Source organism: Dipodomys merriami, unplaced genomic scaffold (genome assembly GCF_024711535.1).
Source record: "Dipodomys merriami isolate MVZ:Mamm:240054 unplaced genomic scaffold, mDipMer1.0.p SCAF_16, whole genome shotgun sequence".
Taxonomy (NCBI): Eukaryota; Metazoa; Chordata; class Mammalia; order Rodentia; family Heteromyidae; genus Dipodomys; species Dipodomys merriami.
The window spans coordinates 25897608-26152081 of record NW_027202937.1 but is presented as its reverse complement, the minus strand read 5'-3'; the positions used below and the strand labels follow the sequence as shown (position 1 = coordinate 26152081).

General features: G+C 42.1%; 2 protein-coding genes across 3 annotated transcripts; one reads left to right on the top strand and one right to left on the bottom strand.

Moving 5' to 3' along the window:
- Nucleotides 1–22887: 22887 nt before the first annotated feature.
- Smim13 (small integral membrane protein 13) lies at nt 22888–42907 on the top strand. The gene is made up of 2 exons (XM_070024567.1): nt 22888–23390; nt 42423–42907. Exons 1-2 carry the CDS (start codon nt 23315–23317, stop codon nt 42608–42610), a joined length of 264 nt encoding a protein of 87 aa, XP_069880668.1. The 5' UTR covers nt 22888–23314; the 3' UTR covers nt 42611–42907.
- A 39185-nt stretch (nt 42908–82092) lies between these two features.
- On the bottom strand, nt 82093–247171 carry Nedd9 (neural precursor cell expressed, developmentally down-regulated 9). Of its 2 annotated transcripts, XM_070024566.1 has the most exons (8): nt 247020–247171; nt 186308–186470; nt 114271–114717; nt 95934–96035; nt 95324–95425; nt 92768–94009; nt 90694–90783; nt 82093–88548 (listed from the first exon to the last, which is right to left on the bottom strand). In XM_070024566.1, exons 2-8 carry the CDS (start codon nt 186317–186319, stop codon nt 88039–88041), a joined length of 2505 nt encoding a protein of 834 aa, XP_069880667.1. In that variant the 5' UTR covers nt 186320–186470; nt 247020–247171; the 3' UTR covers nt 82093–88038. The 2 variants fall into 2 exon arrangements, with proteins under 2 accessions (XP_069880667.1, XP_069880665.1); XM_070024564.1 differs by lacking the exons at nt 186308–186470; nt 247020–247171 and adding an exon at nt 134503–134640.
- Nucleotides 247172–254474: the final 7303 nt, after the last annotated feature.

The window sequence follows — 254474 nt, the reverse complement described above, 5'->3', positions numbered from 1 at the left end:
GGGAGAGGTAGGAAGATGGTGGACCAGCCCTAGGTGAAAATAATGTGATACTATCTGAAAAATAACTAAAGCATGAAAGGGCTATGGCTATGCATGTGACTCACATGGTAGCAGGCCTGCCCTGCCATGAAACCCAATGATGTCAAAACAAGACAAAACAGCACAGCAAAACCCACTCAACCCGCTATAAGCAGAAACCAATAAACTTTCTAACATTTTTCATTTTTCAATCCTCTGATGGCTTAAATTATATAGTATTATGTGTGAACACACATACACTTTTTAAAAAATTTATTTTATTGTAAAGATGCACAGTTACAGTTACAGTTACAGTTACACAAATGAGGTAATGAGTACATTTCTTGTTGAACATTGTTACCCCCACTTTGTTTTTCTCCTACTATCCCTTCCCTCCCCCATACACATACACTTTTTATAGCTCACATGCTATATATATATATATATATATATATATATATATATATATATATAATATTTGCTATATCATACTAAGCCAGCAATTTTTCTTGTTTTGTTCCAAGAACATTAAATTGTATAAAGTGTCAAGTCAGCATGGAGTAAATCACTCTTGTATTTAACATGAAAACATTCTTTCTTTTTTAGCTTTAGTTCTAACACTTCCAATGTTCATATTTTATGAGACCAGACCTTTCTGAGCATATTTTCTACTAAAACCTGACAGACAATTTGGGCTGAATTATTGGTCGAACTGAGTCTACAAACTAAGCCAAGATCTACTGGGCCAAAATTATATTATATCCCCACCTGCTGGAAAAAGTATGTATAACTTATAAACACAATGCCTTGAATAATAGGGATAATCTGCTAATGTAACTACTTCTTTTCCTTCCCTCCCTCCCTCTCTCTTTCCTTCCTCCCTCCACTCTTCCCTCCCTCCCTCCCTTCCTGCCTCCTTTCCTTCCCTTCCCTTCCCTTCCCTTCCCTTCCCTTTCCTTTCCTTTCCTTTCCTTTCTTCCTTCCTTCCTTCCTCCCTTCCTTCCTTCCTTCCTTCCTTCCTTCCTTTCTTCTTTCTTTCTGTCCGGCCCTGCCTTTCCTTAGACAGGATTTCTCTTTATAGCCCAGTTTAGCATCCAATTCACAATCTTATTCCAATTCACAATCCTCTTCAGTGCTAGGATTACAGGTATGTACCACCATGCCCAACTATGTAAGATCTGAGTTGCTATTCACTGGCAGAAAGTTCCTCCTATGTCTGGCCTCAGTCCCTCTTGCTGTTGGAAATTTACTCTCTCCCTTCAACCCCCTTTTCCCTGGGAAAAGAATATCCATGGGAACAGAAATGTAAATCAGAAAACAGAACAAGATTATTGATAAAGGGCAAAAACCTCTTGGTAAAGAAAAACCCCAAAGGCCTAATACTGACCAGTAGTCAGCCTTTATCCCTTCTCCATCCTTGCTAAAAAGCAAAACAACATCTCTCCTTCAGTCAAGTTTACCAAGCTGGAAGTTTTATAGAAGGCTACTGACCACCTTGAGGCTTATCACCAGCTGCATTGAGTTGCTGTATTAGTCAGAAGCTTACAATAAAAAAAATTTCTGTAATAGTGTCAATAGTATTGATAGTATTGGTCATGCTGACCAAGTCAAGATTATGTTTTGCCTATGCTCCCGTGACTCAAAGCTATGTTTTGCTTCTGTAACCTCGCTGGCTTGACTCAGTAACAGGGCCTTAAGCCCACCAATTGAAGACCACCACCGAGTGGTCCCACTATGGGCTGCCTATTGCAAATTATTACATACAATATTTACCATAAAGAACAAATGAATTTAAAGGTCATATAACTGTAACCAATGAAAATGTGCCAAATCTGCCTTGCATGGCTCGTCTATGTAGCTCTATGTAACCTACCCCTTAAAAAGCTCAGCTTGAGGACTACTTGGGGTCGCAGTCACAGCTCCCAAGTCTGGGCTACATCCCTGGCTCATTAGCGATCCACTTCCCCAGTAAATTCATCTTTCTGCATGAGACTCTGGTGGGATGTAAAATCGCCTCCCCCAGACCCCGTAACACCCTATGTCTGCAATTTTTAGAGTGCAGTAAAAATCACATAGACAACCATTTTTGAGGCAAAGGTTAGTCTCATCTTACAGGAAGATAGAGTCAGTTAACAGATAGCAAAGATTCTTTTGCTTGTGATCACAGTAAAAAATACATTTTCAAAAAAGATATTGAAAAATAAAAATCATAAAAGAAAAAAACAATCACAAATAAAAATAATATATATCAGGTTGTACTTATACTGTTCTACACATAAATAAAAGCTTCTTAAAGCAATGCTTCTGCTATTTCATGAATTCTTTGCATACTATATAACTGAGAATGTAACATGTTCTTGGAATGCTTATAAATATACTCTCTCAGAACCATTGGAGTCATGATAGACACAAAAATAAGGAATTGTCATTGTCACAGCAACACAAAATTTACTTCTGCAGAAGGGTGTACCATGAGCCAAAAATCTGGCAAGCAACTACACAGAGCAGGCAGGCTACCCGCTATTTACCCCTAACACTGCAGGCCCTGCCCCTTTGTTCAAATTAGCTGAGCTAAGGTTCAACAATCTTCTTGTGATTGGTTTGAATAGGATAAAATGTATTTATATGAGGTGACTGAAAAAAGATGAATGCTACACAAGTAGTCTCAAAATGTGCCCGCACCTTCTGCTATTTCTTGAACAATCTGAGGTGTGTCTTAATTTTACCTTGAAAATAAACCAGTTTAAGGGGGAAAAAAAAACCTTACATTCCAAAATCATTCCTTATCCCAAAGCAGTTCTTGTTTTCCTTAATAAAAGCCTAGCCACCAAGCCAAAGCAGGAACTTTTTTTTTTTAATTTTATTTTATTTGAGAACATACTGTATAGAGGGGTTACAATTACATGGGCAGGATAATGCATACATTTCTTACCAAGCATTGCAACCTCCTCCTTTGTTTACCCTTCACCTCCCTTCCCAGCCTCCCCCCTCCCCCCCACCCAATCATACCCCCCTCCCCCCCCACACCGACATTGTAAAGCTGGTTTTGACATGACATTTTCTACTTCTCATTGTTGCAACAGGTCCACCTGAATCCTTAAATGACTTGTTTGTCCCCATCTCCTCCACATGTTATACTGACATCAAATATAGTGAAAGCGGGGGTTACACTGTGGGGGAGGGACATACAAAGCAACAAAGAAATAATCTTATAAATGCGTTAGAAACACATGCATGAAAGAAACGAAAACATTAAAATACATATTTAAGGGTTCGTTTTCCTAACATCCCATTATCTGACCTTTTCCGCTTGACTCATACCTATACTAGATATTGCAAATAAGGGAAACCATGGGACCTATGTTTCTTTGGGCCTGGCTTACTTCACTTAATATAATTTTTTCCAAGCCTTTCCATTTCCTAACAAATGGGGAAATGTCATTCTTTCTGATGGAGGCATAGAATTCCATTGTGTATATATACCACATTTTCTTGATCCATTCATCTACTGAGGGGCATCTGGGTTGGTTCCATATCTTAGCTATAGTAAATAATGCTGCAATAAACATAGTTGTGCTGGTAGCATTAGTGTGGTCTTTTTTGTAAACATTAGGGTAAATGCCCAAAAGTGGGATTGCTGGGTCATAAGGGAGTTCTATGTGAAGTCTTTCAGGAACCTCCATACTGCTTTCCAAAGTGGTTGAACAAGTTTACATTCCCACCAACAATGAAGTAAGGTTCCTTTCTGTCCACATCCCCTCCAGCATCTGTTGTTGTTAGAGTTCTTGATTTTTGCTGTTCTAACTGGAGTGAGGTGATATCTCAATGTTGTTTTGATTTGCATTTCTTCTATGGCTAGGGATGTTGAACATTTCTTCATGTGTCTATTGGCCATCCTTCTTTCTTCTTCAGAGAAGCTTCTCTTTAAGTCTTTCACCCACTTATTTATTGGGCAGTTGTTTCTTTGAGGATTTGTTGTTGGGGGGTTTAATTTTTTGAGTTCCAAGTATATTTTAGATATGAGACCCTTGTCCATTGTATGGCTAGTAAAGATCTTCTCCCAATCCGTGGGCTTTCTATTGATCTTGCTAGCTATGTCATTTGCCCTGCAGAAGCTCTGCAACCTTATGCAATCCCATTTGTCCAACCTTTCTTTGATTTGTTTTGTTTCCGGGTCTCTATTCAGAAAATTTCGGCCTGAGCCAAGGAGACCTAGGATTTCTCCTATTCCATCCTGTAATGTTTTCAGAGTATCTGCTTTGAGTTCAAGGTCTTTGATCCATTTGGAGTTGATTCTGGTGCAAGGTGATATATAAGGATCTAGCTTTAGTTTTCTACATGTAGTTAACCAATTTTGCCAGCACCATTTACTGAAGAGGCAGTCTTTGTTCCATTCTATTTTTTTAGCTCCCTTATCGAAGATTAGATGGCTATAGGTCTGTAGGTTCATTTCTGGGTTTTCAATTCTATTCCATTGGTCCTGAGGTCTGTTCTTATGCCAATACCAAGCTTTTTGATTACTATGGCTTTATAGTAGAGTTTGAAATTTGGTATTGATATTCCTCCAGCAGTGTTCTTTCCGTTGAGGAGCGTTTTTGCTATTCGGGGTCTTTTATTGTTCCATATGAATTTTTGGATTGCCTCTTCTATTTCCTTGAAGAATGAGGGTGGAATTTTGATAGGTATCGCGTTGAATTTGTAGATAGCCTTGGGAAGTATTGCCATTTTCATGATGTTAATCTTGCCAATCCAGGAGCATGGGAGGTTTTGCCATTTTTTAAGTTCTGTGTTGATTTCCTTTTTCAAGATTTTAAAGTTTTCATCATAGAGGTCCTTCACTTCTTTAGTTAATTCCTAGGTATTTTATTTTTTGTGGGGCTATTACAAATGGAGTTGCTTTCCTAATTTCAGCCACACTTTTCTCATTGTTGGCATACAGAAAAGCCATTGATTTTTGGGGGTTAATTTTATAACCTGCTACTTTGCCAAAGTTTTGAAACAGCTTGAGTAGTTTGGGAGTGGAGTCTATGGGATTCTTTAAATACAAGATCATGTCATCTGCAAAGAGGGAGAGTTTTATTTCTTCTTTCCCTATTTGGATCCCCTTTATGTCAAAGCAGGAACTTTTAAGCAACACACTTTGATAGAAAAGACAGTTTTTTTTCTTATGTAATTGTAATCCTATGTAACTTACCTGTCAAAACTTATACAATAATTTCAACTGTCGGCCCACGTGTGTTCACATAATTACTTTCATTGTTTAAACATTTTCTAAACAAAGAGTTTCTGTGGAGTTTTAACCCGTTTAACAAAATAACAAACACACAATCTTACCAATTAGTGTTCAAGAACAGCTAATTTACACCAAAAAGATGGAAAATTCTTACTGGAATTTTAGCAAAAATCTTTGTCTAAGTGAGTGGATGGGATTGAAAAAAAATGTGTGCCTCAGTTCAAAAGGCAGCCAGAAGCTGAGGGTATGACTCACTGGTACAGCACTTGCCTAGTATATGAGTCCCTAGGTTTCATTCCCTAGTACCACAAAACTCCAAAGCCATTTGGATCTGTGCATTCTATTTGAGGTATAGAAGTGAAATAAGGATACTGGGTCTAACTCGTGCCAACTTGGCCACATGGTGGATGACAGGGCATTGGCACCATCTTGTCTTCATGGTAGAGGCAGGAAGTCCCACCCTCAGGTGATGGACATACCTGAATTCCTAAAGGCAGGGGCAGGAACTTGGATGATAGGTTACTGGACCTGTCAGTTCTGTGCCTTGAACTCATGAGACACTCTAATTTTCTGTGCCCTTGCCCCTTGTCCCTGCCCCTATTTAGGCCAGGACCATCTCAAATGCCTTTACAGCATGCCTCGTGTCTCCTGGCTCTCCTCTAGCCACCATGGTATCCCACTTCAGCTCTCCTTTGGAGTTGATCTGGTGTGTTGGTATTGTTTTTCTGCTCTTTGTTTCTGGAGTTGATCTGGTGTGTTGGTATTGTTTTTCTGCTCTTTGTTTCTGGAGTTGATCTGGAGTGTTGGCATTGTTTTTCTGCTCTTTGTTTCCTCTCCTACTCTCAGGGCTCTAACAGTTTTCTAGCAGTGTTAAGTGTATTCAAGGGACTGCAGGTCTTTGGGACAGGAGTCCTCCTGCAGTCTGTGGCTTTCTAATAAGGACTCCCAATTTGACTTCTCAAGATGTGGCTTCTCTGTTTCTCCCCACTGAGTTCCCATACAACAGGAGAAAGAACTGTTTTTCTACTTACCACACTGTCAATATTTGTGTGTGTGTGTGTGTGTGTGTGTGTGTGTGTGTGCGCGCATGCGTGCAGTGTTTCCACACCAGCTATTTCTCCAGTCTCTAGACCCCAGTTGGGCATCCCACAATTTCACTCTGACCCCTTAAGTTAAGGGCTGGGTCCAAGTCTACTTCTCAGTTTAGGGATTTCTGTGGAGCTTTCATCCCATTGACACAGCTGGTTATTAATTCCATGTCTAGCCCTTCTCTCACTCTATGGGGGTGGGGATTGGGTTTGAAAGCCCCAAGCTTGGAATCCCAGCAATGCTTGGGGCTACTGGGGCTGGAAGAGGCAGAAAGGAGCCTCCTCTAGAGACTTCGGAGGGGGCCCAGGCCCAGGCAGCAGCTTGAATTTGGACTGTGATACAGATGTACATTCCACAACAGTACTGATAAACTTCTGTTGCCTTAAGCTACCTAGGTCTTGATGTTTTGCCATGTTATCAAATTAATAGTGATTTTAAACATTTTCCTTATCATTACAAATCAGTTTTAATTGGTTTGAGAATCTTCTCCTTCTCAAACCAATTAGGAGATAAGTCCGATTGAAGCCCCCTGTACAACAAATCCATGTTAATAAACAATGTAGGAAAAAAATTAAATCGATCTTATACGGTTAAACGTTTTATCATCTTATATTTCTATGTCTGTGTATTTCACAACATCAAGTAATAATTTATGAACCGACATGTATAAGTGTGCAAGTTCAAAAGGAATTTTGTTTTGAATAAAAAATATTGGCACACCATTAAAATTGTATTTGAAACTGGGCATGAGTGCTCTGCCATAATCCCAGCATTTGAGAGGCAAAGGAAGAAGAATTGGGAATTCAAAGTCAGTGTATCCTACACAATGACACTCTGCCTCAAAGCTAGAAATATTTGAGCGTGTGTTGTAAATCAGTCTTTAAGTTCTTCGTAGGAAGAATCTGAAGCCTAGCACAATGAGCCTCCTCATTTGTCTCTGGCAGGCACAGGGACTGTGCTCATCTAGGATTTCCTTAATCCAATTTCAGAATTTGAACTTATCTGGGTCATGGAATCAGACAAAGCCAATCCAAGTTGCTAAGTTATTTTTGGTGGCCTTGCTTCACAGTGTTGTTTCTGCCAGGAGTTTCCTGGTACCCTAGCCCAGACTTCCTGCTTTGTCCTCTGCCCCAGAGCAGAGCACCTCCCTGCTCAGTGTCTCCTTCCTGCATAACAGATCCTTAATCTCTGGCTCCCATCTCTACATTTCTATCTTCTCCCCTAACCTTGATCCAGTTGTTCTTAATTTTCTTATTGGCTGTTGGGTATCAGTAGATTTTTTTTTAAGTTTTGATTTTTTAAAAATGATTTCAGCCTAATGAAGCTGTGGCTGAAGTGGTAGGTGCCAGACTTGAGTAAAAAAAAAAAAAATCTCAGGGACAGAACTTAGGCTCTGAGTTCAAAACGCAGTGCTGGCACACAAACAAAACATACGTTCAGCCAGAGGATTGGATCAATTTATACAAACACCGGTGGCTTATGTCTGTAATCCCAGGAACTCAAGAGGTTGAGGTCTGATGATGGAGGTTTAAAGACATCCTGGGCAGGAAATGGCTCTTATCTCCAATTAACTACCCAAAAAAGCCAGAAGTGGAGCTGTGGCTTACTTGGGAGAGCACTACTAGAGTTGAGCTAAAAAGGTCAGGGACAGCACCCAGATCTTGAGTACAAGCCTGAGGACTGGCTCACGTGTACGTGTATGCACACACATACACACATGTACACACACAGCATTTAATCAAAATTTATAGGACTATGTAGTAATCTCTCAAATAATCTCCAGTCTTCCTTATTCCCAATCCACTGCACTTTGCTTCCACATCAGTACTTTAAACTTTTTCTTCACCTATTTATTTATAATTATTTTGGAGCTGCAAATCTAACCCAGGACCTTGCTGATGAGAGATTGTTCTTTCATGGAGCTGCATTCCCAGCTCTATTTTTGATTGCCACATAATCCTACATATTTATGGGGTAACCTGTGAGGTTTTGATACCGAAGTACACCTTAAATGTTTATCGATCCTTTGTGATAGAACACTTAATATCTTTGTCAACTATTTTTAAGTATATAACACCGTACTGTTGGCTAGAGTTCCCTCTGCTGTGAGGACACTGTAGATCTTGTAGATCTTGTACCTACCAAATCACAGCCCCTGGTAATCATTTTTCTTCTCCTATATTCTAAATTTTAGTATGTCCTCTTCCATTTGGTTTACAATATCCAGTCTAGGCCCTCAGTATGTATCTCTAGCCCCTAGATGTATCAAAAGAAAGCCTCCCACCCCGACCTGAAGTACACCCTGCCCCTCAAAAAGAAAATAGAACTCTTCCCAGGGCTCCCACTGGTTTCTTTCTTCCTTCCTTCCTTCTTTCCTTCCTTCCTTTCTTGTAGGTCCTGGGGCTTGAACTCTGGGCCTGGATGCTGTCCTCCAGCTCTTCAGTTTAAGGCGAGCACTTGAGCCATAGCACCAGTTCTGCTTTTCTGCTTATATGGTGCTGAGGAATTGAACCCAGGGCCTCATGCATGCAAGGCAAGCGCTCTACCACTGAGCCACCTTCCCAGCCCTCCCGCTGCTTTCTTAGGGACCATCCCCATTCCCGCTCTCTGCCCCTACCTGAACGCTGCCCTGCCTACTCACGGTCTTTAGTGATCAGCTGTGCCCATGGAGTACCTCCTGTCTCTGGTCCCGTGACTGTATAAGGATGCCCCTGAAAAAGGACAGGTACCATTTCTGCCTTTCCCATGAGGGAGGTGAACTTGTCAGTCCCCCCCCCCCAACACCCCCTTTGATGTATGTAACTGTATCCATGTGGTCATCTGGGATGGACACTTTCATTAGTGCCATGACTTGAATCAAGGCTTCTCCAGTGATTTTGCATTTCTTCCCGGGGAATTCAAGCTGCCGCAGGCCCACCCAGAGGACCTCCAAGGTAACTTTCTCCCGACCCAGCCCATTTTGTACATCCACCAGCGACTGATTTGCCCTCCTTCTCGGGCAAGTGACTATGTTCCCCATCTGGGGGCTTGGGGTCCATTTACCATACCGCTTTACGGGGAAAAGGTTATCTATGTACAGGCTCCTCCCTCTCTTCTCCACCTCTCTTTTTTCTCTCTCTCTCTCTCTCTCTCTCTCTGCCTCTCAGTGCCCTTGAAAAATTGAGATGCAGGTGGGGTTCTGGTGATTCCTCCTGTAGGTTTTCTCTCAAGCCTAGCCACCCTGGCTTAAAATTCTCTTAGCTAAGATTAACTTTTTTCTTTGTCTTGTGACTTCTCTCTCCTTTTCCCACCCCCAAAATCCCATAATGGGAGCAGTTAGATAACATTCCTAAAACCAGTCCTTTTCTTTCCTGAGCCTATTTCACTTCAGAATCTGGATCCTTAATCTCTCTCTTAAGCCAAAATCCTCTAGGAGACTGCTGTAGGCCCCCTAGAGAAACCCCTCTCTCAATTGGAAGAGACAAAGACCACATGGTGGGTTTTTTTCCTCAAAAGTTTATTTATATGCTTATGTATATCATTACCAAAGTTGTTTTAAAGATTTTCTGTCAATTTTTTTTAGCAATGTTTGTTTAAGCATGGAGATTCTATTAAATTCTGCTTGTTGTTGGCTGAATCTTAAGTTTCATCTTGTGTTTTGTTTGATATTGCCTGTTTTTCTAGCATTGGCCATATGGTCAATCATAGAGAATTGGGTTTAACAGGATCCATCTTGGCAATGTGGTAGATGATAGGAAATTTCCAAAAACTCTTGGAGGTGGAGTTTGCCATCCCCCTGCCCCCCAGGTATTGGGCACACCTGAATCCCTAGAGGCAGGGGTGGGGATGTGACCAATAGGTTACTGGACCTTGCCAGACCTATACCAGGAGCTCAGGAGACTCTTTGAACTTAAGCCCCCTGTAACCTGACCATGTCTTTGTTTAGGCTCCAAGCAGCTCAGTCACCAGTTTGCACCATGCTTCATGTTTTCTGGCATTTCAGGTCACCATGACGTGCTCCTTTAGCTCTCCATTAGAGTTGATCTGGTTTGTTGAGATAGTTTTTCTGCTCTTTCTTTACCATCCCCCTGTTTCCTAACAGTATTAAGTGTATTTGAGGAAAATATTCAAGTCAATTATTCAAAGGTCCATTTGTATGCTAATGTGTCTTGCTAACAAACATGCTTAAACATATTCTGTTCCTGGCTAGCTAAGTCTTGGTAATCTGTGGAAAAAAATGTTTGATGGCAAAAGTGTTTTTGTTTTTTTCTAACTGCCCACATGGTTCTATCGTATTGAGTGAAATAATCCCATTTAACACTGGAATTCCAGAGACCTTACACAGCCAATTTTCTTTAAAAAAAAAAAAAAACACCTTAAAGTGTACCTTAAAACTTTTGTGCACAAGTGTGTGGGTAAACATGTTCAAAGTAATCTCATTATAACATGTAAAAACTGTCATCAGGGGCTGGGAAGGTGGCTCAGTGGTAGAGTGCTTGCCTTGAATGCATGAGCCCCTGGGTTCAATTCCTCAGCACCATATAAGCAGAAAAAGCCAGACGTGGGGCCGTGGCTCAAGTGGTAGAGCACTAGCCTTGATCTGAAGAGCTGAGGGACAGTGCTGAGGCCCCACGACCGACAAAAAGAACTATCATAATAGTATAAAATTATTTGTTTATTGACTACAGTTGTAACTAATGTAACCCTTGTGTTAAGAGAGTTAATTATCAAGTGGGCTAACTATTAAAAGAAACAATCTTTATCAATAAGAACTGCAATGTGAGCCTAAAGTCTAACTAACTGCTCTGCCTTTACAGCCTAACTGTGGGTGGAGTCCCAGTTAATTGCCTTGAGGCAGTTCTAAAGTAACTAACCCCACAGGCCAAAGGAAATAAGAGGGCAGTTTTAAACTCAAACCACAAAGAGGTTATCAGATTTGGATAAAAACAAATGTGTCTAAGTGTTATGATACTATACTAAAAATGTTATTTGAGTTCAAAAGTTCTGTTTAGAAAGCCTTGTAAAAGGAACAAAAAAGTGGTTTCTTCTGGATAAAAAAGGATTTGGAAAGTAAAAAATTGTCTTACAAACCCTAAAAGATTTGAGTACATAGCAGATGATATGAGTATATCTTAAAAGAAAGAGCTTATGAGTAAAGTTGGTATGTAGTTAAGTTGGCTGTATTTAAATAAGGTCAAGATTAATACAATGATATAAAACTAACTTGTAAGCTGGGAACCAGTGGCTCACGCCTATAATCCTAGCTACTCAGGAGGATGAGATCTGAGGATCATGGTTCAAAGCCAGCTTGGGCAGGAAAGTCTATTAAACCACCAGAAGACCAGAAGTGGTGCTGTGGCTCAAGTGGTAGAGCACTCACTTTGAGCTGAAGATCTCAGCACCCAGGTCCAGAATTCCAGGACTGACAAAACAAAACAAAAAACGGCATGTCATCCTTTATGTCCATCTATAGTATTAAGTTTGCCAAGTTTTTAATATATGTTTTCCAAGTATGTAAGCCACCTTGGATACAGAGCTGACAATGGTTCATTTCAATCCTCAGTAGTATCCTAAAGTGCTATATTCAGTTAAGCAATTGCTATTTTAAAACTCTCATCATGTCTATTGAGTTTTGTCATTAGAAATTTTACCCTATGCAGAATTTAGCCAGACCCACAGAAGAGTAACTCTGACAAATAATTGTTCAATTCTTAACAAATTACAGGTAAGCTCTGCTCACTATTTCTATTGGTTTCTTTGTTGCTTTAATTGGAAATAAAAAGGGTTTTGTTTCAAAGACTCATTTGAACTGAGGATTACAGTTCAAAGCCAACCCAGGCAGAAAAATCTCTCTGAGACTCCATCTTCCAGTTAACCAGTAAAGAGCGAGGCTGGAAGCATGGCTTAAGAGACTCTTTCTTGTAGGGCACCGATGGCTCACGCCTGTAATCCTACCTACTCAGGAGGCTGAGATCTGAGGATGCAGTTCAAAGCCAACCCAAGCAGGAAAGTCTGTGAGACTCATCTCCAATTAACCACTAGAAAATGGGAAGTGATGCTGTGGCTCAAATAGTAGAGCACTCACCTTGAGCTGAAGAGCTGAGGGATAGCACCAGGCCCAGAGTTCAAGCCCCACGACAGACCAAAAAAAAAAAAAAGAAAGAAAAACAGAGACTCTTTCTTATCTCTAATTAACCAGCCAAATACTGGAACTGACACTATAGCTCAATGTGGTAGAGCCCTAGCCTTGAACAGAAGTGCTCAGGGATAGTGAGTTCAAACTCCATGACTCACAAAAGAGATGCCCACTGGGACAAGTCATCCCAGCAACAAGCACCTAGACCCCCAGAACAAGGCCAGTCCTGGAACCATGGAGAGGAGAAGTAAGAGGAGAAGATGTCACATCCTAAATGGAGTCACTTTATATTCACCCTTTCAAAATTAATCAGAGGGCTGGGAAGGTAGCTCAGTGGTAGAGTGCTTGCCTTGCATGCATGAGGCCCTGGGTTCGATTCCTCAGCACCACATAAGCAGAAAAAAAAAAGCCGGAAGTGGCACTGTGGCTCAAGTGGTAGAGCGCTAGCCTTGAGCTGAAGAGCTGAGGAACAGCGCCTAGGCCCAGAGTTCAGGCCCACAATCGGACCCAAAAAAAAATTAATTAGAGCCGAGAGATCAAGAGAAATAGTTAATAAGCTTACCCATCTAATGTCCATATCTGTCTACCTTCTAACTGGACAATACCTTACAATCTTGCCTTTGTTACCTGCTATTTGTATTTTTTTTTTTTTTTTTGGTCCAGTTGTGGTGCCTGAACTCTGGGCCTGGGCGCTGTCCCTCAGCTCTTCAGCTCAAGGCTAGTGCTCTACCACTTGAGCCACAGTGCCACTTCCGGCTTTTTTCTTTTTGCTTATGTGGTGCTGAGGAATCGAACCCAGGGCCTCAGGCATGCAAGACAAGCGCTTTACCACTGAGCCACCTTCCCAGCCCCACTATTTGTATTTATAGTAAGTCTTAGACTCAGGACAGTTAGCCTTGGCAGCTCCCTGGGTCTCCCATACATACTCTATAATCCAGACTTCTATCAAGGTCTCCTATTGGGCCCTGAACCACTGTAATCCAGCCCTAGTCTATGACTGGTTATTCTCAACTAGTCCACTATGCTCTCCCCTATCCAGTTACTAAAAATCCTAGACACTCCCTTCTTGCCCCCAGTCCAGTTATAAGGAAATTTCTCCTTCCCTGTAATGGACAACACCTGGAGTTATGCTTCAAATAGAACTTTTCTGGCTTGAGGCCAAGGTATGTTCCCCTGTCTCATTCATGTTAACTGGTTTTGTCCCCTTGTCAGCTTTTTGCCTGATCTCACCTTTTCAAAAGTTTCTCTTTAACAGGATAATAGCCCTTACTCAGAACACCACCTGGGAAACCCATCAAGGCCATCCTATTATGACAGGCAAGCAGAGGCCTCACTTACACTGCCATATATAGTGCAGACATGGACCCTGAAGATCCCAGCTCCAGTGACTCCTCAATGCCCCCATGTCATCAGGGAGTAGCCAGAAAAGATCATGGCACCCATTGACTCTGATACCTTTAAATATTTCTGCTACCTCCTCCTCAGGCTCATGTAATCCTAAGATAAAGTTAGAAAAGTTTTACTTTCCCCTTCGGGATATGGGGAATGAGTTACCATGCGATATCTCCAAGACAGAGAAGGCATCTCTATTTCTTTCCTGTGCTCAACCAAGGTTTTGGTTAAATCAGTTATCATGGCCCCCACTGGAATGCTGTTTGGGTATAGATCCTCCTTATCATTTTGTTTGGGACCTAACACCCTCCTCATACATTGTGGTAACCCTCATTCCCAGTACATGCTGTAAACTTTCACTAAATTTCAGGTGTTAGTCAATAAAGACCTCCTTAGGATCCTGTATTGACAGAAGCAAGCCTTCTTCCTTCCTCTTTTGGAAGAATAAGCCTTGTAACTATGGTAGCCTCTATAAGAATAGTGATACAGGAGGCCTGTATCACTCAATAACTTCCAACAACCAGACATATGAAGTGCTACAAGCTAATGCTGAGGAGAACACAGTGGCCTCTAACCTGCTGCAGATTCAGCTAAACTCTTTGGCAGATGTGGCCCTCCAAAACTGAAGGGCCCTAGATTTGTTAATGGCTGAATCTGCCTTTTCTTGGGAAAAGAATGTTGCTACTGTATTAACATGACTGGCAGAGTAAAACAAAGCACAAAAGCTATAAGAAGATACTTGCTAGCCTAAAAAAACAGTTGTCAATCTCAGGTCTTTGATCCTTTCTGGGAATCACTCACTCCCTGGCTTTTGCCTTTCTTGGGTCTACTGATAGCCATATTTTGCCTTTTACTAATTGTGTCTTGCATTTTAGATACCTACAAAATATTCTCACAGAAAAGATGAGGACCTTTACCTATCAAACTATCAAACAAGTACTTCTTGGATAGTACCTGGTCAAGCAACAATTTAGAATCCTCTATTGAGTGCTCCAGAAGAAACTCCCAGGCTATTCCTACACCCAGCCTGGTACCTGTACCTCTTAAAAAACAAAGGGGGGGGGGCTGGGAAGTTGGCTCAGTGGTAGAGCGCTTGCCTTGCATGCCTGAGGCCCTGGGTTCGATTCCTCAGCACCACATAAGCAAAAAGAAAAAAGCCGGAAGTGGGGCTGTGGCTCAAGTGGTAGAGCACTGGCCTTGAGCTGAAGAGCTGAGGGACAGTGCTCAGGCCCAGAGTTCAGGCCCCACAACTGGACCAAAAAAAAAAAAAAAAACAAAGGGGGGAATGTTAGGATATCCTCTTCCATTTGGGGCTTTACAGTCTTCATCCTAGGCCCTCAGCATGTATTTCTAGCCCCCCGCTGCATTAGTTGAAAGCCCTCCACCCAGACCTGAACTCTATCCTGCCCCTCACAAAGAAAAGAGAACTCTCCCCAAGGCTCCTGGTTTCTCAAGTATTGTTTTGCATTCCCACTCTCTGCCAAGACTTAAAATCCACCCTTCCTATAGCTGTCTTCAGTGACCAGCTGTGCACGATGTGGAGTACTTCCCGTCTCTAGTCTTGTAAGTGTAAAGGATGCCCCTGGAAAACGACAGGCTCTATTTCTCCCTCTCTTATGAAGGAGTTGGCCTTGTCAGCCCTGGCTGACAATAAAACCCTTTGCTGTACGTAACCATGTCCATATGGTCTTCTGGGATGGGTGCTTTCATTAAAGAGTACCTTTTTTAGATTCTGTATGCAAGTGAGGTCAGACATTGTTTACTTTTCTGTTTCTGGCTATTTCTTTTAACACAAAAGTTTCCAGATACATTGGTATTGCTATCAATCCTAGGATTTCCTTCTTGTATAAGGCCCAATAATACTTCAGTGTGTGTATATGTCACATTATTTATTCCTTAATCTGTTGATCGAACTGTAGAAAATTTCCATATCTTGACTTTTGTTTTGTATTACAAAAACACAAGTTTAGGTGTCTTTTCCATGCACTAATTTCAAACCCTTGGGAATATATCCAAAAGTAAGATTACTGAGTCATATGGTTATGTTCACTTTTTTGAGGAACCACTCTGCTTATTTTTCCTGATCAATTATCTCATTTGTTATTTTGTGACAGGGTCTCACTCTGTAGCCCAAACTGGCCTCCAACTCACTTATAACTCAGTCTGGAGGATCTCGTCTTTCCTCAGCCTCCTCAGGGCTGGGATTATAGGCATATGTTGCTATACCTAGCCCAGATAAGTTGTTTCCTTGCTTTCAACAAGCAAACAAACAAACAAACCTCACTGACTCACTGTGGCCACTAAACTACGTCAAAGTAGTGAAGTTGAACTTTTCCCCTAATCACTTTCCTATGTTTTTCAGGATCAGTGTTGACCAATAGGGATATGTTGGATGATATGCAAGAGGTGGTAATGAAGCAGCTGACAGTTCAAAACAACAATAACAATATTTATATAACAGTTGGTGTAGGCTACCAGGCACATTTTATGATCTCTAGCCAGCTCTCCTAATTGGTGTGGGAAAGCATTCAGTTTATCATTCCTCCAGGAACCAGAATAAACAGTATTATTATCCCAATTTCTCCTCCATCAGCAACTTTGGAATGGAGCCTCTTATGGAACAGGGTTTTTAAAAGTAAAATTATCTGGATTTAGAGCAGGCCATAAATCCAATGATGGTTGTCCTCCTAAGAAGGCCATGTAAGACACAGACATAAAGGAAGAAAAATGCAATTTGAGGGCACAGGTGGCATAGACCAAGGAACAAACAGCATATCAAACCACCACTGGAAGCTCGGAGGGCTTTTCCTTCCGAGCCTTCAACAAGGCCATGCCCCTGACAGCACCCTGATTTGGGACTTCTAACCTATGGAGCCATAAGGAAATGTATCTCAGTTGTTTTAAGCTAAAACTGGTACTCTGTTACAGCAGCCTTAGGAAATGGATATACTGGAGTTCCTGTGAATCTTTCCCATCAGCAGGGGATAAGATTTGGAGATGTAGAGAGGTAGACACGGGTTTCATTTAGACTTTTCAGGATATAGCTTTCTTTAGTCCTAGGTTACTCCTCCATGTGTTATAAATATGCTCTCCAAGAACCACTGGAGTCATAATGACAGACAACTGTCATTGTCTTAACAACACAAAATCTACTTCCACAGAAGGGTGGGACATCAGCCAAAACTCTGGCAAGCAAGCACACAGAGCAGGCAGTCTGCTCCCCTATTTATCCCTAACAAAGCAGGCCCTTCCCCTCTGCTCAGATTGGTTGAGCTCAGGTTCACAATTTGCTCATGCCTGGCTAGTTTGAATAGGGAAAATGCATTACATAAGGTTTAATAAGTTTAATTTCAAAATACACCTGCATCCTCTGCTATTTCTTAAACAGTCTGAGGCTTGTCTTAATTCCATTTTGAAAAGAAACCAGTTTAAGATAAAACCTTACATTTCAAAACCCCCTTTTAAGCAACACATTTTGATAGAAAAGGCTTTTTCTCAATCTGTCCAACATTCCTTCCCAATTGCTGGCTTGACATCTTTAGCTCAACACAGAAGCAACAAAAATGAAAAACAAAAACAACACTCTGGCCAAGTGCCAGGTGGCTCATACCTGTAAACCCGGCTACTCAGCAGGCTGAGATCTGAGGATTGTGGTTCAAAGCCACGCAGGGCATAAAAGTCTCCATGAGACTCTTTTCTCCAATTAACCACTCAAATGGTAGAGCACTGTCCTTGAGCACAAAGAGGCTCAGGGATAGTGCCTAGGCCCTGAGTTCAAGTCCCACAACTGACAAAAAATACTCAAGCCTCCTTCTGCTTCTTTTTTAGATAGGGTCTTATTATAAGGCCCAGGTTGGCCTTAAATTCATCTTCCTCCTATTTCAGCCTCCCAGGTGCTGGAATTGCACGGATATGCCAACATACATGGTGAGACTTTATTCTTGAAAATATTCATTAAATTTATCCTTGGAAAAATGATCTATGAAAATATAGTTATAAAGATGTGTTGTATTATATAGCTTCATATCACCACAACAAAATACCTAAGGCAACAATTAAGTTATAAAAGTAGGTTTACTTAGGTCACATTTTGAAGACTGAAAGACATGGAGGCTCAGTTGTAGCGAGACAGAAAAATGTGGCCCTATATGGTAGAGTATGAAGGTGTAGTCACATCTAGACCTAAAGGTGGGAGAGAGGGATGAAGGGAGAAAGAAGGAGAGGGAAGGGGAAAGGAAAGAAGGAAAGGGAGAGAGAACTAGGGTTTTATGATCCTTATGAGGGGATGTTTTCAATGACCTAAAGACCTCTCCTAACACCTAAGCTCAAAGTCTCCATCAACTACCAATAGTACCATAATGAAGAACCGTCCTTTAAACATAGGCCTTTTGTGAGGACAGTCAAGATCCAAATGATAGCATGTATGTGGCCGCATAGTTTAGCAGAAAAGATGATGGACTTTCAAGAGTTAGGTGACTTTGTTTCCTGAGTGTGTGATTTTGCCCAGTTACAATATCCTTCATCCTTAATTACTTCAAACACCACCAGCATTCAGCAGTAGTTCAATTTTATATTTTTGAGGATCTCCATATCGTTTTCCATATGGCTATATGTACATTTTTAACAACTGTGTAAAGATTCCTTTTCCTCCACATCTGAGAGTTTTTTTGGTGCTGGCTTTGGAGCTTGAACCTGGGGACTGAGCGTTTTTGTTCAAGGCTAGCTCTCTGTTACTTGAGCCACAATTTCACTTTTTGCTTTTTTTGGCAGTTAAAGATAAGAATTTCATAGACTTGGACTCAGTGGGAGAGTGCTTGCCTTGCACGCGTGAGGCCCTGGGTTCGATTCCTCAGCACACATAAGCAGAAAAAGCCGGAAGTGGTGCTGTGGCTCAAAGGCCTTGAGCTGAAGAGCTGAGGGACAGCACCCAAGCTCAGAGTTTAGGCCCCACGATACACACACACACACACACACACACACACACACTACTCATAGACTTTTCTGCTTGGATTGGCTTTGAGCCATGATCCTCAGCCTCCAGAGCAGTTCGGATAACAAATGCAAGCCACCAGTGTCTGGCCACATCCATGTCTTTTAGTGACTACTGTTTTTGCATTAGTGCTCTGTATCTAACACTCAGCTAATTCAGATGGGGGTGTGATTTTCTTTCCAAACATGTTTATATATCTTTTCCACTAATTTTCTCAATGACTGCTCTAATCCAACCCACCGTCTTTAGATTACCATAAAGGTTTCAGACTTAGTCACTCTGAAATGTTTCTAACAAGTATCCAAGTGGTTTTGCTGATCTAGCGATTGATCTCCAAGAACCACAGCTTTGGAGTTCATAGCTACACTCTTCCTTTCTTTTTTTGTCAGCAGTGGGGCCTGAACTTTGGGCCTGGGTGCTGTCCCTCAGCTCTTCAGCTCAAGGCTAGCTCTCTACCACTTGAGCCACAGCGCCACTTCCTGCTTTTTCTGCTTATGTGGTGCTGAGGAATTGAACCCAGGGCCTCATGTGTGTAAGATAAGCACTCTATCACTGAGCCACCTTCCCAGCCCCCATAGCTACACTCTTGAGGGAGCCCTTTAACACTGCACTGCTTGAGGTTCAGATTGATTCAGTATGAGGATGAGATCTGGCCATTTATAACTTTCACATCTCCCTAGGTGGTTTACAATATGTACCAAGGATTGAGAAATACTGCCAAGGCTTAGAGAAAGAGCCATGTTCATGCTTACTCCCTGTGGCTTTTGCACAAGTTGTCCTTATTACCTAGTGTGCTCCTCTGTGTTGCTCCCAATCCATACAGTCTTGTCTTCATCACACCGTCCCTACTTCTTTTCACTATGGGAATTTGCAGTTGCTGAAATTTTCCTATTGATGTATATTGTCTGTGTCTTCCAACTACATTCTACACATCTAGAGCACAGGCATCTTCTTTGTCTCATCCGCTGCTTTATCCTCAGCATCTAGAACAGTGCTTAGTATGGGCAAGTATTCAATATATGTGAATAAAAGATAAAAGCCTTAACTACTTCAGTTCAATACATTTTAATAAAATGTGTTCTATTGTACAGCAGAGTTGAATCATCCATGGAAAAAATTATATATTGAGGCCTGGGAAGGTGGCTCAGTGGTAGTAGAGTGCCTTGTATGCATGAGGCCTGGGTTCGATTCCTCAGCACCATATAAGCAGAAAAAGCAGGAAGTGGCGCTGTGACTCAAGTGGTAGAGTGCTAGCCTTGAGCTGAAGAGCTGAGGGACAGTGCCCAGGCCCAGAGTTCAGGCCCTACTACCGACAAAAAAATAAAATAAAAATCATATATTGATATTTTCCTAAATGTCTTAATCACACTTGGTTCATTTTTCTAAAAACAGGAACTCAACATTAATTCTTCTGTAAATAATTATCACGTAGTGTTTGCAATGTTGTTTACAATGTGGCTTGCTGTCTTATGAAACACAACTCCTACAGGGTAGGGTGGCTGGGAATGAGTATGATGTATTTACTAAATCAAGGGATTGCTTATTACTAGTTTTTAACAAGAAGACAAGGAATAATAATGTAAATACGCTCCCCAAGAACCACTGGAGTCACAATGTTAGACATGAAAATAAAGAATTGTCTTAGCAAGACAAAATTTACTTCTGTAGAAAGGTGTGCTATTGTGGGGTCCGAGAATAAGTCCACCCACATGGGCGTATAGTTTGAAGTTTATTGAGGTGTTATGGAAGCTGACCAGCCAGGGACACGGTGTAGACTCGGGAGCTAGCACTGTGACTCCAAGCATGGACACAAGCTAGGCTTATGAAGGCAAAAACCGCAAGCAGGTACTGTAGTAGGAAGACCCCTACTCAGGCAGGAAAGCCCACCTATTCGCCCGGAGTGACAGAGCCCACAGCAACGAAGTTGTTAATAAGGAAGCAACTTTATTGAGAAGGTTCCTACACTGACCGGCCAGGGTTGCAGCACAGGCTAGGGAGCTGATACTGTGACCCCCAGTGCCCATGTACTTTGGTTTTTAAAGGCAAAATCCATGAGGTGGAGCCTGGTCACACACCCAAAAGATTGCAGTCATACAAGACCACACGCAGGTGGCCAATGAGGTTACAGTTTGTCAAGCAATGGCTGTTTAAACCAGCCTATCACTTTTTCAACCGGTAAGGCGGAGCTTACAGTAAAGGAGTTTAGTGGAGTTTACTATAAGCACGTGAAAAAGGTGGAGGCAAAGCCAGATTACAACCTATCTGTTATGGACGATCAAGATGGATTAGGTTGTTCAGGGGAGGGGGACCTAGAGGCTTTCTTTCCATTCTAGGAACCGGGCTGGTCGGAGCCAAGGTCAAGTTAATCTTGCTTAAAGGTTTTTTTTTTTTCCTTCTAAAATCCCTAAAACAAAGGCAAAGCCTGGAAAGAAGTTGTACCAGTTCAAGTCTCCTCTCATGGCCTACTTCAGGTACAAGCTGTAAAGTTCCAGTAATATGATAATATCAACGTTTTTGAAACAGGGGACTTTTACAATGGCAGTTACCTGTTATTGCATTCCTCAGTTCCTGGAAAGCGGTTAAATTCCTGACTCAGTTTCCCAGTAAGAGGTTATGGCATTCCTCAGTTCCTAGTAAGAGGTTTAATTCCTGACTCAGTTTCCTTGCTTGGTCTAGGGCTTTTTTTTTTTTAATCCTAAGAGACCCTTACACTATGAGCCAGAAATGTGGCAAGCAAGCACACAGAGTAGGCAGGCTGCTCCCCTATTTATCCCTAATATATCAGGCCTGGCCCCTCTGCTCAAGTTGGCTGAGTTCAGGTTTACAATCTAGTCTCCATTGGCTAGTATGAATAAGGTATGATGTATTTACATAAATTGACCATTAAAAGACTTTGGAATAAGATTAACAATATACAAGTATTCTCAAAAACATATCCACACCCTCAAGAAATATTTTGAACAGTCTGAGGTGTGTCTTAATTCCATCTTGCAAAAAAAAAGCCATTTTAAGACAAAACCTTAAAAATCCTTCCTGATCCCAAAGCAGTTTCTCTTTTCCTTAACAAGAGTCAAGTCACCATGCCAAAGCAGGAACTTTTAAGCAATACATTTTGACAGAAAAAAGTGTTTTCCTCACAGTAATTTACAGACAAGTAGAACGGTTTTGCAGGGAGCAACAATCACAGCGAAGTGTGAATGCTCCCGATTTCCTGCTAATACAGGGATAAAATTATCTTCTGGGGGCATGTCTTTCACGAATGAATGTAATCTGGCAAAACTGGGGAGATTTAATTCCAAGTAGAGGCAAATTATTTGAGATTACTAAAATACCTTGTTACAAAAAAGCCTGCTCAAGCCAGAGAGACAAGCTTCAGCTGTGGGTCACATGTCACTTGGTTTCAAGGAATCAGTTAAATAAAACGTTCAACTCAGGTTAGGTGAAATAAGGACACAGCAGATGTCCTTAAGTCATACACCAGTTATTTCTGAACTATATTACCTGTAAAACCACAGAACACATAATGGTTCTGGATAAAAGGAGACTCCCTGTCCCCGATCCGATCCTTCTCTACCTGGTACTAGATACTTCCTCAAAAGTCCCCAGTATCCAACCTTCGCCCCTGGCAATAGGACTCGTTTCAAGTGCAACCAGTTTTTCAGGCAGCCACCTCCCTTTTCCTCTCTCTGTGTATTAAAACCGTCTTTGTTCTGGAGCAATAGTTGGAATCCCACTGGCGACTAGGCCTAGTGCATGAAAGAAGAGCTAAACTGACAAGAGTTTGAACAACAAAATCCAGCCTGCCCTCCACATGCAGAAAGACCAAAGGCACAGGGGTACGCCAAGGAGCTTACAGCAGAGCCCAGGCGCGGCGGTGCATCCTGGGAATTGTAGTCTTTGTGGATGCAGTGTCTTCGGTTTCCACCACGCCCTACACTACATTTCCCAGACATCCGCGCGCCGCGGCGGAGGCGCGCGGAGGGGGCGCTTGGTGATGAGCTGCTGCGGGGGTGGGGGCCTGGGGCGCAGAGTCGCTGCGGTCGCTACCGGGGGGACGTTGACGTCTGGCGTCTCCCGGAGGGGCCGAGTGGTCCCCGGGCGAGTGGCTTCGAGTGGCCACTGCGTGTCCCCCGTGTTCTTCGCTCTCTCCATTGACGTGCGGCGTCCGCCATGGAAGCTCATCCGGCCCCCGCCGGGGTGTCGGGGCACCGCGATGCCGGCTCTCCGGAGCGATGAGGGGCTAGAGGGGCGCCCCGCGGCCCACCCTTAGCTCCGGTGAGGAGGGGCCCTCGGGCGGGCCGCCCCGCGCCCGGGTGCCGCCCCCTCCCCGCGCCGCCCCGCCTCGCCCCGCCCCCGGAGGCGCAGCCCTCCGGGCGCCCGCCGCCCACTCCGCCCATGCCGCTCCGGAGCTCCGTCGTTGCCCGCACCTCCCGCTGAGTCCCGCGCCCGCCGCCCGGAGGCCACCGCCGCGCCCAAGATGTGGCACAACGTGGGGCTGACCCTGCTGGTGTTCGTGGCCACGCTGCTGATCGTCCTGCTGCTGATGGTGTGCGGTGAGTGGGGGGCGGCCGGCGGGGCGCGGGCGGTGCGGGGCAGCCCCGCTCCCCAGCTCGACTCGGGAGGGTTGACCTGCGGGGCGTCTCATCTTCAGCCCAACCCACGGGCACTGAGGCGTGCGGGGACACAGACCCTCGGTCTTCCTCTGAGAGCTCTGGAGTGAGCGCAGATGATGCCCCCCCGATGCCAGACGGGCCCCGCTTCCCACCTGGAAGGGGGGGGGGGAAGAAAAAGGAAAAGAAAAAAAAATGACAGGGTGCAAGGCTGGGTATCTTCTAGGTTAAACCAGAAAATGCTTCAGAGCCAAGAGTCTGCCCTGGATTGCGTGAACAGTGCCGCACTCTGCTCAGATTTTTTTTTAGTCTTGGCCTGTATTCGCAGGTGACATGATTTGTTTTTTCACCTTTTTGTTTGACAAAATAAGATTCTGACCCAAGTGACAACAATGGGGGGGGGGTCTCCATCTTCATTGATCCCAGGCTTTAGGGCATGCTTGGGTTCTCAGCACATGTGAAATTGTTTACTTGAGTTCAGGCTTCAGCCAAATTCCAAGCAGAGATGTTGAGAACAGGCAGAACTTAAAAACACTAGCTATTTTAAACTTCCAGGGTCAGATAACCTAATTCTTAAGTTCTTCAATAATGGTGCTATTTTGTTTGCGGTAGGTATTTTCCTTCTTGGAATGAAAAGACATTAAATTCTCTTTTCAAAGCAAAGCCAGTGGAATTTTAGATCCTTTTTATTTCTTTTTACACAGTAACCGATAGCCACAGGTCTCAGCGAGGAGTGAAAATTTGAAAAGTATTTTCAGATAGACATCAGTGAGTTTATTCATACTCATAAGGCCAAGTTTGGGTTCAAGTTGATGCCATGAGGGGTCAGAATACATACTCCATGGTATAGAGTTTATCAGTTGCATAGTAAACGCTCAGTATTTCAGCTATGCTTGAGAGAGATACTATGTCATTGTGCATATGCACATATATGTATTTATATACTTGTATGTATATTTGATACATTTTTTTGTTAGTGGTTCTGGGGTGGAGCCCAGAGCCTCACATATGCTAAGCATGTGCTGTACCACTGAGCTAATCCACAGCAACTTTTTTTTTTTTTTGTGATACCAGAGCTAAAACTTCTCATAATTTTTCTGATGACATAAAAACAATTGAATAACTTCTGTCACTTTTCCACTTGTGATGTCAGCATTTTGGACCCATTGTAGAGGTTTTAAGTTTTTTTTTTAAACTATTGTTAGTCTTTTTCCTATCTAATTTAACATTCCAGCTACCTAAATGTGGGGATGTGATCAACAGATATCTTGGATTGAATGTTCACTAGACTTCCTTTGAGATAGCAGAATGTCTGATGGATTTCTTAATCTCTCCATAGCTATTTTTATTTATACTCATTTTTTTTCTCCAAAATTGCCTTGCCTTTAATTTCAGGGAACAAAGCAAACTGTAACATCTTATTTTGATTGTAGTGGTCAAGAATAGCTTCATGAAATTGTTCATCTTTTTCTTGTTGGGAAATCTAAGGATGGGGCAAGATATTTTTATTTTTTTGCCAGTCCTGGGGCTTGAACTCAGGACCTGGGCACTACCCTGAGCTGCTTTTGCTCAAGGCTAGCCCTCTACCACTTGAGCCACCATACCACTTCTGGCTTTATGCTAGCTCAGGCAGAAAAAGCTGGAAGTAGTTCTGTGGCTCAAGTGATAGAGTGCTAAGCTTGAGCACACAGAAGGCTCAGGGATGGTGCCCAGATCCTGAATTAAGCCCTAGGACTGAAGGGGGAAAAATTCTTGCCCAGATTGGCTTCAAACCTTGATCCTCACATCTCAGCCTCCCTAAGAAGCTAGGATTACAGACTTGAACCACAGGTACCCAGCTTTTTTATTTTTATTTTAATTGGTCATGGGGCTTGAACTCAGGGCCTGGGAGCTGTCCCTGAGCTTTTTTGTGCTTAAGGCTAGTGCTGTACCACTTTGAGCCACATCTCCACTTCTAATTTTGTGGAGGTTAATTGAAAATAAGAGTCATTGATTTTGCTGCCCTGGCTGGCTTGGAACCATGATCCTCAGATCTCATCCTCTTTAGTAGCTAGAATTACAGGCATGAGCCACCATGCCCAGCTTTAGCGTATTTTGACTATGGTGGCAGAACTGAAGCTTAAGAGAAGAGGAAGGACCAGACTAGACTTGAGCAACTGGAGTGCGTTTTTTGTTAGGGTTACTATTGCACAAAATTACAGAATGGGTCTTTTTTTTTGGTCATGGGGCTTGGACTCTGGACCTGGGCACTGTCCCTCAGCTCTTCAGCCCAAGGCAAGTGTCTACTACTTGAGCCACAGTGCCACTTCCAGCTTTTTCTATTTATGTGGTGCTGAGGAATTGAACCCAGGGCCTCATGCATGTGAGGCAAGCACTCTATCACTGAGCCACCTTCCCAGTCCCCCCCCCCCCTTTTTTTTTTTAATTTTTTTATTGTGAGAATACCGTACAGAGGGGTTACAATTACATGGGCAAGGTAGTGAGTACATTTCTTTTTTTGTTTTTAATGTTAGTAAATATAATTGTATTTAAAAATGGGAGAAGATTCACCTTTGGTATATCAGGGCAGCAACTCCCAATATAGCCTCCAGATAGATTGGAGAAAGTCTCCAGGCCTGAGGATGAGTACATTTCTTATCAAGCATTGTTGCCTCCTCCTTTGTTTCCCCTTCCCATCTCTTCCATCTCTTCCCATCTTCCCCTCCCCACCCCCCACCCCCCCAGCCCATTTTTAATCAACAGAAATTCTATGTGTTGAAGTACTGGGAGCCTGAATTCTAAGACTGAGGTGTCAACAGGGTTGATTTTCTTCTGAGGGTTCTCCTTGGCTTGTAGATGATTGTCTTCTTCCTGTGTGTTCTTGTGCTGTCTCCCCTGTGTCTGTCCGGATGAAGAGCCCTTTCTCTTTGAATTAAAGTCCCTACCCTTGTGACCTCATTTAACCTGAATTACCTTTTTAAAGTCCTTATCTCCAAATGCTGTCACTTTGGGAGCTAGGCCGCCTTTATACGAATTTGGCAGGGGAAAAGACACAGTTTGTAGCAAGCACTTTTATCTTCAACACTGGCTGAAGAGATGCCAGAGAGTTGTGAGCAAGCAATGATTTAGGCATGTACCCTTCATATAATTGCTATTACCTTTCTAGTGGTCACAAAAAAGAATCTAGTAGATGCTATAAGCACTTCTATGTATTTATTATTTTTAGAAAAAAGTGAACATATTGCCCTCGCTCCATTTCAAAGATTTCATGTAATCTTCCTTAAACCCAAATGTAGTTTGGATTGAATCTCTGCCCTTAGGGCAGGGCTCTTATTTACTGATTTCATTCAGTTCAGCAAACTTGGTGTAGGCTGACAACTAGGCATTAGAAACAATATATGATTGGGTCTGCCCTCAAGGAATCATAGCTTAGTTTGTTTTAGAACCCTAACAAGCTCTTTAATGTAGAGAATCTAGGTTGTAAAATACAGGTTTCTAAGGCAATTTTCTTTCTGTCTACATTGCTTGTTTCTGATTGCTCACTTCATTCATTCTAGTGTTTTCCACCCTCTACCATTCACTGAAGTTGGTCTCTCAAGGTCTGTAACAAAAGGACTTTTTTTTTTAGCCAAACTGGTGACTACTGATGAGTTCTGTAGAACATAATTGTCTTACTCATTGTATGTCCTGAGCTTTCTCTGTGAGCCATTTCTTTTCTTTTCTTTTTTTTTTTGGTGAATGCCCTTTATGGTGTTGTTGCCAAAGAGGTTATCTTTTCCTGCTTCTCACTTCTTAGAATGTTGTAGGTTGATTTTTTTCTAAACACAATTTACATTAGAAAATTCATTATCCTTGATAATCTATAAATAAATTACATATGTCAATTCGTTTCTGTATCATCTCTTTACATATCATCTGCAAAAAAATTTATTAATTCTTTGTAGTGTGATAAAGTCTATAATCCCAGCCCTCAGGAAGCTGAATCTGGAGTTTGTCTAAAGACCCTGTCTCAAAACAAAGAAAGATAAGATCCCAGAAAAACAAAAAATAGTTTATAGACATACCATTAGAAGATGGATGTTATTTTCTCTTTGTGTAATATGTGTGTAATGTATATATGTGTGTGTGTATGTATAAATGTATATATATATAAATAAATCAGGCTCACTATGTGTGTATAGTGTGTATATATATAGTGTGTATATATACACACATGTATATATACGTGTGTATACATACACATATGTGTGTGTATATGATTGTGGTGCTAGAAATCAAACTTAAGGCCCACTGAGTCCCCCTCTCTTAGTCCCTAAATATATACTTGCATTTTCTACTTATTCCTTCCCTACAATAGAGAATTAGCCATGTAGACACCAACTGTAGCTGAGAAAATTAAAATTAAAAATTAAAACTTTTATCTCAAATTCTTACTTTCCTTGAGCTCCAGGGTCATGTGTCAAACTTGATGGTAGCCCCACTTGGAGTGAGTATCTGCAGTTTAATACATCTAAAACGGGTTTCTTGATTTCTACACTTGTTTCTCTCTTCAGTCTTGCCCATTTGAAACATTACCCACTTTGCCTCAGTGGTTCAAGCCAAGGACTTAGGTGTCAGTCTTGATTTTGCCTTTCTGTTTATTTCCCATTTTGCCTGCTGAGACACCTTAATTCCCTGTGCCAGTCTTCTGTCTCTTTAAATAAACTTACATATATTCTTTTCTCCGTGATCATCACCACTACTACATTTCTAAAAAAATTTGTTGTGACCTGATTTTGCAAATTTAGACATTAGCTTAGGTAAACTTCAGTTTTTCCTGCTTAAATTAATAACACAAATTTTGGCTAACTTAGTAGTTATTTAGACTGCATATATACATGCAGACATATATATGTGTATATTGTACTTGGCTGGTCAAATTGAGTTTAATATGATAGCTTCTTGTATGGTTCTTCATTTTTTGGAAGTTAATAATAATTGCCTTTTCAATTTCCCTAATATTACTTTTTTGCATGAACCTGTTGTTACTGTTCTTTCTAGTGTTCCAAAATCTCTTACCACATGCTCATGAGTAATTTTTTCCACATTTTAAAATCAGTTATGCTTCCCCTTTTTCCCCTGCTCAGTCCTTCTCAACAGCTATCATTTTCAGACAGAAAGTATACATTCCCTGCTGCTGGCTCTGTGTGCTGCATTTTGGATCTCATGTCCTCATTGTCAATTTATAGTCGTGTTTTATGTTTTGACAGTACTGGGGTTTGAAGCCAGGTGTCCCACTTGCTTGGCAATTGCTTTATCATTTGAACACAGGCCTTTAGGTTTTGTTCTGTAGGAACACATTTTTTTTTTTTTTGGTAGGTTTCTTTGAAAGAATGCATGACAAATATTTTGAGCTAATGAATGCTTTAAGATATATATATATATTTTCTTTGTACTGTCCTGGGGCTTGAGCTCAGGCCTGGGCACTGCCCCTCTGCTGCTTTTGCTCTAGGTTGGCACTCAACCACTTGAGCCACAGTGCCACTTCTGATCTTTTTTGAGTAGTTTATTGGACATAAAAGTCTCATGAACTCTCCTGCCTAGGCTTGCTTTGAACTGTGATCCTCAGATCAGCCTCTTAGTAACTAGGATTATGAGTGTGAGCCACAAGTGCCTGGCAAGATGTATATTTTCTACCTTTCTATGGTCACTAACGTCAATAGATTTGTCTTGCAAATAACTTTCACCCCAAATAATAAAATTACTGTTCCATTGATCTAGCTTCCAGGTCTGATTTTGTGAAATCCAGTGCTTCTATTTGTCTTAGTTTTCTATTTCTTTCTTTCCCTCCCTCCCTCCCTCCCTCCCTCCCTCCCTCCCTTCCTTCCTTCCTTCCTTCCTTCCTTCCTTCCTTCCTTCCTTCCTTCCTTCCTTCCTTCCTTCCTTTCTTTTTTATGGGGCTTGAACTCTGGGCCTGGGCTCTTGTCCCTCAGCTCTTCAGCTCAAGGCTAGTGCTCTACCACTTGAGCCACAGCGCCACCTCTGGTTTTCTTGTGGTGAATTGGAGATAAAAGTCTTACAGACTTTCCTGCCTGGGCTGGCTTTGAACCTTGATCCTCAGATCTCAGGCTCCTGAGTAGCTAGGATTACAGGTGTGAGCCACTGGTGCCTGGCCCTGTCATAGTTTTAAGTCAAGGACTTAACTTACATTCATAAATGTAGGATAGTTTTACTGGTTTCAGCCCATAGTTGCTGCTAACATTAATTTCACTTCTCTCTCAATCCTCAGTTTTTGTGAGTACATTTAGGGCATCTCAGAATATTCCTTATATCAGACTTTTTTTCCCAAACAACTTTATTAAAAATCAGCAAGCATCTGCTGTGATATTTTTGTAATAGTGGAAGGAATTGCTTAGCAATTTCAGATCCCAGGTAGTGACACCTTCATAGGTGTTTTAATTGTAATGATCCTCAAACTCCTCTAGCCATTGCAACAGACCTTGTACTTTTTGGCTCTTTTTATGTCTCATCAAGTCAACACAGTACCTTCTCTGGTGACCTACCCCTCTATGATAGCAGTTAGGGTAATACTGATTCAGTGACTTGCCACTTCTGGTTCTATGGGTACCTGTCCAGTATCTTTACAAGCCATAACAATGGTCATGTTTTCTGATTGACTTGTTCCTCTGTGTGAGAACTCATTGAAGTTGGAGCAGGGTGGATAGGACAGAGCTCTGCTGCACCCATAGCTTATTTCCCTCCCAAAGATTTATCAGATCTCAGCTGGTTTTATTTTGATGCTAGAATCAGGTGGAACTTTATTCCTTATAAAATAGAGCAAATGTTCTGATGGGCCGAACAGAAGAGGTTGGTTTTATGGACCAAAAGGTGATGAAAAAGGAAATAGCACATTGTTCACTTGAGTTATTTTCCTTGTAAGATAAGGAGAACAATAGAAAAATAATTGATTGGCTAATGTCAGGTAATTCTCCTGTGTGTGTGTGTGTGTGTGTGTGTGTGTGTGTGTGTGTGTGTGTGTGTGTGTAAAGGTGAAGGGAGTGCCTCTTGGTTTTTAGGCTGTTCTGTTGAGGTTAGTTTTTTTTTTTTGGCTAATGTCAGGTAATTCTCCTGTGTGTGTGTGTGTGTGTGTGTGTGTGTGTGTGTGTGTGTGTGTGTGTGTGTGTGTGTGTGTGTGTGTGTGTGTGTGTGTGTGTGTGTGTGTGTGTGTGTGTGTGTGTGTGTGTGTGTGTGTGTGTGTGTGTGTAACGGTGAAGGGAGTGCCTCTTGGTTTTTAGGCTGTTCTGTTGAGGTTAGTTTTTTTTTTTTTGGGTCCGGTTGTGGGGCCTGAACTCTGGGCCTGAGCACTGTCCCTCAGCTCTTCAGCTCAAGACTAGTGCCCTACCACTTGAGCCACAGCGCCACTTCCGGCTTTTTTCTTTTTGCTTATGTGGTGCTGAGGAATCGAACCCAGGGCCTCAGGCATGCAAGACAAGCGCTCTACCACTGAGCCAACTTCCCAGCCATGTTGAGGTTAGTTTAAAACAATGACTTTTGTAGTTTTTATTTAACACTGCTCATTAGAATGTAAGCTTTCTGAAGTCAGGGACCTCATCTGGTTTGTAACTAATCTATCTGTAGATCCAAGAAGAGTATAGGTAACATAGCATGTAACATAGTAGTGGTTTTTTTTTTTTTTTTGGTCTGTGTGCCAGTCCTGGGGCTTGAACTCCAGGCCTGGGAACTTTTCTGCCCAAGACTAGTGCACTACCACTTGAGCCACAGCTCCACTTGTGGCTTTTTGGAGTCTCACAGACTTATTTTGTTGTTGTTTATGTGGAACCAAGGAATCGAACCCATGGCCTCATGATGCTAGGCAAGCATTCTACCACTAAGCTACATGCTGGCTTTGAACTACCATCTTCTGATCTCAGCCTCCTGAGTAGCTAGGATTACAGGCATGAACCACCAGTGCCTAGCTACATAGGATCATATTTGAACAATGAAGAATAATTCTTTAGTATAAATTATAAATTACTCTTAAACATAGTGTGGTTCAAAGCAGGGCTGCTTTAAGATGAATGGCCTTTATTGAGTAAAATACACTTAATAAACCTTCATATACATTTGCTGTAAATGTTGGGCATGAATATCCTAAGATTTATAATGTATAGTCTGCCTTTGAGGACCTTGTACTCCAGTAGGAAGACACTCATGCAATAGGAAACTTCTGCTTCTTTTAGAGGCTTCTGTTACTTTTTCTGGCTGTCTCAGAATCAAGCTGTCCTTCTTGTCTGTTTAGTGCACAGAACCTTCTGGATTTTACCTGCCTTCATTTTCATTCAAATCTAACATTCTTTTCTGAGATGTGAGGAGGTAAACATCCCTAAATCCTTAAATTCCCAGGTCATTTTTGTTTGGGGAAGATGGTTGAGGAGTTTTGTGGTATATTTTAAGACATAGAGAACACAGTGAAACATGGTTGAACCCTACATTTTCCTTTAAGAAGCTTGTATCTCATGTAGAAGACAATATTAATAGAGTAAATGGAAGTGTGCTTGAGGTGCTAAAGTAATTGTCCAAGGAAGCTTACATTGGAGAAGTAATATAGAAAGATTTAAAAAGCCCAAGTTGCAAGGAGATTGCTGAGCAGTGTGGTAGTACATACTTCAGAGACATAGGAGAGACATGAGAGAGTGGTGAGAATCTAGCTGATAAGTAATACAGTTTGGTCTCAGATAGAGTGGTGCTAGGAATGTAGAGGAGAAAGCAAGGGAATATTAAGGTAAAATTTGTAACAGTTCTAGAAGGTGAGGGAGAAGAAGATATGTTGCAGAAGAAGATATGGTCCCTTAAGGAGCTTTTGGACTCTCTCTAGGATGTCAAGCTAACCATGTAGAATTTTTCTCCAGGGGTTTAAAAAAGGTAGAGAAGTCAGGTGCCAGTGGCTCATGCTAGCTACTCAGGAGGCTGAGATCTGAGGATCATAGTTCGAAGCCAGCCCGGGCAGAAAAGTCCCAGGAGACTCTTATCTCCAGTTAGCCAGTTAAAAACAGGAAGTGGTGCTGTGGGTCAAAGTAGTACAGGGCTAGCTTTGAGTAAGAGCTCAGGAACAGCACATATATTCAGACCCATGTATTCAAGCCCCATGACTGACCAAAAAAAGAAGGCAGCTTAAAAAAAAAGTCTTCTTATTTCTTGGTGAAACTTTTGAATATGTTGATTCAGTAGTGGTAATTCCAGGGGCTTTTGACTTTTTCCAAGGAATCCTCCTGGTAGGGGTGGAAGCACTTGGTTCTCCTTGATATAGCCTTCACTGATGGACTTGCCCATATTTTCTTATATTTTCTGAAGCCTAATGGCTTCAGAAATAAGATAATTGTATTGAAAAATGAAAAAGAGCTTTAAGCAAGTATGAGGTTTGAAATGAGCCACTACTGTCACAAAGATGGATTATGCAACTCTACGGGGAAGATGCCATAGTTTACAAAGAATTTGTGATTGTGCTGTTCCTGGTACAAGACCCAAGCAAATGGAATAAGAAAGAAATTTCATTGTGTGAGTATCACGTTTTGGGGGAGATCTCGTGAACTGTGCTTCTGTAAGAGGCCCTTTTGCTGCAGGCACACTGGCAAGGGGCTAAGTCCTTTTTGCTGGGTTTCATTGGTATTTCTTCTCTCCTCCCCCATGGGAGGAATGTGTTACTCTAGGGCTTGGAGTCCAAATTGGCTATTCTAGTGGTAAGCTGAAGTTACAAATCTCAGCTATAATTCTGTCCCTCTTGTCTGTGGTGCTTTCTCTGAATCTCACACACCCACATCTACACCACTCTTCTGTTACTTGCTTCTCTCCTATAGCCAATAATATGTAAAGAGTGATAATCTAGTTTATATTGGTAATTTGTTTTCTCTTACAATACGCTGGGTTCTGAATATATAAAGGCTATATAAATCATTCCATTAACCACATAAGTTGTATTAATGATACAGTTCTATTTAGAGCAAAGACAAAAATCTTTTATTTTTATTTTTATGTTTTAGACAGTATTGGGGCTTGAACTCAGGGCTGTGGGATTGCTAGGAAGGTGCTCTTCCATTTGTCCACTTGAACCATACATCTAGTCCCTTATTGTTTTAGTGCTTTTCATATAGGGTCTTAAATTGCAAAAATTGAAGCGCTAGACCTTGCCCAGTTTTTATTAATAGAGATGGGTCTTCTCCCTATTTTTTTGCATAGGCTGGCTTTAATCTCTGTTTCACAAGTAGTTGGGATTACAGGTGAGCCACAGCACCAGGATGACATAATCATTCCTTATGTCTAACTTCTGATTATTAGCCTTATTCCATTTTTTCCTATTAAAACAGAATAACAGACTGAGTAAATAATAAACAATAGTCAAGTAGAATGGTGCATACGTTTAATCCTAAAAACGGAAGAAAAAAATTTGTGTGGCTCACATTTATAGAAGCTGGGAAGTCCATTCCATGGCATGTGGAAGTCCTCTGTGATGCAGAGCAGCAAACCTGCGTGAGACCTAGGGGTGAGCTTATAACAAACCCATCCCTTTTCTTTCCCCTCAGTCCTGGTGCTTGAACTCAAGTCTGGGCACTGTCCCTAAGCGTCTTTTGCCCACTTGAGCCACAGCACCACTTCCAGCTTTTTCTGTTCATGTGGTACTGAGGAATTGAACCCAGGGCTTCATGCATATAAGGCAAGCACTCTACCACTAAGCTACATTCCCAGCCCCAAACCTATTGTAACACAACAACATCATTAATTCATTGTTGAGGACAGAGTTTTCATGATTTAATCACTTCTTGGGTTTTTTGGTTGGTCATGGGGCTTGAACTCAGAGACTGGGTGCTGTCCCTGAGCTTTGCTGCTTAAAGCTAGTATTTGTGCCCAGCACCCCTTCTGGTTTTCTGGTAGTTAATTGGAGATGAGTCTCATGGACTTTGCTGCCTGGGCTGGCTTTGAGCCAGCTCAACCTTCTGAGTAGCTATGATTACAGGAGTGAGCCATCAGCCTTGTCATTTCTTAACACTGTTAAGTGGCAATTAAATTTCAACATGAGTTTTGGAGGGATATTTAAACATTGCACTGCCCTACGTCATGCTTCAGATTTATGGCCTCCTGTGGTGTCACATTAGTGACATCTAGAAAGTCTCTAATGTGACTTTTTTGTTTTATTTTTTTTTTTTTTGTTGGTTGTGGGGCTTGAACTCAGGGAATGGGTACTATTCCTGAGCTTTTTCCCTCAAGGATAGTGCTCTACCACTTTGAGCCATAGCTCCAACTTCCCGTTTTCTGGTGGTTAATTGGAGATGAGTCTCACAGGACTTTCCTGCTTGGGCTTGCTTCAGATCGCAATCCTTAAATGTCAGCTGCCTGAGTAGTTAGGATTATAGGCATGAGCCACTGGCACCTGGCTGATTGATTATAACATGACTTTTTTTTTTTTTTTGTCATGGGGCTTGAACTCTGGGGCCTGGGCGCTGTCCCTCAGCTCAAGGCTATCACTACCACTTGAGCCACAGTGCCACTTTCGGTGGTTAATTGGAGATGAGTCTCACGGACTTTCCAGCTGGCTTTGAACCACAATCCTCAGATCTCAGCCTTCTGAGTAGCTAGGATTACAGGCATGAGCCTTGGGCACCTGGCCTTAGCAAGACTTTAAATGGAGTCTTCTCAAGTAGGTCCTCTGGTGATTCATTCTGTCTCTTCCTCATGAGCACTCTACTGCAAACACCTTTCTCCTTTTTTTTAGCCTGTCTCCATTATTGATAAGTAAGAGAAGCACACATCTTCATTTCCATTTCTTTTCCAAACCTGCATGTGCATTAGAATCATTTAAGGAGCTTAAAAACATTAAACAAAAACCCTGGGGATTGATAACAGACACCTGGATATACCCTTGGGAAGCAGAATTCTAAGAACTTTGTAGGTTTTGAAGAGTAGCCACTTTGATCCTTTTCTTGGATGACTGCAGTAGGGTAATCACATACTTTTAAACTGTGGCCAGTTCTATTGAGTAATGGATGCTTTTGAAGTTACTTCTAAAGCTGTGCTTTTTCCTGAAAGGGAGATTATGCTACATCTAAGCTCCCCCTTGTCCTTATCCCAAGTGGTTCCTTTGCTCCAAAAGTTGAGAACCTCCTTGAAGTGTGGACATTCACTAAAGGAATGGAAGATTAAAAAAAATTCTTAAGTAGTTGTGCAAAATAGTTGTGCAAAGGAATGTCACTTCAACATGTTGATTTATGAGCATAATGCATCTTGACCAGTATCACACCTCCTCTCATTCTTACCCTGGATTGGAAGAGTTGGTTAGATTTTAGCAAAATAATTGCTTGTTGGGTGTTTTCAGTGGTTTGTACAGCAGACACCATGTTCTAAGAGTGAGTATATTGCCAACCACACACTGGTGGCTCATGCCTGTAATCCAAACTACTCAGGAGGCTGGGATCTGAGGATCATGGTTCAAAGCCAGCCTGGCAGGAAAGACCATGAGACCCTTATAAAGCCAAAGAGGAACTGTGGCTCAAGTGGTAGAGTGCTGAAGTGCTTATACACTAAAGCTCAGGACAGGGCTCTGGCTCTGAGTTCAGCCCTAGAACCAGAGGGTGGTGGGGGGTAGGGGAGCATATATTACCTACTAAAGGTAGAGAGACCTTTTACTGGGGATCCTATCCACTGCCCTCTTATGTCTGAAACCACCCTTGCCTTCTTAGGGGTGAGCTTATAGCTGTCTTCACAATACTTCCCCTACCCCAAGGTGATGCACTCAGATCCTATTGGCAGATGTGTTATCAGACCTGGAGCAGAGTTTCTAGGCTGTTAGGGTGTGAGCTGAGAAGTCATACAAAGCTGGGGAAGGAGCAGCAGTGGGCACAGAGAGGCACAGAAGAGTGAAGTAAGTGTGCAGAGAGAAGACTGAGAATGACCTTCATTCAGGACAATTGTCTCCTGTCCCTGGTCAGGGTGCTTCCTCCCATGGACTGTGAGCCATCCTTGTAGGCTTCTAACAGAATCCCCTTTCTGGGCTTAGCCAAGTGATATAAAGAGTTTCTGTTACATGAACTAATAACTACTTTGTTAAAAATAACAGATTAGGGGCTGGGAAGGTGACTCAGTGGTAGAGCGCTTGCCTTGCATGCATGAGGCCCTGGGTTTGATTCCTCAGCACCACATAAGCAAAAAGAAAAAAGCTGGAAGTGGTGCTGTGGCTCAAGTGGTAGAGGGCTAGCCTTGAGCTGAAGAGCTGAGGGACAGTGCCCAGGCCCAGAGTTCAGGCCACAAGACCGGACCCAAAAAAACCCCCAAAAAACAGATTAACTGTATATATGGTTTTCTATTTTGTATTATATTTTTCCTGAATTCAGTACAAATGAAATACTACAGATGAATAGACCAGAGCCCTATGAGCCACAAGAAGTGTGACATACCAGGAATATGACAATTTAATTGATTTGAACTATTTGGCTGTTAGGTGATATGTGCAAACCTTTTCTCCAGAATACTTGTCCTAAAAGTTTAAAAAAAGTATTAGCTATTTTTGTTTCCGATTAACACAACTCTTTTTTTGGTCGGTCATGGGGCTTGAACTCTGGGCCTAGGCACTGTCTCTCAGCTCTTCAGCTCAAGGCTAGTGCTCTACCACTTGAGCCACAGCACCACTTCCAGTTTTCTGGTGGTTTATTGGAGATAAGAGTCTCACGGACTTTTACTTTCCTGCCAGGAATGGCTCTGAACCATGATCCTCAAATCTCAGCTTCCTGAGTAGCTAGGATTACAGGTGTGAGCCATTGGCACCTGGCAACATAACTCTTAACTAGGTTGCTAGCAGTTTTATCTGGTATTATAGGATCTCTCAGTGTCTTTGCTAAGTTATGATTTTCTTGGTATATATCTATTGGGATTTTATAATTAGTTCTTAATTTCAAAAGAAATGTCTTAGGTAGTAGTTTTTCCTTAAACTTCTTGGCATTTTATAGTCCCATTCCTTTGTTCAATTCTTTGCTAAACTGTCTTGTATGTAGAAGGATCAGATCTTGCCAGGTGAGATCTTATCTCAATACTATGATGTAAAAGACCCTCTGCACCCAGCTTATTCCAGTCACTCCCCCCAAATGACAGGTTGGTAAGAACTTGTCACTTTACTTGAGGACAGCTTGTTGAACTACTCTTGCTTTAGTGAATACCATTACATTTCATAGTAACACTACAATTTCTCCCTTCCTTTTGCACTTCCTACCCTATCATTATAGGAGTCACTGTGAAAAAACAGGCATGGTAGATTGTTTGTTCTTTTTGGCTGCCCAGCAGATGAACTTCATATTTTTATATCAGGGGAATTCTCTGCCTTACAGTGTTTTTATAGGAAGCAGTGTGACTGTCCACATCCTTCCTGAAAGTCTTACATCGCCTCCACACAGAGTAGGGAGAAGTATACTATTTAAGTTTGCTTATCTTCAGAATCTGGATAAAAATCATAGGACCATGAAGGCTGAGTAGTTCAGCTGGTGTTTCAGGGAGGGGATGGTGAATGTGGGCACAGGCATGGCCTGCTGCCCTCAAACCTGGTGTTTTCTCTTTGGTACCACTTCGAGAATTTTGACTTGGATTGAGTGTCTTTCACTGTTTGGTAACTGACAGTGACTAAAAAAAATTAAGGAGGTTCGTGTTAATAAAATTGAAGAAGAGAGTTGGGTAAAGTGTTGCGTGTCTGTAATCTTAGCACTTGGGAGGCCACAAAGCAGGAGGGGAGGGTCTTGAGTTTGAGATCAGTTGGGGGCTACATAATAAGTTCAGGGTCATTTTGAGTACATAATGAGATCTTCTCTCAAAAACAGACAAACTAAGCTGAATAAAATGGGAGAAAAGACGTAATCTAACAATATGTTCTCCTATCCCAAGCCTCTACTACTGCACTCTCCTCAGTTCTGTATGTTACAGATTTGTGCTGACAGCTCGCTTTCTGCTAATCATCCTGAGGGCACTAGAATATTGTATGATGGGAACCCTAGTGGTGATGGCTTGTATTATAGTCTCTTTCCAGTCAGTCTTCTTTATGGTTTGTACAAACACAGACACACACACACATACTCATTTTTGGCTAGTCCTAGAATTTGAACTCATGGCCTTGCACTTGCTCAGCTGGAACATTTGAACCATGCCCCTAGCCCAGGTTTTCACTAATTACTTTGGAGATGGAGTCTTTTGGACTTTGCCTGGACTGGCTTGGAACCACGTTCCTTTGGATGTCAGGATTACATGCATGAGCCACTGACACCCAGCTTCTTTATAACTGTCTCTTTTTTTTTGTACGTTTTTTTTTTTAATTGTAAAAATGCTGCACAGAGGGGTTACAGTTACATGAGCAAGGTAATGAGTACATTTCCTATTGAGCATTGTTGCTGCCTCCTTTGTTTTCTCCCTACTATCCCTTCCCTTCCATCTCCACAACTACCCCCCTTTATAACCTTTATACCGTGTAGACACTCTTAGAGCCTTTGGTATTATCAAAGTTAAAGCAATTAATTTCCTGAATAACTAACTGAATAATACAATTTCCTGATAGTAAATATACCTAAAATCTCTGATTAACATGATAGGTTGGTCAAAAGAGTTGGTTCAGCTTTTATATTCTCAAAACCTAAGAGGAAAAATTTTCCTAAGTTGAAATTACCTGGCCTTGTTAATTTAGGCCAATTAATGGCATTGGAGAAATGTTTTAAATACATGTGATTCTACATAGTATTTATGATCTACTTTTCATTTTTAATTCTTTCTCATTTCCTTATCTCAACATGTATTCATGGTAGGAAAATTTTGTGAGTTCAGAGAGTTAATGATAAAAACAGAATCGGTTCCTTCATTGACTTACAGAATCAGTGCAATCACTATCACAATACTTGCTACCTTCTCTGTAAAAATTGACAAGTTGAATCTGATACTGATGGCTCATGCCTGTAATGCTAGCTACTCAGGAGGAGAAGTTCTGAGTATTGCTGAGAACGGATGATCATAGTTTAAAGCCAGTCTGGGTCAGATAAATCCAATAGACTTATTTCCAATTAATCAACAAAAAGCCGGACTTGAAGGCACGGCTCAAGTGTTAAGAGTAGCAGCTGTGAGTGAAAAGGCTGAGAGAGAGTGAGTTTGAGGCCCCAAGTTCAGACTGCCAAGGTGATTTTAAAACTCACCTAGAAATGCAAGAGACAAACTAGTCCAATAATCTTGAAAAGAAAAAGCTAATGGACACATACGGCTTTGTTACAGCTACTGTAGACCGAAAGTGTAGTGTTAGTGTTAGCCTAGGCAAACAGTGACATAGAATTGAAAAATCTAGAAATAAATTACTATTTATGATTGATATAAACAAATGTGTCAAGAGAGCATACTGGAGGAAAGAGTAGTCATCAGCAAATGATCTGGGACAGTTTTGTGAGTGTGTGGGGGGAGGGGGTATGGGGTCTGAACTCTGGGCCTGGGTGTTGTTCCTCAGCTCTTCAGCTCAAGGCTGGCACTCTACCATTGAGGCATGACAGCACTTCCAGCCTTTTCTGCTTATGTGATGCTAAGGAATCAAACCCAGGGCCTCATGCATGCAAGGCAAGCACTTTGCCACTGAGCCACCTTCCCAGCCTCTAGTCAGTGTTTTTTTGTTTTTTGTTTTTTTTTTTAAAAAAAATACCAAAAGCTCAAAAAGCTTCCTCAAGATTAAATTATTAAAACAGTGAAGGACAACTCAAAAATGGGTGAGAATATTTTATAAAGCATATCTGCTAAGTATCCAGTAATAAGAGCATATAAAGAACTCTTGTTACTCTATAGTAAGACAATATCATTTTTAAAATGAGTAAGGAACTGAACAGTTTGCCAAAGAAAGTATACAAAAATGGCAAATACATAAAAAGCTTGTCAGCATTATTAGGAGGCCAATGCAAATAAAAATCACAGTGGGGGAGAAGGATGGAAGGGTGATGTTGATCAAGATGCATTGTAAGTATAACTGTCATGTTGAATTGAAACCCCTTGAACAACAATTTAAAGATAATAAAAATAATAGAAGTCATGATGACATACCTTCCTGATGTTGACTGTAATAAGCCAGGCATGGTGGCTCACACCTGTAATTCCAGTTCCTTAAGTGGCAGAGATTGGGAGGATTGTGGTTCCAGGCCAGCGTGGGCAAAAACTTAGCAAGACCCCATGGTAGTTAAAGTTGGGCATAAAAAGTTAGCAATAGCCAGTTGCTGGTGGTCAAACTTGTAATCCTAGCCACTCAGGAGGATGAGATCTGAGGATCATAGTTCTAAGCCAGCATGGGCAGGAAAGTCCTTGAGACTCTTATCTCCAATTAACAACCAAAAAACTGGAAGTGGAGTTTTGGGTTAATGTGGTAGAGTGCTATACTTGAGCAAGAAGAGCTCAAGAACAGCACCCAGGCCCTGAATTGAAGCCCCATGACTGACCAGAAAAAACAAAGAAGTTAGCAGTAGATCAGTGAATAAGCCAGATGGGTACACTCCTGTGATCCCAGCTATGTGGAAGAGAGGAGGTAGAATCTGGCCATGGCCAGCCCCAAGCCAACATGGGAGACTGTACTTGAAAAATAAAGCAAAAAAGGGCTTGGCTGTGGCTTATGAAAGAGGGCCTGTCTAGCAAACACAAAGCTCTGAGTTCAAACTTTAGTACTACTTCTTCATGCTGCCCCTTCCCCCAAACACACACAAAAGAACTGGACGATAGGGCTGGGAAGGTGGCTCAGTGGTAGAATGCTTGCCTCCCATGCATGAGTCCCTGGATTTGATTCTTCAGTACCACATAAACAGAAAAGGTCAGAAGTGGCGCTCTGGCTCAAGTGTTAGAGTCTAGCTGTCCCTCAGCTTAAGAGCTGAGGGAGGGACAGTGTCCAGGCCCAGAGTTCAAGTCCCAAGACTGACCAAAAAAAAAAACAAAAAAAAACTGGACAATAAAAAGTGCAACTGCTTTTGTCACATGATGCCATGGTCCATTGATACCCAACAAATCTAGTGTGTACAGTAAAACATCAGCCTGGAAAATACCTTATAATGGCTAGATTTGCTGTTTACCTCTTCACATTTCAAAGCAGGAGAGCATGAATTTAGAGGTTTTATCCTATTTGTTCCTTTATTGGTGTTTCTTTCTATTTTTTTTTCCCCATCATGGGGCTTGAACTCTGTGCCTGGGTGCTGTCCTTCAGTTCTTCAGCTCAAGGCTGGTGCTCTACCACTTGAGCCACAGCACCACTTCTGACTTTTTCTGTTTATGTGGTGCTGAGGAATCGAACCCAGGGCCTCATGCATGCAAAGCAAGCACTCTACCACTGAGCCACCTTCCCAGCCCTGGTGTTTGTTTCTTAATGACTCAAATGTGAAAATGAAATGTTTTTAAAATCTTCATCTTGAGGTATTTATTTTCTGGTTGTTTTCTTTTATCTTATAATTAAAGAAAACATTAATTTCCAGTGAAGATTCTTGTATCTTGGCCTTGGCTGAAAAGCCATTCTGGTTCAGTTCTCAGTAGCACTGAAGTAATGAATGTCCAAATCAAGTATTTATGTTTTCTTCCCCAGAAATATGCTCTCAAAATTCAACTTTAATATAGTAATTATTTTTACTCAGGTATCATAATCTTGTTTGATTTTTTTGAGAGATTTTTTTTTCTTTTGAGACAGAGTCTTGTAGTACTTGATAGTAGTACATGGTTGCTAAACTGTATTTCAGAATAATTTTAATGTGGAAACACCAAGCTTGGATATTTGAATTCTAAGTAATAGGTTATTTTTGTCCTTACTATATAATCTCAGAGTTTATCCTAAGCTTATGCCTTGTATATCATAATTTCTCAATGTTTGTTATATAAATATATTGTAGTCATTTATATCTTTTACATGCACTATTTTGTCACCTACTGTCCATTTAGCAAAATAGCTCCGAATGGATAACACTGTATGATACTTTTCCTTAATGTTTTTGTCTTTTTTTTTTCTAGGTTGGTATTTTGTATGGCATCTATTTTTATCTAAATTCAAGTTTCTTCGAGAACTGGTGGGAGATACTGGATCCCAGGAGGGAGATCATGAGCCTTCAGGGTCTGAAACTGAAGAAGACCCATCAGCCACTGCACACAGGTTAAGATCTGCTCGTCAGCGCCGGGCACCTGCTGATGAAGGCCACTGACCCCAGACATGGGCTCTATTCCTGAGTAAATGGTAAAAGGCAGTTATAAGCCTCTGTCTTCAGTGATGTGACTTTGAAATTTACTAAATGACTGAACAGCATTTCTACTTGGATTTTATGTCCAGTTCAAAAACAGATTTACACATAAGCCATATCGAAATAAAGGGAATTGAAACAAGTTAGACCACTGAAAATTTCATCTTAAGAATATTTTGCTTCCCTAGCTCTCTACTTAACGCAGTTGTTCCTTATCTCTTGGGCTATCTTTTTTTTTTTTTTTTGCACTGATACGAATCTGGTAAACATTTCAAGCTTGAAGAAACATTTTATTGGACAGAAAATGTACTGTTTGGCTGACATTGTAATTTGTCTGAATTTGGGATGCATTTCATGACTATCAGTGGTTGTTCATGTTATTTCCTAGCCATGCATGCGTGAAGTCACAGCTCGTTCCATTGTCATCGCCTTCACCTGTGTGTGTGCGCTTGTTGTCAAAGGCATTTAGAAATGCCCGCACTATGATTCAGCATGGAAATGCATAGAAATGGAACAGCAGGGTGTACATTTGATAATAGGGAAGCAAATACTCATTGTTGGAGGAATGACCAGCATTCCTTATTTTCTTACTAGGCAACAACAAGAAAATGCATTACAGGACCTAAAAGGAAGATCCCCACAAATAAATGAAATTGTACCATGTTTTGGCAATGAGGCAGGTAAAAATAAATGAAATTGTACCATGTTTTGGCAATGAGGCAGGTATAAAAGGAATGCCCATCACAGGCCAAATGGTGCAACTGAAGGCAGGAGAAATTGCCAAAGCTCTTGGAATCCGTGAAGCAAAATTGAAAACAACAGAAAGCTGGTGTGACCAATGCAGCATCAAGCAGGATTGCCATTACGGTATTAGTATTTTATCCAAAGCTTCTTGCTTCCATTCAGTGGAAGACAGGGTTGGAGCTCTTCTTCAGGAAATGCTGCGTCTCAGTACTCTTGACACCAAGGACCATGTGTGGGAAAAGCAGCCACTGCATTTAAAAAGTGATTCAGAAGAGTTGGACTCAGAATATGAAGTTATAACTTAACCAATTGCTTTTCCCTTTTCTTTAGGTATACACAAAATTGATGTGGTGAGCATCTGTTTAACTTTAGGAGCACCCTTTCAATAAGTATCAAAGAAACAATTTCTGTTATACAAGGCATGTGTTGTAGTTAACAGGCAGCATTTTTTCTTAGCAATGTACATGGTGCATCTTAACAATGAATTGCCTCTTAGATTAGGTAAAACATGATAGTTTGTAAGTTTATTTTTCTTTTCAAGTTAGCAGTTATTTATTGGGGAACTGAATTCTATCCCTGGTAATAATGTTAAAGTAGCTACCTTCTCTGAAATACATTTTGGGGGCAAGCTGTTCAGGATTTGAGGTGTAGTAACTTAGTGTTAGTAGTATTATCTACTGTTTTAGGAAGACTTAAGTCTGGTCACTCCTTTTGTATGTGAGGACTTCATGCCCCAGGAGAAACAGTTGGTCTTCACAAATAATAATAGTTCAGTGATAAGCCCTCAAAGGTATTGGATACTTAAACTGCAGGCAAGAACACCTGCTGAACGGGTCTGAATGACTCTTGCCAGGTTTCCATGTTTGTCTGACTGAACTTTGGACTGTTTACTAGGGAACAGATATGGGTTAACTAATCTTCTTGTTTAGTGTTCCCAGCTTTGTACAAAAGTGAAATGCAAAGCCAGTTTATTTTGTTAATCGGACAGAGTTCTTTATTTTTAACCTTTATTTTGGAAGAGCTGGTTATCACCTCTCGTGGTGTGTAACTGTGTTGATACCTCATTCTTCATGCTGACAGCTTTTGTTTTTGTGACTAGTTCACTGGCTCTGCCCCAGGTTGTATACCTGTTGAACACCTCCTTGATGATATTGTGTCTCATTGGGCATTTTGAAAGGGAATCCACAAGGCAGAACTTGACATATTTGCTGGGAGATTGCCCAGTATCTGAGAGTGAGGTGCAGTCATTTTATTCTAATTTCCTTAGTGGATGTATGGTTACTTGAGGGCATAGAAAACAGTGACATAGATCCTACTGTTAATTGTAATGTGTCATATACTAGCTGAATATCACATTGAAATGGTCATTCATTAAAAAAAAGATTAATACCCCAAAGCATCTTGGTATAGGAGGGTATATTTGCATTAAAATATTTCATATTTTTTTTTGTGTTTTGTAGTGGCTGTCCTAAGGTTTAGATGATAGTAGTTGTTGTAAAATGTTAGCTTGTGAGCTTCTTGTGTCAGTATTAAAGAATGATGGCTGATGTTACCTGTCCCCCCCCCCCCCATAGTCACACCCAGATTATTCTTGGTAAAGATACATATGTTGGACATGTTATATTGGCATTTGTGTGTTAAACGTATCTTTGTAGCATTTTAGGAAATGATCTGCATTAATAAGGACATAATGATATGCTCTGGAGGCATCTTGACAGCCTCATACTCGCTGTGTTGATCTCACTTGGGGAAGGTAAGGAGGAATTGCTGAAGCCAACAGGAAAGTCCACAAACTAATTTTTTGTTCAAAAGTTCTCTTTTTGTGCATCCCACTTTCTGTGGTATATATTTCTGAGGCACTAAGAGAGGGGAGGGAAATAGCTGTTCATGCAGAATTATTTGTGTGATATGTTATTTTGGTTCTTTTTCCTGTTCTGTGATAGTATTTTAATTGTGAAAATACCGTACAGAGGGGTTACAATTGCCTGAGCAAGGTAATGAGTACATTTCTTATCAAGCATTGTTGCCTCTTCCTTGGTTTCCCCTTCCCATCCCTTCCCATCTCCTCCCCCCACCCCCACCCCCCATGTGATAGTATTTTTGTAACCAAACTTACCAGAACTGTTTCACAACTACATATTCAGTCTGTCAGTGGCCTGTGATTATTTTTAAAGTTTAAAAGTTACAAGCATTAAAGTATGTACCAATATTCGAATCTTGCCTGAATTATTCTACAAAATGGTGAATTAATTCTATGACTGAGGACTCAGGTAGATTGTTCCATTTCCTTCTTAGCCATCTCCAAATCTCTCTTTCTCTTGCCTCAATTTTTTGTGAAAATTGCTTGTACAGTAACATTGCTCAGATTTAAATGCCAAAACACTAAACATTTGAAGAACACTGTTCAGTGAGGCTTTAAGTATATACCTCCAGTTAGCTGTAGAACTTGATGGATCCCATAGTGGAAACCAGTATCCTTTTGCATTGGATCGCCATCTTACACATGTAGATGGAGTTAGGCTCAAGAATCACTTCATAATACTTTGTTGAAAATTTTGAAATATAAAGTAATAGATTTACTGTCTGTAGCTTTGAAAACATGTTGAAAGATTTGAAAGTAATGCATTTTCCTTTTAAGACTAATTGTAAGTCAACAAAGCAGTCTTAAGTCAGTTTTTCTCCACAAGTATCTTTTATGTTTATTTTTTTATTTTTATTTTTTATTTTTTGGGTCCGGTTGTAGGGCCTGAACTCTGGGCCTGGGCGCTGTCCCTCAGCTCTTCAGCTCAAGGCTAGCGCTCTACCACTTGAGCCACAGTGCCACTTCCGGCTTTTTGCTTATGTGGTGCTGAGGAATCGAACCCAGGGCCTCATGCATGCAAGGCAAGCACTCTACCACTGGGCCACCTTCCCAGCCCCATCTTTTATGTTTATTGTTAGCAAATGTAACAAGATTTTGACTGGTTAAGGGCTATTATATATATTTGAAGTTGACTTTGAGAAGCCCGTGAGCAGTTCTCAACATACAGACTCTCAGACAACTAATAGAATAGTGCTTGGTCATGGAGTTTAGAATTAAAGCACCTGGTTTTGTCTTGCTTTTAAAATATCCCAGAGCTTTGAACTTAAAGAGCAACATTCATCTGCTATTACTAATGGTCGCACTTTCCCATTGTTAGTGTACATGTGCTACCTGTCTTACAAAGAGTATCTAACATCTCCCTCCAAGTTGGTTCTATGCATAACCATTCATCAAGCACTGCTGCTGGTTCCTTGAAGGAGCCCTTTGTGCTGGGCTCTGGTGGCATTGCCATCTTGCTGCTTGACATGTAGGTTCTAAGGAACTAGAAGTGTGTGTGTGTGTGTGTGTGTGTGTGTGTGTGTGTGTAAGAGTACCTTTGTAAACCAACATGTAAAACTAAAGATGAGAAATGTGTGTATATGATCAGTTTCTGTTTTTAAATTGGTCAGTACTAAAGTTTCTGTGGTTTGTATGTCTTAACTTTCACTTTAAAATGCACAAAATAAATAAAATAAAAACAAGTATCTGTGTCATTTATCAAGGATAATAATTTTGGGAGGCACTTGAGTATGAAAGGATTTGAAAGAAGCCATTTTGATTAATTGTAATTTCTTTGCTCGTCAGCACAAGGGAAGAATGATTCCAGATTTCAGCCCCTCTTGGCTAGGAGAGGGTTGGGGTGTGTGGTGATGCAGTTCACTTTGTGACTGACTTAAATCAACAGGACAGTAACAGGACAAGGCCGGGACAAGATACAGCCCTATGCCAAATACTCACTGCTAATGGCCTGCTTCCTCCAGCCAGGCCCTGCATCCCATAGTTCTTTCACCTTCCAGCCTATGCAGATTTTGAATCCATTATTAGGTCAATGTCTTCATGGTTTCATTGTGTTTTGGAGATGCCCTGACAGACACCTAAAGGTGGGTTTTACTAATCTAAGCATTTCTTAATCCAACCAAGTGGATAAATTAACCATTACTTAAAATCTGTAATAGAAAGGATTGTAGCATCCCTTAGTGCTGTGGAAGTAATTGATGTAGAACCTGAAGGGCTAATAGCATTAGAGCTGTATTATTGCATTTATCAATTGAGTCTTTTTGCCTTCTCATCCAGTAGCTTCAGGGTTATTTTCGTAATGTTTACATAGAGCACATTTTTGTGAGGATTAACCATGAGGATGATTGAGGAAACTGAGTAAAGCTAAATAAAAACATGGGCCTTGGAGCTCCCATTTGAGATAAAACAAACATTTTAATGGCTGGGACCCAGTTGTGAGTTTTCTTCAGCTGTGTTCAGCTACAAAGAGTATAGGCTAGGAGGAAAAGAAGTATTTGCCAGGGCTTATGGTAGGAGACATGTATGGTAGATAGAATATGAAGTTGGAGAAGGACACCAGGACTTCAGAGGGGACCCCATTTTAAGCTAGTGTATCAGATCCAGCATAGACGGCGGGGGGGGGGAGTGCAGTCAGATAGGGTTTTTTTTTGTTGTTATTTATTAATTTTTTTGGTGGTAGTGGGGCTTGGGCTTGGGCCCTGTCCCTGAGCTCTTCAGCTCAAGGCAGGCACTCTACCACTTGAGCCAAAGCACCACTTACGGTTTTCTGTTGGCAAATTGGAGATAAGAGTCTCACGGACTGCTGGGAAGGTGGCTCAGTGGTAGAGGGCTTGCCTTGCATGCCTGAGGCCCTGAGTTCGATTCCTCAGCACCACATAAGCAAAAAGAAAAAAGCCGGAAGTGGCGCTGTGGCTCAAGTGGTAGAGTGCTAGCCTTGAGTTGAAGAGCTGAGGGACAGTGCCCAGGCCCAGAGTTCAGGCCCCACGACCAGACCCCCAAAAAATAAAGAGTCTCACGGACCTTGCTGCCCAGGCTGGCTTTGAACTGTGATCCTCAGATCTCAGCTTCCTGAGTAGCTAGGATTACAGGTGTAAGCTACCAGCGCCTGGCTCAAGTCAGATATCTTGGACCATCAACATGGTCACTAATACTTTCACATGATGGCTAGAATTGGGGGAGAAGATGACCATGAATCGGGCAGGTCAGGGATTTGGAGGACTGAACTCAAGATTTGAAATGCTAAGTGGCTCTTAAGAAGAGAGAGTTTATTGAATATGGAAGAAGGTTCTTGCTCCATCTTTTTTTCCTAGTATCTCAATAAGCCATAAGCTTAGACATACTACATATGAGAAAGTACTTCAGCTATAAATTAAATAATGCTGTTTATGGAAGGAAAGTAGGAAGAGCAACACAAGCTTCACTAAGGATCTTGGAGGAGGAGATCACAAGGTGGATGATGAGAAGAGGGTTTTAGATGAATAAATCACACGTACAAAGGCAGGGTAATTAAAAAATGCCTTGTTCAGAGAACTCTAGAAAGTTGATTTTAACTGGAATTAAGTATGCCTATGGGAACACTAATTTAGGACTAGAGATAAGTGAAGGGTCTAGGTAATGAAAGACCTGTACAACGTGAGGCTTTGAAGTTTAAGCTCTATGTAACAGAATACTGAAATTCTCTTTTTGAGACACCATCTCACTAGTTAGTACAGGCTGGCCTCAAACTTAAGATCTTTCTGCTCCAGCCTTAAGTTAGCCAGAATTACAGATGTGTCACCATGCCTGGATTGAAATATATTTTAAATGGAATGAGCACAGATTCACACTACATATTGAATGATTACTCTTCCAGGTATCTGAATGGTATAGATGGCTTAGAAAGCATATGCTACATCACTGAGGGCAGATCACACTCTCAGTGGAGATGGTGTCTTAACTGGTCCAAGCAAGTAAACAGAGAACTAGTAGCAGACTGGGAGCAAGTAATAGCCATGGGGAGTTTGAGGATGAAGAATCAGAACTTGAGATTGGACCTGGGAGGCAAAGGAAGCAGAAGCAAAGGATGATGTCAGTATTTAAGCTTGAGGTTGATCACACTGAGTGAGGAATATAGAAGAAACAGATTTGAGATTGGACATAGGGAGAGGGGAGTCTGCTTAGGGGCAAATGAATTGAAATTTGAGGTACTTCTTAACCATGAAGATAGAATTACCCAACTTGTAAAACTAGTGTGAGAAATATGAGTTGGAACAAAATAGAGCGATTACAAGAATATAAATGCAATTGAGGCAATATTAAACATTTCCCCAAGGATGGGTGGGAGGTGGTTTCTCTTAGCACAATTAAGATTCATAGACTTTGCCAGAGAACCACACAGACATCCAGGTACAGCGAACAAAGGTTTATTGCCTGGAAAGGGGGGCCAGCAAGACCCCTTCTCACAAGGGAGGAATGAGAAGAAGCACCAGCTATTGTCTGGGGTGACCTATATAACCTAGGAGGCTTAGGAGGGCTAGAAGGGGCTAGGAGGTGGAGACCCTGGTGTGGACATGAGGACCAGGGGCTTCATCATGGCAGACTAGGATTTATGGCTGCTGTCCAAATGGTAGATAAGGGGTCCTGCAGCTGCCCAGACCTGAAGTTCACTCTAAGGGGCTCTTGTTGCCTTCTATAGTGGTAACTGCCCCAGAGGAGTGCCATCCCAAGGTAAGGGGGCTGGAAGTTGATTATTTACTGCCTTTACCACATGGGCCTAGCGCTGCCTAGGAAGGGAGCATGCTAAGCTGTGGAGAAGGGAAGGAGTGGACTAAGCAATGGGAAGGGACTCATTTTCCTAACAGTTTCCATGTTTGTTTGTTTTGTTGTTGTTGTTGGTCATGGGGCTAGAACTCAGGGCCTTAGAGCTGTTCTTGGCTTTTTCTGCTCAAGGCTAGTGCTCTACTTCAGTGTCACTTCCTGGTTTTCTGGTAGTTAATTGGAGATAAGAATCTTATATAGGGCCAGGTGCCAGTGGCTCACGCTTGTAATTCTAGCTACTGAAGAGGCTGAGATCTGAGGATCTCGGTTCAAAGCCAGCCTAGGCAAGGAGAGTCTATGAGACTCTTTTATCTCCAATTAACCACCAAAAAATCCCCCAAATCTAAAAAACAACAACAAAAAAAACCGGAAGTGGCGCTGTGGCTCAAGTGGTAGAGCGTTCACCTTGAGCTGAGGATTTGAGGGACAGCGCTCAGGCTCAGAGTTCAAGCCCCATGATCGACAAAAAAAAAAAACAAAAAACAATCTTATAGGACTTTCCTGCCCAGGCTGGCTTCGAACCATGACCCTCAGATCTCAGCCTCCCAAGTAGCTAGGATTACTGGCGTGAGTCACCAGTGCCTGGCGGTTTGTACATTTCAAAAAACTTGTGTTTAATCCCCAGGGGAGCAATGTTTCCTTGGAAACAGCCACACTCTTCACACATTATTTCATTCATGACATTACAATATCAGAGGCAACTGGAATGAGTAAGCTTGGGAACAAGTTTAGTTAAATATAGAAGTGATTTGTGAGAACAGAGCTGTGTGAGCATAGAAGATTAATCCTCTGTCCTTCGCTCTGGCAGGGACTGGAGATCTTTTTAGAGGTGACTGAAACCAATCTGGAACCCACTTACCTTCCATAGACTGCTCACGCCTGTAGATATCTACTTCCATCCTCTCCTTCCTCTCTGGTGCTTTGAGGACCAATCTGCTCTCTAAACGAATTTCTCTTCCTGTGCCTTAGGTTCCATCTCTCTACCTTGCCATCTGATTGACACAATCAGTGACTTCCTCTCTATATTCAGTCACTTCCTATCAATGAGACAGTTCTCTTCAATAGTTAAATATACTCAGTAAGCTGTGTGTGTGTGTGTGATGGGGGAGGGGAGCTCACTACATAGTCCATGATGGCCTGGAGCGGGCCTCCAATGCCTAATGCTCCCGCCTATATCTCCTGAGTTCTGGAATTATAGGTAGGTACCACCGTGCATAGCTGCATTTCATTGTTCCACGTTCTATATTGTAACAATGAAAGAAAAGCCTCTTCTTTTTTCTCTACTTCATTCCAGACCCCACTAAGTTATTTGTCTGTCTGACACTACTTTCCAGTCTTTTAACCGTGAGCATTTGGGTAATCGTGCCTTCCTTTCTTAGAACATTCTTTTCCTTGGCTTTTTTGTGACACTCGTTTTTATTCCTTTTTTTTTTTTTTTTTTTTAAATATCACATTTCTATCTCATTTACAGACATATCTTGTGACTAAATCTCACAAGTTCTGTTTTGTAGCTTCATATTATCTTCTCAGGCAGTTCTATGGCTAGCTACACTCTTCATCACAGGATATTGCCTTCTCAATATCCTCTTACCTGTCTTAAATGCTGGCCACACTCAACATCTCAGGGTCAAGTTTATGAGCCCTGCCAATCTGCTGTTCTTCCAGTGTCTACAGTGGCTCAGGTAGGCAGCCCAGGTGTCACCTTTGACACCTCGGTGTCTGCTGCCTTTTGTCTGACACATCAGGCCTTGTTGATTGTACTTCCAAAGTCTCTCCTGGAGCCATATTTATTATTTTTATGTTTTTCCCTCACCTGTGTGGTATCTGAAATTAGATTCTTGGGCATGTCATATTTCATCTGTTAGATGCATTTTTACAACAGTGGTCCTCTTTTCATAGGCTTTCTGTAGGAATAAAATGAATCTTTACCGGTGATGCATTTAGAATTGTGCACAGTGAATGCTGAGTATCACCTACTATCTCAATGATCACTTTCATTATAACAATTGGAAATTGTGGTCCTACGAAGCTATTTTAACAGTCCATGCAACAAGATGATGGGAATCCATATTAGGCTTTTGGTAGAGAGGACAGATTGTGGGAGTCAGTGTAACAGCATGGTGGATTACGTGTGGGCTATATCTTGCTACACGTTATTCCTACTCTTTTCATTATCATCCAGTGATTCTTCTGAAACTCAAGCTTGTTTCTTCCCTGCTTATAACATATCATTTCCCTCTGCTCTTTGCAAAAGGTTGACAGTCCTCTGCATGCCCTGTGCCCTGCTGCCTGAGTGTGCTCACCAATCTCTCCAGCATCAGCTTGTCCCTCCCTCCTTCCTTCACAGTTAAGCTATGGGAGACCATCCCTGGTACCCAGACACTCACCCCATTACTGGATCCTTCTGCTGGCTGAAAACATTTGCTTCCTCTCTTCTCGTCTTCTGGTCACTCCCCAATTCAGCTCATAAATGACTGGTTTCAGGGAAGCTTTCTTGAGCAGCCTCACACCCTTTCCAGAAAGTTCCTTCACAAGGACCGGACATTTTCTGTTACTTGTTTTGGCATAAATGCCAGAATTCCCATTATGTTGAATGAATCAACCAATATATCAATAGAAGGCATCACTTCTATTGAGATAAAAGATTTTAACCTGCAAGCTGCCTATGTTTAATCTTCTTGTTGGAATCTGAGAATCTAAAACTCAAGCAGCCTGTTTCCAGCCTTATCAGCATCTCTTAGAAACAGCTGCCATTTTCTTTCATTAACAAAGACTATATTAATAAGATTCTTATTTTGCAAGCCCCCGATACTTTCTGTTGCTTCTGTGTCCATTTCCCTCCTTGTTGCTTTTGAAAAGGTCAAAGGATCCTGTCCCATGCTGTCTGAACAGCAGCCTTTGACCGCCAGGTGGCGATCGTTTTCAAGAGTTAGCAGGAGAAGACAGCTATTCCTGTGGAGTCAGGAGTGTGGGCTTTAAAAAGAGTGTTTAAAAAAATGGGTTCTAGAAGGTCAGCAAAGGGTGGGTTTGAGATGTTTGGGTGGGTTAAGTGGGCATTTTGACAACATGGCTTCTCCTTTGGCATGTGTAATTGTGATGTTTAACGGGCATCCTTGCAGTTTAAGATGACACTTTTAAAATAAAATTCTCTCCTAATGAGGACTTGAGCCCTGGCACTACAGGAGAATCCGCAGACCCTGTAGGATCTTATTTGGAATTGACATTCTCTATTGTAATTTTGTTCATTTATTTTTACATTTTCTTTTGTTTTCATTGGAAAGGAAAGATGATGCTGAGTTTTAAACGTTAAAAGTGTCCAAGTTGCTTTGTTACAATAAAACTAAATGTGTACACAAAGGGTTTGATGTTTTTCTCTCAGAATGGACAGAGTTGATCTGACCTTCCGAGTTTGACTTGTATAATAACATCACTGTCAAACTGTCCCCTGACTTTGTATTTTTTGATACACACTTTGCAGGATGACCTCTGGGCTATATGGATCGAGAATAAAGGGATTTGAATCAATGCCTTAATGTTTCCATAACTGGGAACCATTGCTGTCATTACTTATGTCGTTTGAGATGCTAGAACCTCAAAATTTAGAGTTCTGAGTTCTACCCTTGATTTTTATCTCCCTGACCTTTTAAAAAAAAAAAATGGACCAGGTGTCTAACTTAAGGTTCAAATGTGACTGGATCTGGGTGGAAGCCCTGCCCTGTGCATCACAGAGAAGCTGCTAAATGCATAAGCTTTTATTTATTTATTTTTTGGGTCTGGTCATGGGGCCTGAACTCTGGGCCTGGGCGATGTCCCTCAGCTCTTCAGCTCAAGGCTAGCGCTCTACCACTTGGGCCACAACACCACTTCCGGCTTTTTTCTTTTTGCTTATGTGGTGCTGAGGAATCGAACTCAGGGCCTCAGGCATGCAAGGCAAGCGCTCTACCACTGAGCCACCTTCCCAGCCCTGCATAAACTTTTAAATGCTGTAAAATAGAGCTGAAATTAAACGCCACTTTTTCAGAGGTGAATTCATGGACAGCGTGGAAGCTTTGTGATGTATAAAATCTTACAAATGGAACTATTCCATCCATAGGCAAAAGTGTAACCAAAACCTGTGTAGATGAATTAGTATGTATTTTCTGCACAGGTCTCTGTTTAGTAAATACATCATTGTATACTGGTCAGGAACCTTGCTCCAATAAAGGAACATAAAGATTAAAAAAAAAAAAAGAGTGTTGGTGGTTTGGTAAGTTTGGTAAGTATATGGTAGTTTGCTCTGGACCGGAAGTATGTTGTGTAGTCTTCTTTGCCTGAAGCAGCTAGGGTGTGTATATAAATCACTGCCCAAAGTGGAATACTGTGATAAGTGTCATAGTTCCAGAACAACAGAAAGCAGCATGGTTCAGCCATGTAGGGACCATGTCTGTCCCCGCCTCTTGCTGGGGCAGGCCACATGGCACTCATTCTAGTCCCTCTGCCTTTCACTCATGGGGACTGGAATCTGAGAAACAGAAGCTCTTCCAGAAAGCACTTGAACTTCTTTTCTCCATAGCTACACATTTTTGGAAAATGAACGGACAAGGGGAGCCAAAAGCTCACACATGTATTTGTGGGAAAGTCATATAAGTGACAGACTTCAGGCTGAACGGTGCCTTTGTGTTGCATAATCCCTGGTCCTCTATTGTCTTTATTGAAGCCCACAGCTTCAATGGGGAAGGAAGGGAGCAAAGTATTACACTTATTTTATATAGGTAACTACATTGAGGTTCCAAGAGGTAAAGTGACTTGATCACGTGCAATTCTTTGTCAAACTCTGGCTTATGCCTTGTTATGCTGAGAAGGAAATTCCATTTTCTTTTATGTTGGAAGCTTCTTAGTCATTCTGTGCCACTCAGCACAAAAGAAAACAAATACATATTCACTGAAAACACGAGACTAATTTATGTGAACACATATAGCTGGTGACACAGAGAGTTGTATTTTTTTTCTCTGTCTCTGTCTGTCTCTTTTATGGGTACCAGGACTTGAACTTGCTCAGTTGGTATTACTTGAGACAAGTATCCAGTCTGGCTTTTTGCTGATTATTTTGGAGATGGAATCCCAGAGACTTTTCTGCTAGGATGGCTTTGAACTGTGATCCTCCAATCTTCTGAGTAGTAGCTAGGATTACAGGTATGAACCACCTGTGCCTGGAAAGGCTTGTTTTCTTTTGTTTCATCCCCAAGCAGAGCAAACAGCCTTTGTATCTTCTAGGGCTGGCTTTCCTTGTCCCCATGGGAACTCAACAGGCTTGCGCCTGTTTTGTTTACTGGGGCTTGAACTCAGGGCCTAGGTGCTCTGCCTAAGCTTCTTTGTGCAAGGCTAGTGCTCTACCACTTGAGACACATCTACTTTCAGCTTTTTACTGGTCAATTTTATTTACTTAATTGTACAGGTGATGTACAGAGGGGTTACAGTTACCTAAGGTGCTGAGTACATTTCTTTTGACAGTGTTACCCCTTCCCTCGTTTTCTCCCATTCCCCCTCCAACTCTCCTCTCCCTAAGTCATACAGTTCATTTCCAACATAGTGTCCAGTGAGTATTGCTGTTGCATTGGTTCACCCTTTGCCCCACAATTTCTGTGATTCCTCTTCCCTTCCCCAAGTCAGATAAACATATACAAGACAGAGGGTACCAAAATAAAAAAAAAAACAGTGACAAGAGAGAATAAACTAAAGGAAAAAAAAACAAGAAATAACCACAAACAGTACACTAAAAAAACCCTCTTGTTTCCATATCTTGGAGTTCATTTTGATTAGCATCATTTTATATGGTCATATGTACATAGCTATTGAGCTATTGTGATCCTCTGCTAGGACCATCCTAGACACATACTAATGATTACAAATGTATCTGGCTTACTTCACTTAATATGCTTTTTTCCCAAGTCTTTCCATTTCCTTACAAATAGAGTGATGTCATTCTTTCTGATGGAAGCATAGAGTTCCATTGTGTATATATACCACATTTTCTTGCTCCATTCATCTATTCAGGGGCATCTGGGTTGGTTCCATATCTTAGCTATGGTAAATTATTTTGCTGGTCAACTTTAAGTAAGGATTTCATGAATTTTCCTGTCTGGATTGGCTTTGAATGCAAGGTAAGGTTTTGAACTGGGATACTCATATTTAAATCTAGTAGCCAGGATTATAGGTGTGAGCCATCAGAACCCACTCACTGGAATTCTGAATCTGGATTGTCCAGCAGGGAGAAGGGCTTGCAGAGGATTGGGGGAGAAGGAACACTGAAGTCTTCTGAGCCATTGCCCTATGGTCAATTTGACTAGATTCCCAAGGATGGGTAGCAGAGACCAATACCCTGAGCCCAAGAAAATCTTGAAAGGTGGCAAATCTCCAGTGGGGTGACTTGCAGACCTGTATGGTTTCCAGCTTGGGTACTGCAATCATGTTTGCTGTGGCCACACTGAGGCTGAGGCTGATGCTTTGAGCTGAATAATCTCGCGGCGGACCTCACCAAGCCTAGTGATGAGTGTCCAACAGTAGCCCGAAAGGCAGAAGTTGCTGCTAAATTCTCTTGATGGTGGGAGGACCCTTTGGGCTCTAATGTTGAATGTGTCACCTGTTTGCTGAATAAATGGAGTCATACTCCATTTGATTTAGAAACAAAAGACATACCAAACATTGCACTTTTGTTGCCAAGCTAATATAGGTTCATGATTACAGGTAAAAAGCCCTTGGTGCTTCTCCTCAGACCAGAAAATGAAGCACAGAAAGAAGCTCAGGATGCTGGCTGGTCTTTCCAGCCAGCAACCTGTTTGCCCTGGCCAGTGGGCCCATCCATGCACAGCAAGTGCCCTTCACCTTTCCCCTTCAATGCAAGGGCCATCTTGTCTTTACAGCCTTGTACCCTTGTGGTCCTGTGGTATTCTGTTGGTGCTAGGGCACTAGAGCCAGTGTTCTCCACATACAATCACAGAGCTGCATTTCAGCTCAGTGAGTGGAACTCGTGCAAGGTCAAGACTAAGAATCAATATTTTGAACAGGTTTTGTGCTGAGTGGTTACTACCTTTTCTTTGTCCATAGCATGGCCCTCCAAAATTCCTGTCTACCTTGACATGATGAAGGTGACCTTACTTAGAACTGAGTATTTGCACATGTAATCACAGAATGATGAGGTCCTATTGAATTACTATGGACCCCATGACCAGTGTCTTTATTTTAATTAATTAATTAATTCATTCATTAATTTTCTGGGATTGAGGTTAGATTCTCAGGCCTGTGCCTGATAGGCAGGCACTATACCAAGTAGCTACATCCCCCAGCCTTCTGACTAGTTTGTCTGTGAGAGGAGAGAGACATGAAGCAGCCATACTATGTGAAACTGAGTGTAGAGATGAGATAGATAGGTGTGCAATAAAAAGAGTCCACCAGATTCTAGGAGAGACATGCAGGGCCATTTCTCCCTCTGACACCCAGACTGTGGACTACTTGTTCATACTCGGAAAGAATGAATTTTGTTTTGTGTTATGAAACAGTGTCTTGCACTGTGGCTCAGGCTGGCCTTGAACTCAAGATCCTCCTGTCTCAGCCTCCTGGAAGCTAGGATTACAGATGTATACCACCATAGTTGGCTTCAAATTGTGTGATGGTTTATTGTGGGGTGTGTACGTGAGGGAGCCCTGGTCTTGGGGCTTGAACTCAGAGCCTAAGCATTGTTCTTGAGGCTTTTATCCCCTCAAAGCTGGCAGTGCACAACTTGAGTCACAGCTTCACTTCTGGCGTTTTTGGGTGCCTAGTTGGAAATAAAAGTCTCACAGACTTTACTGCCTGGGCTGGCTTCAAATGGCAGCCTCTTGAGTAGCTAGGATTAAAGGTGGGAGTCACTGGCACTGGCTCAAATTGTGTTGTTTTAAGTTTGTGGTACTCTGTTACTACAGCCCTAGGAAATCCCCCGTCTCTCCTTTTATCTATCTCCTGTCTTTGTTTTTTCCTTTTGTGTCTTGATAATCTTTCTTTGCCTTTACAGGAAATTATGCTTCCTACTTCAATAGGTTTTTTGTGGTTTTGTTTTTGTTTTTTTTTGTCGTTCGTGGGGCTGAACTCTGGGCTTGGGCACTGCCCTTCAGCTCTTCAGCTCAAGCTCTACCATTGAGCCATGGTACCACTTCTGGCTTTTTTTTTTTTTTTTTTTTTGCTTATGTCGTGTTAAGGAATCGAACCCAGGGCCTCATGCTTGTGAGGCAAGCACTCTACCACTGAGCCACCTTCCCAGCCCTACTTCAATAGTTTTAATCATAGACACATGTCAATTTTTTTGGTAGCCCAGTGGCCCAGCTCCTTAGGGAACATTCCTTATCTTGTATGTTTTGCAGCTGAACCTACATCTGTCAGTAAAGCAGAAAATTCCAGACCTTTTCTGGCAGCTGGTCAAGCATATTCCTGCCTCCAACTCCCACTCCAAGCCACAGATACCCTTGATTCTGAGGGGTTGGGGGAGGGGACTAGTACCTTCTGGAGAGCCCTGAGCCCTTCCTATGCAACAGCACTGAGAGCAGCAGTGGGCTGAGTGACCCAGGAAGCTCTTCCAGGGTCCCAGGACATATTGCCTGTCACCCCCTGCAGCTGCCTGTCCAGCCACTGAGAGCTCAGCCCTAGCACTTCCTGAGATAAGGGGAGATTCCCAGTATCTTTGAGTCAACAACCTCTTTTCTGCTGAAATCAGCTTCAGTTGATTCCATTGCCTGTATCTAAAAACACCTGGCTGGAGTTTGGTTTTATAGTTTATTAAAAACAAAGCAAAACAAAAAACAAACCTAATGCTGGTGGCTCACGCCTGGCTGGAGTTTGGTTTTATACTTTATTAAAAACAAAACAAAACAAAAAACAAACCTAATGCTGGTGGCTTACACCTGTTATCCTAGCTACTCAGAAGGCTGAGATCTGAGGATCACAGTTCAAAGCCAGCCAGAGCAGGAAATTCCGTGAGACTTATCTCCAATAAACCACTAGAAAACTGGAAGTGGCGCTGTGGCTCAAGCAGTAGAGCACTCGCCTTGAGCTGAAGAGCGCAGGGACAGCAACCAAGACCAAAGTTCAAGCCCCAAAACCGCCAAAAACAAACAAACAAAAAACCCCAACCCAACAAAAAAATAAAAGTCAGATGCCAGTAGCTAACACCTGTAAATCCTAGCTACTCAGGAGGCTGAGATATGAAGATCATGGTTCGAAGCCAGCCCAGTCAAGAAAGTCAGTGGGACTCATCTTCAATTAACTACTCAAAAAGTCCAAAGTAGAACTGTGGTTCAAGTGGTAATACCCTTGAGTAAAAGAGCTAAGGGACAGCACCTAGGCCCTAAGTTCAAGCCCCAGGACAGGCATAAAAATGAAACAACAAAAAAAGTCATAGTAAACCAATTTTCACAGTTTGCATCAGTCAACAAGAGTGGCTCAGGTCATTGATATGGTTATTAATCAAAAGAGAAGAGTTCCAATAATCAGGAAATGGGCATCTGCAAGTTATTAATTGCTCTTGGGGACAGTATAATCCAGTAGTATCTAAATCAGAGAGAGAAAGAGAACATGCCTGCATTCATATTTATGTTTGCCTTTTTGTTTTTGAGATTTTAATTTTGTTTTATTTGTTTTTGGATTTTTTGAGACAGGGATTTATTAAGGAACCCAGGCTGGGTTTGAATTTACAATCCTTTACCTTAACCTCCCGAGTGTTAGGATTATAAGCATGTACCACTATGCCTAGCTATTCAAATCATTGTAAACTAACACTACATATAAATATAGATGACAGGGGCTGGGAAGGTGGCTTAGTGGTAGAATGCTTGTCTTGCATGCATGAAGCCCTGGGTTTGATTCCTCAGTTCCATATAAACAGAAAAATCCAGAAGTGGCACTGTAGCCCAAATGGTAGAGTGCTAGCCTTGAGCAAAAAGAAGCTCAAGACAGTGCCCAGACCCTGAGTTCAAGCACCAGGACTGGCAAAACAAAAAACAAAAAATAACATATATGACATAGTTTCAGATAGTTCCCCCCCACACATACAAATAACATCATAAATATATTTTTGGCATGTTGTTCAAAGATACCTCATGGGAACAGTTCCAGATCAATTGGTTAAAAAACTTTAATTTGTTCCTTTCAAGACTTGCTTGCTATTCCATAGAATGACATATTAGAATTCATTGAAACACATTGTAATAAGGACTTTGATTTTTCCTGTCCCTACAAGCAATGCTGTTGAACACCTTCTTGTACGAATGGTTATACCACTAGTGCTTTTATTTCTGTGGATTGATTGAGGCCCCCACCCCACCCTTTCCAGTACAAGGCCTGATTATAAACGTGTTAGGCTTTGGGAGAGTCAGGCAGATTTTCCACCTTTGCTATTACCCCAAGCAACCTTGGAAAGTACGCACACAGAGGGACCTGGACTGATTTGGGCCTCAGGCTACAGCTAGCTCACCCCAGGCTTATCAGAAGTAGGACAAAATGTAGATTTTTAAAAATTGTAATAATTGCCTGTTTCTTTCTTAAAAGCTATTACAATCCATGTCCCCAGGTAGTGTCTGAAATTGCCCTTTGTTTTGAATTCCAATAACAAATGGATACTAAGAATCTTTTTCATTTTTGCTAGCCTGATTGGTAGAGTGATAAGCTCACTCTAAATTTAATTTATCGCTTGGTTTGTTTTTTCATGGCTGGCATTCTATTACTTGAGCCACTGCTCCAGCTTTTTAATGGCTATGTGGAGACCAGAGTCTCACAGAATTTTCTGATCAGACTGGCTTTGAACCTTATCCTCAGATCTCTGCCTCCTGAATAGCCCAGCATGGTAACTATTTCTTAAATAGTTGTGCATTTCTAGTTTTTGCAAAGAAGGTCTCTGTGGCGCTGAGAATTAACCTGGATTTTCTTGCAGGATTTTAGTTTGATTTTCATCTTGAGGTCTTTGATACACTTTGATTTTTTTAAAATAAAGTGAGAAGCAGTGTCCTGGGCATTTTGGATCTTCCAGATCACATATGATAGATGCCTGAGATCTTGAGTTTGGGGGGCCGTTTTCCCCATTCTCATGCTGGCACCTTTGCCCACATCCCCTGTCTCTTTCCTGGGCCAGTGTGGGAATGGGGCTCTGTGGCTCCTGCCAGGGAGTGGTTGCAGTGCCTCTACCTAGGAGTGTGGAGGCCACATGTGTCCCTGTGAGTTCTCACTAGTCCATGCCCCAAAACTGTGTCACGCCCTGCCTTAGTGGCCACCACAACCCCCCAGAGCTCCCTAATGCCCTCTTATGACTGTGGGATTGATTTGGATCTCTGTCTGGCTCCTGACCATCTTTCTCCTTCCCTTCCTCTCCCTTCTTCCCCCTTCTCTTTTTCCATTTCCTTTTTCCTTTTCTGAACTTAGGGCCTCCTGAGACACATCTCCAGCCCTTTATTTCACAGATTATTCATGAAATAGGGTCTCACGCCTTGCCTAGGTATGCCTCTGGACCTTGATCTACCTATTGTAGGCTTCTTATAATAGCTAGGATGATAAGGATGTGCCACCATGCTCAGCTTCTTTCTGTGGAGATGGAGGCTCTCATACTTTTCTGCTCAGGATAGCCTGGAACAGCAATTCTCCTGATTTTAGCTTCCTTCAACTCCAGAATCTGTAGCTAGGATAAGATGCACCACCATGTCAGTTAATTGGTTGAGGAAAGGGTCTCACATAAGTGTCTGGGGTGGCCTAGAACCATGATCCGCCCAATCTCAACCTCTCAACTAGCTGGGATTATAGATGCAAGCCACTGGTGCTCCGCTCCCCCTCTTACTTGCTTTATTTAGCTTGTTTAGGGGACCATAATTAATGTACTGCTGTCTGACCAGCTGTCCTGTAAGTGGTAGTGTTGCCTGGAGAAGTCCCTCCTAAGAACTCTGTACTTTTGAACAGGGAACACTACAGATACAGCAGCCCCAGGCCCTGCAGAGGGGCCCCCTCTCCCTCTTGCTCTCCAGGGGCTCTGCCATTACTGCCTTCAGGTGCTGTCTCGGTGCTGCAGTTCCTGTGAAATGTCAGATCCTGTTCCAATTATATTAGTCAGCCTCCTGCCCAAGGGACTTGTAATCTTCAGGGTAGTTAGTTTTTAAACTGAAACAAAAGTAGTTAGTTCAGATTCTTAAGTACTGTTGTTAAACCACCGAGGCATGCTTCTGCATGAGCTTAATGTGCCCCGAAGAAATTACACTAAGGGGCCTGGGGAGAGTCCTATCAAAGCAAATGGTGCAGTCAAAGGGTATGCTTCATATATGGTACACCTGGGAAACAGAACCAACGGCAGAGAATTCTCTTCTGTGAGGGAGCTAGAAATCCTTACATTGTTTTTGTTTGTCCTTCCTTCCTTCCTTCCTTCCTTCCTTCCTTCCTTCCTTCCTTCCTTCCTTCCTTCCTTCCTTCCTTCCTTCCTTCCTTTCTTCTTTCCTTTCTCCCTCTCTTCCTTTCTCTTCCCTCCCTTCCTTTCTCCCTTCCTCCCTTTCTTCATCCTTCCCTTCCTTCCTTTCCCCCTCCCTTCCTTCTTCCTTGCCTCCCTCCCTTCCTTCCTTCTTTCCTTTCTCCTACTTTCCCCACATACCTATCTTCCTATCCCTAATTTGTATGTATTTGAGAAGATAGTGATTGCCCTGGGGAAATTTTCTTAGACAACTGATAAGAATCAAGACAAAGAATAGTTTCACATTTTCTAAGGTCAGAATACTTTTTTTTTGTCCCTAGAAAGAATACCATTTTCTGAATTAGAAGACAGGCCTACGGGAGCCTACATAATATGTAACAAGAAAAATGTAAGGTATGAGTATAAAATCATGCTTTTTCTTTCTTCTTAAAAAGTTTTATTTATGTATATAATAAATATGTATATATAATACATATGTGTACATATGATAAATATGTATATATATATATATATATATATAGTGTGTGTGTGTGTGTGTGTGTGTGTGTGTGTGTGTGTGTGTGTGTGTGTGTGTGTGCTGGTCCTGGAGCTTGAACTCAGGGTCTGGGTGATGTTTCTAGCTTTCATGTTCAAGGTTAGCACTCTACTACTTAAGCTGCAGTTCCATTTCCAGCTTTTTACTGGTTAGTTGGAGATAAGATTTTTTTTTTCCGGTTGTGAGGCCTGAACTCTGACCTGGGTGTTGTCCCTCAGCGCTTCAGCTCAAGGCTAGCACTCTACCACTTGAGCCATAGCACCACTTCCGGCTTTTTTCTGCTTATGTACTGAGGAATTGAACCCAGGGCCTCATTCATGCAAGGCAAGCACTCTACCACTGAGCCACCTTCTCAGCCCTGAGATAAAAATCTTATAAACTTTCCCAAGTGAAATCTTCAGATCTCAGCCTCTTGAGTAGCTGGGATTGTAGGAGTGAGTTACCAGTGCCCAGCATTATCATTATCTTTAAGTAGTGTACAAAAGATTATTAGTTTTTTTCTTTTTTAGCAGCATTAGGTAATGGAGTTTGAACTCAGGGTCTCAAACTTGCTAGACTTGTGCTCTACCACCTGAGCTACACCTGTTGTCCTTTTTGTTTTGGTCTCTTTTTCAAGCTTGGACAGACTTTGGACTGCAGTCCTACTTCTGCTGCTTATATGGGTGAGATTACAGGCCTGAAACATCATAGCTGACTTGTTTTTATTGAAATAGTGTCTTGCTATATTTTTTTTGCCTGAGCTGGATTTTAATGGTTCTCCCCAATCTCCACCTCATAAATAAGGTGAGATTACAATCCTGTGATGTGCACTGCTCACAATCGCCAAGATTTAGAAACAACGTAGATGCCCCACTACTGATGAGTGGATCCAAAAATTGTGCTACCTAGACACAATGGAATATTATGCAGCCATTAGAAAGAACAAAATAATAGCATTTGCAGGAAAATGGATGGAACTAGAGCAAATTATTTTGAGCGAAGTAAGCCAAGAACAAAGAGACAAATGGCACATGGTCTCCCGGATATGTGGATGCTAAAGCCAAAATACAAGAAGATATGGCAAACAGGACTCAGGAAGCAAAGGACAGCCACCCATTTTGTCATATCATTGCTAAATGACTCCATGTTCTAGACCACATATATGATAGATATATGCACGCAACAGAGGGAAGCCAGGAGGAGGAACAGAATAAGTAGGAACAGCCCACACAAAGCAAAAGGAAAGAAAAGTAAACAGCACCTGATGTGGAAAAAATAACTTGTAATGTCAAAGCTCATAGAATTCACAAACTGTATAGATCATGATAATGACAATTTGCCTTGTGAAAGTTAAACTGTGTTTGTGACTCTAAAAAACAAACAAACAAACAAAACAATCCTGTGATGTTATTACCAGCCTAGGGTACAGCTTACAAATATAGTTTTTTATTTTATTTTATGTTTTTGTTGGTCATGGGGCTTGAACTCTGGGCCTGGGCACTGTCCCAGTGCTCTACTACTTGAGCCACAGTGCCATGTCACTTCCAGTTTTCTGGTGGTTAATTGGAGATAAGAGTCTCAAAGACTTGGGCTGGGAAGATGGCTCAGTGGTAGAGTGCTTGCCTTGTATGCATGAGGGCCTGGGTTCAATTCACCAGCACCACATAAGCAGAAAAGGCCGGAAGTGGCACTGTGGCTTAAGTGGTAGAGCACCATCCTTGAGCTGAAGAGCTCAGGGACAGTGCCCAGGCCCCATAACTGAAAAAAAGAAAGTCTCACGGACTTCCTTGCCCGAGCTGGCTTTGAACCACGATCCTCAGATCTCAGCCTCCTGAGGAGCTAGGATTACAGGTGTGAGCCACTGGTGCCTGGCCTTCCTTTCTTTTCTTTTTCTTTTATTTCTTTTCTTTTCTTTTCTTTTCTTTTCTTTTCCTTCCTTCCTTCCTTCCTTCCTTCCTTCCTTCCTTCCTTCCTTCCTTCCTCCTTTCCTTCCTTCCTTCCTTCCTTCCTCCCTTCCTTCCTTCCTTCCTTCCTTCCTTCCTTCCTTCCTTCCTTCCTTCCTTCCTTCCTTCCTCTCCTTCTTTCTTTCATCTTTTTCTTTTTCTTCATCATCACCATCATCATCATCATCTAATAAAATTGCTCTAAAGCCAGGTGATAGTGGCTCATGATTGTAATCTAAGCTCAGGAGGATGAGATCTGAGGCACATAGTTCAAAGCTAGCCTGAGCAGAAAAGTGTGAGACTCTTATCTCCAATTAACCAGCAAAAAATAGAGCATGAGTCTTGAGTGAAAAAGCTAAGGGACAACGCCCAAGCCCAAACCCCAGTAACAGCCCGCGCGTGCGCGCGCACGCACGGACGCAGGCACACACACACACACACACACACACATCATTCTAAAACAATTCAGTGTTGGTGGTCAGGGCAATAGAAGAAGGGCAGGAAGAAAGGATGTTGAGGATGGGGAGCTCTGTGTGCCTGGGAGCAGCTATTATTTGGGCCCAAGTCAAGGCTGAGGTTCCCAGAACCTGGGAAGGTTTTGGAAATGGGGATGGAGAAGGGAGCGATAGAATTTCAATTTAAGAACCAAGATTGCAGTTCCTTCTTTGTACTTTAAGCCATTCCTAATCCTGGTCTTGAGTTACCAGTTAGGACCGCTGCTGTTGATTTTAGTAAGATTGTACCAGTCCACCCAGCCCAGCCATGCTTTGTTCAGAAGCAAGTTATTTCCCCTCTCCTCTTTGTGGCTAGAGCAACTTCAGCAAGTAGGAAATATCTAATATTTGCTTATCTCAGTGAAAAAAAGAAATGACCTAAGTATGAAGGAGACTTTTCAGGGATGAGAACCAGTGGGAGGAGAACGTGAAGGGAGAAGGGGGAAGGGAAGTAAATATGATGAAGTACCTCATATGCTTATATGAAAGTAGAATAATGTAACTGTTAAAAGTGTTCAGAGATGTGCAGAGTGAAGTGATCAAAGTACATCATGTGTATGTGTGGAAATATCACAATGAGACTCCTCTTACAATTAATATACAATAAGAAAAAAGAAAAAAGAAGTAGGCAACAGGGGAGTGGGAGGCTCCTGCTGCTGCAGATTTTCCAGGGCTTTTAGAGGACAGCCATGGGCTGTGGGAAGGTGCTTAACCTAGGAGAGAAGGATGGTCAAGGAACAGGGAGCGTTAGGAATTAAAGCGGTCAGGCCAGGATCTAGAAGTGAATGGCAGGGGGGGGGGGGGGGAGGGGGGACGGAGCCCGCGGGGGAGGGGGAGGAAGGAAGAGGGAGAGAGAAGCAGAGAGAGGCAGAGAGACAGAGACTTTTTTCCAAACATTTCTTTTTCGAGATTGACTACATCAATTTCACAACACTGTGGCACAGGTATACTTAAAGTCACAAACACCTTTTAAGCTTCACTATCATTATCTGAATCTACATAGCTTATGAACTCTATGACTTTTAACAATGAAACTATTTCTTACAAATCAAGTGATATGTACATTTCTTTCCTTTTGCTTAGTATCAGCTGTTCCCTCTTTCTCTCTCATTCCCTTCCTCCCACCACCGTCCTTGAGTTGCTTAGTTCATTTTTATCAATGTCCAGCACAGCTGCTGGGCCCCTCGGCTGTATTTTTCACCCACTTTCCACTGATCCTATGCTCTGCTCCCTCTTTCCCTCAGATATATGGTGTACATGTATATATCATATATGAGGTAAAGAATACAGAGTCATCTAAAAATGATAGGACAAATGAAGAAGATGACTGTTTCCTTATCTTTGGGGTTCTTTTCAGCATGCATATTATTTTATATACAAATGAAGAGGTGTTTGGGTATTACAATTTGGTGCTTTTCTCCTGAGACTTTCCTCTTTTGGTCTCACTGTGCATGGGTCACTTGAGTCCTGTTTACTTTGTCAAATGCTATTGTGTTTTAAATCTAACATCCATATATCAGGGAGAACATGTGTGAGAGAGAGACTTTTGTCCTGGAAAACATTTGCAGATCCTGAAAAGGAGAATAAAAGATTGAGCTGTACTTTTTGAAACTCCATAAAAGCTAAGAATCAAGACTTGGATCATAGGAGGAGCCCTGGGATGCACTGCACAACATGGAATTGGAACCCGAATGAGCTGGTTCTAGAAGCTGGGGAGAGGGGGAGAGGTGTAGTGACCGCCTACTCGACCAGCGAGGAAAAACGACCACCACTCCAGGAGTCTTCTCAGATCACGCTTTATTGGAGAGCCTTTTAGTTGTAGGAGAGCTTGGGCGCGAGAGAGCGTGCACCCGAAACACAGCCGCTTATATAGGGAATTCGAACACGGGTCTTTTCTATTGTTGGTCGCCTGCCTTTTACCGTCACCAGGTGTCATGGGATTGGCTGGGGACACTACCTTGCTCGCGCACGCGCACAGCCCAGGCGTCCCGCCAAGCACCGTCTGGAGTGGTAATCCTCAAAATTGCAAGGGAGTGGGCGGAGTCTCGCCTCGGCTCCCTACAGTTCCCCCTTCTTTGTTTTATGGCAACAGGTAAGAGTAGAGGTTGGGCCTCTGTCTAAGACATTAATGAGAGGACCTTGCACTGGCCTTCGCCTGAGGGGCGCGCCTTCCCCAGTGATGACCAGGCCCGTCCGATGCCTTTTTTGCAGAGGTGGGATCTTGGGCATCAACCCACTTGCAACCCAGCATGCTCTTCTTGAGGAGATGAGAACCATCTCCTCAAGTGCAGTGCACTTGCCTTGCACCCTGTCCCAAATTGCATACCTGTCCCGGTGCAATGGGATCCCCTGATCCCTCGGGGTGCTAAGGCTATGCAGGATGGTAAGGCTTAACTGCCTCTCAGGGCCGACAGCCAAATCTGGGGTGAGGATCCACTCTCCAAAGCGGCTAATGCTTGCAAGATAACAACCTTGTCCCTTCTGGTTTGGGCTCGAAGGCGACAGACCAACCATAGGCAGACCACGCATCCTCCCAAGCAGCAGGCTAAAAACATTCCGACTCCCACCCGCTCTTTGGAAAAGGACACCACAGAGGCAATCCAGTCAGTAAATTGTAACAGCCCACAGCATCATTGGTTTAGCTATCACAGGGATTGCTATTAGCACTGTTGCTAACAGCAGGAAGATCAGCTGAGTGGATGGCATCTTCAAGATGGGGTTCTTCTGCAGTCTCCACTGGCCTGGTCAGTCTCGTTGGCACCCAGTGAGGTACTTCTTGACTCTGTGGAAAAACACAAACAGCTCCCCTGGATCTCGTTATTACCGGATCCGGTCCATACCATTTATTATTAATAACATCCTTCCACATAACCATGTCTTTAGTATCCATGGAGTCTCTTGTCATATGCCGATCTGCGGCAGACTGATCGTTGTCATTTAGAATTAAAAAATTAAGGGTAAAGAGCGCAAGAGAAAGTCTTTCCCTGGGGGACGCGGACTCAGCAACTCCCCCTTTTTGTTTTTGAAGCATTTCTTTTATGCTTCTATTAGCTCTTTCCACTATACCTTGTCCTTGAGGATTGTAGGGCAATCCAGTGGTGTGGGCAACCTGCATTTGTGCGCAAAAGGCGCGAAAACCATGGGAAGTATAAGCAGGGCCATTATCCGTCTTGAGTCTAAGGGGCTTTCCCCAAGCTGCCCAAGCTTCTAAGCAGTGTATTCTGACGTGAGACACCTTTTCTCCTGCCAAAGGTGTGGCATGAATGACACCGGAAAAGGTGTCCACAGACACATGTAAATATTTCAACTTACCAAATTCCGTCAGATGAGTAACATCCATTTGCCATAGGGCATTTGGTCTCAACCCCCTGGGGTTTACCCCCACATGGGGAGGATGAAGAAAGGTAACACAAGATTTACAGGCTTTAACAATATCTCTTGCCACATGCCTGGACAAATTATATCTTTTCCTAAGGGTATTAGCAGGTACATGATACAATCTATGAAAGTCTTTTGCCAATTCTACAGGATCAGCAGCGACCAGAGCCATAGCCCGAGTTGCCTGGTCCACCAAATCATTACACTTTGCCATCGGGCCCGGCAATATAGAGTGGGCACGAATATGTCCAATATAAAAAGGATGTTTTCTGTTTAAGATAAGGGATTGAATCTGTAACAAAACATTAGAAATTGTACTGGCCTGCTTAATTGAAGCAGCAACTTCAAGAGAAGCAACGGCATTTACAACATATAATGAATCAGAAAATAAGTTAAAAGGTTGATCAAATCTTTTAAAAACTTCAAGCACAATTAAACATTCAACAGCCTGTGGGACATTCGGCCGAAAATTAAAAACTACCGGCTGTTTGTGTCCTTGAACAAAAAAGGCACCTTGTCCAGATTTTGATCCATCCGTAAAGATGGTCAGAGCATCAGCCAAGGGCTCCTTTGAAGTGACAACAGGAAAATACACTAAATTTTTGTTAACTATGGCAAGCAGAGGATGCTTAGGATAATGATTATCAATTACATTTGGAAATGAGCAAACAAGAATTGCCCACATATCCATTGTGGCTGCTAAAATTTCAACTTGCTCACGGGTGTATGGAATAATTAATTTATCTGGAATTTTTGCAAAATGCATTAAACAATACTTCATACCCAAAATTGCCTGTTTAGCCACTAATTCAGGAAAATATTGAACAGTTTTTGCTCCCACAGAATTGCCGTGGAGCCACAATAAGGGGCCATTTTGCCAAAGAACCCCCGTGGGATAATTTTTTGTTTTTAATATACATAAATCAATAGGTAATTTTAAATCAACCCGTGAAAGTTGAGCCCTAGACAAAGCTGCCTCAACCTTTTGTAGGGAATTTAGTGCTAAAGGTGTCAGGGATCTAGAGGAGGTGACTTCAGGGTCGCCCTCCAAAATAGCAAATAAAGGTAACAACTCTGACCGAGGGAGATTAAGAAACCCCCTTATCCAATTAATATCTCCTGCCAATTGCTGAAAATCATTAAGTGTTTTAAGATGACCAGTTCGAATGGAAAGTTTTTGTGGTTTAATCTCAGTAGGGGAAACAATGGTTCCCAGAAATTGAACAACACTAGTCTGCTGAACCTTCTCAGGGGCAATAATTAATCCTTTATTAGCTAAGGTCTCCGTTACCTGCCCAAACACTTTATGAAGAGTCTCTACCGAGGGAGCAGCCAACAAGATATCATCCATATAATGGACAATCCGTACTTTTGGAAATTTTTCCCTAACAGGGGTTAATGCAGCCCCCACGAACAATTGACAAATTGTTGGGCTATTAGCCATCCCTTGGGGGAGAACTTTCCACTGATAGCGAGCATCCGGGGTTTCATGATTAACCGAGGGCAAAGTAAAGGCAAAGCGCTCCCTATCCTTTTCATAAAGAGGTATGGAAAAAAAGCAATCCTTAATGTCTAAGGCCAGAATAGGCCACTCCCTAGGTAACGCAGACAGCAGTGGAAGTCCCCTTTGGATGGGTCCCATAATTTGCATCTGGGCATTTACTGCTCTAAGGTCATGTAATAATCTCCATTTTCCGGAGGCCTTTTTGATAACAAAAATTGGGGTATTCCAAGATGACACTGAAGGCTCAACATGCCCCAGCTGCAGCTGTTCCTGGACAAGAGTTTGAGCCGCTTCCAATTTTTCTCGAGAGAGGGGCCACTGAGGAACCCACACCGCCTTTTGTGTTAACCAAGGTATGGGTACCACACCTTCAGTGGAAGCTTTGTTTTCAGAGGCCCCTAAGAAAAACCCAAACCCTTCCTGTCCTGTTTAGGAAGTGGCTCTATCGGCTCCTTGCGTCCTTGGAGACGCCGACCAAGCCCCAAGGCTGGCACAAATCCTTGCTGTTTCATCATATTCTGACTGGCCTCAGAATAATCATTAGTTAAAGTTAACTTTAGCTGTTGCTGCACATCTCTTCCCCAAAGATTGACAGGGACGTCTACCACAAATGGCTGCATTTTTCCAACCTGGCCTTCGTCTGTTCTCCAAGTCAATTCTTTCGCACTTAACTGTGGGGCATCAGCATAGCCCAGCCCTTGCAAGGTCTGGGAGGATTTCTGAGTTGGCCATTGCTTTGGCCACTCCCCTCTTTGGATGATGCTTCGATCTGCCCCTGTATCCACCAGTCCCTCAAATCTTTTCCCTTCTACTTGGAGAGTTAACATGGGTCTTTGGTCTAAAGTTATGGACAGGCATGTAAGGTCGACTCCAGTGGAGCCTAGCCCTTTATCTCCTCTCTCTATCTCCTTAGCAGGGAAGTTGCCATGAAGAGAAGGCAAAAGCAGGAGCTGTGCAATTCTATCCCCGGGAGAAATGGACACCACTCCATGGGGGACATGGCAGAGGACCTTGATAGTCCCCGTATAGTCAGGGTCAATTACTCCCGGGAAAATTATTAATCCTCTCATTGTGGAGGAGGAGCGTCCTAAAACTATTCCTACAGTGCCTTCATCTAGGGGTCCTGTCATGTCTGTCTCCACAATCTGGACTCCCATCTGCTGTGTTAATACCCGTCCGGAGGTGGCACAGAGGTCCAACCCTGCGGAGCCTGAGGTTGCTCTTCTTGGCTGGGGGGTTGTAGCAGGTGCTGTCCGGGAGCCAGAGTCTGAAATGCCCCATAAACTTTCGGGCCCTGGGGACGAGGGCCCTTCTCTCCGTTTTTTGGCTCCTGTTCCGAATTAGTGTTTGGAGTAATTTGGGGGATAAAATGTCCATTGATGTCTCTAACTGACCTGCATTCGTTGACCCAATGCTTTCCCTTTTTACAACGAGGACACACTCCTGGAGTCCTTGGCGGCCTGGGTATGTTTTGTGCAGGACCACCATTTTGTGGGCATTGCTGTCTAAAATGTCCCAACTGACCACACCGGAAACACCCTTTTCCTTTACTATCTTTTGCGGCCCCGGCAGCCGACAAGACAGCAGCTGCCAGCCCCGCATTGGTCAGGGGGCCACCTACTTCTCTGCAGGCTTTTAACCAAGCTTCTAGGCTTTGGGTTCTTACTGGGGTAATTGCCCTCTGACATTCCTTGGTGCTTTGTTCAAAAATGATTTGTTGTACAAATGGCATGGCTGTTTCCAGATTTCCTAACACCCGCTCGGCTGTCTCTAGCATACGGGCAACAAAATCAGAAAATGGCTCATTAGGGGCCTGCATGATTTTTGTTAGATTGCCAGCCACCTCTCCCTTGTTTGGGAGGGCTCGCCAGGACATGTAAAAAACCTCGTTTACCTGGCGGTATACTTCAAAGGGATATCCTGTCTGGTCTACCGAGTAGATTCCCTGCCCGAGAAGCATGTCTACGGTCCAGTCCGGGTGCCCGTCACGGACATTTTGTCTGTATTGGGCTTGAGCCTTGTCTTGAACAATAGACCGGAGATCGAGGTACTGCCCATGATTAAGGCAGGTACGGGCTACCTCAAACCAGTCCGTGGGCGTCATGGCATTGAAGGTCAGTCTTCGGAGCAAGGCAGTGGTATAATTAGCCGTCACTCCATAAGTCCGGACTGCCTCAACTAAATCCTTAAGCTGGGAGTAGGAAACCGGCTCAAAATTTCTTTCAGCAGTAATCGGATTTTCAAAAACTGGGAAAGCAGCTGCCAGCTGCGACCAGGTATTTTCTTTAATAAAGTGACTCTTCCCTGCCGGCGGGCACGGCGGGGGGGCCGACGGGTGAGGGCCAGCTCCGTTTCCTCTCCCTGGCTGTTGCGGTACTCCCACCCCTAGGGGGCGCCACCCTCCATATTTGTCTGCCACGTGCTCCGCCGCAGCCTCTTCTAACTCTTCACTATCAGCTGGATCGAGCTGCTCTCCCTCCTCCTCTAACATTTCTTCCTCTGAGTCACTCACAAGATTACTATATTCTTGGTCCCGCCCTTCCACATGTAGGGCTGAGAACCGGTTTGCTTTTAAAGAAGGGCACGGAGGTCTCCTTGAGACCCCCTCCCTAAAACCCTTCTCCTTTTGTGAGGGCTGCAGCCCCTCTCGCTTCAATTCTTTAGGATCCTTCTGTCTTTTTTCCCTTTTTCTTTTAGGCCTCTTTTCCTCCCCATTACTGTATACTGACTCTGATAGACTATCCTGATGCTGCGTTAGTACTTTGCGTCCTTCCTGGATTAAATCAAACCCTCCCTCCTCGAGGCAAGTGCGCACCATCAAAAAGACAAGCCACAAGGGAAGAAGCAATGCAAGCAACCAATAAATATCTAAATCTACAGTGAACAGCATACCGGGGGATGTTTACCAACGTCTCCTCTCCGCGTGTTGAGTTCTGGCTCCAATTCGGCCTCTCGCGCGGGTCCCGTCCCAGGTTCGTTCCCGGGTTTCGGCACCAGTTGTAGTGACCGCCTACTCGACCAGCGAGGAAAAACGACCACCACTCCAGGAGTCTTCTCAGATCACGCTTTATTGGAGAGCCTTTTAGTTGTAGGAGAGCTTGGGCGCGAGAGAGCGTGCACCCGAAACACAGCCGCTTATATAGGGAATTCGAACACGGGTCTTTTCTATTGTTGGTCGCCTGCCTTTTACCGTCACCAGGTGTCATGGGATTGGCTGGGGACACTACCTTGCTCGCGCACGCGCACAGCCCAGGCGTCCCGCCAAGCACCGTCTGGAGTGGTAATCCTCAAAATTGCAAGGGAGTGGGCGGAGTCTCGCCTCGGCTCCCTACAGAGAGGTATTGAGAACTGGAAGAGGCTGCATATGAGCCACTGCCTCTCTTGGCATGATAATCTAAAATTCAAGAATTAATAGAGCAAAGCTGAATTTCCAACAGTGCCCCCAGCAACAGTGCCACAAATAGCAAGAATCTTGTCTTGGAGCATCACGTTTAATCTTCAAATGTTAAATTGTTTTGGGAAGTATTCTCCCAAAGTTGGGAATAAGATAATGTCCTCTAGCTCTACAATTATTTAACATTGCATTGGGATGTTGCTTAATGCAATTAAGTAAGAGAAAATTCAACACATAAACATCATGCAAAGGAAGAAGCCTACTATTCATTTGCAGAAAATTTAATTCCTATATGAAAGATGTCCAAGAATTGGAGGGGAAAATACTATAAAAATAAGAGAGTAAGATAATAAAATGGGACTGGGAAAGTGGCTCAGTGGCAGAGTGCTTGCCTCACATGCATGAGGCCCTGGATTCGATTCCTCAGACTACATAAGCAGAAAAAGCCAGAAGTGGCATTGTGGCTCAAGTGGTAGAGCTCTAGCCTTGAGCTGAAGAGCTGAAGGACAACGCCCAGAGTTCAGGCACCACAACCACCACCACCATCACCACCACCACCACCAACAAAATAATAAAATGGTGTCAATTACTTTGACATATATGTGCATATATACAATGTAAGTAGTTTGAAGAAGTATATACAAAAACTCTCTTAAGGATTTAGACATAAACCAACAAGAAACAGGCAAAAATAAGAAAACTGTAAAATATTTCTGAAAGTCTTAAAAATAACTGAACAAATTATTGAATAGGAAACTTGGTGCCATTAACTGGTTATTTCTCTTTTAGTTCTAGATTTAATACACCCTCAATAAAAATTTCCCTAGATTTTCTTTCCTGGAACTAGACAAGTTGGGCAAAAAAGTTTGCATGGAAGATTAAACACATCAGAATAGCCAGGGAATATTTGGAAAGAACAGAAATGTAGTGTACAGTTAATCCTATCAGAATAGAGCGAAACATCATAAATCCCCTAAAGTAAAAGCTGAGAGATTGTGGCTGAGGGAAAGACTTCACTACATGGCATCAGAGTAGGGCATCCAGAAATGTGTCTAAGGTAAATTTAGTAGATAGCAAAGCAAGCACTGCTGAATAAATTATGTCATTCTACTCAAGGAATCAATGTGAGAGAGTTGCATTCAAACCAACACTGTCTGCAAGAGAGAATAGAAAGTCAAATTAATCTCATGAACTGAGAGCATATCTTTCTCTGAAAAGATTAAGAAATGTGGCTGGTTGTATTTTTCTATTGTTCCTAATTGAACTGATGATCATGCAAAGTCCACTTGCTAAAGCTGCTAATTAGGGGTGAGGGTGGTGTGAAGCATGCCCCCTAGTAACCGTTTTCTTTTTTTAAAAAAAATCTCTTCTCATTTTCCCCAAGTGTTTCTACCAAAAACTTTGTCTTGACCAAACCAGTTGTCCAAGTTTTACCAATTTTGTTCTGAAACATTTCACATTTTTTTTTACAGCATGGAAAAATGATTCATTTTAATGGACAAGAGAGCTTGTTCAGCATTTCCAAAGTGAATTATTACCTTCAACAAAGAAAGTTTCAGGCAGAAAGGCTGATTTTTCATACGCAACTGAAAGCAGAGGCATCAGATGACTGTGTGCTGAGGTTTTGGTTCCCTGGTCCCTGCTGCGGAGCCCAGTGACCATCGCCACTTGCTGCGGCTCAGCCCTGGAACAATGGACACTTGCCCAGAACACAGAACCCAGCAGGGGGATTCTTCACTAGCTGGACTTGCTTATAGTTCACAATTTGAATGCTATTCTATGTATATTTGTTTATATGCTACTCAGGCTGAACACTGGAACCTCTGAGAAGTTGCTTGCTCTTGTACTGGAAGATGTCTCTTCATGGAGGACAGGAAGATGGAGGGAGGGGTTTGGAATGGGCCCAGCTACCCTGAGAGCCCAGACAAAACCTCCAGAGTGACTGAGGAAATAAATGACTGGAATGATTTTTTTTTTTTTTTTTTATCCAGCAACGGACTGAGAAGTGTGGAAAAATCCTTGGTAATGGAGAGGACAAGCAGGAACAGAGGCTGGGGTTAGGAATTAGAGGTATGAGGTGATTCATGAAAGATGAAAAATCAGGCCAGGGAGGAAACTGGTGCTTGGGGCCAGGTGTGAGCCAAAGAGGCAGGAGAAGGCGGTGTGTGAGGAGAAGATGTATTTGGGGCTGGAGCATGTGTGGGCAGGACCTGGCATGGGAAATGGGTGTTGGACAAGGAGAGCTTAGCATCCCATACTAAGCATACCACTGGGTACCAAGTCAAGTGGCACCATCCTATTGAATCGTGATGAGAAAGGGTAGTGGGCATGGAGTCAGGGAGGCAGTCAGGAAGCCTTGTGCTTGTCCAGCTGTCCGTGTCTGTGACTGGCATTTAGAAGTCTGCCAGGGAAGTAGGAAAAAAGACATAGAGGCCAATGTCTATTGTTGATGGCCAATGACTGGATTTGGAGCCTGGAGAGTTAGCGTGATTTTGGTTTCTGGCTTCACTGAGTAGGTCAATGGTAATGTCACTTGCTAAGCCAGACTCTATCAGTAGAAGTTGTCTGCAGAAATGCTAGCACAGTGGCTGTATACTGGAGGGGATGAAAAAGGTGGAGAAAGCTTGAGACTGCGCTATAGAAAATGCCACGCTGACCAGAGACAGGCGAAACCAGGTTTGAGTCAACTGAGGGACAATGAATAGCACAGGCTATATGGGTGTGTGATTCCCCCCATCCCCCTGGACTTGTGAGATTGGTGGGTGCTAACTGATACTCCCACTGGAGCAGATGTCTCTTAAAATCAGAGCTAGATGCTAAAGTGTCCCATTGATTGGAGACATAGGGGGAGGATGATGAAAAGAGTGACATGGACCAAGATGCATTGTACTCACAAACTAACATATTGAATTGGAATCCCCTTGTACAACTACTTAAAGATATTTTTAAAGTTTCAATACAAAATGTCCCATCCAACAAATATCACAAGATCAGAGTGCCCCAAATATCTATCAATGAGTGAATGAATGGGTAAGCAACATATAGTTTCTCCTCATGGTAGAATATTATTCAGCCTTGAAGAATAAGAAATTTTCTTTCTTTTTTTTTTTTTTTTGGTCCGGTCGTGGGGCCTGAACTCTGGGCCTGGGCGTTGTCCCTCAGCTCTTCAGCTCAAGGCTAGCACTCTACCACTTGAGCCACAGCGCCACTTCCGGCTTTTTTTTTCTTATGTGGTGCTGAGGAATCGAACCCAGGGCCTCAGGCATGCAAGGCAAGCGCTCTACCACTGAGCCACCTTCCCAGCCCCAAGAATAAGAAATTTTCCAATGTAGGATGCAATATAGATGAAACTTGGGGACATTGTGCTAATCACAAAAGGAGAAAATATTTCCTGATTTCACGTGAATAGTAGAACATATAGAAATAGGAGGTAGAAGGGGGTTTGGAGGTAATGGAAAGTGGGGGGGGCTGCTGTTTAGTGGGACAAAGTTTCAGTTCTACAAGAGGGAGATGTTTTGAAGCATGCTGTGAAACAGGGTAAACATACCTAGTACTAATGACCAAGTACAAGTGGGGATGAATGGTTGGAGATGGGTTCTCGAGACACACTGCTGGGCCAGCACTCACAGGTGCTGGGTTCTATCCTCAGATTAAAAAAATAAAATGGAGATGGGACAGTTGATATTATGTGTTTTTTATGACAATTAAAGTGGGTGTGGTGGCACACACTTGTAAACCTAACGCTGGGGAAGCGGAGACAGAGGATCCAAGTTCAAGGACAGTCTGAGTGACAAAGCAAGCTTTAAGACAGTTTGGAATACTTATGAGACTTTATCTCAACTTTTTTTTCTAATTTAAAAAGACATGGTATAGCTGGGTGTGGGTGGCTCACACCTATAGTTCTGGCTACTCAGAAGGCTGAGATCTGAGGATTGTGGTTCAAAGTCAGCCTGGGCAAGAAAGTCTGTGAGACTTTTTATCTCTAATTAGCACTCAAATAGCTAGAAGTGGAGCTGTGGTTCAAGTGGTAGAGCCTTAAGTAGAAAAGCTCAGAGACAATCAAAAATCAAGGTCTCATTAATGTAGCTGAGTGGATGGCTTGTTTCCTCTCCCCATGTTGGTTCTTACTGGTCCAGAGGCATGCTCAGCTTTGTGCCTGCTGTCCTGACACCTGGGAATTGATTTTTGTCCATGACCCGGGGAGTCACATCTCCAAGAAACTCAATGATTTCTGTGGCCTGTCCAGTAGTGTCTCAGAGAGGAAGAGCATCAGGACTGACCCTTTCCAACTTTTGGTTTGTGAATGACATAGAGAACTGATCTCTTTTATTCTGTCTTGTATTATGTCTTGACAAATCTGACTTGTATCATTCAGCACAAGACAGCAAAAAGAAAAAAATAAGGAGAAGAAAAGCCTAAGTGTTTTCATTGACCTTCCATTGGCTATAGATAAAAGGATAGGAAGGAGGAAAAGAGAAAGCTTTGGAACAGGAAGCCAGTCCTAGGAAACGTATTCTGGATGCATTGGGGATTAACAGCCCAGAAAGTTCCTATGTCTACAGACATCCCGGAATGTGAACTGTTTTCTGTTGGTTTCCCCTGAGCTGTTACCTGATTCACTTTCCTTATGTGTTTCCCTTTCTGTCTTCCAGACTTTCCAATTACAAGCATAGTGTCTCACTCCATTCCCTCACCCTCTCAATGGCATGGAAAAACTTCCTCACTGCACACACACATTCTGCCCAGGGCTGGCACCTCTGGATGGTGGGGAAACACGGCACTCCGCTTACTTACAAGCAATAGGCAGAAATGACACAAGAATCACATTAGCCAACTGGGGCAGTCACCACCAATGAAAGCATAAAGATGATACAAGCATCTGTCACACTAAAAGGATACATTGTCTGATTAATACTGTCTGACGACACCATCTTTGCAAAAAGGAGTGCATTGAGTCTCCAGGCATCTCTCAAATGTGAACTCCAACCTCAGGAATTTACGGCACTGAAATCACATAGTCATCCTGCAACAACCAGTGATGCAAAGTTACTTAGTGACAGACATAGACGTGATATTAGTTTTTCTTTATTATCTTTAAGGATCCAGCAAGTCTTTTTTTTTCCTTAAAAAAAGGCTTCATCACTGTGGGAATGATGGAACAAAGTTGGAGGGTGGTTCCATTCATTTTGTCAGTCAACAAGCATGATCTCAAGATGAAGATGAAGCATAGTCCCAGATGCCATAGATCTGAAATATAATCGGGGGCAATGCACAGACACGTAGTAGTTTCGCTGTGCTTGTAGAGCATTGAAAATTATTTTCAAGCCTTGTTTTCAACAACACTGAGCCAGGGTTTCATTAGCATCCCTGTTACCCAGCGGTAAAGCTAAATTCCCCTCCGCAGCGGTTGTTTCCCCACCAGACCACAAGGGGGAGCAGCGCGAGGCAGTCCTTCAAGGGCTCCAAGCAAATAAACTTGACTTTAGACTAGTAAAATGCTGGCTACTAGAGGAAAAGCTTTAAAACACTCCGGGTGATGCTCAAAGACTTGTGTTACACGGTCACGGCGACCCAATACCTGACATAAACAAGGGAAACGTCGCTGAGTTTGGCTCCTCATTTCAGAGATTTCAGTCCATCTTCCTTGGCTGCACTGATTCTGGGGTGGGGTGAATCATCCTGGACGTGCCAGGGTACCACAGACGCTCCTCCACCTCAGGCTGGATAGGAAGAAGATGGAGAGAGGGGGGTGAGAGGGGAGGAGGGCCCAGGTACAAGGCAGCCTCCAGTGACCTACTTCTTCCAGCTTAGGCCTCACCTCCCAAAGTTTCTACCCTCTCCAAACTAGTCCCACCAACCAAAGACCAAGCCTTCCACACACTAGCCTGTGGGAGGTATTTCACTTTCCAACCATAACAGACGTGGTAATTAGGGTGAATAGGTGCTGGCCATTGGCACCAGCAAAGCAATGAAGGCCTCCCAGGGGGGAGGCCCTTCCAGTGGGCGCAGCCATCTTGAATGAGTGAACACCCCCCCTCCCTCCCCTTGATTCTCTTTGCAAGCTCTAGCCAACACGATAATTTGTGTCTAGCAAACTTTCCTCTACTCCACAGGTCTCTACACGCCCCTTCGGAGTGTTCCTTGCAGATCTTTTGTGCCCTTGTTTGCTGATTTTCCTTTGGCAAACAGGATTGGGGAAGCCCATTATTCTACTAAAACCTTCTTTGGTCCAATCCTGGGCCCTTTTCATTGTTGACTGGATGTCTAGACAGATAGGTAGAAATAATGGCTTGAGGGCAAGGATAACCTGGACTAAGTTATCCATTTACATTTTTATATCTTCCTTTAAAAAAAAATCACAGTCCTTTGTCTTGGTATCTTAACACTGGACACGACACTGAAGTAAACTGCTCCTCTGGCCAATGTTTGAAATGTCCCAGAGACCATTTATTATTATTTTTGGACATTTCAACTTCTTTAATAGAGAGTGAAGTCACAAAGACAGGGTTCTGAAAACCCCAGGTCATAATGGAGACTCATAAACTGCCTTTGGTGAGGAGTGGGGCCGTGCTGTGGCTGGGGTCTGGGCTTTCCTGACTGTCAGGCAGGCTGAGAAAACAAGGTGTGTGTTCCATCCCTCTTTGCTGACTCTTGTCCCCCTGGAAAATTTTCTGCGAGAAGACGAAATGAAGTTCACTGCCCATTAACTCAGTTTGCTGTAATTATAGTAGTTGGGGAGATGTTAGGTCTTGTTGAGATGTGGAGGTGAATTTTGTCTACCTTCCAGGCTTCAGAAGAATTTGTTTTAGAGACTGTTAATAATAAACTATGAGGTAAAAGTCAGTGTGCTGAAATTATTTTTTTCTAGAGGTTTCTTCCTTGTGTTCCAGCATCTATTCATTAAAACCTCCCCAAGGTTTATCTATTTATTTTCCCAAAGAGTTTTAACATCTCAGGGACCCTTGCTTCTTTCCTTCCTTCCTCCCTCCTCCCCCCTTTCCTCCCTCCTTCCCTTCCTCCCTTCTTTCTTTTCTCCTTTCCCTTAATGTCTTCCCTTCCTCCATCCTGCCTCCTTCCCTCCCTTCTTTTTCTCTTCTTTCTTTTTATTTTTATTTTTGTCTTAGCTATACTATATATATATATATATATATATATATATATATATATATATATTTTTTTTTTTTTTTTTTTTTTGGGTCTGGTCGTGGGGCCTGAACTCTGGGCCTGGGCGCTGTCCCTCAGCTCTACAGCTCAAGGTTAGCACTCTACCACTTGAGCCACAGCGCCACTTCCAGCTTTTTTCTTATGTGGTGCTGAGGAATCGAACCCAGGGCCTCGAGCATGCAAGGCAAGTACTCTACCACTGAGCCACCTTCCAAGCCCCTACTATATATATTTTTAAATTTAAATTTTACTGTAAAAGTGATGTACAGAGGGATTGCTGTTACATAACTCAGATAATGAGTACATTTCTTTTGGAACAGTGTTATCCTCTCCCTCATTTTTTCCCATTTTTCTTTAAAAAATTAAAAAAAAATCTATGTCTCCCAAGCTGGCCTGAAATTCCCAATTCTCTGACCTTAGCCTCCTGAGTTCTGGGATTACAGTTGTGCACCACTACATCCAACTATATTTTGAGATTTATTTATTTATTTATTTTTGGTGTGGGGCTTGAACTCTGGGCCTGGGCACTGTTCCTGAGCTCTTTAGTTCAAGGCAAGTGCTCTACCACTTGAGCCATGGAGCTACTTCTGGTTCTCTGGTGGGTTTTATTGGAGTTAAGAGTCTCCCGGAATTTCTTGTCCAGGCTGGCTTTGAACTGTGATCCTCAGATCAATTTGAAATGTTTTGCTCAGTGTTTTCCTGTCTCTTGCTCTTTGTCAGGCCCTATGCTCAGTGCCAGGCAGGTTGAGTGTATCAGTTAGGATTATAGCACAAGCTAATGCCACTGAGATAAGGATACCTTTGATGAATCAATGAAGCCACATCGATGCAGATACACAGGAAACCCTCCACGAGATTCCTCTCTCCCCAACCCTCCCTTCCTCTTCCTTTCCTTCTATTCCTCCCTCTATTCCTCCCTTCCCATTACTCCACTTGAAAATAGTGCAACTTTAGAGTTAATCAGGAAATGTTGACATAAAAAAAAAAAAAGAACTTTAAGCTGGGAATGAGCCTTAGTGCTAGATTGCTTGCCTAGCGTGCATGAAGCCCTGGGTACGATTCCTTAGTACCACTTTTACAGAAAAAGCCAGAAGCAGCACTGTGGCTCAAGTAATAGAGTGCTAGCCTTGAGCAAAAGAAGCTCAGGGACAGTGCCTAGGCCCTGAGTTCAAGACCCAGGACTGGCAAAAACAAGCAAGCAAACAAACAACAACAACAACAAAGAACTTTATTCAGGTAAGACTTAAATACAAGCAAATGAATACGTTTAAATTATATATTGTGATAAGTTAGGATGAATTATTCATTCACCTAATTAGTGTAACAATACCGATGTGTATACTGTGTGTCCAATACAGTAGTTACTAACTGCATGTAGCTATTTAAATTCAAATGAGCTACAATTAAAGGCAGTCCTTCAGCTGTACTGGTCAAATTGCAAATTCTTTTTTTTTTTTTTTAACTTTTTTTTATTGAAAGATACTGTACAGAGGGGTTAAAATTTCAAATTCTTGAAATGTCGCCTGCCAAACTGAACAGAGTAAATGGTAAGATCTTTCCAGCATCGCCAATGTTCTACAGTGTTGTGCTTCTTTCAAGCTTATCTACAAGTTCCTTTGGGGCTGGGAAGGTGGCTCAGTGGTAGAGTGCTTGCCTTGCACTGGGTTCCATTCCTTAGCACCACATAAGCAAAAAGAAAAAAGCCGGAAGTGGTGCTGTGGCTCAAGTGGTAGAGCACTAGCCTTGAGCTGAAGAGCTGAGGGACAGCACCCAGGCCCAGAGTTCAGGCCCCACGACCAGACCCCTCCCCCCCAAAAAAAGAAAAAAAAAGAAAGTTCCTTTGTGCTCTGCCCAGGGAATCACCAAACCCACCTTCTAACCCAGGATCTGTCACTCCTCATTAGAGGTGTGTCTTCTGAACTCACAATCTTTTTGTATTTGTTTCTCAGTTTGGTATTATAGGTATGTGTCAGTACACTCAGTCTGATGTTTACCTTTTCTAAAATTTTGCATAAATGGGACTAGAACCCTAGGTATCCTTTTGCGTATCTTTTTTATCATAAAGATTTTGAAGGTTATTCACGCTTACTTTCTTTTTCCTTTGTTAGTTTTTTGCTGTGTTGAATTGAATAATTTTGTATCCCATCACAAGAATGAATATTTAGATTGTTTCTAAGTTTTGGTGTTTTATAGAGTATATAAATATGTATGTATGTGTATATGTATATGTATGTATAGGTATGCCCAGACTCTAGGGCATTCTAGGGAAGCATGTTTACCATTCCTATGTCCTTAACACATCAGTGTTCTTATAGAAGTCTTTGTATAGATATATGCTTTGGGTCTCTTGGGAAAAGACCCAGGAGAGGAATTTCTAGGTAATATGGCAGGCATTGGTGGATGCCGGTGGCTGCTGTCTGTAATCCTACCTACTCAAGAGGCTGAGATCTGAGGATCAAAGCCAACCCTAGGCAGGAAAGTCTGAGAGACTCTCATCTCCAATTAACCACTAGAAAATGTGAAGTGGTATATCACAGAGCAAGCTTATGCATTATTAAAAAGGTAACATAACCATAAGCAATTCCCCTTGACAATCCAGAAAAAGTAGTGCTCTGAAGTGAGAACTCAAAAGAAAAATAAATACTAGAAATCAAACTTAGATCAGTTTTATGTGAGACATTTTTAACACTGAACATAAAATGTCCAAGCTACTTTCACAATGATCAAGAATACTGCCCATTACTGTCACAGTTTTCCAAATATTACACAATGAATTTGTAACATTTCCTTATTGCTTCCTACTGAATTGTAAGCTACAATTGTTTAAAAACCATATCACTTTTTGTTGTCATTCTTTTTCCAACAAAAAACCAAAGTGCATTGTACGACCTTTGGCCAGTCTTGTATGTGCCTTGATCCAACGCTACATGTATTCAGCTTTCAAAACTCGACAGATTTTTCATACTTCCTTAAATATGAAAGATTATGGTCTTATTGCTGAATAAAACCTAAGAAAAAAGTAAAAAAAAAAAAAAAAGAAAGAAAATGGGAAGTGGTGCTGTGGCTCAAAGTAGTAGAGTGCTAGCCTTGAACAAAGAAAGCTCAGGGACGGTGGCTAGCTCTGAGATTAAGCTCTATAACGGACTAAAATCCTAATCTTAATTTTAATAATATGGCAGGCATTGATTTAACTTGTTAGAAAACTGTCAATCTGTTTTCTAAAATGGACCATTTTACAATCTCACAAGCAGTGTAGGAGAGCTATAGTTTCTTCCTTTTTCTTTTAAGTAAGTTTCTTGAGTGTTACTTTTATTTAATTGATTTCTTGCTATTTTTTTTTTGCAGGTCCTGGGCCTTGAACTCAGGGATTAGGCACTGTTCTTGAGTCTCTTTGTGTTCAAGGTTAGCCCTCCACCATTTGAGCCACAGCGTTGCTTCTGGCTTTCTGAGTAATTTATTGGAGAAAAGAGTTTCGTGACTGGGCGCTGGTAGCTCAGGCCTGTAATCCTAGCTACTCAGAAGGCTGAGATCTGAGGATCGCAGTTCAAAGCCAGCCCAGGCAGGAAAGTCCGTGAAACTCTTATCTCCAATTAACCACCAGAAAACTGGAGGTAGTGCTATGGCTCAAGTGTTAGAGTGCTAGCCTTGAGCTGAAGAGCTGAAGAGCTGAAGTGCTCGCCCCACAACCACTACCACCACCAACAAAAAAAGAGTTTTCTGCATGGGCTGGCTTTGAACTGCAGTCCTCAGATCTTAGCCTTGTGAGTAGCTGGATTATAGATGTGAGCCACCAGCGCCTGGCTTCATTCTATCATCTTCCTTTCTCTTTTTTCTTTTTCTTTTGGTCAGCCCTAGGGCTTGAACTCAAGGCTTAGGCATTGTCTCTGAGCTGAGCTTCTTTTGCTCAAGACTAACATTCTACCACTTGAGCCAAAGTACTACTTCCAGGTTTTCCTGTTTATGTGGTACTGAAGAATCCAACCCAGGGCTGCATGCATGCTAGGCAAGCACTCTACCACTAAGCAACATTCCCAGCCCTTATACTATCTTCATATATGACTTATTTGATAGAGTTTCTGCTTGAAATTTTTGTCTAGTTACAAAAGTAAACAATTAGCTCTCATATTCGGATATAAATTCATAGCTGATAAATGTTTTCTCCTTGCCTGGAGCTTAAATGTTATTTTCAATTCATTTTTTATCAAATTAGACTTGATGAATTTAAATTTATTTATGTTGTACTTTTTAATGTTCCATTTATGAAACTTTTGTCTGCTTAACAATACAGAGATTTTCTTCTAGCGGTTTTAGAGTTTAAGTTTTACACTCCCTTTATGATCCATCTGAGTTGATTGACTTTTTGTGTAAGATAAATTGCTTGCTACAGAGTGATTTAGTTGTTCCAGCACCATTTTTCAAAACACAGTCCATTCGTATATGGAAGAGCCTTGACATTTTGGTCAAAAATAATTAATGCTTATATATAAGGACAAAAATGATATAAGGTATATTTAAATATTTTGTAAATTTCTGGGGAGATTCATAATGGGTGGGCCAAACATTAAAAGTGATCATGTACATCAATATCAATCATTTTTACCCAAATATACTTTGCCTTGAATATTTCTTTGTGTATCTAGAATTAATGTAACAATTTTGTTGATTCTAAAACTACATGAATTGTAATGTCCATATTACAAACACAGAAATAATCTACCCACTATTAACTATGTAGGCTTTCTGGTGAAGAGAAGCCTTGACTTATGTGTTTTGAATTTTATAATGCCCATAGGTTTCAGAATTTTCTTCAAATGTAAAGGAGCTCTCTCTGTCTCTCTCTCTTCACACACAACATACAACACACACATCTTCCTTTTAAAATGCAAACATATAGCAATGATAAAATGACCATAATTTAACTTTCTATAAGAGGAGTGCCAAAATATTTAATTTGTGATAAGAGAAAAATATAGAGAAGAAAACTCAGTGGCTATGAAAACAGATCCAAAAATTTAATGATTTAAAAAGAACCTCTACATCTACAAGATGGCAAAGAATGACAGAGATGGAAGATTTTGGTTCTGAAAACATGAAATGTCACCATGTAGCTTAGGATGAATCCATCATCTCCTAAGGAATATACATCATACAAGGAAATATACAAGGATATACACACTTTTTAACTGCTTCAAGTGTTACTGCTGCTCAGCAACACTTTTCCTCCATACACATTTACTTGTCGTACAAGACAGCTTTAATCTTTGTACAATGAAGAGCTTTGAGAATTACCATAGCAATTGTTTGGAAAAGCACCATCCATGATAATTTCCAGTGATTTGTTTTTTTAAAAACGCACTAAGATCATACATTCTTCTTCTTTTTTTTTTTTTGGTCGGTCGTGGGGCTTGAACTCTGGGCTTGGGTGCTGTCCCTCAGCTCTTCAGCTCAAGGCGAGCGCTCTACCACTTGAGCCACAGCACCACTTCCGGTTTTCTGGTGGTTTATTGGAGATAGGAGTCTCACAGTCTCTCCTGCCCGGGCTGGCTTTGAACCGCGATCCTCAGATCTCAGCCTCCTGAGTAGCTAGGATTACAGGCGTGAGCCACCAGCGCCCGGCCATACATTCTTCTTTAATCTTTTCTTGTTCTGATAGTTTGGTTGTTCAAAACGAGCAACCTCTATTAAATTTAGGCAGAAATTGCAAATAAAAACATGTTACCAAGTGGGCTAGAATGAAACTACTTCTGTGTACTGACAGATCATAGAAAACATCTTATTTTTTGGTGGTTAATTGGAGAAAAAAAAAAGCCTCTCATAGTTTCCTGTGTGGGCTAGCTTTGAATCTCGAGCTTCAGATCTTAGCTTCCTGAGTAGATAGTATAACTTGACTCGGCAATATAGGAATACATTTACCAAATTACCAAGTTGCCCATGATGAAGCTGATGGCCAATGCCCTATTCACACAGTTTAGGTGTGAGGAGACAGAATATGGAATAAATGTTGTGATTAGCTTTGAGATGAGAGTTGGGGATTGTCCATAGTCACTGGCCACACAAAGTTGTAAAGATTAGGGGGACTGTGCAGCTGCATATTTGAGCTTTAAGGCAAGTGTGACCAAGCAGTAAGAAAGAAAGATATGGCCTGGTAACACTAAACTTCCGTAATGAAGGAACTGTCAGTTTCCCTCTGAATGGGGATAGGCGTATCTAAGTAGATGTGAAGAGTCAGAAAGGCCTTTACTTACAACTGGCAGATGAAACTATTCCTTTTTAAATTGTGGTTGGCAATTCTCATGTGTTTTCATGAAATTCTGCTGCAAATATTGTTGGAAAAAACAATTCTAAGAGACTTTTGAAAAGTGTCATGCCTGAATCACTTACAAACCCAGATCCAGTACCCCCAGGGAAACTAGTATTCTCTCTCTAGTGTAGCTTCTTGTCAAGTGTTGAAACAATCCCATCTTAATCAACTATGGACATGGCTTCTTAATATAGTACATGTGCCTCTCTTTCTTCCTGGCACCTGACATTTTGGAACTTGAGTTAATAAGGACTTTCTGAAAATTTCCCCCTAAAAGGACTTTTTCAACCATAAATGGAACATTTTGTTAGAATGTGTTCAAGGCAGTTGATTTTGAAATAAGTTTCCAAACACGAATAAGCCATACTGTGCCTCATTGTGTGGGAGGAAAACACTGGCAAACATACTATGCTTCCCAGATTTGGGTGTGCCAGACTCAGATCATCATGAAAACATGTAGAGCAATATTACAAACAGCTGGTACATTTTTCTTTATCCCCAAAATGCAGCATTCGGAGGTACTTACTAAGGTGCTTTTTAATTCATTTTTTTCAATGGAATGTATCAGACAAACATCTACAAACACAAATCCACAACACAGGGACAAATTTCTATACAGCTTATGTCTTAGATACTTGTATGTCTACATAAGAACCACACAGGGAAAAATAAGTGATTTCCCTCTCTAGCTCCCTGAATTTTCTGAAAGTTTTCTAACTCATAAAGTGTTAAAATATTCCATTTTCATATAAAATAATCTATAAAAATAGATAATATTTACAAAAACCAGAGAGTATTTCCAGTTTTCCTTATTAATCATTCATTCTGCCCTCTCCTGGTTCTGGTCCTTTTCTTCTCAGAATGTGGCCATCTCCAGCAAGGAGCGCTTGAAGAGCTGTGCATTTCTGGACAGGTCAGTTACTTGGTGCACCATTTCCTGCAGGGCTGTGGTGCTGGGATAATGGAGGGCCGCCATCTTGGTTGCCATTACTATGGTCTTGAGCTGTTCACAGAGCTGGTTGCTAGAGTTCATGACTTTGTTGCGGATATCCTGGGCAGCTACCTGCCTTGTCAGGGTATCTCCAATGAACACCAGTTTGTGTGCACTGAGGATAACAAACTTGCTGTGGGCCACAAAGATCCGAGGAGGCTGAGCTGAACTGACGCAGCTGAAGAGAGCATCAATGGCGTTAAGAAGGGATATGAAATGAGTCTCACACTGGTCATAGTAGAAGCAAAGTAACTGCCGATCCTGGACCCCCACGGTGCTGTTTGTGGTGGGGAGGTTCTGAGGGGGCTTCCACTTGGAGATATCATTCTCCACCGGCTTGGTGATTTCTTGTTCCAAAAGCTGGAACTGACTCAGCTAAAAGGAAGAGGAGAATAGATTTCATGAAACACAAAGATGTGTGTGATAATGTAATGAGTAGTGGCAAGAGTTGTAGTGCAGTGGGTTTCATCCCACTGAACAAGGATAAGGCCCTTGTTACCAGTAAGGTAACTTGGTCAAGTTGCTTTGCTTCCTAAACTATAATGTGGATGTTGAGAATGATGATCCCTAAGAAGTCCCCCATCTCAGACCTGTGGTTACACCACTGGTCTCTTCTGCCTTCTTTGTCTTTTAAGTTGAATATAATTATGTGTGTGTGTGTGTGTGTGTGTGTGTGTGTGTGTGTGTGTGTGTGTGTGTCTGTCTGTCTGTCTGTCTGTCTGTCTGTGCAGGTACTGGGGCTTGAACTCAGGGCCTCACACCTTTGCTTCACTATTTCCTGCATTTTGCTGGTAAATTGGAGATAAGAGTCTCTCAGCTTTGTATGCCTAGGCTAGCTTTGAACGAAGATCCTCATATCTCAGCCTCCTCAGTGGCTTGGATGCATAGGTCCCTAGTGCCTGGCTCCCTTTTGCCTTTGGTCTGGTAGCATAGAATTTAAACCCCAGCCTTGTCACCTATGTCTTTATGAAAGTTAAATGAGCTAAATGTTCACGACATACTTAGAAGAGTGTTTGGTATATCATAGGCTCAGTGTAAATGCTTATTAAATACTGAGTGGTAGTATCTGAAAACCAAATACAATGAGTTTGTTGTCAAATAATTTACCATCAATTTTGCTCCTTATTGAGGAAGGTATTGGCTCTCTCCTTGAGATGTTCAGACCAAATGAAAACTCATGACCTCTTTCTCTTCCCCCAAGAAATGCACAGCCAGCTTTACTGTTTTGTGGAAGTTGCTTGCTTCTCAAGAATCACTATGGCTTCCTCAAGTTCTCCCAAACTCTTCTGTATTGTTTGGTCACAGAACAATGCAAATGGAAGCCCACACAGGAGGATGTTTCAAAGTATTTACTAATAGTGAATTCTATTTCATCTAGCTTCTACTTGTGTAAGTGTGTTTGCCAGCAAATCCTCTCATTAGATGGAAAGAGACAGATTATTTTCTCATTTTGTAAAGAAGTAATTAGGATTCTTGGTTGGCCAGAATGCAAAGTTTAGAAGTCAGGTGTCCTGGAGAGGACATGCTGTGTCATGTTATCACCTGCCATTTCATTTCATTTTAAAGGCTTTCCAATCTTTAACCCATTTCTGTATATTTGTCCACACAATACCCATCATGACCTGGCCTACTCATACTTCATCTCTGAATGAGCATGCCCTGCCCAAAGCCTTCGGTTTGTTTTGAGAACATTGTATCCTCACGTCCTTCTTTTAGACTAGACCACTCACAGCCAAGACATAGGCTTGTGTTGCTGCCAAAAGACAGATAGAGATGACATGAGAGAGATGAGAACCAGAATTTGTGAGGGATTTAAATCATAGAAGGCAGTTGACCATCCGCTGAAGAAGCTGAGATAAAATGGCATCTATAGGAAAGCCTTTGGAGCTAGGCACACTGGCACATACCAAAATCCTTGCAGTCAGGAGGCTGATGAAAAAAGAACCTACATTTGATGCCAGCCTAAGTTATTAAACAAAACAAACAGAAATTATTCTTATAGGAAGGGCTTTTGAGTGGCATTTATAGGCTCCATTGAGCTAGAAGGGGGAATCAGATGACCAGATGACCAGAGGGAATGTCAGAAGGCAGGGAAGAATGAAGCAGATGTATAGAGAGAAGCAGAGCTTGAAGTATTCAAAGGAGAGAGAATACGAAGTCCTAGTTTCCATTAAACTGAGCTATATCTTCATTTTTCCGATCTTGAATTTCATTACTCTGACCTCAATAGAAAACTAATGTGTTTGGGCAAGCTTGAGCGGTCTTGTGTTTCAAGACCAAAAGTCTTAACAGTTCCTAATAAGTTATGTATAAACAGATTGAGTCTGAGGGACAAAAAAGGTCATTTGGATGTAGTCAAAGTACATCCAGCTGTATCAGTGAGACCATCAACCTCCTCTTTGTTCTTGTACCTATTATATGCCTGAGAGCCTATTTATGCCAATGTGCTGGCAGGACCCAAATGAGAATCTTTTCAAGTTACACTTTCACTACTAAGCAGGAACCTTTTTGCCCACTTACCTGATGATGTTCCAGCTGCATCTTGCTCTGTTTGATGATATTCTCTTTCTCTAACAGTTCCTTCTGTTGCCTCTCAAACTCCTCCTTACCCTGTTGCCAACATAAAGAACATATTAGCCCATCACTGTGAGTCATTTGGGCCAATCATATCATTGACAATGTATATCCTCTCTCATTTTCCACTCTCTTGGTCACTTCCCACAAATTAGGCCCTGAGAATCCCAAATAGGTATGACAGCCATCTTCTTTGGCCACTGCTTCCAGAGTCACCATGGAGGTTAAGGGCTGTTTCTATGTGGGTGCCATATTCTCTGTGCGGCCACTTTTACATTTTGCTATAATCCTATTGGATTCTAGAAACTTGGAACTTCCCCCTCCTTTTTTTTTTTTTTTTTTTTTTTTTTTTTTTTTGATCGGTCGTGGGGCTTGAACTCTGGGCTTGGGCACTGTCCCTACTCTCTTCGGCTTAAGGTGAGCGCTCTACCACTTGAGCCACAGCGCCACTTCTGGTCTTCTAGTGGTTTATTGGAGATAAGAGTCTCACGGACTTTCCTGCCCAGGCTGGCTTTGAATTGCGATCCTCAGATCTCAGCCTCCTGAGTAGCTAGGATTACAGGCGTGAGCCACTGGTGCCTGGCTACTTGGAACTTCCTTAAGAAGCACTAATGATCATGGTTCTCTTCTAGCAGGCTAAATAGGTTATAGGTGAATCTATAATCCTCTAGAGGTGGTCTATGTGTGGTCATTTCACTTCTAGTTTCTTTGACTCACCCACTCAAAAATTTTCATTCTCAATGTGTAGAATTGAAAGGGAACGGAGCAGGTGTCAGTGTGTCTTTCTGCTCTCCCCACATTACCCATCCTTAGCACCAATTATTGGCTTTACTGCTTAGTGGATACCCCCACTCCCTTGTACTCAGGGGCATTTAGTAGTTTAAAAGCTTTCAGTACAAGTAAGTCATAGCTCTCCATCAAATGAAAAGAATGGCAGAATTAGAAGTAAGCCCAAGTATAAATATTTATTGTTCTCCTTCTTCATACTGAGGTTTGAACTCAGAGCCTTGTTCTTGATAAGAGGCATTCTTACCACTGAGCCATGCCTTCAGCCCTGATGTGTGCTTATTTTGGAGAGACATCTAGCTTCCTGTCCAGGAGCACATGTGAGTGTAAAACACCTGTTACGATTCCCACTGTAGCTAGGACAACAGGCTTGTGCCACCACATTTAGTTCTTCATTGAGAAAGAGTCTCATAAACATTTTTATTTTCTGCATGGACTGGCTTAGAACCATGATCCAAATAATCTTAGCTTCCTAAGTAGCGAGGAGTAGAGGATGAACTGCTAGTGTCCTGTTGTGTGGGCTTCCAGGTCAACTTAGAAGTTGATAGGATTCCTACTGTTGAAAGTAGACTGTGATTCTAGTTTTCCATATTCAAGTGAAGTTTGAGGCCAGTTGGTCCACTGGTCCTCTAAGGAAGTATGAGATTAGGTAAACACACACACACACACACACACACACACACACACACACACACACACACACACACACACACACACACACACACACACACACACACACACACACACAGAGTAGACCAAGAATGTATCTTGGAAGTGATTTAGGTATTGAAGTTTTCAATGTTTTACCTTAATAGTGAAATCTTTTAACTTTTTTTAAAGTTTTCTAAAACAATAAACTACCATATAAACCATATCATAAAATACAAGAAGGAGCTGGTATGATTACAGGCGGACCTGCTCTCCTTTGGCAAGTTTCCAGCTGCCTGTGGCATATCAATGGGTCTAACTCATACCTGCATGCCATTTGTTTGCAAATGAAATTAAGACCCAGGAAGGTGACATAAGTTAGTGCACAACTATCGTCAGTAAGATCTAGAGCTAACGTCTCAGGACGCTCAGACCCTCTATTTTTTTCCACCTTCAATTTTCCAATATCACTTCCAATTTCCAAACCACTGGGCTAGCACTCATCATGTTCTGTCTTTTGGTAGTTGGCCCAACAACCTTACAGACTTCTATGAGTGCACACGGTCTAGGAGTCTGAGGTCTTTACCTGTAGGTGGACGTAATCATAATCATCCATCCAGCTTCTTTCTGAGCCATCACTGCTACCACAGTCTGGTGGCTGGTCCTTGCCCAGGGTAGGGGTCAGTGGTTTGCTGTGGGCCTGGGTCTTATAGTCACCAGGCCGTAGCAATTGCATCTGGGACCCAGGGTGTGTGTATTCAGGTGAGTTCGTGATACTTTCAGGCCCATTCTTCAGATGCCAACTGCTGGGGCCTGGTCTGAAGAGGGCCTCGGCATTGGTGTTGATGGTGGTGGTCAGTTGCTTGGCATCGTCAGGCACTGTCTTGGCCACCATCACAAACCGGTCCAGATCATCACATTTGTTCTGGGGCTTGTTGATGGCTAGGATATTCAGAGACCAGCTGCATTCATTTAAGTCATGGCTGGTTTGACTTAGAATCTGATGAGAGTCTTCGACTCTTTGGAGCTCTCGCTTCATTTTGTTGTGGAGGACAAGTTCTGAGAGGCAGGAGGCATTAGCTATAGCACCCTTGGCAAAATGGAGGTACTCCCTCAGAAACAGCTCCACCTTGTCTACTGTGGTGCGTATCTCATTGATGTGTCGCTCCATGTATCCATAACACCTCCAGTCTGTGGTGACCAGTGCCATGAGGCTACTCACACCCATCTCCAGAGCCTGCTGGAGCCGATGGAGCCTCTCGATGGCTGTATCTGGATCCAGCAAGAGTCTTTTGTCCTGAGATGGGGAGGCTGATAGGGAGGACTCCTTTGAAGAGGTGGAAGATGTGGACATATTACTCCTGGTGCTGCCTGTACTAGAGAAAGACAGTCGGTTGATTCCATCGACCACATCCCGGGAGCCCTTAGTCTCTGCTGGGTTATGCAGAGGGACGTCGTAAACACCATCTCTTTCCTGGGGGTTTGCTTTCTCATGGCTTTCTGCTGGTGGTTCCAGAAACTGGACCCCGCGGGGGACATCATAGGCATCACTCGGAGTGCCTGAGGGCTGAGCCAGCTGTGGGGGCGAATGATGCAGGGACAGGGCCTGGAGCCTTCGAGGCACAGGCTCAGTGGCTCCTGGAACATCACAGTTGCATTTGGTGTGAAGGTCCTTCTCCGTTGGCTTGGTGCTGGCTGGGGGGATGTCATAAACCCCCTCAGGTCTGATGTCTGGCCTTCCAGGTTGTCTCATTGGAGGAGGAAAGTCATATTCCTTTTCCCGAAGGCCTGCTTCATCTCGGCAGGCAGGTGGTGGAATGGCATACACCTGGAAAGTACAGAAAGGGCAAAACTTGTTATTTATGTAGTTGGCATTCAGAAACTGAACAATCCAGGAAAAGGCAGTCCCGTATAGGTCTGTATCTGAGCTGTCCCCATTCTTTCCCTCATCACTAGTAGGTGCTTCTCAAGAGGCTGCAGTGATCCTGGGGTGGGGCAAGAGGGGCTGTCCTTCCTGGACTGGTCATGCAGAGAGAGAACCCACATTATCACTGCTTGAGACCTGTGTGATCCCTCTGCTGTCCCTGCTTATCACGTGAACTATGAAGCTGCCTGAGTTCTGTGGTTCCCTTACTTCTGCAGGTAGGATAAGTATGTGTGCAGGTCAGGTACACCCCACGGGCTAGTGTGATCTAGCAAGCTGCTTCTTGTATATGGACTGTGGAGGCTGTAGACCCTCTATAAAGATGAGCTCTGATAGCTCTCCCAGTAATCACTCTCCCTTCCATTTAGCTCTCCTTATTGACTTTCCCATTTTATAGGCAATGCCCTAAATTTTAACTCTCTAGAATTATTATTATTATGTTTTTGCCAGTCCTGAGCCTGGGCACTATCCTTGAGTATCTTTTTTTTTTTTTTTTTGGTCTGGTCGTGGGGCCTGAACTCTGGGCCTGGGCGCTGTCCCTCAGCTCTTCAGCTCAAGGCTAGCACTCTACCACTTGAGCTCAGCGCCACTTCCGGCTTTTTTCCCCTGCTTATGTGGTGCTGAGGAATCAAACTCAGGGCCTCAAGCATGCAAGGCGAGCGCTCTACCACTGACCCACCTTCCCAGCCTCTAGAATTATTATTTTTTTGTTGGTCATGGGGCTTGAACTCTGGGCCTGAACACTGTCCCTCAGCTCTTCAGCTCAAGGCTAGCGCTCTACCACTTGAGCCACTGTGCCACTTCTGGTTTTCTGGTGGTTAATTATAGATAAAAGTCTCATGGACTTTCCTGCCTGGGCTGGCTTTGAATGTGATCCTCAGATCTCAGCCTCCTGAGTAGCTAGGATTATAGGCGTGAGCCACTGGCACCCAGCTTAGAATTATTTTTAATTATTGGTTTTCCATTTCTTATTCTTTCCCCTTCCCCTTCCCTTTTCCCTTGGCTCCTCTCTTCTCTCCCTTTACTTTCCCACTCCCCTCTCTCCTTAACTTTCCTACTCCCCCTCTCTCCCTTCCTTCTTTCTCTCACCAAGTCTAGTTCCCTGTAGAGTTTGCCTTTTTGTTTTATCCCAAAGAACTAACACACACACACACACACACACACACACACACACACACACACACACACACAGTAGTTTTCCTTCAAATGCTCACTTACCCCTTTAGTTGGAGGGATGTCATAAACCCCTTGAGGTTTTATCTCTCCTACTGGGACTGAAAATGCAGGGCCTTTCACTGATGAAGGAGGGATGTCATATACCTGAAGAGAAATACTTGGTTACCCACAATGGAAACATCTTATATTAGTAATTTTATACTATATTCTTTCATTGTGCATTTGTTTGCCAGATTATGAATAGACTTGATCCTTGACACCATTCTATCTCCTAAGTAAGTGGTTGATAGAAGTTTCCTTTATAAATTTGCATTCTTCAATTTAGATCGAATACAAAAATGATCTTAAATGACAATATATCCCTACTATGTACTTTAAATTGGAATGTAAAATTTATACTTCCTAAGATAAAATGATACACTGATAAAGCATCAAGAAGGGTTCTTTGATAACAGATTAGGAGTTCTTGGTAAGGCAAATCCAGAAAATATAATTTAGATAATATTGCTAACATGGTTCCTAGACTGACAACTTTAACAAAGCCTCATATGAAATTCTACCCAATTTGTGGAACTTTATTTCCCTCTATTGTTCTGAAGAAATACTACTCCAAGAGCCCCTCTTTTCCGTTGATTGTGTTCTTATCACATACCCCTTGAGTAGTGTGGGAAGGAGGGATATCGTAGACATCCTTTTGGTATCTGGCTGGGTACTCGTACACATAGCCATGGCCTGTCCGCACGGGGGTTACCACCTGTGGGTGAGAACACAGAGCTGTAAGCATCTCCTTGCTTCCTAATCAGGAACTCATCCCTCTCCTATAACCAAGAAGGGTGGAGGAAAGAAGGAAGGAAGAAGAGAGAGAGGAGAAAAAGGGAGTAATGGAGAGAAAGAGGGAAGTGAGAAGAAGGGAGAAGGAGAAGAAGAAAGAAAGGAGAAAAGGAAGCAGACAAGAAGACACCAGGCTAGTAAACTTATATCCCACTCAGATTCCAACATTGACCAAGTCCTAGAAATCCCTCTGTTGTCTGTCTTTATGTTAACAAAATCATCTCGGAGTTTATCCTGTTGTCTTTCTTAATGTTAACAGAAACATCTCAAAGTTTATCAACTCTTGAAATGTACTTTAAGGAGACTGGTGTTTAAATCATGGAAGACCTAGATGACCCCATGGGAACAGCCAAAGGCTCCAAAACGTTTGTAAAGTGCATAATAGGAATAGTTTGGGCACTTAAAATTCCTCTCATGCCTTCTCCAGTATGCCTCTTCATCTGGCATTATTATTGCAATTCGAACTAAAATTCCACGGGTCACCAGAGCACTTTCACAAAGCAAAGCAGATGCTCAACAGTGCTGTCCTATACGTTTCCAAGAGCTTCCAATCTAACTTGGGAAACAAACAAAATACAATTGTCTTTAGATATCTATAGGGGATTGACTCCCAGATCCCCTATAGATAGCCAAATCTATGGAAGCTCAAGTTTCTTATGGCAAATGGTGCAGTATTTGCATATAACCTGAGCACACTCTCTAGTCCTTAGAAGTGCAATGTATAAGCTATCTCTGTCAATAGACATGTAGATATGTTATACTGTGTTGCTTAAAGATAATAAGGAAAAAGTGTATGTTCATCCCAGATGTAAGTTTTTTTTTTCCCCTAAGCATTTGTAATTGGCGATTGGTTGAACCTCCGGATGTGGAACCAGAGGTACTGAGGGCTGACTGCACTGGGACAGGAAGTCAGTCCTCTGGCCTTGAAGTAGGGATGACGAATATAACCCGTGCTGTCTTTTCCACGTGGTAGATGATAGGGTATTGGGTTTAACTGGGTCATTGTGTCTTCATGGTGGAGGCAGGGGAGTCTCAGCTCCCAGGTGATGGGCATGCTTGAATCCTTCAAGGCAGGGGCAGGGCTTGGACAATATGTTACTGGGCCTGTCAGTCTTGTGTGGTGAACTCTGAAGCTCCCAGTGACCCTGCCCCCTGACCTGACCCTGTTTAGACCTGGACTAGCTCAGGTGCAGGTTTGCCATGCCACGTGTCTCCTGTCTGCTTGTGTGCTGTCTTTTGGATCTCCTCCTGGTCAACTTCAGATCTCCATTGGTACAGAGCTGGTATGCTGGTATTGTTTTCTGCTCTTTCCTCTCCTGCCCGCGTGGCTCAGTTTTCTAAACAGTGTTAACTATATTCGAGGGGCTGCAGGTCTTTGTGACAGGAGTCTACCTGTGGTTGCTGGCTTTATAATAAAGACCCCCAATTCAACCTCTCAGAATGTGACTTCTTTGTTTTCTCGCCTTACAACAGCCTCACCTCTCATTTCTCCATTTCCACAGGAAAACAAACATGCCACCAGTTCCTGAGTACTGGGGATTTCAGAAACTCAATGCACTCGCCGCTGTGACTCTGGCATCTGAGTCAATGAAATGAATCTCACCTGGCAGGCTCTTATTTTCCTCTCTACATACTACAATGGTTTCTTAAGCACGGGTAGAGACACTATTTAAACAATACATTTTGAAATATAGTTTATCCTCCCAAGGATTCTAAGTTGCCAGCATCTCTTTTCTTTGCCTAAATGTCCCCCCAATTATTAATAATATTCTCAAATATTGCCAAGATGTTTTTGAGAACAGACATTATAAATTAGGAAGAGTTGGCCATTCTCTAGGAAACGCTCATCTTTTATCTTTCTCTAATGTGGAGTCTGGTCAGGCCACCTCTGAAGCTGTGTGAAGTATGCTCCACGTCCATCTTCTGCTACAGTGGGTGGAACCCAGCCAAATGCACCAATGCTCTGCTCCCCAGGGGCTCAAAAATGCTCCAGTTCAATTTTGTTCTAAATCCCTGTCACTTACAACTGGTTATTTCTTGAAAGTAAAAGAGATTAGTATGCACTCAACATTTCCATCAAGTCTTTTCTGTCTTGTAAAAAGAAGGAGCCTATTCCTTTAAGGTTTGTTGGCATAGATCATCAGAACCATTCTCCACAATGGCTGTTGTATTGTGCACAGCAAGTCTTCCTTTTTGAAGCAGGAGGCCCTTTGTTAAGGCAAAGCAGGCTGCATTCCTAAAGCCCTTCTGCAAGTTGTGTGTATGTGTGTGTGTGTGCGCGCGCACACGCGCTCGTGTGTGCACGCACTTGCTATTGTCTAGGAAAGAAATGAAGATCTTCACGAAGTCTATCTCATCAGCTCTCTATTTATAGCTCTCTACTGTGGCTTTATACTAGAACCTGTTCACAATGCAGCTTTTGTTCAGTCTGAAAGTTTCCAAGAGTGGCTTTTCTGCAAGGGTGCCAATTTAAGGATAAAGGGAATGGAGAAGCAAAGCTGAAGTGCACCGGAACTGTTCAACTTTCATGTAAAGGAGGGAGGGGGCAGAGGTGGGGGGTGAGGGGGGAGGGTCGTACTAGTGTTTGAAAATGGCAGTAGAGGAAATATAAATGGGGCCTGACTCTCAGAAAGAGTCACAAGCAAAACCTTGTGGACCTTCTGGGGGCAGAGGGCATTCATACTTCTTGGTGTTTAACATTTCACTTCCTGACAAATGTCACAGAACCCCAACTTGCTCTCTTTCTCATTTAAAGGATGCCTGTGGTCATCTGGTTTTTAAAGACTTTGCATTCCAAACCAGTCATTTTCCTTGTTTATACAGTTAAAGAACCAGATGGTGCAAACCACTGAGGGAAAAAGCCAAGAAGAGACAACGTCCCCAGATTGCAATGTTTCTGATGATGGTACAATCAAAATTCACATGGGCCCACAAATGACATTTAAGTGGGACCGACGTTTTGCATCTGGTCAGACATGTCCGAGACACTTAGTGATCTGAGCTGTGATGTCTAACGGATCGGGAACTGGAAGTCTCTTCGTGGACATTCTCTATCTTGAACTATGGCTGGGGTCACTTTCATGCCAATTGTGTGTTCTCTCCTCAGAGGAAAGTGCTGACCGAGCGAGCTGTCCCTTGGTTCCAGCTGTGTGGTTCATTAAGACTTCTTTCTCCATGCCTGACAGTAGCACACAAAATTCTTTCTGCTTTCTCTCTGTACCCCAACCTCCTATAACTACCGACCCTCAGCCCAAGGGGCACTCCAAGGGGACCTCAAGTTTGGAAGAGGTCTCTAGGGTAGTTGTATGCTCAAGCATGAAAGGAATTGCAATGGAAAAGGCATTTAAAACGAAGTCGCTCAATGAAATCAAGTCAGGTTTTTCACTGCCCTTTTTCTTTCTGTTTGTTTTCCTTTTCTGCATTCCTTTCATTCTATGTATTTATTTATAGTTACAAGGGCTTAACCTTGGAAATTACCAAACTGACCTCTTAATTCATTAGTGTTGCTTGAGGGGGATCACTTGTGAGGTCTGTTGGGGGCCAGATGCTACCGCAACCATGTTTTGCTCACCTCACAGAGACTCTTCTATGTCAGAGATGGATTTTCTGTCCCTGTCCCCAGGAAGAGTCCGGCCATGCTCAGATGTTAGTATACTAGTATACCTACTATACCACTCCTGTCAACCAAGAGGACACTCCCAAAACAGACACTTCAGGAAGAGCTACAAATGCAATTTTTTTCTTTGTTCTCTTCTTTAAACTTTTTATCAACTCATATGAATTATTAACAACATACTATACATGCATGTTCAGTCAGTGTTCACTGGCTCAATAAACACTTATAAAAGAAAAAGAGTCCATCAGTCAATCTCCAAGCCATGGGCCCTGGCCCAGTAGGACTAAAAGACCACAGATAGAGGGTATACTAGATCTCTGATGAGTCTATTTATGTAAGAATGAGCAAAACCACCTCAGCTTTCCCAATCTCACACTAATGGATTTTAATTCACACTATTTTGAGCTTCAGATCCTGGGCACACAGGCTATTTGGGGAGGTTTTTTTAATGGCTCTGCACCCATCCCATGAATTCAACCAATCTGGAGTGGAAAATACATGGAAAGCTTTCATGTGCAGGCTTTAATTCCCTCATTATTCCTCCCTCAACAGCTAGTTACACATCAAATATTATCAGCCAGTTAGAGATGATCTAAAGTCTATGGGAGTTCACGACGAGGGTATTAACAAAAATTATTTTTCCTTTTTGTTTTTTTAATAAGTGTCCTGGGACTCCTTAGGAGCCTGGAACCAATGTCCGGAGACATCAGAGGGATGGCTGTATTTTTATGACCCATAATGTTGAGAGCAATGCATCCTCAAACTTCAAGAAGAGAGTCTCTGTATGGATAGCAAGTGGCTGGAGTACATGCACCTTGAGAACCAATACCAGAGAGAGTCAGTGGGTTAGAAGAAAGGCCCTTGGTGCTCTTCATTGATATTTCCAGGTTCAGTTTGTCTGAACTTATAGAAACAACTCGTGCTTGTGAGGCCATCAACTAAGGTACAGGGAGAATCGGCTGGGCTTTCTGTGATGGTGAGACATCCTACCAAAAAGAGGTAGTGTGGCCTCTGTTCCAGCTAACAGCTGTTCCCTCCTCCGATGCTTCCTATGTTGTCAGATCTCTCAAATTGTCAGGAAAACTGAGAAACCCTGGTTTGCTAGGATTGAGTCAAAATTTGAAAACAGAATCTTGGTCAAGTTAAACATGTCTCTGGTCTCTGGGGTTGCTTGTCTTCACCTCCATCTTTATCGATGCATTTTTTGCCCTCCTTCCTTACGAACTACTGAACCACTCTGCACATCCTTGAGTGTCAATTAATGTAGAGTCTTCAGTCTTTGGGTTCTCTTTTTTTTCCCTAATAGTTAGACTGAATTCAATTCCCAAGGCTATGCTGAATGCCTCTCTCGCCCAGTGTCCCTTACCAGGTGAATGATCCCCTGCAGTATCAGGAGGTACATATAACTCCTGGAGAGTGACATCTGTGCATCTCTAACAATGCTCTTCTCTTGTGCCCTCACTCACTGTTGTACCTCTCTATTCTCTTTTCTTCTCTTAGCATTGTGGGGTCAGCGACACCATTTCTTACTCATTGAAACATCAATGGCAGGGTCACCACTGTGCTTTGACTACAGTAGGTTTTAAGCAAGATGGTGTGGATGTAAACAATGTCTCCCTTTATAGAATAAACACAGTTTCGTGCAGCTCTAGGAACTTGAGTAGGGTCCATGGTACAAAAGACAGAGCTCTGTCTTAACAGTCATAAGTGGTGTCATTGGGCATGTGAGGGAGCCCAGGAAGCAGACTCAGTGTTAGATGTGGATGAGAAAATGAAATCATGAGGAATGTTCTTCATGTGGCTAAATCACCATGGCAGGGTAAGGAGGATCTGAACAGCCCCAATCCACAATGTTGGGCTGACACTGTCAGCAGGTGGTGCAAACACTTGACTTTTTTTTTCCACCTCCTCAGCCACAGGCCAGAAACAAATGGAAGAGTGTTTGGGGGAAAAGAAACTAAAACAAGCAGCCTTCTTTCTACATTGATATCGGAAGGGAAATAGAACATTAAAAAAACAAACCTATGCCTTGCTTGCTTTGGTTCTGAAGGCATGTGATGGTGTCATGTCATGAGAATCTGTGTGACAGAGCCATAGGAGAACTAGGTATGATGACATCAGTTGGGCTGGCAGAGCTGGACCAGAATTCCAGCTCTACCCTGTCATGAGACCATGACAGCCACAGAACTTATCCTTATAGGCCTGTTTCTCTATCAGTAAAATGAAACTAATAGTATTTATCTCTCAAGTTATTGTGAATATTAGAATTAGACACAGAACACAAAGTTCCTGGTTTAAAGTAAACCTATAAACCTCAGCCACGGTTATTGCAAGGTTCTGCTCTTTGTATTCATCAGAAATTACCAAATTGCCAGCACCAGTGGCTCATGCCTGTAATCCTAGTTATTCAGGCAGCTGAGATCTGAGGATCAAAGTTCAAAGCCAGCCCAGGCAGGTAAGCCCTTGAGACTTTTCTCTCCAATTAGACACCAGAAAACCGGAAGTGGCGCTGTGGCTCAAGTGGTAGAGCACTTGCCTTGAGCTGAAGAGCTCAGGGACAGCACTCACGTCCAGAGTTCAAGCCTCATAACCAACAACAACAAAAATTTACCAAATCATAAAGGCGTAAGTTTTATACATTTTATTTATATTTAATTTTGTTTAGGTAGTGCTGGGGTTTGAACTCAGGGTTTTTCAGTTGCTCTTCTTGCTTGCTGGGGTGTGTCTCTACCAATAGAGCCCCTCCTCTAGCTTGGCTTTTTGCTGGTTATTTTGGAGCTGGGGTTTCTCAGCCTTTTTCTACACAGACTGGCTTTACATCTCGATCCTCTGGGTCTCAGCCTCCTGAATAAGCTAGAATTATAAGTGAAGACTACTGGTACCCAACCTAAATTTTCATACTTTTAACAGAATGCTTAAATGCAATAAGGAATTCTGCTTGGAAGGGGTTTTCTTGTAAGTCCATCGTGGGACACAGAAATTAGAACAGTTCTAACCATAACTTTTGTGACTATTCTGTGCAGTCATTTCTGTGTACCATGATTCTTTGCCTCTGAATCTCTGCAGTGCAAAGCAACATTGGAAATGATCCACGTTGTGCAATCCTTTGCCTCTGCTATTTAGATATGCCTGGATTCCCGGCTGGTGTGGCTGATCCCTGACAGGAGCAGCCAGTACTGTGGGGAGCCAGCCATTAGTGCTTTGCCCAGTGGTCTCCACAGGCACTAGGCAACTCAGGTGGTGCTTCAGAAATATGATAGATAACTGATGAGCCTTTTCAAAGTGCCACTCTGCCATCATGATGACAGTTTTCATTTACAACCTTGCTATTATTAGGAGCAAGGTTGTCCGAATTTGAAAGTATGTTCAGCAGTCACTGATTTCCTTGCCCTGGCATAGTGGAAAGTATAATTAAACTGCTTCCTGCTTTTCTCCTTTCCTGACCAGCTACTTGACTTATTTATGTTACATTTCCTTGGGTTTCATGCATTAAGAGGAATATTTAGATTTCCAAAAACTGCTTATTAGAAAGGATTTAGTTCCCTTCAATGTCATTAAAAAGCATTAGCCTAACATTTACTAAGAACTTCTTTGTCTTAAGTGAACTATCTGACCCCTTCCATTTAAAGAAAACTCCAGAAAATGCAGCATCAGCACCATTACTGCCTGCCCACCAGGACTGGGAGGTGGATTTTCAGAAAGTTACATAGGTTTGTCTGTTGAAAAATCCAAGATTCTGACTTCTTTTTTTCTCCCTCAGAGAGGAAAAAGCCACATGTTGCCTACTCTAGATTTATTAATTCCCTATAAATTCTCTCTGGCCAGCTTGGGTGTAGCAGTGAGCTCATTTATTTACTTGCATAGCAACAATATAATAAAAACGGAGTCTGGCCTAAAAAATACACCCTCCGGAGCTATGTCCGGGGTTAACCCTTCCCTAATGCTCCTTTTTCACCTCTATTTTTGGAAGGAGATTTACTTTCCTTCCCAGATACTTGGATGGCTGGTTTGTCTGCGAGAACTAAGCCTTTTGCTGTCCACACCTAAATCACATCTAGCCTCTTTCTCCAAATGAGGAAAAAAGTCATATATGAGAGCTCAGAAGTGGAACAGGGCTCTGGAGTGACTCATTTGACACAATGCTGTGTGGCAAACCAGTCGGTGGAAACAGAGCTCTGACTGTTGAGCCCCTTGCCCGTCCTCCTGCTGCGTTCAGGAAGCTCTTTGTGTAGTGAGTGCTAAAGCAATATTTAGTTATGGAGTGACCAAGTGCCAAAGAGCAGCTAGAGGCATTTAACATGAAAGAACTTGATGGGAAATGACGTCTCGGTTTTTCAAGTGGTTGAGGTCTTTTTTGGGACAAAGCTGAATACAGCCTGTGACAACTTTTTTTTTTTTTTAATATCCTAATGGACCAAAACATTCTTTTGAATGAACACTCTAAAGACACAGCATTTAGGCTCTTTGTATCTAAATAAGTTCAGCATGACATAGAGCCCTACTCATAGACTTTGAAATGAAGTTTAGAAAGATGCTCAATGATTACTCTAAAGGGGCTGGGGACTCTGTGAAGGAAGGGAGGGATGAGAATTTGGAGAACCAAATGCCTATTTATATTGTTTTCTCCTAAAGCTGTGACTTCTCACATCTTAATGGGAAGGATGGAGCAGCTGATGGGAAAAGGGCTCAGGTACCAGAACCCAGAGCCAGCTTTCAAGGGGGCTGTTATACTGAGAGACAGCTGCTCCATGAAGGGCCATTGTCAAGCCTACGACAGGAGAAAATGGCAGACAACAGTGAGTTCCAGGACAAGGTATTTTCTTAGCTACTGATGGCAAGGCATCAGGGGAGCTCTTGTTAATGAGGAAGTTTTCTTGGGTACAGAGCCTAGGTCTGGTCAAATGCTGCCTCCTTCTTGACTTCACATCCCAAACCCTGCCTACCCTTGCCATCTTTTAACATGGCTCTAGCTTCTAAAAGACACTCCAGTTCTGAGTGTCAAGTTGGGATGGACCCTAAGGGAAAGGTACAAAGGATCTGACAAACCTTAATTGTCATGAAATGACACCTTAAGTTGGAATATTTGTTTTGTGTGTGTGATGGGCTGGTGCTGGGACTTCAACTCAGGGCCTGGACGCTGTCCCTTTAGCTTTTTCTTCCAAGGCAGGCACTTTACCACGTGAGCCACACCTCCACTTCTGGCTGTTTTTTTTTTTTTTTTGTGGTTAATTGGAGATAAGAGTTTCATGGACTTCCCTGCCCAGGGTGGTTTTGAACCCCAGTCCTTAAGATCTTAGCCTCCTGAGTAGATAAGATTACAGGCATGAGCCACCAACACGTGGCTAGTTTTTAAAAATTTTATTTTCTTAATTAACTTATTTATGACTTGAGTTGTGATCATTCTGTGAAACATCAGATAAGGATGTCTGGATCATAAAATTTTAGCAAGGACCATTAGAGAGAACCCAACCCTAACTTTCACACCACAGTGGTCAGAACTAAAGCTCCAGGGAGATAACTTAGAGAATAGAATGAGAACTTGGGGTAGGGGTAGGGGTGGTTGTTCAGCTACTCACTCCCCTTCCTTAATATCCTGTGGCTTGAACTAGAAGCATGTACTAGAGATTTAGTAGAAATTCACCAAGAAAGGCTCCCAAAGAAATTAACTTCCGTATGTGAGAAACACAACTTGAAAATTGGATTTCCTATGCCTTTGTGGGTTCCCTTTCAAATCAACCCATTCTAGGGGATTTCATGACATCTAATGAAGTTAACCATTTGGAGAAATTTGAAATCCCCCTTTGAGAAGATGGTATTTTTCCATGGCGGAGAGAACAAATCTTGACAATGTTCTCAGTGGTGCCCCTTACCTTCCCTCAAAATGACCTTTGGATCCCTGAAAATGACCACAGCTGAAGAGAGGCAGGACTTGCTCACGTTTCGTAACTCAAGTTTCCTGGACATTTCTGCTCCTCCTTGGACCTGAAGTGGGAGCCTTCAGCCACAACTGTAATTCTTTTTGGCCATCAGGAAGCTTTTAGCACCCAGAATTCTGGCGAGCTGGAATTGCTAATGAAATGTCTAAGTATGTCCTCTTATTTTAGGGCTTGGCAACATCAACTATGAGCTAGGCTGTAGAAATCATTAACGTTGGAGTCAGACAGACGTGGGCTCAGATATCAATCCAGTCTCTTGCTAGAGGCAGAAAATTATGTCCATAGGTTGACTGGCTTTTCAGACTTCAGGCCCACCTGTGCAAAAGGAAGGCTGTGACACATCCCTCCCTCCAAGCCTCTGAGAAGCCCAGTTGCTATTGCATGTACAATGTCTCAATATGGAACCAAGGCCCAGAGGTATTTTAAGGTCATTCCTGTACTCTTACTTTGAAACCACCTTGAAGAATATGGTGGAAAGAGTGGAAACTTCATGCCCACCACTAACAGTCAATGAATCTGAAAACAAAAACTAGGCCAATACATGAGAAAATCAAATCTCATAAAAATTATTCAATAAATAAATCAGCTACAGAATTGCTTGTAGTTCCTTTGTTTCCAAAAGGGACATTCTGCTGGGTCTTGTAAAGAGTGGACCCCTTGAATCTCGGTCTTTGTAGCTGTTTTGGGAGGCATGTCTCACCTCGGGGGAAGAGTTGCTGTGTCCTACCTGGACTCCTTCCAAAGCATCGCACAGGTACAACGCTTCTAAGATGTCATCGTAACAATCATGTTTAGGGTTCAATGACTTAGAACCAAGCGCATTTGCTTTCTGACATTCTTAAGGTCAGGAACCCTGACAAGTCTGTTTAAAAGATAATGTTGACTAATATCATTTCATTTTTCTTCTGAAATAAAATCAGCACATTTTTACTTCTCTTGTTCTCACAGAGCATTATCTATTTAGTCAAACACAACACTGTGCCAGTAGCTTACCTACCCACTCCGATAGCATAGTCACGTAGCATGAAATCATTGCAAAAGGGAGATTAGCTTCTGTTGGCCTTGCTAAGGGTTTATAAGAAGTTACTAATGCACTCTTAGAAATGCGCATTATCTATGAGCTTTATGACAAAGGGCAGCTGAGTTTGAAGCTTTGGCATTGACCAAACAAAAAGGACCTTTGTTCATTTTATAAGGAGGTGTTAGGGTTTGCTCATTCTCGGGGCGTGGGGGACTTGTCTGGGAAGAAGTCTTTCTTTGTCAGAGTGAGCTCATAATGTCCTGCCCTTCTGGGCTCAAGGACCTCCAGTTTTGTGTAAGATCTAAAATGCACCTGGATTCTTCAACAGAGAAATTGTAGATGAAATTTCAATTCTCAGCATGGCCCTGTCAGGTGTATACTGAGAAAAATTTATTTAAATGAGACTTTACATAGAAATATAGTATTCTGGAATATAGGTACTTTACTGAGTTTATTCATGGAGAAAATGAAGATGCCTCCTGTCTCGGAAGTAGCTCTTAAGCTGTGTAAGAGAGAGACACACACAGTGAGACAGAGAGACACTCAGAGACAGATAGAGGAGAGAGGGAAAGGGGAAGGTAAGATAGAGAGAGGAGGGAGAGAGAAGAGAAAGAGGAGAGAAGATATAGGGAATAAAAGAAAGTAAGATGAAGTTAGACTTTATTCTCTCTGGGAGCATTCATTTCCTCTCGATCTATTTTTTACTTGTTGCTTAATATATGTAGTAGTTTGTTAGTGGTATCTGAGGTGATAGTTAGGCAATGAGATTTCACCATGCCTCAGATTCCAACAAAGGAGGTCTTTGGTTTCTTAGCTAACAATTATGTGTGTGTGTGTGTGTGTGTGTGTGTGTGTGTGTGTGTGTGTGTGTGTGTGTGTGTGTGTGTAATTTGTAAAGACTCAAGGTCCAAGAAGGTGCAGATATTGTAACAAATGTATTTCTGGTTCTTATATTACCTCTTAGGAATGAGTCTGGAGGACTGAGCTCAAATCTTTGAATCATTTCTTGTCAACATTCGGCTATGTACTATTTTGGAAGGTAGGAAATGCTCCTTAAAGATGACATTATGAAACCTTGATAAGTCTTAAAAGTAGTTTAGTTGAACCAGGTGCAAGTCACTCACGCCTGTAATCCTAGCTACTCATCAAGCTGAGATTTGAGGATCAGGTTCAAGGCCAGCCTGGGGAAGGAAAGTCCGTGAGACTCTTATCTCTAATAAACCACCAGAAAACCGGAAGTGGCGCTGTGGCTCAAGTGGTAGAGCACTTGCCCTGAGGTGACAAGCTGAAAGAAAGCACCCAGGACCAGAGTTCAAGCCCCATGACTGACCAAAAAAAAAAAAAAAAGTAGTTGAGCTTTTCAAAACCTTCGAAAGCAGTACTTGCCACAATCTAGACTATGACACATCATGACAGAAGACCATTGTGGTATTTTAATGGACCATGAGCTCCCGGAGGTCAGTGAAATTTACAACATATATTATGGGGCTAGCTAGAAGGAAGAGACTGTTGATTTCAGGGACAAAGCTTTACAGATGAGATGAAAACTGCAATGGGTTTTAAAGGATGAATAGGAGTTCAGAGGTAGAAGAGATGTGTGTATGGTATTCTAGGTAAATCATAGGACATGAAAAGGAAGCTCTCAGATTCAGTAGAAGTCTAGTCTCCTTCCTTATTCCTCCTTCCCTCCCTCTTACCCTCCCTCCTCTTCTTTCCTTCCTTCCTTCCTTCCATCTTCTTGCTTTAGTTTGTTTTTAGATAAGGTCTCACACCTTTGCCAAGGCCAGCCTTAGACTATGATCTCTTATCATTGCCTCCCAAGTAGCTTTCAGGTGTAAGTCATTACATTTGGCCTATATTTTGCATATACTCTCATTAACTGATACTCCTGTCTCTGCCTTTTAAGTAGCTGAGATTACAGTTATGGTCTACTATGTCTAACCATTTTCTCTTTAGATAACTATAAATGAGTTAACTAATCTTTCTGTCATTATTGTGCAAAACATATAAAAGTTAGGCCCCCACACAAGCCCAATTTACATCAGTCATACTTTGCTTAAGGGGTCTATTTATTATGTACAAGTAGTTATTATTGGAGAAAGTGGGTGGTGACATTCTCAAAGACTTGTCTGATGAGAAACTACTGGGTGTAACCTGTCATAATGTATGGTAATGAGCTGGACCATGGATGGAAAGAGTGTGGTGGTAGATGGCTAGAAGAGGAGAATCACTTTTTAGTGGTTAATTTAAAGGCTAGCTTAACTTTCATGCTTTGTTTCTTGATTCACCCTTGTTTATTCATTCACAGAGGCAATATCTATGTGTTGATATTTTGCTACCTGACTGTCCTGTAATAGTAAACACCTTAATGAAGTTAACAATTATCCCTCAATTGATCTTTATTTTATGTTTTGTGTGTGTCAGTACTAGGGCTTGAAGTCAGAGCCTGAGTGCTTTTTCAGTCAAGGATGGTACTTTACCACTTGAGCCAAAGCTCTACTTCCAGCTTTTGGTGGTTAGTTGGAGATAAGAGTCTCATGGACTTTCCTGCCTGGGCTAGCTTTCAAACTGTGATCCTCAGATCTCAGCCTCCTTAGTAGCTAGGATGGTGCCCAGCTCCAACTGTTCTTTAGTAGGAGGCAAAACAAATCTCATCCCTGCAATTCAGATTAAAGCAACAGATCCAGAGAATTATCAGAGAAACTCATGATTCCCAGTGCAGATGAGGCAGCAATGAGAAAATTCGCATGGCCATTTTGCTGAGTTTTGAAGCTGAAAAATTAATTATTTCAGATCTCCATAGGCCTTTGGCTTTGGGGCATTTGAGAGGCTACAATCCAAACCAAACTCTTAAATTAAGTTGAAGTTTTGCCTTTCAAACATTGAAAATGTTTCTTTTTTCTAATTTAGCTTTTCAAATGGCTCGATATTGGAAACTCATTTAATTTAGAATAGCCGGAGAAATCTTGGCAGTCACCATGCATATTTAGAAGTCTTTGCAAAGTGAGAAAAATCAAACTTACAAATTGTTTTCAAATGTCACAGAATAGGCATGAGCACTAAGAATATTTAATGAGTGTGACATGACTCTGTTTCCTAGTTATTTGTCTAAATGTTTATTAACTCCTATTTTTCAGGGTTTTTTTTGTGTATGTTTAATATCTTGGAGCCAGGGGTTCTTTTGATTGTACTCTCAAACATTCTTATAGGCCCTGGGCATTCTGCCTCTAAAACCTAATGGATAAACCAGCCCTGTGGACAAAATTCAGCATGAAAAAAAGACCAGTGAAGTGAACTAAAGGTGTCAGTGTATAAGGTTTTCAGATAACTCTAAGAATTCTTTTCTAGCCTGTGCAGAATTCTTACTGAATCAGAGAGCCAAGTGCTCCAAGGGCATCATGGATACTAGCAATCAAAAATGTGTTATTTTTCCATAGTAAGGAACACACACAGGTAACATGGTTGCGAACAAACTCTGAGAAAGGAAAGAAAATATAAAAGGAAAGGCCGTTAAAATTTTAAAAAATATTTTGGCAGTGTTATCAGGGTTTGATCTTAAGGCCTGTGCTTACAGAGCAGGCTCTCTACTGTTGAGTAACATCTCCAGCCTTTTTTGTGCTAGTTATTTTTGACAGAGGGTCTGAGTTCCTGACCAGAAGTATACCTGGACAATGATCTGTCTACTTAGGCTTCCCACAGTAGCTAGAATGATAGGTGAGAAACAGTACCCCGCTATTGACGAAGATGGCGTCTCCCCAACATTTTTCCTCAAGCTGGCCTGGAATCATGACCCTCCCAATCTCAGCCTCCCACACAGTTATGAGGACAAGCATTGGCCACTAACTCGTGATAGGAAGGTCATTTTTTTAAGCTCTCACTATATTAGACACTATGGCGGGGGCTTTATATTGTGCCACTTAATTCTCTCCATAGCCCTGTGAGGTGATTATTCACATTTTTTTTTATTATTTGCACCATCGCAGATGAAAGAGTCAAAGCTGAGAGGACATAGTAACTTGCCAAAGGATGCACAGCTTGAAACACCATGACCCAGAGTCAGAGTCCACACACTTACACAGTCTCCTTGCTATGGGGAGGGTTATCTGAGCATATTCTCATGCTCAGTGCTGAGTTAGTGGGTGAGGAATGTCAGTTACGGTGCATGGGTTGCAGGAGGTTGGGTAAAGGCTGAAATTCCCCTGACAGCAAGGTTGAAATGACAGAAGGCATAGTTCATTATATTGTTTCTTAAATGATCTACTAGTTAAAAAAAATCCATAGTTAATAAAACTTCTGAAGCTCATAGTCTGTAGCAACATGGAGGGAATTTTGAATTATGGAAAGCCCGAATCATAACCAGGTTGGAACATGTCCAAGTCCATCATCCTCTGCAGGGTTTCTCAAAGTGTGGTCCTGGGCTACCTCCCTTGAGACTCAGCAGGGACTCAATGAGATCAGATTCCTGGACTCCTCTTCGGACCTACGTGATGACAACTGGAGCCAAAGGTGTGGGAATCTGCATTTCCACTCACTGTGCTTATGCCTCTCATTATAAATGCCACAGCCTCCTCACTTGCTTGTTGAAAGACTTTTACAGACCACAGCTTCAATGACTAGGAACATTTCGTACTGGACTTACCAACATTTTACAGATGAGAAATTAAAAGGAAATGAGTAAAGTCAGCAAAGAGAAAAATTAAAAGAGAAAACATTAGTTGAGCTGCTAAAATAGGAACTCCAGAACTCGCTGAAACACACACACACACACACACACACACACACACACACACACACACACACACACACACACACACACACACACACACACACACACACACAAACTAGAACTGATCCCTTCTGTATGGAAATTATCTTCTGGGGTTGTGGCTTAAGCTTAGTATGACCACGCCCCCCCCCTTCCCCACCAACGTTCACATCAAGAAGACATTATGGACAGATGCTGTTGGCAAAAGGTTAGAACCCTTTCTTAGCAGCCACATCATCTCCACTAGGAAGGAGGGATGGAAGAAGACAGGCTGGAAGGAGAGAATGAGGGAAAAGAAGAGACAAGGAAAGGGCAGAGGGAAGGCATGAAGGAAAGAGGGAAATGAGAGAGGGAAGTAAAAGAAAGGAGTGAGAACAACAGCAAGGGATTGTTAAAAAGAAAGTATAAATGAGAAAAGGAGGAAGACTGAAGGAGAAGAAAAGAAAGAAAAGAAGAAAAGGAGGAGAAGGAAGAGATGAAGGAGGAGAAAGAAAAGGAAGAGGCAGAGGTTGAGTGAGGTGGAAAGGAAGTCAGAAGCGAATTCACTCCTTTGGAGGTGTGAGATGGTCCAGGGAACGGTAGATGGATGCATGTAGTCTTTAGATCCAAAGACACTAAGATACGCTTAAGGGAGTGTCAAAGTGTCATGGAGAACACTTGAAGATTGGCGGGGGGGTGGGGGGGCAGACATGTCCTTCCCACCCCTTCCATCTTGGCCATGAAACTGCTCTGATTCCCACTGCATGGGGTCCTATACCACCATTGCTTTCACTTCCACTGTGTATTTTGAGGAAGGGCTGTCAGGGTTTTGTTTTGTTTTTTCTTCCAGGAATGGCTTGCTCCCAAAGGACTCTGCCTTTTTCCTAAACACAAAGTGCTCTTTCCTAAAGACAAAATGCTGCACAGAGTGTGAGTGTCCAAGCGTCACCCCAGCACCGCACCCTTGACATTAATGGAAGGGAAGGAAAGGCAGAAAGACCCTCTGCTGTCTCTGTAAGGATGAGAGCCATGGAGAGAGGCCACAGTGCCCGGGCCGTATGTGCAATAGGAAAGAGTCTGAACTCTAAGACTTCCCAGACTTGGAACTGAAGACGTTGAGTCTAAAAAGAAAAACATGTCACCTTCCTGCCAAAATAAACTATGATGAAAGTTGGATCCATCACCTTTCAGCCAGGCATTTCCTGTTCTGGCCTCCCCTGTCTGCCTGGGACCAGTTCAGATGAGGGAGAGCTATTTTTAAGGTGCAAGCCACCAAGACTAAGAATTTATTTATAGCTGCACCTTTCAACTGTTCTTCCTCCCTTGCCCCCCACCCCCTTTGCTGGAGATAAAGGCCAAGTTTGGCCTTTTCTTTGAATCTCAAACCACTGGTGTAAGAAAGACTTTGAAAGCTCAATCTATTACCTCTAGCCAGGGATTGCTGGCCTGAGGAACCCAAGTCTAACAAATGGTTTCCCTCTTCTGGAAGAAATTCTCTTAGGGGGTGTACACTCTGATTGTGTGCCCTTGGTAAGTGTTTTGCTAACACACTTTTGGGGCATAAAAGATGATCAGGAAATGCATTTATGGTTTTGTTTTATTTTAAGGAATCCAACGTAAATCTCTATCCCCCTCTCACATCGCCAACCAAACATCCTGGTACAGTGTAAGTGTTAGAATTAGATAAGTATATGTATATTAGATAAGTCTAATATACATAGGTTTGCGGTTAAAACTGTGTGGACTACATTAGGTATTTAGTTGTAGTGATGGGATCTTCACTAATACACCACCTCTTTCTTGTATTCTTCTAAAACTTGATGTCTTCCAAAACATTTAAGTTCCACTATTTTCACTCCCACCTCAGGCTTATCTCAGAAATGATTTCAAAGTCACAGGGATGACTTCTTCCCAATCTACTAGTAGCTATTGTTTTAAAGGAGTCAAACTTCAAGCACACAACTCTTGGTGGAGACAACCTTCCTAGTCTGTGTTCTCTCTTTACTTCTGCTGGATTCTTTGTCCAGCAAGGCCAACAAAGTCATGATTCCTCTTTTGGAAAGGAGATCCTTGCTGAAACATTGGGTTTAGGTGCAGTTTGGTGTCTTGCACTATTCAAGGAAGAACTAGAAAAGATTGGAAACTATTTGAGCACAGAATGGAGGTCTATCAGCAGAGCTATGAGAAAGATGAAGATCAATAATTTATGAACCAGTACCATCCAGACTGACATGGGAATTTATAATGACTGTAGGTCAATAGTACTTCGCACATGGTAGTTCAAGAAAAGTTTGTTTCAGCATATGGTAGTGCACACCTGCAAATGCAGTGCTTGAGAGGCTAGGGCCAGGAGGATTGTAAATTTGAGGCCAGTCTGGGCTATCCTGTCTCAAGAAATGTTTTTTATTTTGATTGATGAGTTAGGGCATTTGGTATATTTGTTCTTTGGAAGTTTCTAGTTATTATTTTGAAAATATTTCTTTTTCTTTTCCTTTTCTGTGGTACAGGGCCTTGTGCTTGCTAGATGGGTGCTCTACCTCTTCAGTCTTGCCCCAGTCCTTTTTGTTATTTTTCAAATAGAATCTATATGTATACCAAGCGGCTCTGGATTGAAGTTTGCCAATTTTGCTTCCCAGAGTTGTCCTGCTGCATCTAACTACTAAGATGGAGGTCTTAAATGTATGCCCAGGCTGGCCTTGAATAGTAATCTCCAATCACCATCCACATCCCCAGGAGATAGGATTGCAGGTTTGAGTCACTGGAGCCTGGTGGGAATATTTCTATTGGTCTAAACGGGGAAACTCCAAGAAGGCAGAAACAAAATTGTAGTTAGTCACTTACCTTTTTACTTAAGTGAGGACCATTGGTGCCTCCAATGCTTCTTTGTACTGATGGTGGCACTTGATAAACATCTTGTTCTTGGGAACCATGGCCAGTGGGTACTTGGTAAATTCCCTGATTGGGGTAGGAAGGTGGCACTTGGTAAATGGTGTCACGAGATGCTGCCTGTGAGTTTGGCACTTGATAGAGCCTCTGTTGGCCCAAAGTCTGGTGCCCTGGTCCAGAAGTAGGCTGGTCAAGACTGGATGGGTTTTCTTGCACAGGACCAATCAGAAGCTTCACTCGGTTTCCTGGGACAATGCCTTGACGACCGTGTAGAGAGCACAGCCACCATCCTTCTAGTCCCCCAGTATTCTGCTCTATGACAGTCAGGATATCTCCCTTACGGAAGGCCAGCTCTTCAGCACACTCTGGGACATTGTCATATAATGCCCTTGCCATAAGATTCTGGGAAAGAAAGAATAGAAGGGCATCATGTTAGAATATTAGCTTTCATGCTCAATAGCCTAGGCTCTTAGGAAACGCACACTTCCTGGAAAAAGTGAAGAAGAAATCTGAACAATAGCCTGTGAGAAGAAAAACAGATGGTGCAGACAAAAGACAGATTCATCCATACCACATCTGCCACCAATGACATCAGACTGCCTCCTCAGAAAAGCTGGAGACACCAGAAGAGATCTCTCCCTTTGCAGCACTGTGCCAAGGAATTATGAGGCGCACTGCTAACGAGCTAGGGAATGGCTCACTCCACAAAGCGGTTGTCTTTCTTTTTTAGAAGAAAGTGAGCTGAAGGGAATAACTCATTCCAACCTAATCGGAGGAGGCTGAGATCTGGGGCTCATGGTTCAAAGCCAGCCTAGGTAGGAAAGTCTGTGAAACTCTTATCTCCAATTAACCACCAGAAAACTGGCCATGGTGCTGTGGCTCAAAGTGGTAGAGCGCTAACCTTGAGCAAAAGGGTCTAGGCCCCGGGTTCAAGCCCCACAACCGACAAAAAAAAAGTACACTTAAATATGCCTTGGCAGAACTTTAAAATACCTTTTATGATTCAGAGGTTTCTTTTGGGGCAGGAGGGGGACAGGGAATCTACAACCAAGGCATATAAACGTGTCATGAAAATCAAGCAGAGACTCAATGTGGTAGTGGGCTGTGTCTCCAGACTTGACAGTGGGAACTACCAGGAATGTGTCCACTTGTAGGTGGATGCTAGCTCTTTCCTGCCCGGTCTTTTGCTCATTCCTCTCTTGTGGGCCTTCCTCATCCTGCCACGTTATCACCTACTTCTTGAATCTCACCATTCACATCTGCAAGGCCGTGCTTTCCCCTGTCTTGGGCCCCAAACACTCTCTCGCTTTGTATGAAAGTCTGTCTGGCACATTCAGTACTAAGCAGACAGCCAAAGTAGGCATTCAGTGGAGAGCGGGCAGCCAGTCCATGCTGACATTCCTGGAAGCCTTTCAAAGGCTCTGAAGATTTCGTTTCTTGGCGTTGGAGATGTTTCCCAGCTCACTGGCAGCCATTCCTGCATGCCTGCCCGACAGGGGCCCCCCCCCACCTCTCCTCCCCCCCAACTTTCCCAGTGCACAGAGAAGTCAGGAACGGCTGAATTCATGGCAGACACTCAGAAATTGAAAGTGACCTCTCCAGTGCCGAGTTTTTATGTCTGGATGCGCTGCTGTCGTGGCAGTGTGGGTCATTTATAGAGGCCAAAAGCATGGTTGTCTCATTATTTCACAACATAACATATTCGTGGGATTGGAGGCTGGTTTAGTTTGGCCTTTGCCCCCTGTTTTGTTCTCTAGAAACATGGACAGGATATACATATATATATATATATATATATATATATATTTCTATATAATTTTTTTCAGCCTTCTTCTCCTTCACACAGGCATGCATTCATTCATCTCCTTCCTCAGGGCTCTGCTGGTAACCATAGGGCTTGCACTATATACTGTTCTCTGCTAGGCAGTTGGCTGGCTATGTGTGTAGCTTGTGTGGGAGATCTGCCTCTAGTCTGGAGTTGAGAATAAGGTCCAATTCCACTACTGTTAAGCAAGGTCCATTTATGCATGTATGTATGCATGACCAGCTTTTCTTATTTTGCTCAGACTGGTTACAAACTCCCATAGACTCGAAGAACCCTCTCATCTCAGCTTCCTGAGTGCTGGGGCTAGAGGTATATGCCACTTTGCCTAGCGAACCATGTTCCTTTCCAAAGGAAAGGAGACAAAGCCACAGATAATGGTGTCAGGAGCTTTGTGATGATTAAGGATAGACTGAAATCCATGCGTTATGAGCTCATAACTTACAGCTCAGTGAGCTGTAAGGGAAATTAAAAGGGAACTAAGGAGTTTGTGTTTCAGGTAAAAGTTTTACTTAGCAGTTGTAGTTACAGACTCATTGGGTTCTCTCTAACAATGAAGTGTACAAAAAGATAAAATTGGGTAACATTCTATTCTAGTTTGTGGAAACATTAGAGAATATTGTGTGGCTTTAAATTTTCCTCCTTTTTTTTCTTCTTCCTTTTTTGGAAGAGTATGTAATTGGACGTTCTTTCATTTAGAAAAGTCATAGATATTATAGAGAACAAGTTCTGGTCCTTTCTACCAAATTGATTTCAGGGAAAACCAACTCTACCAGAGATGGACTGCAATTGCAGAGCAGGAAAGGAGCTCACTATTTCTCTTCTTTTCCCTTTCTTTTGGGCCAAAAGTCAATACCAGGGAGTGGCTGGTAAGGAGACCCCTCAGTGGAACCAGAAGCAATAAACTTGGGCCCAGTAAACAATAGACAAGTAAAGGGCTACACACTCAATCAGCATAAATCAGCTGGAGGCATTTGGGAGTTGGGTCACTTCCAACTCCTGGAACACCAAGAGGCTCTGAAGAGAGCACTGAGCATGCTTGATCAAGGGCAGATAGAAATCCCCATGTGGGAGTCAGGTTGGATATTGTTTGTTGCCTGTCCCAGTAACCTTCCCTCCCTGGCAAGCAGCATGCCAATGTTTCCACATAAGCCTCAGAAGCTGCTTGTTTCTGGGCATGCTTCAGAGCCCCGCCCCCATCAGCCCATGGTGGGCATTGTGGGGGGTCTCTGCTTCCTTGTTGCCCATGACATCCCTCCATTCTTCCCTAGTAACTATAGAAATAAGGATTCAAGGAAAACTTCCCATGGTTGTTGGTGGCAAGGAACCCAGCACTAGCCCAACATCCATTCATAGACTGGTAGCTATTCTCAGCCTTGACTGGAAATAACTTTCCAAGTCAAGGCAATAACTTTTCTTCTGGGAAAGTTATAGAGGGCTAATGTCTATACTCAGTCTCTCTCCACTGCAAGAAGACACAGCTTCAAAGACCTGTAGAAATTACTTGGACCTATCTATTTCATAGATCTGTCCACAGTCATAGGTTGTAGGCAGAGGTGGAAACAGAACTAGGGATTTTGGATTCAATTTGTTTCCAGAACACTAAGCTACATGAACTCATCACTTCATGCTCTACCACTTGAACCATGCCCCAAAGCCTTATGCCTTTTAATTTTTTTTTTCTGATACGTTGTTATACTAAATTTGCCTAGAACCCTTCTTCCTCTACCTCTACCTCCTAGGTATCTGGAACCAAAGGCATATACAACCATGCCTAGCCTATATCTACTATTTCTCTAGCTCACAATTACATTTGATAAAAACTTGATACCTCAAAGCAACATGTCTCTGAGTTTATAGTAAGCGCTAGTAACCACCACTCCTATTTTTTTTAATAAACAGCAATCATGAAACTACAAATTGCATCCAAGAGATCTTCCTAGACAAAATAATTTTATTACTTGGTAAATTATGGATAAATCTCATCAGATCCCAGCAGCATATAATGTATTATAAAGCAGGGAAAACTACGAAGAAAGAGGTTGGCTTTTTTTTTTTTTGTCGGTCGTGGGGCTTGAACTCTGGGCCTGGGCGCTGTCCCTCAGCTCTTCAGCTCAAGGCGAGTGCTCTACCACTTGAGCTACAGCGCCACTTCCGGTTTTCTGGTGGTTTATTGGAGATAGGAGTCTCACAGTCTCTCCTGCCTGGGCTGGCTTTGAACCGCGATCCTCAGATCTCAGCCTCCTGAGTAGCTAGGATTACAGGTGTGAGCCACCAGCGCCCGGCGAGGTTGGCTTTTGTGTGTGTATTGTACAGATATTGGAGCCCTATTTCAGTAAGAAGATAAAATCACCTTCAGCCACAGCACAAACATTTCACTAATGTTTAAGTAGTCAAATCAAGAAAAGTTAACCGTTCAGGAAAGAAGTGTGTGTGTGGGGGGGGGGGCGAGAGGGGTTCTACTTCTTTAGAGGAAAGGTGTGATTCCTTGAGGGCACAAAGTTAGGCTCTCAGAAAAGCTGGTTTGTCTATTCAAGATCTGCTCTTTCTCAACACCCTTAGACCCACTGATATTTATCTCCAGGGGAGGGAAAGTCAACACAGAAACAAATCAAGGAGAGAGAGCAGCTGTGTAATTCTATACCCAGCTGGATGTAAGCTTCTAGATACTGGAAGTACAGCTAGAGCTGAGCCCAGCACAGGACACAGAACTTGAAAGCCAAAAGGGACTCTCCCAGATGAGGCAGAGTCTAGCTCTTTCACCTGACAACCGAACAAGAGAAAGCTCTAGATGTTAATGATTTTGTATGTCACCAGGCAAGAAGTTTTTAGGGCTGGGAATAAGAAGGTGGGCGTCCTGCCTCTAGGTCCTGAATTAGGACAGTATTTAGTAAAGTCAAATAAATGTACCTGTCAACAAAGGCTGTGCCTTTAATGGAGATTAGATTTAAGGCTATAAACTCATTCCAGGAATGTTTGTAACAGTCTAACAGCAATCCCTACCTCATGCTTTCTTGAAATTCTTCATTTTAGTTCTTCCATGGTTCCATGGCCCACTTCCTTGTTCTCGTTCTCTCTCTCTCTCTCTCTCTCTCTCTCTCTCTCTCTCTCTCTCTCTCTCTCTCTCTCTCTCTCTCTCTCTCTCTCTCTCTTTCTTCCACTCCCTTTCCCTCCCCCTCTCCCTCTGTGTCTATCTTTCTGGAATCTTGCCCCCATCTTAAGTATACTGTGTTCAAACCACATTTGCTGGGCAAGCCCTCTGCCACTTGAGCCATGTCCCCAGTCCCTCTGTCTTCTTCTCTGCCTTCTCCATTTCAGACCATTTCCCCCACCATCCATGAGGTGATTAAGTTCCAAAGTCCCTTGCACTTCTCTGTAAAGGAAATTTAATGTGCACCATGGCATCTCAACACAGAGAGCACCCAAATCCCTATCATAGCATTAGACTAGACATTTCTTATGCTATTTCCTCGACAGGTTTGATTTTTTCTAGAACACAGCAATCACTTCCCAACTGGCTCTCCTCTCCTCCATTAAGTCTCTTCCTACCTTAAAACTAACCTTTCACACAACCAGAATAGTTTTCCTTTTTTTGGGGGGGGTGCAGTTGTGGGTCCTGAACTCTGGGCCTGGGTGCTGTCCCTCAGCTCTTCAGCTCAATGCTAGCGCTCTACCACGTGAGCCACAGTGCCACTTCTGGCTTTTTTCTTTTTGCTTCTGTGGTGCTGAGGAATCTGAACCCAGGGCCTCATGCATGCAAGGCAAGCGCTCTACCACTGAGCCACCTTCCCAGCCCCCAGAATAGTTTTCTAACCCAAACAGATCTGATTCCCTTCCATTTCCTATCAAACCATTTCTTTACAGCACAGCTTACCCTATCCAGGGCTATGCACTCCTTAACTTCAGGGATGTAGTCTAATTTCATTTGCATTTCCAAAACTTTATTCTAGTGTCTGAAACAAAATGCAGGCTCATTCAATAACTGCTCCACTGAAATGGGTTCTAGCCTCTGATCTCATAGTTCTCTGCAGGGAGGGCAAGATTGTGTTTTAGGAAATTCAACAAGACATGTGTTTAAAACTTTTACATGCATGTGCAGACAGAGATGGACTAAGCAGAAAGATAAATGGTATGTCCAAGTCATTCAAGCCTAACAGCTAAAGAGCATGGGCGACCATAATCAGGGAAATGCCTGCCCCTCCCTGTTTAAACAGGACAATGACGCAGATGGGGAGCCTGACCCCCTGAACCCAGTGTTCACAACTACTGAGCAAACAGGAAGGCTTCAGAGTAACTGACCATCCCTGGGAGATGAGATACAATGGTTTCTTTGAAGGGTTTCTCTCCCTGTGTGTATCTGGTAGGTGACAGAGCACCATTCAAATAATTTCCCAGGACATTTCAGTTCTGCGCTTCCTGCTTCCCAAGCTATGCCTGAGAAGTTGGGAGCAATTACAGTACAAGACAAAGCTTAGGTCACGTGATTAATCCCCCCCACCCCATCAAACTTTCCCCTGCCTTTCCCTTCTCTCCCCCGCCCCCATCTCTGCTATCAAAATGTCAAGAAAGTTTATCATTTCCACTGCCAGGGAAATTATCTGCTTTTCCCAGTGTAGAGAGGTGTGACATGTAATTTCCATGACCATTCATGTTGGTCTTTGGAAAGAAATGAGACACAATGGCTGTTGTGTCACTCACTAAGGCTGATAGCATCATCAATGGCTCAGCTTCCTCTTATTATTTTTGCTTCATTCTATATTTATACAGGGGATCCTGCCAAGGCCTCACGGCTACCACATTCATGATAACACTACTTTGCTGTGCTGAATCCCTTCAAAGGTTAGCCAGGGATGCTGGTAGACTCTCATACATGCACACATACAAGCATAGCAAAGGCCAGACCTTGAGAAACAGACCCACTAAAAGGAAATGGCCATTGTCAAGGAAATCAGTTCTAAAGGAAGCAGCTGAGAGAAGAACATCACCAAGGTCAGCCTCAGGGCACACTGGGGAAAAGAAAGACAGGCTCTTGTGCTTTTGTGTGTACAGATAAAAGTCGGCTTTGCTCTGAGAAGGGTCAAACCCTTTCAATTACATTTCTCCTCCCCTCTTTATCATCTCCTCTGATGAAGTAGGTTATGTAGGCTTTCACCAGAGAAAGAGCTGCAGTCAGAAAATATGTATATGTACAAGTGTCAGGATTTTAATTCTTGCATATGAAGATTGGGAATATAGATAGTTTTGACATGGATTTTTCTTGGTATTACTAAGTAGCAGACATGAAACTTCCAATATAGGAATTTGTATATATGGTATATGATCCTAATGTCTTCTGGGTAATAACTGTTGATTATATTCTAACATGCTTTTTATGATAATCTGAATTAGCCCATAGAAAAGCCAACAGTAGAATCCCATTAAACATCAGTCAGACTTATCACCACTAAAGGTTCATCTAGCACCTGGACTGCAGTTCAGCCAATGGGTTTTATTTTCTGCTAAGTGATCTTCTAAATCCCAATGATGGACAAAAAGCTTACATGAGTTGTTGAATCTTTTTACTCCATTCTCTTTGCCCTGAGTCTTCAAGTTTTCTTAGATTTCCCAGCTCTGTGAACTTTAGCCACAGCATTGTCTTTGGAGCATTTCTTATTGGCAGGTGCTTTAAAATGATTTTCTCCCAAAGGTACTTTCTGCCATTGCACAATACGCCATTTATATTTCCTATGTGTGAGGTTAGGGAGTATTCAGTCTATGGTTACCCATAAGGCTCTGTTTGGGAATCTTAACATCTCTGCTACACTGGTCTGTTCCTTTTGATGTAAGATCATCTGGAACTGAGTGTATAGCAAAATGAGGTTATTTCTTGACAGCCGGTGAAAATTTCTAATGTTCATTGAAAACTTGAATATAGAGCTCTCTGGAAGAAACTTCAGTTGGGGCAGATTTGGTAACAAGATAAGGTCAGCATCCGTGTGAGATTGGAAAAGTGTTTCCTCAAATGCTAGACTCTTATCATTCCTTGTGTTTAAATAATCACCATTTAGTTTTTTGTACTTTCAGGTTGATAGAAGACAAAAGCATATATAGGATGAGATTTGTTTAGTATAAATCCAGCAAAAGCCTAAAGCATATTGTTTATGTCCTGTAAGAAACATTACAAATGGGTGAATAGATTGTGTGCTTGTATGCATTCAACTTCCAAGCTTGCTTCTCTTATTTCTTAACTCATTGTGGAAGATGAATTTGACTGCTGACAATAGTTAAGGAAAATGAACTAAATTCTTATGAGGCTGATGATCATATATATATATATATATATATATATATATATATATATATATATATATATTTAAAAGTTCAAATTTCCATTCATCTGTGGTCCATGAGATTTACATTAGTAATCCCTGAGGGTCTTAAAGGTGGACGAGAAACTTAGCCAGAACTTGACCAGAACTAGTAGAATAGTAGAATTCTAGAGTAAGAAGGAATCAATCTAACCCAATATCTTTGTTTCATATTCCAGAGGATCTTGGATTCGATTGGCAGCAGAGCCAGCGATCATACCTGGTTCCCCTCCTCAGGGAGTTCCCCTTGGACCAGCATGCCCTTCCTGAGAATCTTTTCCATTTTAGAACTTAGTACTTTTGCTATTAAACCTTAGAATGTATAAGCATTTGTCTCAGGTTGCCTGGTTTCAGTACAGTGTATTGGCAAAGGATCAAAAACATGAGGCAGGCACAACTCTTTCCAGGGTTCTTTCCCTAGATAAATCTGACAGGCGCCATATAATGATGAAGTCCTGACACCCACTCACCCAAAAGATAGGTTTTATTAACAATAAAACAGCCATCTGGATCTCAGCCAACATTACAATACAGGCATCCAGTCATATCTATCTGCCTGTCCAGACAAATCCCTAAAACATCCAGGTACTCGGGGAAGAGAAATGAGAGTTAAGTTACAAAGAAAAAGAAGACTTCAGCCCACTCTACTACAGTGTATTGCTAAAAGTGTATTTCTAAAAAAAATAATAAAATAACACTTGTTATAAGTCAAAATGCACAACTGATAACGTCTAATAAAGTGTTTGGGATTTAAAAAAAAGGTCCTTTCATGCTTACATTTCCATCTTGTCATCAGGCTTCAAGGTTTATGCCCAAGGTTAGATGCAAACCCACCAATGGAAATACAACAACTACTGACAACCTTTGTCTTCTGGCCAGAATCTGGTTGATGAACCCTGGGATGCCTTCCTTGCTGGGATGTTTTTAGATGTCACCTGACTGAGGTTTGGTGCCTGATTCCCATTATCTACTTATCCTGTAAGGTCCTGTCAGAACCTCTGTTGCACAGAGCAATGCAGTGAGCATTGACACTAATAAACTTAGAAGCTTCCAAACTTAGAAGCTGCAGCATCTCCTCTAAGTCATGAGACTAAAACAATGTTCTTAAAGGCTGAGCTCTAGATCCATATTTGAGACGGGGTATATATGTAGAGAAAGAAACCCGAGTAAGGCTTTGGAGAACTAGCTGCCTTAAAAATGGCTTGAGGATTTTACACTTGACCCAGAGATCTTATATTTCTTAGTATTTTGTGGTATTTTCTTGAACTAGTTGGAGCTAGACTATAACAGAAAGTCACTTTTTGGTTAAGATCTGTTACATTAAGCTCAACCTCAGTCATGATAAAATTATGGCAAACAGAGAGAGGGTTTTTTTGTTTGTATAATCTAAACCCCATTGGGTTATTATTATTATTATTATTATTATTATTATTATTATTATTATTATTATTATTATTATTATTATTGTGTGTGTGTGCCAGTATTGGGGCTTGAACTCAAGGTATCACATTCTTTCTTAGCTTTTTCACTCAAGGCAGATATTCTACCACCTGACACACACCCGTGCTTCGGCCTTTTTGCTGGTTAACTGGAGATAAGAGTCACACCAATTTTTCTGCTTAGGCTTTGAATGATGATCCTCAGATCTCAGCCTCCTGAGTGGCTAAGATTACAGATGTGAACATCTAGTGCCCAGTGAGGCAATTACTTTTAGAATGGTAGTTTTTAAGTAGAGAGGACTCTGTCTAACCAGAAATACGGTGATGTTTGGAAGACTTTTTGTTGTTACACTATGTGTGTATATGCATGTGTCACTAGCATTCAAATTGGTAGAGGACTAAAACATTGCTACACACTCCTCACCCAGAGTGTACAGCCCAGTCTGCCACACCAAAAAAATTACTCATCCCTAAGTGTCAACTGTGCTGAGGTTGACAAGCAATGAATAAAAAGAAGGGTACTAAACTCAATTAAGAGAGTCTAGTCTCGGTCTTTGTACTGTGAGACCAGTGATGTAAAACCATTGCCTTTTATGCCTCTATTTCCTTACATGAGAAATGGGGAAATAAGCATGTTGTTTATAAAAAAAATTATTATGAGGACTCATGAAATTATATACACAGAACACTCTGATTCCTTCAGAAGAGTCTATAAAATCAGAGCAGTCATTACCACTGCACTCTGATGAGCTCATGAAATTAGGTCTTACGAATCATATTCCACCCTTTCAAAGAATTTTTTTTAAAAAAACCAACATCCTCTGGGAAAAGAAAACAAACCAGAAATGATCTCATCGTGATTACACCTGCCACACCAAAAAGCAGACACAGTTCAGAGAAACAAAATTCTTTCCCTTCAGCCATGAATTAAGCTGCGTCTGTAATTAAGATCTTAATAAGGCAGGCAGGAGGGTTGACACAGTGCTGCGGGCTATGAGGCAGGGAACTACCTGGACCAGCTTTACAACCAGAACAATTGAAATACAATCCCCCTCAGTGCTTTACACTCTCAGATGTGCCAAATAAGTCTAGATTTCAACTCTAGCTTGCTTTCATTTCCTAACATGTCTATTTTTCAGGAGGAAAAAGAAAAGAAGCATTTTATTATTTCCCAGTAAGTATAACTGGTGATTCTCTATAAAGAATTTCCTCAAATATACTATGTTAAAAATGAACTAGACAACTTGTGGGTGGGGATGAGAGGGAAAAACTGGGAGAAAGCAAGGGAAGGGGTTATACTGTTCAAAAAGAAATACAGTCTTTATTTGACTTATTTAACTATAACTCCTCTGCACATCACCTTGACAGTTCAGTAAAGAAAAATAATTTTGAAGGCCCTTAGGGAAGGTAAGATAAGGCTTTGCTTGTAGAGCTAATTGATGCCTAGAGCAGCTCAGGTTGACCATCTATAGAGTGACCATGTGTTCCTGAACTTTCCAAGACTGTCCCTAGTTTCAAATATCCTTCCTATTGTAAGACCATATGTCCTACTGTTTGGTTTGCAAAAGTTGGATATACATATCCTCAAAAATTGTACAAATTCGAAACCCCAAACAGAAGTTATACACTCAACATATTTTTTTTTTTGGGTCCCGTCGTGGGGCCTGAACTCTGGGCCTGGGTGCTGTCCCTCAGCTCTTCAGCTCAAGGCTAGCACTCTACCACTTGAGCCACAGCACCACTTCCAGCTTTTTTCTTTTTGCTTATGTGGTGCTGAGGAATCAAACCCAGGGCCTCATGTATACAAGGCAAGCGCTCTACCACTGAGCCACCTTCCCAGCCTCTCAACATATTTCTTTATAATAGATTTGTCTTGGTTGAATTTAGGTTTTGAGAGAAAAATAGAGGTTGGTTGAGTCTGTGACTGAGGCAATACAACATGTTCTCTGATTGACAAAATGATCGTTTTGTTGTTGTTGTTGTTGTTGTTGTTTTGGGGGGGGGAGTCTGGCCGTGGGGCCTGAACTCTGGGCCTGGGCGCTGTCCCTCAGCTCTTCAGCTCAAGGCTAGCACTCTACCACTTGAGCCACAGCGCCACTTCCAGCTTTTTTCTTTTTTGCTTATGTGGTGCTGAGGAATTGAACCCAGGGCCTCATGCATTCAAGGCAAGAACCACTGAGCCACCTTCCCAGCCCTGACAAAATGATCTTGAAAAGGAAATGAGGTATCATTCTGGGGCTTCTGGGCATCTGGGAGCATGTCCAGAAGTCCTGCCTCATGATGAATAGAGTTACAAAGAGAAAGAAGGTTCTTGGGCTGTCTGTATTGGTGGTGTTTTATTCTCTGAGTCCTCCTTAAGGTACACTTAATGACACTAAATTCTAAGTGAAGTGGATCCCAGAATCAGAGACTATCCCAAGTTGTGTATGTCTTTGAGGAACAAGTTCTATTCTTATCCTGGGAGACAGGGCTTCAAAGTTGTGACACATCTGTGCTGGTTCATAGACCCATTCCTTTCCAAGCTCTGGAGTTATAACACAGTGCCAGAAACAAGAACAGTGAAAATAGTTACTTATTGTTAACTGACATGTCTTGACTCTAAACAACAGCTCTGAGAAGGCTAGAGTGTCTACAAGTTTGTGTTTTTGCCATTTCCCGGGTTCTTGCTTTGAATGTTATTGCTTTCTGGGGGGAGCAGAGGCAGACTTAGGAAAGAGAAGCCCAGATCATTCTTTACAATGGACCAAGGACAGAGAAGCCCAAGATGACCCCACATTACCTGTGGGTGGAAATACTAAGTTAATGGAAACAAATCAACAGCCATAAATCAGTAAGATCATGACTAACTCATCTGCACAAGACATAGAACAGGGCTTCTGCTTAACACAAAGTAATTTGGGAAAATAGGAATGACATATCATACTATCTGAAAATGGAATACTGTTAAGGAAGGAATGAGGTTCAAAGTTGTTTTCTTTGTGCTGGTCCTGGGGCTTGAACTCAGTAGCTGGGCTATGTCCTTGAGCTTTTTTGCTTAAAGCTAGTCCTCTGCTACTTGGTTTCTGGTGTGTGTGTGTGTGTGTGTGTGTGTGTGTGTGTGTGTGTGTGTGTGTGTGTGTGTGTGTGTGTGTGTGTGTGTGAGAGTGTGTGTGTGTGATTAGAGTCTCACACTTTCCTGCTGGGTCTGGCTTCAAACCTTCATCCTCAGATCTTAGCTCCTGAGCAGCTAGGATTACAGGCATAAGCCACTGGCACAGGGCTTCAAGTCTTAATCATACTTGTGTTTTGGTTACTACAAGTATCCATTGAGCTTCACAGAGAACCTCCATAGCCCCTCCCACAAGAGTAAAGACAGAAATTAAAACTGATTTTAAAAGGAGCTATCAAACATTGTGGCTTTACATGTCCATGGTTATTCTATCTTTATTTCTAGTGAGCATTAACTATTACCTCAGCATAGTAGAAATAAGAGGAATTGTAATTTGCAATGTCAGGGTTTGCCAAGAAATATGATACCTCTGAATCATTGGACCCAGCCTTGAATAGGGATTATGAACCACTTAACTTAGACACCATTTAAACACCATTAGCGGTTGGGGAGAGGGATTAAAGAGAACTGGACTATGTGTTTTTAAAAAAGTATCCTGGGATTTAGTAGTTCATGGTGAGGCCTAGGCGATATATCAGAAAAAATTCCACTAGCAATTTTAATATCTCCATAACCAGCAGCCTCCTGTCCCCTATTTCAACCATGAAAAATGCCATCACACATAACAAGTAGTCATGGTGTGGAGTGCCAGGACCACAGCATCAAAGAACATGCCTCAATTCACTGAGATAGCACTGCTTACTGAAAAGACCTTATACAAGATTCATCTTTTCCAGTGGAGGGTGGAAAAGGTCACCCACAAGGCCATTTATCTCAAAAGAGAAGATTCTGCAGGAAGAGCCTTTGCAGCCAGGCTGAGCGTGGAGCCCTCATTAGCCAGTAAGAATTACCATAGGGAGATGGCTGGAATGCTCAAAGTAAATAAGATGAAGGCGGTGCTGTGCACAAAGCATAAACAGGGCTTTGGGCTTTTTTTTTTTTTTTTTTTGTCTTCTTTCCATGCCCAGGCTCTTTGCAATCATCTGTTGCCTAGGAAACCAGCAGCTCTACTCTGGTATTTTAAGTTGGAAATATTGTATTTCTTCCCAATAGCCCTGGTGCATTTATCTTGGCAGGAAGGCCTGGTAATTAAGTCTATATGTTACTGCCGTGGTCCTAGTGGCTGGCATTCCAAACCAATTTGTCTGTTTCTTTCTAACCCTAAAATGATCTAAAAATAGATATCCAAGTCCTCTTACTTTACATTGACGTCACCCTGATGGTAACAAGATGTGGTAGAATTGATCCCAAACTTCAACTGTAAACTCCCAGCTCATCTTCTTTGGACTGTACTATTTTATTTCATTTTATACTTTGACTTTACTATTTAATATTTGACTTAGGAGATTCTCTTTTCCTCACTAATACTTTTGTTATAGGCAAACAGTTTCATTAATGCTTCCTCTTAAACTTTTATCTGTATAATGCTTGTATATATATCTACCTATCTGTATAGATATACAGCTATTTCTACAAGCTTCCCCATGAAAAATTGCTGTCATATACTCAATACTATTCATGTAGTTGTTATATATATATGCAATACATATATATATGTATGTTTACATATAAGACACATACATGTGTCCTATAACATCATATAACATCTGACATTTATCAAATGTCTACTATGTGCTAGCAACTGATGACTTCATGTATTATGTTTTTATAAACTTCTTACAAGGCAAGTATTGTCAACCCCATGTTACTAGTAAGGAAAACAGAAGTCTAAAACAGCTCATTGAAAATTGTACTGGTAGGGAAAAAAAAAAGTGGGATTAGAAACATAACCCATCTTCTTTCCACTATATCACAGGACATGAACACACTTTTAAATGGATGTGTGTGTGTGTGTTTTATGTAATTTGGCAGAGGACTCACTATAAGCAAGTCCTCTGGTCTCAGGAATATAAAGTCTTATTAATAAGAGTGAAGAGGCCGAGTAAATGGAGCCCTGTGCAAGAGGTATGCTGTTAGGTTTCTATGCCAGGGATCAGCATTTTTATATTTCCTATCAGGATTATGGAATTTTTAACAGCAACAACCATCTTAACATAGTAACGGAGATTTAAACACCAATGTTCTCCCTCGCTTTCTCCCTACCTCTATCTTTTGTTGGTTGTAGGACTTGAACTCAGGGACTGGGCGGCACTGTCCCTGAGCTTTTTTCCTCAAGGTTAGTACTCTATCACTCTTAGCCACAGCCCCACTTCTGGTTTTCTGGTGGTTAATTGGAGATAAGAATCCCACAGATTTTCTTCCCTGGCTAGCTTTGAACCTCAGATCTCAGCCTCCTGGGTAGCTAGGACTACAGGTATGAACCACCAGTGCCTGCCTTGGGCCTTGTCCTCTAACTTGACTTTTTCACTCAAGGTTAGCACTCTACTACTTGAAGCATACTTTCACTTCTAGTGTTTTGCTGTTGAGATAAGAGTCTCATGGACTTTTCTGCCTGGGCTGGCTTGAACCATGATCTTCAGGTATCAGCCTCCTGAGTAGCTAAGATTACAGGTATGAGTCACCAGTGCTCACTCAGCCCCACACTTCTATCAACATCTATTGAGTACCTACTACACAAGAGTGCTGGGGCTAGCCAACATTGTCTACTTACCAGAGGTAAGTAGAGCCATGGTAAATACTTTGTACATTAGCTTCCATCTTAGAACAATAATATGAGACAGCTATAATTATCTCTATTACACAGGTAAATCTGAAAGTCTGAGGGCTTAACTTGCTGAAGATCACAGTGTTTCAAGCCAAAGAAACAGAAACATCTTTCTCTAATGCCCATACTCTATCATGTCTCAAAAGCATATAAGACCAAGTTCCTGCCCCTCAGGGCTTAGTAGATTCTTGATCATACTTTGTCTTCCAAGTATGTCAATGAGTCCTTCCCTACATACAAATAAACTATGAGTTTCTCATATTCAACGGCATTTCCTTAGAATAGTCCTGTAGGTAACCTATGTGAGTTAATTTTAGTTATTATTTAGACAGTGATTTGATTGGAGTGAGGTCTTGGCTCACAGAGAAGGGCAGAGGTGAGAACGTAAGGCCTGTGTAAGGGGTTATAGGAGACAAAGGTTTCAGCTTTTGATTGTTTTATGGAGTATATGATAGGGAAGGAGACTTTACTAGTGAGAAGTGCCAAGGCTATGCAAGTCACGTAAGCACAGGAGCCAATGAAAGTGAGAGCTAGGGAACAGTGCTTCCCACACACACAGCAGAGTCAAGGAGAAGACAGGATAAGGGGTATAGGATGTCTATTAACACTGTCACTTACATGACTGTGTATGTGAAGGAGAAGCCCTACGGAGAGAAGCACAAGGAATGTGCTTATGAAAAAATAAGATCCAGTGACAGACATGAAAGGGACAGGTAATTTGCAGAGGGGGTTGAAAAGCAGAGAAGAAGGGTTTGTTTGCTTGTTTATTTAGAGAAGACTGCAGGTGTGGGAAGATGGAAAGCTACAGAGAACAGGAGTGAAGTGTATTTCAACCAGAAAAGGATGCTAAAAGAACTCCTAGTATATCGTATACTATGTAACTTGCTAATCTTGGGATTATTAGAACCACTACAATTCCATAAACATTTTCATTTCTGTGTAGGTAAATGATTTTGCTCTGAAAGTGGGTTTGCTAAATAACAAAGTTAACAGTTCATTCATCATTTTCAAATTCATAGGTGTCATACAAGATTTCAAAAGAAGGGGTGCAGAAGTTCCAATTTTGGATGGAAACCTATAAACCATTTAGAGTAAAAGAACTTAAAGCCAAAATATCAGAGCAAAGAGAAAATTAGAAAATTTTGTGAGTTATAAATGGTTGTGATGGCTGTATTGGCTAAATCAAAGACTTTCTTTCATTTGCTTCTTAAGCAAGGTTGAGAAAATAAAAATAACTTCAAAGTTCCCCTCAGAAGTGTTTGATCATACACTTTCTCCTTCTGTTGACTTGCTTTGTCCCCATTCAACCAGAACACAAATTGGAATTTCAGATTGTAACTTTCCTCATTGTATCTCAAGGTCCATCTGTACTTTTTCTAAAGTCAAAATGTTTAAGAATAATTTTCTGCATGGTAGCCTAGATAAATACTTAAAACTTTTACTGTGGGCACATAAGAGTTTATAAATTTGGCAAAGCCACAAAAGCTTCTTGGCTATTAGAGGTCAGAAAGCAGTGACTGATGAGTACCTTCCAGGTCAGAGCATGAAGTTGGAGGGGCCTGGGATCTGACCTGCCTGAAGTGGGCAAGACTATGGGACTTTTACTTAAAAGTAAGGTCAAAGAGTCTGTCAATCATCCTCATGTAAAACTGGAGCAATCAGCCACGTCTGGATTCTTAAGAGCACACCTTCTGTGAACAAACAAACTAAATCCATGTTTGTTTTCCCTGTGGAACATACTGTACATATGAAAAGGATTTTGTGAGGCGTTTTTAATAAAGGAAGCCTTCACAATTTCCTACCATAAAGACTGAATCTCTCCTAAGAGAAATGGAACTTTAAATACATATGAGAATAACTACAGTTTTCCCATGAATAAATAAAAAAAAATATAGTAAAATTCAAATAGACTAGGTATGTGCTAACTTAGAAGGTTTGCCTAAAGTAGCAGATTACATTCCACAGCTTTTATGATTATTGTGAATAATTGCCAGCAGGCCTGAAGTTGTAGATTTTAAATTGAAAATGAGTAAAGATTGGTTATTCTCTAGTTATGATTCCTGAAGTTGCTGAACAAGATTATCTGGTCGGCAATAGCTAAAAACCTTTTAAGGTCTGCTTTATAAATCTCTTGATGATCATTTTTGAGTCTGTGCTAAATTTATAGTTTATAAAGTAACATAGTATTTAAGAGGTCATTTCTGACTCCTGGATTTTACAGTCTAATAATTACCTTGTTTTACTACCTAAGTAACTCAAATGAAACAACTGCCAAACATGCATTTCGCTTTGCTTTGTAAAGATAATATGCTTAAAAATTACAGAAAAATCTATCATGCAGGAATACTTGGGATGAAATGGTCTTGAAATTTCTGAAACAAGAAAGTATTAATCAGGGAGGTCAAAGATAGTTCTTTCTCTTCATAATGGCTGAATTATGGGTTTTAGAGCAATGTTACCTAACTTGGAATCCAGTGCTCACCAGCTGCCTTGGTATTGGATAAATCCCTATGCCTCTCTTTGACACAATTTCCACATTTGAAAATGGGCCTAAGAATTAAAACTTTCATGGAGTTATTGGGAGAGTTAAATAGGACAGTCCTCAGTTGTGAGGGCAAATTTCCATGAATGTCATCACTCTACTACTTTTGTGTTGTTTCTTTTACTTAAAATAGCAAATCCTCTCTTTCAATAAAGTCATCTACTATTCAAGTACCAATCTGTCATTTGCTGAGTTGGAAATTTCTGCATTTTTTTCCTGGGGTCCACCTATGATTAATAATCATGTATTTATATCATTGGGCAGAGTGTCAACACTGTTGAGACCCAGCCAAGAGGCAAGTTTTCTTCATGAATGCCAGTTGCAATTTACACTGTCAGTCACCATGATATTTCCATCAGGTGTAAAGCTACAGATGATGAGGTCATTTAATAAAAGTGACTGAAGACTTGGTCACACGTTTTAGACAATGTTCATTTCAGCCACTTAACTTTCTGGTGATAAATATAAGCATACTTTCTCTTTTCTCTGTAAGCCACTTTATATTCAGCTACAGAGAGAGAATGAATTTCAAAAGTCAGTCTGAGTAGAATAGCATCTCGCCTTATCACTGCCCTAAATGAAGAGACTGTGGAATTATGAAGCCAACCACTTCAAAAGAGAACTTTCCTTCCTGGTAGTAGAATTTGTTTCTGATGGCATTTTTGAAATTTTTATGTATGTATGTATGTATTTATTTAGCCAACACTGGGGCTTGAACTCAAGACCTCATTCTTACACTTGGCTTTTTCCCTCAGGGCTGGTGTTCTACCATTTGAGCTATACTCCCACTTTCAGCTTTTTGCTGGTTAAGTGGAGATAAGCGTCTCTATTTTGCCTGGGCTGGCTCTTTGAATTGTGATTCTCAGATCTCAGCCTCCTAAATAGCTAGGATTATAGGCACAAGCCACTAGTGCCTGGCTTCTGATTGCATCTCTCAAATATTAATATTCTTTAGGATCATCCTGTGCTGGGATCTTCCTTCTCAATGCAGATATAGAAAGCTGATAGTTGGGCGAAAATGATACCTCTGCTTTCAGAAAGTTCTGTTTCAAAAGCTATAATTCACACATTACAAGAAAGACGCGGGGCATTATTTTGAACAAGATTTATAGCTATTGAACCCAAGATTTATCACTGAGGTTAGCCGTTGGCTATCAATTAGAAAAAGCATTTACAACCTTACATTGAAAAAAAAAAAGATAGGCGAGAAGTGACATATTTCAGAAAGAAAGCAAAGTAACTCCCAAGTAGCACAATCCTGAAGGTTCGGCAGTTAATACAATATGTCAGTCCAAAAGTATAGCCACCTTGCCAAAATTCACTTTAATAATTGCTCTCTTATTTGAAAATACTAGGATTCATGTCTATTCATCATCTCCCCCTTTCTCCACCTCCCTCCCCCCAAAAAAACACATCCCAACCAGTTTATTGCAATCTGCTACTGTATCAGATTCCTTGGAAACTGCTTGCCTCTTTAGATGGGGTATGCTGAGCAAGTCATATTCCCTTAGACAAGAATAAACACACAAACCAGGGTGCAAAACGCACTGGAAAACCGCTGCCAAAGTATTATAACCATGACACGTAAGCTTCAAGCAAAATACATACGCTCAGCCCATTCAAATCCCAATAAAAATGTTTTCCAGAAATGACGAATACTCATTTATTCTGACATCCACCACCATCTAAGGATATGGCAATTCTTTATCATCAGGTCTATAATAGATCTGGGCTTGTATTTTCTCCATACAGCAAACGGCTTCCCACCCCAAGTGCTTAAAGCAAAGACTGAAAAACTTTTCGAGAGTTGGGGCAGCTCTGATTTCCCTCCTTATAGCTCTCCTGGGCAGCCGGGGCTAGCCGGGGCCAGCTGAGCCTCGGAGACTGGAGCTGAGGCGTGCTGCAAGGCAAAGTTCAGACACTGTAACCTAGGGATTGCTGAACTGCGGCTCGGCTGGGAGTCTGTAACTTCTCACCACCCTTCCCCGGCCCCTGTCCACACCAATGGGCTCTGGTGTACTGTGGATCTCCTAGAGGGGGTTGCAAAGAGCGAGCGTGGCTGCCAACCCAGCCCCCGAGACCCGTCCGGATCCCTCCCGACCACACACCCGCGCACCCGCGCACACGCGCGCACACACAGGGTCCCCGCAGCGCAGTAGTCACACGCAGATACCCAGCGGGCCCACAGCCTCCAAAGGAAACCCGGTGTAAAAGACAGTCTCACCTTATACTTCATTTCGGCAGCGGGGACTGGAGCCGTTTTCCTACTCTAGTGAGACAGCATTGAGCACTGGGGTGTCCGCCTCTCCATTGGGTGCAGCGCGGGATCCAAAAGAGCCAGGTCCCCCGCGCACGGACGGTCGCTGAGACTCCGCGCGCCTAGCGGAGCTTCTGAGCTCACTGTTTTGATGGGGGCCCGCCCATCGCAGGCCTTATTTGCATACAGCACCGCCATTGGCTGGCAAAGTAAGACAGGCGCCCCGCCCACCCCTAACTTCTGGCGGGGGGGGGGGCTGGAACTCAACAAAGAACTTGTAATGTGATCATTTTCTTTTGGCCTTATCAAAAAGGATGGAAAATAAAACAGCCAGGGGCCAGCGGTGCTCCAAACCCCGCAGTTCCCCCACACGCAAAAGGAACACTGAAAGAAGAAAAAGGATGGACAGAGAAGCCAAGAAAAAGGGGATAAAGTCCTTTTAAGATTAACCTAAATGTTAAAGAATCCAAATTCACAACGCGGCCTGACAGTCGCGTTTCCTGTGACCTAGCAACTAGTTCATCCACCGATTTCATTTCAAAGCCAGCCACCTCATCATCTCTACATGAAACGAACTCGGATAACAAAAGGTTTTCTGTTTCCAGGCCTCCTTTTACTCACCACCCCTGCTGCTATCTCTGTCTCTGATTCTTTCTCCCCTTCCCCCCTCCCTTTTCCATGGCTGGGTCCTCTCTTCACCCACCCCCTTCTCCTTTCTTTTCAATGTTCAAAGTGCTTTGGATGGTCAGTCTGCCAGGCACTGAAACACAATTCTCTCTCAGTGAGCAGGAGCCCAGCACTGCGCGGTGGAGCCTCACTGTTGGAGTGTCAGACACATTCTGAGACCTCGCTATCATTGCTGGGGATAAAGGTTAGAGAGCCCTCATAGGGCTGGCTGTATCCCACGCATCATCTCTGTCCACTGACTTCTCTGTTCTTTGATTGCTAGTATTGCTCGCTCCAGCTCCTTCTGACCTGTCTCATATAGATGACCCATAAACCCACTATCACTTATTTTCTGGAGAGTTGGGGAGCGGGTGGGGGCACTGTTTGGTAAGCCTGATTAAAAAAGGTGAGTTCCCCCATCCAAGTCTCTGAAAAACTAACAGTTTAACGAAATGAATTCCAGGAAGCTAAAACATAGTTTGTGTGTGTGAGGGGGGGGCGTGGAGAGAGGGTATCAAAAGGAGGAGGTGTAGAGGAATGGACAGAGGAAGGGTGGACACATGAAGTCATTGTATTCAACATACAGATGTGAAAATGGAGCCATGTAACTTGAGGATGTGGTTGGGTTTAGGAAAATTGGGGAAGAATGAAGGAAGGGATAATATCAATCAAGATATATTATAAGCTGATTTGTTGAATTGAAACCCTTTTGTACAACTACTTAACAATGATGGTGATGATGATGATAGACCAGTCTCCATTAAAGCACATAACTCAATTTCTATAGAGGTTTGATTTTTTAATTTCTATTGAGAAAGAGAATTACTTAGGAAAAGACAGAAATGAAGCAACCTTCAGGGAAGAAAAATATTCCTTTTTTCCTGGGCTTTAGAATTGAGAAAATAGTAGTCCCTCAACCATGCCTTGCATGATCAGTATATAATCAATAAATAAGTATAATATGTAATATATACAAATATACAATTACATAATAAATGAACATAATCATTATATAATCAATAGATCAGCCCTCCCCCCTTTTAATATTTCTGACTGAGTTGGATCAAAATCAGTTTGATTTTTTTTCTCTCTCTTTAACTTTCCAGTGGATTAAAACTCTGCTTTTCTGATCTCAACAAAACAATAGGAGAGTAGCTATCTTCTAAAGGAGGTTTCCAGATACAGGGCTTGCAGTTGAATCTACAGTTCAGTGAGGCACCAGCTCCCTGGACATACCACTTGCCATTCATAATGACATTGACACACCTGTGTTAAGTCCTCCTGAAGGTTTTCCCTCAGTTCGCCTTAAGGCAAAGGTGAGTCTAAGTAATTTTGTTTTTTTTTGTAAAGGGGGAAAGGGGGAGGAGATTGTGAAATTAGAGCCCTGTCTTACCCCTTGGCTTTTGTTGCTCAATGCTGGTGCTTTATAGCTTGAGCCACCTCTCCTTTTCTGGCTTTTTGGTGGTTAATTAGAGAGAAGAGTCACAAGAACTTTTCTGCTTAGGCTGGCTTTGAATCTCTATCCTCAGATGGAAGCCGCCTAAGTAGTTAGGATTACACCAGTGATCAGCTAAGCCTAAGTGATTTTGCCAGGTTTTTGTTTTTTTTAAAAAAAAAGACAAATTAAAGATGTAGTCTATTGTATTTCAAGGGTTATCCTAGCTGTCCTATAGACTCTCAGGAGGGAGTAGTTGGTGGGAAATTGCTGTGGTGTCTGCCACGGGGGGGGGGGGGGGGACAATAAACCAAATACCTTCCCTCTGTGAGATAAATCTTAAGGCCTCCAAGAGATCTAGATAACACTCTCTGGCTTCCTAATCGGAGAAGCAGACTCTTCCTTCTGTTTTGTTTGAGAAATATTACTGAACATGTGAACACTAAGTATCTGACTCTACTTTATTGTTCTGAAACAGTTTCCCAAAGTCTTGACTAGGGCTTTTGAACTTTATTCTTCCAACTAGAAAGCTTAATTCCTACCAAGTGATTGTCCTGTACAATAAGACACATATATTATATTGTTCATATTAAGATGACCAAGTTTGGTTCAGAACACATTTAATTTCATCAAGGAAAACACAAAGAGGAAAGCCCAGGCATGGTGTGACAGGATCAGAGAATTTGGAGAAAGGATCAGAGAGGGCGATTGTGAAGCTGTGAGGGAGAAGCCCCAGCTGTATTGGAGACCCGAGGATGATGGAGTTGCCAGGAAAATCACAGGCAATGGGTGGAGCCAGCCTGAGAAGCCATGTGGGCTGCAAATGGCAGGAAGATAGGAGCAGAGATACCTAAGCTCTTCTGAGCCCTCATCATAATACCAAGTGTCCCAGATGTCAAATACAGAGTTCTAGGATTTGTTCTTTTCTCAGCAGAGTTTTCAGTGCTGTTTTGGTCCCATCCCCCCTCTCTGTGCCCCCATTCTTCCTTTTAGAGTAGAAATGTTTATGCTGGGGTATTGTATTTTTGGAAGTATGTTACTTCTAGCAGTGGGCTAAATGTATTTTGTATTATGAGATAGCCAGGAGCCTTTGGGATCCAGGGGAAAATTAGGACTTGAATATGAAATGTTCTCACAGGCCTATATATTGAATGCTTAGTTCTCAGCTGGTGGTACCATTTTTGGAGGTTCTGAAACTTTAGGAGGTGAATCCTAGCTTCAGCACTTTGGTCAGTGGTGGCATGTCCTTAGGGGTGTACCTTCCTCTGAGCCCTTCTCTGCCTGAGATCCTTCTTCTGGCTCACTATGTGATGTCTCCTCTGCCACATGCTCTTGCCATGATTTTCTGCCTCACCAGAGATTCATAGTTAATGGAGTCATGAGCATGGACTGAAGTTTCTAAAGCCATGAGCTAAATAAATAATTCATCCCCTTAACTTGTTTCCCTCAAGTATTTTGGTCACAGCTACACAAAAGTAACTAACACGTGTGAGCTAGGTCCCTTTCAAGTAGAAAAAAATGACAGTGGTCCAGACAGTGCATGCCCTTAGGGACTTATAGTCTAATGAGAGTAGAAGAAGATAAAGCAAACGTATACTAGGATTTGTAGTAATGAATATTGTGAAGAAAAGTGAAGCAGAGAAAATTTCTAAAGAAAAAGTGTGTGTGTGTGTGTGTGTGTGTGTGTGTGTGTGTGTGTGTGATTTTGGGGGAGACTGGGAAGCTCCCAGGTGATACTTAGCAGAAATGGGGGGGGAAAAAAACCCATAGAGATCCCACAACTCAGTGAACCAGGGAAACAGTATTCCAGACAGTGGAAGTGACTCGTAGACAGGAAGCTTGAGCTTGGTATGTGTAGGGAGCAGCCATCATGGCTAGCATGGGGTACCAGAAGAGCTAGGGAAGAGAGGCTCAGAGAGTAGATAGAAACAAGCTGTTTTTTTTCCTCTTGAGTATGACAGGAAGCCATTGGGGGGTTTTCAATAGGGAGTGATTTTTCTCTCTCTGTTTATACCCTTTGTTTAAATACTCAAGGACATCAGCCTATTAGCTAAGATATTGAGCTCTGGTCTTAATGTGGTTTAAGTAATGCAGATGGTTGAGACTTTATTGGCTTCGTTTAGTATATTTCCTTCAAACCATTTGGGAAAATGTGAATTCTCTCAATGGATAAATGAATTCTCTCAATGGAGAAACAGTCTCCCTTTATCCACTTATTACTTGATGCAAATGATGAAATTTAAACCGGGTTATTAGCCTGATTGATGGTATAGCTCAAGAAATCCCAAGGGTACCTCCCTAGACTGAGCCAGGGCACTGAGGCTCAGACCCTACACTTCCAGCATCTCAGATTTGCCAGCTTGTCTGCCAAGGACTCTGTCTTCTTAGATATCTCATACTGGCAGAAGTGAGCGAAGTAGCATCCAAGATAAATTCCCAGCTGCCACTGGGTATTGGCAGGAATATATAACTAAATGAAGAAGATGCTAGGAAAAAAACCCTACTCTATCGTATGGGAAGATGGCTGCTCTCTACAAGTGATGGCAAAACCACAAAGCTAGGTTGCATGGGTAAGGACCAGATTGAGCCTCAGATGCCAGCCCCATCAGTATGAAGGGCATGAGCTGACACTTAGGCTCAGAGAGATTGGGGCCTCAAATTAGGGTCACACCAGCTGTAATCATAAGGGCACTGTATATGTTAGAAAAGTCTCTTGAGTCTCTTTCTGAGCTATTTCAACCAATTTGGTTTTTAGTTTCCTTGCAGAATGTCCTCCTTTTCTCAATCTATCTTCAACGTCATTACCTGTTTAATTCTTTCTTGGAGCACAGAGCTAAGCACATTACCACCATGCCGTAAAGCTTGTAGTGACAACTAAGTGCCTTAAACTAGTAGAATCAAACAGGTTGTGGTAGACTGTCTGCTCAGCCTGACCTCCCTTTCTGCTCTTCCCTCCCCTCCTTCATTTTCTAGCCACATGGGATGGGGTGGGGAGACTCACCGATCCCAGGATGTGCTTGTACCTTCCTGATGCTGCACAGACAGGCTCCTTCTACAGAGAAGGCCCCAATTTCACTGTGCTGTCAAACTCAGCCTAACACTGACTCCTTTGTGTGTCCTAGTCAACAGCTCCCACCCTGCCCACCTCGCCCTTTCAGAGCTAATACTGCTCTTTACTATGCCCCCATTGTACTTGGAACACGGCTCTATTATGAGGGCTTTTCCACGTTGGATGGTAATGATGTGTTGATGTCTGTCTGTGTCCCCAGTTCTGTTGCTGTGTGTGCCGAAGAGCCAGGGTGGGGTCCTGTTGATCCCTGTGTCCCTTATACCTCACAGGTGATAAGTGTTTGCTCAATGAATAAGAAGATAAACATACAAAATAGAAAAAAAGAAGAAGATAAATATAATTTCAAAGAACATATGTTTATCATAGTGCCCAGGAAAGTAATGGAAAAACATGTTTGACGGCAATGTGGAGTTTGCATTTATTAAAAATAGACACAGAATCAGACATGGTGGTACACACCTACAAATCCCAGAACTCTAGGAGATGAAGGCAGGAAGATTACATGTATGAGACTAGTCTAGGTTAAGTATGGAGACACTATCTCAGAAAATAAAAGAAAACAAAAAGAAAAGAAAGACAAGATATAGCCCTTCAGAATCAACATAAGGGCTATTGTCACTTCTGTATCTCTGACCTAAGAATAGTTTTTCCATTTTTAAATGGCCTGGGGAAGAAGCAGAGAAGATGGGAAGTGAAAATTATGTGAAATTCAAACTTCTGTGTCTATAAATGAAGTTTTATTGAGAGGTACCCATTCCCACTTACTTGTGATCAGTCATGGCAGATTGTTTGACACTCTGGAAGTAAAACACACAAAGCCAAAAACTATGTGTTTTCTGACCCTGTCAAGTAAACATTTAAGGCATATCTGACCCTGAGTTTAATCTAAAGTGTAGATCTTTATCTACCAAGGAACAATCTAGAAGTAGAATGAACACCAGACTCAGTCCTAATAAAGTAAGCATGACAAGCCTATACTTTACCATTCCTAGTTCAATGATAGTTTATTTATTTTTTTTATTTTTTATTTTTTTTTGGGGGGGGGGTCCAATCATGGGGCCTGAACTCTGGGCCTGGGCGCTGTCCCTCAGCTCTTCACCTCAAGGCTAGCACTCTACCACTTGAGCCACAGCGCCACTTCCGGCTTTTTTTTCTGCTATATGTGGTGCTGAAGAATCGAACCCAGGGCCTCACGCATGCAAGACAAGCGCTCTACCACTGAGCCACCTTCCCAGCCCATAGTTAAATGATAGTTTTAAAAATTGTACAATTACTGTGCATATAGCAAAATCACTTAAAAGTTGTTGGAAGCAGCCATTTTTCTATTCTATTGTAACTCTCTAGAAGTCTTTCAAAGAATTCAAAGAGTTTTCCCCCTCTATTTCATACCCTCATTCTGCTTTAATCTGAATCATCCTAGGCACCAGGCCTTGTGCTAGACATGTACAAGCATCATTTCATGTAATATTTGTCTCATGTCCCAAGTTGATGAAGTAGCTTGTATCATTCTTATTCTATGAGGATTCTGCCACTTACATAAAGTTACAGAGCAGCTCAATGGTGGGTTTGTAGCCCCCCGCCACCCTTTAAAAAAAATCAGTTGTGGGGCTTGAACTCAGGGCCTGAGTGCTGTCCCTGAGCGTCTTTTACTCAGGGCTAGCACTTGAGCCATAGTACCTTTTCCAGCTTTTTCTGTTCATGTTGTACTGAGGAACTGAACCCAGCACTTTATGCATGCTAGGCAAGCACTTTACCAGTAAGCCACATTTCCAGCCCTCTGGGTTTGTAGTCTTAACCTGGCTTTTCACTCCTGAATCAATATGTCCCTAACCACAGTGCTACACTACCTCTTGGCTTTCTTTCTACATACTCCATTGTCTGAGTTCTTTTTTATCATTTCCTTAAAATTGAATCTCTACCCTGGTGGGACTAGACATAGCTGAGAAGCAAATATTGCTCTTGAGTTGTGAAGAATGTTAATAGCAAAAATGGCAACACACAGATACAAGACAGACAGACAGGACAGGCAGACAGACAGACAGACAGACACACACACACCTTATTCACCTGCACTTAACCAGCCTGCACACGTCATTCTACCTTCCTTTCATTTTTCCTAAACTCATCTTATCTCTGGTTTGAATCTTATCTCCTTCATGAAACTTTTCCTTAAAAATTCACTGTTGCTTGCAATCTCCAACTACCACCCACATCCTTCTCTATGTTTCTGGACTCTCCCATCTCCTATAGGCAAGAGAATACTTCCCAAATCCAACTTTCCTTAGGAAACAATCATAATGACTTACTCTTCCTCTCTCTTAGGCTTAGTGTGAACCTGGGCCTCTACCCATTTGAATAGGCTCTCCCATAACCTGTAGTTCATTTTCTGGGAACAGAATATCACTTAGTGCTTAGCTCTTGTCTTACATAGTCATTTGTGAGAGCTTCTATTATGAGAGTTCAAAGAACTTTTAGGAGAGACTCCTGTCTTCTGTGATATCCACGTTGACAAAACCAATCTCACATCCTACCCTCTCTAAGTGCTAAGTCTTGTCCATGAACATGGTCTTCACTGAAACCAACAGGGAAAAAGTAAGCTAATTCCCAGCAGAGAAGGAAGAGAGCTCTTCTTACTTTAAGACAATAACCTTCTGTTATCTGTTGAACTGGCTGAGCTTTTGGAACAAATGGAAATCTATTATTAGAACAAAACTCCAAGAACAGTCTCAGACTTTTATTTCCTTCCTAATGTCCTATAGCGAGGAGCGTTCATTCACTTTTCCTCCACTAATGTTTCGGCATGAGAAATCTCACCAAAGCTGTCCAACCTCATGCCCTACATTCTCTGCTAATGACAGTTTTCCAGGAAGAATCGTTGTTCTCTGAAGGAGCTGGAGAGGAAATATTAAAAGATAACATTGAGGATGGTGTTTATTAAACAGGTTCGTTGACTCGGGATATCTGAATTACTTCTTTTTCCTTTTTAATTGGCTTATATTAATTATACTAGGTGGGGTGAGGTCTTGGATTATTACTGATCTACTTCCTCCTTAACTTACTTTCTCTCACTCAGTGAATGACAAGCCACCAGGGCCTGCATGGGGCTTTAAATTTCGGAGATTGCAAATGAATGCCTCTACTATGACTAGGAAGGTCTCCTACTATGGGATTTTCTGAGGTCTCACTATCCCTTAACACTCAGGTAAGTTTAAGCTTGGTGATCTGGTATGATGCTTAAAGAAATCTACCCTTACCACCTGCCCTAATTCCTGCTATTCTCTGTGTTTTATGGCAGGCTCTATGAGGCAGCTTTTTTTTTTTTTTTTTTTTTTTAGGGTCCGGTCGTGGGGCTTGAACTCTGGGCCTGGGCGCTGTCCCTCAGCTCTTCAGCTCAAGGCTAGCACTCTACCACTTGAGCCACAGCGCCACTTCCGGCTTTTTTCTTTTTGCTTATGTGGTGCTGAGGAATCGAACTCAGGGCCTCAGCCATGCAAGGCAAGCGCTCTACCACTGAGCCACCTTCCCAGCCCATGAGGCAGCTTTTAATTTACTCAAGGGTCAAGGGTTGAAATTGTGTCTTAGACCTCTCTCAGCTTTTGATAAACCATGAAAGAGTACACAGAATATTGTGTTATCACCAAACTCCCACAAACGTTGGTAGACCCCTGTAAATGAAGTGAGTAGAGTTGGTAACTTGACTTGACTTTTGGACATCTCTATGTCCATGAAGTTTTAATGTTTTAGTGCTATTACAATGTTGAACTATTTAATACTACCTTTTATCTTCCCCATACCAAAGAACTAAAAAAAAAAAAAGCTAACAGGTTACATTATGTCTTAGGTAAATTCAATCCACTCAACCATGAACCATGATAAACAACTGTGAGGTACATTCAGCATGTAGCATTTTCTTTCTTTGAAAGGCCTGTTGAAATAGCTTAAAGGTGAAGTTAGAAGAAAGACTAGAAATAAAGATTGAGGTTTACTCATGTAACTGTAACCCCTCTGTACAGTATCTTTAATATTGAAAATATATACTAAAATTTTTAAAAAAGAAGATTGAGACCTCTTAAGCTCTATAACTGGGCAGAGGTTACATTTTCATCTTTTATATTGGTCCAGCCAGGCCGTGGTCTGAGGTTGAATGCAGCAGAAGGGATTTAATGGTGAAGCTGTAAAGGCTTCCTGCCAGGGGGTTCCTTTGCTTTCAGTAGCAGTGAGGTGCTCAGTCATTGTATTCATGCTTTCCTTAGTCCACATAAAACACAAGTCATCTGAAACTGTTATGAAAACCTCTTTTGCTCCCAGAAACTTTAGACTGTGGGTTTTTACAAAAGTCAAGGTGATCTGCCAAGGCTAAACAAGCAGGAGTTCAACAAAAGGATGGAAGATGGTCTTCTTTCTGCATGCATTGCCCAACACAGTGATAGTGGTATGTAATACTTGCTAATTGAAAAGGGACAAGTTACCTGTATCCAGTTCCTGATGACCCTTTAGATATGCTTACATTTCCAAAGTGTTTCCTTCTACATTCTTACACTTAAAGTCTTCACGATGACTCCTCCTTGCATGCCTATTGCCACTTTTTAGATGAAACCACATGATGAGACAAGACAAGATGCTACTGGATGAGATGGCCCAACACAATGCATTATGGGACTTCCCACTTCCTGCCCACGTCCTGCCTTTCGCTTCTGTCTGGATGGAGAAAGTGTTGTAAGGTGAGAAGATGGAAAAGTCCCTCCAAGAAGTCAAATCTTGGGGTCTTTATTAAAAAGTCAGTGATGGTGGACTTGTGTCTCAAAGACCAGCAGCCAGGAAATACACTTAACAGTTAGGAAAGCGAGCCATAAAGGCCGAAGAGGAAAGAAAGAACAAAAACAATACCACAAGCCAATGGAGAGCTGGAGAAAAGCCAGGAGCCAGGAGACCGGGCACAAACAAGGAAACACATGGCATGAACTAATGGTGCCTGAGCTGGTCCAGGCCTAAACAGGATCAGGTCAAGGGGCAGGGTCACAGGAAACTTCCAGTCTCAGGCATTGGACTGACAGGTTTAGTAATATCTCAGCCATGTGCCCGCCCCTGCTTCCAGGGATTCAAGCATGTCCATGAAGACAAGATGCCAGACCCTACTATCTACTATGTGGTCAAGATGGCACCAGCCAGACCTGATCACCCTATTTCAAAAGCAAATGAGCTTAGGGACTGTATAGCTGGCTCACTCCTGGATAGTGCTACACCTTCCTTTCCCAATTTCCTCCCCAGCTTTGCCATTCTCCAGGGCACATGGGCGGCACAGACTCACCCCCTGCACGTGACACCCAGTAGAACTCCAGGGGCAGAGGTGGTGGTTGGGATACAATGGAAAAGAGAGCAGTGGCAGAAACACAAAATGATTCATTTCCTGAGATCAAGCATTTCTCTAGGGGTTGAAAATTCATTGCTTCCCTCTCAACCTAAGGGTCCAGCTGACCCAGTCCTCAGAGAAAGCCTGCCTCTTGTACCCTGAATCAGCTGCAAATATCCCCCAGGCTCAGACCCAGGCCTAGGACTGTTTGGCCAGCCCAGGCTGCTGCCGCCAGCTGGCGCTGATGAGCGAGAAGAAGGAATCCAAGAAATGCAAGGCCTGGTAGAGGGGGCAGGAGAGGAATGTGTTGGGGGGTGGTGGTAGATAGCACACTCTACATGGTTCCAGCTGAGCTTTTGAAGAGTTTGCTTCCTTTTAGAAAGAAAAGGGAGTGCTCTAGCTAGCAATGATCTTTTATTTTGCCTGTTACAAGAATGCCATTTGAGCATGGGCTGGAGACTGGGCATTGGTGGAGGAGGCGTCCATACTTGGCTTGCTGAGTGGTGTGGAGGGTGCATTCCTTCCTGCCCACGGAGGCTGAGAAATAAAGGGCAGTTGTCCTTAATGGAGAAACGTGCACAAGACAGGACGCTCACTGCTGAGTGAGGTGTTAACTGTGAGGTCCCTTAATTTGCTGAAATCTTGGCATCCTGTGGTTCAGACTTGATGCAGACAGGGGCTGGGGGCAGGGTGGTGGTGGTGGTGGTGGTGATGATTATTACTGAACTTCAGTGTCTGTGGTTCTGGTGACTCATGCTCTATGCTTGAACTTCTGCTCTTAGAAAGGGCTGAGAGAAGTGACAAGAAACAAAGCCTAAGACCCTGCTGTTTCAAGAAGGCAGAGGCCACAGTTTTCAGTCTTGCCATCTCCAAGTCACTCTACATGTAGTTTGCTCTGAGTCAATGTGGGGGACAAGCTCTAGGACCTTCAATGGGTGCCAAAGTCCCTTGTATAAGGTGATTTTGTGTTTATGTAGAACCCACATGCCTTTCTGCATACTTCAAATCATTTCTAGATTACTTATAAGATCTTTATGTACCCTGGTGCTGGTGGCACACACCTGTAATCCTTAGCCACTTAGGAAGCTGAGATCTGAGAATCACTGTTGAAGCCAATCCAGGCAGGGAAGTCTGTGAGACTCTTAGCTCCAGTGAACCAGCAAAAAGCCAAATGTGGAGCTCAACGACTGTCCCTGAGTGACAGTTCACGGCCCTGAGTTCAAGCCCCAGTACCTACCCTCCAGTACCCTACCACCTCAAACAAATAAAACACCTCATAACTATTGTACTGAATTGTGTAGGGGATCATGACAAGAGAAAGGCTGAATATATTCAGTACAGGTGCAATTTTACCTGAGTATTTTTCAACCCACAGTTTATTAAATTAAGAAGGCAGAACTGTGGAGAAGGAAGAACTCTAGGCATGGAGGCCTGGCTATATTTTCAAAGGCCATCATTCTGGTCTTTGGAAGTAAAAGGGCCTTCCTTCCACCCAGACAGCTTTGTCCTTTTTCTCCCTTCGTCTCAAGCCTACTCAGAGCTCGGCTCCCCAAGGAATGACCCCCTTTCCCCTTTGTTCTCTAACCTTTTCCATCATAAATAAGTGCACAACTTCTTCACCCAAAATATTAGTGCACAGCCCCTTGTTCACAACATGGGCAAGCAGAAATGCTGAGGGATCTAGATTATTCTAGAGTTTGGAAGAGACTTATAAGGGCATACCACATATAACACTCCCTGTAGGATTTGGGGCTGTGTTCCATATGCAAATTCTTTCACATTTTGGCAGTTAAATGTACAGAGGTCCAGACTAAGAGGGAGAGGTGAAGAAGAGACTTCTCTTGGGCCAATACGATCAGGTCTGTTGCCAACTATGTAAATAGTCTATGGTTGTACATTTTGTAATTGTAGAGGAGTGGATGCAGGCCCTTTGGTCATCAGGCTCTCTCCACTGTCCATCATTCCTTCCTCAATACTGTCCAGGCTCTGTCTCTCTCACTGGCTGTGTCTAGAGAGGGAGTGGTCCTGCCTCCTGGCCTGCTTCTCTGTCCTTCATGCTTCCGGCTCCACTCATGCACAACCATCCAAACCAGGGACCCTCAGTACAGTGCTATGCTTACATTGCTGGACAAATGAGATGATAAAAGCTTACAAATGCAAGCCTCAGCAGCCATGATGGTGGCCATGATCATGATGGTGATGATGGTGGTGCTAAATGAATTTTATCAAGGGTTGCAAAACAACCCTTGTTGAATTGCTTTCAGTTTCAAAGAGTTCACTGTACTTCAGCTCTTGCCTTACCATACAGGCTTGTCCAGTATGTGCACATCACATTTTTTTTTTTTTGGTCAGTTGTGGGGCTTGAACTCAGAGCCTGGGCACACTCTCTTCCTGAACTTTTTTTTTTCACAAGGCCAGCTCTCTACTACATTTGAGCTACAGCTCCACTTCTGGTTTTCTGATGGTTAATTGGAGATATGAGTCTTACAGATTCTCCTGCCTGGGCTGGCTTTGAACCGTGACCCTCAGATCTCAGCCTCCTGATTAGCTGGGATTATAGGCATGAGTCACCACTACCTAGCTGCATATCACATTTTGAGGAGCCCAGCTCTGAGTAGACCTCCAATCTCTACTGCCAAAGCGGCAGGCTTTTCTCTATCTGTCAGCTCTTCTCTCTGCGGCTCTGTCTTCCTACCATCTCATCTGTCTTTACCTGGGGTCCTAACCTTGGCTTCCCAGCAGTGAGCTCTTCTTATCCGCCTACTGCTCTTGTCAATATTTCCCAATCTTTTCAAGCAGGTTTTCCCTGAAGCTCTATCCTCAGCCACGTCTTCTGTATTTTCCTTTGTGCCCTTTTAACTAATAATGATCACATCTCATGATTCCTGTTTCTGCATCACAAACTCTCATTCCTATCCTTCTAAATATTCCAGAAGCATCTCATAAACTACTCACATTCACTTGTTGTGCTGGCTAATTTATCAACTTGATGAGGCTAACACCGTTCTAGACCTTATGGTGATGGTGTCTTACAGATGAGAATAACTTCTAAATCAATAAATGTCGAATGAAGCAGATTTGACAACTTATTGTGTGTTGTCTAATCAGCTGAAGGTCTTAAGAGAAAAGAAGCTGAGATTCCCCCAAGGTAGGGAAAATAATTTTGCTCCAGACTAATGTCTGAGTAGCTCTTCCCTGGGCCTAAGAGTGGTAGGGAATGTTTTTCTACCATGAACCATTTAGATATTTATAACATAATTCATGAGTGTGTAAAGTTATGAATACAGGCAGATGGACTATAGGGGCAGTTTCAGAGAACTAGCCTGCAGTTTTTGGAATTGTAAGACAATCTTTCCCCAACACTGCCACGATTTGAATAAGTGTCCCCCCCCCTATATTAAAGTTTTGTCCCCAGCCTACAGTTCCATTAGGAGGTAATGGAACCTACCAGAAAACATCACCTATAACCATCTACAAGGCAATGATCATATCTTATTCCTTTTTTTCCCTTGTCCTGGGGCTTGAACTTTAGGTCCAGGCACTATTCCTGAGTTTCTTTTTCTCAAGGCTAGCACTCTACCACCGGAGCCATAGCTCCACTAATGCCTTTTTGGTGGTTAATTGGAGTCAAGGCTTTCATGAACTTTCCTGCCTGGGCTGGCTTTGAACCACAATCTTCAGATCTTAGCCTCCTGAGTAGCTCAGATTACAGGTGTATGCCATTGGCATCCAACCCCACATCTTATTCTTTTATACTCTTTGTGGAACCTCGTAGAAGATCTGGAGGATTACAGGAACTTGGTCATTGTGTTTTACTCAACTCTCAGCTTGGCCTTAAGGTACCAGTGACAATGTAAATTGTGTGAGAAAGCGAAGGGAAAGTGACAGGCCAGGGCTTTTTCAGGGGCCAATGAGATACAGAAATACAATGGAGATAAGGGTATTAGGAAAATTCCAGGGTGACTGTAGTTCAGAGGTCAGTGACTCACAAGTAGTAGCAGCTTTTTCTTTCAAATCCATTGACGTTGACACGAAGCTTTAACAATGAAAGGAAAAGCAAGCCATATTATTTCTGATAAGTGTGACATAAGAGTGTTTTTTAATACCTGTAGATCCATTTAGATGTTTCTGTCATATTTCCTTGTCGATCAACTTGTACTTGTTAATGGCTGCTTAAATTTCATTCCTCCATCCATCAAATTCTTTTAATTTTCTGACATCATGCTAGGCACAGTAAGAGTCACAAAGATGACTGATACCCAGACCTTGCCCTTATATCTTAAATAGCTATTACAGTAGCAGCCAAAGCAACTTCATGAAGATAAACTCTTGTTGGAAAAAAAAAGAATCAGACTGTCAAGTTATGTAAGTTTCTATTTTAAAATCATCTGGTTCTAATTTACTAAATTTAATGCTTTACAGAAATGCCAAAATGCTATACTTGATTTATGGAAAGAGTTTAGCACATTTTTCCATTTCTTGTACAATATATTTACCACCCTTTTGTTATGGTTAAAAAGATCATGGACTTAAAAAATAGCCTTCTTTATGAGCTTGCAGATATTTTATTATAAAATGCCATAAGATGGAATAAAAAGTCTAGTAAACAATAATATTCACTTAGCATTCCACATCGTTTGGGATTTTTAAAAAAAAATTTAACAAAGAGATTCATCTGGAAAGTGGATGTTTAAAGACTTTCACTATGCCAAACCACGTCTTTTCAAGACAGACTATATGTGTGTGTGTGTGTGTGTGTGTGTGTGTGTGTGTGTGTGTAGTTTTTTTGGAATGAGAGGGAGGCGGTAAGGGTGGATATTTAATAGGGGTCATACTATGCAACACTGCTAAACAAATAACAATGTTGGTGCCAAAGGAAAAAAGACTAGGCTAGACCCAGACTTCCATCATACCACAGAGACCATGTATAGAATATCCTTGTAGCATGAAATGAACAGAAGAATTTCCCCATGGACATAGGCCATCAGGGAGGTGGACACAACCTAGCTGGTATGATTTCCCCATTTGCTGTGACATGCTATCCTAGGAACCCTGGCTTCCCCTGGGAGGAAAAGGCAGGTATACCTAGCTCCTGGGAACCATCTTTATGTGAACTGGCCATATCACCTGCCTGAGAATTTGCCCACTACCCTAGGACATCACTCTGCCGAATATCTAGAGCCCTACCAGGAAGTCTAGCTAAAGGTTCCTGGACGTGCTGTGGTTTCACTAAGGAAACCCACTTTAAATTTTACTGTGGCTTCTGAAGGTCAAGTATACACTCATTTTGTTTCTGCTTTACTGAGGCTTCATAAAGAGATTGTGGAAGGTTTGTGGGGAGCTCCCTGGGGGCTTCAGGTGTCTTATGAAAAATGAGGTTTCTAGATGATCTATGATCCCCTGATCATCACCTCCCAAAGTAGCTAGGATAATCTTTTCTAGATCTTTTCTGATCTTTTCTAGATGGCTGCTAGAAAATTCCTGTTCTGCCTGGTGGCATTGCACTTTTTAAAAACAAAACAAAACAAGAAAAGCAAAACCCAACCAAACAAACAGAATAATCCAGTTGCCTCTCTTTCGAAAAGAACGTGGACAATTCATAAATGAAGAGTTGTAGAGGCTAGTCCAGTCAAAATGTTTTCTTTCCCATTCTTCCTTTCTTTTCTGTTGACCTTATCAGTTGTAGATTGTGGGTGGCTCACACACATCAGAATGAAAGTGACACTGCATAGTTCAAAGGCCTCAGACACTGCCTAATGAAACTTCCCCGTGCAGCAAGATTTCTTCTTCTAGTTTCTCTGCTCTGGAGACTAGTGAATTTGGTTTGTATATTGTTTGTCTCCATCAAAATTCATGTTGAAATTTGGTCCCCAGTGTGCTGGTGTCTGGAGGTGGTAGGGTTTTCACGAGCCACTTGGGCCCTGCAGCAGCTGAACTCATGAATGAATGTCTATTTTCCTTATAGGACTTGGCTGACTATTGCAAGTGTTCTGTCCCTTTCTCTCTCTTCCATATTTGACTGCTTATGAGGAATGTGCTTTACCACTTGAACACCTTTTTTGCATTGGATATTGTCTTGTTTTAGTAGTGGTCCTACCTGGACTGCAATCCTGTTATTTGTGCTTTCCCTATAGTTCAGATGATAGATGCTCCCATGACATCCAGCCATGGGATGAGATGGAGTCTCTTGCATTTTTCTCATGCCTGGCCTATCCTTGAACCATGATCCCCTGATCTCCACCATCCAAAGTAGCAAGGATTACAAGCATGAGCCACCACCTGATCTTTAAATTGTGGTGCTCCTCAAGGGTCTATTTCCATCCCCTGGGAAACTATTCACAAACCAGTGACTCCCGTATCTCCATCTTCATGATGGTTAATTTATGTATCTTATAGCTGATCCACATGTTTGATCCAACATTGCTGTATTTCTGTGAGGTTGTTTTTGAATGAGATTTACATTTAAGTCTGTGAACATTCAATAATGCAAATTGACCGCCATAGAGGAGGTGGGCTTCATCTAAGTAGTTGAAGTTTTGAGCGAAATAAATATGTATTGAGCCATATAGGTTAGTGATAGAAAACTCCAGGTGAATAGGCTTAAACAAGATATAAGTGAATTTTCTTCTAATGAAGGTTGCCAAATTATGCCCCAGTAAGATGAATGACAGGTTAAATTAGTGACAGAAAAACTCCAGATGAATAGGCTTAAACAAGAAAGATGTTAATTTTCTTCTAATCAAGGCTGTCAAATTATGCTCCAATAATACGAATGACAGGTTACACCAAGCAGGAAATCTTTACATGTCCTATCCTGTCTTTCCAGCAACACAAGAAGCTCATAGAATTATAAAAGGAGCAACCTGAACCTTATTCGGTCTGAAACACTGCCAGGTTCTAGAACCTTTTTTCTTGTCCTCTCATTAGATTGCTAAATTGGTCTCAGTTTTAACACTCCACATGACCAGATGTGTAAATGGTTGGGTGTGGCCAAAGACTGAGTCAAATATACACCCCAGGCAGAGAAGTTACAGAAAAGGAGGAAAGGAGGGAAGGTTGATCTTCAGAGAGGAATAAGTCCTGCCTGGTCTCTCCCTCAACTGGCCTGGGTCCTTGGAGGTCACAGTCTGTGTGAAGTCATGAAATCTGAGATTCTGTGGACAGTTAGGGCCTCAAGAGAAGTCCAGTAGCAGAGTTAAAATCTACTTTGACACACTATGAGAATGAGACAATTGTGTGCTGGCTTTGTGGAGTCCCTGCATTCGTATCTTTCTCAGGATGGCTTCTAGCATCTCTTCTTTTCCTCAGCATCACAAGGCTAAGGGAGAAGACCAGGAATCCATATTACTCAGCATGGAGGATACTCAATGCCCAATTGCAATCTGAATCTGCTGTCAGTGTTATTGGTGATCAGTGATTTCTCTGGTGTCCCCTCCCTGCCATGCTATTCTCTGGTGGCATTTACCCAATGGGATTTGCTCCTTCTTGGGTCTTCAGGAGAGACCTGCTTACTGAGCCCAGCCATTGTTTTTGACCATGGCTGTGTTAGGAATGTGACTTCTGCTCTGAGAAGCTGGAAGTGGATGCAGGTGCTGCTACCCAAATTTCATTCCTTCCCACTTCACCCTCACAGAATATTTCAAAGTTCTCATTTGCCAGTCAATTTAACCAGGCCCCAGGCAGAATGCCTTGGTGAATAACATTAAAATGGCCCTTCTTATTAGAGGGGAAATAAAAACCACACACCTGCAAATTCCTTAGTACCTTTGACTCTCACCATGAACTTGAAATCATGTACCAGTGTTTAATTTCTCTAGTTTCTCTGTATGGACTTTTCCACATGTGAAAATGTCTCCTGAGGTTTGTAGCTATCAAGAGACTTAAGGGGACAATAGGGTATGAGGTAAGTGGCTGTTGATGCGTGTTTTTAAAGAAATACAACCTACAATGGGAAGAATAAATGCAATCCTATTTAAGAGGTTGCATAAAAACAGGCTGGCTCTTATTACATGCTCTTGATCCTAATTCTCTCAACAAGGAAAGGTTAAGATAAATGTAAGTAATAGTCATCCATGTAACAACCTTTCAGGAATAAAACAGTGAGTTTAGTGATGAAGAGAGATATGTTGCTATTTTGTTCAAGTTGCTTTTCTTTGTCTCTTGTCCTCTACTAAGGGGACACCTATGGCTCAGCTTTAAGCAGATAGGTATATTTATTAGAGTCCAGGGTGGTTAAGTGAGGAGCTCTAATCTATATTGCAGGAGAACATTGAAACCAAAGTTGTTATACCCTGAAGGATCTTCATTTCACAGTTCTTTTGCCTCTGGAAGGAGGGTGACCCCTGATAAGGTCCCCCAGTTTTAGAGATGCAAAATGGAGCCCATTGTTTTTTGTAGAAAACAAAAATTGGCTAAGGCAGCCTAACCAGTTTGGACATGACTCGAGTTTTCCCACTGGGATCTGTTTCCTTCTATTTGCTAGACCTGTGTGCTCTGGTTAGCCTCAGGTAGTCCTAGAGCAGAGCCTTTCCTTTATTTCCCTCCCTTCCTCCATCCCTCCCTCATCTCTCTCTCTCTCCTTCTTTCTTTCTTTCTTTCTTTCTTTCTTTCTTTCTTTCTTTCTTTCTTTCTTTCTTTCTTTCTTCCTTCTCCTTTCTTTCTTTCTTTCTTTCTTTCTTTCTTTCTTTCTTTCTTTCTTTCTTTCTTTCTTTCTTTCTTTCTTTCTTTCCTTCCTTCCTTTCTTTCTTTCCTTCCTTCCTTCCTTCCTTTGCTCCTTCCTTCCTTCCTTCCTTCCTTCCTTCCTTCCTTCCTTCCTTCCTTCCTTCCTTCCTCCCTCCCTCCCTCCCTCTCTTTCTTTCTTTCTTTCTTTTTCTCTTTCTTTCTTTTTCTCTTTCTTTCTTTCTTTCTTTCTTTCTTTCTTTCTTTCTTTCTTTCTTTCTGTCTGTCTGTCTGTCTGTCTGTCTTTCTTTCTTTCTTTCTTTCTTTCTTTCTTTCTTTCTTTCTTTCTTTCTTTCTTTCTTTCTGTCTTTCTGTCTGTCTGTCTTTCTTTCTGTCTGTCTTTCTTTCTTTCTTTCTGTCTTTCTTTCTGTAGCACTGGGATTTAAACTCAGGGTTTCCAGCTTTCAAGGCAGATGCTCCACTATTCAGAGCGCATCCTTGGCCCTTTCCAGTTTTGTTTTCCAGGTAGAGTCTTGTGCTATTTGGTGAGGCTGGCCTTGCCTATGACTCTCCTACTTCTGCCTTCTGCATAGCTAGGATTATAGGGGTGAACTAGCACACCTGGCGCATGGATCTTGGGTGCTTTGTGACGCTTCATACCACAATCTGAAGTGGTGTGTGTGTGTGTTTGTGTGTGTGTGTGTGTGTGTGTGTGTGTGTGTGTGTGTGTGTGTGTGTGTGTATGCAGGATCTGCAAAATTGCTTCCTCCCTCTGTGCTTGCACTGTATGGGGAGGACCATCTGTGTGTCTCTGTTCTATCTACTCTACAGACTGCATCGCATCCTGCTCTACCATGTGAGTCAGTGCTTCTGTCTTCCAGCCAGGACACTGGGATCCTCCCTCCACTGACTCTCCATTTCAGACCTGTCCCAGGACTCTTAGCAGTAGCCACTGGTATTCTCATTTTCTTTTCAGCCTCAGTATCACACATTCTCCAGTCCCCTTGGCAGCCCAAGACACAGATGAACACAAAAACCATAAAGGGCTGTTGGAGTCTAGAAGAGGGTGCCTGGTATCAAGGCCTTGCACCAGCTCTTGCAGCCCTAATCCACAGCAGTTCCTTAGTTATCTGTGCATTGGGATCAGCTCTGTGAAACCAGTGTCCATTTCATCTTTGGAGAGTCTGGGCAGTTTCTTTATTCCCTTAAAGAGAGTCAAATAAATTGAACCTATGCGCCCTTGCTCCATTCACAGGTATATACTAGAATGTAATTTACTGAAAAGAAGTGTTCAAGACCCTGGGAATTTCAAGTCTCCTTGTCCCATGTGTCCTGGAGGCCCCTTCAGTGATCCAAGAGGCACACTAGAGGTCAAGATGCAGCTGTAGGAAATAGCCGTGTTAGGTTCATGACTATTTTGTCATTAGTTTAAGCTCTGTACAGGGAAGACATGACCACTTTTATAAACAACTTTGGAAATAACAAATTCAGAAAACAAATTCCTCACCTCGAGTTCCATTTTCTTAGGAAAGAAAGAAAAAGAAAGAAAGAAAACTAAGCTCAACCTGTCAAAGATAAGGTTGACTGTATGAGTTAATTGGTTTTGTACTCATGGGTCTGCTCTAAGAAACAATACATGTTGTACGTATTCTGAAAATTAATGACAACTAGACAGCAAGACACAGAGGGACAGGAATCCATCTTTGTTTTCCCTCTCTTAAAGTTCCCTCAAGAAGTCCTTCCTTTGAGAGAATTGGGCTTGTGCCAGATGCTTCACTGATGGTCGCCTAGGAACAAAATATTATCATCTAAGGAAGCAGAAGGGAGGAGAGCATGTTGAGTTTGTCTTGGTGCTGTCAGAGTTTTACAAACAGCTGAGTCAGAGGAAACAGGTTCTTTCCAGAGCTTCTAGACAAGGATCAGGTTATAGTGAAAATGCACAGCATTCAGGCCTAACTGGTTCTATCTCCTTGTTACATTGTGAATGTGTGCAGTCACTTCATGTACTGTCACTTAATGTCTGGTCAAATGTAATCTTCTTCCTCCCTTACAGTAAACGAGAATGGATGTTCCTTGCAGGCTCATAAGGGAGGCGAGGACTGAGTGAAATGAATGTGGCAATGAGGAATGTGGCCTTTTCCACGGGGTCACAGGGAGGAAGGGTCATTGGTAGCAGCTGGGATTTCTAAGGATGAAATCCCATCAGGGTGCATACGTCCCTCCACCCCTCCCCTTTTCATCTCCTCCTGCTTTACAGGGTCCAGGTCTCTGGGGACACTGCAGAGAAAACATGCCTTTTGTTTCCCCAACACCCATGACACATTCCAGGAGGAGTGGAGAAGGGACCAGAGGACTGAGCTTGGCAGTGAGCAAAGCTTCTTAGGGACAGAGATACAAGTCCTCAGCTTCCTACATCAAGAGGACAGAGCTACCAAAGAGACAGAAATAGGAATGTGTGGCCAAGAAGAGTCTCATTCGTTTGTTTATTCAGTAGACATGTACTGAACTTCAATACAGGTATTGAACAGATGAATGTAAAACTGTGATTGTGACAGGAGCTTCGTGGAAGAGATTTATGTGCTGGGAAGGCAACGGTACAGAAAGGATAGAATTCCCCAAAGGGTGAGGAGAAACTGGAAGGAAGTGAAGAGATAGATGAAGTGACAAGTGACAAGCCCCTGTGGCAGAAGGAACAGGAAGCACTAAAGGAACTAGAAAGCCCAGGGAGATTCTGGAGGTGGATTTTAAGTTCCTGAAAAGCCTTTTGAGATCTGTGAAGAGACATAGTGTCCAGTGTACTAAAGAGCCACTCTAGGTTTTTAAGGAGGAAGACAACATGGTTACCTCTGAGTGTGTCTGCAGAGAGAACTTAGAAAGTAATCAGGGAGCTATGAGAAGACCAGGAAGGTGACTTCTATAGTAATTTGGGCAGAGGCTGAAGGGAGCCAATATTCACCATCTCTCCGAATAGCAGCATTTGCTACATTTTCCAAGAGATCTGGAAGACCCCCCTCCCCCAGCCCTTGGCCTAGCAGAGTAGAGAGAATTCCACATATCACTGTATAGTTTTTGGTTTTGGTTTTGGTTGGTACTAGGGTTTTAATCCAGGGCCTCTACCACTTGAACCACATCCCCAGTCCAGCTTTTTGCTGCTTATTTTGGACATGAAATCTTGAGAACTCTTCCTTTCAGGTTAGGTTCAAATCATGATCTTCTAGATCTTAGCCTCCTAAGTAGCTAGGATTACAGGTGTGAGCCACCAGCCCTCAGCTTGCATACAGATTTTGCTAGAAGGCAATAGGGCCTGGTACCTCAGAACTAACCAGTGGCAGCTCAACAGCATTCTGAAGGCCCGAAGGGGTGCAGGGTGCAGGCAGGGTGCAAGCCACCCAGCCTGTGCTCTATCAGACGGTCCTTTCCTGTGCTGCATAGTTGAGTGGCGCCTTGGGTAGAGAGAGCTCCAAATGACCCAACTGGAATCTTCCCGTTAAGCTCTTTTCCTTCTCCCATTGGTTCCTCTCCTGCCAGGTGTACTGTAGCAGGTGGGCAAAAGAGTTCTGTAGATTTGGGCACAGAGGCTTCTCTGTCCTGCTTTGCTGCCTTCACCAACTGATGAATAAGAACTGTAGATGATGTTTTATCCAGAGTGGTGTGTGTTTGTTACTGGGGAGTAACATTACCATGAGATACTCTACCACTCGTGCTACACTTTAGCCTTTTTAGCTTTAGTTAACTTTCTAATAGGTTCTCATGCATTGCTTGGCATGGGATCCTCCTACTTTTGCTTTCTGTAGAGCTGGCATTACAGTTTCTCCATGCATGGTGTGTGTGTGTGTGTGTGTGTGTGTGTGTGTGTGTGTGTGTGTGTGTGTGTGTGTGTGTGTGTGTGTGTGTGTTTGTGTGCTCCTCCTATCTCTGCCTGCTCAGTAGCTAGGATTATAGTAGCATGTCATCACACCCAGGTTCAGAATATTTCTCATATTGAATTTTATATTATATACTTACTACAAAGCATGGATTCAATACTGCCTTTGCAGGAGGCTTCTAGTATGAACAAATATGAATCAATTCAGTGACATTTCATTCTTTGTGTAAGCTCAGAGAAGTCCTGTGTGAGTGGTATTTTTGCTGACTGATCCATTTCCAGGTGCCAGTCAACTTTACTACAGGCCAACCACCCTTTGATGACATTCATTAATCATTGGGTATGTTAGCCACGTGCTCGTGAATGCTCACTATACATAAAATAGGATATTTTGGCTCTCAGGTTCTGGAAAAAATGAAGAGTAAAGTTTACGATTGTTCTGGGCTGATTCTCTTGGGGAGAGAGGTACTATCTTACTTGATCTTATTAGAGATTAAGAGATTCTTCAAGTGGTATAGTCCAGGATGTCTCAACTCTGGTACTATTGGTATTTGGGGCAAGATGCATGGAGTGGGAGTTATTAGTGCACTTTAGTTGCTTAGCAACATTCCTGGCCTCTACATTAGATGCCACCCCCTCTCCCTCAGTTTTGACAACCAAAAATGTTATCAAAATGTTCCCTCTGCTTGGGAACACCCAGTGAAGTCTACCCTCCGTATTCATCAGATGGAAAAACTAGGATGAAGAGAGAAGAGGGTCCTCTGAAAATCACCGTTGTATCAGGCAGCTCTGGACTCAGCTCTCAGTTCCCAAGAATCCTAGTTCTGTCCTTTCTCTTTAGTCCCCCAGATGACTTTATTCTGAACTTTGCATCTTTCTGTCAATGTCTTCATGCTAAACCCCAAATCTCCCTTTTTCTTTTTCGGCATAGTGTTTTCTTGGGTTCACATGCCCCTGAAGTCTACACCTAAATTTCTAGAAGCTCTTAGAAAATGACCACGCCACTTCTCACCCTCTCAGGTGAGGTTTTAAACAGAATGAAGACCGAGGCTTCTAATTATGGAGGAGAAAGGACCAGGCACAGCACAGATATTGGGTGTGTTCCTGTGTGGCACCAAAGACTATGGTTATCTTGTTTTATTCTTTGTGTCCTGTCCCAGTCATTTGTCCCCTACCCATGGACAGTGTGTGTGTGTGTGTGTGTGTGTGTGTGTGTGTGTGTGTGTGTGTGTGTGTGTTGCAGTCCTGAAGTTTGAACTCAGGGCCTCATACTAGGCAGGTATTCTACTGCTGATCCACACCTCCAACCCTTTTTTTACCAGTTATTTTTGAGGTAGAGCCTCTATTGTCTATACCTGGACTGTTATCTGCCCATATGATTCTTCTCACATTAGCTAGAATGGCAAACACATATTATTTCCCATCTCCACCACCAACCCTTCTTCCTTTGGAATCTTGCAGACTTTTCTCCTTGGGTTGGTTGGACTGAAACTATGATCCTTCTTATGTCAGTTCCCTAGGAGTAAGCCAGCTCTGTTGCTCTTGTAACAGGATCTGAAGTCTTCACCTATATCAGTATGAATGACTAATCAAAATCCCACATAGCTACAGAGCCTGACTATCCTAGAAAAAGCAGAGATCAGAAGCAAGAGGGTCCCCTGACAATGATGCAAGTACATTCTTAGAGCATAAAACTAAGAACTCCTTTCTAAATCAGCCATCTGTGAAAGTCCACATGAAAGTTAGATGAACTCTGTCTCATCACTTTCCCCCTCAGTGTACACAAGCACCAGTTCCTGGCATGACCACATCTTGACAGGACACACGGCATTAAGCCATGGGATGCTCCATGGTGGTCTGTATCTAACAGGCAGGGTCAGGCCTCACAAGGCCCTCATGGTTCAAATATCAGCATTGTTTTCCTGAGAACGGTGTGAAAACCGAGCCTCAGCACCCAGGCTGGATCTTCTGGACAAGGTGTAAAAGCACTTCTCTGAACTTAGCGTTGAGCAAAATCTCACTTCATGCTCTCGCAGGTTTGCTTTTAAGAATTCGAAGGGAAGTGGCTTTGAGGGCTGTTTTTCATTGAAGTTTCAGGCCACGCAGTTATTGATCTGGAGGAGCTCTTTTGCTACTTGACCTACTTTGGACGCCAGCTGGCTGTGAGTTCCTTTTTTGTTATCTGGATTAGAGGTTGCAGGATTCGAATGACCTGAAGTGAATGACCTGAAGCCATACGAGTCATGACAAATCAGCGATGTCTGGGCCGGCACTTTCCTGTGAGTGAATGTGAAGCTAGAGGGTGCTGACCTCTGGGCTGGAGAACACAGAGCCTTAAACTCCACCCAGCTGACTATGTGTCAAATCAAGGAAACTTTCTCTGCTCGGCCCTGGACGCGAGGTCTCTGACATGACAGATGTTGTTCTGTTAAAGAGGAACCACAGAAGCTGTGATAGGAAAGCAGTGAAGCAGAGAAGCTGCTGTCTTGTGGGTGCTGGCTAGTCATGGTGGGGCAAGGGCTCAGAAGCCCCACTGGGAAACAGAAGCTAGCTGTAGGCAGTTCCTGGGAGGAAAGTGGACCCAACTACCAAGTCAGGAGGAAAGTCTGCTTGGCCTTTATGCTCACCAGGTGAGAAAGTGCCCTTTCCCCTCTTCTTCAGTGACCCAAGGCAGGCTGAGAGGTCTTGCAAAATGTAGCCCTCTGGCAGTGGTGGGCTCCTTTCCTCTGTCTTTTCTCTGATAGTATTGCAGCAAGAGCTGTTTCGCAAGGTATCTTGGGAGGCTTTCTGCCTGGAGCCCTTAACTCAGACTCATTCTATGCCTCTCCTATAATGAAGACCTTTCCCCTTCAAAGGCTCACCTGGAAGAGGGCAGAGATGGCGAATGCCAACTTTTTTTTTTTTTAAGGGAATCATTGAAGATTCCTGTAAATGAAGCATCATATAGTATCCAGACAACATTAGGACTCAGTAAGAGCTTGACATAATAGAGGGGATTTTGAAAGTGAGATTCAGTTTCATCCCCATTACAATAGTAATGTTACCAGAAATATGGGCGAGTCCCATTGTGCTTAATTTTATTGCTATGTCTAGTAATTTAATCTTAGAGCCCTAGGCATATGTAATTATTAGTAAAATTGACTGCTGATACAATGGAATTTTGTTTGTTGGCATACAATTCAAAACAAACACACCAAAAATGAGAGAGAAACTACAAAAACAAATAATACATAAACACATGTGGTCTGAAACACATTCCTTTATCCTGCCTGGAGTTAGAAAAACAAGTCATAGCTATCTTGAGAGATGATCAGCATAATTTCTAGTTCTCTCAACAACGGAGGTAGGTATTGTTTTAACCTAAAGCAATCAAACAGAAATATTAACTCGCTAGTTTGGCTACTTTTACAGCTAGGATATGGATATGGAGAATGTAGTCGAAAGTCAAAGCTTTTGAGAGATTAGACGGTTTTGTCAATGGTATGGTATTAGCAGAATAGAAAAAGATTGCCACACACACAAACACACACACAAACTACATTTGCACATACGAAATACATGTGTGAATACACACCACACATGAAACACTGGAGATACAAGCTTCTCCATTTGTCTGCCTCAGTGCAGAAATGAGCACATGGTTTATAGGATACAACTTTTCTTTTTAGGAATATAGGGAACTCTTGAAAAAGGAAGCAAATCACGAATAGTCACAGTATAGAAAAAATTAGTTCTTTCTAGTCTTTGAGGCTTAGCCTGATAGGTTATGCATAGAAATTCCCTACATATACTAAGGTTTGTGTTGGTTGATTGGTTGTAATGAACACAATAGAGACTGTGTCTCACAGAACTCCCCAAAGCCCTTCTTCTTCCTGGCAAATATCTGCCTTATTACACCCAAAACGGCACACCCTGTGATGAAACATCTTAGAAGGCAGTGGAGTGAAGCATTTGACCAGGTGCTGGTGATCCATACTTGTAATCATAGCTACTGAGGAGACTGAGATCTGAGAATTGAAGTTTGAAGCCATCCCGGGCAGAAAAGTCCATGAGACTCTTATCTCCAAGTAACGAGCAAAAAGCCAGAAGTAGAAATGCGGCTCAAGTGGTAGAGTTGGCCCTCAGTGAGAGCTTGAGGCCGAGTTCAAGTCCTAGTAATGGCAAAAAAAATTACCCAGAAACCATGGACCATTTGATTTCTATGGATTTGGTTTCATAGCCAGACTCCACCACATGAAGGAGACCTTTAGGGAAGTAACAATCTTTTTGAGTCTTATCTGTTCAATGGGAGTGATCTTCATTCCATAGGTGTTGTAGAGATTGAAGGAGACAATGAAGTTAAAGCCATATAATAAGTATTCACTAAATGGTAAAGAACACAAAGATGATGATAAGGAAGGCAATGGTACTCACTCTACTCTTTGCTACCCTAGTTCCAGGCATTGAGAAAATGGGGTTAAATCATTCGACAACAGCAGTGGTAGAGGAACCTGTGTGGTAGATGCTGATGAATTTGAGCATCCTAGGCATCTGGAGATAGGAACAGTCTATTAGTCACAAAGGAGGAATGATGTCTCTCTTTTCTTGGGGATGGGCTTTTACTTCCATCAGACATTTCCCAGTATGTGAGGGCATGTGGTTCTGCTTGTGTTGTAAAAGAATTCTTCCTGCACTCAGCGCTGTCAAGCCTTCTGCACATGACCAAGCCTTAGTTGGGGACACAGATATGAATTGTGATGGAATGACTGTGAAATCAGAGCCATTTTGAAGAGTTAAGTGTGCAGATGTGGCATGCAATTGTGGTGGCTTCCAACACTTTTTGTTTCGGGGGGGGGAGCAAGATTTGGGATGGCAGAACTCCCAGTTTAGAGGGTAATGATTAGTAATAATAATGATCATGATAAAAATTTACATGTGTGGGTCTTTTCAGTGTAGATAATATTTTCATATTTGACCTCTTAGTTAATATAACAATTTCATAACATCAGTGAGGTAAGATAAGTTAATACCTCCACTTTATAGATAGCAAAACAGAGTCTTTGAAGGTTTATAACTTTCTCTCATAGCCTTCTGTACAGCTAGGATTCTTGCATTCTTAGTTTATGAAAAAAAACCAGTGCTAGACATAAATCACTAAAACTTAATAAAAATAATTGTCATCCTCATCTTCTCATACTTATTTTGTTTTTGTTAGTCTTGAAGCTTGAGCTCAGGGTGATCTCGCTTAGGGTTTTTCGCTCAGGACTTGTATTCTACCACTTTAGCCAAATCTCTACTCTCACTAAGCATTTTGCTGAGTTGTAGAGAAGAGTCTCACAGATTCTTCTCAATCCTCAAGCCTCAGATTTCAGCCTCTTAAGTAGCTAGGATTTGATTACAGACGTGAGCCACTGGCACCTGGCTCTTAAACATCTCTTGGCTTTTCACTAGCGGATTCATTTTTCAGCTTATCCATTCCACATATGGCAAGTCCTTTTTATTTTCCATGGGTCACATGTGATTTTGTATACATGTGTAACATGGCCTAATCACTACCCTTCGGGAGCAGTAAAGTTGAATCTCATTTTGGCAACCATACCTAGCTTATAAGTTAAATCCTAATTAAACCCAACAACACACTATCTAGCAAGTAAAGTGGCCCTTATGGGATCAACCAAAGAGATGACATGGACAAATGAGGGCCAAGGCAAATTGGTGAGATACAGGTGTGGTCATGGGCACCTCATTTGTTCCTCTTTGTGTTTGCTTCTCTTTCTTCTTGCCCCACTGGAATCTCTAAACAAGTAAAGTGTGTGCAGTGAGAGATCCTACTACCCAGCAGATGCTCTCACACTACTGTTTCACAATTCTTGTCAAGTTTGAGCTCAACTCAGAAGACTTGTTCCTAGGAGAAAGCTTCGTACCTGAGACATCTCTTAAATTTCTCATCTGATTTCTAAAGCTTTCTTTCAAAGAAATAGACAAGACACAAAGCTGAAAATGTTCTGGATCATTCTCTGATGTGGAATATTCATGCTGAGCATGTGCCTAGATCAGATTTGTAAAGGTCTGTGTTGTAATGAGGACCTCGGCTTTGTAAACCCACCCACTGGCCCAGGTTCTGCTTGCTGTGAGTTGATGAGGCATAAACTCCAGTTCTCAGATTTCCTGGGAAGCATAGGAGGAAAATTAGCAAGAAGAAGGGGTGAGGGTGGGTGGAGGGGGTGGGGTGGTGGGGGATGGGGACGGAGAGAGGAAGGGAAAGAGAGTGAGACAGAAGAGAGGCCCTGCTTTCAAGACATATTTTTCTTTACTTTGAAAATCTTGGCAGCTGTGTTGGTTGACAGGTTGGCAGCCCATTCTATGACCCAGCTCAATAGTTGTTTATATGACTGCAGTGTCTCTGGGCCCTGAGGTGAATACAGGCAATCTAGCCTTCTGAGTATAGAAGAAAGAAAATGCTTCCCAAATTCCCTGCTTGAAAACAAGTTTAGGAATTTATGTGTGGTTGGAAGGGAGAAATTATGACTGTCCTGGAATCTAGATAGTAGTGTGGATCTGAATGTCCATTTGGGCCAAATCAGCATCCTAGGGGTCTTAGAAAAAAGCATTTCCATCCACAGATCCCAGAAAAATAAAATAGAAAAGTATAGATTTGTTAGAAGAATAAACTTTTCTCTGCAAAGAAAATACTGTGCCTGGAAATCAGGTATGTGAATGAAAAAGAGGAGGTAACCACGATCTTCAGGCGAGTGTAGTTTCACATACCATCACATCTGCTTTATGTGAAGGTTACACATAGAGCCAGATGACATTTAAATTGCAAAATCATATATTCAAGTGTAAACTCCAGGCCAGATTCTCACTCAGTAAAACTGGATGAAAACTGTCATATAGAAGATGAATTATATTCATTTTTTCTCCATTACTACTCCTGATGGCAAAAACCTCAAAACCAATATTTTGATAGGGAAATGAATAATAAGTCTTTGGCTAACTTTTAATTCTGATTTCATGATAGGAGAATAATTGAAGTTTGGAATTTTTTTTTCTTTCTTTCTTTTTAGTTCACTTCAAAGCTAGTTGTGCGTTCAGTGGGGATATATATTCTATATACAGAAACCATTGTTTAAATGTTTAAAAAATTGCTTAAAGCAGATAACCGGGATTTGTATTCTCTTTTTCTTCTTTTTCTTTTTTTGGTAACAAGGAGAACCTTGATTAAATGTAAAATGATTCAATGAGGTTCAAGAGTCTGGTCTGCATGATTAATAGTCTGTAGTTGATATTAGAAATCCAGACAGACTGAAGGCAAAATGCCTTCCCTTTGTAGACAGACCGTATTCTAACCCCCAAGGACTCTGCGTGTTTAGTCACTCTCTCAATTCAACTGACTCTGCCAGGACAGGCTTCATTGGATTAGAGAGTAGTGGAAAAGCCCTCCCCGGAGTGCGTGGATCAAATTCCCTCAGTGTTTAATCCGTCTGGCACATGGACGGCCCTCTTGAGCTGCCCGGAGCCGTCTTGGGCTGGCCCACTTATGCTTGGAGAGTGAAAGCCCCTCCCCAAAATACATTCCTGGCCTTTGACATCATGAGATCATGGTTTGGTTGGACTGGAGAAGCGTTAAGGTCACACGTGGCCAGGTGCCATCTTCGTCTGGGATGCTTAGACAGAGAGCTTGTAGTCTCTCTTGGTTGACTTGCGAGATTGGAAGGTAATTCTTTGTCCTAACCTAAGTTGAGGTTAGAAACAGTGCTTCTCTCACGCTGTTCTCTTGTCATGCTTGGTCAAGGTAACCCATACATATGTTTCCTAGTGTAAATGCTCTAAATGCTCTCCCAGAACACCTCCTAGCTATGAGTTCAAGTCCAGATTTTGCCACTCATTAGCTGTTGGATCATGGGCAGATTCCTTAACTGAGATCCTCTGGATGTCAGTGACAACAACATAAGCCCAATAACAGTATCTCCATCTCCACAGTCATTGTATGATTGAACAAGATCACTCATCCATACAATTCAAAACATAGCTACTCATAGGGCCATGAAGGTAACATATACTATTAGGATCTCAGACCTCATAACAATGCTTCAGTCTATAAGAACTCACATATACCACAAAGGTCCTATAAGATTGTGGCATCAAGTGACATCATAGCCACCTTAATTTGCATGTAAGCAACTCCATGATATTTCTACAATGATCAAGTCACCTGACAACCCATTCCTCAGAATGTATCTCCATCATGAGGTGATCCTTTGCTGTATTATTAAATCAATATCCTGTCATTAGCTTCTGTTTGGTCTTTCCTTATACATCTTTTAATCCTCAGCCTTAAACTAAACTATAGCCCTAAACTATAGTATATTAAGTATACTTAATCCATCCCCTTTATCAATAAATGATTATTGAAAACCTCTATATGTAGAAGATTCTGATTTGAGATGCTTTTTGTCACAATTTAAAGATGACAACTACATATACAGTCTATTCTTTTCCCATGCTAAGAAATATAAAGCAGGCTGAAAATACAGTCAGCCTTTAGGAAGATGAGAATGGGCAAGGGTGATTTGGGTGATGTGTCTTGAAGAAGCAGATTTCTCTGCTAGGAGTCATAATGCTCTCTTAAGTACTTCCTAATTCTTGTCAGAATGTACTACAGAATCAAGATGTAATTAATCCTTGGTTATTTCATCCGAACATTTTTGATGCAAATGAAGATATTAAGGTTATACAGAAAGGCTCTTCGGTACTCATTAGAGATGCTAATAATCCAAAAGGGCAGAATGAAATTGCAGGTCTTAAGTACCATAACCTAACCAGGCAGAAAGAAGATGGGAAGGAGAAATTGTGGCTTCTTCAGGAAAAAGGGAGTAACTGATCATGCTGTATCTTCTAGACTCAATGAGCAGAGTAGGAAGAAGGGAAAGGAAGCTGCTTAAGTCCCTCTTGTGTGCAGTAGGAATAAGGAATGAGAACTGAAGATTTTTTTCTGCTGCCATTTTGAGGAGTGGCTCTGGGCACAGTCCAGGAGCTGAGCAAAGACAAGAAGGGACTTGATTAATGGCTAGATCCTTGCCATTTCCTGATGTGATTTTAGGACAGTATGTGCATGCCTCTGGGAGAAAAAGCCAGAGAGGTGTGAGAAGCCACAATGCCCAGTACTCAGGGTGGGCTTGGAGCCCACAGCAGTAGGAGCTGGCCAGCAATAATGGTCCCTGGATGTCTATAAAGTTGAAAGAAAGAGCAAGTTACCAGAAATTCAGTCTCCAGCTGAGTTGCCCCTTGAGTCAGAAAGCAGCAGGCAAGTATTATCAAGGACTTGAAAATTCAGGAATTATAGCAACCGAGGGTCTCTTCTGCAAATACGTACTGGCTTATACACCAATCTAGACAAATAAAAGATGATTCCAAATAGAGTCTGAGAGGTTATGAACTCATTGAAAATAGAACCGGGCCAAGCAAACAACTGTGGAAAAGTGGGAAAGTCACATGTAAATGCTGACACTTCTACTTATGGGAATTTAAGGTTTGATTTCTTGCCTTTGCAATGGTGTGAAATTGATACACTTTCATAGAAACTATACTTTAAGTTTTGAATTTGGATCTTTTCCTGGATTATCAATGTGTGTTTGTATCTTCTTTTACAATTGCAGGCAGCAGCCAAAATACCCTAGGTCCTAGTCATAGTCTTCACACTATAGCTCCTCCTCCTCATCTCTCTCTCTCTCTCTCTCTCTCTCTCTCTCTCTCTCTCTCTCTCTCTCTCTCCTCTCTCCCCCCCTCCTTTCCCTCTCTTTCATACTATCTCACTATGTTTCCTAGTCTGTCTTTGAACTCTTGGGCTCAAGTGATCCTCCTGCCTCATTCTCCTAAGTGGCTGGGAGTATAAAAGCACGTCATTAGCTGGCTGTTTCTCCTCTGTTATTCATGGAAGATGATGTAGAGTACTTATAATTTGGAATTGAGTATAATCTCATAATTGATACAAATGTGGTATCATGAAAATTTTTGTTTTTCTTTTTGGAAGGACTTCTGAATCTACCTGGCTTTCAGCCTGTAGGTAGACACAAAAAGATACCTAGGAAAATGTTCACCAAGGGTCAGTAAGGATTTTATTTTAAATGCTATGGGTTTTGAGTGAGTTTTAAATATTTCGATTATCAGTTGAACTTCTTATCGTGTTTTCTGGGATTATTTTCTTCTTTCAACAACTCTTAACACGGGTGAGAGTAAAAGAGTAAAAGAGTAAAAAAAAAAAAAAGAGTAAAAGAGGTTCTGCATTTCTTACCGTGGCCTTGAGCAGTCTCGTGGGCAGGCTCCTAGACATCACACCACCATGGCCTTGAGCAGACTCAAATTCAGGTCACTGGGCATCATGTCATGGCCCATTGCCCTTGGAAGACTTGCATGTGAACAATGGACTGATTGGGCCCCAAAGATATGCATCAGGGCAGGCAACCAATCAGAGGGGCTAATCAATGCATGGTGAACTCCTGCCAGTGGCATAGAGTCTATGATTGGGTTTAGGGACTCCTATGGCCTTCAGACTGCCCAATGATATCAAAAGTCACATAGTTTTCTCTCAGATATCCTCCCTTGGGGTGCTTCCTGTCTAGCAGAAGCTCTGCTTATCCGTTTCTTCAACAAATCGTTGCCATTTTCCTTTTCTCTCTGCATCTGTGGTCTCATTCTTTGAGACCATAAAAACAAAGGATCTGATCCAGGAGTAGTGGTTTTTCAGTATTATAATGTTTATGATTTTAGTTTTCCAGGATAAAACCACTCTTACCTAAGAACTGTCTATTGAAATAATAATTGAGTTAATTTATGTTTTATCCTTAGGAATGGAGATTTTGGTAGAAAGATTTTTTAATGCTGGTATTTAAAAAATAAAATAATAGTTTTTTTTGAGATATATCATTGATACAGATGAAATGTACTTATTACATAGAATCCTAAACCAGTGGTTATCAATAGAGGGCTATTTTGCTACTCCCTCTACCCTGAGAACTTTGATTATGTCTGAAAATTTTTTTGACTGACTGTGTATTTGTCAGGGGGCAGTGCTACCAGTTTCTGGTAGCCCTTAGGGACACAGCTAAATATATTACAATGCATAAAACAGTTTCCTGACAAAGAATTTCTGTCCCCAAATATTAATGTTTAGAAATTCTGCTCTTCTCTTGGAAAGGAAGCCCATTATATAGACAATTAATTCACTTGGAGGCAGAATGCTCTGTAAGAGGCTGGATTAATTCTTTCTGGTCATTAGTTTTTTTTGTTTGTTTGTTTTTAGCAATTATATTTATTTAAAAATCATGTTTCTGTTTTATGTCAGCCTCCAATTCATCTTTAAGGACTGACTAATTCCTATTTGTTGGGGAAGGATGGAGAATTGTAACTAGTAGTGTAAATAAGCAAGGATAGATGTAGCTTACAATGGAATTCACTGAGGGATTCCTTAATCTCAATGGGACTGGCTAGGCAAGGCCAATCATGCTATTTAAGTGTCTAGGACACTGGCTGATGGTCTGGATCAGTGGCATGAAGCACTAACTTCCTGTTTCATGGGGAGTGGGTAAGAAGTGAATTTCTCTCTTCATGCACTTTAAGAACTACCCAGTGCCATGCATCAGGACCAAAACACCAACTGCTAGAAGTAGGGGTAGGATCAGCCAAGAGGAGATACTTTCTCTCAGTGCAAGTTTTTTGTAGCATCAGGGCAAGGAAAATCTGCACATGCAGGAATTACCTGTCTGCCTTGTGATTACAAAGGGGCCACATGTGAAGATCTCAGCATTTCTGCTTGCTGTCTTCCTCTACTCTTTCTAAAAGCAGCATCCTTTGATATAAATTATTTTATCCCCACCATAACCATTCTCTGCAGTACTTCCTGTGAACGTGACTTTTACAGGACTTAGTCTGGAAATGGCTTGTTACATGCCATCTGCCATGTGCTGATTGCATATCAGGTATATTGAATTCTTAGTTGAAATCTTTGGCAAGTTAGAAAATCTTTACTGATAGTCCTGAGTTAAAATCCCAGTCATGCCCAAACAAACAACCCAAACAAAAACCAATCATGTAGAGAAATTTTACTTATTTATAGGATGAAAATTGAAACATTAGAATTGGTGAACTTTGAAGAGATGTCTAAGTTCCTTATCATGGCAAAATGGTGTTCTAGCTTTAAAATGTTTAATGCAAGCCCAAGGATATGAATTTTAACTACAAGTCAAAGAATATAAATCATTCACTGTAACCTGAATATCTCTTAAAAGCTTGAGTGCTGGGGAGAAAATGATGGCATTAGGATAGTCATCTCTGTACCCCTGTAGGTTTATTTTGGAGTGTGGTTAGGAAAAGGAGCATTCTTGCTGCTAGGAATAATTTACACAATGAATTTCTGACCTTCGGTGGTATCTTAAGCTATTTAGAAATCTACTGAGAATTCTGAGAAGAGGATTGTACCACTTTGTTTCTATCTCTTAATTCCTTCCCAGGGATAAACTCTGCTTAGAAGAGTAAAAATGGATTCCTGATTAGATGGCTTATGCCAGTTTACATCCTAAGATAATGCCTCCTGCAAATGACTGGACGTCCACCCCAAGGATTTTCTTAAGATTAATCTCTTAAATTCCATGGAGCTAAATCTAGAGTAAGCCATAAAAAGAAACACACAGTCCCTATTGATAAGTAGAGAAAACATTTCCCCAAAGGAAGACCTTTGTTGTGGGGTCTTTTCTAACATTCTGTCCATTTCAGTTAATGAATCAAGCAACAGTGTTTATTATCCTTAGGTTACAAATCAATAAGTGGCATTTAACTTTTAATAAAAGGAGTTAGACCTGAGAGCATGAGTTTCTCCCCTTTCCCTTTTTAAACTGCTAGGAATTCCCATCTACTCTCATTTAAAGACACCAGTGATTTCTAGCCCCCAGTCTTTCCTTCCCTTCCAGAATATATACTCATCTAAAATAAATAAGCAAACACTTTCAGGACAGAAGAGACATGAAATGGTGTAGCTATGCAGCCAGGAAACCCTTGTACATTTAACTTCATCATGAATAGCAATAACAATTTCCAGAGTGTCACAGTTCATCCAGGATCTGACGAGGACTCCAGAGAGCAGTTTTCCAGTGCTGTTTATCTGACTCAGAAAGGTGCAGTTACCTGGCTGACAAGGCACTGGACAGAGTCCATTCACCCTCCGTGCAGTGACCTTCGTTATTCATTTACCTTCAATCTAGCAAATCAGACAAACCAAAAACACACTTAAGAACCAAAGAGGGAGGCATAAAAAAGAGAATTGTGGGAGATTTCAGGATAGCTTCTGGGAGGAGCCAATACCTTAGCTGGGTACTGGAGAAAGGAATCAGACAATTCAAGGACAGGAGGAGGAATTTGAGGGTAGGGTGAGTAGTGAGATAAGAGATGAGCATTCTAAGCTGAGGTGACATCAGAAGCCAGGGGCAGAGACAAATGAGCATTGTCTCTTGCTGTCCAATCATAAGTCCAGATTCCTTTTCTCATCCATTTGCCCTGATCTATCAGCCCTTTGTAGGGCAGAGAAGCACACTCAGGGGGAGTTGGCTGCTCTCGGTAATGGAGAGATTTTTGTGGCATGACTGAACCTGGTCTTAACAGTTATCAAGGTGCAATTGGGGCTCTTAAATTTCGAAGAAGACGTGACTCCAAGAGAAGGGGGCAATCAATGCAGTCTATCAACTGCACCCACAGAAAGAGGGGGCCAATGTGGGAGGGCAACTACAGCTTCACCTGATTTGAAGATACCAGGTAAAAAGACGGAGGTCATTTGCTTTGTTTCCCAGTCCACCCTGACTTCACGGTGTGGAAGGGAAATGTGGAGTCATGGCTGTGTGACACCCTGTATCCCTAAACCTGAGCCTCGTCCATCTAGGAAGTGATGTGTGGACTCCTGTCTACAGGAGCCGCCTCTGCCCCTCTTGACTTAGCCATTTTCTCCAGCTCTTCTTGATGAAAGGTGATGAACTGGACCAAAGTTGGAGCATGAATATATTATACAGAGCTGCCTCATGCTTCTGCGACATAAATAGGGTTTGTACAACTGGCCAGTTAGGAAGTGGTCTCCCTCCCTCCCCCACCCTCTTTTGGGGTCTGAACCTGGGGACTTAGTTTATTCTTTTCTTCCAGAGTTGAAAATGGGAGTGTCTGTATCTCAAGAATAACTTGTTATGGGCAGAAAAATCAACCACTTCAACCCATGAATCTTTCTTCATCAGTCACAAACTATGGTTCTTTCCACCTGTATTGCCTTAGAGGGAAATGGAAAGACTGGATGCAAGGTGTGGTATTAGTATTTGGCATATTGCCAGATGTTATGTATTAAAGAAAATAAAACCCAAACTCAAACATAGCCAGGCACTGGGTGGCTCACATCCATAATCCTAGCTACCCAGGAGGTTGAAATCAGAGGCTCACAGTTCAAAACCAGCCCAGGCAGAAAAATTCACTTGAGTGCACCTTCAAAATAACTAACAAAAATCTGGGCTGGAGGTATGACTCAAGTCGTATAGCATTGGCCATGAGCAAGTAAGCCCAGCAAGAGAATGAGGCTCCAAGTTTAAACTCTTATACTGGGGGAAAAAAATGAGGTTCTGAGTTTAAGTTCTTATACTGGAGGAAAAAAATAAGCAAATAACTAAGACATAACAAAACGACCACATTCTGTTTTAAAGCTCCTTCTACAAACAGGGTCCAGATTTCCCTTTTTAGTCTCACAGTGCAGTGCCCTAAATTATTGGAGGCCAGAAGAAATGATTAATATTTGCAGATAGTGTGAGCAGAAGAAAGCAAGAGCAAAATGGTCTGAATTTATTTCAAGATTATTAACCGGGGAAAATTTTCATTCTTTTTTTAAGAACAGCAGAACCAACTTCTGGTCTCTTGGATCCTTCCTACCCTTTCCGTGTCCTTGGCTGACACCCTCAAAGTGTAGACCCCAGACAGGGAGACAGCTGAGAGAATCTCAAGTACAAGAGAGGGAAGCTGGGGAGCTGCAGCGGGAAGTCCAGTTCCTCTGTCTGGCTCTCCATATGTACACTCCCTAAGTCTGCAAAAGGGAACATTGTTCACCCTGACAAACACTGCACTGTTCCTCTTTTCTGTTCTTTATAACTGTCTGCTGGCTTTTCTCTTCTCTTCTTCCCAGTTTGATTAATCATTTCTCTCTTGACCCTGGAGCTGTCAGCCTGTCTGTGCCGAAGCGTAGCTGTCCACTGTGAGAAGGCCTGGGGATCACATCTATACAGCATCCCTTGTGTTCTTCTCTTCGTTTTTAGCAGCTCATCAAGGGGGTAATGAGTTCGTACTGGTCTAACAACAAAAAAAAATCACATATCCCTATTGCTTAACTGTCATCTGCTTTAACTCAGTCAAAAAGCATTTTCTTGGGGGAAGGAGAGAGGAAGGTTTAGGAAAAAAAAACAAAACATGTCTCAGATACTGAGAATTAAATCATGTGATCATCTTTCCATTTTTCCTGATGTGAATGTGCGTTACCTCACAGATACCTTCTTGGAAATGCATAATTAAGGTAAAAACATTAAAATTTATAACAACTAATTAGCACAGGGGGGCTGACATTTTGAAAGTCTCTGGTTAAACTAAATATTAGCTTATAAATGAATAGTGTCTCTTTAACATGCAATGAATACGTTATAAGTTTATAGTTATAGCTATAAAAACACCTGCACATAGGAAGTTGAATTTAAAGCCAGGGCAACGTGGATCGTGACAAATGCCATGCACATTGCTCCAAGGCTGAGGGTGGGATCACCTCATGACTGTGCACCTGTAGACTCTTGCTGACCTTTACCCTGTCCCTACCTGGGTCAAAACTGCTCCCTTTCCTGCTGGCACAGTGCATCCTGTGGCTGACTCAGTATGACATCATTCATTGGAGCTCTTTGATTCAGTGTTATCAAGAAGCAGATTGCCCTGACATTGTTTGTACAACACAAGGTAGACATGGACACCCAGAACTCACGGAGCACCCTGACTCCTTTCCAGTTCATGGTTTATTGTGAAGTATTTCCTTGGAAAGTTGCTTATCCATCCAGAGACCCTCACCTCCATGCAGTGACACAGACAGGTACACAGTAAAAGAACCCTCTGCTGGGGGCTAGGAGGCACACAGAGGTACTTGGCATTTCTCAAGTTGAGCTAAGAGATTCAGCCATGAGGAGAGTACTTCCATGTCCAAATGTGCTTTTCTGCTTCCCAGGGCTGGACTTCAGTCAAAGGAGCTGGTAAAGTCAGAGAACACTATGGATGTACTGTCATCCAGTTTTTTGGAGAAAGTGCTTACAAACAACAACAACAACAACAACAACAACAACAACAACAACTCAGGCACCGGTGGCTCATGCCTGTAATCCTAGCTATTCAGGAGGTTGAGATAAGAGGATCGCAGTTCGAAGCCAGCCTGGGCAGGAAAGTCTGTGAGACTCTTATTTCCAATAAATTCCTAAGAAAAAGCCTGAAATGATGCTATGGCTCAAGTGGTAGAGCACTACCTTGAGCACAAAGAGGCTCAGGGATAGCACCTAGACCCTTCAAGCCCAAGACTGGCAAAAAACAAAAAAAAAAAATGGTATTGTTCTCTTTTGAAACTAAATTCTTCTTCTGCACTTTCCGTCAAGCCCAAGAGCCAGGTTGGAGTTGGAGGTACTGTCAGTTATGTTTTTTTTTTCTTTCAGAGCCCTATCTTGAATGCATTACTGTCTCCAAGGTTTATGGGAGTAACAATAGTGTTTGGTTTCCAAGGACATGGTATGTGGCCGGTGAGAGGGCGACTCCTGGGATCAGAGAGAATCCATCCATGTCAGCCATGGTGTGGGCTCTGTGCTTAGCTCCTTTCCCTGGATGGGGCACCTGCCACCTTTCAGTCATCAAGTCCCTGGTACAAAGGGACACATCTGTGCCACCCATACTAGGTTCTACCTGGAAGGCTGTTGGCACTGGGTACATCTCACATTTTTGCAATTGCTTCCAACTCTCTCCTGGCTCTCTGGGAGAGCTAACAAGTATGTTCCCATTCCTCAATACTCAATCTTTTACTCAATGCCTTAGCCTACCAGTGCCCAGGCCTGTGGGACACAGAGTGCCAGGCTGTAATGTTGTGCTGGACAAGGTCCATTATACCACATTAAGCTGTCACTCCACACCTGTCAAAGTGGCTATTATGACAAAGAAAAAAAAGTAATGGGCTGGCTGGGATGTGGAGAAAAGGGAACCTTATACATCATTGCTGGGAATGTAAACTGGCCTGGCCATGGAAAATAGTATTTGGATTCTGAACTAATTAAAAATGGGACTATTCCATAGTGTGGTAATCCTATCCTTAGATATCTATCCAAAAGATGTCTTTGACTCAGAGTGTCAAAGAGCCAGCAGCACTCAAGCCCATTACAACATTGCTTACCACAACAAGATAGGGAGGTGGAGACAGCTTCAGTATCCATCTGTACATGATGGATAGAGAAAATGTAACATATGTTACACTACATACAGAATCTCTCTCTATATATATTTATCTACATTATATACAGAGTCCATTATATACAGAATATGTATACATAGAGTGGAACACACAGAGACATATATATGTATGTATATGGTAGAATATTATGTAGTCTTAAAAAGAAAAATGGCTGGGCACCAGTGGCTCACACCTGTAATCCTAGCTACTCAGGAGGCTGAGTTCTGAGGATCATGGTTCAAAGCCAGCCCAGGCAGGAGACTCTTATCTTCAATTAACCACAAGAAAACTGACAGTAGCGCTGTGGCTCCAGTGGTAGAGCACTTGCCTTGAGCTGAAGAGCTGAGAGATAGTGCCCAGGCCCAGAGTTCAAGCACCATGACTGGCCTCCCCTCAAAAAGAAATATTATATAGTCTTAAAAACAAAACAGATAAATCTGGAAGATATTATACTAAGTGTAGTTAACCAGACACAAAAAAACAAATGCCACCTAGCTTTACTTTGCAAGTTCAATCTAAAAAATCAGAGAATGGAAGGGTGATTCCCAAGGGGAGAAAGCATGGAGAAGTGTTAATCAAAGGACACAAAACTTCAGGTTGACTGGAAGAATAAGTGAAGCCATCTATTATACATCATGGTGGCTATATACCAAAAACCAAAAACTACTAAGAGAATAGACATTAAGGGTCCTCACCACCAAAAATAATCAGTGTGCTAATGTGAGGTTATATCCAAAATTAACTGTTAATTGACACAATTAGCTATTCATTAACTGGATTTCGTCATTCTACAATGCGTCGATATTTCAAAATATCGTGGTATGCACATATAGCCATGCCAATTAAATAAATGTTTAATTGTAGGAAGACCACTGCCTGTTTTTATGAGTTCACAGGGGTGGATGCGATCAGGAGCAGCAGGGCCAGCAGGCAAAGTCAGGATCACAGATGAGTGCAGCAGGTGTCAATGTGACCAGACAATGGTTTGCCCGTGCTCATGCTCAGCAGTAGGAGCTGGGAGCGGAGACAATCTTCAGAGCTGCTCGGGATTTCTCACCTGTCATGCCAATCTTATGTCAGGGAGGATGTTCTTGGAGTTACTAGCTTTGGCGATATAGCTTTGACACTGAACAGCGTGAGAGCTGAGGAGTAGAAATCCACACTTCAACCACTTCCCTGCTCCACTCTCAGGGAGAGAGTTTCAGATCATTTCTACTTGAAATGGTGTGGTCCTAAGAAGTTATCTCAATGATCTTAGCTACTTGGAAGGCTGAGATCTAAGGACTGAGGTTTGCAGCCAGCCAGAGCAGTATAGTACGTGAGACTCTTATCCGATTAAGCACCAAAAAGGCGGCTCACATGGTAGGGTGCTAGCCTTGAACAAAAATGCTAAGGGACAGCATCCAGGTCTTGACATCAAGCCCCAGCACCAGTCAACAAACAGTTATCCCAAAATCTATCTTCAGATACTGATGGTTCAGTCCTTTGCAGATTGGTGTATGTGCGATAAATTCAAAATGTCAAGTGATACACTGGTTTGGGAAGTGGGTGATATCTTTCAGCCACCTACGTTACAGAGATACAGAGATAATGAAGAAATCTAGTTGGAACTTCACAAGTACCAACAGAAATGGAAATCACCTTAGTGTCTTAAGTAAGGGAATTGCTAGTGTCACCAAATTTTCCAAAATACAACCTAATCATTATTACTGAAATCCTACTCATTTAGTATTCCTCCAGGGCTGGCCTCCATTTATTGGTGTGTGTGTGTGTGTGTGTGTGTGTGTGTGTGTGTGTGTATGGTGTATGTATGTATGTACATGCCTTCTTACCTAAAACACAAGTTCCTAGAGGTCATGAGTGAGTTGAATTGTTAGGACAGAGGTTAGAAGGGAGCAGGCAATTGGTGGGTACTACTGTGGCTGCCTAATTGTTGGGCCCAACCAGAAGACAAATCCATGGTTAAAGTCCTGCAGAGTCAAATCTCCTCAGGCTTCATTTCCTCCCATATGGGAGTCTTGGCTGTCTGATTAAGATGCTTAAGACACCTAAGTTTTGGAAGAGGCACAAGAGTAGATTTATCTTCTAAAATCACATTCCCCAGGCTTCTAAGAGAGAACAGAGCACAATATCGGCTGTTAATACAGCGCAGAGCATGCATTATGAAAGGCACAGTAAAAGAATATTTTGTCATAGGATCTGGAGAAGCCTCTGATGTTGGATGTGAAGACTCAGTCACTGGTGAGTTTCCTGTCCCACCTTGTGCATTCCAGCACAGAGAAAGAAGGTGCTTGTGCACCTGGGCATAAGACAGAAAGTTAATTGTTTCATTGCAATGTATGGCAGTAGCAAAGACTGCCTAGATGTCTACAAGGAGAGCCACCAGTCTCTCTGAGGGCTGTCAATTCCCATGACACTTAACCCAAAGAGGAACTTCTGTCTGTACTCACCCCACTTGGTCCTGCATAGCAAGTGAGACTTCTAGGAAGTCTTTGTAGGAGCAAATGTCAACACAGTCAAGAATGACTACTTAAATAGACAGTGGTTGGCTGGAAGATGGACGACTCAATTGGACAAAAAGGTCAACATTAAGAGATGGCGATTGGAGGCTGGGAAGTGGTGGGGCATGCAGAGGTAGGACCCTGGGTTGTGTGTGATTAGCAAAAGTCATGACTGAGAGGGTTGCGCATTATGTCCAAGGGGCAGAGGTAGAAGGAGGTAGATGGAGGTGAGGGGCTGAGAGAGGAGAAAGATTTCTACCTCCAGCTCTCAATGTCCAAGGAGATCATGAGTTTGAAGTTGAACTTTTGCCCACAGCAGTGTTGAACCATCTTAGCTTGGAGTTAAAAGTGGGGGATACATATTTCTTCCAGGCTGTGTATGGCTGAAGGGTCAGTTCTAGCTTAGATTCTACAGCTGGTGCCCTGGAAAGTTTTCTCACTTTGCCCTAACATGGACTTTGTCAAATCAGAGAATAATTAATAACAGCTTACTGTGCCGGTTATTTTCCATTTGTCTTTCCACTCATCCAATTTCATCTTCTCCCCTGGGCTTTGCTCAGAGCCTAAGAAGCTAGCTCCCTACTCCTCCTGGTTTCTAAATAGCTAGCCATGCAGGCATGAGCCATGTGTCCAGCCAAAGAAGGTTCACCATCACCCCTTTTGTTTCTTTTGGTAGTGGGGCTTAAACTCAGAGCCTTGCATTTGTTAGGCAGGTACGCTACCATTTAAGCCACATACCAAGCCTTAAGGTAATTCGTAAGATAGGGTAAACTTGAGGTCTAGAAGATTCATTTAAAATAGATTTCCAGTTGATCTCAAGATGCCAAATAAATGATAGATGGCCTTTTGACAGCAAAGATTTGTGAAGCTAGTCCCACCTGCTGACCTTCAGTAGTACTGGATTTCATCCATCTTTGATTGATGGTCACAGATGAGATTTTCTTATTTTTTGGTCCTAATGTGTCTGCTCAGTAGATGAGCACTCACTGGCTATGGTAAAAGCAGAGGGTGTGCCACTGGCTTTTTCTCTTGGAAGTAATCCACTGGAAAGATGAAAGCTTGGTGGATCTAAGCAAGGGCCCCAGTTTCCCAGTTATGATTGCTGATTGTTCCTTTTGGACTGGGGCTGGATGATTCCAACAATCGGTGCCTGACAGCAGGCCCAACAACTTTTATTTCTTTCATATGTGTCTCATGGCTGGTCCTCTTGTTTACGTGCTTGCCTGCCAGAGCTATGGTGCGATGGGAAGGTGGCTGGCAAGCTGCAGGTGGGGCCAGACACTGCTCCTCTCCAACTATGACCTAGAGGCCCAGAGATGGAGCAAAGGCAAATTTGACAATAAGCCCCCCTTACTTCCTCTCCCTTATATGCCCCTCCCTGGAGCTCCTTCCCTCCCTGCATTTGGTATCAGCTCAACATGGAAACAGAGATTCTAGCCTGGGCTCCTGGGGAGGGATGGCTGGCAGTCTGGCCAGGGCTCAGCTTCTACTGAAATAGATTTTGCCATCTGGGCCCCACTGACACTTGGAGTTGGATCTCCCTTTACATTACAGGGTGTTTGTCTATGCCCTATGTAGACACCATCCTCCATTGTCCATTTGTGACAATAAGCCACATCTCAGACACTGACAGTCTCTCTTGGCCGTATAAACCTCTGCCTTCAGCTGAGAACTACCATGTTGGAAGGAGAGATTTGGAGACCTTCACCTTCAATCTCTTTGGACATTGGGGTCAAGGGACTAAATGAATATATCAGGAACTAAGTCTAACACCTCGCAGTGAGTTGTACATTCTTCTTTATCTAACGTGCTGTTACAGGTGAGAAATTGGTGTGGATCCCCAGCTGACCTGGTCCTTTCCAACAGAAGTAGACATGAATGGCTTTCCCTTTGGGCAGTCTATGAACTTTCTCTTCGTGCATTTAAAACCATCTCTCCTCTCCTCTCTCTTGTTCTGTGTCCAAAGACAACCCTGCAGACACCCCAGTGATAAGCCCCTGTCCTCTGACTTCCAGAGGGAAGGGAGAGTGGAGGTCAGAACATTTATCCATATCTAAGTTAGGAGCCCAACTCCTACTGTAGTGTCTGTCTTCCCATTCTATCCATGTTGCTTCAAATATTATTCTTTTTTTATGACTAAATAGTATCCTGCTGTATATCTATTCTTCATACCTGTTGTCCTGTATATTCCTACCTGAGGCTCTTTAATGAACCTTATGACCTAATTTGCACTCTCACCAGGCTGCAGTAAAATACAGTACTTCAAATGTACAAGATTCCAGAGAGTGGAGAAGGGACACAGTCAGATGATAACCCATCATGCAACAGGTGAGAGCTGTCGTATTACCTTCCATCCTTTAGAAGCTGGATTTTGTGATAAGCCATCATTGCATTTATCACTTAATTATTGCAACCAAAGTAGATGCGGAACAACCTGAAAGACATTTCCCTATCAGTTCTGTTGGTACCTCTAGAAGCTGCCTATGGCAGGGTCCCAGCTACAACTGAATGTCAGCATGTGGCCTTGTTCAGATGGTTGTCAGTCTGCGGACCTCCTGACTTCCCATGTGCCAGTTGCTGTCCCAGGTCACTGAAGCAGCCAGACCATTAGCACAGCCTTTTGACTTAACATATGGTCCAATCAATAGTACACAGACTTGCTGGGTGCCAGTGATTCATGCCTATAATCCTAGCTACTGAAAAAGCTGAGACCTGAGGATCACAGTTTGAAGTTAGCCTGGGCAGACAAATCTGAGAGCCTCTTATTTCCAATTAACCAGCAAACAAAAACTGAAAGTGGAATTGGGGTTCAAATGGTAGAGCCCCAGCCTTGAACAAAAATATTAAGGGGGAATCACAAGATACTGAGTTCAAGCCCCAGTTCTGGCATGCACACGCATGCATACACACACACACACACACACACACACACACACACACACACACTCTTATATGCATGCACATATTACATGAGTTGGTTTAGCTGTACTTTGGGAAAACCATAGAGTGAGGCTAAGATATAACTGTTCTGCTCATCTTGGCCTCCCCCATAGGGTGATGTTTGCCTTGAGTAGTGTCATTCAAGTGATTTTATTGGTGGAGAAACCAGCAGATAGCTTTAGCGAGAGGTATACTAATTTAAAGTAATAAGTACAACTGGGAAGTAGACCAGCATGCATGGAGACAACTCTGCCCTCAGATTTACTTGCATGAAGAGGCAGATTCACCACAAGTTTGCTTGGGCTAGCCACAGAATTAGAATAAGGCTTTTCATGGGCCTTAAAATGCTATAGTCAAGGTCTCATGGCTTATTTTCCCACAGTGATTGGATATTTTACCCAGGGGAATCTTAATGCTTTGGTAAGTATTTTCAGGACTGGGTCTTCTGTGAATACTGTATACGTATGGGCCCCGATGCTTAGAAAGCATCTCAGGTGCTCTGAATCTCTCTCTCTTTTTCAAAGTGCTCCTTTAGATAATGAGCTCCTGTTTGTACAGCCTTCATCCAATCAGCAGCCAACTGGCTTTCTGCTCACAAACTCACAACCACATATATAGACCCCCTCATTATTGCACCCTCAGATCAAAATTTCAAGTGCTTCTTGACTCACTGCCACAACTGGCTATCTGTATCCATTGTCTTACTAGTGGGTTAACATTTTGTGCAAGGATTTTATGAGGTTAACTCCAAAAGCTCCCGGTTACCTGGCTGGCCGCTGATTTGAGCCCAGGCTTTGCTGTAAACCAATCAAGGTTTAGCAAATCCCTCCTCCTATCCATGTCAGCCATTTGTATGTCCACTTCTGAGAAGTGTCCTTTGTGAAGTTTTAAATCAGGTTGTTTGTTTTCTTGCTGCTCAGTTGTGTGAGCCTCATGTATTTGGAGTGGTGTCCACTCATCACACATATGGTTGTCTCCATTCTGAAGGTTGGGGGAAATTTCTTAGGAGGAGGATGGTTCACTGGAGGAAAGCAAACATCACATTTGTAGCGGACACTGAGGTTCCCAAATCAGACAGCTCACTTCACACTGAGCAGCCTTTGTTTTGCCAGCTACCGAGGGGTTGGCAGCTAGCCACTTGTGTGGCAGGGCCCCTTCTGAGATAGTCCTCAGCTGACCCGAACTCCTGTTTATGACGCATTCCTTCTTCCCAGGAGCCCACATCCAAGGTCTGTTCTGTCCAGCTTCCCTGAGAAAGGCCAATTCCAGATGATTCCAAGGACCATCCCAACTCCATGGACCCATGCAATTAGCTTTAGCCTTTAGTGTGAGTTGCGATCCTTCTCCATTCTCCTGCTTCTTTTGCTGCCTAGCTGGGATTCTCTCCAAGGACTCCTCAGAATCCCCTGCTTTCCGGTCTTCATCTCAGGGGTCAGTTTTCTGAGAACTTGCTGGGTAGTGTGGTGTCATCCGATCCAATGGTCCTCGTGTGTCCATTAGGCTCATGTTGAGACAGTGTGTCGGGCTGAATGGAGTCCCTCTCCTCTCCTAAATTCATAGGTTGAAGTTCTGTGATCATACTGCCTTAGCCTATGACTGTATTTGGAGCTAGGATCTTTAGAGAAGAGAGATCACAAGTCTAGAACCTAATAATGGTGTCCTTCAAAGAAGAGGTCAGGACATAGACACAGACTCAGAGAAGATCCTGTGAAGATGCAGGGGGTGGACAACACAGACAAGCCGAGGAGACAGAGGCCTCAGAACTTGTCCTTGCCAGCCTCCAGATCTGGGAGAAAATAGATTTCTGTGATGTAAGCTCGTTTCCCTGAGATGCTCTATCACAGAATCCCAAGCACAGGTGCTTCTTCATTTTGATTCCTACTTGCTCATAATTATACTTAAGGTATAAACTAAAATTCAACTTGTGTGTGTGTGTGTGTGTGTGTGTGTGTGTGTATGTGTGTGTATGTGTGTGTGCGTGCACACATGTGTGTGCACCAGGACTGGGGCTTGAACTCAGGGTCTTGAGCTCTCTCTTGTTATTGTTGTTGTTTTTGCTCAAGGCTATTGCTCTACTATTTGAGCCACATCTCCACTTCTGGCTTTTTGATGGTAATTGGAGATTAGAGTCTCATGGACTTTTCTGTCTGGGCTGTCTTTGAACTCAGAACCTCAGCTTCTCAGCTTCTTGAATAGCTACACTTACAGACATTGAGCCATCACTGCCTGGACTTTTTAAATTGCCTTTTAAGGATAATTATGCAGAGTAATAAGTGCAACGAGGTAAGAGTTTTCATAGTCCTTCCAAGGTGTCAACATAATTGTATTTTGAGAGGTGATTAGAGAAAACATGAGTGATCCCATTTTCATTATGTCACCTTTATAGGATATTCCCCACGAAGTGACAGTAGATGAGAATATGCATTATATACCTGCACTGGTGGGGAACCCCCCCCCCCAGCAATAGCAATGTTTTCAACTTCTGTCAATCAACCCTCTTTTGCTGTTTTGTGAAGCAAGAGTTCAATTTGGCTTTCTGTCTTTAGATAGCTCAAAACACACCAGGACCAACTTGTAGCTTCCTGCCCTGCCACGGGGTAAGAGGACAAAGCTCCTAGGAAAGGGTTGGCAATTTAAGAGATTTCCTTCTCAGCCTTTCAATTTTCCTGAGCCAGCCACTGTTACCCCTGCCAGCAGTGTCTTGGTACGTGTTTGACTCTGAAATAAAACCCGACAATCCCTGCATAGGAGAGCCATGGGGTGTCTACCTCTCACTGCAGGCCTGCAGGTGCTACAAGGGCCCTACAGGTATGGCCACCACCTCTCCACACGTTCATATTTATACTGTGGTCTCAGGACTTGCTGAGGTTTTCCCAAGGGACTGGAAGTATTTGTCAGTTTAATACATGTTTTCACAAAGAATTGCCCTGGTCATATATTCATGTCTGATGTCTCCCTTGTTGCTGCTGGAACCAGAAACCAGGAAGCTCAGGGCCACCATATACAGTCTCAATCATAGTCCTAAGTCTGCTCTCCCACCAGGCCTTCCCTTCTACTCTGCTTCTGTACTCTGCCTCTTGGGACTGGTATGAGCTGTGGCAATTCCCCTTCTCCTGTGCTTCTAACCTAACCCACACCTGTCAGTGGGAGCATGCATGTGGCCATCATAATTCTAAGCAATGTATCTGGCTAATTATCACAGCAAACCCTCCACTCTTATCCCCTTAAGAAATTTAAGCCAGGTACCTACCACTCCTGCCAGTAATCCTAGCTACCCAGGAGGCTGAGATCTGAGGATTACAGTTCAAAACCAGCCCAGTAAGGGAAATCTGTGGGAAATTTGCGATCTCAAATTAACCAGCAAAAAGCCAGACGTAGGGTCTGGGAAGGTGGCTCAGTGGTAGAGCACTTGCCTTGCATGCATGAGGCCCTGGTTCGATTCCTCAGCACCACAAAAAAAAAACCCTGGAAGTGGTGCTGTGGCTCAAGTGGTAGTATACCAGCCTTGAGTGAAAAAGCTCAAAGACAGCGCCCAGGCAGTGAGTTCAAGCCCCAATACCAGCGCACGTGCACGCGCACGCACGCACGCGCACACACACACACATCAAACACAGACAAAGTTATTTAACTTGTTCAAGGATCTATTACTTTTTAGTGGTAAGGCTAGGATTCAAATCAGGCAGTATGGTGTGTGTTTGGGTCCGTATTAATATGGCTGCATCCACAAAACTCATTAAAATATATGCACAGGAAGCATTGCTAAAGAATAAATGCCATTGCTTAGATGTGATAATAATATTTTCCAAATGTTTGACTTCTATTTAGTCCAGTTAAGTGATTGTACATGTGTGTTCATATGTGTGCATGTGTGTATGTGATGTTGAAATTAATCTCATTGATGAAAGAAACCTATCACTTTGAAGACTTGGAGTCAGAGATCTCAAAGGGCATTTTAACTAAAGTAAATTGAAGGTTCCAGGAGGTGGAATTGTCTGGTTTTTAGGTCTCAAATACCAAAGGTTGAGAAGGAACATGTATTGGAAATAACACAATTCTAATGTTCATTGCAGGGATTTGAATGGAATGAAGTACTGGCTTGCTTTAGAGAATACTTTTTTTGTCTTTTTCTCTCTCTGTCTTTGTCTCAGTATAGTAAAACTGGCTGAGTAAGTATAAACAAATAAGGAGACATTAATTTTAGTTCACTATACACACAGGACTTAATATTTATGTTGACCCTCTTGGAAGTCACAAACTCCATTCATACCAATTTGGAACAGTGATTTGCTTTGATTAAGGCTCTCAATGTCTAATCCTGGGATAGATTTTTTTGTGTCCTAGAATCCTAGCATTCAAAGAGACTTTTTTTGGTGGCTATTCCTGGAGCTTGAACTCAGGGACTAAGCACTGTCCCTGAGCCTCTTTGTGCTCAAGGCTAGCACTATAATACTTGAGCTACAGTGCTACATCTGGCATTTTCCATTTATGTGGTACTGAAGAATTGAACCTAAGGCTTCATGCATGCTAGGCAAGCACTGTACCACTAAGCCATATTCCCAGCCCCCAAAGAGATTTTTTTAAAAGAAATCATTATTTTACTTTTAAAACATCAGTGATGTGAAAACCGAACTTGCTTTTAGTGACGTCTAAGGAAACCTTTTCTTACGTATCAAGATGTTTAAAGAACACATTTGTCATTATCGGTAAGTTAGATGGTTTTTCCTGCAAATGACACAGAGCCCTTGTAGGCTTGAGGTTGGCTGCTCAGAGCTGTTTATCTGTGCAGCTGAAGGTTGGTCATCTAGATTTGACAGACAACAGATGACTGATCTCAAACCATAAGGGACTTAATCATTTTCTTTGGATCGTATGACATTAGGAACATTTTCCTTATGTCATCAAAACAATCCTCCTGTCATGGTTTTTCATTACAGAAACAGAGAATTTAAAAGGCCAAGATATTGGCTCATGGCCCCTTGTTCTTCTAAGGGTCAGAGGGATAACAAGAAGGACTAAATTGAGGCCACTGTGACATGCTTACCCCTACCAGCCACAATACCATGAACCAGGGCCTAAATGCTCCCCAGAAGCCAATTCATAGTTATGATTGTATATAACTTCTTATATATATATATATATATATATATATATATATATATATATATAACTAATTGTATATATCTTGTACATATAACTAGATATATAGTTATATAACTATTTTGCATATATATATATATAACTAATTGTATGTAACTTCTGTATTATATATAACTTCTGTTCAGTTTGTACAAAATCTTTAGGAAGTTTTGGTTAGCTAAGTGAATCAACTGTTTTTACCCTAACCTTCACCCCAGACCAAGCTGATTTTCTTGTGGAATGGTTACTTTGAAGTGTAGCAGTTTGCAATCATTGGCAGAGAGAGGAAGAAGCAAAGACTAGGCCACTCCTTGGCTGGCCAATCAGCTTTGAACTTGCAGATTTATATGAAGTGCAGCATTCTACCTGTATCCAGAAGGCCGCTTCCTTGGAGAGTTTTGGATGGGAGAATTCTCCATGAACATCAATGTATCCATGTTTAAAAAAAAAAAAACACCTCACCTCACAGAACAGAATCTACTGGACCATTTCAAATGGATATGTTTTCTCATCAAATGTTAAGCACAGGTTTTTAGGACAGTAGGATGTTTACCATGTTGTTTTGCAGGAAATACTCTGAGTAGAACTGGAAGAAAGGGAATCACAAAACATATGTGGGTGGGTTTTTTTTTCCCTACTCACCCTTGACCACATTTTCCCCCAAGGACTGTCGGATCTTGAGGAGGACAATCACAGTGTTTCAGTCTGCTGGCAAGTTTCCTTCCTGTCATAACTCTGCTTGAACCAGGCACTATGCACTGCTCCTGCCAATGTCTGACGTCATGGAACTCCCAGCATACAGAACCTGAAAACAGATGTGAGAAAGGAAAGATGGGTGAACTCTGGGAAGGTCAGGACATGTCCATCACTTAAGGATTGCATCACAGAGGCTGGACTACCCAAATTATAAGTGGAGTTCATCATTCACTCCTTCATTCACTTATTCATACAATCAGGCAGTTGGATTTATGGAGTTCTTTATGACATTACCTTTGCTTTCAAAGATTCATAATGAGATCTTATCTTCAGGACAGGGTAAAGTAAAAACACACAGTGCCATAAAATGGCGTAGGTACTCTAGTCACAGGCAGCAGATCAAGAGAATGCACAAAGGAGCGGGGAAGATGGACATGGGGGTCTTGAGGGCTGGGTGGGTGCTGGCAGGTGATCTCATCGAGGGTGGGCATGAGGAGAATCCTTCCTTGTCTAGAAGTTACGGCTTTTGTCCTGGGTCTAGTGTTTCCTGCTCTCCCTGCTGCGTTCTCACCTCCACTTTAAACCAATGTAACGTGTTGCTGCTTTTGATCAGTTTGAAGCCACCACTGATGCACCACCTACCTGGCACCAGTTGCTTTTGAAGGTCCCTTGAACCATATGCTTTTATTGTTTCTCGGAAAGGAGGAAGACTGGTGTGTGTGTTTTGGAAATGTGGCTTTTAAATAGCTGGAATGTGAAGCCTAGAATATTTAATATGTTGGAAGAAAAATTGTCTGGGCTTTGAGAAGACCAATGCTGGCCAATTTTACTTTCTTTTTATCTTCTCATGGCTGTAAGATTTGATTTTAAAGTGTGTGTGTGTGTGTGTGTGTGTGTGTGTGTGTGTGTGTGTGTGTGTGTGTGTGTGTGTGTGTGTATTTCTGGACTGTCACTGAAATATACATTCTTAGAAAACTCCTGATATTAAAACCACATGGAACCCTGGAAATCTTTTTGAGGATTGGTAATCTGGATCTTTGTAAAAAGATAGTGTTTTTTTTTCTGCCAGAAACAAAAACAAAACTAAGTGAATGGGGGAATAGGGAAATAAGGGTTGTGTTGGGCACATAGCATTCGATGTCCAGGAGACATAGAGTCTCCTTATAGGGGACTCTCCTTATAGGAGACTGTCCCTAGACCTGTACTCCAAGCAAAGAGAAATGAGAGTTGGCCTCCTTTTGCTTCTACCAGAATGGGAACAGTGTCCTATAATTTGGGTTTGATAAACACAGTATTTATCATCTTGGCAAAAGGAGGCAAAGGAATTTTCCACCAGCACACTTGCAGTGGCGGCAAGGCAGGAGGACATGGGCTGGTGATGACTCATTTGCTCTGCCTGTACCCAGGCATAGTTTTTCTCCTGTCTCTGCCCAGACAGGACTGAGGCCCAGAAAGTTATAAGTGACCAGCGGTCTTCTCTGTTCATTTCCTCTCTAGGTTCTCACACCTGGAAGCATTTCCACTGCCCCAGGAGGTGTCTGCTATTACAAAGGCAACTACAGGGAGTAGAATCCTCCTGGGGTATCCACTGAACTGTGGCCCCAGGGAACAGACACCAACACACAGGTGTGTGCATACACATACACACACACACACACACGTGCATATACTCACACCTTAAAAAACTCATTTTTTACTGGTAAATAAAACACACATGCAGACAACAGGATAAAACAAAGGTAGACAGAACTTGGTAAGTTGCTATAAATGTCCCTGTCTCTTAGTCTAAGATGCTAGTGTTGTGAAAGCTTTCTGAGTGCTTTTCCCACTGCAATCTCTTCTCTCTTTTCTTTCTTTCTTTCTTTCTTTCTTTCTTTCTTTCTTTCTTTCTTTCTTTCTTTCTTTCTTTCTTTCTTTCTTTCTTTCTTTCTTTCTTTCTTTCTTTTTGTGGGTACTGAGGTTTAAACGTGGGGCTTTGTACTTAGTTTATTTGCTCAGCTAGTGCTCTACTGACTTGAACCATGCCTCCAGCCTAGCTTTTTTCTGTTATTTTTCCTTTTTCTCCCCAATTTGCCCTTGAACTTCAATCCTCTGGATCTCAGCCTGCTGATAGCTAATAGCTATTAGCTAGGATTGCAGGTGTGAGTCACCAGTGCCATGCTGTGATCCTTTACTTCCGTTCAAAGGCTGTTTTATCTTTAGTCCCACACAAGGGGAATTCAGTAGGAGGTCTGGCCCTCCTGTAGTTCATACCTTCTCAAGGGAGAGGAGTCTGTGGGTCAATGAGGCTGTCTGTCCTGTCCCTGGAACCCATATTTCCCTTCCAAGACCATGCACGAAGTAGTGGACATTGAGATTCCTTGTCCAATGATGTGAAGCCTGTCTCCAGGTCTTTTCCTCAGGACCACCTCCCAGAGGGGCGGTCAAAGCATGGACTCCAAGGGTTCAGGGTAGACCTGAGGATTGATGAATGCATAAACTTGAACATCAGGAGGTGTGGGGTGGATGTGAAAGTGGGTGGCTGGCCCAGAGACATGAAACGTGTTTCAGAAAACAACTCCCTTGTCCAGACAGGAGGACAGATCATCTTCTTTTATAGCTTGTGAGTGTAAGTTATAATTCCTAAGTGGTTAGGCTCATAATATGCCGTTCTTCATTTTTTTTTTACCTCAAGCTCTACAGGTTTTGGGGCTTTGGTGGTTGGTGTTTGTAATGATTTGATGAATCTTGAAAATTTAGTTTAGAAAGTCATACATTGATCCTCTGTTTTATAGCTCCTGATAGTAATTAGAAAATGTGAGTATTTGAAATGAATGTGAAAATAACTAATTACATCTAGCTATGATTTTGTATATTAGCAAATCAGTACTAAAAACATATCTGTGGGCCCCCATTTAGTGATTGTGGAGATTGTCTGCTGGAAAGGCACTGTCTTGACTTGCAGTCTGCCCTTCTTTGCTTTCCTTACGTTGTAATGTATGTGTGCATTCTGAGAGAGCAATCTTTCCTTGATCAAGTTAGATGGTATGTGTTCTGTGAAGCCTTCCTCCCAGAATCCTGCTGGTGAAATCCATTTATATTGTCACCTATGGCCACACCTTGCAATTTCATTGCTACAAGGCCCCATTTGCATCGAACAGCATTTCTTCATCCACACAAATGTTGATGGACATGGGGCCATGATGAACAGTGCTGTTATGGGGACTATTGACTGTGTCTATTGTGCAGACTTTGGGGAATGGGAGAGTGAGATGGCAGATGCATGTGTTCTCAAAATTAGCAGAAAATACAAAACTGTCTTCGTAATCTACCTTCTCACCAGCATGTATCACAACGCCCACTGCTTCTCTTGGTATTTGATAATTCTCTTTGTAATAGAACTATACTTAGTGTGCCATCACTTCAAACTTCTGTTTTTTTTCCCCTGAAACTATCTGTGTGTGAAGACACGGACATGATGCTACTAACTTGGAGTTCTAAGTTTCCTGGTTCTCATATCAGCACACACATATGTAATGGTCAAAATAATATTTATATGCGAATAGCCATACTTTAGGGGTTTTGTTTATTATTTTTAGGAGAGGATCTCACTATGTAGCTCAGGTTGTTTTTGAACTCTTCATTCTTCTTTTGCCACCCAAGTGCAGGGGTTACAGGCATATACATCCATGCTGGCCCAATACCGCCTAGTTTTAATTTTAAATACAGGAGCTAAGAGAAGAACTGGAAGACTGTAGGAATAAAACCTAAGCTCTCAACAGACTTGGCCAGTGCAGTATTTTGAAGTACCCTAGAATAGGAGGTTGGAGCTAGGGGCGAACCGTCACAGTACCATGTGCATGCCTGTCGCAAGGTCATCTTCCCTGCTACAGTTTGGATGTTTGAATGTTGTCCAGGGTCCCATTTGCAATGGTGAGGCCGCCAAACTGGTGCTACTGGGAGGAGGTGGAGCGTTGGGTGGTGGGGCCTCCCGGGAGTTCCTTAGGTCATTGGGGGGTGTGCTCTCAAAGAGGATTGTGGTGTTCTGGTCTCTTCTCCCTATTTCTGTCCTGCAGATGTGAGCACTCACTCTTGCGCATGCTCCCACCATGATGTGCTGACTTTACCACAGGCCCAAACCAGTGGGGCTTCAAATCAACTATAAGCTAAATCGTCCTGCTTTTCTCTTCTTCTGTAAAAAGTAGCCCATCTCAGGTATTTCACTATAGTAGAATGAAGCTGACTAAAATATTCTTATGGGGCTGTGCATGTCCAGAGCACACTCGGACAGTCGAGGTAGCACTTGACACAATGCTGAAAGACACGGCTAGAGCCATTCAGGACTGTGGTAGAGGAGGAAGAGCAGCTGGGGAACCCACCCGCATGCAGCTCATTAACTTCCACATCTGGTAACATCTGTTTCCCCAGGAGGCAGCAATGCCATGTGCTCTGGTTGTTAGAAAATGAGGGCACAGGCAAAACTCGTTAGCAGAAATAGTCACAGGCTGCTCTCATACATGCCCTCTTCCCTCGCTGTTTACTGAAGCCCCGGAGTTCCCTCACTTCACTTTCTCTTGCCAGAATGTCCCACCTCCTTTCCCCGTTGTCCTTTTAATGTATTCTCCCTTCTGAATCCAAGCCATGGATTAACTCAACTGTTTACTTTCTCTGCATCCATTGCACAGCTGTTGAGCATTGCTAGAAAAGCCACCCACCCTGTCAGGCAGAGCCAATAAACCCCAGGGTTCCTAATGGACCCTTGTCATTGCCAGGCATCCTTTCTTGCTTCCATGGCTTGTGCACCCTCCCATCCTATCATTTTTGACTTAAAATGATGGTAGATCCTCTTTTGCAGTCATACATTGGATACCTGCTCTAGACCCAGCTAGTTGTAGTAAATTGCACATTGTGGTCATGTGTCTACCCTCCTCAACATCTCTAACTGTATTGTCTGGTATTTTCTGAGCCCACATCCCAAACCCTATTGTCATCTCCCTCTTGCTTCCAGAAGGTAGAAGGAGCTAACTGAAGCTTTTCCCTCAACTTCCCTGCTCCACATCTGTAAATTCACCTGACATCCAAACTCACTCCTTTCCTCTCCTAGTGACCACAAAGAATCTGACCACCCTTGGGCCAAGCTCCTCTTCCACCTGCCACTCAGCACATCATCTTTTGCCTCCTCAGGGATATCTCTATGAACTATCTCCCCTCTCTTTGCCGAGAGAGAGAGAGAGAGAGAGAGAGAGAGAGAGAGAGAGAGAGAGAGAGAGAGAGAGAGAGAGAGAGAGAGAGAGAGAGAGAGAGAGAGACAGACAGACAGACAGACAGACAGACAGACAGACAGACAGAGACAGAGAGACAGAGACAGAGACAGAGACGGAGAGAGCAGAGAGAGACAGAGAGACAGAGAGACAGAGAGATAGAGACAGAGACAGATACTGTGTATGTGAATCAAGTGCTTCCTTGGCTGACAAAATCCTTTAGAGCCTGCCTTCATTCAAACAGATCACAAGGCTGCAATGTGAGTTGAATTCTGTTCCCCACCATAGGATGAAGTCCTAACTCTAATTGCTTCAGAATGGGGCCTTATTTAGAATCAGGGTAATTACAGATGTATTACTTTAGAAAGGGATTGTAGTGAAGAGGAATGACTCTTGCCTAGTTGCTTATATGACTGGTTTTATAAAAGAAGAATTTGAACACAGACACACAGAGAGGGAAATGATATGTAAAAACATAAGAGAACCATCTACAAGCCAAGGCCAGAAGGCTGGAACAGCTCCTTCCCTTATTGCCCTCAACAGGAACCAACCTTGCCAATACCTCAATCATGGATTTCCAACCATCAGAATGGTGAGATAATAGATTTCTGTGGTTTAAACCACCCAGCAAGTAGTATTTGTTTCCCCATCCCTAAGATACTGTATTAGTGTTTTACTCATTAACTTCTGCGATGTATTAGCTGCCACTTTATGCAAATTTAGTTTATTTAAATCCTCCAAGCTTTAATCCCTTTATCTACTAAAGAAGCTGCAAGAACATTTACCTCATGAGATCTCTATTAGGATTAAATAGAAGAGCAGATAACTCGTTGATCATAATACTTGGCTGTATTAATTTTAGGGCTCCTGCAACAAAATGCCACAGACTTATCTTAAATGACTTGGGCATTTATTTCTTATAATTCCAGAAGCTAGAGGTCCAAGGTCAAGGTACTGACAAGGTATCATTCTGTATGTTCATGGGGCCCTTATTTTGGCGCATGCTTTTGGACAGGTGGTGGTAAGGGAGAAAGGAGAACTCAATTCCTGGGATCCTTTTCATGAAGAAAATAACCCTTTTGGATTAGGCCCTCATCCTCTTCATCCCCTTCAACTTGAATATTTTCTTTAGATGTCCTACCTCTGAACACAGATGCATAAGGGTTAGGGATTCAGAATTTGAGAGTGACATGTTTAGTGCATCTCACTGAAATATGACAAATTATAAACATGAAGAATGATTATTTTGAAAAGCCCTCCTTAAACTCTGCTTTTTCCTTTGGGTATTGCCTAGCTTTCTCTTCCCCTTCACAGTTAGGTCACCATATTCACCAGACCTGGTTCATTCATTCTCCTAAGGAAATCTTGCTTCTGTGTGTGTGTGTGTGTGTGTGTGTGTGTGTGTGTGTGTGTGTGAGTGTGTGTGTGTGTGTGTTCCCCCCTTCCTGATTTGTGCCATGGATGGATAGATTTTCTAATAGGTAGATGGAAAGATGAAATGGATAGGTGGATGGAAAATTGTGTAAGAGCCTTAGAAAGCCTATGTTCCTCTCCTCCCACTGCAGGTCACTTTGCTGAGACCTACAACCTTGTATTTTGTCCCTTGGGTCTCTGTTTCCCCATCTGCAGTATAAAGAGTCATATGTCACCATTTTTTTTTGTGAAGAAGTGTAGGGAAGAGCAAAGATAGAGGTAGTGTGGGAAGCAAAATGGAAGGAAGACTCAAAACTCTTCCTTTTGGTCAAATCAGCTTCAATTCTAAACACCTTATTATGTTTCATTTAAGTATTGTGTTATATTTGAGAACTCTTGATAATGTTTGTTTTCGAAGTGTTTTATGATTTGAAAAGTATAAGAAAAACTTCGGATCTGGTTTAGGTGACCTCTCAGTTCCTTTCCAACTACAATGGATTAGGATTATAAGAAAACGTTACAAGATAAAAAAATGTGCATTTAGTGAACAGGCAGCAGATATTTTTCTCCAAAAAATGAGCGCGCTTTAATAAAATGTTTTCCTTTCCACTAAAAGAAATTGGTTTTAGGACTTACTAATGCAATATAGTTTTCAAGACTTTAAAGGAATGAAACATTCACAATTTAGAATAAAAAAACAATCTTTTGTCAGACCATATGTTGAGATGTGAAGTTCTGGAAGAATCTCAGTGTTCATAATGAGGCTGTGAAGCCTGTAGACAAGCAAGCACTCTATGGACCCTCAGACACTGAGGACAGCAAGGACAATAACAATAGTGGCTCTATCTTTCTTTCACAAGGCTCCAGCTCAGCACTTGGTGCGTAGTCTGCGCTCAGTCAATGTTTGTTGAAAGAAGACCTTAGATAAAGTAGACTTTAACTAGGGCTTTGTCCATTTTACTGGTAATTGGACAAGAAAAGAGGTTCAAGAATGGTAGGGAATCCAGAAATAGACTCCTCTTGACTCAGGAGTGGGTAAGAAGTAATTTGGGACAGTCCTCTATCTGTCGGATCAAGAAAAGCAGCTTTTATGGCTAGTCCAATGTAGCCAGCAACACATACTTTTTGTTGTTGTTGCTTGTACCAGACAGTGTTTGAACTCTAGGCCTTATGTTTGCCTGGTTTACCAGGCTAGCCGTGTACTTACTACTTGAACATGCCTGCCTTTGGGTTGGCTTTTTACTGGTTATTTTTAGGGGCGGAATCTTGGAGACTTTTCTGCCCAGGCTGGCTTCCAACTGCATTCCTGTGGATCTCAGCCTCCAGAGTAGAGAGGATTATGAATATGACCCACTGTGCCCAGCTAGCACATTCTTCTGAGGCCCCTGAGTCTATTTCAAATAGAGGTTTCTTTAGCTACGGATTTATTAATCTTTCTTAGCAACTTCATTTCCCTAGGCTGCTAAGTCCTGCTAAAGTTCTGCTTGCTAGTTGACGATGGAGTCCTTCAAATGTGTTGGGATTTGCATGGTTTATTTTGTTTGGTAACTAAGACAGAGACAGAGGTAATTAAACCATTCATAAAACAGTCTATCAACCACCTGTGTGGAGGGCAGTAAAGACAGTTCTTCAGCTTTCTCTTGGGCCCTATTCAAGATTCTAACCAGGCTACCTGTAATAGATTCTTTTTTATGGCATCACTTTTTCCATCTGAATAAAAAGCACAAATAAATGCCAGTGATCTTGTTAGGTGATGAATGAGGGGAAATTTGTTGAAGATTGTAATATATTGGACAACTTTGGATTGGGCTGAAGAGTCAAACTGGGTGGTTGGCTTGTAGTCACCAAATGCTGCTTGTATACAGCTTTTCAAAGGACTTTGGCTCTTATAGGAAAGTCCCTGCAGAAGACTGGCTTTTAAGTGGTACTGAGGGTTTCCAAAGATCTACAAAATGAAGCTTTCCTGGGTTTCAAATGGATAAGACCCCAGAAAATGAGATGAAATGTTCATCTATTCGGGCTTCTGAATGTGAGTCCTGGAGGCATAGCAATAAGTTAATTAATTTCTTAACATTTCCTACAAACAATAAGATATTCCAATTGAGGGCCAGAATCTGACCAAGAAGAAATACCTAGTGGGAGACAGTAATGGCAGTGAAGTCACACTTCAAGGCCTTCTGAATCCTTTTGCATGTAGGTAACACCTTGCTGTCTCTGGGTATCTGTCTCTGGGTTTGTTGTTGTTGGTGGTGGTATTTGTTTTGCGTGGATTTTTTTTTGAATTAATCCTTTTCAGAATCTCCTGGCAAAAAGGAGGACCTTGTTTGTGGCACCTTCTACTCCTGTAGAGGTCTTGGATGGTTACTATTTACAAGGACAACTGCGTTACTCATCTAGTGATAATTTTTTTTTGTCTCCTTTTACTAAGCCTCTGACTCATCAGTGCCCAGACCTTTGAGTTCCTTGTCATGTATGCTACTCAGGTACTTAGTCTGCTGGAGTTGGGGTACAGAGAAATCCATTATGAAGTTGAGTGGGTAGAGGAAGTTTTTTTTTTATCAGTCCCTGGTGTTTTAGTTAAAATGTTCTATTAAGATAGTAAATGGAAAATTGCAGAAATGAATGATTCATAAGTTATCAATGATTTCATTGTAGTATAGTCACTTTCTTTTACTACTGATTATCGTTAATCTACGGAGCCTAGTTTACAAATTGAACTTTATTGTAGGTGTTATGTATGTTTAGTAAAATGACAATATGTCTAAAATTTGGTGCTAGCAAATGGTTTTATGCATTCATATATATTCCACAGCTAAGGGGAAACTGCTGTAATCCAGAGGAGAAATAAGAAGGGTTTGGATTTAGTCAGTGAAGTAGAAAAGAAATAATCATAGTGACTGATTAGAAGTAGAAGGTGAGAGAGAAAGCCATTTGTAGTCAATGCCTCCCAGGAAGTTTCAGAGATCAAGCTTCCAAGTGGAGGCTAATGTCATCCTGGAAAACAAATAATTAAAAAATAAGTCTATGTAGTAAGGCATGGTGGTAGATTCCCAGCTACCCAGAAGGCAGAGAGAGGAAGATAGTGAATGAAGGCAAAAAGTTAGTGAGAGTGTATTTCAAAAAATAAACTAGGAGCTGGGTGCTAGTGGCTCATATCTGTAATCCTAGCTTCTCAGGAGGCTGAGATCTGAGGATTGTGGTTCAAAGCCAACCTAGGCAGGAAAGTCCATAAGACTCTTATCTCCAATTAACCACCAGAAAACTAAAAGTGATGTGGTGACTCAAAGTGGTAGAGTGCTAACCTTGAGCAGAAAAGCTCAGGGACTGTGTCCAGGCTCTGAGGTTAAGCCATGCGCGCGCGCGCACACACACACACACACACACACGCGGGTTGGGGAATGGGAGGGTACTTTGTCACATAGGAGAGATTCTAAGCAGTTGACCCTATCTGAGATCCAGATAAGTTAATGTTGAGGCTATAGGATTTTGAAGTCACAGACAGGCTTAGAGAACATGATTCCAAAGCAAGAACATTTATGACATCACCCAGATAGAGCTTGTAAATCATTTTGTTTTATAGCAGGACCTGGGGAGAGGGGAAAGGAGGGTGTGTAGAGGAGAAAGGGCCAGAGAAGTAGGAGGGAATTCAGACTAGTGTTGGTATTACAGAAAGCCAGAGAGGAAAGAATCTGACAATTAGTTTATGGATGTTCTTAAGGAGATCAGTTTCAATGGAATGCTGGGGACAGATGCCAAATGCCCTTGGGCTGAAGAGTGAATGAGAGAGGAGGGATTATGGACTGGACTGGCCAGTACAGCACAGAATAGAAGAGAAACAGACAAGACAATAACCAAGAAGGAAGGAGAGGAAAAGGAAGAGATGGGGGCTGAGGTTCTCAGCTTGTGTGCTGAGAATGTGAGGTGAGGGCAGACCGCTGTCTGTAATGGCGAAGGACTCTGGTCACTGACTCATGTGTGTTATGTAATTAGCATTCAGACTTTGCTGTCTTGTAGAATTGGGGTTTCCTAACTTGGCTTGTTTTCTTGTTGCTCAGGAGCTGTTCATAGTATAAGGTCATACTTAGGAAACAGAACCCTCAATAAGATTTCTCTGAGACCTTGCAGCATTTACCCCTGACCATTTTATCTTTAAGTTGAAAACCAAACCAAAACAAAACCAGGAATAGCTCATTCTTCCAAAAATGATATTACACATCACTTTGAAACAGGTTCTGTCAGCCAGCCCTGAAATCTATAGTCTTTCTGTATTCCCACAAAATAACCTTATTCTTAAAGTGTTTAAAAAAAAACACAAACCAAAACCCACGTTGGGTACAATGGCTCAAGCCTGTAATCTTAGCCACTTGGGAGGCGGAGATAAAGGGATGGCAATTGAGGCTAGTTGAAGCAAAAAGAAGTTTGTAAGATTCCATCTCATTCAACGGCAGAGGCTCATGCCTCTTATCCCAGTTACTAAGGAAGCATAAGTAGGAGAATCATAACCCAGTTTGGCTCGCTGAATAACCAATGCAAAAAGAGACTGGAGGTGTGGTTTACGTGGATGAGCACCTGCTTAACAAGCATGAGACCTGGATTTCAGTCCCCAATACCACCAAAGATTTTTTAAAAACATAAGAAATGATTGCTTACTGCTACGAAGATCCTCTGACAGCTGAGTTTTTAGGAAACTATCTGCTACAATGAAGCCACAGTAAGGGTGAGAAATTGTCCAATTCACACCTAATTTATTTCTGCCATAGGTCATTTGAAATGGTAGACTTATTGAGCACTTATACTTCACGTAGTACTTCCTCTGTTCCTTTAATCTTTTTTGTTATCATCTTAAAGTGATCAAGATGAACTATTTACTTATGCTGTACAGACTGTATGTGAGATATCTTCCCAGCTCAGAAATGTTTCCCTGAATGCTGGTAGCTTAGAGCCACAGGGCCTTCATTTCATTCTGAATGATTCTAATGTTCAAAGATCCCCAGGTCAGGGGTGGGTGGCTGACCCCCAAGTTCAGGACTAAAGAGCTTTCCAAGAAAGGGCTCTCAACTACTAGATAGGCACAGTGGTACATCATCCCCAACTACAGGGGAAGCACAATGGCTGGGCACAGGGGCACAAGCCAGTCATCCCAGTGACAACGAGAAGAACAAATGGGAAGAATGCAATGCAGGCCAACCCAGGTGAAAAGTGAGACCCTAATTTGAAAATAATCGGTGCAAAAAGAGTTTGGCAGATTGACTCGCATGGTAGAGTATTTGCTTAGCAAGTGTTCAAAAAGTGAGTTCCAAACCCTGGTATCAAACAAAAAGGGAAGAGGAAAGTCACACTTGCCTGGCACGGGTGAGCACAAGAACAGGAAGGAGGAAGATCTTGAATGTGCAAAAAGATCTCTAGGAAAGTACATCCTTGGATTGCATGGAGTCTGTGGAGCATGACTCACTCTGAGGTTACAACACACCCATCAACCAGGGGTATCATGTCAGACAGTGTGGCCCCCACTCTCCACCACCCAGGGGCAAAGGCGAGGCACAGACTTTATAGGTAATGGGATTGTCTCCTCTGAATCTAGGATTTCTGGACTACAGCTGTGAGTGAGTCAGTAGTCTTTTTTTCTGGATGGTCTGTCGGCTTAGTGGTGCAGTTGTGAACAGAATTTGACTTTCTGGAAAAGGTGAACTCATGGAAGAACAATTAAGGACCACAGCTATGAGTGAATCTAGGCCACGGAAAAGGAATGAGCTCTTTTCCCGAAGCAGCAATTCACCAAATAAAAGACTAAGTCACCAGTGGTCAAGGTTGGAGCAAAGAACAGTCAAAGCATGATTTAGAGATGCCGAATCCCTGAATACAATGTGGGTGAAAATTTGAGTGCGTCACATTACAGAAACGTATTTAAAAGAGCCACGGCCCTGGTGAGGTTTGTAGGTCAGGCATATAATTGGTTGCCAACAAGTAGCAGGTACAGTGACAAGGTGTTTTTTTTTTTTTTTTTTTTTTTTTTTTTTTTTAACCTGCAGGTTTTCTTTTGTGTCTCTCAAGGGAGAGGGGAGAAATTCAAGTCTGACATTTAAACCTACCTCAATCATGCTTTCCCTTTCATCAGGGCTGAACCTCAGAAGAGGCTCTGGACTATGTACTGAAGGCTGGTGGGAAATGTGGCTTTTAAATATTGCTACCATGTTCTGCTGATTTCCGCCAGCAAGTACACTGAAGCAGGTGTCTCTACCCCCTTGATTTGCCAATGGAAAAGCTAATAAACAGGCACCCAATCTCAGGGCTGTTCCAGGTTTTTTTTCCCCCTAAGCTAGCCAGAGGAGATATGAGTCCAGGATATCTCTAGGGGAGACTATGGATTTCTCCAAGAATCAGAGTAAATGTGACGTGACAGGATACTTCCTGTAACTAAACAGCTTAGAAAGTGTGTTGTGAATGACTGTCCAGTAGGTGAAGGATCACTCAGATTTTGGACACTGACCTCTGAGAGGGGAGGAAGGACTTCTTATACTATACCAAATCAAGAGAGGTCAAAGGGTATCTCACAGGAAGTGGACTTTTGGACACAGTGTTATCACTGCTGGATATGTGGCTGAGTCCTCAGAGATGAGGGAGGAAGGAAGGTATCAACTCCTGTCAACCCCACACTCTCTCCCAACCTCCTTCTCTCTCCTCTTTTCTCTTCCTTAGTTCCTAATGGCTCCCCAAGAAGCAGAGCAGAATGAGGAAGGATGCGGCTCAGTGATGTCCACACACCACCTGTATCAGAATGGATGGATGGGCTTTGTGCAATGTAGTTATTGGGGGCTGCGCCACACCTGCCTACCTGGTCTGTAGGGCTGAGGCCTTAGAACGGGAGTTGTGCACAAACCCTTCCCCCCACCCAGCTGACTTGCACCCATTGTTTCTCAATCAAAACATTTGTGGAAGAGAAAGTGTCTTAGATTAGCAGACGAAAATCTGAGTTCCAACCCACTTCCACCTGGGTGGTCTTAGGCAAGTTACTTCATTACCCATATGTAAAAATGAATATTCAATTTCATAGGAGCTTTTTTTTGAGGGCTAATTAGGACAAGACATATAACATGGCTGACTAACATTGTGTTCTTGCTAAATATTAGTAGTACCCAGTGCTCTAGGGAGTTAGAAAAAGGGATGGCAGACTTAACACTAATCTTTTACAAACAACAACCTATATTATTATTATTGTTATTATTATTATTATTATTGCTACTACTACTACTACTACTACTACTATTGCCAGTCCTGGGGCTTGTACTTAGCCTGAGCCCTGTTCCTGAGCCTCTTTGTGCTCCAGGCTAGCACTCTACCACTTGTGTCACAGAGCCACTTCGGGGCTTTATCTGAGTAGTTTATTGGAGATAAGAGTCTCACGGACTTCCCTGACCATTGGCTTCGAACTCCTATCCTAGGCTCTCAGCCTCCTGAGATCCTCCTGAGTAGCTAGGATTACAGGCCTGAGCCATTTCAAAGATGGACACAACTCACTTTGAATGAACAGAGACTAAGCAGATTTATCACTGAGTCTCTTTGCTCCTCACCACTTGCAAGAGTGGGAAATTGAGCTAGAAGCTGATAATGTGACATTTTCAGAAAAGCAGACATTGGCTAATAGAAAAGGCGTGTCTCACTAAGAATCTATCGTCCTTACATATTCCTCAGCAGGGCCACATGATCCTAAGTCACTGACCTTACCTAGTGATGTAAGACCAATGACACCTGGTAATGTCTGGGGACATTTTTAATTGCCATCCAGCAGGACCAAGGGGTTGCTCCTGGCATCTTGTAGGAAGAAGCCAGGGCTGGTGCTAGACAAAGGACAGTTTGTCACAGAATTATCTGGCCCACCGTGTGTTAACAGTGCCAAGTTAAGAAAGCTTGCTCTAAGCAAATACGGAAGGCTCCAGATAGCCTTGTGCTGTATGGCAACAATTCACATAAATAACAGATCCGAGTATGTGACAAATTGGTAGATGGCCATTACCCACTTTCCAGGACCCCTGTTCAATGTTGTCGGTTCTTTGCTCTTCTCACAGTGAAAAAAAATCAGGAAAAACTTCCTAGAGCCTGGAAAAGCTGAAGGTATTGTTTTACATAGAGGAGGAGGGAGGGGCCTTCATTCCTAGAAACTACCTTGGTTTTTACCTATAGAGAGACTGAGAGGCTGAGTTGTCCTCAGGCTGACATTTGGAAGAGCCACGTCCTCATAGCTGAGGACATGGGGTTGCGTGTGTGTAGAACCAGATCCAAGTGGCCAGTGACTGCCAAGAATCACCTGCTGGGAAAGGCTGAGTAGCTCTAATTCAGAAATCTGAAACTAGAAATGCCCCAGACCCCTAAATCACTTGTGTGCCAACAGGATGCAACAAATAGAAAATTCTATACCATGAATCTCTGTTTGATGGGCAAACTTATTTTTTGTTAATGGTGCATAAAACTATTTTCAGGTTATATGAGACACAAATGAATATTGTATTTAGACTTAGGTCCCATCTCCTGTATATCAAACATTCCCAAATCTGAAAATGTAAAAACTCAGAAACACTTTTGACCTTAAGCATTTTGGATACAGGATGTCCAACATATATATCTTTGCTTCTCATGATTCTTATATTTATTTGGTACATCTCCTCCTAATAACTCCAGTTTATGTGTCCATTAACCAGTTCTCTCTCTGGCTTTTCTTATACTCCTATTCTCTACTTGACTCCTCTTTATTGGCTTGTACATGTGTTCCCAGGTTGTACATTTAGTAATCAGTGTCCTTGCTTTCCCTAGACTCTTATTGTATACAATCACCCATCTGCAGGTCTCACTGCTGAGAGTTCCTTCTCAGTGTACCTGCTGTAACCCCCAGGATCTCTTTCCTATTTCATACATTCTGTCATCCTGTGTGCAGGTCACCTGTTGTAGTTGCATAGGGATCCATGCACAAAGGACTCTATGGTGGGTTCAAGGCTCTGCTGCTACCATGTGTGCATCTATATTGATTTGAATTTGTACTAAGTGAATTCTGATGGAACAATACAGAACATGTAAGAAGAAAGGAGTCATGTCCATTCCATGTCCATCTTTTCTTGCTATTCTGTGTTTCCTAAAGACATTTCCTAGTGAATAACCTTCCCTTAGCCTAAAACCCAGTGTCTACATGTCCAGAGCTTTGAACCTCTCTAGTTGAGTGGTGCAGAGACCAAAGTCACCTGTCCTTTCCACTTCTGTGATCCACGTTTGCCAGGCCATTGCTTTTGTACAAAGTCAAAGTAAGTGAAGATATAGGTTATAGATAGAAAGCCCCGACATTACGGCAGGCATCTTCTCTAAAAGTTGGGTTTTACAGCTCATATTGAAACTTTGAATACAAAAAAAATCTTTCTATGCAGATCACAACAATTTGGAGGAGGATTTGGAAGAGCTGCCCCATCATAGGCCATATTCTTGAAGATCTGGACCAATCACCATCTCAGGAGAATATGTTCTACTTACTTAGAAAGCTTCCCAATTCCAGGGTATCCCCCAGATTTGCTTGTTTTGATGGGGGGAAAAGAAACATAAAGCAACTAACAAGCTTTAATCTGTTCTGAAGAGTTGAGCTAACATCAAAGCTTAGGTCCTATCGTGTTTTTCATACGTCTAGGTTCATGCTTACTCAATGTGACTAAACTCTAAATGCCTTCTCCCTCTGGGACTTTGTATCCATTTTTCAAAACTAATTAAACATAAAGACCAGTTGTTAAGGGAAGTCTATCCCAGCTCTCCAAAGATACTTGTCCTTCTCTGTGATACATAGGATTCCCATATTCAGTATTTGTATGTTTTTTTCCTATCTCCCTGGGTCTGTAAAATCTTGAAGTCAGAATTGTAATCATGCCCAGTGGGGTAATAAAATGGGTAGAAATTAAGATTCCTCTGGAATAATTCCATTCCGGAGGCAAAGGTGAACTACCCGAAAGAACCTCAGAGCAACAAGAAAGATGCCTCTCTCAAGAGAAAGACTATACACAGGCACATTTCCTGGCTTTTGTTTCCTCTTCATATAAGTTATGGTCCTACTATGTGCATCTTCCCTGCCAACAGAACTAAGTGAAAGACAGGTTTGTTGGCACCCGAGCCTGTGTTGTTAGCCACAGATTGAATTGTGTTGAAGTCTAGGTATTTCTAAGGCTGTCAGGAAGAGTGCTCATTAGAAAGACCAACCCATCTGCACGACAACCTTTGAAATAAACAGCATGGCAAAGTTAGAAAGGACTACAAAGGTCTCATTCCCATTTCCCAACTATATGGAATTAAGTTTTCAATTGGACAAGTTTCTCCCACAACTGTAAGACTTCGTTATCAAAAAGTCCAACGACACAAGTATTATTATTAGTGCTAAAGCTAAAACCAATCCAGAGAGCAAACACAGCTATGGACCCGGGTCTTTCACCTCAAGATTCTAGCTTGTTATGAAACGGCATCATAATTTGCACTGGATGTTTATGGCATATTAGACCTTCTTGAGAATGGCATCAATTCAAGACATTGGTGTGCTCCAGCTTATGGGGCAGACAAGGAAAAGGAGCTGTATTTACTCATTTATTTTATGGGGAACACATTCTTTCTCATGCTTAGCTTTATTATTCACAGAGGATTTCAGAATATTACCAAAGGCTATGAACTTCATATTTGAGTCATCTGGACATCCAGCACTTTCATGGCCGAATGGGTAAGATTTTACATGGCATTTCTGTTCAATCTTGCATGAATTCATTTATAAACTCATAAAAATTCACAAGGTTCCTTGCCCATACCTATCCTGGCCTTTGTTACTGAAAACAGAGAAGCATGTGGGTGATGGTGTAAAGTGTGATCAAGGCTGTGGGCTGGCTCAGTGAGCTCGCTTGCTGACCCCTCCCTTGTGCTATCTTGCTTCCTCTTCCTCTAGGGAGCAAAAGGTCCCATAGTTCAGGCAGTAGTCGGGATTTGGAGTGGCCATTTACAGCAGCCGAACTTGGTGAAGTCTGGCTGACTTGCAAAAATGTAAGTGATGGAATCAGCGAGGAGGAACCGTACAGAGAACCACAGAAAAGAAAGAAATGGCAGAGTCATGTAATGGGAAAAATGACAAATTGGCAGTTAGAAAACTTGGGGTTTTAGACAGAGTGACATAAAAGTTACAGTCCCAAGTGGAACATTTTTTGAGATCCAAAACATGACTGTTGGTAATTTTGCTGAGACAATAGGCACCAACCAAGACTATCCTGATACCGTAAGGTCACCATAATACAGGACACAGAATAATCTATAGCATTTGATTAAGATCTCTGGGCCTCAACTTCTTTGATAGGAAGAGACAACTGGACTCCAATCTCCCCAGCCTTTTTCACGATCAAAGACCTCATTCTAACTTCTCCCCATGGTCTCCATGTCCTTAAAATGACCATGACATGTAACAATGAATGATGTGTAATGAACAGATGTTCCTTAATCAGAACTTTAGGATGGCATGAAGTAGCCAGGGACTGTGCCCTGTTGATGCAGTTTTAAGTGAAAAGAAAACAACAAAAAATCCTGACATTTTAATATCTGTCAGTCTTTATTGAAGTAAATCTAGGAGTTCTGAAATTATCTTTCTTTCTTTCTTTCTTTTGGTCAGTTGTGGGGCTGGAGCTCAGGGCCTGGCTGCTGTCCCTAATTTTTTTGTTTTTCATTCAAGGTTAATGCTCCGTCACTTTGAGCCACAGCTCCACTTTTGGTTTTCTGGTGGTTAACTGGAGATGAGTCTCATGGACTTTCCTGACAGGGCTGACTTCGAACTGTAATCCTCAGATCTCAGCCTCCTCAGGATTACATGTGTGAACCACTGGTACCTGGCTGAAATTATCTTTGAAAATGGTAACAGATTTGAATTCCATTCAGAATCCTAACAATCAGTATGCATCTATGTGCAGAAGTTGAAAATCATTTATCAGATGACTTTTCAACTCCTATTGAGTTCTAACTTTCCTTGTTACCTGATCACTCTAGAGCCTCACCTGGGACACACCGACAGAGAGGAAAGATGGAAAATGATGGAGGGATCCCTGTGGACCTAGGGAAGGGTCTTCATACAGATGTTAGATGGGAAGTAGGTGCTCTATCCATCAGGGTACTTAGACAAGATTCCTGCAGAGGCAAAAAGAAGATGCTTTGTCCCAGGGAAAATTTCCTTTCTACTCCATTCTTTTTGTTTGGCACCTGGGAGAATCTTAGGGTATATTCATAATCTAAGTTGAATAACAGGGAGCAAAAATAGAAAAACTGTATCATTGGTCCTTCTTGCCTTTTTCCACCTTATTCATGTGATCTCAATTTAAGGGAAGGGATGAGTAGCCAACACCTTTCCACAGATGTAGTGAATCTGTCTTGTAGGATCCAGCAAAAGAGGTAAAGGACAGGTTATTGCTCAATGCCTCAGGGATATTAGTAGCATTTTTGTTTCTAAGGCAATACATTTGTGATATGTGACCCACCCAGTGTTGTTGGGCAATGTGTGTGTTGGTGGGTGGATTGTTATAACAATGACACCACTAGCGTTGTCTGCTGAGGAACTGGGGTGCTGACATCCTGATGTGAGACAGAGACACTCCCACTCACGATGTCAAAAGCACCCTATTGAGAAATTTTTCCTTTATATTCGTCCATATAAAGAACTATTCACAATCTCTAAGATGAGTCAGATCTCCTGGGAGAACTTCTTAGGGTGCTGGACTATGAGGTAACACTTTCAATCTCAGCTAAAAGTTGAGCTCCCCAGTTTCAGAGATTGTTCCCAGAAGGCACTGGGCAGCTTATCCCACAACAAGCTCCACGGCCCTTAGCATTTTGTGGGATGGTTGCTCTTTTCTCTCAATGTTAACAGGATTGCTGAATCACTGTCTTTATTTGCTTATGAGATCATTGGCATTGTCCCTCAAAAAGCAAGAAGAAGGACTTGAGCTAAATCTAAAGGGCAGGCATGCAGCTGCCAGCGTGGGCCCCAATCCCTGCTTTGCTTTCCATGGTAAACTTGGAGATCTCCTGGAGGTAGCTCCATTCATTTCAGGTAGGAGTGGATGCTAAATAAACTTTTAGCATGTGGAATGGTTGACTCAGCTTGGCCTTGAGTTTAGTGGCCCCCAGAGGGTGGAGGTCACAGGCTCCTTCTCCAGGAGACAGATACCTTCTGAAAGGAAAGAAGTCAGTGGCAAGTCACCAAGGAGGCTGTGACCATAAATAGTTCAGAATGTGGTTTGTGGAAGACTTTCAAGTCCTCCAGTCTGCCTTCAACCCTTAAAGCCTTGCTACAGGACTCCATGGTGAGGCATAAGTGTGACATATTCAACAGGAATGTAGGACCGGCACAGAAAAGTCTGGCCTGGCTCAGAGGGAAGTGCTAAGCTCTCCCCAGGGGCCAAGGACAAATACATAAATGTGGGCTAGTACACGTCAAAGATCAGCACAAGTGCAAGCATCTTTATGACTTTGGTCCTGGGGAGAAAAACAAGGTCTGGGATTAGAATTTACAGTCTCCCGTCTGCGGAGAGGCGGTAAATGGCCATTTAGTGTGTGAATGGCCATTTTGGGAGCTGAGAACTTAGCACACCCGGCTGGAAATCTCAGCATGAAACTGAGGGGCAGCCCCCTGAACCTTTGCTATAATAAGTGAACTTACCCACCCCAAATCTGCCTCCTGGGCCTTTTTCTCTGCCTTACCTTAGATTTACAATCTACCCTGCAGTTCTTTAGGACATATATGACAATTTAGCATCCAGGCAATTCCCAAGTCAGGGAGAGAATATCTTTCTTGGCTACAAAAGTCACCTTGAAATTCTTCTCATCCCATTATGTTTCAAAAGCATTTATAGTGTACTTAATCTGTCCCCTGCAATGTCTTCCTCTCCCTTCCCCACAGATAACAGCTTACACTCCCTTAACTATGTTGCTGGTAAACAGGCTGTCAATGTCTTCGGTTCTGCCATATTTTTTTTCTTTTTGCACAGTTTCTCAATTGGGATCAATTTTATTTCCTAGGGGATATATAGCAATGTTTAGGGATATTTAGCAATGTTTGGTGATCTCTCTCTGTCTCTGTCTTTCTCTCTGTTTCTTTCTGTCTCTCTGTCTCTCTGTTTCTGTCTCTGTCTCTGTCTCTCTCTCTATAGTATATGATATAGTGTGATCTTGAGGCTTGAATTTAGGACCTAGGCGCTGTCCCTGAGCTTTTTTCCCTCTAGGCTAGCCACAGCTCTACTTTCGGCTTTCTTTCTTTTCTTTTTTCTTTTTTCTTTCTTTCTTTCTTTCTTTCTTTCTTTCTTTCTTTCTTTCTTTCTTTCTTTCTTTCTTTCTTTCTTTCTTTCTTTCTTTCTTTCTTTTTCTCTTTCTTTCTTTCTTTTTCTCTTTCTCTCTTTCTCTCTTTCTTTCTTTTTCTTTCTTTCTTTCTTTCTTTCTTTTTTTTTTTGGTGCCTAATTGGAGATAAGAATCCTCCTTTCCTTTCCTGGCTTTGAACCACAGTCCTCAGATCTCAGCCTCCCAAGTAGCTAGGATTTACAGGCATGAGTCACCATACCTGGCTCTGTGCTTAATTTAATCATATAAGCTCTGCTTAGAACAGAAGCTGGCTACTCATCATTTCCATTCAGACATATGTCTGTGAAAACCCCAGTCAAAGCTGGGGGTGGGGGGGGGTGGGGAGGGGGGACACAGAAAAAAACCTGGGTATCACAAAACAGAGTGTATTTCCTACTTCCTGTTTCTTCTACACCTGACTGTAGCTCTCAGACCAAGTCTAAGCACTGAAACATTATGCTGACTCTTCTATTTGCAGGGCCAAATAAGATCAATGTTAAATTAGAAAAAGTCTTTGGTGTTCATTGCTTAAATAATACTAGATATCTCTATCGATGTTTTGTTATTCTGCTTTTTTTTCTTTTCTTTCCTTCCTTCCTTCCCTCCTCCTCCTCCTGCTCCTCCTCCTCATTCCTTCCTTCCTTCCTTCCTTCCTTCTCTCTCTTTCTTTCTTTCCTTTCTTTCTTTTTTCTTTCTTTCCTTTCATCCTTCTTTCTTTCTTTCTTTCTTTCTTTGGATCAAACCCAGAGTTTCATGCAATGAACTATGCCTTATCCTACTGTTCTGATTTTAGTAGTACTCAAGGTAAGTGCCTTCTAGCACTGCCTTGTTAACTTGCACTGAGTATTGAGCCCTATTTCACCCTAATCTATGGTATAGCCAGGCTGTCCTCCAAATCTTCACAGACAAAATATTGTGAAGATACGCTGAAGATTTCCAGAATAGACATTGCTTACATTTCCAGAGAGGAAGAAAGAACAGAAGCCAAACCAAACCAAACCCCATACCTTCTCTTCCTAGGTATCTGGAAAGCTCAAATTGGAACTCCTAGTAGTATTGATTATGGTCATTGAGATGAAGTACAGAGATCAACCTGAAAGAATAAGTCCACCAAAGCTGTGATAGCAAAGGGGAAGTATGGTATAAAAAACTTCTGGAAAAGAAAACAATATTTCTGCCCAGAAAAGCAGAGAAAGGTTTAGGACTGAGAAGGGATGGTCAAGAGCAATAACCATACCATCCTACCCTCCAAGTGCAAATACAGTGAGCAAGGCATGGGTGAGGGAGGTAAGTAAAGTTAGGATAATAAAAGGAAGTGTTATAAATGGTCTTTAGTGAAATTTTTTTTGACATTATGGTGATGAGAAACTAACACACATTGAATTGAAACTACACTTTGAATGATGAATTTGGAGCTTTTCCTGGGCTGGTGATACCCAGTCCAATTATCTCTCCCATTTTGGAGCAGCTACTGCAGCCCCCAGCCAGCCCTGTGATCACCCCTGAAAACAAAAACATTCTATAGTGGAGATAGTCTACTTCAATCTGCTAGAGTAGAGCAGAGTATGGGTGCCTCTTACCTGAGATCCTAGTTACTCAGAAGGCTGAGATCTGAGGTTTGAAGCCAGCTCAGGCAGAAAATCCATGAGATACTTATCTCCAATTAACTGGCAAAATGCAAGCATTGGAGATGTGGCTCAAATGGTAGTCCACCAGCCTGAGCACAAGAAGCTAAGGGAGAATGTGAGCTCCTGAGTTCAAGCCCCAATACACACACACACACACACACACACACCACACACCACACACACACACACACACACACACACACACACACACACACACACACACACACACACACACACACGCTAGAGCAGAATCCATCAATAAAGAGATGATGCTAGGACTCAAAAGCTATTTTGACAAGGGCAGAGAGCTCCACTGGGAAGGATGGTTGATAGGTTCAGTGACATCAGTTCTTTTTTCACCTGAGAACATTTTCAGTTTAGGATGGGTTTTTTGAGACTTAAGGAACATCTGTACTTAATACTGGGTGGTGGTGGTAGAGAGAGGGGGAGATTAAAGAACCTTTCTCCAATGCTGAAAGTAGTGAAAAAGAGAGAGCTTAAGACCTATGTAAATGTCCAGTGACAGCTCTATACAACAACTTACTGACTGGCAAAAATGAGGATGCTTAAAGGTGTCTCTTATTGCATCTCCTTCTCCAAATGGCACCTATGCTGTTTTCTCAAAGGCCACAAACAACACCAGGTTGGTCTGACCACAAGGCTTTGGCTTATTTTCCTATAGCCACTCAAGCTGTGCATCAAGCAGCTGCTGTGTGTCTTGGATGAGTTTGTAATATGCTGATATTTGACATCAACAGACCAGAAACAGGATGCCTCCCTGGGTAGAACTCGGAGCCTTCCTGTGGCAGCAGCAAGCCCAGACACATGGGACTGGGGCTGGGGAGGGGGGGGGAGGGGGGAGAGTTGTAGTTCAAATGCAGTAATAGCTGTGTTTAAGCTGATCTGCTCTGAATCTTTGTGTGTAATCACTGATTATGGGGTCAACAAACATAAAACACTTTGTCACCGGCCCAAGTTTAAACCAGAAGCAACTTGTCTATCATGAGCATTCAGGATAAAAGATGTAGGATTGAAAAACAAAACCATGGTGTATCATGGGCTGTGACTTAAAGTTCTTTTTAATGTATGTTTTGTCTTAGGAGAAGAAAAGACAATAAGAGCTATGAAATGTCCTTGATCTGTTTTCAACCTAGACTTCTAAGTCCTGGGCTACTTTCCTATTTTTGCTGTAAGAATATAGAGTAGGTTTTCTAGTCAGAAAGTAAGCTTCATAAAAAATAGCTTAATAAAAACTATACCTATGACCCAATGTAGTGAATCATAAGTCAAGAATTGAAAAAGAGTAATGGATGAATAAGACCAAAATGCATTCAGTGCATTTATGGAAATTTCATAATGAGACTCTTACTGTGTACAATTTCATATACACCAATCGAAACATCTTATTTAAAAAGTTATAACCCTGGACCTTTCTTATAGTTTTTTTAGGAAGCATCTTTAGCTGGGTGCTGTTGGTTCACACCTATAATCCTAACTACTCAGGAGGCTGAGATCTGAGGATTGCAGTTTGAAGCTAGCCTGGGCAAGAAGGTCCATGAGATTCTTATCTCTAATAAACTGGTCAGAAAAATCCAGAAGTGGCTCTGTGGCTGAAGTGGTCAAGTGCTAGCCTTGAGCACAAAGAAACTCAGGGACAGTGTCCAGCCCTAGAGTTCAAGCCCTAGGCCTGGCAAAGAAAAAAAAAGCATCCTTAAAAGAAACAGGTAGACATTATTTGAAGTGAAAATAGACAGAAAAAAAGGAATGCTTTTCTTTTTGTTTCTCTCTCTCTTTCTCTCTCTCTCTCTCTCCTTTTATTTTGTCCTCTTTCTTTTTTATTTTTTTAATTTTGTGCCAGTACTGGGGGCTTGAATTTAGGGCCTGAGCATTGTCCCTGAGCTTTCTTTTGCTCAAGTTGAACACTCTACCATTTGAACCACAGTTCTATTTACAGCTTTTTTTAAAATTTAATTTTATTTTATTTGTGAACATACTGTACAGAGGGGTTACAATTACATGGTCAGGATAATGCGTACATTTCTTACCAAGCATTGCACCCTCCTCCTTTGGTTTACCCTTCACATCCCTTCCCAGCCTCCCCCCTCCTATTTACAGCTTTTTGCTGATATATAAGCATCTCACTTTTTTTTTTTGCCAATGCTGGCTTTGATTTGCAGTCTCAGATTTCAGTCTCCTGAGTAGCAAAGATTACAGGTATGAGCTCCTGGCTTTTTTCTTTTCTACAGTCTCAGGGAAAATTATTTTGAGTGTAAATTTGGCTACCTTTTTCTCATACATACAGTCAAAAATTTGTCAATGGTCCTCTATTTCCTTCAGAAAGGGAAATCGCCTTGTTAAGACATAGTGCACTTACCTCTACTCTCATCACATGGAGCTACTTCTATACTTCTAGTTCCCCATATGCTCTACATTGCTTTACAGACCACCTCCTTCACATGCTGCCTCATCAAATTCAAGTCATAGGCTGCTTCTCTGAGACACCACCCTGACAAATTTCCAAACTGGATTATTTTCCTGTGTACTCTGGGTACATACCCTGACAAATCTCTGAATCTGACACAGACACCACTTGGCCAAATCTCTGAACTGGATTCTCCTGTGTACTCAGTACTTTGGGTCTAGCTTTATTGTGTCACACCTCAAGTTCTGTTTCACCCACCTCCCAATCTACGCCTGAGATCCTAGAGGTGAATGAAGGCCTCTCCTGTGAGTGTTTTCTGAGTTCCTAGGGCTTAGCACAATGCCAGGTTCAATGATCAGACCCATGAGTTTCAGTGGGCAGTGAATGAAGGGGAGCTTTTCCAACAAACACACCTCCCATCTTTTCTGTTCAGCCAAATGAAAGCTGTGTAGTGGCCATTATATGTCCTCTCTTGATGCCAATACATAGCAAACAGCCTTTCTTCCCTGTTCCACCAATTCAGCCAAACTGTTCCACTGATTCAACCAATGGTGGTTGGGGAAAAAAAATTGCACTTGTACTAAACGCATGAAGAAATTTTTTCTTGTCCTTATTCTTTAAACAATACTCTAATAACTATTTACAAACCATTTATATTCCATCAGATATTATGAGTAATCCAGAGGGCATTTATAGGATAACAGATAGTATGCAAATCCTACACCACTTACATAAAGGACTTGAGTATCTATGAGTTTTGGTGTCCTCAGGGGGCCTAGAGTCATTTCTCTAGCAAATACCAAGTAGTGACTGTATTCTAAATCCCATGGCTGTGTAGGAGGTATAGCTCAGTGACGGAGTCTGTGCTTATCATGCACAAAACCCTAAGTTCAATATTCAGTGCGTGCACACACACACACACACACACACACACACACACACACACACACACACACATTAAAATTTGCTCTATGGTTTCCTTTAAGGTAAATTAAAAGATGTATGAGCAGAGATGGTATATATAGTTCAGAAAAATGAAAGGAAGGAAAGATGGGAGGGGAAGAGAGAGGGAAGGAGGGAGGGAGGGAGAGAGGGAGGAAGAACTTTTCTTTATAAGTCTACTTCAGGTTGTTCCATAGACAAAAAAGGAAGAAAGTTACTGAAACAGATTGAGTTCCATGCATGAATTTAAAAGAGAACCATCTTTAGCTTCCAATCAGACTGAAATGCACAACTCTTCTGGAGTCTCAAGGGTATAGGAGAGTTGCATTAGGCAATGGAAAACAGACAGAACCTAACACAAGGGACCTGGTTAATTAGGCAGTGTATTTCCCAATGCCTGCCCTAACACTGCTTTTAACATGTTAGAAATGATTAAGCTTTATTATTCATCTCACATGGACTTAACATGCCTTGCAGGTATTGATGCCTCCTGTGGAAAAAAAATCACTTCTCTGCTTCCTTCTCTCACTGTGGAAAGACTCATGGAAAAAACGAGGACCAGCATCCCCTCCCAGGATGTGGAGAAGACAGCAGGTGAGTGGCAGGTGCAGAGCTCAGCCAGAGCCTCACTGCCTGGAGAATATTTTCCCTCCCTGCAGGCAGGCTGTCTCTACTTGCTTTTCTCTTGGATTGCTCATCAGGTGTGGTGGGGGATTTTGAAAGCCTGCAGCTGTGTTTAGGAGTTCATTCACTGCCATCTCCCACATCCTTGGAGGATCTCATTGCAGGCCATTTAATCCACTCTAATGAATGCTCTGGCAGTTTCTGAGTATGGGCTGTGTCTGCATGCCCTGACTGGTGATTACTGTCACCACTGTCAAGGTCCAGTACAATGTAGGTTACCTCATCCTTTGTGTGTGTGTGTGTGTGTGTGTGTGTGTGTGTGTGTGTGTGTGGTGTGCATGCACGCATGTGTGGGTGCACACGTGCCAGTTCTGTGGCTTGAGCTCATGGCCTGGGTGCTGTCCCATAACTTTTTCCACTCAAGGCTAAATGCTCTACCATTTGAGCTACACCCCTACTTGTAGCTTTTTTAGTGATCAGTTGGAGATAAGATTCTCACTTTCCTGCCTGGGTTGGCTGGCTTTGAACCAGGATCCCAAGATCTCAGCTTTCTTAGTAAGGATCACAGGTGTGACTACTGGTGTTGGGCCTTACTCACTTTTTTGCCACATCCTTTCCATAGGACAGATCCTATGTTCTGTTCCAACATGGAGAAACACATAAGGAGAATTAATTCTTCAATCCCATTTTTCTTCCTTTCCCTCCAAACCCAGGAGCTAATCAGTTGCTTCCTACTGCTACTTATTATCTCTTAACCATTTTCCAATGTGTGCCCAGAATATCTAAATACACAGACACATCAACTGAAAATTAAGTTTCAAGAGGTTACTGAACAGAGCAGGGAATTATGATATATGAAGTAAAAGAGCTGGTTAGAAAACAATGAGAATAAATGAGTTTCATATGTACCTGTCTGTGATTTTGAAAATAATTTAATACACATACACATTCAATAAAGCTTATGTGACAGTAGAATTTGGAGTATTTTTACTTACTTCCTTATATATTTAATTTTTCCCCATTTTTTAGGGTGAGCATGCATGTACTTTATACGTTTAAAAAACTTTAAAAATAAGATGTATATGTGTAAATAGGGAAATAAATGTCTCCGATGTCTTTATCCCTATCACTTCTATCATTATTTTCTTGTTCTTGTAAACATGTCTTGCCTATATCCTTTATGCAATCTCCCCTACCATTCATGCTCTCTCAGAACATTTTCACTAAAAAAATAACACCTGATTAAATGGCTCCATCAAGTCCTTTGGGCTTCCTTGTAGGATAAACAAGAACCTTGAATTCTCCAGCTGAGGATTAAAGCTCTTGAGAAACATGTCTGTAGGTGAAGTTCATTTCCAATTCCTGTCTCCATGCTTGGAACTGGGGCAGCCTGCTTCCCCCCACTTCTCTTCTCCTATTCTGATAAGCATCCACATTCAGATCAGAAATCCTGGAATGCACACCCATAAATAGATCAGATTTCTCATATCCATAGGCACACTTGCAGCGACAGACAGATGCTCAGCATTCTAGAATACGCAACCACAAACACACTGGAGGAGAGTACTGGGTTTTTTTTCACCATCTCATGGTTGACTGAGCATTCCAGCTGGGCCTGCCTGCCACTACCCTGTATCATATAGGGGTTAGGCCAATCCTTAGCCCCAGTTGTTCAGTTTTCCACTCCCAGATGTGCCTCTCTGGCACATCTGTACCACATATAAATGAATATGTCATTTTTACATGCATAGTCATATACTTTAAACATGGTGTGTACTGTAATTGTATCCCTTCATTAGAGATATTGCAGATGCTTACTTATTGAAATACTAAAATTTGCCTCATTCATTTTGACAACAGCATAGTATTTCTGCCAGTTCTTATTAAATTCTCCACTGAATTTCTCAATCAAAACAAGCAGAAAGCATTCTTCAAAAGATCTTTTTACAGATGGATAGACTGAGACTGCCCAGTGCTCTTTAGTTCATTATTAGATAGGATCTTCCTTCCTTCCTTCCTTCCTTCCTTCCTTCCTTCCTTCCTTCCTTCCTTCCTTCCTCCCTCCCTCCCTCCCTCCCTCCCTCCCTCCCTCCCTTCCTTCCTTCCTTCCTTCCTTCCTTCCTTCCTTCCTTCCTTCCTTCCTTCCTTCCTTCCTTCCTTCCTCCCCCCCCTCCTGTCCAACATTGTTAGACATGTTTTAAACTTGAGGAAAGCTGAATCTCAAGGTTCATACAATTTTCTCTCAAGCAAAGCAGCTTATGTTTGATGCAGAACCAAACGACCCTGGCTCAGTAGATTGTATCTCATCTTCTGATGGGCTTTGCCCGACGCAAACAGTTGGATACAGGTTTGGACAGAGGAAATGTGAAAGAGCTTGCATGGACTGACACCTTTGCATCGCAGATCCATTACCTTCCTGAGGCCCATGCACCTTCATTCACTTTTTAGACATAAAGATCCAAAGTGAATCCAGCCTTGGAGGAAGTGTTCTTACACAATAAAGCATCTAGATTTTAGTGAGCCACAAACCCATCTATCAACCCGGAATAATGTAGAAGTTTATTATTACATTTTGGAAAGTTTAGTCAACAGATAATATCCATGGCTTTCTAACCCAGCTTTCGGCTTTTGTCCTTTGGCGTTTGTTTCCAACAACCAGTGTGATCCTGCTAAATTCCAATCTGCTCTTGATCCAACATTTTCTTTGAGGTTCTCAGTTTACTCCTATGAAAGCCAGAGTTCTTGCAGTAATCTGTAAAACACGGCTGTGTCTTCTCCTGCCTTTACACCTCTCCAAACTCTAGGACCACCTCTCTCCCTTGCTCACTGTACTTCAGCCAGGTTTTCTACGGGCTGTCCTGCTAACAAGCCAAGCGTGTTTCTCCCTCCCAGCCTTTCCCTCTAAGGGTCTCTCTGTTCCAAAATCTCTTCCTGCAGATAATCTTTACATTGTTCCTCATATTGTTACATAAAAGGAACTTTTTCAGGCTGCTGTCCATGATGGAGTAACTTGTGTCAGATCAGCTTACCCCTTAGAAATAATTAGAAAACCAGGTAAGACATGTAAGCCAAAATCTTTTTTTCCCCATCATGAATCATGGATATTTATTTAAAAATGGTAACACTCTGGCCTCCAAAAACCATCTTCTGTTTTTTATAATTATCTTTAAGTAGTTGTACCAGGGAAGTGTCATTTAACAAAGCAGTGCATGAATATAATACATCGTGCTCTGTGTCACCCCCTCCAAAAAATCTGATCCTCTTTTGACCCATTCAAGATCATTTTAAGACAATAGAAAGTAGAACACATAAGATATAATACTTGCCAAAGCAAATGAGGAGAACAGAAATGTCTAAATATTGTTGATCTACATTCTTTTGGACGTAAATATTCACAATGTCCAGCATTCTTTTGTAAACCACTAGGATAGGCAAACCAATAACAAGCTAACCTGTTTAATATAGTGACAAAATACAAAAGCCATCTGAAGACTGGTTCTACGGTAGAGCAAATGCTGGATTTAGAGAAAAAAGGACATTAAGCCAAGTAACAGTAGCTCACCTCTGTAATCCTAACTACTTGGGAGGCTGAGATCTGAGGATTGCAGTTTGAAGCCAGTGTGGTCAGGGAAGTCTGAAACTCTTACCTCAATTAACCAGCAAATAACTGGAAGTGGGGCTGTGGCTCAAGTGGATAGAGCACTAGCCCTGAATGAAAAAAAACTAAAGGACAGTGTTAAGGCCTTGAATTCAAGCTCCAGTACTGTTGGGCACATACATGCACACACATAGAGAGAAACACACACACACACACACACAAACACAGGACATAAATGTTTTATCTGGTATATTATATATATTCATTAATTAAAGAAAATTGATCTTCAAAGTATGAACAGATAGAAACTTTTAGCAGAGAATTCAAAGCCATCACAAGAAACAAATGGACATTCTAGAATAGCACACTACTGGAAGAAAATCTCCCAGGGGGAGTTTACCAGAAGAGTAAAGATGGTAGGAGACAGGCCCAGAAAAAATGGAGCCAGATCAGCAGAAATGACCACAGCTAAAAAACATAAAGAGAAGTTATTACGGAGAAATGAGCAGTGTCTTAGAACTCTGTGGAACAGCAACCAGAGTCTAACTTTGTGTAATGACTGTTACAGGAGGAGCAAGTGAGAAGAAAAAGTACCTGAAGAAACCTTAGCCAATAATGTGCTAAATTCTTTGGAACACAGCTTAATAATCCAAACACAAGCAGAAGGAAGAGAAAGAAAACCGATTTAGGTCTAGGATGATAAACTGCTAATAGTAAACATAAAGACAAAATCTTGAAAGCAGCCAGATAACAAAGTTACACAGCTGAGGCTGGAGCCAATGAAGCATCATTGAAATGTTGAATTTTAAAGCCCTTCTTATTGGGCTGGGTGAGTAACTAGTAGAGAGTTGATGCCTGGGATTCAATCCCCACAGCTCCCCCACCAAAGAATTGTATCCACAGAGAATGTTATATAGAACAAAAATCAAGTGTTCAAACTTAGCAGCAACATGAGGATGTTTACAGATAAGCGAAATCTAAGATTTCTCCCCAGTGTATTTGAACTAGAAGCAATTCTAAAGGATGCTCTTCAGCCCAAAGGGAAATGATTCTCAATAGAAAATGCAGGAAGAATGAAGGGTAGCAAAGAAAAGAAATTCTACCACATTCATACAATAGACTACTACTCAGTAATAAAAGTTAGTAACTAAAGAGGAGCATGATAACATAGTTTAAACTGACCAAAAGAGATCATGTTTATTCTAGATGACTCCAATTCTACGGCCTAGGTACCAAAAACAAAAACAAAACCACACACACACACACACACACACACACACACACACACACACACACACACACACACACACACACACACACACACAGAGTCATGCAAACCAGTCAAGCCTTAGGCCCCACATTATAATCACATCTACTAGGGAGATAGGGAGACTGAGATTGGGAAAATTGTGGTTTAGGACCAGTCTGGGAAAAAAGAGAGAACCTCATCTCTAAAAACTCATTTGGTAGAGCAAGCCTGTTATCCTATCTAGGCAGGGGCCATAGTAGAAGGATTGTGGTTCTGACTGACTGGCAAAGCCACGAGATCCTATTTGAAAAATAACTGACATGGAAAAGGACAAGGATTTGGCTCAAGGGTAGAGTAAATGCAAGACTTTGAGTTCAAACACCAATCTCATTTTTTAAAAAAAAGCTGTACCCAACACTGAAGAAACAGTAGCTAATCTCCCATTTATCCTAGTATTAAAACACACACACACACACACACACACACACACACACACACACACACACACGCTGGACATTTATCTTCCCTTCTGATATGTGGTTCATGAGAGCAAAGTACTTTTGCCTGATATGCTCATGGCTGTGACCCATTCTAAATGCCTGGCATATAATACATACTCCATGAATCTTATATGACTAAATGAATGAAGGAATAAATACATGAATGCATTTCTTTTCCTTCCTGTTATTAAATGTAAGGCTGAGTGGATAGGTTAAGGTTATGAAATCCAGAGCACTGAGGTTGAGTTTAAAAAATTAGAAGGCAAGAAAGATGAGTAAAAAGCATTATACATACATATATATGTATATGTATATACATGTATGTATATATATGTATATGTATATATAAAATAGCTGACTACTAGTGGGTCACACGTATGATTCTAGTTACTCAGAAGGTTGAGGTTCAGAGGTTGGAGGTTCAAAGCCAGTCCAGGAAAAAAAAGTCTATGGGACTTCATCCAAAGTATCCAGCAAAAAACTGGGTTGGAGGCATGGCTTAAGTGGTAGAGCAACATTTGAGCAAACAAGATGAGTGAGTGTGAGGTCCTGAGTTGAAATAATAATATCACCCCCCAAAAGATATCATATGTAGACCATAGGCCAGTAGTTGTTATACTGTGTTAGAAACTTGAGCTAGACTCTGAGATGAAGCGTAGATATTTATACTAAATGTAACCAGAGATCTACCATGCTTTTCTTATCAGTAGATAAGCTGTACTGTGAGTTGGAGTAATAAAAGGGAGAGGGAGTAGGGTTAGCTGGCAGGAGACGGGGGTGAGTAAACTGCCCTTTATCACAACGACCTACTTGCTTGAGGCCCTGTTTTGCTTCATTCAGGCAATTAGTAACTGTAAACTTTTTCAAGTGTAGTGTCTCAAGACACTTGAGTCTGGCAAGTCTCTGATTACAAAAATAAACTGATAAGCCCTTGCAATAGACATAATATTAGATGCTCAATATGGCCTCGGAGTTAGGCATATCATTTAGCATCGAATTCCAGACAGCTGAGAGAAATAATTCACCTGGCTTACTGTTCTGAAGGTCCACTTTACTGGAAATGTGTATCCTGGAGGGAAAGGGAAGCAGATTGAAGGTAGCGGGGGGGGGGGGGGATGGGGGGGGACTCAGGAGGGGTGTAGACAAAATACCAACACATGGAAACACATTCCTGCCCTGAGTGTAACACACTTCCAAAGAGAAGAGCAAATAGATTCCAGGTTTCAGGTGAGGCAAGTCCATTCCAGGCAAATCATTGACAAAAGAAGAATCTGAAGGACGAAGCCCTGTGGGACCCGAGTGTGGGACTCCCGAGCCTTCTCATCCAAGGTGACATATCGCCCAGGTCTTGGGCCCTTAGGGGGCTTGCCCTACATTCCAACACAGGACCTCCTTCTGCTGGACCCTGTGTCCAACTGTAACCAGTCCTGTGCCAGCTCCCCAGCCCTGTCACAAACATCAGCTCTTCTTAGCTCTGAGGCCCAGAACACACAGACTTCGTTTTGAATTTTGTTTTTATCATTTAAAAAACATTCTTTTCTTCTTTCTCATCCTTTCCTTTTTTCCTTAATTTTGCTTCTCCCAGTTAGAAAGTCAGGTTTTTTTTGGGGGGGGGACACCAGGTGGGGGAAGAGGGGACCCCAGTATTCTTGTATTTCTCTTTCCAAATCCTGCAGACTTCCAGAGTTCTGAGTACCAGCTCTCAGCCCTTTCCATGCGAAAGAGAGGAATCTGGGGGAATTCTTGGGAAATTAGAGAGCCATTAATGAGAAGAGGCATTTCTGTTCATACTTTTTTTTTTTTTTTTTTAGCAGACATTAAGATACTAAGCGGTTTCATTGTAATGATGGACATAGCATAATTTGAACAATTTCCCCCTCTCGGTTCTCTTAGAACCCTTCTTCTTTGTCTCTTTTCAAACAGTATTTTGTGGATTTCATTGTGCTATCTCTCTCTTTCTCTTTGTACACACACACATATACATATACATATCTACATACATAGAGATACGCACCGAGAAGAGATATTTTTGTGAAAAGTTCTTTGTTTGGAATAGGATGGCTGGGTGCCTATCCAGGCTTGGAAAGAGGAGCTGTGGAGAGACCTGATGAAAGGGGCTGAGAGCGAGGATAAATATAAACCTGCACATAGGTTCTGAGGGGAGAAAGAAGGAGACGAGATCCGCTGGAAGAACATTTAAGACTTCACAGGGAGGCACTGGGAGGGGGCTAAGGGGCGGGGAAGACAAGCTGATTACTGCTTTAAACTGGAGCCAAGAAAACTGAGTAATGACAGACCAGGGTTATTTGTGAGTTGCTTTGACAGCATGCAGTTTTGGATGGTGTGGGGGAATTTCAGGTTTGTGTTCCTCATGCATGGAGTGATAGGGCAGTAGCAGGTGACCTGGAAAATTGAACATGGGGAAGTGAGGTGTGTTTTCTGTGTAGAGGTGTGGGCGCTATACTTGAAGATCTCACAGGAGAAAGCCTCCTCTCGCCAATAGCCCCTGGATGAAGCAGGTCAGCCTGTTCCCTGTGATCATGACCACCGAGGACCATGTATTTCCTAGTGAGCCTCAGATTGGATGGATCCTGCTCTTACTTTTTTCATCCTCTGCCTCTAAATTTCCAAGGAGATTTTGTGAATGAGGTATTGCTTTCAATCCCATAAGCACCTATGGTGGGCTTTTATCTGAGTAGAAAGTTGCAAACACCAAGACTGTATGAAACAAGTGCATTTGTGGAAAGTGCTTATAACTAAGATCAAAAGGCCGTGTGTGTGTGTATATTAGATGGGGTGGAAACAGTGCCAAACCACTTTCCCATGGCGAGTGAGTGCCCTGTGGGTCTCCTGGCCTACTTCCTGTTCCTCAAGTTCAACTTCTGCCCCTGTTCTGTTTGCTTGAGGGCCCTGCTTCTCCACCGCTTCCTCCAAAGCCACCGAGAACTCCATATCTAAACTGTCCTCTGCACTGCATGTTGCACTGCGAGCATCCTACAGCCAAATCACTCAGAGTGATTCAGATCTTTTGTAGCCATGCATTGCTTTGGCTAACCTGTATCTCATCTTTAGAATCTAATCTTCAGGACAACAGAGGGTTCGTCTGTTTTCTTCTGCAACAAGGACTGCATCTGGCACGTGGAAAACTTTTACTTAACGTTCACTGAATGAACAACCGCACCTGTTGTTGTCGAATTTGTTTCTTTCATGTTACACAGAAAGAAGCTGTCTTCACTAGGTACCGACTCAGCACTCATCCAGCCCTGCTATTCTATCTGACACTGGAGGCAGCTTTTAAAACACAAAGGAATGAAGGCAATCAGTGTTAGCCGTTGAAGACCCACCCAAAAGAGCAAAGCTGTAGACTAAGGAAAATATGGGAGATTCACTTTTGTTGTGTGGTTGTAAAAAGGCTCAAAGGCTCCCAGGTGAGTTCAAAGTCCCCTTCAGTTACTGGGTAGAATAAATCTTATTACAATGAACACACTAGAATTCACAGGCAGGGTAGATTTGGCTCTCTCTTTGACCATAGACATGGGCATCTGTCTGAGTCTGTCCTTGACTCTTATGGGGGAGAAGGGTGGAGTGGAATGCTGGATTTTCAGAGATCAGCTTTTCAATCTTCTTTGACTAGCTTTTGATCACTCAGCCAGCTGCCTCTGAGTGTGGCAGGACTGAGTTTGTGCTCAGCGGGATCCCAGCTCTTGGGTGCTCACAGGGAGGGTGTGTGAAGCCTTTTTTTGCTGTGGGAGCTCAAGATCAGCCAACCTCAGCCCAGAGATATGTTCCCATGGCCAGCCTGACAGCCACAATGCCAAGGGTGGACCTACTTCCTGTTCCCTGATCCTCACCTAGAGCTGCATTTTCATACTCCAATCCTTCCCATTGCCTTATGTGTGCATTTCCAATGGGCCTGGTCCCACCTCACCCAGCCTGCCCTACTCATTTTCCACATCACCTCACCCAGGGCCTGCTGTGTTTCTACCAGAAGACCAGCAACCAGAAGTACTAGGGCCAATTTATTTCATCTTTACATGCTGCAACTTTGAGCAAGAATTCTCTTTATTTGAAAACTGGGGATTAAAAAAAAAAAAAACCCGTGTAGCTCAGAATATTCGGCTATTCCAAAGAGACAATGGAGATATACAAAATGAAGCTCCTTCATCTTCAAGACTGTGTTTCCAATTTCCCATTCTTTACAAGCCATAGTTCGATCTAATTAATAAAATACTAATTGCAGCTTGGCTTTTCATGATCACTTAGGCAACATGATTTCATTTATATCCAGTCTTCCTGTCTAAAACATGGCTGGAGATGATTGCAAGTGGCAGGCCGACCTCTAGGGGCAATACGTTGAACACTTAAGGCACAGTTTTGACAGTTGTGCTTTTGACCTATGCTCCTGGCTAATTCATACCCACCAGGTCTCACCAACACCTGAGCAGGACCAAAGGTAGCTGCCATGGCCTCCATCACTGTCAAACAAGTCATTATTTTGTGGTTCTTACCTCATCACCATTGTTTTTCTCTTGGTTGTGTTTCTCTTTCAAATACCCTGATTACACATTGCAGATCTGGGATAACCCCACACTGAAGTCTCATCATCTGGCTTTGGCAACTTCCTCTGTGACTAACTGTGGGAACAGAAACTAGGCTCATAGACTAACAGAGTAAAGAGGATCTTAGATGTGGGGCCTGGCTTCCTCTCAATATCTTCAATCAGTGCCACCTGATTATTCAGACCCTATCTGTGCCAGATGCTTGAGTAGGAACTGGAGAGAATGTGACCTGTCTCGAATCTCACAGGAAGGAGTAATTCACAAATATTTGAGATGTCCTGAACGATAGAGTGCAGTTGTGAGGTTTAGGGGGAAGAATGACACCCCAGAGTTGAAAGGATCAGAAAGGCTTGTTGGGGCATGGGTAGAGTCCTTTTCCCATTCTCAACTTTCTTGAGATATAAGAGACAAAATCATGGAAATTTAAGTCATAAACTTAATGAATTGATATACATATATTATCAAACAATCTACACAATTGCCCCTCCACCCTCCAAGCTCATCAGCATATCCATCACTTCCCATAGTTCCTATTTACTTTTGAGAAATTGAGCCTTGGAGGAAAGAGAGGAGTGAGCCAGAAGGAGATCTAAAGGTAGAAAGAAGCATTTGCAACATGTGCATGGGAGACATGGAGGCAAGAAAACAAACATTGGGAAGCTGGAGAGAGGACGACCAAGAGACAGAGAGACAGTGAGATAGAGAGACAGACAAAGAGAGGCAGAGAGAGATGGCAGACAGCCAAGAGAGAGAGAATGAATATGAACCAAGTAAGGGACTAAGAGATGACCAGAGCCAGGGGAATGCACTTGAGCTCCATACGTGCCAGAGACATGCCAGGAATGTACAGGCTGGAGCATGAAGTTTAAAGTAAGAAGTGGTCTTCAGACAACCAACTTACAGTGTAACACAGGAAGATTGAACATATGTTGTCTAGAGGGTGGTGAGATCAAGGAGAGGAAGGGCAGACAAATTGAGAGGGATAGGGTGGGCAGATACCATCATAATATTCCGTGTACATATATGAAAATGGAACCAGGTAACTTGAGAGGATGGATAGGTTTGGGAGAGATGGAGAGGACAATGGAAGAGGTGACATTAGCCAAGATGCATGGTACTCATGAACTGACTTTCTACAATGACTTAAAGACCATAATTTTTTAAAATTAAAAGAAATAAAGTAAGAAGTGGTAGATAGTGAGGCTGAAATGAGAAGCAGGAGCCAGATACAGAGCCTCATACTCTTTGTTAAGAACTTAGGACTTCATCATGACAGGGTTCAGGACATGCTACTCCAAAATATAGGAACTTGGCATTTCAGAAAAATAACAGAAGCAAGAAGTTCATTCACTTTCATCTCCTCTACCTCTGAAGCAGGTCAGAGACCTCAAGTGAGGAATGCACTGCCTATACCTGGGGGGAAAGAAATGTCCCTACCTTTAAAGTCATAGGGACCGAGAGAAGAATGTATACAAATAGGCTTTGCTAAGTTCCCCCGGATCCTTGTCATTTGGTCACACCTCTACCCCATTACATTTCCCTATGACTGTCTACTTCATCAAGCTAATGCATAGAAACACATAGGTTCTCTATTGCTTTAGGTCCTCATTTTCCTTTGGGATGGTCCATGTCATGTAAAACTTATGCTAAATAATTTGGTAAGATTTTCTCATGTTACTCTATTTTCTGTTGTCATTAACCAGGTAATAAATGAAGAAATGAACTCTTTCCTATGCTACAATCCCAAAGACAACAAGGGAACTGCTCACCTAGAGGATGCCAGGTGACTCCTAATGTTTCTCAGGTTTCCTTTATGAGGATAAGGCAGATCCAGTGGTTAGAAAAGCGTATGTCTAGATGGAGCCCAAAGTTGCCTTTATAAGAAGATGAGAGTAGCCTCTGCTCTTTCTCTAGCGATGTTCTTACTATTTGAAGATGCTAGGTTGTATGCTGCACCACAATTTGCCTTTCTCTCATTGTTGACTAGTTCCCTCTACTACTCTTGAGATATAAAAAAAGTTGAAGTAATATATTTAAATTTTATGGCTGCGGGCTGGGAAGGTGGCTCAGTGATAGAGTGCTTGCCTTGCATGCATGAGGCCCTGGGTTTGATTCCATAAGCAGAAAAATCCAGAAGTGGTGCTGTGGCTTAAGTGGTAGAGTGCTAGCCTTGAGCTGAAGACCTGAAGGACAGTGACCAGGCCCAGAGTTCAGGACCCACAAAAAAATTATGTGTGTGTGTGTGTGTGTGTGTGTGTGTGTGTGTGTGTGTGTGTGTGTGGCTGGATTTGGGGGAGAGGCACCATAGTGTCTATGGCCTCCTCAGGGAAAATAGAAGAGAGGCAGATAGGAAGAGGTCAGACAGAGTCTTCACTTCTGAGGCTTCTTTTGAGACCTTCCCTTTGGAGTATTGTTTTCTGAGCCCTGACACAATGAACAGACAAGAAGTGACAGCTATTAAGATATGAATGACAAAAGTGACAGCTATTAAAATATGAACAATGACAGTCATGATGATTATCTTGCTTTTGTATTTACAGTGGGATGGCACTGGCCTAATTACATACTCAGAGGCTCTGTTTTCTCAGTGAGAATAGCACCAATTAGTTGGTAGCTATTTGAGGTGTGATAAAGGCATGCAAAGCACTCGTAAGAGCTTGACACATGTGCATGTCCTAGCCTGTTTGCCTTGCAGAGGGCTGCCTTCCTCATTAGCCATAGCCTTCCTGTTCCATCTTTTCCTTCTATTCCAGATGCTTTCTGTAGGGAGTTCAACATTTTTCTGGGTAAACGTCATCTGAGAATACTAGGATGTCCCTTTTGGCTGTCCAAGATCAAGGAACTGTTATTCTGTCCCTTGCTTTTCTCTTATTTATTGTTTTCTCCTAGGCATTATTGGGTAAACTGTGTCCACTGCCTACAACCAAAAGGGTATGTGGAGGTCCTAACCTACAATTCCTGTGAATGTAGCTTTATTTGGACTCAAGGTCTTTGCAAATGCTGCAAGGTAAGATGATGAGGTCATAGGGTCTTCTCCAATGCAATGCGATTATTGTCCCTTACAAGAATAGGAAAGAACACAGTGTAGAGACAGGAGGAAGATTGCTATGTGAAGAAGGAGGCAGAATTTGAGGAGGTGCTGCCACAAACCAAGGAACACCTCAGACCATCAGGAGGTGGGAGAGGAAGAAAGGTTCTTCCCCTAGAAGCTTCTGAGGGAGCTTAGACCCGCCTACACGCTGGCCTCAGACTTCCAGCCTCCACAGTGGGAGGCCTTCATTACAGCAGTGGAGGAAATTACCAGTATAATCCTACTGTGCAAGTCCACATGACTGCAAGGTTTATTTATGTGTGAAATAAACACTTCTAAAGCCCACCTTTAAAATAAACAAGCTGGTTGCCCAAAGTAGGGATATGTTTTGTTAGTATGTAAGAAATAAAATAGGTAGGAGTTGGTGCAGCTCAGGGATTTGCCTAGCATGGGGAACCCTGGGTTTAATTCCAGCATCAAGGGGTTGGGAAGTGGTAAATAAAAAAATCGGACGGAATTGGGCCAAATTATGAGAAGAAAGAAAACTGCTTCAAAAGACTCAAAACATCACCTTCCTAATGGAAAAGAGAAAGCAACCTGTAAAGGTTGGAAAGGCCTTTAATGAATGTTGGGGCGGGAAGAATAACACAGGCCCATAATTCAAGGGTCTCAGAGGAGCCAGTAGTTTCATGCTGATTTAATCTAAGATTTCAGCTTTAACAAGGGATAAGGTTTACGGACTGAAAATTAGCCACAAGGTATAACTTTACTTCTGGCTTCACAGAGGGCTAGAAGAATAAAGCAAGCAGCAGCTCTGTCAGAACTTGCTAGGCACACACGAATGCTGTGGTTTGAACAAAGCGTAGTTGGCCTGTGTATGAATTACAGGAAGAAAGGAAGGAAGGGAAAGAAAGCGCTTTAGGGCTATTTATTCTTTTTCTGTGGGATGCATTGAAGAAAAGACCAGATCACATGTCACACACCCAGCTGGAAATCCCAGAGCCAACCAAAGACAAGGAGCATGAGTCACCCGCCCCCAACTTTCAGGAGCTCCGTATCTGGGAGCTGTTCAAAGGCCCATCCTTATATTGAGGGAGTCTCATAGCTTGAGTAACTTCTGAGGGCTTCAGCTGTTTCATATGTCTTAAAAATTAGACCTGGCCTGGGAAGGTGGCTCAGTGGTAGAGTGCTTGCCTTGCATGCATGAGGCCCTGGGTTCCATTCCTCAGCACCACATAAGCAGAAAGAGCTGCAAGTGGTAAGATGGCTTAAGTGGTAGAGTACAAGCTTTGAGCTGAAGAGCTGAGGGATAGCAACCAGGCCCACAGTTCAGGTGCCACGACCAACACCCACCCCCCAACAAAACTAGACCTGACAATGGCCTTGGAGTCATGCAGCTCGCTGGTTCAGATTTCAGTTGGCTGGGAATGGAGCAAGACATGAGGCCACACACTGTTGACAGGAAGATCAGCTATCTATCGTGAGTTGGATTGAGGCTCTACTTAAGACCGAGTTAAGATAACCAGGGTATCTGCTGTTTTCACTCACCCAGCATCTGTTTTGGGAACCATAGTCTGACTTTCTTCGGAGGATTCACCTTTCTCTTAATTCTCAGTCCTGCTTATAGGTATGGGCACATGGCCAAGGGCTTGTCAATCAGGGCATTCCATTGTCCTGGCTGCAGGAATTGGTTTCAGGATGGGAACATGGTAGAAAAGTAGCCCAAATAGGGTTTGTCAAGGAAGACAAAAATCAAAATGGAGTAGTATTGGGTTGGGAACTTAAAATAGAGTTAGGAGGCCATTTTAATCAGCTCTCATTCACCTTACCCTCTGAACCTTTGGATTGGGCTGCAGAGACATGCTCACCTGTGGATCTCAATTAAGTTTAGAAACACTGTTAACCCCTGCTGACCTTCTGTATAACAAACCCTTTCATTCAAACTGTGCAGACATTGAGATTGTACCTAATTGCTTTCTTACAAGGTAACCTTCATTATAATCCCTGATTAATGAAGCAATTTCCAACCTCTTTATGATTTCAAGCTATAAACAGAGCTGACTTTCTTTCAATACTTTGAAACAAAATTTTAAGACTACTTGAATCTTTTCTCCCCAAATTTCCTCCATTCTAAGTTACCACCCCCATAAATGTAATTTTCTGACTAGGTTGATTTTAATCTTAGGGTGACAGGTTGACCCTAGGAAATTGTACCCAAGCTATTTGGAATGAAAAAAGTCAGCTTAACTGAGCTGCTAAGCAGGCGGAGTGTGCTGGATTGTTGGCAGCCATATCACATAAAAAACGTTATTAATGATCTGAGGAAGGGGCAGACCATGCACTGATGATACTGAGCCTCTCTCTCTTTGTGTGTGTGTGTGTGTGTGTGAATATATATATATATATATATATATATATATATATATATACTCCTTTTGTTTACCTGAGCCATTGGAAGTTAGGTTGTAATACTCAGATCTTGATATGATAAGTACAATCGCAAATATCAGAAAAAAAGTACATAGAAGCTGGAGAAAAGATATGATTTGTATGTAGGTAGCATACTGGACCTGATGATCAAGATAAAACCTGTAGAAAAGTCAGAGACCTGAAAGTAAGATGGTGTTATTGCTCCTTTAAATCCTGGAGTTTGGGAATTGAAACAAATTTTAAAAAACAACAGTAATCTGAAATTTGTATGCAGTAACATGGCCAACAAAGTATGGTCCCTAGGTCCCCAAAAGCAAACTGTGGGGTTCATATAGGCCCTACCTAGAATGATTACCTCCTGTTGTTGTCTGGGGGTATTGTCTGTTTTAAAAACAGAACATCCTGTGTCCCAGGAATTCCGAATGGCAAGTCACATGCTTGGTCAGGTCATTTCACTTTTCTGAGCCTCAGATTCTTCCTCAGTAAGTAGGAAGCATGTGTCAAGAAAAGCATCAGTGGTTTTTCAAACCATGTTTAGAAGAGCTTCAAGCTGGCACGAAAAGTCCTGCGGGAGGAGAATGGCTCTGGGTACTCTTTCCCTTCTCTGGCAGCAGAGGGGTTTCTTTCCTGTGTTTAAACAGTTTGGGGGCCCTGCTTTCCGAGGGACCTCCCTCTAGAAATCCATGGTTTCTTTCTTTTGTTAAGAGGTACAAGACTCTTATAGACCGACCCCTGGTCTCACACCTGGCTGATCCTAAGAGCCGCCTGGGGAGCTTAAAACATGTACAATCCTGGCTATCACACCTGCAGATTTGGGCTCCACCCAATTCCTGTGCAGTTAGGGATCTGTATTTTTTTTTAAAAGAAAAAAAATCTTTGTAGGTGACATGCATATAAATTATTCACAAATGTTGGTATGTTAACTATCATTAATAATACATTACTTTTCCGCACACCTCACAAATGGAAAGGCACACCATTGTTTGAAACATCTTGTTCCAGCACATCCAAACTTTCCATTGAAAAGAACTCTCCATAGAAGAGAGCTAACAAGCTCTCCACTTGTTAAAGTCCAAGTCAGGAGCCTACTTATAGGGTTTCTGTTACAATAGGACTGTTACAGGTGGGTTCAGAAAATTGCATTTCTAAAATACTATCTCTAGAGGCATCCCTTATCTAAAATTTAAACCGTAAAACCAATTCAGAGACGGTGTCTGGTTTCTTTAATCTTTGGCATGATTATAACATTCTCCCCACCTTTTATATACTAGTAAAATACTCAGTGCAGTACTAGTATAGTACTCGTATATGTACTAAGTACTCAGGATTGTGCTAGTATATTTATTAGCATTTACTCAGAATAGTACTCAGTAGAGTAGTCATCTATGCGTTATTGCAGTACTCTGTATAGTACTAGTATTTGTACTCTTCTAGTACTCAGCAGTAAATTACTGGTGAATAAATGAATAAATGAATAAGGGCTGAGAAACGTAGCTCAGTGGCAGACCACTTGCCTAACATGAAGACTCTGGGTTGAACCCCAGATCAGCAATGGGTAACTAAGAGCAGATAAATGTTTCATTGGCTTTGTAATTTAATATTTAAAATTTTTTACTTGCCAAGGAATGGTTGTACATATTTATAGGGTACAATGTGATATTTCCTTGCCCATATACACCCTGTTAGGTCACATCAAGATAACATTTCTCATTTTGTTTGCAGCCAGGTTTCTGTAGAATGCTGTTGACCTATCCGCCCCGCCTCCCTTCCTCTTTAGCACAGGAGAAAGACAGAAATTGGCTGAGACACAACTGTCTCGTGGGACCTTGTTTGAGGACATGGGTGGAAACAACAGGATTTCCTGCCCTTTGCTTTTGGGACTTTGTGCTAAACACAATGTAGCCACAGCAGACCTCTTTCCCCGGGGCTGCCAGCCAAACTGCTGGACCTTCTCAAAGACTCCATTTTGCTTTATTTTTCACTTTCTAAGGCTGAGCAGATTTACTTTTCACCCATCAGTTCCTTTCTGGCTTTCCTTAGTTTGTTGTATATAAATTTTTATAGCCATTTGCTGGGATATTATGCAAACCTATTTTGCCTATGATAATTCTTCCTCCCACTCCCCACTGCCCCTGTGGACAAACTTGTTGTCACCCTTCTGGAAGCCTGAAATGACCACTCCAATTTCTGCTCAAGCATCCTGGCATCCCTTAGCTGGCTTTTGTTCTCTGTCAGGGCTGGAACAGCTGGAGGCAGCTTGGCACTCGCTTCCCACCTCTTCATTAGTACAAGAAATGTTTCTTGGACTACAGAGAACTGCTCATGGCCACAGCCCAGACCTCAAGGCCAGACACACCCCAAATAAAGTTAGAAAGGAAGAGAAACCACTGGCCATTATTAGCCACTAAATACAGAGTGCTCAGTCCAAGTTCTGGAAGAATGTTCAAATGGCGTTTAAGTGGCTTGGTGACTTTTATGTAACTACTTGAAATAAGAAACAGCATCCGGAAAATAAACCCAGAGAACACTAACAGAATGTTTAAAGAGATTCCCTCTATGTTAGATCCTGCTTCTGTGATGGTGACACAGACTGTTTGCAAGAGAAAACAAAATACATGCTAATCAGGCAGGAAACAGAAGGCCTTCCTAACTCCTCCCTGAAGAGTGAATTTGATTCTGCTAAGAACCTTTGCCCATCGCTAAATGATCCCTTCTATAAAGTCTGCCTACCTGAAATCTGTGGCAATGAGCAAAAACAGCCTTTTCTGCCTCTTTACTCAGAAAGCAATGTGTGTTTTTCCTCTGAAAGTGACATTTCAACAATTTAGGAGCAGTTGCTGGACTACTGCCTAACAAAGGCCAAACACCTTGTATCCTAAGTAGCAGAGATGCTGTCCTGCAGACCTATCGTCTAGTGCAAACTAGACTGGGAAGCATGGATGTGTGTACTCTATTAAGTTCCAGAATCAGTCAGATGCTGGTGGTTCTCTCCAGTAATCCTAGCTATTTAGGAGGATAAAAATCTGAGGATTGTGGTTCAAAGCTGCCCAGGCAGGAAAGTCTGTGAGACTCTTATCTCTGATTAACCACCAGAAACCCAGAAGTGGTGCTGTGGTTCAAAGTGGTAGAGTACTAGCCTTGAGCAAAAGAGCTCAGGAACAGTGCCCAGGCCCTGAATTCAGGCTCCACTACTAACAAAAGAAAAAAAAATTTAGAATCTTTTTGCTGCTGCTGTGTTAAAATATTCTTGTGTCTGAAAACACTTCTGAGCATGTGATGAGAAAATATTGTGTTAGATAATAAGTACAAAGGAATATTTGGAAAATTTTCTCTTTAGAAGTCATTTGGAAGGTCAAGTCACTCTTTGGTGGAAACTGGCATGTTTGCAGGTGGGAGGGAAAAATGACCTTTATGCCACTCTTAATAATTGCCTCTTGTCCTATACATTTTTTGATCTGTTTTTTAAAAAAATGTATGTGGTTGTATATGTGAGAGACTATGATGATGGGGGAGCGGTGTTGCAAGAAGAGATTTAACACTACATCTATAAAACCTAGAGAATACAAAATTTGAGAGAGGCCCAAGTCACACTTGTAAGCCAGAGAGAATGAGAAAGGCAGACTTACTGGGTCTAGGAGATTAGAAACAAACTATGACATTAAATAACTCTAGCCACATGATTCTTTCATAGCTCACTACACTTGTTTCCTTTTCTCACTAGACAAAGCGATTTGTGTAAGTGTCATGATCTGGCAGTGGGCTGACTTCAGTCATCCAGGAAACAGCCACCTACTCACTTAGGATACGTCATCAACCACCAAACTCAAAGATAAACCTCTTTAGTAAGTAGAAATCATTGCCATTTTGGTGTTAATGCAACAGAGAACATTATTGGACATTCACATGTACACATTCTATGGGGGTGGAAATGACTAAGAGGTTTGGGAAATCTTCATTTATTGGAATGAACAGATAGTTGCATAGCAACTAAAAATGGTAGTATTGAAATAAACTATGGCTCTAAGACTCTTTCATTGTAATTCACGACAATCTCTATAGACCATGTGCTTTAAATTTTTTTTGACTGAAAATACAAAGAAGTCTTTTATGCTCTTCCGCCATTTTAACTAAGATTGTTCTCAGTGGCTATCGTTAGTGAGTTAATTCCAGTGCAGATTGCTGTGGCCTAAGTGAATTGACTGGCACCACATTTTTCTAGGGCATATTTACAGCTAGCCATTGGGCATTTTGGCTGCCTGCTGATAGAACCGAAGCCCTGAAAACCTGGTGAAAGATCAGAAAATGTAACTCCATGATGGAAAAGAGACTGATTGACTGATTTCCATGAAAATCAGTGGGCAGAGGTAAGTTCTTTGTCATAAAAAATTTCAAGCCTAAAAATGACACATTGTTGAATTATTTCAAACATCCTGTAAAGATTTACTCCCTAGATCTTACAAAAAGAAATTCTTAGGGGTTTTTGGACACATGCTTTGAAATATAATAGTTGTCAAGAAAGCATGCCTCTCCTGAGTGGGAGAGAAAGATAGTCCAAAGTCTAAAATGCTCCCATGGGGACATTAAAGTAGTAGGCAATGAATATATTTTAAGAATAGGTTTAAACAATGAGAATTCTTCATTATAGTGCGATCTTGCACATAGATTCAAGAAGCTGGAGTTCAACAGTTACACATTTAAAGGCCCCACCAATTGACAACCTGAGAAACAAATATCCACCATCCCCATCGTCCAGTTGTGATTTGCAGAAGAATATTTTATTTGTGCTAAAACACAAATGAATAGATCATGGATTTTTTTGTGGGGGGGGGGGTCAGACAGATGGAAGTTCAGAATCTAGTTGGCCATATTTGGTTCTGTAGTCATTCTAAATCTCTGTATTTCTGTTTCCACTTAATAAGAATGGGTAAAACCCTTTTAGGCTTTCCTAAGTGTGGAACAAAGTTAGAACCAAACAATGGATATATATTACTGCATCTACTATGACAACAATCTAAGGAGGAAGTGCATAGAAAGAGTTAATGGCAGGCTTGACTGCTGTCCTCAGAAAGGTCTGCTTGTAAGTCTAGAGCATGGCTAGAGAGTTCCTTCTATTCTAGCGCTAGAATGTCCCCTGTCTTCCTTGTGTGTGTGCAAACAATGTGGTTTTCATTGAACACCTGCTTTCCTTCTGAGAGTCCGACACTATGCTTTGTGCTAGTATGGGGCTGCCTAAGGGAGCAGCCCCGATCAAGCCCAGACAGTGAATTTCCAGTGAGCTCTCCTGGTAGACACCATTACAACCCGGTCATAGGCCCTTGCTGAAAGAGCCTCAAGTCCTACCCTGGGATAGGACTCTTAGTGGTTCAGGCCTGGTCTCCTCCATGTGCTTTTCCCTTTGTGAAGTTTGACTTGTAACAGAACTTCACTGTGGGTGTGACTTCATGCTGACTCCTGTGGGTCCCCCCACTGACTCACCGGACCAGATAGATGTATACTTAGGAATTCCTTCCCCATGGGGGCATTTGGCACTGTTATTATCTTCATTTTAAAGGTGATTCATAGAAGAGTTACGAAGTTACCACAAGGCTGTATAGCAGGTCTTTGGCACAAGCGGAATTTGAACTTATAAGGAATGGTTCCGCAGCCAAAACTTCTTTCTAACCTTGCATGGAGACTCTACAATTAAGGCAATCTGACCTCCTCCTGCACTGGGTGGTTGTGAATCAACGGAGGTATGTTTGTTCAAAATATGCTAGATGCTGTATCCCCTATTATTATATTCTTATGCGTAGCCCCAATTCCTCCCACCTACTGACAGAGAATCCATGTAACATTTTCCACAGTAAGAAGCAAATGTCCTTCAGATTTTGTGATATCTTAGAGAAAAGTGAAAACAATGGTATGGAATTCTCCCTATTCTTTACCAATTCACATTTTACAATTCTGCCTATTATGGTACCTTTTATATGTAAGACAAAGGGAACTTCTACATTTTCTCTTCTCCTTCTTGGCCTGCTGGTCTCTACCTTGGAGAGCCCACTAGACATCATAGGTGATCATGACAAGTACAGCAGGCTGGGCATTTAGAAATGACTGGGGCAGAAGTAGGAGATGGAAAGAGCAGTTTATAAGGAGCTCCTCTCATTACAGAGGCCACATTTTCTATTATTCATCTCCCTACTGAGAACACATTGCTTTGCATCAGAATTGACATTCTGTTAAAACTCTGCTTGTGGAAATTAGTATTTCTCAGTCACACTCACCTTCTAGCCTTTTAGATAAAACAGAAACAACCTGTTTTTTTTTTTCCATGGAAGAAACCAAGTGACTCTAGCATTCCATAGGCCTATTCTTGAACTACTTTCAAAGAAAAAGGCAGCTTCTCCTTTGTTATATAAGTCATAACCTAGTAGATGAAGATATTCTAGTTAGAGGTGAGCTGGCTAAAGCCCAGAGCCTCTGTGTAGTAGAATTAGAGGAAAATGGGGAGAATGAAAGATATCCCTGATTCAAAACCTCACTGGCTGCATCTACTTTTTTAAAAAATTCCCTTCATTAGACAAGTAAACTTCCTTATTCACTCTATGAAATTAAAATGGAAATTGCAGGAGAATTATGGCTTGGAATTACAGTCATTGAAATCAAATTCTGCTATTTTTTTTCTTCCTTGACAGAACTGGCATTTCAACTTCATGACTTGAGCTTGGTAAGCTAGAACACTACCACTTGAGCCACACTTCCAGCCCTGCTTTTATTTTTTTGCTGGTTAATTAGAGATGGTGTCTCATGGACTTTTTAGCCTAGGATGGCTTTGAATCATGATTCTCCAGATCTTGGCCTCCTTTGTGAGATTAGAGGTGTGAGCCAATAGCAACTGGCTTACATTCTAGTTTTAATAAAACAAAATGGAAAGGAACCTGTGGTTTATTAGGTGCTTGAGAAGAAGCCTCCATCTAAATAAGGTCTAAAACAAAAAGGAAGTCGGATTTAGGGAGAAGAGCTGGAAGCTCTAAAGAGTCACTTCACACATCTACTGGATAATCTTTGGCTTGTCAGTACCTTTATGACAATGTGTGAGGGGTGTCGAGAAAAAAAAAGCCCTCTGTCTTGAAATGAAATGCATTTGACTCTGAGGAAAGCCAGTGTCTTCATCACCAAAGGCACGAATGGTGCCAGTACCCACTCAAGTACTCATGCCTCATTGGAAAGAGTTTTAGCCCAAGGACCTGAGTTTCACTACAGCTATGTCATTTGATCAGTGCCTGAATGTATGTGTACCTATGTTACTTCATCTATTCCACATCAGTCTCTTTGATTTTATTGTCTCTAGAGTAAGGGATAGAATAAATACCCCCTGGGACCATGGCAAAAATTAAATTATATGCTAAGGGTGAATATGCTGAGTCATAAATTAATATTTCAATGTTGATTAATATTTTTACCTACTGATGATGCTTGCTAGCACCAGGGTTGAAAAGAAAAATCAAACACAAAATAGAATCCAGTTTTCACTGATAGTGAACCTTAAGAAAGAAGGGCTACCCAAAGTGGAGAGCCCAATAAAACTAACTTACAAAAGGAAAGACACTATAATGAACTTACTGCCTGATTGGTCAAAAATATCAGCCTCCACTATAACCATAATCTTTCCTCCTCAGTTTGTCTGGCTAAAATCACAGTGGTCTAAACATGCAGTGGACATCTATTAAGATTTAGGTCAGAAGCCACTGGAAGAAGCCAATGGTTTAGTTCTGGGGATTAGAAAATGATAGAAAGACCCTTACTGAGAGTTGCATAAGAATAACGTTCCTTTGTATTGTGATCATCCTCACCAAGGAAATGTTTGAAATGTAGGCAGGGTAGAACTGAGTACCTGTTAAAGCTATTAAATAATTAAACTTTTGAAAACTTTAGCAGCACAAATATGTTTTAATATTCTTTATAGTGTTGGTAAGAATCTTGGAGAGAGCAAGTCTGACTCTCTCTGTCTGACTCAGTTCACTCCTAAATTGTTGCCATTCTGAAGGACCAGTCACACCTGCTGGCTTCATGTCTGTTTGTTGAGAGATCCCCTCCATTCCCAGCCATCTTTTGAACTTCTGGTCCTTTTTTCATAAATGCAGCAGCCTGGCATTAAGTTTAGAGTCAGCTGCAATTCGCAAGTCTCTCAGCTTCTCTTAGAAGGAACTTGATTTTCAGCAGAAGTTTTTGTAATGGTTTCTGTCTGAGTTTTAACTCTTGGAGACTCTCTGTCAGTGATTCTCCACATGAATGATATTCTTCTGAACCACAATCATTTCCTCAATTTAGCTACTAGCTGTTTTAGCACCTTCTGTCTAGTTCCTCCTTACAAATAAAATTCTGCAGAGTGATGAGATTCTGGCTTTCTTGTGTAAACTCTTAGGAGTGAACAAGGCTGGGCCTTGGCTCTCACAGGGCTTCGAGGTGTTGTCTGGAGTAGTAAGCAAAAGCCTCAGAGTCCCAAGAACTCTGTTCACACTTATTTTTATGGGCAAGAAAGACTAAGTATTTGTCGAGGTCAAGCAGTTCAACCCCCAAGGGTCTGCTGGAGTGTATTGTGGACAGTCTGACATTTAGTTCTTCTCCCTTCCCTTGGTCTCTAATCAGTGTTTCCAAGTGAAAAGAAAGAGATGGAGATAAAGGATGTGCAGAAACCCAAATAGAAGGACAAAGGGTTTAAACTTAAGAGACAAAGCAATGAGGCTTTATTTAATTAAGAAATAGAATGACCATAATTGAATCTATCAACTATATTTATTCCCATGATTCCTCATTAGGGCAGAAAAGCAGGAGCCAATACGACAATGTTTTTCTAGCTTTAAAGGCACTTGAGAGGAGTTCAGTGGGTGAGGACTATTCCTGTCTTGGTCCCAGCACTCCTCAGCACACTGGAGAAAATCAGTGGATATTTGGTGACCAAAGGCCGATATGCTGGTTGGTCTAGATGAGAACAAAAGCTGAGTATAAACATCCTCCTCTACTTGATGCTAATACCTGTGCCATTTGCTCTGGTTTATCACCTAGGCAACAAAATGTCACTGTGACTTTATTGTGGTCAAGCTGAATTGCACAGGATGGTTGAGTTTATTGCAGAAGCCAAGTGTCTAGTTTCATTTTGCTTTACTATCCTCTTCTCATCTGGGATTTCGTTTTCTTGTCAAATCTTTACTCTTTAGCTTCCTTACCCCTTTTAAAGTATTTTAAAAATTACGATTTTTATTAGTGCTATTCATCATCATATAACTATATAATATGGACTCTTCAATTACTCTTTCTTATCACTCCTTTTTGTTATTAAAAATGTTTCATTCTGTTCTCATGTACACACATACATATACTTATATATATGGTACTTTGATCATATTACCTGTCCCTATCACCCTCCACTCATCTCTGCCTTTTTTTAATCTTCTTCCCAGAATCCCTTTTTTACATTCATATCCTCGTTTTTGTTTGTTTTGACTTGTTTAGATTTAGATTTCACATATGAGAGAAAATATGTAATACTTGTCTCTTTATGTGTTGCTGACCTTGCTTTAATACAATGTCATCCAGTCCCATCCATTTTCTGGCAAAGATAGCTCTTCCTCTTCTATGATGAAGGCGTATTCCCTATCTTCCTCCTCCTCTTACCAGGCAACATGAGCTGGGTGCTTAATGTGCCAGATATAGGCAAGCTGCTTTGTGTCTATTGACTGTCTATGAAATCAGAAATGTCAATGGACTCATAAAACCTTCAAATCCACCCAGAGAGGTAGGTCTCCCTTGTGTAGATGCAAAAGTACAGATGCTCAGAACATAAAGGGGGAATCTGAATCCAGGGCCGGGATTTGAACCCAGGCAGCTGATCCACAGCTACTTTCTAATTACTCGGCTAGTTTTTCCAGCTTACTTGGATCTGCCATTTCCTGAGCTCCCATGACCACACCTCTACCTCCCGTTTTTGTTGTTCCTAATTGCTTTGTGATGCTTTTCCATATTGCAGGGAAAGACTGTAGGCATGCTAACTCCTTTCCACATTTCCTAGGAAATCTTTCCACTTTTCTGTTTTGTTTTGGCAATCATTTGTTTTAAAGTGGACTAGAGAAGCAAACAAGCCAAAGCAAAAGCGAATTGGGAGATAAGCTTTGTGAAGAGGGAAATATTATTTATTTTCCCTTGAGATTATCCTAAAAATGCATCCCCTATTCCCCCACCCACTGCTGAATCTACCACACATTTGCAAATGTATAGAAGTACACACTACATATACACACAAAACGGTGTGGTGTTAAAAGACATATACTTGAGCAAGCTAATCAAAAAGCAACATAAACTCATTTGAAAATATCCGAAGACAGACAATGCCCACTATGGAGAGTTATCTTTCCTTTTGTGATAATCTTAGCTCAAGAGATAAAACACCTTTGAAAGTTAAATATTTTACTGACTGTATTGCTCTACATTTTTATTTCATTAGAAGATAGTTGGAAATTATGCATGTCTTTTTTACCAAAACGAAAAAAAAAAACTTGGGCCGACACGGTATATCTTAATTGCCTTTGTTTGGAATACAACTTTCTCTATCTTGGTGTAGTGGTCTTCTTCATTCCTTTTTTTTTTTTTTTTTTAAAAACAGTAACATAATATCCCAGTGTGGATTATCAAAATATACTTCTTATTAGTGTTTCCGTGTAGACATTCAGATTCTGTTGACATCTTCATATTCTACACAACTGTTTCACACAGCCCTAAAAGAGAGAAACCTGGGCTAGGTTAAATTTCAATGGGGAAAGTTAGCTCAAGTTTTTCTCCTATGTTGTTACGAAAGGAATAACTCAGTAGGGAGAAAACACAACATAAAAGATAGCAAACTAGCCGGACACCATTGGCTCATGCCTCTTATTCTAGCTATTCAGGAGGCTGAACTCGGAGGATCGTGGTTTGAAGCCAGTCTGGGCAGGAAGCTCCACGAGACTTTATCTCCAATTAATCACCAGAAAACAGGAAGAAGAGCTGTGGCTCAAAGTGGTAGAGCATTAGCCTTGAGTGAAAAAGCTCAGGTACAGTGCCCAGGCCCTGAGTTCAGGCCCCATGACTGACAAAAAAAGAAAAAAAAAAAGATAACAAACCTTCTCTGAGTCCTCAGGGAGTATTGTCGGAAATGTTAAATAATACAAAGGATCCTTTTTCTCTCTGCCACACAATTGAGTATATAGACACATTTTCCCACTAAAGTGTCCTCACAAGAGCCCACAAGACCAGTCCCCGAATCCCAGGCCAGCTTAAAGTGAGACTATATGAAATATCATCACAGTTTTCCTATGGCCAAAGGCAGCAGCCAGTAACATTTTCTCTGAAAGGTGCTTAGGCCAAAAATATTCTTTGCTATACTATGTCCAGTAGAATTCTGTGTTTCTATCAGGTTGTTACTCTAACACGGGAGCAGAGCCAAGCTTGCTTTCCTGAGGGTAAGTCTATCTTGGTTGTATCATGTACGGGGCAGGAGGGAGGGAGTTGCCTACCTCTCAAAGCTACTCCAGGCCTCTGCCCTCAGGTCCAGGCTGCAGGAGAATGGTCCCGCCTCCCTCCACCCCTCCTCACCCCTAGACTGCATTCTAGCCAGAAGGATGGCCTTGCAAGCTCCCCAAAGTATAACCATCCTTCCTTCCCTCACCACCAACTAGCTGTCCTCTTCTGAGCAGGGAACCTTCACCCCTGCTTCATGAGTGTCTAACACTCATTCATGTGCCCATCCATCCATCCATCCATCCATCCATCCATCCATCCATCCATCCATTCATTTGATGGATTTGATGAGCATTCCTACATACCAGACATATAGGGAGGAACAAAACAGAGTCTAGTTCCCACAGAGCTCATGGTCCAAGGGAGGAAAGAGGCCACAGCCAATTTACAGGCAGTTACTGTGTCAGTTGGTATGAAGTTCAGACATATAGGGGAGTATGAGGGGTGGAGACATGGCCATAACATGGGAAGGAGGGCTTACAACAGTAAGGTTCCAAGAGGAAGGGAAGCGAGCATACAGGCATCCCCAGAAGGCCCTTCCAGGTAACAGATACTAAAAGTGCAAAGTCCTGATTAGGCATGCTTGTGGTCTTTTGAAGGACCTGAGAAGAGGCCATTTAGCTTTTTCTTTAACAAAAGACTTTATTTCTTTAGAACTTTTTTTTAGGCTCATTGCAAAATTGATGGGAAGGTACAAAGATTTCCCATGTACCTCCTACGGGCCAGGCACAGCTGATGAAATGTTTGTTGCCAATGAAGGGACCCTACATTGGTATGCAGCTGGCATCCCAAGTCTCCTGTTTACACTAGGCTGCAGACTTAGGGTTGAATAGATGTGTATGGATGTGTCCACCATGATAGTAGTACTTTCTTCCCTCCCCCCACCCCCTGGCTATTGACCACCACTGAGCTTTGACTGTTCATGCAGTTTTGCTTTTTCTAGAATGTCATATATTTGGGATCATAAAGGATGTAGCCTTTTTAATGTTGCCTATTTTACTTAGCAATATATCAATATACTTTTTAAATGTATTCTTTGTTTTGGAAACAAACACTGTCTTCTTGAGAAGAGAGGTTATATATTGGAGGCATATATATATATATACATATATATATATATATATATATATATATATATATATATATATATATATATATATATATATATACAGGATGTATAATTATACATCCTATGTAAAATTCTACTCTGAGGTACACCAGTATTTCACACTACACAGTATGCCTGCCTGTGGTACTAAAATTTTGTGCTAGTCTACAATACCAACAGGATGAACTTACAAGAATGAAAGAATGTTTCACCATTACAGTCTAGGATTAGTTCATCCACTGGCTTGAGCCCTGCGTTGAAGAACACCTCATGGCAGGAGCCTGGGACAGAGCAAAATCACTCACCTCAAGGGCAAGAAACAAGAGGAAGAAGTACTTGGGGTCCCAATATCCCCTTCAAGGGCATCTACAGTGGCCTAACTTCCCTTTCAGTAGGCCTCACTTCCTAAAGGCTTGCTACCACTCAAGGGCAGTGTGGCTGCCTTAAACCCATGAAGCTTTGAGAGATACTACAAACCACTTACTAACAATAAATGTGATGACCTGTAGCTTATGACACTCACATATTCTGATAAAGGCTGGTGTTCTTTTACTACAGTCTGATGCCTGTGGTCATGTGGATTAGTTAACAGCAAGCTGGCACAGGAACACTCGTTTTACGAAAACTGATTCTCAGCTCTGAACAGGAGCTACTGCCTTCATTTCTGCTGCCTTTCCTTTCTACAGACAAGAAGCCCAAAACACGGTAGAAAAGTGACAGACAAACAACACAATCAAACACTGCCTAGCCATGTCACTGTTTTCACAAAACAATCCTACAATCATAGCATTTCCGAATGAGCCAATCAGTGTACATCATTGACCAGAATCCTCTCTCTTGCCAAGACCCTACAGATACAAGGACAGACCAATGATCTAGCACCTGGAATCAGCTCTTGGGGTTTACTTTTCTACATGGGTTGGGGGAACAAGCTCCATTATTTCCTTAGCAATAAATTTCTTTCATTTTTTTTTTTTTGGCAGTACTGGAGTTTGAACTCAGGGCCTTGCATTTACTAGATAGGTGCTATACCACTTAAACCACACCTTTAACCCTTTTGCTTTAGTTATTTTCCAGATAGGATCTCATGCTTTTTTGCCCAGGGACTGGCCTTTGACTTTGATCTTCCTATCACTCCCTCCCAAGTAGCTGGCATTACAGATGTGAGCTACTACACCTGGCAGCATTCATTTCTTCTGAGCTGTAAACACCTGCATGAGGAAGAGGTACTTGTGTTGAGAGGGCTGGCTCCCCCAGGCTTCCCAGGGTGATACTGGTCCCCAATAGTTTCACTTCCTCTAAAGATTTCCACTCACTATGAGTGAGGTTGTGGGTGGGGAATTCCAAGGGAATGGAAATGAGTTGAAAGGTTGTTAGAGGTTCACTGACACTCCAGTTAGATGACGGGAAGCTACTCAGATTTGGGCTGTAAGAAAAGACATCAATGGGAAGCTTATAGGTGAACACTAGAGGATGTCTGGTTCTTCTTAGGATGGAACAGAGGGAGTCACACTGGTGGAGACCCATGTGCTGGTCTGGAGGCTGACAATTCTCCAAATGAAGTATTCACATAGATTCCTTCACCAAGGGTTTATGCACTAGAGAAAGTGCTTAAGATAAAAGCCTTAATTCCTTCAGACAGCATGAGCTAGCCAGGCCTAATTTTTACCTCTTTAGGCTGATATCAGAGGGGAGGAGTAGATCCTCCCTGACCTCAGCCATTGAAGAAAGAGCCGGGATATCAAAATATAGATTCTAAAGGCCATTAATGCTGGAGAAGCAGGGAACTCGCACGCGCTATAATGTTTCCGCAGCAGGTCACGTATACAATGGTGGTTCTCTAAGATGAAAATGGAACTGACATTTCCTATTCCTAGTGACATCATAGCTGTCATGACATCATACATTATAGCACAACAGCCTACCATGGTGCCAGTCAGACCAAAACATAGAAAACCCAGTAATAAAGGACAGCATGGCCCCTCTATGCGTTTAATGTGCTTCTTATTGTTATTCAATAACAATGAAACCGTGTGCTGGGTGTGTGACACAAGCAAGCTCACTTTTCCCTGTTCACGGCATCTCCAGATTAGATCAAGAGATATGACAAGATTTACTTGATGGCGCTTGGTTTAATCTTGCCTTGCTCACCATGGCCCTAGGAGTAATGGGCTTTAACAAGTGTGTTCATGCACACACACACACACACACACACACACACACACACACACACACACACACAGAGTCTAGGGTTTGTTTAAATGTACTTCAAGGTCATTCATCTCAGCTTGGCTCCCCCCCCAAAGATTCTGACACAGGATTTGAGGGCATGTAGCTTAAGAAATGGTTTCAAGAAACATTGTTGGAGATGGGGGTTCAGAAGTAAAGGAAGCTATAGAAAATCACCATGGAGATTGCTCCCATGTGGACGCTTTGGACAAGGTGATGCATAGGCCTCACAGCTACTCCCCTCATGATTAAGGGCACTGGGGGTTCATCCGGAGCATCTTTAATTGCCTCTTCACTAATCACACTTGGCCCTACCCGGCCTGAAGAAGACCTGAAGGGAAGAAGATGTAGACAGGGCAGGACTGCTTCCACAGGCCCCTTCTCTGCAAGATGCTGACAGCACAGATGATCAAATCTCATAACTTTACCATCATCTGTCAGTGGGGGTGGTTTCCCTTATTTACATAAACAGGACAAGGAGCAAGGAGGGTCATTATTTGACCAAAGTCACATCTCCTGGTTACTCTTTTCTAATCTTTTACTTCTTCTTCCCTCCCTTCCTCCCTCTCTCCCTCCCTCCTTATCTCCCTCCCTCCTTTCTTCCTTCTTTATTTCCTTCCTCTCTCTTTCTCTTTCTCTCTTTTTTTGTTTTGTTTCTATGATTTGAACTCAGTGCCTTGCACTTACTAGGCAAGTACTGGAGCACTTGAGCCACACCCCGAGTCTTTTTTTTAGTTTATTTTCCAGGTAGGCTTTTGTGGTTTGTTTTGCCAGAGTTGGCTGCAAACTGCCATCCTTTCATGTCCCCTTCCCACATAGCTGGGACTACACCCACCTCCAGCATGCTCATTTAAAAAAAATACTGAGATGCAATTCATTTAATATAAAACTAGCCATTTAAAAAACAGCAATTCAGTGACAGGCAGTATGTTTACAGTGCTATACAACCATCACCTCTATCTTCTTCAGAAGCATTTTGTTTGTGGCTATCTGCTTTCATTTATTTATTTTTTGTAAAGATACTGAACAGAGGGGTTACAGTGACATGAGTAAGGCAATGAGTACATTTCCTATTGAGCATTGTTACCTCCCTCAAAAAAGGAAAATTCTTACTAGTTGCTCCCCATTGTTCCCTGTTCCCAGCCCCTGGTAGCTACCAATCTGCTTTCTGTTTTAGAGATTTCATATCAATGGGATCATATGACCTTCTGGGACAGGATCCTTTTGCTTACTGTACTTGCTTTCTAGGTTTATGCATGTAATAATGTGTATCACCCCTTCACTCCTTTTGATGGCTGAAGGCTGCTTCATTATATGGATATTCCATCATTTGTTGATCCATTCCTCTGTTCCTAGCATTTAAGCTGTTTGTACTCTTTGGCTATTGTGAGCAGTGTTGCTATGAAGATAAGTGTGCATGTACTTGAATCTCTGTTTTTAATTCTTTTGCATATACAGGTGTCCCTTGGTATGCATGGGAGATTTGTGCCATAACCCAAGTCTGAAAGTACTCAAGTCCCTTATATAGAGTGGTATACATTTTCATAAAGCCTTTGAACATCCTCCTGTATACTTTAAATCACCACCAGATGACTTTAACAGTAAATTCAATGCAAATGCTCTGTGAGTTGTTATATACTGTGCTGTTTAGAAGACAAAGTCAAGAAAAAATATATATATTCATCATGGAAACAATTTTCTCTGAAATGTCTCTTCCTGCTTTCCTTCCTTCCTCCCTCTATCCCTTTGTCTCTTCCTCCCCATCTTCCTCCTTCCCTCACTTTCCTCCTTCTTTTCTTTCTTTCTCTCTCTCTCTCTCTCTCTTTTAAGGATAGTCTTGAGTTCTTAGGCTCAAGCAATCCTCCTGTCTCAGCCTCCCAATAACTGGACAGATAGGTGCATACCATTGCATCTAGAGTTTCCACTAAGATTTTTGATCCAAGTTGGGTGAATCTGCAGGTGTGAAGCCCAGATATAAGTACATACCTACAAAGAATAAGACTGAAATGTGTGGGGCATATGTTAGTGCAGTGTTTAACTTTTAAAGAAATTACCTAGATTTATGGGGGAGTTCATTCTCCTCTCCCTCTAAATATTAACATGACTTGAAATTTTATTATTCTAAACTGCCTCCTCCTTCCTCATTTATATTCTACCTCCATTTGTAAGGGTGTCTCCCTCTCCCCACGAAGAGGAGGAAGGCTGAAGCAATAGTAACTTTAATCCATGAAGAAGGCACCCTCTCCATGTAAATCTGTACTATAAAATCAAGTAAAAGGGAAGGCTCTTTCTGCAGTTCAGGCTGGTATATAAGCTTCAATCAGGCAGCCATGTCTTTGAGTCTCAGAATTTTATGTATCTATGTAATTAACTTTTCCTTGAGTAATCTTTCTCAAGTCTATTTAATTCATAGTCCAGTCAGGAATTTTTCCTTCCCCGTATTAATTGATTAATGTCTGTCTCTATCTTGAACCAAGCGCAAGCAGGGAGGGGACAAGGCAATGGCTGGTTTTGTTCCCTTTTTGTAGTTTTTGACTTACAAAGTGACTGCTTCCAGATGCGTACTCCCTAGATAGCTGTTAAATAAATTAACTCATTAATGAGAAATGATAGGACTAGTTTAATATTCTTCCCTTCCCACAGATCACTTTTCACCTTCAGATGGTAGTGTTCTTGAAAATAACTAAGGAAATAGGAGCAAGGAGGAACCCCATTTGGCTGGGTCCCAGAGTTCTGTCAAGGACAATTAGTCCTCATTCTCAGTTATGGATGGAAAATCCACTGCTGTGGGGGGTGGCAGGGGTGGGGGGATGATCAAAGAAGGAGTGAAAAAAGATTAGAGCACCTATTTTCATTGTCCCTGCAGCACAGGGACAGGTCTTGTCAGTCTCTCAAATTATGCACTCTCCGTTGGAAGTAATTTCATCAAGGAAAAGGATTTATGCCAAACTCATTGTGGAAAGAAGGTAATTAAATGAATCAATACATTAAATGAATAAATACACATTGAGAAAAGCCAAGATGGAGCAGTTAGGATGTAGCCTGGCATGGTCAGGCAGAACAGTACAATTTGTCCCCAGTCCCTTAGAGGTGGTGCTAATGCTAGGTTCTTTTTTTGCCAGTCCCAGGGCTTGAACTCTGTACCTGGGCTCTATCCCTTAGCTTCTTTGGCTCAAGGCTAGCACTCACTACTTGAGCCACAGAGCCATTGCTGGCGAGTCTCACATTCCATGATCCTCAAATCTCAGCCTCCTGAGTAGCTACGGTGATCGGTGTGAGCCACCAGCATCGGGCAATATCAGATTCTTTGTAGAGCTGGGAACATGCACACAAAGTCACCAGTTTTGAGCTCCCCCCCCCCCCCGGCTCCTACCAACAAGGAATCTGACCCAGAGAGATAGAAAACTACTTGGGTGTGAAAGACTGTAACACACATCTTGAGGTACTGAAATAGTTTAAGTGAAGGAAAAGCTTAACTCCTACAGGCTGGGAGGAAAGCAGGAAGAGGGTGGAACATTTAATCCACTCCAGAAGCACCTACACCAGATGATTTCACAGTGATAGTTATGGGGAGTTTTCAGTTACATTAAGTTCCATTTGAACCAGTTTCTCCAAAGGAGAGCTAGAGTTTCTCTATCCTACTTCAGCACATGTTGAACCCTTCTAGCCCAGTTAAGAGGTAGTGTTAATGGTGGGGACATCTCTAGATGTCTGACCCAACTAGGAAGTAAGTCTGAGCGAGACTTTGCCCTCACCCCAGGCCACAAGAAGTGGCTGCAACTCACCAAAAGGCAGAACCACAGTGGATGGACCATCTCGTGTTCCTGGTCTTTTGACTGTCTCTCTGGGCAGTGAGAATGGGAGGTGACAGCTAGTCTTACTGCATCATTATGCTTGTCTTTCTCTTCTGAAAGCAACTGCAAGTTCTTCTGAGCACAGAAACCGCACCCTTACTGTGTGAGTGGCTGTGGATGTGTGGGGTTTTCCTTCCTGTTTCTGAGGTGATGTTGTCTCACTTCATTTCCTCCCTGTGCTTCTTCTGTTGTTTGGTGAGAGTGTGTGTGTGTGTGTGTGTGTGTGTGTGTGTGTGTGTGTGTGTGTGTGTGTGTGTGTGTGTGTGTGTGTGTGTGTGTGTCTGTCAGACTTTCTGATAGGCTAAAGATGCTTTGCAGTTTATGAACAGTTAAGAAATTTAGTACCTATGGGTCCCGTTTGCTACATTTATAAAGATGGTTGATCTTTAAAATAGTAAAGTCTTGTTGATACGTCTTTTTTCCTCAGTAGTCTAAACTCCTTTCTGGGCTGCTTCAAGACAAAATATAGGGCATTTGAAAGCCAACTGAATTGGGATTTTTATTTTGTTGATGGACCCAATTTGTTGCAAAGGATTCTAATACAGATGGGCATGAAACGTTCTTTTATATGACAAGTACTTACTGAGCTTGCTCACTGGAATAGGCACCATGGTAGTAACTGGAGAAGCTTAGATTTGTGTGAATAGAAGGGAATTTGAAAGCCACTCGGCCCCAAATCCTCTGGACAAGCTTTGAGAGGAACTATGTGGATTTGCACTTTCTGCCTTCCTCGTTTTAGCTTCCTCCTCTGTACAATGGGGACAATCACAGGAGTGTTATGAAAAATAAATGAGTCCATGTCTGGAGCAAATAAAACAAGCACCATCGCAAGGTTTTCAATTATTACCAGAGGCGAATCTGTATTATTATTGGCTGAGATCTTTGCTTCTTCCCTTGCTTTCCCTACTCTTAGCTGGGGCCTGGCAAATGACTTGGGGACATAGTGGGTTGAGAAGAGAGATGGTTAGAAAAGAGAAGGCTTCTGAACAGGCACACATGGTGCTTGAGAGTCCTACACAACTCCAGCTTGCTCCTTCAAGAGCATGCAGGACAAGGAGAGTGTTTCTTTTTACTTTATCATAGTCATCTCTTGTATGCTGCATTCTTGTGACATGTATTTATTTATTTGTTTATTGTAGTGCTAGGGATTGAATCCAGGGCCTTGAGCATGCAAGCATACATTTTACCACAAAGCTATACCCCCAGCACTTAGTTTTGTATTGTTTTCATTTCTTATATGACTTCATTGAAATCTAGATCCATGTCTTTTATCTCCAAACACTTGAGCTGCCATGGATCTTGCGAAAGTACCCCTTAAAAGATAGCACCCAAACAAACAAAGAAATAAATGATGGCTGGACTCATACCTGTAATTCTATTTACGCAGGAGGCTGAGATCTGAGGATCCCAGTTGGAAGCCAGTCTAGGCAGAAAAGTCCTAGAGACTCTATCTCCAAATAACCAGTACTATAGCTGGGCTGGAGGCCTGGCTCAAATGACAGAGTGCCAGCTGTGAATGAAAAAGCCAAGAGGGAGTGGGAGGCCTAAGGTCTGAGTTCAAGCTCCAGAACACGTGCGTGCGTGCACACACACACAAACACACACACGTGCACACACGCACACACACGCATGTGCGTGCACACACACACATGCACACACACACAACACCACTGAACTCAAGGCTTGATCAATTAAGACTTGTAAATGCATCAGAAATAAACATATCTACATGAATCACCAGGCATGTATTTTATCCATAAGTAAAATGAGCTACATCCATCAAAGTATTCTTTTATTCCTTTCTCTCTTTCTTAAAACACCCTTCTTATATGCATGCTCTGTATCAGGATATCTTCCAGGTTTTATGTAGAATTATTCTATTCCTGAGTTTTTATTTTATAGTTCAATCTTCACGGTAAATGGATGAAGGCAGATGAAAAGTCCATATAGTATACGTTTCATCTAAGTCTCCCTCTGGGTATTTTCCCTTATACCTTATCAGGTGAGGGTTTGTTTTCTTCCTCCAACATTGAAGCTTGAGATATAATTTAAATATGTACATTTTTAGAAAAGTATAATTTACAATTTTATAATGTAACTCAAAACCATGAGTACCATCTCATTACCTCGGTAAGTTAAAGACGTTCTATACAGGCTAAATAGGCTTAGCTTGGGTTCCTTTTATGGAAAGCACTAGCATTTACAACATGATTGTACTCAACTCTGTTTTTTTCTCTAGATGGCCTCTTTGAGCACTTCAAGTTGCCTAACTCTCTTACTGCTAATTTTTTTGCACTGAAGTCAGCATGCCGTTTAAGACAATGAGAAGCTGAGACTTTATCCAAGACTAAATCAGAATTGTTTAACAAACATAAGTTAAATCCTTTCACAGTTGGAAAATGGGGAAAATGTCTGTTGGCTTGCTTACAATCTTGGAATTGTTTTTCTTCTTTTTTGAGTTTGTTTTCTTTCTTGCTTTTTTTTATTTGATTAGCAGCAGGTTATACTACTTGTTAAGATTTTTTTGATGAATCACAGATAGTTCTGGGCAATAAACAACCGTAACTTTCAATCACTCTGTCCAAGGAAAGCAGTGTTTACATTTTTACTTCATTTAAACATTCATTTCAACTGTTTTAATTAGCTTATTTATGCCATCTCAGTTCTCTGGAATCTTGGTTAGCACCACAAAATGGTTTATAACTACCTGTTAAACAGTGGCCAAACCCCAGCAACTGCTTCTGATTTGTCATGGATGTCTGGCCTAAGGAGCAATTATTGCATAGATTTGGGTGGTGGGGAAGAGAGACAGATGCAAGAAGTATTTAAGATAAAATAATTAGAAAACCATCTATGACCCAGCATACGGGTATGTTTATGATTCCATGTATTTGTCTCATTTTCTTCCATGTCTGAATAGTATTCAGCATGGAAAGCAGCAGCTCAATAAGGCTGCTCAGGAGTTGGTCTGGCATGCTTTAAGAGACACATTCTCTAGTATTTTGAATGATACCTCAACCCTGCTTAGGAATGTGATTTTCATTTTTAGATGAGTTAGTCAGAACTCAAGAAGGTATAGTTCATTCACTAATTCAACGATTATGTCTATCTCCAGATGTCCTGGAGCTTCCCTGAGCTTTCTTGATACATCAGTCCACAGGACACAGGCCCACCCCTGAAATATATAGCTTAGTGTGGAGTCAACCTAGGGAGATAACTGATTCATTCACGACTTTGCTTTTGCTTTTGTTTGTACCAGTATTGGAGCTTGAACTCAGAGCCTGGGTACTGTCCCTTAGCCTTTTCTCTTAAGCCTGGTGCTTGACCGCTTGAACCACACTCCCACTTTCAGCTTTTTTGGTGGTTAATTGGAAATACAAATCTCATGGGTATGGGTACCAGTGGCTCATGCCTGTAATCTTAATTATTCAGGAGGCTGAGACTTGAGGACTGTGGTTTGAAGCCAGCCCAGGCAGCAAAGTCTGTGAGGCTTATTTCCAACAAACCACTCAGACAAACCAGAAGTGGAGCTGCAACTCAAGTGGTATATACAGTGCTGGTACATACAGCACTAGCCTTGAACAAAAAGAGGCTCAGAGACAGTGCCCAGGCCCTAAGTTCAAGCCCCAGGACCAGCAAAGAAAAGTTTCACGGACTTCTTTTGGGCTGGTTTGAACCACAATCCTCAGCTCTAAATCACTTGTTACTCATGACTTTAAAAGCACTTAGTGAACATGCACCACAATAAGTGACAAAATGAGTAAGAATCAGCTCTCTCTCAGAAGATAGTTTACAATCTGTAATGTCACAGTTTAATGCCACCTGAAATTCATGTGTTGGAAACTTAATTTCCAAATTCATATTATTCAATGAGGTCATGTGAATGGAGCCCACACGATGGGTTTGGTAGCTTTCTAAAAGAAAAAAAAAGAGACCTAGGCTAGTACATTTTGCCCATCTTACTATATGAGTTAATAATAATCATTATTATTATTATTACCACCATTATTATTCGTGATAATGGGATTGTAACTCAGAGCCTTGTGCTTGTTAGGCAGGTGCTCTACTGTTTGAGCAACACCTCTAGCCAAGCTTAGTACTTCAGAATACTTACACTCAAATACTTCTTTATTGGTTGGTCACCATCTTTGACTCCTTACCCTACCCCAAATCAAATACATCTTATTCAAGTTTGTTTTTCCTATAAATCTATAAAAAGTAAATTTCTTTGCAAAAGACTAATATTGCAAGTCAAGCTAAGTACCATCAGCTCTAATGTCAGTTCCTCCCTTTTGCTCTGGTAACATCACTCCATACCATCTGTTTGAGATGAAGTCTGCCAAGACATTCTCTCTTAGCATTGCCGTAAGTGGATATCACCACTGTCCATATGCAATTGTGTACATGTGCAGTCTTGCCCTTGAATGTGGCTTGTACACAGAAGGTAAGACTGAAACTACTGCACTCAGTTTCTGAGGGAAATTCATAAACTGCTATTCTGGTTTCACATGAAATAGCAACTTGAAAGCATCATCTGATTCATGAAAATAGAAAACATCAAAATTGCGTTGCTGCAGTAGTTATAAGGGTAGATTACTGAGCTCACCTGACTTTTTGCTCATATATTTTCTGAATATTAAGAAGTGCAGGTACACATCCAACTGGTTTCTATTTTAGTAAAGAACCAGATCAAATGTCAAAAATCCATCTCCATCTGAGAAGGTGAATTTTTAGATTTTTCCTTTCTTGCCTTCATGATAACTTAGCCAAAACGTCAAGTCAAATCACACTTGACCTTAGATACCTACTTATGCTGCCCCTGACTGACACTCAAGTCACAGGGGAAATGCCCAAGTTCTCTGATTATTTACATCTATTTTTCTTTTTCTACACATTCTCTTCCTTCGAGCTTATCACAATCCCATATTAGGGGATTATTACTGGTTGAACAGAGGATTTTTGTTTTTGGTCGGTCATGGGGCCTGAACTCTGGGCCTGGGTACTGGCCCTCAGCTCTTCAGCTCAAGGCTAGCACTCTACCACTGGAGCCACAGCACCACTTCCAGCTTTTTCTGCTTATGTGGTGCTGAGGAATCAAACCCAGGGCCTCATGCATGCAAGACAAGCGCTCTACCACTGAGCCAGCTTCCCGGCCCTGAACAGAGGATTTTTTAAAAGACCAATACGTAGTTAAAACTCCAGCAGCATCTTGTTTATTCTCTTTTAGTTCTTATTTGATATCCAAGATAATAGTAACTTAATATGGAAATTCAACTTATTCTTCCATGATTTCCACACTTTTCCAGTCATATAACTGAAATCTTTGGGATGACATTCACAGGGAAGCCCTTACTCATTCCTTAGCTCCATCTTGGTTTTACCTCCTTCTTCTTTGATACCCAATTGTCCTACAGTCTGTCCTACCACATATATGCCTTCCATTCTCTTTTTCCTCCTTGTATTCGTTCCAACCCGATATCTAATTCACATCGACTAGCACTGTTCTTTCTAATACTATTCTTGGTAATGTAGGTAATAGAGACATTAGACACGATAGGGCTTTTATGCAGCATTAGAAAATGTTGAGTTGGGCTGTGACTGAATGGGAGAGCACTTGTCTAATAGTATGAGACCCTAGAACTTAAATAAAAACAGAGAAAGATGGATTACTTCTTTCCTGTCATACCTGGCTCTTTCTTCAGAGCCTTGCTCTACCCCCTCCATGCCTCATACTACCCTTCCTTCACTTACTGTTTCCATGTTGAAACTCACATAGTTTCACTCTTCTTGTCCATACAAGCTTTCTCTTCATGGACTGTCCATTAATGCTATTACCATATGCTTCGTCCTTCTGCTGAAACATGTCAGACATCTTTCTGTACCTCTCTCAAATCTAGCCAGTGACCAAATTCTCCTTTTCTTTTAAACTATTATATATCAAATAGTATTGATTCATCGGGTTCCTCTGTGTGTATTCCCTGCCTGTACTTTGGTTCGGACTTTCATTACTTGAAATGTTAAAAATGATTTAAAATGTGGTGGTTCTCTTCTCACGTGTAATATTATTAGAGCGGCACATGGCTGGTACAACAGCACAAATGTGCTCTTCTCAAAGTCATATTAAGTTGAATCTCCAATGTGAAGACTTTTGGGAGATTAAGCCCATAGGGCTCTGCTCTCATGAGTGAAATGAATGCACTTTATGACAGAGGTCTGAGGCAGTTGTTTGCCATGTGTTGGCACACCTAAAAACAACCAGCATCTTCCAGTGCTCTGGTCTTTGATTTCCCACCTTCCAGAATTTAAGCAAGACATTTTTGTTGTTTGTAATCTACTCCATCGAAGGTATTACAGTGGCTTAAAGTAACTAGAATAGCTGGAGCTCAGGAGATGTTAACCTAATGTCCATCTACAGTATAAGATATTCCTAGAGACAAACTTGAATTCTTCTTCTATCATGGTCTACTTAAAGGTCTCCCCAATTCCCTGTTACCTACCAAGTAAAAGATAAGTGACTTAGGGAATTAAGACCTATCTTATTCTTGCTTCCCATCTTGGTCCACTCTTACAGTGCTTTTCACCTGCACAGAACTCCTTGCTGAGTTCTTAGGATTGCAAGAGTGAATCCTGCCCAGAGTGCCCTTCCTTTTCTTCTCCCTGGCAACACTTGACGATGCCCTTCAACAATGCCTCTCCTACCAGGACTTCCACATAGTACTTACTGTATATATTAGCACTACTGTGCTAATATAATAATCAGCAAAGAACTGCTGATTATTAATTTTGAGGCATAAAAATTAAACAGGTCGATAAGTGGATGATGAATCCAAAATGTTAGGTGATATGACAAAACTAACAGGACTTAAGAAACAAAGAACTCCCACTCATCTGGTTGAACCACTACTAAATATCCCCATGCTGCTGATCACATATATGGTATATAACATATGAGCACCGTTATATATTACAGACTGTGATAGACAATTTGCTCCAGGAAAGTTAGAATGAACTTATGACTTTAAATGAGCATCATTATTCCACAATACTGTGAATTTCCGGAAATTAAGTAATCACTTAATCATGATCAAAAAAAAAAAAAAAAAAAAAAAGAACCTTGGGGAAGGGAGGGAGGGAGGGGATGGTAGGGGGAAAAAAAAAATTAAACAGGTCACAAAGTACTTTTTAGAAGTCCCTCATCAGAATCATCTACAAGGCCATGAAGGGTTGACTTTCAGATCTTCCCAGGGAGTGGGATGCTCCTGGGTAACTCTTAGGCAGTGGATGCTGGAGAACAAATCCATAATGTCCACAAATATTTGATGAAGAAAGATATGATTTAAAAAAAAAGTACTAAGATCTCTACTCCTAAAACCTCTATTTCTTTTC

Coding starts and splice junctions, on each gene's coding strand:
- Smim13 (XM_070024567.1), top strand. CDS start 23,315: ATGTGGCACAACGTGGGGCTGACCCTGCTGGTGTTCGTGGCCACGCTG. Junction 23,391..42,422: donor CCTGCTGCTGATGGTGTGCG/GTGAGTGGGGGG, acceptor TTTTTTTTCTAG/GTTGGTATTTTGTATGGCAT.
- Nedd9 (XM_070024566.1), bottom strand. Junction 96,036..114,270: donor GTCCTCACTTAAGTAAAAAG/GTAAGTGACTAA, acceptor TCTCACCCACAG/GTGGTAACCCCCGTGCGGAC. Junction 88,549..90,693: donor TGCAGCTGGAACATCATCAG/GTAAGTGGGCAA, acceptor TCTTCCTTTTAG/CTGAGTCAGTTCCAGCTTTT.